Genomic DNA, 288,358 nt, shown 5'->3' on the forward strand with positions numbered 1-288,358 from the left:
TCAACACAAAAAGTTAGTTACTTCTAAGTTTTAAAGAAATAAATCTTACCTTATAGCGATTCCTTTAACATTGGTTAGAGACTAAAATAAATTAGTAACGAGATAGAGGTAGTAATTTGTTTCTATGTCTTCAAATTTCAATTCAAATGGTAAATATAAGCTTAGTTCCATTGTGGATTAAATGGCTTTATTGCTTAATCAGAAATGCATACATTTACAACACATATGCTTACGTTGAGTGTGAAATGATAATCTTAACATATTAATAATAGTAAGAGTTTTGCTCATTGAGAGTTTTTTTTTTTTTTTTCAAAAAATTTTGACACTATGTGGATTAAGCTCATTTGTGCAATGAACATAATACAAAATAATATAAAGTATAAACAAAAAAAAAAAAAAATTGCACGTGCAGTAGCACTCCAAACCTGATTAAAAGTTATGGATTGTTTTAATGTTTTTTTCTATAAAAAAAATAATAACAAATGGGATTGTGTCAAGTTATAGTTCATTGATCCCATTACGCTTACTTACGCTGTAATTAAATTTAATCACGCATTAAAGTAATTGTTTTTAGAATCGTTCTTTAAAAGTTATAAATCGAGTGACTGAATTTGATTCAAAATAGTTCAACACTATGCTTGAGAGTGCGATTAATTTCATCAAATTCAGCTTTTTCATTACTTGCGGTTGGAAAGTCGTTAACATTAAATCACAATAAGTTTGAAAAAAATTTTTTCAAGCGAGTACTGATTTTGTTTCAATCACTTGAGGAACATTGGACTCATAGCATCGACCGATGGAACATTTAACTTCATTGAAGTTCACCAATAGTTGGATGTAGTCCGTTTTTCCAGAGTGCTTCCCAGAGGCCTATATAAATCGTGAATGCAGTACGTAGCCCGTGTGGTGGTGCTTCGTGTTCATGCAGTTTTAATTGCTGAAATCCATGGCCACATAGATAGTCCATTTAGGGGAGCGTACACACCAGAGTCTACATATTGACCCTTTACATGAGGCACTGAACTCCCCGATTCTGCCCCACCCTCTAAACTCCCATACTAGGGCAATTCTGATGCGCTGATTGGACGACGTGATGTCACATGACCAGGACAGGCTTGATGCCGGTCACCGGACAAATAGGATGCTGAAGGAAAGAACAGCTGCAGTCAGTAGCAGATCCAAAGAGTATTTTAGCCTCGGCGAACTGTTCAGCAAGTTGTCACATTCACCTAAAACAATGACACAAAATACCTCATGAAGCCTTAAGACTTCCAAGTTTTCCTTTGGTCCTATGTATACCTTTTAAGTTTTAAATAATTACACACTGTTGAGTAAGGTTATTAATTAAAATATCGTATCTTGTTTTATGTATTTTCTCCATCAAAAATCTTATAACTATTGTCTAAAAATGTTAGTAATTAAAATTATTAATTGCATAACAAACAAAAACTTCTTAAATTAGAGTTCTGGTAAATACAAGTGGTCTACGAAAATTCGTTTAAATGAATACGCTAAAAAAGGAAAGAATAGTTTCAAATTATCATTCCTTGCAAAATGTATGTTTTCTTGTATTTTGTAGTTTTAATTAGTTGTTTCGAAAAATATACTCTTAAATATTTCGGCATAGAAAATAGTATAAACATACGAATGAAAAAAAAGAATTAGACAATCAAATTAAGGTGATTGAAAAGCACTGTTTAACATATATTTCAAACCCATGTACATTTTTTTTCTTATTTTTTTTCGTTCGCAAAACAAATTATTTTGTGAGAGATATAATTCTGTGTACTTAGACTAGTGTAATTTATATTATCTTCTTTTAAAACATCGCAGCACGAAATTTAGATTCAAACGCTTTAAATAATGTATCTATTGTTTTGAGCAAAAGTATTCAAAGTGCAATTGTATAAACATTTAAAAATATGTATGGTACAATACCTCAGTTGCATCACAACATCATTCACTGTGACATAGATGTGCTTTCTATTAAAAAATATTTCAGCAAGTCTAAATCTAAAAATGATGTGCAAAAGGTACTTACCTTTCAAAACTTTGTAAAACAAAAGCGAAACAATTTATGTGTATAAATACAGGCGGAATGAAATTATTAAAATTCAATGCACACGGAGTCCAATCTTATCATCTTCTTTTGTTCTGTTTGAAAAAAATATTTTATCTTACTCTGAAGTTCAGGAGAATTCATTAAATGCTTTACTTTAAATGTAAGCATTTTTGAAGTAATATGTCCTAAAAAATTGGATTGTTTTGATTTATGTATTGATAAAGCAAAAACATGATTTTTTTTTAATTAACTTCAATACAAAACGTTCCACCTGTTCATTCACTTATCAAAGTAAAATCTGTACAGAAAGTTGTTTTAATAGTTTGATCATAATAAGGAATTTGTAAAAATTATATCTGTAAATTAAAGCTGTAATTATAGCTGTAAATAAAAATATTTAATAGTCGTTTTCAAACACTCAACCTATTGATGTTGTTGAAATGTGTGAACAACTTGATATAATTGTAAGGAAACTCAGTCTTTAATTCATGCTGTAAACAATCAAAGCTTGCTCTAATTTAATTTTTGATATTTTTAAAGCAATTAGTTTTTTTTTGTAATAATGGAAGCATTAATTACAGTTATTTTAAATAGACAAAAATATAAATGTAAATCTAATATTGTTCTGTATTTTTTATGATGCTTTAAAAAAGAACTAATGTCGTACAAAAAAGAAAAAGCTTTGAAACAGGTATTTGTTAACAGTATACTTTTGGGAAAAAAATGTCAAAAAAAATATAGAGATAGCGTTAAAGGCATTTCAGTATTTTGATATCACTTAAAATGTCATCATATGATGTGCAATCAATACTATAGGGCGTAGAGAGAAAATAACACAACTATTGCCATGTACCAATTTTCTTGTCAAACGCTAAATCAATAAACATCTATGTAAAACACAATGCAAAATTGTTTTTCTATTACCGAATGAACATGCTCTTTTCTTTATTTCAAGAGAAAACGTTTATAATTTGACATTGAATTAGATTCTCTTCGGCTTTTCACCAAGGTTTCCTAGCATAACTGCAAAAATAGTGCATACATAAATACCTCTTGTAACTTTTAAATGCTTTTTGACCTCGAAAATTTAACCGCCAAACATACAGCTTCTGTTTTCAGGGCCCTAACGATAGCGAAGTAAAAACAAAAGTCAACCGTTCTTTTTCTTTGTGTGGGGGGGGGGATATTAGATTTACCATCCAGGTACATCTCTGCTTAATCACCATTCTAATTGAAACATGCGTCGGAGCATGGCACTAACTTTGTCAATCATCGTCATAGATTGCTAGTACTACAGCTCATTTTCTATGCCTGAATGCTCTTTCTTAATGCCTCAAATGTCTGTAGAAGTCGGTCTTTATAACCTTCAAAAATACACTCAATGCCAAAAGATAAGGGCGTCGAGATTAATGTTAATTTTTGAAAGCTAATCTGAACTGGAGACCAATGACGGCTTTATCATATCGCAAATTTCGAGTTTCCAAGGAACCCCTACAGCCCGCATAGGGCCCTATTTCTCCATCTCAATTATTTTGAGAGAAATATTCGAGTCTCCAAAAATTCATTGCGTCGGACCCTAAGCCTGTAAACCCACCACTGTTGAAGAATGTGCAATTTGTTTCAGAGAGTGAGCAATGTATTTACCGATCCGTGCTTAACTTTTGGAATAGAGTATATATTAGGAACTAAACAGCGTCTAGTGCAGCTCAAAGCTTCTCGATCTTTAAGAAAAAAAAAAACTTTAAAAGTTATAAATAACAATCACTCAAAATACTCTAACATTATTTGAGGGGAGAGAAGCAAAGGGATGCAAGTGGCAAAATTAAAACTTTGGAGATAACCAGTACAAATGGTAGGTGAATCTCTCCTCTGTCTTGGGGCAAGAGATTGTATCACTAAACCTGGTTGGTGCTGCTGTATAGCATGATTTAGAAAAAAAAATCAATGATAGCCTACCTAGGATCTGATCTTTAAACGCGTTTTACTCGAAACTTAAAATAGTCCACTTGTATCCCTTTGCTTCTCACTGCCTCATTTAGACTCCTGATTTTAACGATACAAATGGGATTTAAAACAATCATATATTGCTTTAAAAAAGGAATTTATTGCATAAACTATTTAACTATAAAAGGATTTCTTTAAGCATGTACGAAATGTAATGCTCATCTCTCATCATTTATTCTTGCGTATGAAAATGCAAAATTCCGATATACTTTACCAAAATTGATCGGCAAGTACCCTTGAAGAAAATTACTTAATAGAATTTTTAAGAGCATATACACTCACCTGAAGAATCTGGAAAATATTTGAGTTCTCATTCATTTCATTTCTAATTAATAAATACTAAACTCAAAGCTTTCGTCGAGTACGTCAAAGCGTCAGCAATGCTTTAACGTGATGGAGTACATGTTTTTCTAATTTTAGTTAAAGATTTCATTTAAGTATTTAATTCTGAAATGTAAAAAAAATTCTGATATGAGATCAAATGTTTCTAATAACGCAATTAGCAAATTTAATTAGGGTCTCCACTACTTCAAATGATACGGTAAATTGATATTTTTTTTACATTGTCAATACGTTTTCAGTAATTATTTATAATTAATTTGCAGAAATGTCATGGTTGCTCATTTTATTTTGAGCAGGAAAATTGAAATATATTAAATTTGGATATTGTAAACTTAGTTAGGATTTCATTGTATATATTTAAATATACTTGACCGTTCCTTGAGTTCGAAGAATTAATGTAGCACTTATGGACAGATTAATAAATTGCGATGCATTTTTGACTGTTTTTAAATAGTTGAATCTGAGTCATAAAAAAACTCATGAATTAATAACAATAATAAGTTGAAGGGGCTTCTGCTTTGCAATCAACCATCGTTTGATTTAAAAATTGTTTCTTTTGAAACGCAAGAAGTGTGGCTTAAAATTTGCAGTAGAATTAGCGTTTAGCGGACGTATTTAACTTATTTCAGCAAAAAAAAAAAAAAAGATATAATTGTTATAAATTAGAATTCTAGGAACGCATTTCTTTGATGTATCTTTAAAAATGGTTCAGCAGCGGTTTTACAATTTTTGTAATCGTCACTAAGTTTCTATGTTTTTCATACTGCTAAATTTAAACTGCTTGTTACATTAAACACACTTGAAATTCAATCGATCTACTAAAATGCAGGCGCATTAAAATTACGTAATGAAGACCATCCTTCCTTTGTTAATTATGCTTACCAGAAAGTATTTCCAAAAGGAAACAATCGTATAAAGCGTGTTTATGAGGAACAATTTAGCAAAAATTAAACCCTACCATCACTCACAATTTCAAAATGAATAAATTCTATTCCTCAATGCAATACCATGCTTTGCATTAAAATTTTTGAAATATGAGGGGACTAAATTTCTTCACTGCCAAGAAAAATACACTCCGCATTTTTTAAAGTATTTCAACAGAGTAGCGATAAATTACAATTTTCAGCCTTTCTTCCAAAATACGCTTTTTAGGCATCAACTGTTCATACGTATTCATAAAGCTGGACACAGATTCGCTCTTGCCAAGTGAGCTGTATCAAGATGCGCCATTTCTAAACTTGAAAGGGTGCGGATGTATCTTCATAAAAGTATGAAAGTATCGTTTACAGGAGGGGTAAGAAGGAGGTTACTTTTTCAGCGGCATTGATAAAGTAGGCTTGGAAGACAGATGCCACTTTTCTGCAGCGTAGAGTTTGAAGAAAATTCTAAAGGAAGAAATAATGGGAGGAGAAACGCGATTTTTCATCGTCTTCTTCGTACGCTCTTAGTATTAGAGTTCTTGTCTAAGGATGTTCCACGGCGAAATCGATGTTTTGTTTCTAAAGATTCTTTTGTGACTAGTATATATACGACATTTCAGTCTTGTAGGATTTCCTTTCTTCTCTTATCTTATAAAATTGTCTTTTATACCTTCAAAATGCGAATTATTTCAATAATATTGGTATGCATAGATACATCTAAGATATGTCATTCAAGTATGTATTAAAATCGCATATGTATTAAAGTAAAACAAGCAAGTAATACTTATCGATAAGTAATAAAAATTTTAAATTAGTGAGTTTAAAAAAAGTTAAGAAATAACTAAACGTGCTGCTTATTTATTTTTTTTTTACTCTCTGCTATAAAATGTTTAAAAATATAAATAAATATCAATTGATTTTTTAATTAAATCAGAAACATTTTGTTTTAAATTTATATACTATATAACTTAATGCAGACTTTTAAAACCAATAGGAGCATATATGCATTTCTAAATACCGACCGTACGGCCTTCAAAAAATATTCATAATGCATATATTCTAGAAACTGCATATTTAACGCTCATTTTGAATTAAATTTAATCATTTTATAGGAGAAATTTCCTGGGACAGTTGTCATTTTTTTCTTAAGCATATCTTATAACTGCAATGAGACCAAATTGCTAGCTTGGATCACTTGCTACTTGCATTGTTTGACGCTAATTCGAATTAGGATTCCATTGTTTCACATTGGTTTGACTTTTAAACTCTTTTTCCTAGTCTTTTTTTTTTGAGAATTTAATGATTTTTGATGCATGTTGTTAGGTAGGTTCGGAAGTGGAAAAGTAATTTAATATGTTAGAGTGGTAAGGGAAAAATCTGAATCAAATTTAGAATATAATATTGATACATTGCAAATGTGCATGAATGGTAGAAAAAATCCTGAGAAAAACAAGTAATTTAAAATTCAATGGTTTTCTGAATACTACATTTTAACAATAGCTGTTATCTAGGGTAGATAGACCTGTGAATGAACAGCTCATATCTTTGTTTTTCTTGTAATTTGAAATAAGGGTTTTTTTATAGATTGACATTGACCATTATTTATTGATACCATACTGATATGATATCAGTCTTATATTTATATCATTAGTTAATATGAATATTGATTATTATTGATTGATATTATACTGATATCGGTCTTATATACATTATTGATTGACATGAATATTAATTGATATTATTTTTTTAATGATTGACAGTAGAAATTTTCTCTAAGCATTTCCTAAAAAACTGAAAAGAGTTGCGTTTGTTCACTTACTAGGTGGGGGAGTTCATTTACTGGATTGGAGACTTTTTTATTCATTTCACCCTCCAAACACATGACGCAGAGCCGTAAAAAGACTTTAGCCTGGTTTAAAAGCTTCTACTGTCATGTGCTAAATTCTACTGTGTTTACCTTTTTTATATTTTTCAAAAAATGAAATTGCATTTAACTGTTTATTTATTGTTCTGTCTACCGTTCATACATTTCAAACATGTTTCGTCATCAATTTTATTTAGCCGTGGCACTTTAATTGTCTACTCTGGAAAAACCTTTTCATCTACACACCTCCAAAATGTTGACAGTTGTCGCAGTTTGTCTATTATATTGAGTAAATGAAATGAATGAGAAACTCACTTTTCATCAGTACTCTGGAAAATGACTTGTTATGAATACAATATGAAAAATATTTTATCTAGTTTTATAGCTAAAATATAGTAGAAATATTTAAATCTATCAACTAAACCTATCATTAAGATATTTATATACATCTAGAGGTACTAGTAGTACATTATATTTAAACTGCACTTTGAATGCCCTTTTGCAAACAAACTGGAAACTTACACCATACGAATTTATTGAATTTTGTGATTTTAAGATAATTCGGTCTACCTTTACCTCAATGTTTTGAAATTTTTTAGTCAATAAGTAAAATTATAACTCTCCAAGTTTTGTCACCATAAACAAAATTAATTAAAATTAGTTTCAATGCAACTAAATTTGTTTACCGTGGTTAAATGTAAGCACTTAATTATGCTTTTCAGTGACTCATTATTCAGCGATTGCTTAAAATGCAATGCACATTTGAAAAACATACGTAGGGTAGGTGTCCAGCTGTTGCCACTCTGTCATGGCTCATGTCATATTCAAATATTAAAACTGCAAAAAGGTTGAAGACATTGACTAAAAGATGCATTTTTAAAAACCTTCTCTCTGATTAATTTAGAATGTTTATTTATTTATTTACTTATTTATTCAGGATGCATTTACACGATTATCTGTGAAAAATTTGCTATTTAGTTAGTGCTTACAGTTAAGAGGCTCTTCTTAATCGACCACCACCAGCACAATATCTCTGTAAGTATTTAGTTATAATAAAGTTCCTTCGATCAAGGAAGAAACATTAATGCGAATTATTCTATCATCTCTTTGTTTTGAAACATATGCATATAGTATAAGTACGACCACAATTGGATCAATGAATTGCAAAGTTTCTAGTCGCTTCTATAGCTAAACTAGGACATAATTGAATTACATACAGATCCAATTATGGCCATGAGACATATTAAATATTTTTTAATAGTAAAAAATACGTGCATCCATAAAAACTCATTTTTATCCATTTAAATTTCATTGTCTTAAGCTTTACTGCTCATTTTGAACTGAAGGGTAAATTTAAAATTTCTTTTAAATATAATTTACTACAGATAATGGTTCTCAAAAAGACAGAATTCCTTATTGTTTTTTGAAACAAAGAGGATGATTTCACCAAAAGAAAAATACAGACTATCGCTGTTGCCCTATGCCCAAATGCCCCACTTTATCCAGTCTCTGAACAATGCAAATGGTAGCATACAGATTATACAACTACCTACAGTTGCATAATCAAGTAGTGTATATGAAGTACCTGAAATTATGTGAAGTACAAAAAACAACTGTTCACTGTTGACCTAAATGTTATTATTATTATTATTTTTTTTTTTTTGCTTTCATTATTAATTACCGCTTTAAACTCCATTATTATTACTGGTTCATATCAAAAAAGCTTTTGAAAGAACCGAAAACTTGATTGATCTCCATGATATGTATTATTGCATTTTTAATATCCAGACTCAAAATTCAAAACTTTATTCATAATAAAGCAAAAAAACTTCGGTCACAGTGGGAACGTAATATGGACACAACTGGTCAAAATTGCAGTGTGTTAGTTGAATAAGTTTATTTCCGTTCCATTTATTAAAGTACTTAAAAGGCTATATTTATATGAATGAGTCTTAAAATTTTAAGCAGTCTGGCTTTTTTTTTTGCTAATATACTTCTATAAGTGAAATAATGACATTTATCACTTCTGTCTCTAATTGAACTGGCCGCAATTGGTGCACATACCCTATGCATGTTTTTACGAATAAAAACCCTTACTGTAAACAATTTGTTTTGTGTCCTACTAAACATTCAGTTTAGAATTCATTAGATAATTTATTGGTTTTCAAAATGACATTAAATTGGAATGCTAATTTAAGATATTTTCATCGTTGCTGAGCTCAAGAATAGGAAATTATAAGTAAATTCAAATTTAGAACACTTAAGTGCTTAGTTAAAATAAGAGCAGTAAGGAATTAGATAAATATGTTCTAAATGAAATTAGCGAGGTATTCTACCTTTTATTAAAAATAATTTTGGCAGCACTTTTCCAACTGCGGATTGTATTAAAATCAACAAAGGTTAACTCGCATTAAAGGTAACTTACACTTTATGTATTTATTTACTTATTTATTTATTTTTTTGCAAAGGCGACATTTTTTACACATCTTTTTTAATAAAACTAACTATATCAGTAAATAAATGAATTTCTACATATCATGTGCACTTTTAAGTTAAATTCAACTTTTGTCTACTTACACTCAATAATGAATAAAAAAAATAAACTTATGTTTTATAAGAATTGTAAGATTCCTGAAGGGTATCTCTTCCTAAAATCAAAGATACTCTGGCGTTGAAAGTTATAAATAAAAACGCATTAAATATCCGGTATTAACGTCAGTTTTATGAAGTTATATCTTCTGGTACAAAGCTAGCGAGCAACAAATTTATGCTAACGCAGTAGAACAAACCAGTACACCGAATTTCAGGATAATGACGATTAAGTATGAAGCGGAAGTTCGAGTAAATTTGAAATGTAGAATTATTAATGTATGCATGATCAATGCATCATATATCATTGTTTACATGTCTACAAAGCAGTTCATTATCAAGAATTACTAAAGACAATTATGGATGCTCATTGAAGATAAGTTAGCCTAGTCTTTGTAAGGTTATTTCTTTAAATAAGTTTCCATTCGTTTTTTCTTCATAAGTTTCCTTGATTATGAGTTAATTTCTCAAATTTTCTCGTATTTAAAGAACACTTGATCATTAATGCATGCGTGTAAATTAAATAAAATGTTTTTCCATGTTCAATGCTCAAAAGATATCTCAGAAAAGTAATTACCAACTCAAAATGTCAAACGCAACAAATTTGCAAAAAAAGCAATTTTTTGATTGGCAAAACTTGGTAAATTAGAAGTAGAGTCAACTCTCGATAACTCAAAGTCCCAAGGGACCTGCTAAAATGTTGGAGTTATTGGTAGTTCGAGTTATTGGAAGTTTCCACAACAGCCTCAAGAGTTTCGAACAAGATGAAAACTTCGAGTTAATAAAATATTCAAGTTATAAACTTCGAGTTATAGAGATACGACTATAACTATAAAATTTGGAAATGACTTTAAACTACGTGCTGGAGAATTAAAAAGTGCGCTAAATAGTTGTTTCTACAGTTGCAACATAATGCCTACCGTTTTTGTAATACGATTTAATAGACACTTTATGAGTAACTGCAAACAATGCAATCCCATTTCTTCCTCTCTACATTGGAGTTACCTTGGAAACCGTCTTTTGGAGGCTAATTTGTGATGTTAGATAATTGTTACAGCTAAGTACGTGCAAGAAATGTGCCAAAAAGAAATAACTGGAAACCTTGTTTTGTTATTTCTTTCAATGTCTAAAGGAAATGGGAGTTAGTACTTTTAACACGAAGTGAAACCCTATAAACACGCTGTTGGGTACTGAATTTAGCTTTTAAATTCACCACTGTGAATAATATTTATGAATATTATTCGTTTACAGAGAACCTACAATAGGTGTTCTACCTACTTGGAATACAATTTTGCACGAAATTCGGAAGTTAAGTGTGTATTTATTTATGAAATAGCTTTGTGGATAAAAGTAAAAGAAAATATTACAACAATGAATAGCACAAGTTTACAGACAACTGCAAAAGTGGGTTTTGGGGTTACATAGAACCGTCCTTTAGATGCAAAAGAGGTGAACTTAAGGATAAAGAAACATCCTACAAAAACTTATTTTTTCCTTTCTTGTATTTATTTCTTAAGAAATCACATTCTCAAGTAAATTGACAGACCTAATTAAATATTTAACATATATTGAGAGACCAGAGAATAGACAATAAAACTATTTGCCACTAAATCAAAAAAAAGATTAATTATGTGTCTGTGCATTTGCTCAAAAAATAGGGTAGACCGGGATTTTTTTCAATGAATTTTAAAAAATTTATGTTTTAACTTAGGAAATTTTCGACATTGCGATTTGATGAAGCAGTTAATGGAGTCAAAATTGATATATTCAGATGTTGCTCAGTTTTATTTTGAACAATTAAAAAATTTATTTGCGTCCAAGTCAGTTGCGTAAACTTGCCCGGGACACAGGGCACGTTTACGCATACTTATTTTGACCCCTAATGTGGTTCTATTAGTGTTTTGAACGTAATGTCTTACCATAGTTAAAATAAAGCAAATTTATTGCTGACTGAATTATGTATAAAGTAAAAGCTAAACGGGAATGAAGGCAGCACGAAAATATTGTAAGCTATAAGGTACGAATTCGTCACTTAATTATAAATTAAATGGTGATTTTCAAACGTTTTGAGACAGTTCGGAGCAAAAAAGCATCAAGGAACGTTTAGAAGTAAGACGCAGTAAGAACGTGCGTAAAGGTGCTCAGACGTCAATGCATCAACTTGCCCCGTCATTTGAGTTTATTTTTAACGTGTAAAAAAAATTAATAACATTTCAGTTCATAAAAATATAATTGTCAAAAAAGGATAAAATTCTGCTGATTTTTATATATTTGTTCTTTCTTAACTAAGTATTATTTATTCACAACAAACTTCAAAAGTTCAACTCAAAATTTACTCGACACGGTAGAAAAAAGATTATTTTTTCTGCATGCTATACCAAAGCTCGACTGATGCTCAAAAACTTGTGAATATATTTGCTAGGGAGCAGCATCTATCTGTTATGACTTTTGGCTCTCCTGTTATTATTCGTTTTGAAACGAGCTGATGTGTGCATCACATGACTTCCTTTTACTCCAATTTAATGTCATTTTCTCATTATTGGCAGTTTTAATATGAATCAATAGTTTACTCTCTAAATATCACCAACAGTGGCCAAATTGAAATTAACAATGATTTCCCCCCAAAAAGGGGCAAAAGACCCCCTTTTGGGCATCAGAATGCAACCAAAAAGGTAGGTGCACAACTAGACCCCACTAGGAGTCTACGTACCAAATTTCAACTTTCTAGGACATTCTGTTCTTGAGTTATACGACATACATACGTACATACAGACGTCACGAGAAAACTCGTTGTAATTAACTCGGGGATCGTCAAAATGGTTATTTCGGGTGTCTGTACGTTCCTAGGCACATATCCACGTGTGGGTTGAAAAAAAAATTCAACATTCGTTTGGGGGTGAGCAAAATGGAAATTAAGGCCGATTTTTGGGTGAAAATTTTTTCGCGAATACAATACTTCCTTTTTTGTAAAAGGAAGTAAAAAGGGCACTGCTTAAACGTGCCCCAGTCTACCCTACAATTATCTTTTGATTATATGTCAAACTTTTAAATTACCTCGAAAAGCATCCTTCATTGAGATTAGTATGCATTTTTAGTTTAGCAGTGGTCTGGTCCTTTAAATAAACTTGATTCAATGCTAGTAAATACAATTATCAAGTTGTGGTAAATTTAAAGGATTGTTTGTTGATTGCTGATATGTAATTCGCATGAGGTTTAATACTTTTACTCTTATCCTTCGAATCTGCATTTTCTGTGCTTTGGTTTGTGCTTTTAGAGACGCGTCTGTTGGATTGGTAATTACTCTAATCATTAATAAGCGATTTAAAAAAAAATTCTCAGGTATCACAAATTCTACTTCAAATTAATTTATGAATTATACGAAAATTGACCGCATTGTTGAATACATACCTGCAGATGTTATGTTGAATGTGAGATTCCCCGTTACACCGGGAACAATAGATCTTCTGCAAGTGTCGGGAAGGCCAGAAAACTGAGTCATTTTTGGATTTGAAAAATATACCTAAAAAATTCGATCAAATAATGATTAAAGAAAAAATATCAGTTATGTCCATGATTAGTTCCAATAAACCTAAAAAAATAACTCAAGTTATATATAACTTCAATAATCATCAACATTTCCAAAATCAACTAGTTTCAGCAATATTTCGTTCGAGATGAACAGTGTCTTTCGGAAATTCCGCGTCTTAACAACGTGCACCAAGCTTTTTGTACCAAGACGCTTACTGTTTTGGCAAGTGTTTTTTTTTTTTTTTTTTTCTGACTCTACATTTAATATGACTTTGGAACCGGAGCAAAAACAGCTGATATTCAGCCCCTACGACTTTGAATCTGTGCATTGGTTTTTGCAATTCAACATCGCAAAAAGTGTTTTGCGGTAGTAAGCACCATGGAAAAATTGAGCTAATGTGCGTTCCAACCAAGCGATCTGTGATAGCGTTCACATTGTCTCGCAGCGATTTCAACGCAATTTCGCTCCTGTAACTTAAAATGTCGCTTGCGAACTCAAACGGGTTTTTTGCGTCAGTGGGAAATTTCCTAAGTCGCTTAATATTCCGATATCGCGCGTTAACTATGCGATTGCTCTGCGTCAGACCTGCCAATGATAAGCATTGCTAGCTATATTGAAACCGCGACGTGTAAACGGACCCTTTGCGACCGTTAGCTGATCCATTCGATGTTTAATCATCAGTAACTTTAAATTGAGTGCATATTTTTATCAATACTTGATAAAGTAGATAATACATTTTGTTCTAACATAGGTAACGGACTGTTTTTTATCCTTAAATTAGCAAATGATAACATAAAATTTCTGCCTTTGTATCAACTTAAAAAACGTGGTGTTTCAGTACTGTTATAGCTGAGTTTGTAATGTTTAATTTCCAAGTTATTGCTTCTTCTGTGAAAGTTATAAAACAAAAATGTGGATTTTAATTTTTTATCCCTAAATAACCCACCTGGTCTTTAATGGTATGTGAGGTGGCGCAATTAAGAGGGACTCGGAGTAGTGCATACGATTGGACCTAGGTGCAGTTACGTGAAATAGCTAATGGAGGAAAAAATACCTAAATTTACATTCTTTGGGGTGAAGCAATTACCATACATCTCGCCGAACCATGTATCTTTTTAGGCACTCTTCACTTCTGACAAAATCGTCATCAAATGTTAGTCTAGTGTCAGCACGAGCTGGCACCCCACAGTTGCCTAATATGTCAGTCTGCAATTACTTTTGTACGGAAATAATATGTCGAAGGTGTATCTCAGCAACCCTCATAGTCTTCTGGAACTACAGCATAACATTTCTGATCAGATTGCATTAATTCCAGAATCCTAGCTACGACTTGATTCCCGAAACTTGCTGACAAGGGTCCAAAAATGCCAAGACGTTAATGATGTTACTTCTCAATATCTGCGATAAGCATGGTAGCGAATTATTTAATATCCTTTGCTGTGTTTCTTTTTAAACTGAACTAGCCCCACCTGTGGCATTGCTTTGAATGTATTTATCAGAGGCAATGCTTCAATAGAGCAATTAATTTTGCAATCTCCATTATAGCGTAAAGAAAAGCTTCACCTTTTCGGTTGTCCACTAGGTGGCTTCACAGTAAGATAAAATCTAGAGATCCTATATACGGAGAGATTGGACAACGGCGCGCCGATCTCCGCCATGCTTAGTCCAAGTGTTGTCAGCTCGAAATGCTGCGCCGTGTGAATTTTTAGGTTTCCCACGAAATATAGGACATGAAATCTTTAAAGAACAGACTGATTTTTTTTCCTCATATTTTCATTAAACGGAGCGAGAGCCAAGTCTGTCATTCCGGCGCCAATTGTTTCGTATTGTCATAGCGCTTACAAAGGAATTTTTTTCTCAAAAACTTGTTCATAAAGATAGAAAATAAACAGATATTTGTGATCTGCACATTGCATTTCATAATATCATCACTAACTTCCATTTTTTTGATACAATGTACAGTGATATTTTGGGCAGAAGATGCATTACGGTCTACGGGGAGTGAGCATCTTTGGACATAAGATGGCCACCGTTCCGAAAATGTCCAATCTCTCCGCGTATTTAGGATCTCTAATCAAATCTTCTTGTCCCAGGAAGTACGTATTCTTGTAATTGGAAAACTTTGCGAAATGACACGCATATTACTGTGTCTACGTTAGGAAGAAAAACTGACCTAACGAGTGAATATTAGATGATTTTTGACAAAATTGAAACCTCTGAAAGTTTAAATTTATTTAACCCTCTTTTGACTCTAAGCATTCATGTGGGATTTGGAGAATTTCCTGAATTATGTAATGTAGTAAAAGCAATCGGTTTGCTGGAGAAAGATCATATATCAAGAATATAAAAATATTTCACAAGTGCTATAATCGAAATGATTATTTGATTTAGACGGAGCATTTTTCATTCAAACTCTTAATCGTAATGTGAGCGCATTTTTATTGTTATTTATATGCATTACTTATTTTTTTTAAATTTTACTCTACTTTTTTATTTAATATTTTTCTTTTTGAAATGTGTGTTGAATGATTGCAGGTTTTCCGTATAAAATAAAATCCTCTTACAACTAACAGGGTTGCCAACTGCTCCGAATTTTGCGGAATTGCTCCTCAAAAATGGCGAAACTCCGCTGCTCTTCATAGAAAATATATTGCTCCTCATTTTCCGCCCGAACGTTTTAAAGCTTATATTTTGCTATTTTATCATGACAGACATGTAAATATGAAAAATAAAGATGCTTATACTCAAAGATTTAAATGTTGTTTAAAGCTGTTTTATTAATTCAAAAAAAAGTGTTTCTTACTAGTGCTTAAAACGATTATTAAAGCTCAAAAACAATTTTAGATAAGAGGTTTTAGTTATTGTCATTGATTTTTGTACAAAACCCTGAACTGCTCCGCAAAATTTTAAATTGCTCCACAAAATCACTACAGATGCTCCTCAAATTGTTCCTCCAAGGTTGGCAACCCTGCGTAAATTAAGTTAGTTTAGCGAGATTTTGTTGGTATTCAACCTATACAATAGCAATTGCAACGAAACCGTATATTTATTTCATTAAAATTATCTGGTATACTGGTATTTGCTGTGATGACATTCTATCGTATAATAAAAATATCGTGAACGTTACGTTTTAGTTTTTATTTAAAAAGTTAATAGGTGTTTTAGTTTTAAGTGGGATAACTGAATGACTCGACATGCCATTTAAGATATTAGAAATAGCCCATGGGCATCCGAAAGGTAAGTCGACATACATTTTATTTTTTCTTTTTATTTATTTTTTTTTACGTTTTATATTATTTAAATGCAGATAAAATATTAATTTTCTTTTTGCTCAGCTCAAATAAAACTAATACGTATGATTTCCACCAAAACTGCAAATCAATAGATTTAAGAAATTTTGCCATAAAGTTTAAGAGATAACAAAGAAAGCAGAGAAGACTCCACTTATCGTCTTGATGTGCTTTTCATACTTTCTTCTCACTTGCAAATGAGTTTATTTAACGTCCTTCTTAAGCAAATGATCTGCTTATTTAAGCAACGAATTTGCATAGATTACTTAACAAGTTCGTTTACATAGATTAATAAAGGAATCTCCGAAAACGTGTGTATGAAATGCCTGCTAAAGAAAGTTAGGCAATTAGAAAGTTTTGTGTTTCATGCAAATTGAATAAAGAAGTGTTTTTCTTTACAAGAAATTTGCATTTGTTTAAGATTTAATAATACAAGACATTACTCGCATAGAAAATGCTGTTAATATCTTGAGCTATTCTTTTTCTAGCATAAAAGTATGTGTAAGTTAACAAAAAGTACTTAACATTGCATTAAAATTTTTGAACCCGCGTAAAGAAATCTGCTGGTACAGTAAAAAATTTTAATATGTTTTAAGTCAGACATTGTAAATCACTTATAAAACTGGTGAGCTTTACATTTGACTGATTTCCTACACACTGCACAGTATTTCTATAAGGAACTGCTGAATTAAATATTGCGAACTGTAATACTCCACAGACGCATTCAAAGCTCATGCCATGGCAGAAACCCGAAGCATAATCTGAAGTGATGCCTCTTATTGTACTTAGTATTCAAAAATATAAGAATAGTGCATTAAGACCGAACGATATGAAAATAGATAAATATGTTTCAAAATGGTAAGCAACAAGAAGCATTACGCTTGTGAAATGTAATCAGGGAGATTATTATCCAATTGATTTCTGCCTTACTATTGTTACAAAAAACAAGTGTTTCAAAGCTAGCGTTATTTTTGCACAAATGAAGAATACAATTCAAATTTTAAATAGATAAATTATCCAAACGGTTCATTTACGTGAAGATCTATCTGCTGATTTCAGAAAAACCATTGAAATATGGGATTATATGTGTACTGTTCAACAAAACCACAAACGGGGGGCATAAATGGGGGGGGGGGGGGTCCTGGACACTCCCTGAGTAATTTTGAAATATTCCCAAAACGGAGTTATGAATTTCTTTTTGAAGTAGGGATGCCATGATTCTTCTGACTTATTCCCTAGATCTGCGATTGGATTAGTTACTCGTATTTATTTTACGAAAAGAGAGGAAATACATTTTAACGACATGACATTTTTGTATTGAAGGCTAAAACAACTGCAGCGGACTTTTTTTTTTACTCATTAGCTGTTTCTTCACGCTCAAAAAAAAAAAAAAAAAAAAACTCCCTTGTAAAATCGAATTGCAATTTTCTTTGTAACTTTGTTTTTTTATTACGTTAGTGGTCTTCTGATCGCAAACAGGTTCCATAGCGTGCATGCTTCAGTTTGATTTTTTGAATTTCAATTTATTTCATTTTGCTTCCTTTATACTTTGTCCTGCACGTATTTTTTTCAAAAATATCTTTTATTATACGTGCTTTACTTCAAATTTCAAATGTGAAGAAAAAGAATGAATGCTGATACATTCTTTCGCTAAGTCTTTAACATATGACGGTTCATCTGTCAACAAAATTGCATTCGCTTTGATCGAGTTTTCTGTTTCCTTTTTCATTTTTAAAAATTTCAAGGTTAACGGTTAGCTGTCGAGAATAAAAAGTAGGACAAAAAATTTATGGCTTCGAGTGAAAAACTTTAACTTTTTCTCCTGTTAAGTAAAACTAAAAATGTGCATACATCAAATTGATTTATATCTGAGGGAAAGCGGTTGAAAACAAATGCATTTTTTTTTAAATCTTGTAAAAAATAAGTTTCGTTGGATTAAGTGATGACAGGAATGAAAATTGAAAAGAAAATCGTTGTGTATAGCAGAGATTTAGATCAAACGATATTGTCTTTACACTTATTTTAAGAATGTCGAGCTGTTTGAATTTATTTTCTTACCTTTTTGATTTAATAGATTTTGTTTAACAAACATCGTTCTAAAATTAATTAGCTTTTGTTTTCGTTTTGTCTTACATCGACTGAAATAACTTTACCAGCAAGGTTCTTAAGCAGCAAACTATTTACAAGAACGTAATCTTGCTGCATTTAAAAAGAGAGGGAATTGTTCGTATTAAGCAATGCATTTTTTCAAATATTTACATCAAATTGTATTAACGTGTAAAATGTAAAAAATGAAAACTTTGCTACATTTATTGTAAAAGTTCATGTTTTCCAAGCACAAAAATGTATTCAAAATAACAGTTATGGTTAACTTTGAACGCAAATATTTTTCAATTTCGAATCCTTTTTTTTTTCTTTTTTTCCCTTTTTACATGAAAGTATTTCCTACTAGAAGTAACCATAAAAAATGGCCTAACTAAGTTCCAATAAATTTACTCATTAATAAAAAGAATAAAATAATGCTTTGTTTATGGAAATAAAACAAAAAAAAAAAAAAAAAAAAAAAAGAAAAAAAAACTTTTAATATTTAAAAAATCGAGGCCAATGTAATATCAAAGTAGTATATTTGTGAATTGTGCAAACGATCAGCTATTTTAATAATCAGTGGGAATATAATATTATGCTCTCTTAATTAAAGTATGGCTTAGTTAATAGTTTCAAATGTATGTTGAAAATATTATTCAGCAAATTTTAAGATATACTGGCAATTTATAATTTTAGTAGAATGCCTATTATTGATGTATTTTCCCTCCATAATTTATTTTCACCTCAGAAATAATGACATTGATTAGGGTCTGTCACGGAGGTGAGGAATTTTCCATTAATGTAAGCCTAAAAGATACATTTTTCAGGGAAAAATTGTTTTTCTTCGTTGTTACAATCTGCACGTGTTTAGCACATGAAAACATATTCACTTCTTTTTTTTCCATTACCTTAAATCCCTGAAATTCAAGTTCATGGAGGTGAGAAGTCAGAATAACCATACTAAGTTTTTAAAGCAAAATCTATCTTCTTGTTTTCCGACAAAAATCTCACAACTCCAACTATAGCTGAAAATAAACGAGGGGGCTCCCTTGTATCATGGAAAATAAAATTTGATGTCATTATTGCCACGTGTTAATGAGGAATGGCATTTTGTGTTTAGGTAACGGAGGTAAGAATTTATTGTGTGACATGACTTATTGTCCTACTAAAACGAACTAAAACACAATATTAAAAAATTAAATTTACTTAAACAATTAGTATTTGAGACACTTGTAAAATTGAATAATCAAGAAAAAAAGTATATACTTTTAATTTAACAAGTTATTAAGAAACATAAAAAGTCACAGAAGGTGTGTGATATGCCACGGAGGTGAGAAAAGTTACACTTTTTTAAGAATGACCTTTATGGGAAGAATAATTTTAAAAATATGATTTCTCTGTGTACGCATTTATTTAACTTTTTGTTTACACAACACTAAGTTGATGCAAACTAATTTAAATGTTTGAGTTTGCACAAAATTTTAGTTTTTAAAGTAATAATGGTAAAAAATAAATTTAATAAGTCAATCAGATCATTTCAGCGAGCTCCGAACATGTACTTATGACGCAAAATCATGATACATCCTACCGTAAGGAAAGTTATCCAAATAACAATTTCCGTCTTACTGTAATTTAAATTTTTTAAAAATTATTTACTCACTTTGCTTAAAATGTGAAAAAGTAAGAATAAAGTAGTTTCTAAGAGTGATCTTACGTTTTATCTGTATGCATTATTTAATTTTGAGTGAACTCTCGATTTTAAGAGTATTGTCTATATTAGATACGTCAGCAACTGTGCTGTACTAAGCACATAAGTCGTACCTGCACTTTTTATTAAAATGTATTATTGTGACGAAGTGGTTTTTTATATAATTACCTGTATACAATGTTTTATGGTCTCTTGTGAAAAATAGTTTTTTTTTTTTTTTATTTTAATTCTGATAAAGTGGAATCTGAATGAAATGTAATTATTAAGGCGTATAACTTAAAAAAAAAGAAAATTTTTCTCATTTTGAGCTCACTTGAAGATGCGACTTTTAGGCTTAGCAAAGGCAGAAGTGTATCCCTACCTTTTATTCCTTCATGTGTGACTCATGCATTTATTAATTAAACGCATAGACTAATAATAAGAGTAGACCGAGCTTTCCCAGACTTGCTGATGAAAAAATTGGTTCATGGATACATCATGTGACTGGTGGAGGGCTTGGCGAAACCTTTGGCGGCATGGTTGCTAGATGGCAACATTATCTATAGTTTGGCACTCGACATGTATTTTAAAACGTAATGTATTTTCATTATAATTTTTTTCCAGGTGCAGAGATTGAACTGTTTTTCTTTTAGTTATGCATTATTTTGGCATTAGTTTTTGATCACAGTTTTCAGTAACTTTTATTTCATTTGGAACTGCTACGTCAGCGTTGGCGTGAACGTAATGGCGTAAACGTTTTGCGTTAACGCAAAAATGTACTAATTGGTATCTTAAATTGAAATTTTAGGTAAAAATCGTACCGTTTGCTGATTCTTTTTGTGCGCTTGCATCCTTAATTGCTTATAGAGTTATTGAAATTGACTAAAGAAAATGCACAATACTGTCTAAACGAAAAACTCACTATATTAACAAAATATTTACAACTTAGAATAACAAATTTACAAATCGTACTCCATAAAAGATCATTCTTCCGTGTTCCATCAATTCTATTTATTTTATTTCTCGCGGGCGTTGATCGTCTGCTACGATCAACGTCCGCTGTTGCTAGGATATCCACCAGTCACATGGTTTGGTTTATGAGCAGCAAAAGGGTTGCCATAGCTCGGTCTACTCTTATTATTAGTCTATGATTAAACGTCTTAAACAACTACACTACAGTATTTTGACATTTAAAAATGACTTTTAAACAGATTGGATTTAAATACATAGGTAATTTGCCCTATTCTTGCGTAATAACTTGCATTAAAAAAAATTTCCTTTCTAGTGACCGTAGCCGTCTTCATAACAGCTGAATTGTAAATTCATTTGTTGATGGTACAGTTGGATTCGTCGACGAGTGTTGATTTCAATTACTGTTGAAGATCCGAATGGATATGTTCATTGCGTCATGTAACGAACATTTTTAATATAACCAACGCCTTGTCCCGTTTGTCACCAAAGAGGTGCCTTGATCGAACCGTTTTTTGTAGACAAGTAGCCCGTAAAAGAAATGTTAAGTGTATTTTGGCGTAAAATTATTTTAAGACATGTCAAGAAAAAAAAGAGAGAGAAAGAAAGTTCTACAAGAAAAAAAAAATCTACAAAATGCAGAAGAATAATCTCCAGTACAGAATGATTCCCCAGCAGAATCCAGTAAAGAAATATCTTACTGGATTATTCTTTATTTTTGTCAAATGGCCGAAAAGAAAGAATTTTTTTTTTTTTTTTTGAACTTTTGCAGAAACTGTTCAATAACGTTTATTTTACGTAATTCTAAAATGTATTCTACAACAGCAACACTTCAAAAAAAAAAAAACCATGACAACAAATTATTATTTCTACTCATGTTGATAGTTTACTATAGCATATTTGAGGATTTTTTTTTTAATTTTGAAAAATTTGTTCAAATCAGTAGACGGTAATCTATCAAAGGAAGTGTTTAAAATAAATGAAACAAATCCACATAAAAGGTAAGCACCACTTTGAACGCAAATAGCAAATACTTACGAAACAATAACGGGCCGTTGAACCCTTTAGACCTGCTATGAGGTAGTTCCGGCCATTTTCTTCCCACATTCCTTGACACTGAAAAGCTGCAAATAAAGGACATCATTCAGATTTCCCGTTTTACATGAAATGTTACCGTTAAGTTGATAACTGCACAGTTGTCTTAGTTTACTAAGCAAATCCAGAAAAAATGCACAGTTTGTTATTTTTTAGTTGAATAAATAAGTTTGTGTCTTCTTACTCATGTGCTCTCTCGCTGTCTCGCATGTCGAAAGGAACTCCAGAGTTTTGTGACTTCGGCAACCAACGACTTTCACCGCTGAATCCTGACACTGTTCGGATCGAATATGGTTTCTGCTAGCAGCTATTCTTAGACCATCAGTTTCTACTAGCTGAGGGCATAAAGCTATCACAGAAGCTGAAGATGCTGTTCAAGAAAAGCAGTACTTTAAAAATTGTTTCGAAGACGCTAATTTTATAGACATGATTTGATTAAATTATGATTGAAACAGTAATTCATAAAAACTTTTTAAAATAGAATTATGGATTTAGTTATCCAGTTCTTGTATGAAAATATAAACTTCTGAAACCTTAGGCCTTAACTGGCATACATGTAAAAGCATTTCAGCAAGCACAAACCTTTTATCACCCTTGTCACCAGTGTAAGTTGATCACTTTTCTCAGGTGCAGATTCGGCCGCATATCATATACATTGGTCTCTATAATTTGACTACCTGTCTTAGTTTGATCAATAAAGTACTGCACCGCAAGTAGAACGCTTGCACAGGTTTCACTTAATTTTGATCTCATTTAATTAGTATTATTTCATGTCTTTTAACTTAACAATCTACAACATTCAAAAAAGTTGCAGTTACTGAAGTGGGGTTAATGAGCTGTGGGAAAACATTGTGAGAAGAGTGATTTTTCTCGCCCCTTAAAAGTTGGCGTGAAAGAACAAATAAACATATTTCGGATCAAATAATCAAAAACGTGTTTTATTCCTTTCACTTTAATTCTATAAAAATATATTGATAATAAAAATAAATTGAATTGTTTTTGTCTCCATATGATATGATACTTCTCAGAAATAAGTGTTGCAACTGGAAAAAAAGGTTTTTGCTTACACTACAGCCTCACCTCGACGAATGTACTACAATAATGTGACTGAACAACACGCAAATATGCATTTTCAATGGATAAAATTTCAGTGCGTATACTAGTAAGATGGATAAAAATAGCAATTTAAGTGAAACGGTTACAAGATACTTATTGAGATTTTTCTTAAGGCATTTCATTTCCAATAAAATAAGTGGTTTCCGAAACCTCAAAACGAATTTCTATAGCTTCTATTTCAAAATTCAGGTTTGATATGTTTACTCAGGTTAAAATGTGATGATCCGCGATAGACAGCAGCCATCAACCAAAGAAAACGGCAGAAACCAAGTATTAAATATTTTTAGACAATAAAGGTTTAAAGTTTCTAATTCGTTGATGCGTCTTAATGATAAAAAATGTAGGGGAGAAGGGGCAGATGTGAACATTTTTTTTTTCATTTCTTAATTTCTCAAAAAATATTATCAATTTTTCAGAACAAATCTGTCCAAATGATTGAACAGTATGTTCCTTGTGCCCTGGATTTTTTTCAGATTTTTTGTTTTTAAATTATTTTTTTACTTTATGGAATTTTCAAAAAATGTCTACAATTCCTTACATGTGCCCCTATAGGAGACACATGTGAACAAGCCTGGGGCACATATGAACACGATTGAAAAATGCAGGGCAAGAGTCATATTTCAACGAAAAAACTCTTAAATATGAAACAGATACGTATATACCAATAACATTGAAGGGTTGGTAACCCCTACTATGAAAATTTAAATTGTACTGTGAATTGGGTTACGTCAATAAGAAAATATATTTTTCGAACTGTATAACCCTACCCAATGTCAAATTTTACAGTTTCGTAGCATGTTCTAACTACTGGATCAACAAGAAAAAACTTATAAGACTAAACAATACTAAGACTATTTTATTGTGTAAAGTTTATTGTTATATAGTGCGTTTAAGCTTCATGCATAATATTATGACGAATTTTAAAATTATTCTAATTTTAAGTTTTTAGTTAAAGGAAAATATTTTATTTTTTTTCCTTGCAAATATTATATCACCCTAAATTATTGGCCAACCACTAAGTAACAAAATAATTTAAGAATTTAAAAAATAATAAAATGAATAAATTAATAATTAATAATAATATACTTACAGCTAACAACAAATAGTAGCGAAATAATAATTATAAATCTTTACACGCTTTTTAAAACTTATAATAGCCCTACACTAATATTTATATTATGGAGAGGTTATAGAACTGCTTTCATGTGCCCCTACATCTTGAGTTAACTTGTCCCCGTCATCTACCTCAGAATTAATTTTCAAAAATAAAGAATTTCTAATTTAACTAAAAAATTTAAACATTGTCATAAATTTACTTGAATGTTCCTATAATGGTTTGCAGTACTTAAGTTTAGCTTACTAGTTAAATTAAAATGTGTTTTTGCGTGAAGAAGACAGTGTAAAAGGTACATCAGCATCTAGAAAAACAAAGAAGTTGTCACCACAGGAACATAAACTGGCTCATCAATCTAAAAATTTGGTCAAGAAGTAGGACTGGTACTGCCATTACTTGAGACATTTTCAAGATTTTTTGCTTGACGTTATCCAAGTAAAACATACCATGTTCACATGTGCCCCATAATCACATATGCCCCCTTTTCCCCTACGTAAAATAAGCTTTTTCTCTAGTAGTTTAACTTTACGTAGTTTTGATCTTTTTGAGAGTATTTTTATAAAACCATCAATTACTCAAACTATTTTAGGATGACTGATACCACTTTCGCTCTAACTACGATACATATTTTAAAGTTTTGCAGCTATTTCATCAAACATATTAAAACAGTAGATTATACACAGGTAGATGCATATTGAGTATATCAAAACCATATGAAGTATATCAAAACCATATTGATATACTTCATGAAAAACTTTTTATAAGCTGAGTAAAAGGTATGAGAAATATATTTTTATATCATTACTTGGAAATATGAAACAGATTTAGAACGCTTTCTAAAAGCCAGCAAAATATGAAATTTGTTGTCTAGACACATAAAAGATGTTGCGTTTGAAATGCACTATATCTGGAAGAAAAAAACATGCTTCGGTTTTAGACAGCTGCGGCATAAACATAAAAATAAAATCATAAGCTTTTAGCTTATGTTTATAGCCGCGTGGTGCTTTTGTGGCGTTGTTTAGTGGTTTCTAGTGAACTCTAAAATATTTCTCAACTTCCGCGTCGCTACGGGAGATCAAAATTAATGAAGAGATTTAAATATTTCTCGCGGCATTTTCAGAAGAGCACATCAAGTAGAGAATATTAAATATTCCTCAGTGAATGGAGAATGTTTTATGATTTCCTGGAAAAAACATAAATAAGTTTAAAAAATAGTCACGCAAATGATTTTTGTTGCAGATCATTTTTTATTAATGTTAAAAAAATATTTAACCTTTTGAGTTTTTTAGTTATAAGATAAGTTTTAGAAATTAGAGGCGAGTAAGGTTTTTTTTTTTTTAAATCTTTGAACGGAAAATGATACTATGTTTAAAACAGAAATATCTTATAACCTAATAGATGAAGTACAATTATGTACATAATGGAAATATTTATTAAAAAAACAGTACATTTATGTACATAATGGACTAATTTATCCAATTTTCATTTACGTTTGCGATAATTAATAATGAAAAAGCGGATTAGTTTTGGTTAAGCGGATTAGTTTTAGATTATGTTTGTTCCTTAGAACTGATGATGTAATTTTAATAACGCAAAATTTTAAACTGGGATTTAGCAACAAATTTGGAACTTTTTTTTTTTTTTTTTGATAGTTTGGTTGGTTTAAAATTTCACAAACCTTTTCGGCATTTCAAACTCAATATAAATTGATTTTTTTTTTTGCTTATGAAACAATAAAATTTTTGTTAAAACACTTTAATGGCTATTTATATTTTGTCGAGACATTAATTTATAGCCCTTTTTCTCATTGAATTTATGCGGGTTGAAGCGATTTGAAAAAAACTAAAAATGTACATTCATAGACAAGTACGAGTATTTAATGAGTAAACATGATTGAACATGTGCATGTGTAATGTATTTAAAAGTGCGTAATACAAGCTGTTTCATATTTAAAATTAAAACAATAGTGCACATTATGTTTGTGATTTCTTAAGACAAAACAAACTACTCCTATAAGTTATATAAATAAAACAGATTCCTTCGGAAATAGTAAATATTCTTCAAATAGAGGCACTTTTAATGAAAATTGCGTCAACCACACAAGAGGTAGCTTTTTATACTTAAGAACGCTTCAAGACATCATAGTTTATTCATAGAGTAAAAGAACGAGGGTTTTTTTTTTTTTTTTTTTTTTTGACTGTGTATGGATGAAAGCGATTTTCACCACTACCATTTAGTGAGCGAAGCGGTCCAACTTTCAGCCTAGTGGGCGAACTTGGTTAATTTAAGTACTTTTTTTTTTATATTATCAGGTAGAACTTGTACAATTGTACAGTTAGAATCAATTCGTGTCAGCACTCTAATCCGCTAGATTTTGTAATATGCTTCTTTTTTCTCATTTTAAACAGGAAACACATTATTTCATAACATACTTTCATATACGTACTATAAATCATGATAAATATGTATTAGAAATCACATGCATATTGCTCTTCTTTTAATTAAAAAAAATATTCCTACCAATATGAAATATATGCATGCAAAACTCTCGGACCTCAAACTGCCTTTGGTAATTCAGGACCAATTCCCATTGTAAGTTTTAGACTATTTAATGCATTTTTTGCTACTTTTTTATTTCTCATTTCAAACAAAGATGATCTATACTACCAGTCAAAAGATTAAAAGGATTACAACTAATTTTTCTTAACATGCATTGGGCGATTTTTCTTTTGTTTACCGAGTGAATCTAAAAAATATTAAATACACTTTGCTAACTCATTTTTTTTTTTTTTTTGATACTATATTATCAAAAATGTAATAATTCTAGACTTAATTATTTAAGCAAACATTTGTATTGGAAAAAAAAAAACCAAGCAGGGTAACTTAGAGTAATGCAAGTTATTATATTTTAAATTAGTAAACATAGACATTCTGTTCATTTCTTTCTTTCTTTTTCTTTTTCTTTTTTTTTTTTTTTTTTTTTTTGCAAATCGTATTAAAATCTATATGCCGTAAACAACATTGTTTAAAATGTGAAATGGAATTAGGATGCCGAAGACAAGATTTAAAAATATTTTCTTGTAGAAATAAACCGTGCCAATTGGTATGATAAAAAAATATTTTTATCATCAAAATTTTATCTAATTGGTTTCCGATTCTTTATTGTTTTAATGTCTTAAATACGTCTTTTCAAAAACAAAAAAAGGGTAAATAACGAAAATAAACAAAAATTTGAGCTTACCAACTAATGTTATATAATCCATTCCACCTGAGTCATACCTCGGAGACGAACAAGCATCATGTGGTCTTCTGGCAAATTCTCCTACAGAAAGACAAAACACCTATATTTATACAAAAACTACTCAAAATCCATTAATTCAATAAGTTAGCCATGAATGCAGATAAAATTGACATCGACAACGCCCAACACAATTTTTAGTGAACCAATTATCTTAAATTAGCAATCACAATAACGTAAATATTGCATGTTACTTTAGTAGGGAGAAGCCGCAGAAAATGATAAAAGCTTTACTGAATAAAGATAAATATCAAAGATTTTTTTTTTTTTTTTGCATAAGAGTTTTACTATGATCTTATAACTTTAAAACGGTATGACTTCTAAAATCGCAACAAAAATTATTTGTGAGTTTTTTATTCCTTAGACTTACTTCATTGGCGCAAAATATACTCGTTTATCCTACAAAATTATTCTAAATTTAAATTTGGTAATAAAAGTAGTTTTGTCTTTAGTTAACTGTAGATTCTCATAGGTTAAAACTTAATCGTTAGAGAGCCGCAAGCTTACCGCAGCAGTTTTTTCACTCGGAAAAATACTATCCACACACCTAGTACATAAATTGGTCCGGAAAATTGCGATGTTAACAGTAAAAACATTTTATTTATTGGATTTTAAACCATTGTTTTTATTATCAGCTAAACAAATAATGCATATCGAATTCATTTGCGCAAACCATTAGTTTTATGAGATTTTTATGGCGTAAAAAATGTATTTAGTTCCTTCATTTTTTGGCCCGGACAATGCAACGTATTAGTAACCATGCAAACAATTGATTGCGAAATACCAAAGTAACTATGGAACTGCACACCGCGTTGTTGCAAACAGCATCGAGATTTGTATTTTGTCCATTATTTGTTTACTCATTGTATTTATGAAAATATGAGTAATGAAAATAGTAGTGTAAAAAATATGATATTATTCGCGAGTGGCCCCAAGCTTTTCATGAAAAAAGTTCCCTTAAACGAAATGTAAAATCAATGATTGAAGCAGAAATAAGGTAATACGGCATCTAATTAACGTTAAAAAGTATGTAAATGATGTTTATTAAGAAAAAAAGGTTCAAAAGTGTTAAATTAAATAATGGATCATTTTGCGGCCATATATAGTTTTATTACTGAAACCGAAAATCAATTTTGCATTTGATGTTGTGTTGTTTAGCTTATGCATTGTTTCGACTTTCTACATGTTTTAATTTTGATTAGTTGCGTAAACCAATATAGCCTAAAACTATAGCTAAATCAGAACCAATATAGACTAAAAAAAGCGTCGCCATTCCTCCAACTACCACGTTACAAGAAACATTTCCACAAAATGTAATTTTTATATAAACTTTTGAGACATGGAAAAATGTCTTTCGCAGTTTTTTATTTTTGTTACGATTTTTTTAAAACTTTAAATACATATTTATGGTTTAGCTAGAGTCCACTGGTAATTTGAAAGCATTTCGTTCTAAAATTTCCTTTTCATTCAAATTTTTCAATTGTGCTTCAACTTTTGCACCATATTGTAGTCGAAAACTTCCTAGGAAACAAGAAATCTGAAAATTGCAGATATATAGTGAGCGAGATATTGAAATGTTTTGAAGAAATAGGGTGAAAAATGTCCTTTAGAATGTACTTTCTTCAATGTTACTTGGATTTCTTCCCTAAATTCTTTGGCTTTAGTAGCGATGAACGTAATAGGCGAGTGTACCAGGACATTTTACTTATGGAAAGTTATACAAAGGAAAGTGAACAAGTTTTCTTGCAGATTATTACTGAACTTCATTATGGGATATTCCAGAGGCAAATTATGTCAAACAAGCCAAAGTCAGACAGACCTCTTAGGTAAGGTGAACACAACCTGATGTGATCATCTTAGTTGTATTTTTAAGCCACATCAGGAACTTTTAACATTTTTAACTATGCCTAGGTGTACTAACATAAAAGAGGAATCACACAATATAGAAATCAACAACTCAAAGCATTAACGATAGGTCTATGCAGGTGTTGATTATAGGAGTATTTTCAAAATCGTTTGAAATATTTTTTTTAAAAAAAAACTGTTTTCTTTTAACTTAATTCTCAGTTGTAGAACAGTGTAGGGGCCAATGTTGGTCCCATTTTCAGACAGATCAATGTTTTTTTTTTTAATTTCTGAATTTATTATACATAAAAAAAATACAACTTTCAGTCATAAATTGAAGCTTGTTCAGCCACAATTAATTATTATAAATTAAGGTAGTCCTAATTTTCCCTTAAGTAATAAATATAAAACAACCTGCATTCCAAAAGTTTGTTTAAAAATGAAACATCTGTTCAAGCATCAATTCATAAAATAATTTTTGTTAATACTATAAAATGTAAAATGGAGGCAAAACCTTCATAGGTACAGAATAAGAAAACTTTCAAACTTTCGTAAAACAGAAAGATAATTTTGTTCGTTCTTTAATGAAAATGCTCTGCCATTACGATAAAAATTCTACAAACAATGGAATTTCCTGATTTTTTTTAGCCTTTTGTTCCGTTCAATTTGTTACACCAAAAAGATGGCATCGTAGCGAAATTCCACCAAAGGTAATCAATAGAGCGACTGAACTAGTTTTAACTTTTTAACCTATCAAAGCGTGGAAATGAGAGTGGGGAATATCATCGGTCTTCCTATAATCTCCCGAAGTTTATCTATCACAATCTTCAAAACTGCCCTAGTAATTGCATTACATTATTTCTTCTTTCCGCCATACTGGGGAGCGTGTAAAATCGAATTCCTAATTAGCTTAATGTATTGTGTTCAGATGGCAAATGCAAAAGGACAAGCTATAATCGCAATGTGAAACGAAAGATAATCAATGCTTACATGCATTCGTGTGGCTCTGAAAGTTCATCATATTTGATTGCTTTTGCTAAGTTTTAATTTTTATGTTCTTTTCTAATGCTTGTGTTTTTTCTTTATTTTTATGCTGGAATCATGGCTGCATGAAATGCTTCCTTACTTGTTTATTTTAATCGAATTTGTTAAAAAAAAGCTAACATTATTATTTGATCTCATTATTTTCATTTTTTTTTTTTTTTTTTGACTGAGCTGTAAATATAATCAAAGATTTTTTTTTTAAATCTTTTTTTCCGTGGATTAAAAAATTAGCTTATTTATCTTTTTAAAGTGAAATGTTGTCATCAAATATGATTAAAAATTTTAACTAAAATAAACGAATAGTATCAATTTGTAAGGAAATGATTTTAATAACTGCTTCAAAGGATTAAAAACTACGACAAATGAAGTTTAATTTCTAGGCATTACTTCTGTGGAAAAGGCATCCGCTCTTATGTATGTTTGAAGCAATCCTTTTACAGTAACTGTACACAATTTTCTTTTATTCGATGTTGCTTTAAAACCTAGAATATTGTCAATCACATATTTTTGTGTTTATATAGCCTCATTAAAAACTTTTTAAGAATAGAAAATGATAATGGCCCCAAAAATGAGCACTGGCTATTAGCAAATTTCACGTGGCTGCTTTTGTGTACCCTCAAAATGGTAGTGTGATTATAAGTCTTCAGATGTTTGCTTTATAGGAACTAATCAACTTCAAGTTACTTAATTTCTTCGTCTATTAAATTACTTTTATCCCATGATCAAATTCATAATAACTTGTACTTAATGTAACATATATGACAATGTAACATGTATAGTACTATAACGTAGGCAGGACCGCACTAGGCAATCCTGTACATTAGGTATAGGGTGTCCGCAAAGGAATTTCAATGACTTTTTAAGATTAAAAAAGTAAAGATTTTTTTATAAGTATAACGTACATTAGACATGTTTTAAGAAAAAAGTATTATGGCATAAGTCACACTTTAGTATCTTCTCTTTCATCATGATATAAATTACACCAACTACAATTTGTGTTCTTATCCAATTAATTTGTTGAGCTGAGTACTTAATTGTACTAGAAGAAAATGAAATATTCGACACATACTCAAACACATACAATTATTTCACATAGGCCCTATTCTTTAAGAACACTTTCTGAAGTGGACTTCATTTTAAAGAAACTAAAGAAGTACTTCATTGCATTTGGATCTCTTGCTTGAATTACTAAAAAAATATACAAACTTATACTTTTTTTTCAAACTTTTAAACATTGCTTTTTAAATTTAGCTATAATGACAATGTTACCCAAATTTAGATATCGCTTTGATTACTTTGATTTTAATTCCTCATGCTTTTCAGATGTTTAATAAACTTATTTTTATTTAATATGATTTACAGTTTTTAATGATTACTTATATAGGTTAAAATAATAATTTTCATAGACGCAAAAAGTAACTTCAATTTCCATGCATATTCTTTTTCATCATAAATTTATGGTTTTTTGTAAAATTGATTGAACGTATTCATACGCAAGCAAAAAACAGACCCCCATGACATTAACTCATCTTTCATTCAAAGTCAATTCATTTTATTTTTTCAACGGTATTAGCAACATCGGAAATAAAGAGATGTTTTGCGAGTCAGTGACTCTTTTGGAAATATGGGAACTCAATTGAACAAATATTCAGACGATAAATCGGAATGACAGTGCTCAAGTATAGAGAAAACTTTCCAGTCAGCCCACTTTCTTCAAGGAAGAAAATGAAATATTCGATTGAACATGTGGGCCAATTCAAAAAGCGCAATTTCCCTGCTCAAACACATAAAAATATTTCATATAGGCCCTTTTCTTTACGAACACTTTCTGAAGTGGACCTTATTTTAAAGAAACTCCGTGAGAACTCGGATAGCAAAGCACCTGCATTTTTGTGGTAGAAAAGGCCTGCTTACGCGGAAATGTAAGATGGTAGATAAAAACTCACAGGGTCAGTTGGGTATGCATAAAAAATGAAACATGGGACTTTAGAAAGCATATTCTTATGCTTCTTTTCAGGAAAAAATATCCTTTTGCTTTCGATCTGTATCATATTTTGTATTTTATTGAAAGTCAAAACTGTGTGGAGTGTATTTGGTATGGACACTTCAGCAAGATTTTTTTTTATGCTGGCGATGTGAAAAATAAATTTTTAGCCGAGAAGAATGAAATTTTTGTGAGAAGCACACATATATTTACTTTGCAACTATAGACATAGAAATATCAAATGATCACATTTCATGTTAAATGGGAATTTTGCAAAAATAATTTATGTAGGCCTGTTTACGTCAACGACTTAAATTAATATAAGACTGAAAATTTTCGCATTCAAAAAATAAGTAAGAAATCAAATGAAATAGTATAAGTAAGTATGAACCTCAAATTCGCAATATCTGTGCTAATATATGTTAAATAAATGTCTTTATTACAAAAACAAAACTTATGATAAATACTACTACTAATACAAAAACTCTTATTTTAATCTTAAAGGTTATTAAATATGTTAATTTTAATCTTGTAATCCACTTATTTCTGGCATTTACTTGCATTTATTAATGAAATTTATAAATGAATTTATTAATCTGCATAAAAAAATCGGAGATCAAAAGTTCAAATACCAATAGAAACTACAAAATGTGCATTAGCGCACTCATTTTCAGATTTATTTTAAAAACATATTTAAAAATACTACATGCATCTGCATTCAAATTCAAAAGCAAGTTTAAAGATTGGTTTAGGCGAAGGGAAAAAAGTTTAAGAGAAATGTTAAGAAAGACAGTTTTCTTTTTCACAGAAAATACTTACTAAGGAAATTGAAGATATACTTTTATAAACGTGCTTTCATCTTTTTATATCACGGATTCCTTAGGTGGAATACGTAACCAAATAAATTTAATATTGAAATAAGTTTTTGGAATGCCTTGTACTAATATTTTACTGTAGTTTTGAATGACTATTAAGTAATTTCCAGTTAAAACGTAATACGAAGTAGATGCGCATTATTTCATACAGTAGTAAACGAGCTGATGTGTGAATCACATGACTTCCTTTTACTCCAATTTAATGTCATTTCCCCATTACTGGCAATTTTAATGTGATTCAATAGTTTACCCTCTCTTTCACCAACAGTGGCCAAATAGAAAAATTAAAAAAAAAAATCGCCAAGTTTTTTGGCGAAGAAGACAGGCGATATATCGCCAAATGTCCACCAAATTAGAACACCGCATGAGTTTACACCGAAATTAGCAATGATTCCCCCCCCCCCCCCAAAAGGGTCAAAAGATCCCTTTAGAAACACCCGAATGCTACCAAAAAGGGAGGTGCACAACTAGACTCCACTAGGAGTCTCCGTGCCAAATTTCAACTTTCTAGGACATACCGTTCTTGAGTTATGCGACATAAATACGCACATTCATACTAACGTACATACAGACGTCACGAGAAAACTCGTTTTAACTAAAATCTCAATATTCATTCAAGAGTGAGTAAAATGGAAATTAAGGTCGATTTTTGAGTAAAAATTTTGTCGCGAATACAATACTTCCTTTTTTGTAAAAGGAAGTAAAAAAAAACGAAGTCATATTTTGGTATAATTCTCTACATAGTCTAATATTTTCGAGGGCCCCAGAAACTAGAGGGCCCTAAGGAGGGTTTTATAGGCCAAATAGCTAATCAGATCCGGATGTTCGCTCTTAGAAGAAAAAAAAATCGTCGCCAAGTTGGCGAAAAAACTTGGCGACCAAAAGCTTGGCGATACGTCACCAAGTGTTTACCAAATTATAACACCACTTAAGTTTGCATTGATATTAACAATGATTTCCCCCCAAAAAGGTGCAAAAGACCCCCTTAGGAACATCCGAAAGCAACCAAAAGGAGAGGTGCACAACTAGACCCCACTACGAGTCTATGTACCAAATTTCAACTTTCTAGGACATACCATTTTTGAGTTATGCGAGATACATACGCACATACGCACATACATACAGACGTCACGAGAAATGTCGTTGTAATTACCTCGGTGATGGTCAAAATGGATATTTCGCGTGTCTATACATTCTTAGGCACTTTTCCGCATGTGGTCGAATCGAAAAAAAAACTCAACATTCATTTGGGGGTGAGCAAAATGGAAATTAAGGGCGATTTTTGAGTGAAAATTTTTTCGCGAATACAATACTTCCTTTTTTGTAAAAGGAAGTAAAAAATAGTATGTTTATAGTAACATCAAATAGTTTTATTGCTTTGTGCTACTTAAACTAATATGTTAGCTCAATGTATCCGCTAACATAAAAAAAATAGCATATAAGTATCTAAGTTAATAATATCAATATAGTTAAACAGTCCATAACATTTACTTTACGATTTTAGTTCGATTTTGTATGAAATTGAAAGTTTACTTTCTTATTTTATACTGCTTAATTTCTTGGTTTAATTAAAAATAAAAATGCAACATAATAATAATATCAGCAAAATATATTTTGTTTTTGAAATGTTCGCCTGCAATAGCCTTTAAAAGTACCATATTCAGTATTAACTATTGCACTTTTTAACTTTAACTTGGGATTAAAATTAAAGATTTTTTCCGAAGGCAAACAGCGGAGACAGCTTTAGACAAGCTGTGATGCAATGCTTTTCAAAGCATTACCAGTCAGTACTGACTTTGCAGTTACACTTAATTTCTGTAGAGTCTCCGCAAAAAGTCATACTTTTAAGCATAACACACAACAATACACAAGTTATTTATATAAATAAAAATATGTGAACTACATGCTCTCATAATATGAAATGAGTTTTTGTTCCTTAGAAATAGTCGAAACAGAAAATTATGACTCATTCTAATCATTTTTAATAAAGTTAGATATTAGCTCTTCTCTTCAGGCGTAGCCAAAGTTAGCAGTTAAAATGAATTGTAATCGTATGTGCCAAGCTTAAAAAATGCCTTAAAATATTGCTCGAAGTTTATGTATTAATTACTTTGTTACAATTTAATAACGTAAATGTTTGTGATTAGACGATTGTAGATAGCTTTGTAAAAGACAATAATTTGTAAAAACTGTTTTAACTATCAATAACGGGTATGTGCATTTGCTACCAAAAATATAAAAGTTAGGATTTATAATTCTATATGTAAATTTCATGTCTGAAGATTTATCAGAAAAAATCCCTTCAAAAACCACTAAGTCATCATTTATGAAATTATTTTTGGTTTTACGACAAATCAATATCAGTGAGTAAATATTTATTAGAGTAAGAAATCTTTGGAGGGATTTTGAAGAATTTCCACAATAAAAGACCAATGGATGTTTTATACATAACGTACAGGGTGCAGCAAAAAACCCAGACAAGCAATTTTCCGTGTAACTTTATTAAAAATAAATAAACTAGCGAAACAGAAAAAAGAGTAGTATTATGAGTAGACCAATAGCAATCAATAAGTTTAATTAGTTTCAAACTGGCCGTCTTTTGCAGTTATACAAATACGCAAACCACTTATTAAAATTCTTAGCCAAAGACTGCTAATCTTTTGCTAAACCAGACCTTTGATCAAACCTGCTCGCTTTAGAGCATTCAAACTTTTCTGTAGTTTAGGGTAGACCTTAGACTCTAAAATTGTTTAAACAGTGTAATCCATGGGATTGAGGTCTAGCGAGTTGTGCGTCCGCTTTACAGATGATATCATGTCAGGAAAATGCGCCATGCATTACTCTTGTATTTTTGGCCATATGAACTGGTGTGGACTCTAATTGAAACATTCAAGCTACATTGCCGAAGTGCTCTTAGGCCCACAGAAGTACAAAAAATTCTAAAATGACCCTCTGGTACATTTTTGATTCACTTTACCGCCCTCATTCTCACAAACCAGAAATATTTTGCCGCTTATGCTAATTCCGTCACAGACCAATCCTGAGTTCGGATTTCGGCGATGTTCAAACATTTGTTAAGGTGCTTGGAGTGTCTACAGACCAAATGCTATCATTCTGGGAGCTATGAGTTGGTTGGACGGTAAGGATCTACTTATTAGGTGAAAGGTATCTCTTCCAGGCGCGGACTTGCGCAGGTTTCAAACGTTTCTGGAATCTTTAGAGTCATTCGAATTTGTTTTCTTCAACAAAAGGCAATTTTTTGGGAATGTAGAGCTTCTGTGCGAACTCTCTTTTTGCCCATAGCCGCAACTGATCGATCACATTTTCCCCGCCTCATTAACGACTTCTCTCATGAAAACCTTATAATTTCATTGAACTCACTTTTGGATGGCCTGACGATTAACGAAAAGGTTCACTCTTCGTTTTTGTACACTTTCTGGACGTCGACCATCATTTCCAAGCTACCTGAAACGGCATATTGCATCAAATACTGTTTGCCGAGGCACAACATGCAAACGAAATGTAGTTTTTTCTGGTTAAACAGCTTTAAAATAGCCGGTATTTTGCTCGAAATCGTAAGAAAACCGAAAACCCATACATAAACTAGGAAATATGTTATAAATTATTTTCTAATTAAACTGAGACACAAAAATAAATAAAGACACTCATTAAAAATAAATAATTTCAGTTCCATTCGATGATGTTTTTTTTTGCCACAAACTGTTATTTATTTATTTTTTTTTTTTTTAAAGTTTGATACGTATTGCAAACTATTTTATGTGCTCATTGTAAAAAAGAGGATGGGGAAGGGGGGGGGGCACTGATGGATTCTTTTTTTTTTTAATTTAAAGAATTTAATAATTTGATAATTTGTTCATGCATTTTTTCACAGTATCAATCTTTAAAAACGCAGAAATGGTGACAAAACGTTTCTAAGGCCCGGATGCAATTTGCTTTTCATCTTTTTCAGATCTAAACAAGATTAAAATCCTCCGTCGCATTTCATAAAAATATTTCCTGAATTTATCCGAAAGACGTGAAGATGCTAAAGAACTGCAGCAGCTTTGATGTTAAGCGGATATCAAAGAATTCCTTTGCATTTTGCGAAGTTAATTACGAACACGTCCAAAGGTCAATAGATCGGAGAATTGCATTTTATCTGTTGCGTAACGCGTTTTCGATAGCTGGGAATTAATTCTTTAGATTCCAAGTTAGCCAAGCGATCAATTTTGCCAGCTTGAGGCACGTCATGGCCAATTTTTGGAATGGCGCACCTGGCCGGTGGCGTCGAACAACATTTTTTAGTCGTGCCGCATTAGAGATAGTCAAATTACGTGATAGCACGCAACTCATAAACACGCAAGAAATTCAATTTAGAGCGTTCGCATATCACCCCGTGTGCACGGTTTCTTTCGCCTCTGTTTTCTATTTTTATTTCTCTTTTCGTCACGGTAGGATGTTAAGTCATTAATAACGTGCCTAGAAAACCGATGATTCTTTGAAATGTTTTTTCTTCGGGGGAGGAGTCTAGTGCTCTCCACGTCAGTTTGGATTTCGGAGAATAAATAACGATCTTTCTTAGTGTGCTAATCAATCAGTCACCAGACGTGCCTTGACATAACGCATTACATGACACTTTAGTCGTTCTTCTGGACTTGCTTCCGAAAAATGGCACTAACGGCTGCGACGTGACGTTACCTTGCAGAACCTTTGCGTTTCGGAAGAGATTTGAGTAGTTCAACTCACAATCAGTTTATTCTTATTTAAATACAGGGTGTACAAGAATACATGTAAAAAAAAAACGTTTCTCCTAGATAACAGGACACCCCTCAATATTTTTAGATTTGTGGCTAGTAATGTACAGGAAGAATTTTAGCTTCCTATTTCAACTAAAAGAGGGTGCTCAACCCCCTCCCCAAAACTACATAAGTATGGGGAGGGGGGTTAAAAATACATTGAGCTGTAAAAACAATGCTACATATTATAATGTACACAAGTAATATACATACACATTGCAATAAAATAATTATTTACCAAAAAAAAAAAAAAAAAAAGCTGGGGAAATTATATGTTTTTGAATTTGTGGCATTTTCTATGATACGGCTAATGTTAAATTAAGGGGTCATTGAGCACCCTCTTAAAATTTGAGTAAGAAGCTAAAACTTTTACAGCATAATACTATTTGTAAGTATAAAAAAAATAGGGGGGTTCATGGACTCTAGCTAAAAAAAAGTTTTTTTGAACCACCCTAGTGTACAAAACGTCCCTATCTATTTTATAGAAGTGGTCAAATAAAACAAAACTTTAATGGGATATTGTTGAAGGAATATTTTAATGTGCAACTCATACATTTCCTTCCTCTAATTGCCACAAACACGTTCAAAACTAAACTAATTTGGCTCCACATGAACGCCACTGATATCTCTGCACATCTCTAAACGGTTTGTTGCTTCACGGAAACATTTTTCAGCATTCGGGGAGTAATCTGTGTCACTGCTTGGGAGATATGGTTTCTCAAATCTCGCAAATTTTCAATCTCCAGATTTAACATCAATGGATTTTTTCACTTGGGGCTTCATCAAAGCTCTAGTGTATCGCCAAAGAATTGAAAATTTGCGAGATTTGAGAAACCACATCTCACAAGCAGTGACACAGATTACTCCCCAAATGCTGGAAGATGTTTTCTGGGAAGTAGCAATCCGTTTTGAGATGTGCATAGATATCGATGGTGCTCATGTGGAACCAAATTAGTTTATTTTTGACCGTGTTTTTGGCAATTAGAGGAAGAAAATGATTGCGTTTTTGAGAATGCATTTTTTATGCGATAGAGGGCGTTCTAAGGTTGTTTGATAGCATAAAACATTTTTCTTCGGGTGTTGCGTGCTATGAAGATATTTCTAGATGATAAAATCAATGTTATTATTTAAAAAGTAAAACTTCTTAGAATGGGGGTTGCATTATTCTCCCTTTTTAATGCAGAACAAATCTTGAGCTGGGGATTTTAAAAACAACTCAGATTGGGTGGTTTTTTCAAACTTTGAATTGCTAAGTTGAGTGTTGTTAAGTTTCAAACTGTATTTTATTTACTCTCATTTCTTTTATTTTTTCTCCTGTCTTAATGTATTTCTACATTTCCGTCTCATTAATTTGTCATTTTAATCATTTTATTATCTACTTAAATGCAATATTCCTTGCTAATATATATAGACATATACAGAGAGAGAGACATAGGTAAACGTGCATTCTAAACTGCCATTATTTCACAAATCGGAAACAAATTGCCGGAAATAAAGTAAATTGTCTTTCTTTCGATAAGTTGGACAAAAGCATAAAACTTAGATTAAGCAACTAGGACAGGGAATGTGTAAGGCTTTGAGCAAGCATACACCCTTTCCGGATATTGGATATCTGAAGCAGGATTTCTCCAGCATTATCCATTATCACCTATTAGAATGAGTATTGAGTTGACTGAATGGACGAACATAATGTTCGAGGGTCTCATCCGCGATTCCTCAGCAAAGTATCCTTTATCCATTACGTGTAGGTCAGTACGTTCATTAATGTTGATGACCGATGAAACCATCAATTGCTAATCATAGTGCTAGCAAATTCCTTGATATTGAAGGGATTATATTGAGGGTTCGGGGGATTACAAGTGAATGCTTTCAGACTACTGCATGATTATTTTGAGTGAATGTTTTAAGAGATTTGAATTTTACCCGAGCATAAGTAGTTGACAGTAATCTGTAAAAGATAATCTGTAACGATGTAAATCTGAAACTGAAGCAGTTTTCAACTATTGAAGACGACCAATTCCGAAAAAAAAAGTACAGAAAAAAATATTATACAGATTAGAGCATCTAAATCAGTGGAATAAGATAGTTAGCATTTCGTCAATGTTAGCGTGACTGATACGGTTATCATCATAATAATAAGATAAAAAAATTATTATTTTTGTTGTACTGGGCAAAATATAGCTTTTAACATCTCAATATGAATTAAAATACTTAATCTAACACTTTAACGCATGGCCTACATTTATTTATTTTTTTACATTCACTCTATCTGATTTACTGAAAATAAACAACTGAAAATTAAGAAAAAAAAGTAAGAAAGAAAACTACATGAGAATAACCACTGGCTTGGAATTAAATGTGATTATTGTTTACAATAAAACATGTAAATCATTATTAACCTGCTGTCTCAGTCATAATAATAATGGTAGAAAGTGTGACCTTTTATCTTTCAATCAACCATTCTCTATTTCGTTTATAGAAACTATAGGTACAACCTACTGCAAGAACACTGTGTCATATTACTAAATTTACCTTTCGATCGGTCTACACACGAACATCTATTAAAATTCAAATGACACATTCAATTTGTGCTGGTTGAAAAAGAGAAACAAGTTTATATACTAATAGTATACATTAAACTAATTTATGATTATTAATGCAGTGACAACATGAAATTATAAATCTTTTAAAATAGCATGTTAAACTCATGGGGTCATTAATAATGTATACGTTTATTATGACAAAATATGCAGATTTAATAATAACCTTGTTACAGGATTGTAAAATTTTAACTGAAAGTCAAATGCAATATAACTTTGCGTGTATTGATATCTTAAGTAGGTTGGGGAGTTTTCGTGGTAATCCATCAAGCCAAAAATGTCATATCTTTGAAAGGAATTATTATAAATGATATGACAATAAATGTTGCACGAATTTCCAGGGAATAAGAAAGAAAATTGACTGATGAGGAAGTATTTGCAATAATTTTTGCCTGCACTTAGGAGACTATTCTGCCATATGATATTTATTAGAATATTAGTCTCTTTTTTCCGTTTTACGACCTATTTTTTAATGTTTAATGAGACAATGGTTATTTAAATGAGTTCTGAAAATAGACGGTGATACCTATAAAGTTAGTTTTTTGATCATAAAGAATATAATAAAGTGCGTGCATGTGTGTGTATACATCATTTTTGTGTGTGATTTGCTTTCAGATTTAGATATTAATGGTCCTAAACCACTTAAAAGATATTTAATGTAGAATAAATCATCATCCGGTTATGAACTTATCAATTTAATGATAAGACAGTTCTGTATTAATGCGTCCTTGAACAAATATCTTCGGGCATATACATATCAGTTGATGTGTTGCTTAAGAAGCAAATCATTTGTTCGAGTTGCTGGGAAAATAGTAAATCTTTCGATGGTAATATAAACTGAAGGGTAAGCGGTGAAGGCATAGAACATTTAATTAATGGTTGACCCCCCTTTTCAAGTGGATATGTGTTTCAGGTGACACGGCATTCATTTGAGTAAAATTGTTAATAAACATATTTTTGTTTTTGATCTATTTCCTAAAACATTTTAAAATGCCATTCACATATTTAAACTGTCTTATACACGTTACACCGCACAATGACTCGCCTAAAATGATATTGAGATTAAAAAAGAAAAAAAATGATGTCCAGAAATTTAAAAAAAAAATATTAAAATTAAAATATGAGATCATAAAAACTGTTTTCAAACCGGTGTGATCTAAAAAAATCTAATGATGCAATTGCAAGCAATATGATCTTGTTTACGTGTGAGCATATCTACTGCAGTTGCGTTTGTGATGGAAGAAGTCAAAATTTACAGAATAGGGTCTGGTGGGGGAAAGTGGTCAATGGGGTAAAGTGGTCATACATCAAATAAATGGCTGTAACTTGGAAATAAATGCTCGAATAAGTATAAAATTTTTATTTTAGACTAGGGAAGTTAGAAACTACATTTTGAATATAAAATTTTACAAATGCCAATATTTTATTTAGAAAAAAAAAATTTTGTGTGCATATGAAAAACTTGAAAATCTAAACAGCTCTTTTAACTTCTCAGGGAAATTTTGTTCAAGTGAATTTCGAACAAACTGACGGCACGGGAAGCTTCCTACATGTCTCAAGAACACTTACTCTTTAGCAGCCATCTGTATTTATTTTACATAATATTTTAGAGCAATTCAAGTAAGATGGGGTAAAGTGGTCATATAATTAGGCTTAACGTAAATCGTTGCTCTACTGTCACTCAATCTTAATGTACAAAGCAGATATTAATTAAATATTCATTTCACTAAACATGTATTTATTTTTTTTGAAATCAAGTTTAATTTACGAACACATGCGTGTGATGCTACTATATCTGTACGTAAACACGTATAATAGTATATAGATGCACATGTCCAAATAAATACGTTGCTTTACGTAAATACGTATATGAGCGCCGACCACGTGTCTATACTTGTATATAAGTATACTATGTATTTGTATACAAAAGTATATACGGGCATGGAGAAGCATAAATGAAACTACATGCATACATGAGTCTATATGTGGGTATTCATGTCGGCCCGAGTATATACTCGTATATGCGTGTGTACACGAGTATGAACTTGTAAACACATGCTTTTACCTGTATATAAACGATTATACACCGGTATTTAGAGTTACAAGTATACTAAAAAAAGGCATTTACATAATTGTACAAATAAATACCTACATGGGTGTCTACAAGAATATTTCTATATAGGTATATATTCGTCTATGCACGTATATACTCGCTTATCTTTACAATTATTTTCTTTGCGCTTCTGTCTGTCTGTGCGTCTCTAAATCTATTTTCTCCGCACTGGTTATGTCTTCCATGTCAATGCTAGTACCGTTGGATGCAGGACGTCCAGATTAAGCCATTCCACTGTTTCACCCCTCTAAACCTTATGGGGTCGGATATCCGGGTGAAGAAACTTGAAGAAATTAATAATTTTCAAACGCAGTCGGTTTCGAGTCACCGCAGGAGACGAACGGGGTTGGCGAGCGAAGCGAGCAGGAGCAGAGCTGCCTACTCTATAGCATTAATTTCTGAGCGCTTGTGTCTGTGGCTGTAACCCAATCTCCTCCGGACTGGCAACATCAACCAGGTCAATACTGGTTCTGTTGGATGTAGGAGATTCAGGGGAAACCATTTCGCCCTGTCTCACCCCCCTTATACTTAAGTAACCGGAGATAAGGGGCCGGTTATTAAATCATCAAAAACATTAAAGGCATCAATTGTCACCCGCCGCCGGTGGGGAACGGGGTTGTCGAGCAGAACGAGCAGGGGGTGGAGCCCCCTGAAATGCGTAACACGTAAATACTTGGACACATACCTATATACTCGAGTATACACGCGCATAAAAGCATCTGCTATATCCATAAATATATAATCGTGAATACATACACTAGTTGACACCTACATACAAGCATTTGATGACGCGCATATACTAGTGTATATACCTTATTTACGTATATACAACTATATGTACTTATATACATCCATAGTGGTGTATACAAGTACATATACGCATTCGACATATAAACGTATATTCATGCATACTCGTGTATACCCGTATATGTACGTATTCACACTTATATGTACGTGTATACTCGTATATATTCGTGTACATACGTATATTCTCGAGAGATATACATTCATGCACATGATGTTCGTCTGTACAGGTATATATACGTCAATACGCGTAAATACTCGTTTATACTCTACCAAACACATTTCTACATGACACATATATATTCGTGAAGACTCGTGTACGCACGTATATGCTCGAGTATACACGTATATACTCTACTAGACATGTACATAACTCGCATCCTACTGCATAAATGCATATACTCATGTGTATACTTGTATACTCATGTATGCACGTATATACTCGTGTATACATACATATACTCGTGTTTATAAGTGTAATCATTATAAATAACCAGAATATACAAATAATATGGTTATTCATACTGGTTTTGCATCTTTTTTTAAGTATGACCACTTTACCCCATGCTATGACCACTTTCCCCCACCACATGGGGTAAAGTGGTCATAAATACATAGGGAAATGCAAGTGGGAAAAGAAAGTGGTATAAAAGTACTTAAGTAAATATTTTTCTTTCTAAAATTCAATGTATTGTGTTCTTCATTAACGTAATGTAAAATAACAACAAAAAAAGTTTAAATGTTTAAGGAACTTCTTTTATTTGTTATCCACTTAAGTTAAAAAACCTTGATTTTATGACCACTTTACCCCACCAGACCCTATCGAAAGTAGAACAAGAGGGAAAAAATGAAGAGCAGCTGTCAAAATCCAAGCTCGTCACACGTCTGTGGGAATGCAAATGTTTTTGGCGTCGGGAATGATCACAAAAAAGTGCCACTTTAGTAAATTTTCGTTATCCCAGGCTGAAACACGTTTTGAATAACAATTTCAGAAAGTTTATCCGATTTTTAGAGTAGACAGGTTTAAAGCGGTTGTTTAAATTTGAGATATGTAATTATAATACCCGTGCGGCAACAACAATGCAGAAATCGCCGAAAGTTTGTCGAAGCAAATTTTAACAATTGTTTTTAGCCTTTTAAAAAAAATGTGTAAAATCATTCTTTTGCATTAAACTTGTAACCAGCTACACATCTGCCAATTTCCGGCTTCGAGTGCTGTTGTTTGCGACCACATGTTCCTAGGTCGTACAGGTTGTATATATGGGTCCTTTTTTGTTGAGGAATTTCGAATACACCCAAGTATAAAACCTCAGCAATTTAAGTAATGGTTCACATTGCAGTAAAACGTATAAAAAGTGCACTTAAACAAGGTTTTGAAGAGTTATTTTGGCTTTACCAGAACTTTGTTTAACTTAAAAAATTCAGTCTTTGCCTGTATAAATGCGACGTTTCATTCTTAAGGCATCATTAACGACTGAATTCATGTTTTGTTTCTAAACGAGCTGATGTGTGCATCACATGACTTCCTTTTACTCCAATTTAATGTCATTTCCCCATTACTGGCAATTTTAATGTGATTCAATAGTTTACACTCTAAATATCGCCAACAGTGGCCAAATTTTAACAGATTTTTAAAAAAAAAACCCTCCAAATTTGTCGCCAAGTTCGCAACAAAACTTGGCGACCAAAAGACTGGCGATATATCGCCAAGTGACCGCCAAATAATAACACAACTTGAGTTTACATCGAAATTAACAATGATTTCCTCCCAAAAAAGGGCAAAATATCCCTTTAGGAACACCCGAATGCAGCTAAAAGAGGAGGTGCCCAACTAGACCCCATTGAGAGTCTACGTACCAAATCTCAACCCTCTAGGACTCACCGTTCTTGAGTTATGCGACATACATACGCACATACATACGCACATATAGACGTCACGAGAAAATTCGTTGTAATTAACTCGGGAATCGTCATTATGGATATTTTGCGTGTCTATACGTTCTTAGGCACTTATCCACGCGTGATCGAGTCGAAAAAAAAACAATATTCATTCGGGGGTGAGTGAAATGGAAATCAAGGTCAATTTTTGAGTGAAAATGTTTTCGCGAATACAATACTTCCTTTTTTGTAAAAGGAAGTAAAAAGCCTCTACACTGTAACAAATTTCGGAAACGTTTCTGGATATATCGGAAACGTTTCCGAAATAGTAGGAATCCTTCATCCAATAGCGAACTCCTCATTATTCAGAAAGCATTTTGTTATTTCAAGAAATCTAGAAGCGGAAGTGATGACGCAACGCTTCGAAACGTATTTCATCCTTCCAACACGAGCGCCAATGAGTCGGGAAATATTTTTTTTTTATCTATGGTTGCTGCAGTCAGCAACTGTTTAGCATTGGAATGCTTGTTATTTCATGTCTAGAGAGTAGCAAAATGTGTCGAAAGTAATTTTACGCCTTTGCATTTTGGACTGCCCTTGATTTTTTAGACGATGTACGCAGCTATTAAGTTAGTTAATAACCATTTGCTTCTTTACAATTTCCAGTGCTACTATAATTAGATATAAATTGTGTGTTCAAGCGTGAATAGTTTCAACACGTTTATACTTAATGAAACGAAACCCTTTGGATTACTTATTCAGTTGTAATGGAGGTACTTAGATTTTCTTCCGCTCATTTTCACTTGTAAGTATTAATGAATATTTTAAAACATGTTGTTATATACATTTATATTTTTGTTGATTTGCATTTGATGAGGCTCCAATCGTAATTGTTTTGGGGTTTATCTAATTACTTTAAAGTTATCCTACATATATACCTATGTGCGCGGTGCACTATTTGTTGTAACCAACAGAAACTGATTAATTACGCAAAAGAAAAAAGATTTATATTTGAGAAGCAATCACAGAAAAGTTATTTCGAAATACTTGGATGTACATACATTTTGGTTCAAAAAGAAAAAAAATCAATTGTTTAATTCATTAAAAATATGGTAATGCAAATGTTTTCTAGTATTGTAATATGCTTCACAAAAAATGTGCCAGTATTATATATTTTTTTTATTATAATTTATTCATTCATTTAAAAAATATTTATACCATTAGAAAATGAACCAGTTATCTATTAGTAAGCAACATAGTTATGCTATTAATTCATGTGCTTATTCATTTTGTTAAATGTGGTTGACAATAAAAAAATCCTTGACATTAGTTTACCTCACCAATTTCTCTGTTGGCACTTTTCGGTACACTTTGTACGTCAGAGAAATTGACTTGAGGTGAACGAATTCCGGAACGCGAAGGGTAGGTAAGTTCTGTCAAATTTTATTCGAAAAAAAAGCTATCAAGTTTGATACAAGATATGTTTTTAAGTTCTGCATTAAAAATACAATATGTTGATAATTTTGTCTTGAAAATATTGAGAGAAAAACTGAAGTTTAAGATTATTTAACAAACAATCCCACTTTTGAGAAAGCACCCCCCTCCCCTCCCCTGACAATTTTGTGATTAGGAATGAAACTACTATATTATTTCAGAAATTATCAAAAATTTATAAATTTGCATATGTTATGCTGTTAATCATGCTATTTGTCATTAGAAATTCAGAAAAAAAAATCCACGAATGATTCTAAAATTGCTTGTTTCATTGGTCTTATATATGAAAGAATTGAAACTGATATGGTATGCAATACTATAGTAAAGAATCATATTTTAGAAAAAATCACGGAAAAAAGATTCCGAAATTCTCGGAAACGTTTTTGAAAATTGTTTGGAGAATTCCGAAATACTCGGAAACGTTTTCGAAACTTTCATGAACCACAGCTGCACAGAATACTCAGAAACATTTCTGGAAATTACGGAAAGAGGATTCCGAAAAACTCAGAAACGTTTCTGAAAGTTACAGAAAGAGTATTCCAAAATACTCAGAAACATTGAAAGAGGATTCCGGAATACTCAGACACGTTTCTAGACATTACAGAAAGATAATTCCGAAATACTCAGAAACGTTTTCGAAAATTTCATGAACCGCAGCTGCACGATATACTCAGAAACGTTTCCGGATTTTTTTTACAGTGTACTATATTACGTCATTCAACAAGAATGACACTTAATCAGGTAAAGAAAAATGTTAAATGATATGGGGCAAATATAAATTGAGGAAGCTGCGATGCAGATTTTGAGTCAAGACTTGAATGCTACGAAATTCAGAGTGCACTTAATCCTGTTTTCTTCCGGTTAATAGGGACCGCATAAAAAACACCCAAAGCTTCACAAGTAGTGATAAAAATAATTTTCGCAACAAAAATATTTTTATGCGACTAATAGAGATCGCATCAAATACGTCGCACGTAGAAAGTAACTCAAAATCTTACGATATAATTAGTAAGTTCTTCTTAATTAACGGCAGCTACTATGAATCTCTCCAAAGTTTATAACATAATTTTCAAATACACATGCACGCATGAAACAAAATTAGGTGCGTATGTTCTTACTTGACACACACAAAACTATTTGAAACCTATAAGCATTATCGTTCGTAGTCTGACTACAAGTGAACTTTTTAATCTAAACTGGTTCAAAATCTCTTTCGTCACTCCTCGTTTTATTGATAACTTCGTCAATTATGTCTTAAATTTATTGACATTTTCATATAGCGCAAAAAAAAGAAAAATAAAATAAACACAAAAGTCACACAAAATAATCGCACAAAAACTGGTTTTGAGTATAGATACATATTAAAATGAGTTTTACTTCCTTCATTATAAAGAGAATTATGATTTGAGTGAAAGTTTATCGAAATTAGCTTAACTTTTTAAAGTGAGTTTTTTACGCGGAATATAAATCTAGTATATATTACTTAACACTACATATGTGGCGACACAAAATGTTTAAAATAATTCTTTAATAGGTACTGATAATTCTTGTTTACAACAACAAATTACAGAACTAAAAAAAACAAGTAAACGAAATAACGAAATTTCTACTGTTATAAATCTTAGATACTCAAATAGCCACCCTTCTAGACATAGAGAAAGATGCAGATCAAGAGGACGACCAATAGAACCGGAAGAAAGGCCACGGAGCACTGATGGAGACTAAACAACACGTTCGGGAAGACGGGTTCGAGTCCGTTTCAAGGTTTGTGATTATTTTCGTACCGTTGGTACTGGGGGGGGGGATACTGTGGCGGCCCAAAGTGCCGTGCAAATGAGTAAACCCGTGGATCGCGAAATCAAGTAAAGCGAGTGGTCTCTCCATGGGAAGTCAAGGTGAAAGGGACAAAGTCGAGATCCTAACTTTTAACTTAAGCGATGGAGATGTGAGCGCCTTGTATCGGTTTTTTACCTTTTTATGTTCTTTACAAAGTTCTAACCTTTTTAGTGTTCTGAAAAATAAATGTTTGAATGTGTATGGTTGTACTGTAATGCAATGTAGGACTAGTATTGGCACTATCGCTACAGCCCGGCAAAAGAACGTACCCGACAGCGTACATTACTAAAACCGGCGTCGTGTGCTATGCCCACTAGCGTTTTATCGCTCCATTTCCGAACCTAGGTCTCGATCCAAAAGAAAAAAAAAAGCCTTCGGATGGGAAACGCCACCTGTCGGCAGTGGAACTTAATAACCATTTTAAGCAAAATATTTTATTCAATTGAATTGGAAACTAATAAGTATTTGAGAATAATGCATAAAATAAACATGCTTGCTCTTCATAATAAACTTTCCATTTAATGACACGGTTAGAACACATTTTTCTTTGCCATTTAGAAAACCATTTCTTTTCTGTTTTCCATTATATTCAAAACAAAAGCTGGAAAATGAAAAGAAGCCAATTCACAGACAAATCGAATTTTATTACGCACTTTCCTCTTTATCCAAGTGAACTTTCTGAGTTTGATGCATCGGAGAACCCATCGAAGGGAGAATTGAATATTGAAAAGAGCCACGTAAACACTTTGCTATTAATTGCACGGAGATCCAGGCATTTCGCAAAATGATTTAACGATATTTACTAAAAGGGCGTGCATTAGGCAAATTTTTGAATGAAGTAGGGAACTGGATGCAGTGACTTGGCACGAAAGTGTATTGATTTCTGCATCAGTGCGATGTAATTAGGGCCACTTTGCTAAGCTTGTATTTATTCAATGAAACTTACCTGTCTGTATTTCAATAATGTGTTTTTCTCTTTGATGAAACGTCAAGCACACGAAACCATTTGAGCTGAAAAATATAAAAAATCGGCATGATTAACTTCATGAACATGTTGAAAATATTTACTTTACTTGAAACCAAACAAAGTGCAATGATTTTTTATAATGGACTTCCGTTAATCTAATAGTGATACCAGTGTTTATTAGCAAGCTTTTTATTTAAGTGGAAAAAGACGTTTTTCAGTCATGCACTAAAACAAGTGCCGTTGCGATTTCTTTTAGTTAATCTTACAAAGTGAATTTATAAGTAAAAAAAGAAAAACAGATGATTTCAGATCATGCTTTTTTATATGACATTTTTGAAAATACTTCTTTAGGGTTATTCCATAGAAATGTCAACCTCAACCTCAGAAATTTTTTTCCACAAAGCCTTAATTGTGACCTATCATTTCATTAAGCATACTTTCTAGTACATAAATCCAATAACAGTTTGCAAAAATTTCATTCGGTGTTTTTCTTCTGGCTCAAAACGTGCGAGGTTGTAGAAAAGGCTTAGCATGTGCAAAAAACATGCGTCTACGTTTTCTTGTGTAATGTAAAATTTTTTGCAAATTTTTAAAAGAACTATGTTTATTCTAAATGAATAGATGTTGGCCCAATAAAATTGACTGTTCTTTTTGCATGCATTATAAGATAAGTCTTTTTATTAGTTTGGTTATTTCATTGAAAATATTTACGTTACGTTAGTCACGAAAATGTACTGTTTTCTGCTTAAAAACTAAACCAGATGATTGAACCAAACAGTACTTTTTATTTTCTTACATCTGTGCCATATCTACTTAAAAAGTGCAAAATATTCATTTTAGTATCAGTAGATGTAAAATAATTAGTGTGAATAACGTAACATTTGAGCTGTGACTAACGTAACGGTTTGCATGTGACTAACGTAACATTTTAAAAATGACTGCTAATATTTAAAATTTATTTAATTTAATGTAAATTTTCATGAACAATTTTGAATATGTAGGCGCTCTACATTGATTAAAAAAATAAAGGGTGAAAAATACCAGTAATATTACATTGTAGACCTTCTGTTTACTTAGAAAAATACTTTTTTAAAGGTCTTTATGAAGATGCTTCCAATTTAAAGAATTATTAAAAAAGAAAAAAAGTGAGTAAAGCAAAATTAGTACTCTGCTGAATGTGCATTCAACACAAGAATCCAAGCTTAAGAATTAAGATAATAGAAATACAGTCTTAACAAAGAAGAACGTCTCTATTTTTTAGAAAATACATCTCCACCTATTATTAAAATGAAGTAACGGCTGCTCGTTGGAAAACATTTGAAGATGTTACATGATACAGTGACAATAAGCGCTGCTGTCATATATTTCAAGAAATGCAAGAATGATCACTTAGAAATTCAAACATTTGCGGTGATATCTGGAATTAAAATGCATTCTGATAAAACGTTTGAATATTTGTTTTCAATATTACATTTTAATTCAAAAGGATGCACAACACTATTCGTTCGATGAATCAGTAAACCTTAAAAAATAATATGCCATTGAAAAGTACTACGGAGTTTCTTATAACGATAACTAGTATATCAGCAGAATACTGGAATTCATTGAAACAACATTCATTACATTCATTGCAAAAAGTTAACTTTTTAAAAGAGAGATATTTAAGATTTAATTAGACCCCAAGAATGATGTTATTCAGTTTGTAAAAGCAGTTTTTTTTATTATTTTTTTTTTCGCACATTCAAATTGAGTTAATTGAACTGAATCCTTCCATTCAATTTCTTACACTAATATAGAAAAAAAGTAAAGAAAAACCATAATACAACACAAAGAAGGTTCATAAAAAGTGTAAAAGTAATATAAGAGCACGAAATTAATTATAAAAAGTTTTTTATATGCATTCATTGCTTGTTACTCGATGGTTACGTTAGTCACGTTACGTTAGTCACACACAGTTTTTCGGAAAAGTACCATTTAGAGCCAAAAAAGATTCGTCTGTAACAAAGCTGTAGTACGATTTTAAAAATAGATTGTTTACCTCTTACAAATATATCCTCCAACTTTAAATGTCTGCGTAAGTTTCAGAAAAAATTCGTAACATAAGCATAGTTTCTCAGGGTTGCAAAAATGTTACGTTAGTCACGATGCCTTTTTTGGTGAAAAAACACCTGCTAGCGTTTATTTTGCTTCAAATTCTTGGTAGAAATAAAAAATAGTCACCTTGTAAATTTTAGATCTGCATATTAAACCAAAACACATTTATTTTTACTCCCGGTGTAAGTAAAAAGAGTTTGAAAATCAGCTGCGAATGTTACGTTAGTCACTATGGAATGACCCTTTATGACTGAAATATCCGCTACATATTCCGGCTCTTTGATGCTTTTTTCTTACTATACATCACTGCTTCGCTCTCTTTTTCTGTCATCAGTAATCCACGAATGACACTCTCAAAACTAGTTTCTAAAGAATATTTTTTTTTACCTATGACACTACTTTATGATTTTACACATACTTGTTTAATGCATCAGATAGTTTTCTTTTTCAACTAAATTCAAAAAAAAAAAAAAAATCAAGTGAAATCATTGCTTTACTTAAAGCGTCATTAAAAAAGTGAAAATAAGAAGCACATATGTGCAACAGTTTAAAGGTATCTTAAAATAAAAAACAATCTTGCTACAAACATCTTGTTATATTCTGCAATTGTGATTGGATAAAATGATATTTTAGTCATATAAGATATTTTAATTGTATACGTTTTCTTACTTGGTTTCACAATATAGGTTATTTTATTACAGTTGAATGATGTGCACATGAGTTTGACAGCTATTTTTAAATTTGTTTAAGGTAAACACACCAGTAGTGGCCAGTGCTTCAGTAGTGGCCACTTCAAGGTTACTTATGCACCTTAAAGAAAGAAATTAACAATAATAATGCGCTTAATAAATTGGTACTTAATGTTACTATCATATTGAATCAATTTTACTCATCGGTTGTTTGAATTTAAAGTAAATCAGGTAATTTCTTCGGATGGGAGAATGTCAGGTGGCCACTACTGAAAATTTTCAGATTTTGAAGTGGCCACTTCTGGATCAAATTTGAGGTTTGGGAAAAAATTGATAAAAATTGAACAAATCAAAATTCTGGCATTTTTAGAAAATGGGACCATTAAGGAAGAGTTGAGCTATAATACACTCATCGAGTTTCAAGAGAGGTAATTAATATTGTAGATCCACAGTTTAAAAATATACTTCACTTTGGCCACTAGTAGTGCGCTTTAAACCTTGAAGTGGCCACTACTGAGGCACTGGCCACTACTGGTGTGTTCACCTTAGGCTTAGTTGTTAAAAATAGTTATCTTTAAACATGCACAGCTTCGGATATGCAGGTTCTAGATAAATTGACAAACGCATTTTTCTTACATTTTTTGACACAACTTTGTATTTTCAACTAAGTATTATTACTTATGAATATTATTTATCATGAAATTATAAGACACTAGCCGCCTGCGGCGACCAGCCGGTCCGCTTTCTTACGCCATTCGCCTATCTATGCAAGCAGCCACCTACGGCGGCTGTTTGGCTAACTTGTCATTTAAATTTTTACTTCAAGTTTGCCGACTTCGGCGGCTGTTTAAATAAATTTGGCAGCAGTATTAATCAATATATCTCTATCTTTTGTTGTGCCATTCACATTTCAGCAAATATCTGCAAAGGTAGATACAAGGCGGCAAAGGTAGATAGCCGCCTTCGGCGGCTATCTACCTTTACGATCTCTCTCTAAATTTTCTTATCCATCTCTATTTATTTTAACCTCCCCGCCCATTTCCTGATAAAAACAAAGATCACTCAAAAAAAACACCTTTTTTTATTTAAGTAAAGCAAGAAAAAACAATTATCTTCAAAATTCCCCATAGTGTGCAAAAAGTAGCGTTTGACAAAGAAAAAAAATCTCTTTTAGTATTGAATTAAATGTGCATAACTATGAAATGTAACGTAATATAGATGCAGCAAAACGTTGCAGCTTGCAGGTGGGGGAATGGAAAAAGAAATAAATGCAATCCCTAAATAAAACAAAAAAAGGAAAGAAAAAAAGCAAGCTCTGCCGGAAAACACTCGGTCATTACGGAAAACACGCGGTCATCACGTCATAAAATGTAGAAATAAGCTTCATAGTAAAAACAAAAGATAAACATTGTTTGCGATTAAGATTCCATCGTAAATACCGAATCGAAATCCAAGTAGTGACGTCAAAGGCACAAAAGATTGAAGAACGCTTTTTTCGACCGATGCGTGGAAAGACATAATGTGTTAAAAAATTGTTTTAAAAAAAAACTATTGCGTATTTTTAAGAACTTTTTTCTTCTGAAGAGGACGAAATGGTTTTACTATCACCAACTTAAATTTTAGAAATGGGGCTTTGATACTTCTCGCAGGATGATATTTAAAAAAAAACCCAGGAAAAATGCAAATTAAAGGTTTTTTGAAAAATTCATAAAAAATACAAAAATTGCTCTATCTTCAAATTTTTTTCATTCATCATATTTAAAATTAAATCTCCTACCTTATAGTGCAAAAAATATTTGTGTGGTGCGATTGGTTCGGGGTCTGTGAGGTAAAAAGTGCAAAAAAACACATAAAACATTAAATAACTTTTTTTCTAATTAAAATATGAAAAATCGAAGCCCGAGGTGCACATCTTCAGCAAAAGCTGCACCTGTATACCAAATTTCATCTTTCTAGGCCTTACCGTTTTCTCGGGATGCGCGCCACACACACACACACAAACATCTTATTTTATTACTAGCCGCCTGCGGCGACCAGCTGGTCCGCCTTTTTACGTCATTCGCCTTTTTGCGCCAGGGTTGGCGCCTTCGGTGGCTGCTTGGACAATTTAGCGACGGTATTAATCAATGTTTTTCTCTATATTATCGATATTATCATTCGCCTTTTTACGCCAATGTTGCCGCCTTCGGCGGCTGCTTAAATAAACTTCGTGACGGTATCAATAAATCTATATCTATCTATATCATTAGTACTTTGAATAAAATATTTTCTAGATCTATCTCCAGTTCCGTCGTTTGGAATATTATTAAAGTAGGGGGAGGGGAGACACAAACGGCGTACTTTTCATGCAAATTTTGTCGAAAAATAACAAAAAGCACTTCTACTTTTATGTGAAAGTATTGTTTTTTCGAAGTCATGGTGTGTGTGTATGAGGGGGGGGGGGCACTGACACCTCGTTGAAGTTCCTTAAATGACGGGCATGTCTCTTTCTTTGCTGTCCATTTACTGTATCGACCTCTATATTTGTTTATCTATCTATACGATCTATGCATATCTATCTCTGACAGTAATTAACAATATTTTTTTATTTATATAAGTATTAATTTGAAAAAAAAACATTTTTTGTCCACTAAATCTCTATCTCTGTATCTATCCTTCGGCGGCTATCTACCTTTACGATCTATCTCTAAGTTTTCTTATCCATCTTTATTTATTTTAACTTCCCCGCTCATTTCCTAATAAAAACAAAGATCACTGAAAAAATCGCTTTTTTTTATTTAAATAGAGCAAAAAGAAAGTAATCTCCAAAATTTCCCGTAGTGTGCAAAAAGTAACGAAGTAAAGTAAGTGACGAAGAAAAAAAAAATCTCGCTGTTTTTATTGAATTAAATGCGCACATCTATGAAATGCAACGTAATATAGATACAGCAAAAGGTCCAGCTTAGGGGGGGGGATGGAAAAAGAAATAAATGCAATCCCTAAATTAAACAAAAAAAAAGGAAAGAAAAAAGCAAGCGCTGCCGGAAAACACGTGGTCATCACGTCATAAAATGTAGAAGTAAGCTATATAGTAAAAAAAAATTAACATTGTTTCCGATTAAGATTCCGTCGTAAATATCGAATCGAAATCCAAGTAGTGACGTCAGATCCATAAAAAATTGAAGAACGCTTTTTTCGACCGATGCGTACAAAGACATGATGTGTTCAGAATTTAAAAAAATGTAAAAAATAAACTATTGCGTATTTTTAAGAACTTTTTTCTTCTGAAGAGGGCAAAATCTTTTTTCTATTACCAACTTAAATTTTAGAAATGAGGCTGTGATACTTCTCGCAGGATGATATTAGAAAAATATAAAACCCAGGAAAAAATGCAATTTGAAGGTTTTTTCAAAAATTCATAAAAAATACAAAAATTGCTCTATCTTCAAAATTTTTTCATTCATCGTATTTAAAATTAAATTTCCAACACTATAGTACAAAAAATATTTGTGTGGTGCGATTGGTTCGGGGTCTGTGAGGTAAAAAGTACTAAAAAGTGCAAAAAAACACATAAAACATTAAATAACTTTTTTTCTAATTAAAATATCAAAAATCGAAGCCCGAGGTGCACATCTTCGGCAGAAACTGTACCTGTATACCAAATTTCATCTTTCTAGGCCTTACCGTTTTCCCGGGAAGCGCGCCACACACACATACACAAACATCTTATGTTATTATATGTATAGACTAGCCGCCTGCGGCGACCAGCTGGTCCGAGTTTTTACGCCATTCGCCTTTTTGTGCCAGGGTTTCCGCCTTCGGCGGCTGCTTAGACAATTTATCGACGGTATTAATCAATGTCTTTCTTTATAAATCAATGTTACCATCCGCCTTTTTACGCCAATTCTGCCGCCTTCGGCGGCTGCTTAAAAAAATTTCGTGGCGGTATCAATCAAACTATATCTATCTATATCATTAGTAGTTTGAATAAAATATTTTCTAAACCTATCTCCAGTTCCGTAGTTTGGAATAATTTTTAAAGGAGGGGAGGGGAGACACAAACGGCGTACTCTTCATGCAAATTTTGTCGAGAAATAACTAAAAGCACTCCCACTTTTATGTGAAAGTAATGTTTTTTCAAAGTCATGGTGTGTGTGGGGGGGGGACATTGACACACCTTGAAGTTCCTTAAATGATGGGTATGAATCTTTTTTGCAGTCCATCTACTATATCGACCTCTATATTTGTCTATGTATCTATCTATCTATCTATACGATCGTTGCATATCTACCTCTGCTACTAATTAACAATCTTTTTTCGAAAAAAATTTTTTTTTGTCCACTCAATCTCTATCTCTGTATCTACCTAACCTAACCACCAATCCGTAGCAGAAACACAGATCAAGCGAACAGCTCGCGTTGCGTTCTGCATTAAAAAAATTGTAAAAATAAAAACTATTGCGTATTTTTAAAAACTTTTTTCTTCTGAAGGGGGCAGAGTGTTTTTACTATTACCAACTAAAATTTTAGAATTGAGGAATCAATACTTTTCACAGGATGGGTTTCGAAAAAAACTAACCCAGAAAAAAATGCAAATTAAAGGTTTTTTTCAAAAATCTATAAAAAATACAAAAATTGCTCTATCTTCAAAATTTTTTTGTTCATCATATTTAAAATTAAATTTCCGACACTATAGTACAAAAAATATTTGTCTGACGCGGTTGGTTCGGGGTCTGTGTGGTTAAAAGTACTAAAAATCACATAAAACATTAAATAACTTTTTTTCTAATTAAAATATCAAAAATCGAGGCCCGAGGTGCACAACTTCAGCAAAAACTACACCTGTATACCAAATTTCATCTTTCTAGGTCTTACCGTTTTCCCGGGATGCGCGCCACACACACACACACAAACATCTTATTTTATTATATGTATAGAATAGATAGGTATAGATTATAGGTTCATCAGATGTATGTTTTTCCCCCAATATTTTAGTAAAATGACCTAAAGTATAAAATTATATCTGAACTATGCACTTCGCGAGTGCATAATGATTTTGAGGTATGAAAGAAGTACACCGCACAAGAAATAAAAATAAACTTAGATGATTATTGCTAAAAAAAACATTTTTCTTTAAAAAAAAATGTTTCCTTTTGAAGCAGTTCTCTGTTAAGATATTTAAAGCGTATATTACAAGTAATTAGCACTTTAGTTTCTATGGTACTTTTTAACATACTAGACGTCTTGCACCTACTAGTATTCAGGTAGATGTTTAAAAATTCAGCTTTAATTTTTATAACAATATTCTAAAATGGGATTTTTAAGGTCATATCCCTTTAGTATTAATTTACTTTAAATTCCACGGCGAATTTAAAGATGTATATTGACATCACTCGTATCTTATTTCACTCATGGAGCTTAAAAATTACGAAAATAAATAAGTATACTTAAATGCATCTAAAGTATTTTGAGAAATTACTTATAAAAGGCAGCATTTGCAACAATTGGGAAAAGCAGAAGTCTTAAAATTTAGACCGTAATATTTCAAGAGTCGATTTAAAAAAAGTAAAATTTTTTAATAAAATATACGTTGCCCAATGCAATTTTACTGCTAATAAGCTATATAAATAAAACAAAGTACATATATGTGCGTATGTTCCCTATACAAATCCACAGTTTGCGTCGGATCTCGACCAAAATTTGCCAGGGAGGTACTTGGGAACTAGAGAATAACGTAAGAAGGTTTTCAAACGCCAAAAAAAGAACCGAACTGTTCGAATTTTATTTTTAGGACCCGAAAATGGCATTAAATGGCTCTTTCTATCCGAAATAATTATCCGATTTTCTTAATTCAAATCCCATTCAGAAGTCCAGAAAAAATACCCCTGAAATTTATTTTCCTTCGAATTAAAAAAATACCAAGGCTGTAAAATCACCAGGTAAAAAGTTAAGTTCATTTTTAAGCCTAATGGAACACCAATATCATATCGGAAAATTGTCGTTCGCGCATGAGCTCAATTTAAATTAGCGTGAATAAAATCGTTTTTGATCTGTTGCCATTTTTTTCCTACTGTAAACAAATAAAATGCTTGCTTTTTGCTTTGAAGTAAAATTTTCCCTTTTGATTATTCTTTTAACCATTTACCTTTTTTTTTAATTTTTATTATTTTTTTTTATTTATTTATTTATTTTTTATTTTTTTTGGGGGGGGGGGGGGCGGGGACTGCCAGCAGGGGATGATAATCAAGGATTTTAGTTGTATTAATGGAGAGTTGCGTTTAATTTGTTCGGGACTTTCAGATTTGCCGTTAACGATATTTAAGAATCATTATTTTTCCGGGTATTTTTTCTTTTCTAAAGTATAAGTCGAATTGTTTAACACGCGTCACTTGACATAAATTCCATTTTCGAGGTGGACCGTGTTAAGCCGGACTGCGCAGCTAGTCTACATAAATAAAACAGAGAACATATAAATGTGTGTGTGTATGTTACCTATACAAATGCAGTTTTCGTCAAATCTGGATCAAATTTGGCAGGGAAGTACTTGAGCACCCGAGAAGGAACGCGGGGGGGTTTCGAACGCCGAAAAAGAACAGAACCGTTCGAATTTTAATTTTAGGGCCCGAAAATGGCATTAAATGGCTCTTTCTACCCGAAATAATTATCCGATTTCTTTGCTTCAGGTCCCATTCGAAACCCCGCGAAAAGAGCCCATAGAGTTCCTTCTCTTCCTTCAAGTTTCAAAAAAAAGTCTGTAAAATCACCGGGAAAAAAAATTAAAACGCACTGCTAAGCCTAATGGAACACAAATTTTAAATCGGAAAAGTATCGTCTGTGCGATCTCATTTTAAATTAGCGTTCAGAATGTTGGCACTTTTTTTTCTCGGTTGTGACTAAATAAAATTTTGTTTCTGTTTTGAGGTAAAAATTTCCCTTTTTGATTATTATTTGGCAATTTATCTTCTTTCTTTTTTTTAAAGATTTTAGTTGTATTCATGGAGGGTTGCGTTTAATTCATTCGGAAATTTTTGATTTGCCGTTTTCTTTGAGGTAAAATTTTCCCCTTTTGATTATTATTCGGCAATTTATCTTGTTTCCTTTTTTTTAAGGATTTTAGTAGTATTTATGGAGGGTTGCGTTTTGCTCATTCGGGAATTTTTGATATGCCGTTTTCTTTCTTTCAGAATGATTATTTGGGTGAGAAATTTCACAGTACTTTTTTTTTTCTAATTGAAGCCTGAATGTTGAACATGCGTCACTTGACAAAACTTTTATTTTCGAGGTAGACCGTGCAAAGGCGGACAATGCAGCTAGTAATAATAATAAAACATGCGGAGCAATACAATATCCGGATGTCAAAAAGTTTCTTATCTTAAAAAAAAAAAAAAAAAAAAAAAAAACCTTGTGAATATGTTTTTTAACAGCACTCTAAAAACATTTTTTCCTCTAAATAACCCCAAAAAACATTTTTTTAAAAATCCATTTTGCTATCTAAAAATTGCGGAAACCTTTCCTGTAAGAAAATAGTAACTCTTCAGATTCTTAAATGGATAAAAGAGTGAAAGACCATAGCTAGTATAGTACAAAAAGATTGAGAAAATTTAACTTTGCAGTTATATTTTCTCCTGCTATAAAGAAGTACGATATATTTTTTTAAATTCTATATTATTTAGAATACTATGAAAACTTTTAAGATAAGTATTTTTACTTTTTAAGTATTGTGAAAGTTAAAAGATTATTCGTAATCAGAAGGGAAAATTTATGTTTTGCTATTAGCAAAGTTTTTGGATTTAAAAGAATAATAATATTTTCATATAAGTGCTAGAACTTTACTTCTAAGATACCGATAAGCTTTAAAAAGAGTTACATCCGTTTTGCAAAATAAATGTTTCACCCAATAAAAGGATGGCTAAAACAAAGAAAATATAATATATCTAATTTTGCGATGACCACAATAACAAAATTTGGTTTTGCTATTGCAAACTTTTTTCCGCCTTAACGAACTATGAAATATATTTATTTCGACTAAACAATCCAAATCCTTTTTGTCTTGTTTTCTTTTACTCCAGTTTTCCAATGATGAAAAAGATGACAAAGAAGGTATTGTTCCGCGTCCAATTTACACCGCCTCAGTCTGTCCTGATAAGAACCACGTAACAGATCGATCTGTTGCTCCATAGTTATTTGAGAACGGGAGTTGTAATTGATACGTTCAACTATGAAGATCGATTTTTCGTTTTCACCTCTCTATTCCTTTCAACTTTCCAGACGCTTCCCTGAGCAATGACAGTCTCTTCGAATGGACATCAGGAACACAAACGTTGGCTATAGATTTTTTTTCTTCCACCTCTTTCAGGCTGCACATCATTTTCAGGCAGTTTACCTACTTCGATTTATTTTTATACTTTACTTCAAGCTATTTTATTGTTTTCTAGATAAATACGCTACGTACTTTGGCATGCGAGACATAGTGCATTGAAAATAATCATAACTCATTGTTATGTTTATTTCACAGACGAAAATACATTTTTGGCAACAGTAATACAATGATGTACGCATAAGTCTAGTAATGCCGGACGTTTATACTTTGTTCTACAATTATGTGGAATCTTTTTAATATAGATAGCCAAAGCAGCAGCTTAGTAATAACCGTCAAAATGAAATCAGATCAGTTTCTACATAAAAACCATGCATGTTTAAACAAGTATGGTTAGTTGTAGGGTCATTCCATATTTAATCAACAAATGGGTCGTGCCTCAGCATTTCTGATTTTGATGAAATTTGGTAGGTAATATGTACCAATATTCTGTACCCCCAAACTGCTATATTTTTTCTCGGAAAAATTTTGTTCCTGATGTATAGCTTTTTTTTTGTTGTTGCTCTAGTAATTTTATTTAATTTAGTAAGAAGATCAAACACGTCTTATTTCAAAGGTGAAAGAATGAACTTTTATTTGTGCATAAAAAGAAAAGATTTAAGTAAAGCCTAACTAGAAATTTTCGGCTGTCAAATCATGGTTGAAAAAGTAGTTTTCGTCATTTTGAGCCTAAAAAGGTCGATGAGGGATTTTTAGTAAGAAACTATTTTTTTTCCTGTTCTAGTTAGTTATACATACTAGAAGCACACACAAAAAAAGGTTGATACTAGTAGTTCTTCATGACGAAGAAATTGCTTAAACTTGAGAAAAAATGAAAAATTGGCTTTTTCACTCCCCAAAAACGGCATGTTTGTTAGGTGATAAAATTCGAAAATGCTAGGGTAAGAAGCCCTTTAAAACGAAACAAAAACTGTCTTGTTTATTTAAGGTGTAGAGGAGATGTAAACCTTTAAATAAAACATTTGTTTTACGTAAAAAATTATGTTTTGTAAATATAGTTAATAAAAATTGATTGCTATTGATTGCTATTTGTTGTTTAAAATTACATTTTGCAAATGTATTTCAATGGAACATGGTTATATGGTATTTTTAAAGGTATTTGTCCAGTCTACTTGGCATCTTTTAAGTAATGTGCAAAAGTTATTATTGTATTTTAATTTAAGGCTTATATCTCTTCTATGCCCTAAAAAACAAGACTTTTTGTTTTGCTTTAAAGGCGATGTAACGGCTTCTTACCCTAGTATTTTTAAGTTTTTTATCGTCTATTTCACAAGTCGCTTTTGGGGAGGGGAAAAAACAATTTTTTCAGTTTTTCTTAGTTAAAGGCAATTTTTTCGTAACAAAGGGCTGCCAGTATCGAATTATTTTTTTTCTTTTCTTCTAGTATGCGTAATCCGCTGCAACAGGAAAAAAATTAGTTTTCTAAAGTAAGTCCATTATCGATTTTTTTAAAGCTCGAAATGACGAAAACGGCACTTTTTAAACCACGATTTGACAACGGAAAATTTCTAATTAGGCCGTTTTCTTAACTAGTAGTAATAATAATAGTGTGCGTTTCTGATTTTTTTATTTGTACAAATTCCGTTCTTTATATTAAAGTTTTCATAGACATATACATTTATTTTTACATTCATCTTCTCTCCTTCAACACTGCACTGTTTTGCGATTCGAAAAATAAAGTATACCAAAAAAAAAATATCGCACGTTTTTGCGAATAAAATCATAAAGCTGTTTTTGTTTTACCAGCGACAATATCTGAGATCAAACGTGACAAAGCACTTGTTGGCGATTTCGGAAGTGAACTCCGAAAAATGTTTGATGCAGGGTAAAAGCTGATAGGCTACGTGAAACGAATTCCAAAATAAAATTCGAAGGACACGGAAACAACATGGACTAGTTGAAATGCTTTCGATGGGTTAAAACTTTCTCCGTGTCAAAACATAGGTTGACGTAGATTTGCAAAGTATAGTTATAGTTCCGAAAAAAGGAAGAATTCTCAATGGAATAAATACGTTTTTATCAAGTATAAACAAAAACTGTATTTTTTCTAAAAGTATTACTTGCTAAATTTTAATTCATGTATGACCCTAAAATTACCAAATTTTCGATGTACGAAGACTTTGTATGGGCTCTTTGGCGTCCCACAACACCAGCTTAAAGACATTAGGGCTAGTTGTTATTAAGACGAGCGTTTATTAGCATCCTTCTCTTAATGATGGATATTGCTTAAATATTAATGCGATCTCTAAGTAATTCGACTGAAAACTTGTTTCTTAGTAAAAAATCTATATCATGTTTGATTAAAGAGAAAAACCAACCTAAATAAAGTACAGAATCTCAAGAAAATACAGCATTTAGCAATTTCTAGATTACAATGGAGCCTCTTAATCCGTGCAAAAACTCACTACTCAACCAGAATGTCGTGAGAGAACTGAACGGCAACTACGTGAACACCGGTATTTATACCAAATGGGTCACCCAATTTGAGTTCACCAGAAGAGACGACAACCAACCAATCAGTAAACTACAAGTCAACCCCGGGGTGCACAGCAAGGGGGGGGAGTGCAACCAATCAAAAGCCAGGAAACAATATGAGTGAAAAAAACACAAAAAAAAAAATCTTCTTGTAATTTTTCATACATAATATGCTTTTAATGGTGCTTTTTATTGCTTTGATGCCATTTTATAAGGGTATTTCGTTCGTACTGTAAACTAGTGCGAGTAAAGTCAGCTTGTTCAGAATGTTCAGAATATACAATAGCAAAAGATTAAACATTAAGCTTTTGTAGATTTTATTCAGATCAATTAAAAGGCCTTTTCTAAAGCTTCGTTTCGTAGCATTGCTGAAAAGAGAAACAACCAAGTTAAAATTATATTTTCATCACACTAAATGAAATGACTTTAAAAATGTTTCAAATCATTTGCAGTAGATAAGTACTTTTCACGGAACTTTTTCGTGATTTCGCATTCGTATAGAGACAGATGGTTAAGTGAGCCTTCTCAATAACTGTACGCACGTTTTATGTTTTGAGTTATTCTATTGTTTCATAGATATGTCAGCTGTAATATTAGTGTTATAAAATGGATGATATATTGCACACATGTCCCTTTTTTCTATTAAATAATGTACCAAAACGCTGATGCTTAAAACTGCTCAACTTTTGGTCATATTTGCATCAAAAAAACTTTTGCAGTATAAATATTTAACATACAACTTAACTATTAGTTTAAACACCACAATTAGTATTTAACATCAGAAATATAAATTAATTTCGATACTACAGTATAAAACTTAAATGTCAATTTTTGCCGTGGTAATCTTCATACAAGAATTATTTTGAACACAATGACAGTATAGAGAGGAAAAAAACTAGTGTGTGTTAGTTAAGGATTTCCTTTGAACCTGGTAAAATATCATTTGCTTAAAAAAGAGTTTTAGTTAAATAACATTGTAGAGATGTAACACTAGGCATAATTTTTTGAAGACGACAGAAAATATAATTTAGAAAAAATGTAATATAATCATTGCTATAAAATATTTTGTTTAGCTTTGAAAGTGTACTTAGCTAGAATAAACTAGACCCGCATAGTAAGAGAACGGACAAGTATTATTTGTAAAACATTGTTCATAGGTTCAAAGTGCTGTAAAAACTTTAATAACTTAATTTTTTACTTTCCTCTGTGGTAGTTGCGTAAAAAAAGCTATTTTTAATAACTAAAACAGATAAGCTCGTCATCCAGACAATTACCAACTGAGTAAAACTAAAGAATTTCTTGTGTTGATTATCGATTTCTTCATTTTGCATACAGAAATACAACAGTGGGTTCAGGAGACAAATTTTGTAAACTTAATCGTATACATTAAAACTATTTTTTTGGGGCGGAACTGAAGAATTAAAGTTCAATATTTTGCCTTCATATTTAAGATATGATCTTTGAAAATAAAAACTTTGACAAATCATTCGAATCAATTGGACATTTAAGATCTAAATTTAAGGCAATTAATTAAAACATGAAAGTCGTGTCGTGGAGAAGTTGATGAGTACTATACTTTAACTGTACTGTAAATGAAACGTTTCGTTGCAATGTATAAAAAAAATAACAAAATACTAAGTTTTTTATGTCATTAAATGCTTATTGAATGTCTTAAATGCCTAGATGTTTAACATCTACTTTATTATGTTTCCAATAAAGCATTATTTTTGTTAAAGTGTGATGAAAAAGCCCAGAACACTTACCATCCTTGCCTACTATACGCAACGACTGTCGTTGAGTTTGGAGTTGATGAAACTTCATCTGTGCAAGTCACTTTAGTTTCTGGATGGTCGGAATGCGCGTGAACAATCCTATAGCTAGTATTGTGATGACTGAAAGTGTACGTCATACGGCCGTCTAAAGTGTGCCAATGACGAGTCGATGTTACCCACGAAGGGAACTGACATCCAGAAGTCGGATGTTTTGCTGTAAGAAAAAAGCAAGATATTTCAAAATAAGTGACACATTTAGATTATATTAGAAAAACATTAATTGAAGTCGTTCGAATACGAAGCTAGAACTCGCAATTTTGAAAATCATTGTTTAAATGTCTCAATTGTAAGAAATTGTTTCGAACTCTGCGTAAAGTCCTAGTTCTAATAATATTGAACAATTTGCAGTAGTTTTAATTAGTTCTTCGTATATATATTTCAGAATATTACATTCGTCTTACATCTATTAACTTTATCTGCATTAAAAATAATAATGATAATAATCTCACTGACTTATTCCATTTCATCGGTTTATTAGAATTTTCTTTTCAAGAAGTAGACATTTTTTACGCATCTATCATTTTACAACCTTTATTCCGTTGATCAATTGATCGGCACTAACGCAGCCTTTTAAGGCTGAATTTTTGTCAAAAGTATTCTTATGCAGTCAGCGAGCTTACTTTTACTTATTTTCCTCCACTTTTTAGCGGTGAGGAAGAATGCGTTGAAAAGTGGTTATTCTTGAAGCAATATGTTGTAAAAGTTTATGATTTAGAGGTGTTGGTTAAAACTTGTCACTACAAAGAGCAACGCACATTTTGACGACTCGTATTATTCGAAGCGCATAATCCCCTACTTATAAGTGAAAACAAGAGACTTCTGTTATTAATGCTTCAGTTCAGTTAAAAATAAAAATACCCAATAATCAATATAAAACAGTTTGATATACCCTATCGTACCAGTAACTCAGCCCGATCTAAAGGAACGTTTACAGCACCTTAGTTTAATTTTTACGGATTAAAAATGGTCCGTAGCTGAGAACATGTTTATCAGTTTTTATAACATTATTGTACAGGCCGAATTTTAGTTGTATTTAGAAGTTTTTTATAGTAATTTGTTTAGATCATTTAATATTTAAAACACATTAAATGTTTTATGCATATCATACCCAATAATCAATATAAAACTGTTTGCTATAGCCATCGTACTAGTAACTCAGCCCGATCTAAAGGAACGCCTACAAGGCCTTAAACTAATTTTTACAGATTAAAATTTCCACCGACTCATTCCGGTCAGTAGCCGAGAATATGTTTCTCAACTTATAGAACATCGTTGTACAGGCCGAGGGTTATATTTAGAAGTTTTTATCTTTATTTTGTCGATCATTTAATATTTAAAACGCATCAAATGTATTCTGCGCACAGCACCACCTACCGGTAGCTTTTTGAAGCAATTTTTATTTAATAAATGTCTCATTTGGAACAATACAACAGATTCTTGAGCCCTCAGAAATGGGCAACTTATTTCTTGATAATCCTGTATATCAAAAATGGCACTTTTTTGTGTAATAGTGCTGCATTTATTCTTAGGAGGACTGAATAATATTATTTATCTTGATGGTCATAAAAATCGTCGGAGAAATCTTTCTGAAAGATATTCATCTATGCTTACATGTTTCTTTCATGCTTGTTCAACGTCTCAACGAATATAAATATAACGATCAAGTTTCCTTGCTACACGTAATTACACGTAAAAAATGTTTGCTTTGGATATTCATGTTTAACGTAAGCTCGTTTTTAACGCTCCAAGAAGTTCAAAATTACTCAAGCAAAGCTAAAGAATTCTTAACGTTTTTTGGGCTACAAATAACCACTGAATTTTAACAGCAATACCCGAGGCCTTGTTAAACAAAAAAGATCTTAAAGTGCCGTATTATTGACACTTGTTAGTTCTTAATGATGAACTACTCGCACAACTGAAATTAAGAGCGAAGTTTAAAGAAGCCGCTTGATTAAGAGCATTTTTCTACTTGTTTTTTCTTCTGAAGCTTGTACTTCACAAGATTAATAAACGAAAGAAAGTATAAAAAATAAATATATATATATATATATACAGTGGCGTAGCGAGAAAAAATCCTAGGGGGGGGGTAATTTTTTCTGAAGTTTCAAGTAAAGCCATGCCCTCAAGTTTATACACTTATACTGTATATATATATATATATATATATATATATATATATATATACATAATGCACTTATGCTAAAAATTGTAAACAATAATTTAATGCATCACGGTTTGCATTTTAAAAATTTTTCCTATTTTTTAAAACCAACTTTTACAAAAAAAAAAATGCTAATATGTCAGTTATACAATTTTTTACTCATAAAATAGATATTTTGGAGCAGTATAAGGCACAACTAAATATTGCATGAGAGCAATTGTTTTCAAACGTTAACATAATGCGGCACAGTTTACATTGCTCCAAGTGAATTTGCTTCCTTTTTTACCCAAAAATTTACGAATTGCGCACTCGCAACAATATCAGTTGCTAGCGGAGTACTGTTATGTTTTTAGTTAAATATTCCGTTAAGGAACAAACTGTAACACATTGTTAAAACTAATAAAATATGATAAATACTATAAAATTTAAACTATATTCATAAAGAACAGTATTTAGCAAGAATTAGTTCAAGTGTGTAATGAATACCAAAAGAAAAATGGTAATATTAGACACGTCCCATCTAACAGTTTAAAATAGTTACGAGAAATTTAAAACCATTTTTAGGAGCTTTAAACAAATACAAAATTTTAAAGAAGATGGTATAGTTAAAAAGTTTTTCAATAGAATAAAAGATAAGGTTAACAATCCCATTTATAGAAATACATACTTTTTGTTAATTTCATTATTCTTGATCCGTCTCTCGGAGACACTAGGCCATCACAAGTGGGATCAGCAGACTGAGAAAGATCAAAGCTATCTTTATCTTTCTCATACACCTAAAGAAAAAAAAAGTCGCTTTTACAAGTCATATTTCATATCACTGGCATATTTATTTTTTTAAACGTCAGGTGCTCACAATATATTCCTATAAAACGAATTTAATCTGTATTGTTGGCGCATGGTTGGAAGAGTCTAAAACACGAAAATCGTAGGAAATGGGGAGGGTAGTAAACTCGACAAGCATTTCAAGAATTCCACAATGTGCATCTTAATGCGGACTTTGTCGTGAGTTTTCAATAAAAATGTATCCCCCCCCCCTTTTTTTACATACAACGATGATTCACGAAAAAAAAATTGATTCGAGCGCCAGCGTTAGATAATAATAGGGGCAATATAATACTAAAGAGCTGCATTTTTGGGAAAAATTAAATCAAATTTGTCAAGTCCTGAGTCATCGTAATAGGAAGCAATGACCTTGTTACTTAATATTTTTTTGTGGTTTTACTGCACGTATTCAGAGTAGTCCCTTTGTTTGTGTTGACTAAACTTTAACTAAGGTTAGATTTATGTTTCTTACTTTTTGTAAGCTGTAAATGAATTAAATATGTTTCATTAATCAGTTTTATAAACTGAAAGCAGTATTGTAAATTTAGAAGTGTAATACTGTTAAACTTAAGGGAAAATCCTTCTTTTTTAAAAATTTTGGAACAAATGCATACGTGTTTAACTACCGTAGTTAAGACTGATTTTCGGCGTCTTGTTAGCCAAAAGTGTCTATTATTGCAAATGATTCCACAAAATATATCATTTAAAAATATAACGAATTTTAACCCGAATCGAGTTTGCATGCAACCATCATCTTAACCATCATGCATAAACATTAAGTAGTGTAATAAAGTATTTTCTTACAGTTTTACATATTAAAATACTCCCTTCTGTTTTAATTTTATTAATATTACTTCTTAATTTATATGATTTTTTCCCGCGCGTATACATATTGATATTGATGACAATTTGAGAGTTAAATATTAGTAAATGGAACAATAGAAACTTTAATAAATAGATATTTTGATACTTGAACAAATGAATTATTTACGTTATTTAAAAGAAGTATAATTTAAAAAAAAATGTAAGTTTTAAACTAGGAGTGTTAAGAGAAATATTTCCTTTTTTTTAAAATTTAAACGCAATTTGAACTAAGCATTAAAACAATTCAACGACGACGTGCACAGCTGGTATCATTGTTTCTTTCCTTCAGTTTAGCTTACGTTAAAAACATTCGCAATTCTGAAAATAATTTTTTTCTTTAATTCCGACGAAGATTGTTTCGAGCCATCTTAAAGATAATTGAACTCTTAAAGCTTAAAACCATCACTACAAGCTGCGTAAAACTACTGCAATATCTTGAAGTTTTGCATTGATGCATCTTAAAGTTAGTAGTGGGACATAAGAACGTTTCGTATGCGCTTTTGCTCCGTAAAGGAAAAATGAGTTCGTTGCAAAATACGATTCATTATAATTTTCGAAACTTTTACGATTTGTTTCAAACGGAAAGCGTTACCAAGAAATATTCCACTTTTCATGACTCACGTTATTGTACTAAGACTTAAGAATATTTTTTTAATTTAATAAAACAAGGAAAGTATTTTTATTTATTACCAAAAAAATGAGAAATGAGTTAAACTGACAAAAACAATAAAATAATTGGTGGTATTTTGATTTTATGTTCCGATATAGAATTTCTTTTTGAATTAGTATTGCGTCGCGGAAGAGTCATTAGAAAGTTGTGGCAGGCGTATGTACGAGTAAAAATGGCAATCATTGGCTAAATGGCATCAATAAAAATGAACAATGAAACGTATTTACACACTTCTTAAAATAACATTAATAACGACTTAATCAAATTTAAAATCATATTCTCATATAGTTTTTTTTTTTTTCTAAAACAGTGTTAAGGAAAACATAACGCTGTAAAACTTGAAACCAATGTTTATTTTTGTACCTTTAAATCCATTGTTTTAATTTAATAGTTTGTGAAACTATAATGCCATTTTTGTTTTAAATGAAAATAAATAACACTAGTAACACTTGTCTCGGTAATTCAAAGGCAATAAGTTTTTAACGAGTTTATGGCTGTAAATAAAATTTTTTGCTTTTCATGACCAATATAAATTTTAATAAACCGAAAATATTATATATAAACTAATAACAACATGTTTATTTCAGAAGTTAAAACTACTATACTCTCATAATTTTAAATATATCTTTAAATTGGACTGACAAAGAAATGTTTATTCGATTTAATTATGCAGAAATGTTTATGTTTGTATTAGAACACAACTGTCGCCAGTAGTTATCACAATAATTGCACAAATATGACACAGAACAACTTATTTTTTTTATAAACTAAGTCATGGTAAAGATACATTTGCGCATTTTTTTTTTTTTTTTTTTTTTTTGCGGAAACGAATCCCTCACTGAAAATAAAATAAATCTGAAAAAAAAACCACTTAGTTATGCATATTTTACTATTGTAAGCGTAAAAATATTTAGGAAACTTTCTCAGAGGAAGAATCTAGTACGACGATGATCACAAATAAAACCACTTTGCCTAGGGAAAATATGTCAAATAAACAAAAATGTGCGGTGGCAAAAAAAAAAAGAAAAAAGAAAAAAACAGTGATAACCAGTTTGCTTCTCAATTCTCAGCAGTTTCTTTTTTTTTGCTTTGGTCTTTCCACCCCATTTGGCCAACTTGTTCACCGATGTTCACTTCCACGTCTTGTCACAAAACATTGTGCTCCGCATTGGACATTTTCGAGTAAGTAATTGAATGCTTAGGGATCGTAAGTAGAAGGAGAGAAGTTCTTGCAGAGCCCTGCGGTCGAGTTTTATGACTTCCTAAACGTAAGTGCCGACATTTCAGCCTCTTTTGCGCTGTCAACAACCACTTTCAAATAAGTTTAAATGGTTGCGTTTTAAAAAGTTTTGAAAATTAAATTTCTTTTTCTCGTTTTGTAATAATCTTTTTTTGACTTACAAATACCGATAATGCTATACGTAAAAGTGCAGCAGTCGATGCAAGTTGATTCATATCAAATACTTTTGCGACAGTCTAGATCAAGCATATGTGCCTTAAGTATTCAGAAAATATTTTATTTATGAGATTACTTAACATTACTCTTTTTCTCAAAAGGGAAACACTTATTAATTGAGACGTACATGCACAAGCAATGTCTTTCAGGTGTGATCTCAGTTACAAAACTTTTGATAAGTGTAAAAAATTGAGTTATATGCGTTGAGATTTTATTTGGTAGAGCTTAGCAAAATATCTGCAAGTCTTTTGTTGTTTTCCCCCCTAAAAATATTATCAGAAAAAATGTCAACAAAAACTGATATTTATCTTTAGCAGATCGTACGGCGAGGAAGTTTTATATAATTAGCTCGATGTACTCTCGGAAGAGAGCTCTGAAGGAATAATAACGATTTTGCTATAGCGATCAAATAAGTGATAACGCCCATACTTTTTTTTTTTTTTTCAAAATCTTTCCATACATGTAAAAAAGGTATGTATACATTTCAAGCTGTTAATGCATTGCTTTTCAAAATATGTTTTTTTTTTTGTTTGAAAAGCAGTCGATGTATGACATTTTTGTGTTCTTTCTTAAATTAGTAGTTTTGTGTAAATATTTGCGGAGATAAACTATTTCGTTTGAGCAAATTTTGAAGTAAATCGGCTTTTGTTTTTAATTTTTTTAAATATTCTATTCTAATTCTAACATAAATTCACATGGTTTCTCTCTTTTTTTTAAACTTTGCACCAGCTTGTTCAATCAAAAAAAGTGAGTTGATTTAGCAATTCATTATAATAATATTGTATAATGTTACCGTAAACTTTTCATTAACGATATGGTAAAAGCAAGTATTAATCTAGTAGTGAAGAAAAAACCGCTTTGGGAGGGGGGTTAGGGTAGGGGGAATAGTTTTTTTACTTGACTGAGAGGGATTCGATCCAAATGGATTTGTGGCGTACTACTAAGGAAAATGAAGTTTTTTTTTTTTTTGAAAATTTATTAATTGAGTTGATTTTGATTCGAAAAAACGCTTCAAAACATTATTATCATTTTTTAAGCAATACATTTTTTAACGTATAAAAATATAACCTTCGAGGCTTTGCCATGTATTTCAGTAGGACTTCCAGGTTTTATTTATTTATTTATTTTTTTTTTTTTTTTTAAACAAGTAAGAAACTTTACAAATGCAAACAACACATGAAACAACTACCGAAATTAGGAAACTACTTACGAAACATCTGTAGTAATTTTCATCTCCATGCGGTACAGAGTAGCTTTTTCTTGGTTTCATTTTGCCCACTAAGTAATGAGCGGAACCATCCTTCCATGTAGCCAAGCATGTTAATTCTTCTTCTACAAGAGAAATAGACATGAATCAACCCGATGTACAATTTTGGCCACGAAAAACTATCTTGTGGTGGGAAAAAGAAATTAACGAGCTCCATCCCATCTCTCATTCTTGCTAAAAATGAAAGAGGGAATGAATTGAGGAGAAAATTGCTTCATTCCGGGGGGACAGATTTGGTGCTTTGAAGGGTCTTATTCGACCTCCAAATCGATTGCCAAATGTTTTTGAGATAAGCCAAATAGGAGAGCGAAACCGTTAAGATTTTGTGCCATTTTGGTGACAAATGATCTTGAAAATCATTTTGAAATTAAGTTATGATAGATGAAAGGTACGCGAGAAGTTCAACACGGTAGTTTGATATCAACAAAAACAAAGGAAATCAAAACTTAAAATAAAAATAAGGTGCAATATGATTGCGAACTGTATTTTAAATTTTTCAAAAAAAAAAAAAAAAAAAACGTGACACATGCTTACAAATTATACATAAATACATTTGCATTTGCTTTATTTTTTAATAAAGTTTAGTCTTTCACTAAAATTAAATTTAATTTTTTCTTAAACATGGCAGTTTTTTAACAATGACTTAATTAAAAGGGATAAATATTTAAATTTATTGCTAGAAATAAGAAAAGTATATCCTTTCAATGTTGAATGACAGCTAAATCAGTTTAATACTAACTACAAAATTAGGAAATCAGTAAAATTTTTTGTAATAAAGTTCATTCATCCTTTTTTTTTTCCCCTTTCTTTCTTTTTTTTTTTTTTTGTTCTTGAGCATTGATTTTATAAGCAGTTATGAGTAATAACTGCCCTTAGTCATTCCATTATAAACATAAAAGTACTGTTAGGAATTTTGCAAAATATTTAGAACTAGAATAATTATTTAGTTGATGGTTAGTCTTATGCATAGGTGATTTGTTTTTATAACATGTAAGGACTAAATCTGTCCGTTCGAAGTGTGATTTAAAGAAACTTTGAAAGGTGTCATTTTTACAAGCCCCCCCCCCCCCCCAATCTTGCTAGAAATAAAGTAAATTTGTGACAGACACAAAAATTAAACTGAAAAATAAGCTTTTCATTTGTATTATTTTCATGTTCTCCAGTGTCATTTTTACTTTTTAGACTTTTTTTGTCATGAATATGAATTTTTCTTGAAGAAATAAAGCTATACAAGACAACTGTAACGTGATCAAGTCGCTTAGTTGGAAGTTTTTTTTTAAATTAAAATTAAAAGATATTAATAATTTCGAAGTTCTTTCCCCTGAATCACAACTGATTCAAAGAATAGTCTAATATTCTTTTTCCGATGGGAATACATTTCCACCATCATCATAAAACCAATACAAGATGAAAATGAATAGCGTTATTTTCTTAATTAAAAATAATAATTTCTCAATAATGAGCAAAATAGTTTCTGTAAATACCATCTTACGCTCTTTCTAATCTTAAACACTTGAGGCGATTCACCAGAATGACAGCTTGGTCTTTGAGGTCAAAAGCTAAATTTATATTTCTACTTCTAGTGCTAATTATACTTATTCTCGAGTATAGACTCGGATTCAATTTAGGCAAGAATATCTTTAAAGTTATGCATGACCCATATGTAATGTATTTACGCCAGATCTAGATTAATTAATTTTTTTATGCCAGTGATGATCAAAATGACCACATGTTAATCAAATATTCATACACCTATTATTTGAAATACATGTATTCGTAGGTTATATATTTTTTATGTAAAGAAAGTCATAGGTGCAAGTATGATTCATTACTAAAAATTGTTCTCTATAAACGTTTTTTTTTTTTTTTTTCAATATTTATATTATTAAATCGTTTTTGCAGAAAGAAAAAGCTAATACCGAAGCACAATTTTAAGTTTGATTAATCTAATGTAAAAGATGAACAATTCTTTTCGGTCATGAACTTGACATGCAATGTCAAATTAAACATTATAAACTGATCTGATTGGGATCTTTCGCAAATTCTGACTATGTTTTCAAAAAATATGCTGAAATATCTAGTCGATCAACGTCGTGAGTAATATTGTGGGCCAAAAAATTAATATTTTTGGTAAGCAACTTCGAATTTCAATAACAAGTTGTGCTTTTGCTCCCTAAACAAGGGGAACATATTGATAAAGATACATATTTATATCTTTATCAACATTTCTTGCAAACATTTTAAACAAGGTCAAATTTCCTTTTTTTCTCTATTTTGTTGAAATACTAATAATTTCAATTTGTGTTTTACTATTGTTCAAATGCTTTCTTTTAACACGTTTTCATACATCTTTAGAATTTTTTTTACAGATTGTATGCCGCGCATAAGCCCAAAAACTTCGCAAAAGAAACCAAAATATAACTTTTTTTTTCTCTCAATGGAAATATTTTTTATTTTTTAGTCCAGTTTTATTTTTCAGAAAAAAAATATATTATTGCGCTGTAGAATTCACAAAGTGTGGTATATATGGAGTGTTATTTCTTATAAATATTCGTCAACTTCTACGGAAACTAGTACTTACAATCATAGAAACAAATGATTAAAGTACCTTACAATGCATCTATAAAATTCAAAGAACGGCTAAAATTACTTCGCTTAATGAGAATGGTTGAGAACTATTGCATGCGTTGAAACTATTTCATTCAAATTAGAACTTGTAAATACATACCACTGCTCTCTGTTCCAATCACGTCAGCGCAAGCTTGAAATCTGAAGAGTAGTTGCGAATCGTCTGTGCAGGTGTCGATTGTGGATGGCGGGTGGCGGCATTCCCCTTGACCACGGCTATAGTTGAAGGTGAAGGGGCCTTTGAAAGGGCAAGCCACGGGAGTCGAATCCACTAGAACGAGAAATAGGCTTTAATTAGACAAGGTCACGATTCATTAAGCCGTTTGAAAGGTATTCGGGCATTAAAGATGTGACAATGATAAGACAGTAAGACAGGCTTTAGTTCAATTGCATAAGAGCAGTATCACAAACGCATGACTATACGTTTTAACGAATGCACAAGCTGTTGCTCACGTTACAATAAACATATACAGGGTGTTCGGTTTTAACTTGTAAGACCTTTATTTTTGCAACCGTTAGTCCTAGATGTATACTTCCAATTGCAAAAACGTTCAAAATCAGATGCAGAGTTAAGATATTAAAGGTTTGAAGCAATAATAAAAATGAGTCTAAAAATACGAAATTTAACTTTTAGTACGGGCCCTAGGTCCCCAACTAATATTTAGAGAAATAATCTCCATTCAAAACTATTACTAACACAAAAAACTTGAAATTTGTGCCACAAAAACTCAAGGAGATATTCTAGTTTAAAATTTTAAGGGACTATAAAAAGGATGAGATTGGAATTGCGCTTTTTCAGAAAAATGACAGGTCGTCAAAGTAAAAAAAAAAAAAAAAGTATTCATATTTTTCATTGATATTCAAACATGAAGGCAAATGAGATGCCGTGATACGCAAAAACACACTGCAAAACCTCGAATAATTAAAAAAAAATCACTCTATGACCACATGTTATTTCAAACACTTGTTAGCCACTATATTTTCCCCCAAAAGGTGCTATTGACGGCCAGCGAAAAGTGGTGTAAGTCATAAAATGCTGCGTTTCATATCTCGGTGAATATTAGACATACTAATTTCAAACTTGTTGGGTCGAAATTATTTTTCAATGGAGATTATGTCCATAAATATAAGTTAGGGGACCAGGGGCCCGTATAAAAAGTTAAATTTCATATTTTCTGACTCATTTTAATTTTTGCTTCAAACTTTCAATATTTTAACTCTGCATCTAAATTTGAACATTTTTGCAGTTGGAAGTATACATCTAAGACTAACGGTTGCGAAAATAAAGGTCTTGCAGGTTAAAACAGAAAACCCTGTATACATAATATTCTATAATAAATGGTCATATTTTTAGAATCAAGGTGTGGGTGATATTGTTTAAAATCATACTCTCAAACATTTTCATTCATCCGCTAAAAGCTTGAGTCGTAACATGCGCTGTCAGGGAAGAGGAGGAATGAGAGAGACACATTTAGTATGCACCGAAAGAAAATGAAGATTTTTTTTTTTTAAACAAATTCGAGATTAGGGGATATACTATATATCACACAGTTTTCGTTAAAGGATAAATTAAATTTTTTAAAGCAGTTTAAAAATAAAACGGTTTTCGCTTAACACTTTCGTACTGCGCACATGGCCTGACAGAGATGTTTTCCAGAACACTTGTGGTAGCTTACGTGATAACAGATTTTGAATAAGTAGTATATGTATATTTTCCAGTATAGATTAACGGAGTATCAAAAGTATGTTTTTTTAGTGAATTAAAGCAGGGTAGACCGAGGCACGTTTACGAGAGATTTTTTCAATGAGTTATCTATTTTTTATGTTTTAACTTAGGAAATTTTAGACATAACGATTTTATGAAGCAGTTAATGGAGTCAAAATTAGTATATTCAGTTGTTGCTCAGTTTGTGTTTTTAACCGTTAAAAAAAAAGGATTTTTGAATCCAAGTCGGTTGCGTAAACTTGCCCCGGACACGGGGCACGTTTACGCATATTTATTTTGACGTGGTTCTGTTAGTGTTTTGAATATAATGTCTTACCATCGTTAAAATAAAGCAATGTTATTACATACTGAATAGTGTATAAAATAAAAGCTGAACGGGCATGAAGACAGCACTACCTGATTGTAACATATAAGATACGAATTCGTAACTCAATTTAAAAAAATGGTGGTTTTCAAAACTGAATAGCCTGAAAATACTAAAAAAGTTTCAGACAGTTAAGAGCGAAAAAAGCGTCAGGGCAGGTTTGAAAGTAAGACACCGTAGGAACGTGCGTAAAGGTGCTCCAACGTCAACTCTTAAACTTGCCATGTCGTCAAGTTTGGATTTATTTTTAACGTTAAAAAACATTTAATAACATTTCAGTTCATACAAGAACAATTCTCAAAAAAGGATAAAATTCTGCTAATTTTTATATGTTTGTTCTTTCTTAACTAAGATTAGTTATTCACAGTATGCTTCAAAACGTTCAGCACAAAACTTACTCAACTTGGTAGAAAACAGATTATTGTTTATGCATGCTAGACTGAAGCTCGACTGCTGCTCAAAAACTTGTGAGAATATGTGCTAGAGAGCAGCATCAATTTATTATGACTGTCGGCTCTCCAATTATAATTTGTTTTGAAAAAAAAAGGGCACTGCGTAAACGTGCCCCGGTGTACCCTAAATCACAAATAATTTCAAAACATTTTTAGAACTAATGCTTTTTACGTTGCATAGCACTTGCTTAATCTATACTAGATATGCTTTTGTAACTAAATTATACTTAAACTAAGACTTTTTTTACTGCAGAGTAAATTACATAACACAAAAAAGGGTTAAGCTTTCCGAAATATCAATGAATAATGGAACTGCCACACTCACATTCTTTATTCAGAAAACATTTACAACTTTTTTATTTTTAATGTTAGAAGTTTTTTAGAGTACAGACTGCTTTTAGTAACCATATGATTCACTTATACGTATCTTATTTTAAACCATATCGTACAGATTTCGAATGCTGTTATACGGTAAAAGCACCGAACATTGGTTATATTTTCTTTATGTCACGTACAACTAGAATGATTTAAAAGAAAATAATATTAAACCTAAAATAAATTTAAGAATTCCACGATATTTTCTAAAACCGGGGAAAGTTTCTGTACACGATATGGCTGTTCTTAAAGGATATCACAAAATTATTAGAACCCAGCGAACTTGAATTTTATAAATCATGTATATTTGCATTTTAAACACATATAGTTTTTACGATTACCAGATCATTCTATGTCAACCTATTTGAGTTTTTTTTTTTTTTTTGACTCCGAAAACACTCTTTACTCTCCTGATGTCCTGAAAATAACTTAGAAACATCACAAACACTGTTTTTTCAATCTTTACTTCCACCTACCCGTTATCTAACGAAAAAAAAAGTTACTGCGCCCTACATTGCATATATTGCTTGATAATGTGCCCTACCTTATATATTATACCGCTTTTTTAACCCAAATCTCACCCTTAATCACATACATTAATACATGTTGTATTGAAAATGTACGTACTTGACGTTAATGAAGAAGAAGAAGAAAATCTTTTAAAGTTACTTCTTTCAGCGTATAAAAAATATGCAATTTGATTACTAGAGAATTTAAAAAAATTCGGCGATATAAGCTCTACCAACAGCCGCTCAGACCAATCTTATGGTCACACCTTCAGCATCAATTTTTAGAAAACAAGACCCGACATTTTCTGTAGGTAACGAATATATGCATAAAAAACTCATACAGGTATCGTATAATGGGAGGTACCATCAGATCGGATATATTTCCTTATTATATTTTTATATAGTGTTATTTTTTATGATATAATTTTCACAAGATCATAGAGTAGGAAAATGTTGCTTAAAGCTCTACATTGATAACAGTAGCCTTATTGTACAAACTATAATAGGACATCTGATATAAGTAATTAATAAAGCGCTGTAGAATGACGAGTACTGCAAGTTATTTTTTAAAATGTATGTTTGTGGATCAAGTTTGTAAGTTAAAAATAAATATACATCTATTTAACTGTTCTGAATATTTCCAAAATAAAAGTAGAAATAAAAAAAAGAAAAACTTTGTTCGTTTTTTAAGAGAAAAAAATATTTACAACTTTTGAATAAATTTTGTTTTTAATTGCTTATTAATAATCAAATTATTTTTAACTTAATAAATGAAGCAGAATTAAAAATACAAAAGTTTTGACCTTTTTTCCCCGTTTCGTACTTTTTGTTTTTTAATCATCTGTCTAGACATGGACTGAAGTTTAAAAAAAAAAGATTTTTTTTAAAGGAAAACTAAAGCTTAGTTTTTCTTCGGAAAGCATTTTCTCCAGCTACAGCCAAGAAATCTATGGCTAAGAATCTTTCCGAACTTATTATATATTTCTATAAGAAGCAGAACGAACAGGATTTGATATGATCTTTAAAACCCTTCAGAGCAGTTTTGATACTATTTTTATTTTAGGAGGACATTTTTTAATATCCTTCGAAATCGGTACTTTTTTTTGTGAACGATAATTAAAGTTGAAAGGTTAAGGCAAATACCGCATATGATTAAGTTGAACCAAAAAAGTCTTCAGATGCCTTAATTACTTTAACGCGTTTGAAGGGTTAAAAACATATTCTCCTTAAACTTAAAAATGCTCCGTCAAAGGTTAATTAAAAAATAAATTAATGGAAAACGAAAACAATGATTTAAAACGTAGGGTTATGTGGGGCCAAGTGAAATGGTGAAATATTTACTCCGCTTTTAGCGCTACCTATCTAGTAATTTTTTAACTATGTAGTACCATATGTTGTCTATTCCATGTAAAAAACAAAAATACCTCTAAAAATCAAAGAATATGATGAAAAAGCAATTTGTAAAAATTGATACTCAAATTGTAATATTTTGTTGTAAGTCAAAAATTATTTTGATATTATCAAATGATAAAGTTCTTGTTGTAAAAATTTTAAATATTACTTTGGACCTTATAACATTTGGTGCAGTATTTATTCAGTTAGTATTTAGCTTCGTTGCATTTTTAATATTTTTCGCAATGAGTCAAGTGCATACGGGGCAAAGCGGATGGGGCAAAGCGAAATTGTTCAGTTCATGTACTTATTCAATTATTTAATAAATCGCTCACGTATTCATTTATTAACTAATATATTTGAATTCCTTTATTTAATATTTATCTTATTAATTCATGGATTCACTTTTTTTCTTATTCATTCTATATTTCATTCACACATTTATTTTTTCTCATGCATTAATTAGTTAATTTATTTATTTATTCGATCATTGTTTCATTATCTTTTCAATTATTTAACAACCCTTTTATTTACTGAGAAAAAATATTTTTCACAATTGAATAGAACATATTTCATTCGAAAAATATTAAATTTTTCACTTTGCCCCTTAAAAAAAATTTCAATTCAAGTTTTATCATAAAATACTAGCTGTATTCCCCAGCGGTGCACGGTCTTCTTCGAAAATAAAAAATATGCGTCAAGCGACGCATGTTCAACAATTAGGCTTAAAAAAAGAAAATAAAGTAGTGTAAATTTTAGTGTGTGTTTTTGGCGAAAGCTGTGGATTTTTATAAAGAAATTGGGTTTGTATAAGGAAAATCCTCGTGGGAGGAAAGGTTGTCTCCATTGCGAACACAAACTACCCTATGTAAATTCTTGAGCAACAAAGGACCTCTCTGACAAATTTTGCAAAAATCCGACGTAAACTGTGGATCTGCATAAGGAAAATCCCCGAAGGGGTGTTTTCGCATCTCACCTCCCTTCCTCATAGGTAGGCAAAAAACTCCATGTGACGACTCCTGAGCATCAAAGAACCTCTGTGCCAAATTTGGCAAAGATCCGACGAAAACTGGATTTGTATAAAGAAACTCCCGTTGGAGGGAGGGTTACCCCATTGTGAACAAAAAGTACCCTACGTGACTTATTGAGCATCAAATTTGGCAAAAATCTGACGTAAACTGTGGATTTGTTTAAGGAACAGATAAACACACATATTTTATTCACTCATTTATCTTTTGTCATGTACTAACTTATTTATTTATTTATTGTTGCATTTTCTTTTCATTTACTCATTAATTCTTTTATTTACTTATTTATTTGATCAAAACTATCTTTAATAATCAAATAGAAAACATTTTATCATAGAAACATTTTATCTTTCACTTTGCCCCATTAAAAGAAGTGAAAAATTTCCCCCGTTTTTTAAAGATACACAATTACCGCCAAAAAAAAAATGCTCCATGCAATATAAAATATATTCTTCTTTCTTTATTTACTGTAAATTTTAGTTTTCCTGTGACAGATTTCCAACTCTTTCATTTTGAGAAAATAAATTGGATTAACCATTTCACTTTGCCCCACATTCCCCTACTCTTTACAAAATTCACTAATCCGGTTCCTTTGCTAATTTTAAAAGTAGTTTTTTTTTTTTACTTTTTCAAAAAATTACGCGACATTTAGTGCATATGCAAAGTTTTCACATTTTTGTTGCTATATAGCAAGTTTTAGTGATATTTCCTTTTTAACTCAAAATTAGCATGCACAAAGTTCGTTGTACATTTTTCAAGCGTAGTGAATTGATTTTTTAATATTTTCCAAAAATAAAAAATTTAAAAAAAAGTACATTTTTTTCATACTAAAAAAAACAGAGCACAATGTTATAAAGTATTCCTTTATAAATCACAAATATTTTTGCATGAGTAAGCCAAAAAAAAAAAAGTCGCTTAAACCCTCATATTTCTTTTTCGTCTCAAGCAATCGATGTCAGTATCGTCGGTCAAAATGTCATATTTCATATCTGCAGAAACCCGTATAAAATATAGTCAAATCCCACGGAAAGCGAGGGGAGCTAGCGTTTGATTGACAATATTTCAGCCCTGCAACAGTCGGGTCTTGAACAGTAGTAACTCTAGCACATGTCATAAAACTGCTCAAGTATCATTTCTCTCTTTAAGCTTCAGTAATGGGCGTTTCTCGTGCAAAGTTATCATTAATATCGACCAGGACAATATTTCGATTTTACCTCTAGTAATTTCCCCAGTGGCTCGCTATTTCTGCTTGGTATCGAAAGTTATGCATCTTTGTGCATGCGTACCATATTTTTTTCAAAACTTTTTGCCCCAAAAGGACTCAGCTTTCAAATAATTATGCTTCCAGGCATAGTTCCCACTACTTGTATTTCCAAATACATAAGTTCCTTCTTTTATTGTATATATTTTTACTTTTATGTTATTATCTCTTTTCGAAGCAGATGTGCATAAAGTGGTATCTCAACGGTAATGTTACCCAGTGGTAACATAACAAGTAAGGTTTTGAAATTGAAACGGGGATGATAATAAAATGAAATAGATATCTTTTAAGATACCCACCATTGTCATCTCATAAGATTCTTTCGAACAAAATTGCTTTTGTGCCCGCTCCCCCCCCCCCCTTCTGCGTGTAATATGTTTTAAACTTCAACATTGTTTTTAAAGATTTCGTTCAATTAGTTTGGACTTGAGTCAATGTAGATAAATAGCATTGCATTTTAAGAGATTATTTTATGTTTCAATCAATTTAAAATAACGCTTTAAAATGCGAAGTTCGATTTTTTTAAATAAATAGCGTAAAAAGATGTCTTTTTTTATCAACAGTAAATATATTCCTTTATTGGCTTCATTTATTTATTTTTTAAGAGACTTAAAAGGTTTATTTTATAGAGTTAATTGTTATCTTATTGCATTATAGCTGTTGAAATATAATTTTATTTGTGAGTAGGAAAAGAAGTGAGCTGTAAAGCGTGTAACTAATTTTGTAGTCTGCTTTATCCATTGCTGCATTAAAATTTGTTGGTATAGACTAGCATTTTAATCTAGATATTTTAAAATTTGACTTGATTATTTGTGCATTTGAATGAAAGTAAAAGTTTGGATTCTTAATATAAAGTATTTACTTGCTTATTAAAAAAAAATCTTACACAAAAAAATAATTTGTACATATTATGGGTGTGGGTAAGAACAAACCTACAGCATGTATAAATTATATTGTTTTTTTAACTGAAAGCATATTTTAGAAGGAAGAAACTTCATACTAAGACACGCGTGTTTACTTACAGTCAAGTATATAAATATTAGATGTCATAATTTTAAAATCTTTGGTTAAAGGGCAACTATGCAAGTACGAATGGCAAGCACCAGCAAGAATGAATTGAGCAAATTACGGAACCGTAAAACTAGCTTTTTTTTGAAAAAAATGGGCAGTTAAGTTTTTTACGTTGTTATTAATTGAGTGACATTCTCCAAAAGAAAAATTAGACATGGTTTCGAAATGTAGGACAAATGGCCACGGTGGTCTCCTCCTTCATATTGAAAGTTCCATTTTAATTTCACATAATAATAATATGAGAAAAATATAAAGCTAACACTTATTCAGCCAAATTCTTAAATTATTAATGCCTGCCTCCTCTTGCCTCCCCTTCTTACGAGCCACCTATACAGGTGCTCTGAATTGCTTAGAAGTTTAGGTAATGCAGTGCATCTAGGTTAAAAGTTATTTAGAGCCGCTTATAACGCATTTTTGCTCAAAAAAGCAATTTTTTGCATGCTTGTTTGCTTTTTTTTTTCAATGTATTTAGGTTGTTTGCTCGATATTTTTAGTCTGTTCTTTTTCAGTTTGCTATTACAAAAACAGGAGGAAGCATGTTTTTCTGACCAAAAAAAAAAAAAAGTCGAGAGTCCAACATTGTTGCGGGACATTTTCTGCCATTGCATATGCAATAAATGCCATTGTAGAGTTCGTGCTCAGTTTCATTCTGTACGCAACTTGTGTGTGAGAAGAATTGAACAGTCATTAGAAATTTTAAATTTTTCCGTTAATAGAGAATATCCTACCAAATAGCTTTTTTTTTACAAAAGCACTTTTTCTGTATATGCACACAAATGAATAAGAAACAATAGGAGTGTTTTCTTGTATTTGTGAATGAAAAAAACGTTCAAGACAAATAGTTTTAAGAAAACAGTTTTTCGATTCAACTATTTAAAATATATCAAGTGCTTATTTTACCCTTTTCTATTGAAACCTGCTAAACTGCTGCTAACATTAATGAAATCTCGGAATGGCCTATCTAGAGAGTAAACATTAAACATTTTAAATGGTTTGAAGTTAGTAAGCACTTTAGCAATGCTGTGAGCAACACTTATGGGCGCACGTTTTAAATACTAGTTTAGAAGCAAGAAATATAAGAAGTAGAATATAGATGTAAACATTATTTAGAACTGTTATAGACAACGCATTTCGTTCAATGTTTGCTGAAAATGATCTGAAGTTCATATTTCCTTTAGATTTCAAGTTTTGAGATTTTTTTTTTTTTTTTTTTACCATATTGAAGAGGAAAATGAATTCTTCTGATTTTTTTGAGCAATCACGATTGCTTATTGCTTTCATTTGACTGTTTTGATGTCCTATCATTTTATTTTCCCACCGCCACCCTCCGCACCATCATCGTCGACCGGCTCCTCACGATGCTGCTCCTCTAGCGAAAGCCGTCTCCAGGTTGCATCCATGTCCTACATACACGCACACACAAACACATACACACACATACACCTACATAATTACATACAGACACCTACACATGCACACACACACAAACACATACACACACACATACAAAGAACTACCCACACATTCATGCTTGCACGCAGACACAAACACATATGCCTACACACACATACACATATCCCCCCACACACACATTCATACACACAACTACCCACACACCTATGCCAGCACACAGACACAAACACACATGCCTACACACACATACACATACCCCTACACACAACACACATACCCCCACACACACAAACATACACGCCTACATACACACACTCGTGATTGCGAAAAACATAATTTGAATTCAAGATTTCAAAATTCAAATTTTCTTTTTTTATGCTTGCTCTTGTTTTGCTAACACGTTTTTTTTTCTTGCAACATAGTTTTCAGACCATTTCTACGTTTTTCTGAATATTTTTTAAACTTTTCTTCGATAAGATTTTAACTTGTTTTCAAACATTAATAGTCTTGTCTAGAATACCGTTACGTTAATTTGTGTCACATAAATATTTTCTTCACTTAGGAAGGAGTTTATTTCCGGCATACACTACATATTATGTACTTTTTGTTGCAGATTTTTTGCAAAGGGCAAAATGAGCATTTTAAAGCACGTAAAAATTTAATTGAATTGTTGTATTTTGTATTTTCTTTCCACAAAAAAATTAATTTACCTATTTTTCCTAGGATCTTTACAATGTCTTCATTAAACTGTTATCTTCTCATGCGAATTTAATCAGGAAAAAAATTTTAAACTAATACAAGAATGTACTACAGTGTGCAGGTAAAGGGCAGTAACTGATTTTTTTTTTCATTTTTATGTTTTTCCTTTTTTTTTATTTTGTGTCATCTATTGTACGTTAGCTTTACTGTGCAAGTTTGCTTATTTGGTTTCTTCTAAGAAAATATAAAAAATCCAATATTTTCCTGTTATTAGCATCGAATCCAAAACGCGTTTCTTTCAATATCTCGAAAACTCATTTCTGCATATACTGCCGTTTACCTACTCATGACAGTATAAAAGTCAGAACTTGAGTGAATGCTCAATCGCTGGAGTAAAAATATTGAGTATTTATTTTCCCTTTAGGAAAAAAAAAGACTTAAAATGCTAAAATCAAATTCACTAAATCGGATGTGTGTGCGAAGGAAACGAGAATGAATGGTCCATTCGTCAAATTTTTTATATGGATTTAGCATTGGAGAAAATGTGTCGGAACAATCGATCGGAATAAGATAAAAAGATAAAGTATACGCGCTTTAGGTTCAGAACTATTTATAAATATATTCCGACAGAAAACCAATAAACAGAAATCGAACCTAAGGCTCACTTAACCATATAGTTTATTGGAATCAAGTTTTGTTTAGCTCCGAGATTTCAGCGTCTGAATAACGCATTCTGTTTTACTAAGCACGCTATAAGCTTTTAGACTGTAAGTAATATTGATTTCGAATATAGCGTTTTCAGTTTGTAAATTCGTTCGGCTATTCCTCGTTGGCAAAGCTTTAAGAAATATCATGCAGAAAATAAATTTCTGTGAAACATATCTCATTAGTCACGTAACACATGCTAAGTTTGAAACGATTTGAAAAACATTGTCCATAAGTATGATAAAAATGTTTTTGAATGTAAAAAAATGTGTTTTTTTTTTTTTTTACCTTTAAACATTGTATGTAAATGGTAGTCGACAGCTAGACTCCCGCATGCGTCCTCTAAGGTGCGATGTTCATCACAGAAAGCTGCAAGAAAAAAATGAAATTACACACATTTTAAATGATGCATCGTATAATGTGTTAGCGTATTTGATGTCTTAGATTTATTTAATCAACTTTTGCGTAATGAGTTACTTATTTTAAGTTTTTTTAAATGTTATTTTAACCGTGTTTTTCGTCAACATATTTCTCCCAAGTCAACATCAGAAAAAATATGAAATAATTTCAATTAAGTGTGATGATAAGAAACAAAACGTTAGATATAATTCAATTAATTACTCAACAACCGATTAATTACAATCGCGTACCGACAACGTACGCCATCCTAAACCTGCTGTTTCATCGTTCTTCTGGAATAATCGGTCTAAAATAATCATAACCGAGCTAAAGGTAGATGTCATCCCATTAAAACTGAGATTACCTTCAAACTGGTAGCTAAAATAAATTTAGCACCCCAATGAGTGTCCGCAAACAATGGTGCAGCTCAACTCGTAAAATAGAGGCAAAAGCTATATGTTAATAAACTGTAAGTTACCGTCCTTAAGTCTAAGACCGAAAGACGAGCATACATCAACGATGTCTACAGACTGCAGTTTCTGCCTTGTTACGACTACTACAGACATATGAATCCCTAACAAGGAACAAACTGCAGTCACTTGGTGTTGAAACTATGTTGTCGATACATGTTTGTAGTTCCCCTCTAGCCTGGATTAAGGAAATCAATTAAAGATTATTAAATGAGTCTTGTGAATTGTCTTAACCTTAGTGTTTTCCTTGTATTCTGATTCTTTTGTCTCTATACCTATTTTTTACCAAAGACGTTGCAAGCTTTTATTACAGAGATTTTTTTTTATCATGTAGTCAAACTGTCTTTCCTCGAGTAAATAGAAATTCTAAGAAAAATAATTTTATATAACTCCTACATATTGTTGGGCCTAATTATTGTCAAAGAAAAACTGATTTCAGAGCTTTTGCTGATGCATAAGCTGGGCGTCGAACTGAACTTAACTTTACTGCGAAAAAAAAAATCTGACACTACTCTTGCCAGATGATCCCCTGAATTCAAATATATTCACCGTTTTTACTCCCATCACGTTCTATATTTTGTTAATGGTACCCTCGAATTTTTGCAGTTTTCTACAGTTTCAAAGCCATTTTTTTTATTTGGAGGGAAAGGAGGCGCTATGTTATCCATAATGTTCTCCTGATGGATAAGATAGCTCTAAAGCTCAAATGCATGAATTTTTGGAGCTAATTGGGAGACTCATGGGATTCCCCCCCCCCCCCCATAAAGTACTTTTAAATTTATCACAATCTATCTTTTTTTTTCCTAGAGGTTTTTTATACTTTTTGCTTTTTTTGGATTAAACCAGAGTAAAGGACTGACTTCTATGACCTCTATGTCAAAAAAATTGACGAATTGGAAAAAAAAATGAAATAAAAAAATCTTAGCCGCATCGCATGATACGTAGTCAGAGTCGCATCGCAGATCTTTAGTAAAAAATCTTCCAGTATGTCTTAACTTACATTCACAAATACAATTGAGATTTAAAAATGAACATAAGTATGGTAAGAATATGGCATTTATTAACCTATTTTTGTTTCTATGGATGCACCGCCCGCATTGTATTTCACTATATCAAGAAGTTATAAAGAAAGGGATACACAAAGACTAATTAATATTGTTCAAAAGTGATAAATCGTTTAGTTTAGCACCTCTGTCGTGATTCAGAAAAATGCTACTGGTTATTACAAGGCTTTTATCCCCTCCAAATAAAAAGAATCGCTATGAAACTGAAAAACTAAAACTAAAAAAAGAGGGTGCCATTGCTAAAAAGTGGGGGTGTGATGGGGACAAACTATAATCATTTTTGGATTCTTGGTATCATTTTACTTAAGAATCAGCAAGAATGGTGCAAGAAACATTTTGAAGGTTTTCTTCTGTCGCGCAGTAAAATATGTACTAAAACCATGACAGTTTCGTTTTTTTTTTACATAAGTAATGAATTTCCTTAGTTTTTATCAAGTAGTAAAAATTTATTTCAATGTAAGTTTGAACTCTCTGATGCTTTCTCCGGTTCTTTTGATATATCGTTCTCTTCTAAAAATTGAGAGAATCATTGACTTAATTGAAATAATAATGAGATTATTGTACTTCCGGATCACATTTTATTCAGATCACATCACAGGCATTTATTGCGCAACTACTTCAACTGCTTCGAAACCGAAATTTTTTTTTACAATAAAGTAAAAATTTAAATATCAGATTTTTTGGGGAACTAAACTACGATTTTTCCATTTCGTATTTCTGTATGTCCTTGAATTAATATTTTAAGAAAACCCTCTCGAACTACAACATCCAAAATCATACTGGAAATGCAGTATCATTAATTTTCAAACAGTCCCCCCCCCCTGAGAAAAAATTTTTTTTTAAAGATTATTTCTTTTCATTGTTTCCAAATTCAATTTATGAATCCATACTGAATTATGTACAAAATTTGTCCAAAAACCTGATGTACATAACTCATTTGTGAATATCTGCAATTCTGAAATTGATATTAAAAAAACAAAGTAAAATGTTTCTATATAAAGATCCGAAGTCGTCAAACCCTGGAATAATAGAATAATAAAAGAACAAAGCAAAGCCTTTGATAGTTTCATGAAAAGAATATCATTACAACCCTGTTCACGTTGCATTAAGGACATGCTTCGAATAATCTGAACCTTTAATGCATGCGTGATGCATAGTTTCAACATCGTATTTTGAAAATTTAACAGCCAGGTTTAGGTGCTAGGCTTTATCAAATTTCTTACAGAGATCACTAGTAGCAGAGTAACCTTCATGAATATGTATTTCCCGACATATCACTGACTATTATATTATAGCTTAGCTTAGTACCTAGCTTCTAGAACATGAAAATGAGTTTTGTAATATATTTATGATGCGAAAAATGTTTTCTACACTTGAAAAGAATATTTGTGGATCAACGTTTTTGTCATGAATTTAGTTTTGGTTCCAATTTCAGTGTAACAAGATCAATATTCGATAAAGAAATTTTTCAAAGGTAATAAATTATCCTACATGTTAAACAACGAGAAAAATAATAATATTATATTTATGTTTGTTTGTATGTTTCTCAATAGATATTGCAGGTTCAGTGCATAATAACAAATTCTTAAATTATTTTACTATACTTAATTCTATTTTTAAACTCATGATAATAACTATAAAGTTATTTATTATTATTTTCTAATTTCAATTGCGACTTAGACTATGTTCTTACATTAATAAGACTTTAGTTGTCAAGGTAAATATAATTTTGTTAAGAACGAGTAAGTTTTTAAATATAGAACTTAACTTTAACAGCGTTTTTGTAATTCGAGACAGATTAATATGCTAACTGATCAAAAAATCTTTGTGCTACAATATGGTAAAAGTGGAAAAACCAGCGTAATTAAAGCACAAATTATGTAGAAAATACGGCATATAGCCATTTGAAGGCTACAATGCAGTCCCTTCATCAGTGCAAAAAGCTTACGAACCGAAACATAGAGGGCCGAGGAATCGTTTTGCCCTTTTTGATATGTACACCAGCGCCCACGTGGTTGATGTTAGCTCTCTCGCGACATTCTTGCTGTGTTGTTGAGCTTTTTTCCCTGATGAAGAGGCTCCATTGTAACCTTGAAATGGCTATATGCTGTATTTTCTTCAGAATTTGTGCTTTATTAACTTTGTTTTTTTATCACTTTAATTAGATTAATAGATTATTGTGACTTATTACCGTAAAACATATTTATTACCGTATACATTTATTTTTCAAATAAAATAGGGCTTATTTTATAAAACACTTTTCAAGCAATTTTCATTAATGCTTAAATTTCAGTACAATTCTAAACAGAGGTTTATATACAACATAAATTATACATACTTTCTCGATATTGAAGAACATTTGCATGTTTATAGTGAATTATGATGCAGCGAAAGCATTTTTCTTTACTGAAAAAAAAAGAGAAAGGCAATTAGTATACACTAAATCTATTCATAAACACATAGAAATGAAATAAAAAACATTCAAAGTGTAGCACTGAGTTCTTAGCAAGTCATGCAGCAGAATTTAATCCGGGATTCTAAAAATAGGGGGAAAGTTCCTTTGAAAATTGTTAAATCATATGGTAGACTTAATTGAAATTTATAAACATCAAATGTGCTTCATTTGATGTTATTCTTTTTTAATTAAAATAAATACACCCTTCAATTAAAAACAGTTTAAATCAACAGAATAAATGTTTTTACATTTCATTGGCATGGATATTCTCAGCAGCTACGTCTTGTACGGTGTCATATTTTGAAATTATTAGAATCATATTTAAGACCAAAAAAGTTTCATTTGTTCTTTATGATGAATTTTATAAATTATTGATCCAATGAATTTACTTTTAAACACAAAATTATGATGCCTAACAAGAGTTAAAATCAATCTTCTATACTTTATTTAAAAAAAAAAAAATGAGGTTTCACACCTGCACAAGCGCCTGCTGCATTTTGATAAATTCAAAAGCTAACAATTATATGAGTGCATACACTCTGGTCATTAGAATGTATGGTAATTTTCGAAAAAGAAATCCAGTAAAAATATTTGCTGTTTTGAATATAAGTTTGGTTTTGTATTATTGTGCTTCAATAACTGTATGGCTTATAATATTTTACGTTCAAATTTGTCGTTGGCATCGAATTTTCTGTCAATGCCAATGACAAACGGCTCGTGAAATTCTTATGATTTTTAAGAGTAAAAATTAAAATACTAGTCTAACAACATGAGACATATAACAGGGCACTTTATGAGCAAATCAGTTTTTTCGAAAAATGTACAAACAATAGATGTTAAGAATTTATTTTTGAAAACATATATATATATATATATATATATATATATATATATATATATATATATATATATATATATATATATATTTCAAATAAAAAAGGAATTTTTTTCACAGTGATCCATGTTGCAAAACCTACTAACAAAGACTGCTTATTACAACGTCATATACAAATTAAAAATAAATTTATTAACGTAGGATGTACCCCGCGCGAATCATTCGCCCTTGACAGCGATAATATAAAAATCCTTATTCAAGGGCATTTTTTCGAAAAATAATAAGGACGTGAATGGCTTGTTTATTTTTCAACGACGGCAGTGAAACAAAAATGAAACGATGCCTTACTCTTGTTTTTTAAAAGTATTAAGCGAGAGTCCCCTCCCCCCGTCCAAAACACACACACGCACACACACACACACACACACACTTAAGAAATATTTAGTTGGAATATTTTTAAATGGTGAGTCTAGTTTTCGTCATTACATGACACGATTACGATGCAGGAAACTTCTGTACATATGTTTTTGCCTTCCAACCAAAAATATAATGCGGAGAAAACAAGCTACAATATAAACGCTTGCGCTTCAAAATTATTACATTGCAAAAACCTCGTCTCACGTATTGCGTAAACGGCAATTGGTGTGAAAATAATGCTAAAACAAAGCTTTAATTTCTGAAACGCACGAGAGTTAGCTTTGAAAATTAAATGCGCATTCATAATATATTTTTTCTTACTTTGTTCGACGTTCAGAACCGATTAATTAATGATTCAGATAATTCAAAATAATTCAATCAATTAAGAACTTTTTAAAGAAAGTTAAAGTGCGTACACAGTCTTCATGAAACTTACAAAAACAAATATATTAAAAACAAACATTAAAACACATTCAGTATAAGTTCAATGAAGGATAGATAGCTAGCTGATGTTAGAAAACCGACGTCCATAAATGGGAAAGTTGGAGCGTTTAGCTAGGATCCGAACTTACGCTTTTACCACACTAACGAAAAAATTATCTGCGCTTTTATGATAGAGGTATTAATTATTCCTTTGAATTACAAATATTGGAAATTAGTTTATAACTTCTACCACTAAAAGTAATAAGTAATGCTAGAAACGGATACTCATTCACTTATGCTATCTTGCTGCAGTTTAGTCCAAATGCTTATAAGTTCATACTTCTGTTCGCAATCAATCTTAAGCAATGGTGTGCACAAAAAGGTACAATTTTTATTTATTATTAAAATATTAATTGTGTTCATTTATTAGAACAATTACTAAGTTTACTGTCGTTGCATAAGCAAAGCTTTTGAACAGCTTATCCTTCCTCTTAGCAGTTAAAAACATGTATGTTTGCTGAAAAAGTGTCATAATTGCACGGATCTATCAATTGTAAGAATAAAGCACATATATCACACTTAGAAATGCATACATCATTTTGCAAAACGAGAAGAAAAACTTAAGTGCAAGTTTTCTTTTTATCATTTTATCAGGCTTTTACTTCATTCTGAAATTGAAAACTCTGGGGTCGCTCTTCAACAAACACGCTATAATAATAAAAGACTTCGCATATTTTATGTGTAATTGATATGATGCGATCCATAACCTCCCTTTTCCCCAAGATATTTGCAAACTCAAAAAGCTTGAGCCTTTACGTTAAGAATTGCTAACGTTTCTTGCAGAAAGCTTTTAAAAAGGAGCGTTAAAACCAAATGGTGGAACGTGATATTCAAAAGTGAAGTGAAGAGAAGAAGGGGGTGGGGGACGAGAAGCTCATCTCCGGGTATCGCAGCGTGAAATGAAAAATTTCATCTTCCCCCTTCAGCTTCAGCGTCTTTAACGCGGAACGGTCTGGCTAAAGGATTACGATAGATAATTCTTGCTTATGTATTGCCGGGAAACCGTCAACTGTTAAAAAACATAACCATACTAATCGCGCCAAGTCCTCCTAAGCGCCATTTAAACAAATAGAATGTAAGCTATACGTCTTGATGAGGGTAAAAAGCGCAGTTTTTCAAAGAAATTCTTCTTTCGTAACTGATAGAAACTCATAGAGGAACCAAGAGAGACAATAACTAGAAGATTTAAAACAGAGATAAAGAGGGAAAATTATGTAGGACCACGATAAAATGAAACGTTATATTTGACAATGATATATTATTTCCATTTTGCGCTTAATCGTTATCACAGAAACTGCGATTAAGCTAACAAAATATGAAAAGGAAAAATCGCGTTTAATAATAAAATATTAATGTAATACGTAAAGAGTTTAAGCACCATTTTTAGAAAAATACAGCAGTGCTCATTGTTTTAGTCATCAAAAACAGGTTGTCTAATAACTGGTGAAATGTCTAATAATCATTCTCAAGATTCAATTGCTCTATTGAATATTTTAGAATATGCAAGAACTGATGATAGTGATTAATAACCGTTCTAAGTGAAATTAAAGCCTTTTGTTTGAACTTCCCGTGCTTAAGTTGTGCCTTATATAGTTTAATACAGTGCCTTATATTAAACTATAATAACTAAGCTTTAATATAGTGCCTTAATACAGTGCCTTATATAGTTAGTCCCGTGCTAAGTTGTGACTTATATAGACTTGACCGTTAAATACAGATTTTTGTTTTATGAATGAATACATTTGTTAGAGTTTTGATTATCTGGGGGCGAATCGATGAAGTTATAAAAATGCTGAATCAATAAATGAAAACCTTCCCCATCGTAGCCTTTTCAGCGTCAGTAATTGTGCTCGTAAAGCAGTTTTAGTTTTTAGGAAGAACCATTAGTAGCATGGTACTAATTTCAGTGAGTAAGGTGGACGTGGAAAGATATTCAAACTTTTTTCAGAAAACACGGAATCATACGATTTGAGCGTTTTTGAGCCGGTCACTGATTCGAAATTAATTGTAGACATCAGTCCAATTCTTCTGCATTAAAATCAGTTTGGATCGAAGTCATCAGTTTGAAATTTGTGATGTGCAACAGGCAGGATAAATACAACCTCACACTAACGACTCAGGTAAATAACTAGAAAGTCCAATTGTGTTTGAAATCCAGTGTCTTTTTCAACTAATCCCATTACCGGACAATTAGTCACTACATTTTGATTACACATTGTATTATTCATAATTATTTAAGGGACTAAAAAATGAGCCGTCATGGTATGAAGGGGGCGAAATTGCCTTTTTATCAGACAGAGTGGTCTTCAAATATTGGACGTGTGCCAATAAATATCTGCACCGCAAAACCAGACTAACGTAAATCACATTTTCAAGAGAGCAGAAAAACGTTTGTTTACTGTATACAAATGTTTCAACATCCGCTCTTTTAGAGCTGATCCATAAATATAATAGCTTGTCTTTTCTTTCTTTATTTTTTTTAACGAAATTACCTTGTTAGGACTTAATTTGGAATAGGAATCAATTCATACAGTATGATCATCGATTATATGAAAGGTTAACATCCGTTTTACAGGCAGAAATTCTTTGTTTTTCTTTTTTTTAATATTGTAAATATTTTGCACTTAAGTATTAAAACTTTAATGAATTATCTAAAGAACAAGAAGCTTATTTCACATGATAATGTTTCAAAAGATTAAAGGATAAAATTTATAAGGTCGTGTCAACAGAATACCTTAAATTTTTCACTAGAAAAATTTATTTCAGAATATTCGTAAGCTGAAGTGCACTTTTATATAAGGCTTCGAAAAGGAATTTTGCTTGTCTATTAGAAGGATTTCTTTTAGCATTTTTCGGGATCTTAAAGATTTATTTTTGGGAAAAAAGTCAAGAATAAAAATTCAAGATAAAAATATAATCGTTGGACGCCTATCTTAATTTATTCTAGAGTTTTGCCTCTATTTATTTTAAATTTGTCGTGTATTATTACAAATTTAATAGAATTTATGCAAAGTTTCAAAATAAGTATTAAGGTTTGTTGGACATCTCCTCTTTATTTTTTAGAAACTAAACCCTGGTAGATGTACGAAACTATATTTACAAAACAGTAAAAAAGACAGTCTAAACAAAACTTTAGTCCAAAATAGGTCGTTGTCTCATGCATTAACGAGAAAAAAATGCATAAATAAATAATAAATAAATAACGAATTTAAAGGCAAATTTAAAGTATTTGGCTTCATTGGTAGATTCTTGCTGTACAGTGCTTATTGTCCCTTATTTAAATACCTGATTGAATGAATCAAAATCATAAAAGCTGGGATCCAAAGACATCCATTTTACTTAGATTTACTATAACAGACAATATTTTGAATTTATTTGACTTAACTCCGCAAAACCTTATTTAAATTATATACAGAAAGATAAATTATAAATACAAATGGTAGTTCAATTTTTCCCGTCATAAAACACGTCTTAGGTCTGAAATTAATTGGTCAAACCGTGAAAAGTTATGAATACTTATATACGATACTTTCCCTCATAAAAATAATTTCAACCTTTTAACTTTAGATCCTTCTCTTGCTTTTTTTTTTTTGAATATAAAAGTGTACTTAGGAAATCTGGGGCAAAGTGAACTAGCGGGCTAAAGTGAAATGGTGAAATATCTACTTTTTTAGCACCACCTATCTAGTAACATTTCAACTATATATATAGCAACATATATCATCGATTCAAATCAAGAAATAAATGCCTCTAAAGATCAAATCGTATGATAATACATGGAATTTTTAAAACTTGATACTCATATTGTAACATTTTGATGTAAGTAAAAAGTTATTTTTGCTATAATAAAACCATAAAGTCCCTGTTGTTAACATTTTTAAGTATTGATTTAGATCTACTAAATTTCGGCGAAGAAAATTAGTATAGATTAATTTAATAAAAATTAAATATATATTTAGTTAATAAAATATTAAGTAATTTATTTAATATTTAGCTTATTTTTATTTTAAATGTTTCGCACATTAGTCAACTGAGTGCGAACTCAATTCGTTTACGTATTCAATCATAAGAAATTACTTACGCAATTATTTATTAATAAATTCATTTACATTCCTTCATTTAATAATTTACTTGTTTATTCATTCATTTACATATTTTCTTATTCATGCTCAATTTTATTTACTCTTTTATTTTCAATCATGCATTAATTAATTAATTTATTTATTTAATTATTCGTATATTGGTGCATTATAAATTACTTTATTCTTTCGTTTACTCATTTATTTCATAAAAATCTTTTTAATATTTAAGTAGAAAGATTTAGTAGAAAGAAAATATTTTTTACTTTGCCTCTTGAAAAAAAAAGGAAAATGTTTCGTTTTTTTTCTTTTCTGAAGACACACATTTAACGCTAAAAATAAAAATTAATATTTCAGTGCAAAATATTGCTTCAAAATACATTGTTCCCAGCTGTTCAATTTAAAAAAAAATTCTTAACACTTTTATTTTGCACAAATTTTCCCTGCTAGTGTGTCTTTATGCATCGTTATGGGTATAAGGAGCTTTTAAATAATTTTGAAAAGGTGTGAAAATGAACTATTAAGAAGTAAAACGGCTAAATTATATACTTAAGCTGTTTTGTTTTCATTTATTTTTTCACTATTAACAAATCTCAATCTTAACATTAATTACCATGCGAAATACATTTCATGAAGCGAAGAAAATGTTTTTCAATTATGTAAGTCACCTCATAGAATAAAGAGTTAATTTCAGATTCAACACAGATATCTTACTGCATTACATTTATGTCAGAATGAGGTTTCTATTAAAAAAAAAAAAAAATATGACTGAAATTTTGTGTAAGAAACGATGTTTTTAAATGATTATGTACTACCACAATAATTTACTTTATTTTTTTTAAATCGAACAGTTTCAATCATAAAAAATCAATGCCATAGACTGTAGACCAGATAACTCCACGCATTGCCATTTTTTTTTACTTTTTAACTTGATCATCATTTCAAGCTGCATCCGAAGAAAAAACGAGTAACTTCGATTGCTGCCCACAAATAGAGAAATTCATTGCATTAAACTCCCTAACTACGCAACGTGCTAAAAACCTAGCATGTTTTATTGCCTCCTGAAAAGCTAGCAATCATGGCATATTTTCCAAAGTCATCGAATTGCTTTGGTTGAATTATTTGATAGGATTTTTTAAAACCATTTATCACAATAACAATTTATTGAGCCATGATAATTTGTCCTACTACAAACTTTAAAAAAATATAATAGATGCTACACAAAGCATTTAAACTTTTAACAGTTATGAAAACAATTTGATAAAATCATTATCTCATATTTCGCTAACAAAGTAGTTTATATGTCAGTTTAAAATGTAAACGTTTGCTTTAAACTTCTAGTCTTGTTTGTAAGAAAGGAAACATTTTCATAGAAAACGCAATCGTCATAGGAAACTATTTCATTAATTGAAACGGAAACAATTGTTTCAAATGCTGTGTCGAACAATTTTAAAGTACTCATACGGCAAGCAACTTAATGAATCTCTGACAGTATCTTGACATTGACACGAACCCTTTTATTAATGAGAAATCAGTGACACACAAAGGGCGACACTGGTTAACGAGATATTGCTAGCTGAGGAATTGTGCTGCTTTACCTGAACTCGATGCCAGTTCACAACGTGGATCGATGGTGAGGTTTACTCGCTGAATCATTCCACCTCAGTGTTTATCACATCTGCTGCCAGATCTCCTTTTTGTAGTTCAAGCAAGCAATTAAATGCTCATTACCAGAAAGGACGTTTGCGTGTTGTATCAATGACAACTGAAAATCCAGAGAAATGGTAAGTACAATCAATCGCTTCCTCTCGGTGTAATGAACTAGCTGACTTAGCTGATGCAGTTGTATTGTTTCTTTCTTTTTTTCTATTTCTATCTGTAAATCGCCTTAAGGCTACTTTCTTTATAACGAAGGGATAAGGTCTTTTTTTCCGTTTAAACTTGAGTTACTTCTTCCCATCGGTTTTTTCACGTTACCTACTAATAAGTAGTTTGCTCAGTAATAATTGAGGGAGTGGAATTCGATGAAATGGAAAGAATCTTTATCATATTCGTCCGCTGAGCTTCTACGACTTAGTTAAGCTCTGTGTGAAATACTTTATTTAACCATGAAAGAAAAGAAAACAATATTGTTTCTAGTTCACACAACTGATTAAAAACATATTTGTAAGATATGTTTTCATAAATATTTGGCATTTATTACATTTTACCAGAACTACAATTTTGCGTACTACAACTCTGATTGTTATCTCTCCATATCTAAAACCATTTTGTTATTTGTCGATGTTTTAAAAATAATTTACAAAAATACATTTTCACGAGTTTCTCAACCTCATATGAAGCACTTGCTAATGTGCTTTAGTAATTTTTTGCATAGTGGTGCAGGATATGATCCTAATCCTTCGAAAATATTTTTGCTCTTTTTTGGTTCTTCAAACGTTTTAAAAGCAAAGTATTAATTTAATTGCTGAAAAATGTATGTTCAGTTAGCATACATACGCATAACTAATTTTTTTTAAAAAAAAATAAGTGCTTTAAACGTACATTAAGAAATCTTGCAAAGCAACCTTTTTCCTAAAAATTTTTAGGAATAAAATGCAATACGTTATGAACTAATTAAACAAATTTATGTGATTGGTTATACTGAATTGAGTTTTTCAGTCCCGACTTTTCTAAAGTTTAACTTGGCTCAATCATTCACAGAGAAAATTTTTTGAATACTTTTCTAAAGCAAATGCATGAAAGAAGCGAGAACACATTATTTTAAGTTTACACTTTAACAATGAAAACTTTATTTGAATTCTCAATAGTATGAATAAATATTAAAAACAAATCCTTGTAGTTATTACCAATTTTCAAAATAGTAACAGGCTAAAAATTGTTAATGTCAAAAACTAATTCATTAAGCAAAACCAGTACAAAAAACTTTTATAGAAAAAATCATTTTTATTACGTCTGACAATTGCAATATACCAAGCACGAAAAGTTTTTCTTCAGGTTTTAGTTATTGTTTCTACTAATAGAAAATAACATGCTAATGCACTTTTTAACTTTATTGTTCTAAAATCCAGTTTTGTCACTTTAATTTGAGCCACTATTTATCGAAAAATTTTATAGCTTTTTTGCATGCCATAACTGACTTTTTCCGTCCTCAAATTTGTGCATTTAAAAACTCGTAAATATTAAACTTTCTGTAATAAAAATAGTTTAAGTAATTTAATTTGCATTTTTATTCCTGAAATTGAAACACGTTTATGACTTCTGATGGAAAAGTAGTAATGAAGAGGAAACGGTTCTAAATGCTTTAACTTCCCTTTTGCCATTTTTTTTCGCTCAACATTCTGCGGCGGAATTCAGCCATTTTAATTATGATTTTCAAAAGAAAAGGTCTTTTACTGTTATCTAATTTGGCTGAAAAAGGCTGCGTCATTAACTGAACAAAATTAGCGCATCGGAGTTGGGTCTAACTGTGAAGCTAGTTGCAGAAATAAGCGAGGCAATGAATGGTTTTTATTTATAGCGAAAGTTATTTTTAAGTATGGATGTTTCCCACTAAATTTCAATGAATTACAGAAACATTATTTTTAAACCATTTAAAAAATGGCTTCGTTAATCATTTATGCATTTTCTAGAAAACAAAATATAAATTTACTAATTAGTACATACATATCCTTTGCAACAAACTATGGCGGCGCAATATTACTTGAATTTTCTGATGTTTAATAATATTGCTTATAGTGTCGTGAAGCAAATATTTAAGTTAAAGATTTCGAATGCATTTATGTTATTTTAACTTATGTTACTAACTTAAGCTGCTCTTAATTGATATTTTTTACATTAAACTGTTCAATATTAATTAGTAAAGTTCGAAGTGACATTTACTTCCTTGATAAAAATGCATTAATGAACCAAATTAAGGCTTGACATGCTGTGAAGCGTTCGAATGCTAAAAACTCCCATAGAATAACAACTTTGCTGATTGATAGGAGAAGAGGCGGACATGATACCTTCAACACGTACCCTCCTACCCTAAACATTTGCTACATACGCTATATTTGCACTTTCAGAAACTTCAAGTAGAAACGCACTTGACTATATGAGGAATTGTGCTGCTTGAATACACATAAAATTAAAACCTATTGGTCATTCCGCACAAAAAGCGTAAAATATGCTTTTGATCAACATTGTTACAACCTTTATCTCGCAAGCAGTGAATTCAACACACTTGATAGTAACAGTGACGATGATGCGTCAAAGTGAAATTTGCTGTAAAAAATGTAATGAATTTACTTTTTAAAATGAAATGGGTGTTTTTATGACTTAAAAACACCTCTTTTATTGTCTGTTATCGAGCAAAAGGTATATTGATAAAAACAGTAAAAAAAATGTATAAATAGCTAAAATTGTATCTTTTATTCAAAATTTTCAACTCCGTAAGTAAAACAGTGTTAAATACTTTCATGTAGTTTTAACATGCAACCTGTTTAATATCGATAGTTTACGGTATTTTTACGGATTTGCAAGACTAATAAAATAAGCAGTTTGAAAACTGAAACTTCTAAAAGCGACCACCTCGATTAATGGGTAATTTTCTAAGGTAACACAATGTTAATTATCAACTCAATGTTAATTATCCTCTAGGAGATACCATCAAAACCCCTCCCAACGACCACCAAATTACAAAACTAAGGCAAAGGAATTTTCGGTAAGCGAAAGCCAAAACAGAGATAACGAAAGAAAAGCAATAAAAATAATTTAGTCTGATCACACGTCTGTCTTTTGCTAACGAAATTAAAAGTAAACTAGAATAAGAATGCAAAATCTATTTTTCCAGCCGTTTCAACCAGAGCATCAAAAATGCTACAAAACGAAGGACGTTGTTTTTTGCACCATTCAGAAGGTAAGGCGACACTTCCCTTCCATTGAGAAGAGATAAAAGGGAGGAAGTGAAGATGTTCTTTCAGGAAACCAAGACCCCAAGTCATGTGATAGATTTTAAAGCCAAGCATTAGAAGAAATCACTTTTATTTCACTTGCTTCACGCAAAACGTGCCAACCATTCGTCGTTGCTGAGTCACGTGACTTGGGGTCTTTGGGTCAGCTTTTGCTAAACCAATGATGGGACTTGCTCCCTCCATTTTAATTCCTGCTCTAAGTTCCCTTCCGGCATGTTGGGTTGATACTACTGCTACTTTTCCTAAAGGTTGTTTCTCGAAATTTTGTTGTTGCTTACGGATGGAACATGGCATTCCAAGGCCATTTTAGTGGACAGAATCAATGTATAGCTCATTTGAACAGGTGACAAATAGATAGGTCCGTAGTGCACTCAGGTCGCACTGATGACGAGGACGCTAATAATCAATTTTTGCTGCTAAAAATGAAATCGAAGCAAAATTTGTTTCAGATAAAACAAAGAATCTGAAGTAGACGAATCTCTTCTCCCATTATAAAGCGAATCAGTTCCATAATGGAAAGAAGTATATTTTATAAAATAATCATTTAAGTTTCTCTTTTTAAATCTATTCTTATCATAATGTTCTTAAGATACACTAAGAGGATCGTAAAGGATTTCTGTTGGTGCTATTGCTTTCTTTTGTATGCTCTAAAAACATCTCTAGGATCTACCACTTCCCTTAATGATCATTGTTTTCAGGAACGGAGAGTGATCAATCCAAATAAATTTTACTTTTTGGGGTGAATTTCGGAGCTTTAAAAGAAAAAAAAACACTGATATTTTTACACTCATTTAGCTATTAATGTATATAAAAATCTTCATGCTTAAAGCAAAAGACAATGAAAAAGTATTGTAAAAACGTGAACGCACACAAAGAAAATTCAATACCTTCAGCGAATTTTTTTTCAATGCTGTATTATAATTTGGCCACAAACACAAAATGAAAATACTTGCTTGATTGAACAAAATATATTGAAAACAATATAGAAACTTACAAAAAGAGTTTCTTTGACATTCACCATTCATAAAATGGATCATATCGCAAAGCACAAAAAATAAAGCATTGTTTCCATATTGTCTATGCTTACTTCCATGAACTGTGTTTAGGATTGATATTAAGCATGTAAATCACTTGATGGGACCATTTAGTACCGAAATCACTAAGGCTTTGCATCGAGTTAGAAGTGGATTAATCAATCTTAGTCGCAGTCTATTTTGTTCAAATTGCCAACACGCAGGTTCCTGGCATAGGAAATGCAATGCATCAATTCCGGATAGGGAAATTTGTACGGTGTAGGGAATTTAACACATTAGCGTTTAATCCCTATGGCTACCCATGTTTTACTAAGCTAATACTCAGGTGCAATGACATACGATTTTATTTCCAGTGTTTCAAAAGCCTCAGGACACGCACATAACTCTTTAACTGCCTTGTTGGAATTACAAATGTGGTATGAATCTGTATTAAAAGTCTTGTCTTTAATATCATACAAGTTACAAGTAATTGCATAACATGTAGAATTAGAAAAAGTAATTTTTGCTCTTCGATCAATAAGAAGAAATAAGAATTTAAGTACAAGAAAAGCAAGAAGTTTTTTTTTTCCAAAGATGCTTCAAAACTTAATATTTAGTTTTTCCGTCAAAGAATGGTTACATTTACTTACACAGCTATCTATACAACTAGTCGGTTTGTATGGAAATCTGATATTTAGATGTTTCCAATAACGTTTCTGTTTTCTTGCCTAAGATTTGCGTAGATGCGTAAAATGACAGGACACTTTTACGTGATAGTAACATTATCGTTTTCATAATATTACGTAAACATCCGGAACCATAAATTTCCATCTTTTTGTAAAATCTAAAGAGTTCATCTATTATTCTGTTTAGCAACATTTCACGGAGATTGTAAATTTACACATTCAAGCGAGCTCATTTATATATGTATATATACGCATTTGTATGTAGGATATAAGAGCAACCGTATTTTTTTTTATATTTCTCGCTAAATCTCGCTTCTATGTATGTGTAAGTCCGCCTACTAAGTAAAAAAGAACTCCGAATGTGCAGTACGAACCGATTCAAGATTCATGAAATTTTCAGCAGGTGGTTTTATCTTCTCTTACTTTGCCCGAAAGCTGATTGCGATATAACAATGCTGGATCTTCTTTTTTGTGTTGTTAAATTCTACGCCGAGTGAAGAAAATAAGAAAACTTAAATTATACAATTTTAGCCACTTGTTTAAAGTTTGGAACAGCGCAATATGGGGGCCTTACACTTATCGTAAAACGGAAGCTTTTCTTCAAATTTCGAAGTAAACGCTTGAAGATGAGAAATAAATCATGCATTTGCGAAATTTATTTCCACCGATCCAATTTTATTTTTCGTTCTTTTGCTTCAAGAAAAACAATAGCATATCTTTTGCACTTTAGAGGTTTTTCAGAATTAATTATAACTCGGGAACAGGAAAAATCTTTAAGAAAAGAAAAAGAATTATTTATTATTATCAAAAGTATTAAATTTAGAGCAACTATATTTTGTTGGAACTTTCATTCATGATTTGTAGTGTTATTAGATTGTAGCTTTTTTGAGCATTTTATTTAATAAAGATTTTCGAAGAAATTTAATTAATACGATGTAAGTCTATGGATTAAACAATTTTGCTTTTATTCACACCAACGAAGAATTGCTTTGAGTTCTGATTATAATTAATGCATCAGAACACATTTAAAATTGAAATAGTTTATGATAACAGCACATATTTTGCTTTTTCATTTTATACATTTCAAGTAAGATGGAGGAGCAGTAGTTGCACTAAAATTTAAAATGTATTGAAATTTAATTATCAAGTAGAGTTAAAGCATGTAACCACAGCTGTTCTCCGTTGACCATTTGCACCTGTGAAAAACTAAAGATTCCGTCAAAATATATTTGAAATTCATGAAAATGTTGACTTACTTATAGTCCACATCAGACGTTTCAGATTTGTCAATTCGCAATGCAATATTGTTTCAGTGTGATTTACCGTACGATGTTGAAAATGTGTGTAATATAGTTTTCATTTTTATTCACATTTAGTTACTTGTTTTAGTTAATGAGTTAGTTCTATTCATGCCGCCTAGGTCAACAACTGAAGATGTAAGTAGATTTAAATTACCTATCTTCTTGATACGAAGATAGTATTTTTAATGCTGGTTAATAGTATTTAATGAAGACATAGTCCGCATTTAGAAACTTCGGTTTTGCAAGTATCTCAAGATAAAGTAGAAATGGAGTAAGCATCAAAACAAGAGCAAGTAAGGGTTTTTGCATCAAATATTTTATTTATACTATATTTTTTTCTTGGCGAAAATTAACGTATTAAATTTACCAATGAGGTGTTTCCAGAATATTTTATTTTTAAGATGTAGTATTTCACATAGTTGTTGCTGTTCTAATTAAGTCAATCTCTTATACATAAAGCATTTTTTATCGCAGAAATATAAGTTATTAATAGTTAATAAAAATGTTTTGATGGTGCACAGCACTAAGCGCAGTTTTTTATTTATTCACATTTTTCTTCAAGGTAAGGTATTTTTAGGAAACACAATCAATTTATTATTGTGTAAAAACCCTATCGATTTCATTCATGAAAAATGCTCCCTCAGAATATAACTGCATAACTGTGTGTAGCAAGCCGTGATCCCATAAAAACGTATTTCACGTAAGCTTCTATTCCTTCTCGGTTTCCTTACGGTGAGCTGCAACAAAAAGAATTTGTCAACGTCATTTTTTAAAAGAATAAGACTGAGTTCTCCGCGAAAGCAACAAACAAGTTAAAAAAAAAAAAAAAAAAACAGGAGCAAGAGCAACAAACAAACATGTCGTAAAAAACGGGGGTGGGTACATGTAACGACATTGTCATATTTTTTATTGTCTCTAATGGCCATAAAGATACGATTCCGAAACCCTAGTAATTCTTAAACTCTTTTGAGTTTTATTGCAGGACATTGGGGCAAGTTCTTCCGCTATCTTAATGGTTACATCACGTAAACATGGAACTTGGAAAAAACGTCTGTATGAAGCAAAGCATTTGGAATACATGTCGAAAAATTGGATGTTTTCCAACAGCAATGGGAAACAATTTCATCGATTGCATATTCTTAACCGAAGAAGACGTGGCATAAAAATTTCGGATTCTTTGCTCGTCTTGCGGTTGGTTTACTCGTATTGGAGAGGTCTTATCAACGTTTTGCTTCGTGCTTGGAGAAAAAAAAATATCTCGAGAAACCGTTTCTTTTTTTTCTCGAAACGATTCAATTACATTTCTCATCATGAAAGAGTCATAAACTGACACATTTTTGACAAGACATGAGGCTCTTTTGGCAAGGAAAAAGGGAAACAAAAGTAACATGTGGATGAAGTTCTAAGCACTCGTTTTCAGCATTTAAATGGGAATACTTGTTGAAAATATACGTTTGGATGATATTTTTATTGAAATTTAATTGCGTCCCTACAACAATTCAATAAAATCAATTTTATTTTTTTTATATTTCATAATATTTGATGTACTATTTCTTAAGCATTTTATACTTAAAAAAATGCATGATATTGGTTTTATGTTTCGTCCAGTCACATTTGTTAATATATGGTAAAAGAAATTGCATCTAATTTGCCTTGTTTATTTATTCGTTGTAACATGTCACTCCAGGAAAGAAAAGAAAATGTATATATGCATACAAAAAAAAAAAAAAACCGTCAAAAAAGTTCAAGTTTTAAATATAGTTTAAAAAAAAAACCTTTATTTCTTAATGATCCCTGAATGCAAGCAATTCTGAAAGAATTCGTTCTTTTTCTTCAGTCAATGCTGAGAACTACAGTTCAGGTACACTCACTCTACGTTCAAGGCGAAGTAAAAAACTTAACTGTCTCTGAGGTTACACCTGTGACGATGGCAATAATGTTGCGCTGCCAACTAAACTTGATGCGTTGACTCTTTTAAATATTTATTCTTCCTATTACTCATTATATCTTAATTTTATAGCAATACAAAAATAACTTCCATCAAATTTATAAAGAACAGCAATATACACTACAGTGCTTTTCTACGAACATAACAAACAATCTATCATTGTATATAAACACTCTCGTCATTTTGTCAACACAATCCGTATAATAAGCTTCTTTTCTTTTACAGTATACTACATATAAAAGCAAAATACAATCCAAAAAACAATATATCATTTTACGCTACCAAGATACTTAATTACTGTAGGCATGGATACAATATAATATTTCTGTAATCTGTAAACAGGGATGATTTGGTGAAGTGTCATTGATTTAATGATATACTCTTAAGTCAAAGGTTTTAAGCAAGATTTAAAGTTTTAAGATGAAGAACACCTTTCTTTCAGTTTGACTTTGTAGGGACGTGTTGGCATTAGGCGTTTTTAAAGCTCTAAACATAACTGAAGAAAGGAATCTTTATACCTTACAATCGATACGAAAAATCTTTTGCAATTAACTCTAATTTCTTGTAGATGAAAAAAAATAAGAAAACCAACAAATATAAAAGTTTGAAAACTGGACATATTTACAAGTTAAAGAATTTATCCAAGTTATCCAAGAAAGTGAAGGACATGAGGTGGAACCCCAATTTCTCTCTCCTACAGAGATTATTGGGATGATAACTTTGCCTGAACCGTTAATTTATGCTCGTCGGGTGCTGCTATCCGTTCAAGCGCATAAAAGCTCGTCCTATGCAGTTAACTGCACCATATGGTAATTGTATTACCAGCTAATTCAAAATTAAACACCTTTCTGCTTTCTACCAACGGTTCCTAAAAGTTACGTTTCGCGTACGGCGGAGGGGTTTTACCAATTTCCCAACAGTACTGTCTAGAGCACCGCAATTGTGCTGAAAATCCCCTAGATAGTTTTATGATTTCTCTATAAACAATCAATCTTTCACAAAACATTGTATTATACGCTTTAATAATCATGTAGATATTCAGCGTGTTAATATTTGCTATTTTTAAGCAAGTATTCCAAATTGTTTCTAGATATTATTGACATTCTTAGTAGATCGATTTCCTTAAACACTATTTAAAGGTGCACCTTAAGCAATATTTAAAGGTAAAATTCAGCTTATCCTTTCTATTGCTTGGAAATTTATCACATGTATTTATGGTAGTAAAATATCAAAGTGATACGAACTATGGCAGAGTGGTATGTGCAATCTTTCAAATTGAAAGCAGTGTAAATATTTTTATTTTTAAAACTTAAAAAAAAATATTTTATTAAAAATCAGATTTCTCCATAGCATTGAACTTTAAATCAAACACATTTCATTGAGTAATATCACGGCTGACTTTGAAGCCTTATAAAATTTATAGCATGAATAAATTTTATTTCAATAAAGTTAAATTAAAAGTAAAAAAAAATTAAAATGTTAAATAAAAAACTTATTTGCGTTTTTTTCCTTGATTAAATTCCTAGTCTTCTCAATAATTTATTACAAAAGATGACACTTCAATATTTTTAGCAGATAAAAAGGTATATTTGCTTAAAATGCTAAAGTTAAGTATTTTGTATTTGCATTTTCGAAGCAGTGGAGAAAACAAAATAATTTGAAAATTAATAGAAAAATAATCGTGAAAAACTTGATTTGGTATGAAAATCAGTATTGGGCATTTAATTATTCCTATTATGGTCAACGAAAATTGCATTGAAAAGATCACATGAATTAATGCCCTTATTTTCAGTTCCGAATAAAATAGGTTGCCAGCACGACAATATTTTTCTTGTTAAAAAACTAGAAAATGTTTGATTAAGACTATATTTAGACAATTTTTTTGAAACACAACAAATAAAGTTAGATCTTGTTTTTGTGTTAAACGTTTTGATTAATTGATAATTAGTGTGATAATAATTGTTATTTTTAACACCTGGTTTCGATAAAAAAAAAACGAGCTGATGTGTGCATCACAAGACTTCTTTTTACTCCAGTTTTAATGTCTAAATATCACCACCAGTAGCCAAATTGAAACCAAATTTTAAAAAAAACCGCCAAATTTGTCGCCAATTTTGCCACAAAACTTGACGACCAAAATACTGGCAATATATCGCCAAGTGTCCGCCAAATTATAACACCAATTGAGTATACATCGAAATTAACAATGATTTCCCCCAAAAAGGGGCAAAAGACTTCTTTAGAAACACACGAATGCAACCAAAAAGAGAGATGCACAACTAGATCCCACTAGAATGGCTTCCTTAAGAGGTTTTCCATCTCCAGCTCAGTCACTTTCCTATGCCGGGCTGATGAGAGCTAATAAGCACGAAACTGCAGTCCTCGGCTGGAAATGACTGAGCTGGCGGTGTATTTCACGTATTTCTGCCTTAGCCCTGGCTATAGGGCGGTAACTTACTGAATATACCTGCCTTGCCTTAAAAATTCGAGTTGAACCGAACCATTGCTTCGGTCACTCGTCTGGTCAGTGCTAATTCTGTATTAGCTACCAGTTTGTTTGGCACTCTTGGCTTCCTTAAGAGGTTTTCCATCTCCAGCTCAGTCACTTTCCTATGCCGGGCTGATGAGTGCTAATAAGCACGAAACTGCAGTCCTCGGCTGGAAATGACTGAGCTGGCGGTGTATTTCACGTACGATATATATATTTCTTTAAAATAAGTTCATCTTTTTAAATTTTTATTCAAAAATAAAATAGAGAAAAAATTGGGACTATAATTTTTTTAACTTATACTACACCTCAAATGTCATTTCGAAAACTAAAGAGAGAAATAACAAGTAAAACATTGTAGTATAATTGTCTTTTCGCTTTATGTTTGTAACACTTATTGAGTTTCCTGAACTCAGATACACTGGCTTTTAGTTTTAAGGTATAAAAAAAGCAAAATCTTTTACTGTAGTAAACAAAGTTGAAATACCGTATACACATTGCCAGCAATGTCAATAGCAAAATCTTTGGGGAACCAAGAACGAAAGCCTAACCTACTTGACTGTAACTGTCGCTTTCACATAATGCAATCGTGACGTGTGACCCTAGACACTAGCTACTGCTCCTTAACGACCTACCGTAAACTTTCTAGAGCTCCAGAAAACTTTGCTAAAAAGAAAAAAAAAGGTGGGGGAAGTAGAAACTGGTGATAAGACTAGAAAATGAAACTAAGGAAAGCGAACCTTAAGATATGATCCCAGTGCCCATCAATGCTTCGAAACAGCCTCCCATCCAGGATCATCTATAAAGGGAGCATTTTCAAGCCTCCTTTCACTTGCTACAGGTACCAAGATCACGGAAAGCAAGAATTATTTGCCACAGTGGCAACGTTTCCCCACGCGCGCGTTGTACGACTTCAGCTACGATCTCGATTTTTTATGGTTTTTTTAAGCGTTTTATCGGTTTGGTTTTTGTACTCCGGGCTTATGCCGGCCGTAAAAATCATTTATGGCTCACAAGAAGATGAATAATTCATGCATTTTTTCGACGATATAAGTGAAGTTTTATATGGTCCACTCGAGGAGAAGATCGTAAAATATAAACTAAATTTTGCAAAGGCGTGAAATTTTTTATATTATTGGCATTAATATGCATCTTATTTTCGTCATATTCAGCAAACCAGATAATAAGTGCTATGTTAAAGTAACCTCGGTGGTATTGATAAGTAGTTATTAAAATGATCATAAATCTCGTAAAAAAGAGGAAAGTTATAAACGTACCGCCTTTCTTTACATTTGTTTAATATGATTTTCATACTACTCTGCGCATTTTTGCTTGTGAAATGTTTTTGTTACCCATGAACTGAACAATTCGCTAGCATTAAGCTATCATATTGTATTACTTGTTGTGTAAATTGTTATTTTTTTATATTATTTTTAATGAAAGGTATTGCGGTATTTGATTTTGTGGCACATTTATTCTTCAAGTTCAACTTTTTATTTCTGAAGTAAGAAATTTGAAATTAAACGTATGTTCTTAGCGACATTTAGCTACTTTTATGTTGAAGAGGACACAATGAAATAGATAGGTGGACCATGTGTCTTTAGCTAATTATTTAGCTTCAATTCATTTTTCAGAGAGAGCTTCTATTATTTCTGTTGTAATTTTGTACTGCAAAATTTATAATGGTTTGTTAGTTTTTTTTTCATAATTTTTAGTTTATAATGACTAATTATCATAAAAATTTACGCAGATACATTAAATATATATCTAAGTACCTGTTTTACATACATATTTCACAAAAAGAATTATATGGTAAAACTATTTTTTCGCATTTGAAAAAAAAAGGAAAAAAAAACGAGTGAAGTGTTTATTGTAAATTTGTGCCGATGTTGTTTTCCGATTATTGTTAAGTACTTCTGAAACAAAAAAATGACAGTTACAAATTAAACTGTTGTATGTTTAATAATCATTTCGTCAAGAGTTGTGGATATGTCATTGCGTAAGAATTTGAGCTCACTTTAACATTGCTGAAAGTAGATATACTCGCTACCACTGGCATTTTGGACTTTAGATATTTATTGTGTATTTTGCTCTAATGAAACAATCATTGTATTATCTTTTACGATGAAGTATGAAAATTAGCAAATAACTCTTGTCTTGGATTTTTCTGCCTCAGTATCACAATTTATTTTAACTGCACAAGTACAAAACATTTAAAATAAGCTTTCATTTGTCTTTTATTTAATATTTTATGACAGTTTTACATTGATGGCATTGTTAGTAATTTCCAGAAAATTTACTAAGATTGTACGATATATACATATGAGACTTGACTGTGATGGCAAACATCTACGACAACATAGATGTTTGCCATCTATGTTGTCGTAGCTCGCAGTTGATTTATCTTGCGAAGATGTGTTGCGCTCTGTATGATTGCTGTAAAAAAGCTTCGATAGATTTTAAAAAGCGAAAGATAAAATACCTTTTTTATACTTTTAGAAAAATAGTTTTTCTTTTGTTTGTTTCTAGTAGCTAAAATCAATTGTATTATATGGTTGCTTGCCTACATCTAACTGGTTTTAGTTGTCTGCGTGGAGACATTTACTTATCTTAGCTGTTGCATGTTGCTGAATTCATGCATCATGAACTTTGTTTTCAATAAGTAAGAAGTAACAGCACTTGCTTACTCAAGAGTCTCGTTTTTCTGAATGAAATAACTCTAATTTGTATTAATCATATTTTTCTCATGTTGTATTTTTTCCCGATGATATTTTTTTCTAACTTTGCTGTTCTTCGGTAAAATTAATCCCCCATATTCTTGAAGGACTAATAATTAATAAATGGATAGTTTAAGATGCTTAAATAATTAAATACGTCCTTACTTTATTCAAGTTCGCTTACTAGTAAATTGATCAACTCTTAGGTAATACTAAATATTAGTTTAATGCATCATTGAAGATAATATACTGTATACCTGTTCTGAGTACAGGTTGTTACCAAGCACCGTTGTAGCAACAATTGAAAACCGCAATTTGGATAGGAATTAGCTGCATAGTTATGGTTAAGTGCTTATCGTAATCATTACAGAGAAAATGATAGTTACTTTTTTAGTTTTAAACAATGCGCAATCAAATGCGTAAAAATTTTGTATGAGATAATATGTTTTTCGAATTTATTAAAGAAACATATTATACTGCAATAAGCCTTGTTAATAAAAAATGATATCATTAATAAAATTACACCTTTTGACAGTCATTAAATACTAAATTAATTCACGAAATTCAAGAAAAATTGTTAATTTTGGTCACGTAGAAGTAGCTTACATAAATTTAGTAACACATTCATTTACTCAAGAGTAAAATAAAAAGAAAAGCTAAAAAGCACTTAACAAGTCTTATTTCGACTCCATTAGAAACATTATAGAAACAAAAATATTTTCACTCCATTAAGAGACTTATAATAGAAAAGAAAATAAGTGTTAAAAATAATCAATGACATGAAGCATTTAGGGGAAGGTTGCCGGCAATGAACCGGTTCCATGACTAGACTTCGAAGATATTTTCCCCACCAGAGTTTTCTCAGGCGCGAAATCCGTTTCAGTGTCTTCTTTTGTCTCAAAACAGTTCAATGCAGAATCATCAAGGAGCTTGAATCAATACATCATATTGTCAAACGTCCAAATATGATTTATGACGTTCACTTACTAATTATTGACTTTTACATTTTGTTTCTACATGCCTTGAATATTACTGAACAACTAAATGTGAGAATTGACTTGAAAGAGTACATTTTCAAGTACAATTCCACATATTTAAAGTTTCATAATGAATCGTCACAGCAGTTACAACTATGAGTACATTCCAAATGACGCAGTTGCTATCTTTGAACAACTTGGTGCTTCTATGAATGAACTAGCTAACAAAGTGGTCCATTAATGGAATCTTACAAATATTACTAAAGTTTAAGCTCAATTATCTTTAATAATTGATCAATCTTTTTAAATAAGTGTGATAATGATGAAAACATATTTTTAAAATGAGTTTTGGAAACTTCCCTCAGTTATCATATTTTCAACTTAAAAACTTGTGTAGTCAATTCAGTATTTGTTAAGGTAAATTTAAATACTGTTCCAAGTGCGTTTGTTCTTCGAGAAAAATAACAAAATTTGTGAAATAAAGCCAGTGGATAGCTGAGAGTATGCAACGTGATAAAGCAAAATCCTTGTCGTCAAGTAAAATCTTTGTGTATCAAAATTTTTGAACTTCGATGAAACACAAACTCCCATATGTGCAAAAGAGGCCCCATGAAATTTTAGCAAAGAAGAGCAAGTCACATGTTACAAAATATCAAGTAATGAGCGAGTTGTGGTGAAAAGAACTGTGTTGTGTGAGTCCTGAAAGGTTTTTATGTTTCTCCTGTGAAATAAAATTATTTTGAAAAACCATTTTTTTCTTTTTGAACAACGTTGTAGTGTTAGTTAATCTCCGGTAATAACTATTTATATTTTACGACCTGATTTTTTTTATTTGAGAATGCTGTCTATCGATGGAAACTCAATGGTCCATCCATAGCATTTGGTTCCGATGAATGGACCACGTGCTAAAACATTTCTTTTTAATTTTTATTCTTTATTGAATACAGTTAACATAAAAGCGGATATTTTTAGTTAAGAAGAAATATACTGAGTAATTATTCCTATCGTCAATATAAAGTTTGAGTCTGAACTACTTCCTAAAAAAGGTCAAAAGAGGTATGTGGTTCATTGACGGCAACCTTCCCCTATGTATATTTCTGGCTTCTAATGAGCCTATATCGCTAACTCTGTGGGATGAGAACTAAATATGCGTCGGGTATGAGAACATATACAGAAAACATTCAAAATTTATAGTATTTCAAAAGCTAAAACAATTTACAATGTTACAAAATATTTTCTGGTCGATGTGGGGAAAGAGCACAAATGCATAAGTGACTCGCAGAACTTGTTCATACTGAACGTTAAAGTGGAATTTCTAATGTATTTAAAAGAGAGAAAGAGAGAGAAATTAATTTGATTTCAGATAAGTCATTCGGACCTGGCGTCCAGTACACCGGACGTTGAACTGCTGCTAATCATTTAATAACTAAATTACTTGATTTTTTGTAGTTTTCTCTTTACATTCTGCCTATCATAATCTGTGAAATAATTTTTCGTTTTGGGATTGACAACACTGACATAAAACTATTGGGAGATAGAGAGTGGCTCATTTTTCCAACCATGGACTCTTTTCCGAAATGCGAGGTCTTTTCCTGATTTTTTAAATATATATATAATCTTTGATTAGTTGTTTCGAATGCTCATATTATGTTTCATCATTGTTTGAAGAACATTTTATAAGGAAGGTTGTTTGGTATTTTATCGTTTTTTATAAAAAATATTAATTTCAAAAATATAAGTCCGGAATATTGGACCCGTGTCATAATTCTTTTAATTCTTCTCCTTGAAGTTTTGTTTATAACATACCCTTTACCATAGTACACTGTGTACCAAATATAAACATTTTTGGTCGAGTATTTCATAATTCCAACCGAAGGGGTTAAACAAGGTTTAGTTTAAAAAAACTTTTAGATAAGCAAAGTTCTACTGTGTTGGGTTAAAGTGAACTTCCTTCGTTTGGGCTATAGAAATCACGATTAGCATTTTCGAGTTTTTAAGCAGACAATTAGGCAGAAGAATATTTACCGTGGCGTTTCAGTTCTCAAATATAATTATTAACAAAAGTTTTTTTAACCTATATCTAAATCACGTTCTAGAACAAATATGTTAGTTTAAAATACAATATAACAATACAGACGAGTCTCGAATTACGCGAGGGATGCGGTCCAAGACCTCTCGTGTAAGTCGAAATTTCGCGTTGTGGAAACGGGTATGTATACGAATTTTTTGTAAACATAACTAGTTATTTTAGGCATTTGTAAACTCACAGACTGTTTTATACCATTTCTCAACTGTACATTATTATTTCTTGTACAAAGAAGTAAATTTGTTCTGCATTTTAAAAAATCCGTATTATTCAACATAAAATATAACAGTACAGTACGTACAGTATGTAATAATAATAAAATAAAACTCTTTAATATGGACCGGGATCTGAAGGGGGTTGAGCATGCATGGAAAGGCTGACGCAATATTATTTCTAATTATTGTTACAGGCACGATGGTGATTATGAAACCACATGTCGTCGCCCCCCTGGGTGGTCGACAACCCCGGGGGAGGGGGGAAAACAGTCAGGGGAGTCGTTTGCTAAAACACTCATAACTCGCGAACTATTTGAGATAAAACACTGAAAAAAGTGGCAATCGACGCAACAAAACAAGGGCTTCATAAAAGCTAAATATGATTATTGACCTATCTTTGTTGGTTTCTGAGTAAAATTCCATTTTTCGCAAACAAGCAAAATTTTTGAATAAAATGCGCAAAACAAACTTTTTTTGACCAAAATAAATTCTAAATCAAAATTGTTTGATTATTTTTTCAAATGAAGTCCAAAATATCATTATTCAGTTTGTTAAAATCATTTAAGTACTGTTAACGAGTTGAAAAACAAAATGACAGTAGCAAGCTCAAACACGATTTGCATTATAGTTCAGGATCGGAAGGGATATTTTGAGCATGCATGGAAGACCTGACGCAAAATTATTTCTGATTAATGTCACAGGCACTATAGTGATTATGAAACCACATGTCTTCGCCCCCCTGGATGGTCGACAACCCCGGGGGTTGGGGGAAGGCAGTGGGGGGAGCCGTTTGCTAAAACACTCATAACTCGCAAACTATTTCATATTCACTATAGTGCCTGTGACATTAATCAGAAATAATTTTGCGTCAAGTCTTCCATGCATGCTCAAAATACCCCTTCAGATCCTGAACTATAATGCAAATCGTGTTCGAGCTTGCTCTGTCATTTTTTTTTCAACGCGTTAACAGTACTTAAATGATTTTAACAAACTGAATAATGATATTTTGGACATTATTTGAAAAAAAAATCAAACAATTTTGATTTGAAATTTATTTTGGTTAAAAAAAGTTTGTTTTGCGCATTTTATTCAAAAATTTTGCTTGTTTGCGAAAAATGGAATTTTACTCAGAAACCAACAAAGATAGGTCCATAATTATATTTAGCTTTTATGAAGCACTTGTTTTGTTGCTTCGATTGCCACTTTTTTCAGTGTTTTATCTCAAATAGTTCGCGAGTTATGAGTGTTTTAGAAAACGGTTCCCCCACTGCTTTCCCCCCTCCCCCGGGGTTGTCGACCACCCAGGGGGGCGACGACATGTGGTTTCATAATCACTATCGTGCCTGTAACAATAATCAGAAATAATATTGCGTCAGCCTTTCCATGCATGCTCAACCCCCTTCAGATCCTGGACTAAATAGTGCTGTACAGTAGATACAGTAGTTATTTTTATGACTTAAAATATGAGGATGATGATGATTTATTTTCAAACTCGAAAAATGTTATCGCTGTTGGCGAGGAATTCGCGTTAGCGCTTAAATTTGTTACTCGTGAAAAACTCGCGTTGCAGCCATTTCGCGTAAGTCAAATATCGCTTTGTAACTGGAGTTGACGGAATTAGATTTATTTAAAAAGAAACAATTGTGAAATAGAAGCGTTAAGAAGTAAAATTATAATATTTTTCGAAATTTTGTCTCTTTGTAACATATTGCACAAAAAACAGAACGTGCTCTATCAAACCTTTCTTTTGGATATAATTATTTATTCTCAAGCGGAACGGATTTTTAGGTTAACCCTAAAAAGCTTTCACGCAAATTGAAACAGCTCAAATTATTCTTTTTATTGCAGCGATCCATCTATCTTTAGCTAACGGATTGTATTTCTGATCACGTTTGGAAAACAACACCATGTTACTTACGAGTCGAAAACTAAACGATTTCCAAATTTATATATATATATATATATATATATATATATATATATATATATATATATATATATATTTCTGTTCGCACATTGAACCTTGTAGAGATTCTTCGCAATAAAATTTATCATTCTAAATGAAAACGAAACTTTCATTTATTCCATACGAAAAATGTTTTAAATACGAAACGCAAACTCATAAATAGGAAATTTTTAATTGATGAAAACATTTCGTCGAAAGCTCGGAAGAAGAAATACAAATGTCGGTTTCTGCATTTAATTTCGTCAATGTCCCCTTTTTTTTTATCAAAACATAAAGTCTATGACCTACAATTTTTGCCAGCAATTTTCGTAAATGAGATACAGACGTTAAAAAAAAGACATAACAATTCAAAATGAACAAAAGTAAAGTAATTAAAATATTTTTTGAGAAAAAAAAAACATTAAAATTGAACTAAGTTCAAACACAAACTTAGTATTAGATATTTAAGAAACAGAACGTTGTACACTGTCGCCACGTTAAATTTCGTAACCAAAACAAAAGGTATTTCTCTTATAAACAATAAATGTTTTCTGATTCGATTTTTTTTCTGAGAAAATATAGTGAATGTATTTATTTATTTGCAAGCACGAAATCATTTCAAATCTTATTTATTTTATTATTTTTTGTGCAAATTTCATTAACGAAAAATTTATGATGAAGTTGTTAATTATTTATCAATGATTTAATTATTTTGATTTTTTGCAAATCTTAATTGGACGTTTTCTTCCCTTTATTATAACCGCACACTGTTAAGATAATTTATTTTATCTTGACTATTTTATGTATTCTGGTATAACTTTATTATTTATTTATTTATTTATTTTGTTATTAGTGTCCTTTTCATGTACAAGCTAATGCAAAAGTCAGTAGAGTTTTCAAAATTTCACATTTATTTAACTTTTTATAATAAAACGATGTGGTTTGCACATAATTGCTCAGGAACATGGTGAATTTTCGTTAAAATAAAAAAAAAAAACAAATGTTTGATAGGAAATACATTTTTGACCAAAAGGTGGAAAAGGAGTTGAAACATGAAACTTTTTAACCATGCCTTATTTGCAGAAGCGACAAGCACTTTTATACAGGATGGAGCCTCTCAGCATATAGCTACCCCTTGTAAGACACTTAAAATGGTCATTTGGAGAAAGCATGTCTTTGTTGATGTTTTCTGCAACAAAGGCTGCCCATGGTCTCCTAATCTTACTCCTTGTGACTTGTGGTTGTGGGATTATTTTAATTATAGTGTACTATAGAGATCAGCCTATTTCTCTGAATTAGTTAAAAATGTAATGTGCCATCATGTGTGAGGTATACTTTTTGATATGATTTTTAACACAGTGCAGGTGTTTTCTATTGGCTGACGACTGCAATTGAGAAGAATGGGAAACATAACGACTAGCTGTTACATTGAGCCTATTTGTGCAGTTTGATAACATTAATTAAATTAGTTAGACTCCATGATAACTTTTGATCGAAAATGCAAATAATACAAAATAATTTTTACACATTCTAAACAAAAATCCGAAATATTACTGGGCGTTTCTGTGCTCCATCATTATTTCATTAAAATAGTTAAGTAGTTAATAGTTTATAATAAATATAAGGTTTAGAAGTCTACTGCTTTTGGAGCACCCTGTATATAGTGTGAATAAATTATAGAAATAGTCTAAAATCTTAAAAAAAAATAATGTTTCCAAACGCGGAGAAAACAGATTCACTTTTGGGGGGTTTTGCATCATGCAAATTATAACCAGCCTTGAAAAACCATCATCACATGCTGAAAACCTAAATGAAAAATCTCATTCTGAGTCTTAGTCAGGTGATAGCAAAGCACATAAGAAAAACATCAGTACTCTATTGAGAAAAGGAATACAAATAAAAACATGAAAAAAAAAATGCGAAAAAAGAAAACTAATAATAAAAAATAGATGAATTGATTTTTAATGAAATGATGATCCCACAATGAATTAGCAGAAATTTATGACTATTTGAACATTATCAAGTTTATTATACAACAATCATTGAGTTTCTTTTTTGTTTTCACTTAATAAAAAAAATTTCAAGTATTTATTGTTTAATTCTGTTCTTATGACAGGCGTGACACAGCTCCAGTACAAGTGTGGCATCTTACTATGAAAACATGGGTGACGCGTCGCTACGTGAAGGTTTTGGAAACAAATCTTTAAAAACCTCATTTTTTAAATTTTATTTATTAATGTCGAAGCATATCTGTTTTATAATTATAAACAGCACATCACGATGGATTCTATTTTTTTCTACACCATGACACTTTTTACACGACTGCAAAACAGTGCGATTTTAACTCCCATAGTCATTCATTTATTTTTAACTTGAGTCTTATAGTGTAAAGAAAGTCTGCATATAAAGCCTTTTAACCCATTAAGCGCCGCTATATGAACCACATTGAAATTACTTAAGTTTTCATGTGTTTTGATATTCAATACACATCTCTAATCATATGTAGCTGAAATTTCGCAAAAATATTTATTAGGTTAGGAGATATGGTATGGTCCCAAAATGGGAGACTTGGCGTTTAATGGGGACAACATACATATCCCTGCCACTATGTTGATACTTGAATAATTTCTGGCTAAATCCAATTAGAAAGCCCTAAAATCGTTTTTATGTAATTAATATGGCTAGGTATTGGTACTTTAACAACATATTTTACATATTCAAGCTTTCAAATGTAAAACTTTTAAGTTTTCATGACACCCAAAGCTATACATTTTGGGCCCCCTTGCAACAAAAGCCGTGGATTCCAGCAGTAGAGGCTAGCAGTGTATATTTGCAACATTAATAAGTATTAGTATGCTAGTTATTTTCAATTTCTTGAGCCGTTGGGGCCCCCCTTAAGAACGTCTCCCCCCCCCCCCTCCTATGCCCTTACATCACTCCGCGTCTGGTTTTCATTCGTGTTGAATTCCTTTTTCTTATACATTTTTGTACAAAATGGAACTTTTCCCACACATTTTACTACCTTTTAGCAAAAAGCCTTAGGATTTTCATACATAAAAAGAGAAGAGGTAGCTTTTTTCTATTAATCATGTAGGGGGATCGAGCAATGGTAAATGACAAGGACATGGAGCACTATATAAAATGTATCTTATATAATGGAACTAAGATATTTTTGGGCTCCCTGATGGTGTAATTGTGTTATTATAGGCAAGGGTTTTTTTGCAGTTAACATTTCGGTTGCTTCACAACATGTTTGATGACAAGATTTATTCATTATCATAATGTTTTTAGAGATAAATGTCTAGCATGCTTCGCATTGAGGAATTATCAAAGGTCATAGTTTCTCCGATTTCATCCAACAAATTACGATAAATGGTAAAAATATAAAGTGAGACAGTTATCGCATTATATCTGATCTAAACGATTTCGATTAATGTTTTTTTTTCTCAACTATCTGAAAAGAATTTGGCGATTCACAAACAAGTGATCCTGCACTCATCTTCTTGTTTTAAGCTAAAATATATTATTTTAATAGTGTTTGAAGCTCGTAGCAAAGTCAAAAATTCTTACTACATTTTTGATTTCAAAAAAAAAAAAAAAAAGTGAAGAAATTTCTCTATTGAAATTCAACCTCCCTAATTGAAGGGGGAGGGGAGCATGGAGCTGACAGAGCTATAAAATTATTTTATGGTGGGGGGAGGAATAGTTTTAAAGGGAATTTGAACTTCTTTTACGGAAATCTCTTTCGTGATCTGTAGAAATTCAGAGAGATGCGTCATCCTTTTTTGGGAGTATTGGCACCCCTGTTTCTCCAGAACTTTCTTCTATACGAATGAAATGTTACTTGTTTTGATAAAAGCACCTGCTCTTGACCTTGAACAATAAAAGAGTGTTTACAATGAGAATTGTTGAACATTGTTGGAAAAAACTACGTCTCAACACTCAATTTCATGTTTCTAGACGTTATTGTTTTTCCTGAAACGTGCCACTTACAAACACTTAAATAGGCAACTTATTTTATTATGTGTATAAAATATATTATTCAAGATTTTCTGTTTTTTTAAAACTTTTTTTTAATCAACGAGATGTTTTCCTGATGCTGCATTTTATTATGATAAAATTATTTTATAGAACATTTTAGATAATATTTTTTTTGAGAGGAAAAAAAAAGTAAATTTCTTAAAACAAAATCTTTAGGAAATGTTCGATTAAAAATAACCCTAGATGTTTACACTCATACGCAACAACACCGCAAAAACAGTTGAATTAATTACAAGCAAAACAAAAAAGGGGCCAGAAAAAAAGCTTCGTTGCATCCTTCCTTTTAAATGCAGCCCTTGAGCGAGATATTGCGTGAAAAATGTCTTGCCTCATGAACTTCTCTTTTAAAATTAAGAAAAAAACCATCCAGAGCTAGGACCTTTCAATTCGTCTAAAACCAGTTGAAGAGTGTTCATTTTTCAACTGGATTTTCAACTGCCTCAGTAATACACGATTATCATCAAAGAGCTTTATAAGGTCTCTCATAGCTTTTGATTCTTTGCAGAGCAAAAGTTTTCAACCGAAATTCTTTTTATGACAGATTTAAAAAATGAAAATGAAAATCCGTTTGAAAGTATTCTTTTATTATCCAAGAATACAATTTAATGGAGATTCTGGTATCTGCAGAGTGAAAAATGATGACTCTGCTTTTACTGTTCAGCACTTTTTCAAATAAAAATAATAGAGTTTTAATGAACTTCTTTCTTTTGAGAACTTCATGACTATTCAAATATGGATTTTCTTATTTCTTAGAAAATTGATCCAAAAACTTAAGATTTGAGACAAGGGATGCCTTGTTGGTAAATGTCAACGGTATTTAAGAAATAAATATATAAAATGTTATAATGACGGAAAACATGACGCGTTATTTAAACACACTATGAAACTGCTGGGTGAAAAATGCATAATTTTCAACTTTTTACCTACTCTTATATCAACAAAACATAATGCATTTTGAAAACAGCAATGCTTTGGAAATTGTTGCAATTAATATACAGGGTGTTTGAAAAAGAATGACCCGATTTCAAAAAATCATATATATTCAGATTTTAATCCGTTTCATAAAATAAAGGTATGGTTAGAATGAAGAAAATCTCGAACTTCACAGAGTTGTCGACATGTAGCGCTAACTCTCTTCTTTCACCCGCCATTTCAGTGTTTGTGAAAACGGCCACTGCACGACACAAATCGTATCGTGTTCTACGCTTCGCAAAGTTGAGTCCGTAACAACTGTTCAGCGTGATTTTCAACGAGAACACCCTGGTGTCGAACCTCTTGCCTCCATAGAGCATTAGAAAAAGGTATAAACAATTCGAAGACCCGGGTTGTTTGTGGAAGCAGTTGATGCAGACATGCTTGCAAAAGTTTGGGGGCGAATTTGACTACTGTGTAGATATATATGCCGTGCATCCAGAGGTGGACAGATTGAGCAGCTTTAATTTTGTATGTAAAAAAAAATATTATTTTCCATGTAATATGAAATTTATCTGCTAAGTGCCTATTTTCAATACTTTTCATAATATACGCATTTCAAATCGGGTCATTCTTTTTGAAACACCTGTATAGTAAAGCTCAAAACTACGGCAAAGACTTTGAAACATTATTTAAAGTAATGGTAAAATTCCTGTATATATAACACGTGTTTCGTGATCTTTCTCATATAATTTAGAGAAAGTGATCGTGTTATATATTTCATAAATATCGTGTGTTATAAGTGGAGTAACTTTACTGTATTGTATTAATAAATATACAAAATTTTACAATGACGTAAAACACTACGCGTTAGTTAAAGTTATGTAAGATTAATGGGTAAAAACGTATAAATCTCGATCTACAATTTACAGTAAATATAATAAATTTACAAAACGAAGACGTTTTAAAAATTGCTGCAGTTATTAGTAGAAAACGGAGTAGTATTAAAATATGTATGTAATTAATATATTGCATTCCGAAAAAAACAATAAACTCGACGCGTTATTAAAAAGTTGGTGTTGCAATGGCTATATAAATAAGGCGTAGCTATCCATCTAAATTCTGACATTTAAAGCAAATGCTTGTGTATGAATGTGTGTGTGTGTGTCTTCCATATGCTTTTGTTGCTACACAAATAATTTATTTTTCTCTGCTTTGCTTTTCATCCAACAAAAGCTAAAATGCTAGAAATTGTTACAGGAATTTCTAGCATTCATAGGATAAAACTAACATTCCTTTAATGTATTATTAATAAATATATTACATTTTTTAATCACGACAAAAACGGCAAATTATTCAAACTAATGGGAAAATTACTTGGTGAAAAGCGCTTAATTCGCGAGCTTTAAACTACAATTTGCAACAAAAAAACATACATTGCACTTGCAAAACAACAACGTTTCCAGAATTGCTGCATTCCATGATGGAAAACTTAATTCTTAGTTAATTAATGTATGGCATCCCGAAATGACGACAAACGCGACGCATTATTTAAATAGTCACACTAAAATGCCTGTATAAATAACGCGTAATTCTCGATCTTTATCCTAGTATTTAAAATGAAAGATCGTGTTATGCATTTCAAAAATAGCGTTGTTTCAGTGCTCTCTTCTCGCATATGCTTTTGTTCCTACACAAAGAATTTATTTTTCTCTGCCTTGCTCCTCAAAGCAGCGAAGCTTCTGAATTATAATAAAAGCATTTACATTTTCCCCGCAAACTTTAATAAAAACATTTTTGAAGAATAACCTTGGGCGTAATAATGAAAGTGCGCTTAAAAAGATTTCATCATGAAATTCCTTCCTCTAAAACAATATTTATTGCAAGAAAGAAAGAACTAGGTTTTCGATTAAACTTTCGAGATTTCGTTTCTCTTTAGTTTGCATTCCCTGTTAAAGAAGCACTTTTGTCCTTTTGAGCAAGAAAATAATAGCGCACTTCGATATTTATATAATATAACAAATGTTGAGAAGACAAAATACATCAGAGGAATGTTTTAAAGAAATCTAAAAAAAGAGCAATTACGTCGTCTCGTAAAAAGGTTTTCGTTTTTTATGTTTGTAAAAAGAAATAAATCTATAGTGTAAAGAAAGTCTCCATATAAAGCGTTAAAATCACAGTAAGAGATGTTTTTATATTGTGTACTTAAGATTCAGGAAAAGTAATAGCTTAAAATTTCTTAGCTACTATTGAAATGCGTTAAAAAAGTTTTTCATAGATGAAACAAATGCGGATTAAACTTTGCCCACATAGGACAAATTCAAAAACCCTGCCTAGTTAACACGCATTATGGTTAACGAGGAAAACCTATTTAATCTCTCATGCTCGTTTAGAACAGCCAGGCATCTCAGAAGCGGCAGTTTGATTAGTTGCTTTCGTGACTTTCTTTTTTCTTTTTTTAATGTAGAGACTTTATGTTCAAATTTCTACAATCAGAATATTTAAAAGCATGTTCATGCAATGAATTGGTTTCTATCATTCGGTTTTAAAGAGAGCATTGGGTAAAACCAATTGTATCGGACTCACTTTAGTATTTTTGCTGATAGTGAAATCTGAAATCAAACGTAGCTATTTTACATTAATCTTAATATTTAACCCCTTCGTGTTCTTAGAATTTCAGTTGCAAATACATATTTTAACTCAACCCTTAAATTTTTGTAGAAGTAAAGAGTAATTATTGATCCGTAATTCGATATTAGCTGCTAAAATAAAAAAAAGAAAAGGTCAGAAAGCAAAACTGAATGGCTTTGTCATTTTTTTTTGTAATACAAACTAGGTGCTTTTAGTGCCATTCTAAGGGAGGAATTGAAGGTTTTTTTTACATTCCAAAAGCATAAAATTTAAAACATCAACGCTTAGCAGACAGACTTTTTTTTTCCTAACTTAAAAATAGTTGTACAAGCAATTTTTTCCACAATTAGCACCCAGTCCTATACTGGTTTTACCTTAACTTAATCACATATTAAAAAAGCCTCTCTATATATTTTTTTGTTTCTGAAATTTCGAGATATGTTTTCAATAATTTCAATATGTCCTTACTCTTTCACTAAGCGTTATCTTTAAAGCGTTTGATAACGTTGATTAATTTTAACTAAGTTAATTCGTCACCCTTTTGCTGACACATCCAATTTTTAATCATTATATCTTTATTCTACCTTCTAGAGGAATCACTTTTCATAATTAACTTTTTTTTATAAGGGATGTTGTCAATAGTGGAAGTTTTGAACTGACACAATTTGTATATAAAGAACACATTACTGCATTGACAGCAAATGCATTCAGTTCATTGAAAACCCGTAATATTTTTTAAGTCTAATTATTAACGACAACGTGATTAAAAAGAGATTACTCTGATATATTTAATCGTAATTTTATTTTAAACATAATAAATTTAATATTTTTTATCCATCTTTGTCTGTGCTTATACTATATATTAATTGTTTCATAAAGCTCACAAATTTAATTTAATGATAACTAACCTTTTTCAATTATTAAAAAAAACTAAATCAACAACAGTCATAGTATTTTGTTTTATCTATTCCAATCTATTAAGATTCTGCTTCAATATTGTAGTTTCCTAATTCATCTTTTTTTATTCCATTTTTGCCCTTACGAGAAAATTATCGCCATTACTGAAGCCCATATTTCGAAACAAAAATGTTTTGATAAACTTAACAAAATAAGATTGAGAGTAGAATTCCGTTTAAAATATTGTAAAGTTTAGTTTTTTTCACCTAACGTTTAATTTATTTTGAAGCCTTCTGATGCATATTTCTTGCATTAATAACACACATTACGAAAAATTCCTAATTAACAGACTTTTTTTCTGAGTCAGGCTAATGAGATGCAAATTATGCCTTAATGAAAAAAAAATCGGCGCTTTTGTTTTTAGAAAACTTTCTTTTCCACCACGTTTCCTCGAAATTACGGAAAAGAAAAAATGGTGATGGAAATTTTTCCCCAGTCAAAAAACACTTTTACTTAACTGGATCATGTTTTTTAAGAATTAGAAGGGGAAAAAAACGTTTTGGATCAAAACAGAAACTGTTGAAAACTCGATGAAGCGTATTGTATGTTTTTAATCTTTAAAGTTTATTGTACAAATGAAATTTGAAGAAATATTTTGCGGCAAAAAAAATTTGGTAAAAAGAAGGAAAGTCTATAGACGATATAGAGTTTAGGCATTTTCAAGCAGAGACTTTGCGGTGAAATGTAACATGGTGAAAAGTCAGTGATTTTAAGTTTTGCGTTTTAACCGTGGTAGCGAAAGTCAAATTCTTCAATTTATATCTATTGATTATAAACAAATTGCACCAATGTTAGCTCATGAAACTTAGAAATTAAAAAAAAAAAATGAATGAAGTATTTAAATTGTTCTAAAAAAATTTAAATAGTCTCGTATTTTTAAACTCTAATATAATTGAGACTAACCCATTATTAACCTTTTTTTTTTTAAACTAGCATGTTATTAACGCATGCTCAGCTTTAATTATCAATGAGTCCGTACAAAAGAAACCTTCTATGTTGCGAAAGCTAAAGCAATTTTAATCATTGCTGCTATGTTGTATTAACTGTTCCTTGTTTTAGAATTTAGGAACATGGCTGCTTACTGTTTTTTTTTTTTTTTTTTTTTTTTTTTTTGCTGAGACCTAGTGCCAATTTGCGCATGCGTCAGGTCTGCTCTGTATTTTTCACAATAAGGAGGGAAACCCGGAAGTAAAAGGTGTAAAATAACGAGTTCAGCTGTTCTTCCAAAGTAGCGTCGAAAAAGACAGAGAAAGCAAGCACGAGCGGAAACGGAAATGGCCCATCCTTAACCTATCGCCCCTTTTTTAAATGGAATCTGTCCTGAGAGGTAGTTTTTGCTATCAAAAACGGACAGTACTTAAGAGAAGCAACATGCGTGTCTTATTGTATAGAAATTGTAGTTTAAATCAAGAAGCCTTAGTTTTAAATATCTGACCGAATAAAAAGAGGTTGAAAATTGATTGTAAGATGATTTTTCTTTTTGTTATGCAATAGATATCGTCTTTTTTTTTTTTGGAAATATATTGTGCAAACACGTAAAAAAAGATCTGTAACTGTTATCAAAAAAAAAAAAAAACATTAAGCATAAAAATATAATAATAATAAAAATAATAATAATTTAATAGATTGGAAAAATATGAAGTAAAGGATATTTTAAATGTTCCTTAACAAAGTTGAAATAAATCCTCAGAGACAGCAACAATAATTAAACACGAAATATTATACTATTGTTCTTAATTTCATTCTGAAAAATATGTTATGATGAATGCCCAAAACCATTTTTTGTCGCAAAAAACATGCTGCATGTAATACCACGAATACTGTTGAAAAGCCTTAATATTATACTTCAATTTACAATTAAAAATCAGCTATGCTTTGGTTCTGAAGTTAGTAGTGTCGTCGTTGCATTGCACTGAAGTTGTGATTTTTCTTCAGGGCACTTCATGAGCTTGATCTGTGTTTGGTCTGAAAATGATCAAATCATGAAAAATCCTGTTGCTTAAATTTTTTGTTGAATAAATCAAACGGTATTTAGAAAATACTTTAATAAAAATAAAAATAAAATATTGATGCGATCTAAATAATAATTCCAAAAATATTGTGTAACGCTTTTTAAGCATAAACAAGTTAATTAGTGACTAACATTCTAAAATATACTTTTTTGAAAAATCAAGATGAAATGTGCAGTAACAATGAATTAACCACGAAAAATAATGAATGGTATGTTGCTCAAATGTGTCAGCACATATTTCCCTACCCGAACATAGAAATGTGTTGTACAAATTATCACAATATCAAAACCAAACCAACTATGAACATTATCTGCTATGACGTTATAGCTTGACACATAATTTCCATATAACTCTTATCATCAGTACCTTGGAGGAAGTCCCATTACATTAGTTGAACTTGCCTCTGGTTGTATTATGTAGTTAGATTGCATCAAAACGTTTATTTTAAATGCCGGATAAATTATGTAGAAACACACATTTCGTTTGGACAATGAGTTTTGGGAGACTTTCTACATCAATTTAATAGTTGAGTAAGTTTGAGTCGATTTGGTAATTGATTAAACGAGTCAGATTTTATTAGTTTTGGTCTTAAGTTTGGTATATGTTTCTGAAATTGCAACGCTTTTTTAGATCTTAATATATTTTTTGTACTATTTATGTTACGCTTAAAGCCCTACTCAATTTCTAGCCCGTAGCATTTGCTGATGACGATAGCTCTTTTGTGAAAGAGGAAAATGGAGGCACTGATATAAATGTATGTTTGTGTGTACCATTTTCATTTTCTAGTTTTACAGCATTTTCTAATAAACTCGTTGCTGTGTGTTGGCAAGATATTTATGCATCACCTATTTCATTTTTTGATACATCGAAGTATATCTGGTGTCCTTAGTTTTTTTTTTTATCAATTGCATCTTAAAAGGTTGATTTTGACATTTTGGTTAAAAGGTACATTCGCTAGAGGCTAGTTGTGACATGTCATTACCTGCCCGCAGTATTTTTTGCAGACTACTACAACTTAGTAATCTCAAAAGATTAACTCTCTGTGAGTAGAAATGCTTAATTTATATACTATAGCAGCTGCTGGGTCCATTAAAGATCTTATTCACGATAATGTACATTTGCTTTTGAGAATATTCTGCTTTTTCAGAAGTTGCTACAAGATCAAGAAGATTTTACATAAAAATCGCAAATCAATAACTTCTAACTGACACACCAGAGAGAAATACATTACCATTGGGACAAAAACAGGAAAATGTAATTAGAAAAATTTCAACTAAGGAAGGAAAGATCACCAAGTAAAGAAAGAAAGTGAGCAAGAAAGGTAACAAAACAAGAAGGTAAAAACAAAGGATGTAAACCAGATAAGAAACCAGGATACGGCTTTAAAGAGTGGTCTAAAAGGAATATCCTCAATGTGATGTATCTTATGTAAGCCTGAAGTGTGAAAGTAACGAGTCAGATTATGCAGATGATGGTTTTTAGTTTTGTTTGATTTTCTTTTTCAGTTAAAAGTTAGACATATTTATTGTTTCATTCATTAAAAAAGATCATGCCTTTTGTTAAAGAAATAACCTTACTTAAGTTATCTTCATGTTAAGAAGTTGCTTATTTATGTTTTTATGAGAAATAATGCTAAAAAAATATTTAGTGTTTATTTCATTTAATTTTGTTACGAAATTTTTATTTCAATGACGCATGATACTGCTTCACAAACTGTAGACACTGGCTTAATACAAAATATTTAAATACTGTGCTTTTTCAATCTAAATTGAGCAAAGAAATCACCGGTTCTAAAAAAATTGTCTTAGATTAAGTTCGTTTTTTATTGTTACAATTTTCTCCCGGTAGTGTAACAACTAACCCCGGAGAGAGATTAAGAGTTTCACAACTACGTTCCAACAATTCATTCGTTCATGTCTTTTCTCATAGGCTGATACCTATCACAGGCTGTTAATATTATTTTTAAATAAATTACCTAAATAATTAATTCAGTATATTTACTTAAATGAAACACCTATAAAAAATATATCAAATTGTTTAAAAAGTGCCGCAACCAGCCCAAGTCTCCTCTACTTATACATTTTGCAAAGAATAAATTTTGAATGTACTAAAATAATCATGCAAGGAAGGTAAGTAGTATTTTTTTACTTCAAAGTAGTATTAACTACATTTCAAAGATATTGTAAATATAAAAGTAGACAATTTATGACTAATAAGCTTCTGGTTGGTTTCATTAATTCATATTTTAAGATGCTTCTAGAACATATTTTTAACTCCAAACTGAATTATCTTGGCTGTTATACTCTATAAAGTTCAACTTTAAAAATATTGATGATGTTAAAAATTAAAGCTGTTTTCACTGTAAAAACAGTTTTTTTAAACTGATAACACTATATATTTTACTGAGCTTAGATTTTAAATGTTCTTAAATAAAAAAGAAGAGTTGGTATGCTGTACTTCAACGAAATATATCTTAGGGACTTAAGCAGCTTAGGGACTTAATTATGACACAATATTCTTAACATTTCTTTATTTTTCTGCTTTGAACCTGGTTAAATAAATTGTGCTTCAAATTAACATATTTAGATACTTAAAGAAACTTGCAAAGGAAAATAATATGCTTAATCCTTTTTTGTTATACTGCACAAATTATAGCTTTTGAACCGCTGAAAATCGAGAATTATTAACGATTGATTGTGCTCAAGAAACCAAATTTAATGAAGGAGGATTTCGCAACAACACTCATCAATTAAATATCTCTGCTTTAATTAAGCGTCCAATATACATATACTTAGAATAGAATTGCAGTAATTTATTTGGAAGAATCTTGTAAGAAGATGAGGGGTCTGATTCTGACGTAATCTTCCGGTAGAAGTCTTTCTCATTCCACTCTGAGTGAGCGCAGATATTTTCATCAGAAGTCTCACATTCGCATTAGTATCGATTTTAAGGTAAACCTAGCATAATAATTTCGTTTTCTGTTGTCATCTGAAGTGAACGAGGCATTCTTTCTGGAGAAGTTAAGGCCTCTAGAACTTTCCCAACGTGGGCCTTCTTTTTAGTTCTTTGAATGCGTATTCACGCAGCATTAAACAGAAAAGACATTTTTGAGGCAGCTCTCTGAAGCGTTATTGATAAGAAAGAATTACATATTGATGTTGGTGACCTCCAGGGCATTAGTCGCATATTTGATGCAGAAATGAACGCTCCGAGGCGCATTTTATTCTTTTCACAGAACGAAATGCAGCGTTCGACTACAAAACCCAAACTAATTTTGCCCAAAATGGAAAGCGTCGATAAAAGTATGCATATTCCCTAGCTCAAGGAGTGAAACTCTGCAAATACTTTTCATAGGTAAAGAAAAACGTTTCCTATCTTCTGCGACAGACTGATTTTCAATCACTAATCAGCAGTGGGCAATTTTGGAGTTATTAGTTAAGTGCTAGTCATTTCATGGAAATAATCTAGTGATTATTAGGCTAATGGTTTTGCTTTATTTATTAATGTATGTATCATTTAGGCTGGAGTTTTATGTAAGAATAATAACAAACGTTAGGGATCTTAGTACCTGCTTTGTTTTTTGTTTTTACAACAAAAGGAAAATCTTGTTAAAATAAATGAATACTGACACTATGGAGAAAAATGCTCAGTATTCCTTCAGTATTCATTTCAAAGCGCTCAAACTATGTTCTTCTAACTATTTCCCCCTACATTGTTGTTCCTCTATATTACCCCACTATGTTTGGGTTAGGATTTTTTAAAAATGAGGGTAATATTTTATTTTTGAGGACAAGGAAACAACAACGAATACATAAAATTGATATGTGTTAAAAGATCTATCTTCAAGCCCGTTGACATTTTCCCTAGAGTTTGAACAAGTAATGCAGCGAGGAATATACCAGTATTTTCTCATCGAAAATTATTAATACTACCAAATTTTTAACATTTTATTGTTGATATTTTAATATTGTATCTTTTTTCAATGGAAGCAAAATTGCAAAATGTCATGGATATAATGAATATGAAGTGACATAATGAGTTGAAGTCATTTTTCAATATGGTGCATTATATGCTGATCTACATAAAGCAAAAATCATAGTTGTAGCTTAGAACTTATATTTAAAAAAAATCATTCTCAATAACAAAAAAAAATGAATAAAAACTGATAATTATGACGCATGTATATTAGTGCACGCACATTGTACATATGAAAACAAGCCAGACATATTTATAAATCATTAAAGAAAATATAAAGAAAAAATTCTAATTCAGCACATGAGGGCAAACAGCTTAATGCTCCAAAATTTTGCATTAATGCTTTGCCTGCGACTTTTTAAAATTATTTTTGACTAATTTAAAATTAAAATGTTGCGAGATTTCATGGCATAAAAAGTTTTCGTTTCTTGCCTATTTTCTTGAGCTACGCTTTTGTTCTTAGTTATTTGGCTGCACTTAGGTGTCGCTAATCATTTCTAATTTTAAGCGTTTCAAGTGTAATCTTAAGTATACATCAAAAAAAGTATTTCATGGAGTCAAATGAAATTTATCACTCGTACCCAAAGCATCGGCCATGTCCAGAAATATTTCCGAACATAATAAATGCAAGAGGATTGGATGGACCGAACTTCTTTTAAATCATTCTAACATCTCCTGCTTAGATATTTTTTAATATCAGTAGCGTGTCTCAGGATTTTACTGATTTAAACATTAAATAGGTCTAATTTTGTGTTTCTCTAAAGAATATAAGTTTTAATTTCGTAAATTTTTACTTTAACAATGTGGTGCATCTATTCGAAGTAAAATCCCCTAAAATCCAATCTAGCGAAGACGTTAAAATCTTTTATTTAAACTAAATTCGTAATTCAAAAGTACTAACACAGAAATAAATGGTTCTGGGAACTTAAATAATAATTCCCTACCAAAAACGCTATTTTATTTTTGTTCTTTAACGTAGTAAATACTCAACTTTATTTATATCTATTGACAATCAGCAAGTAGCTTCTCCCCAAATATTGATTAGGAGGGCTAATGTCTAACATTTTTTCTATCTTTTGTATCATAAAATCCACAAAACTTAAATAAAGTAAATTTTTTGAGTGGATACAAAAAGAGTTGCAATTGAATTCATCGCTAAAGGATTTAACACTGTGAGCTATTTTTCAATTCAGGAAAATTTTATTCGTTAACTATACACGTAAAAATTTTGTTATAAATATATACTTGCTATTTTTTAATAAGAATAGTTTTTAGTAGTTTAAAAATGTATAAATGAAAACTGTATGCGGTGTATTCTTCACAAAAAAAAGAAACCTTGGAACGCTACGCTTAAAATAGCTCCAATCTAACAGAAAAATTGAGAAGTTCTCTATTGTACAAATTTCTTCAAGGTGTACTTTGTTGTATTTTGTTAAGTGCTTGAAATGCGTTCGGTAAAAATCGTTCTAGTGACCTTGGTCTCACACAAACTACTGACCGTTAAAAAAATATTTCATTCTAAACAGAATAAACGAAAACATTTTTTAAGTATTTTAGTTTTTGTCTACTTTTTAGATTTTCCCTCCAAAAATATCTAAACTATCAATATATTTTTAACCATTTAAAATGCATAGCTCCTTTGCTATTAGTTTCAAGAAATGACGTTTATCTAACTACATTGTTTAACATTTCAATTATATACTTTATTTATTGGTTATTTTTATCATTTCATCTCATTAAATGCAATGATTAGATGCAGTTTACATCCCCATTTAAATGCTTTTATCCAATTTGTAAAAATGAGGTTTTCCCGGGTTAAGTGGACATTGTGCGACATCTCCCTCGTTCTATTAATGATGTTTAAGTAATGTAATTAAATGATTAAATGTGATAAATCAACTTACTTAACGGTATTATTTTCGCTTAAACTTCCTTATTCTAATGAATTTTCAGCACTTGTAGCAAGTTATCTAGTAAGGCGTAATGCTCAATAATGCACTTATCTATTTCTGCGTTTGTGTACTTTTAAACAAAAGCATTTTTTTTTTCAGGTTTGCCTTATTAGCCAATTCTTTCGATATAGCCCATACTTTTTGAAATATAATACGAGCCCATTTCATTACAATATTTCAATATTTTTGATTCAACGCTGATCTTACCAGTTGTGATCTCTTCCACCTTTAAAAACGTGTTTGAAGGTAAACATTGCGTTCTCCTATTAAACCACTGATAGGGCCATGCTTAGAAATGAATACTATGTTTTTAATTACTTGAACAGCAGACAAAAAAAGGCATATGTTTGCAACGAATAGCATGAGTAAATTTCAAACATTTCAACGTAGACATTTTAACCCGTAAGAAATCTTTAGTTTAAAAAAGCAACAAATGATATGACTTTCAATTTTTTCTAACGTAATTGAAAAGGTATATCCGTGTTTCAACTGCTACAAATCTATGCAAATGCAAAAATTTAGTTTCCTTATCTCCACTCTGAATTTCACAAGCTTTATATTCGAGCTGAAATGAAAATGTTATTTTTGGTTTTTATGATGTAACCACTTTCATATTTGACCCCATTTCCAATGATTAACGCATGAAAGATATAGATTTGTAGCGCAAAGAAAGTAATCGGATTTTTAGGTGCAATAAATACAGCGTTTGGTCCCTCGAGATTGTTAAAAATTGTAGTTCGTAAAAGACTGGGGGTTGAGGAGACTCTGAAGCTATTATTTTTAAGCTTAGCCGTTAGGCTCGACATTTGTTACCTTTGGGAACTCAACGTTGTGAAAATAGAGATAATTACAAGTTGCAATGAAATTGTTGCTAAGATACCATGTTCCAGAGCGTAACTAGTTTGATTCTGTTAAGCTAAAAGTGCCATTAATGGTAGAAAATTGCTTATCTACGAGACGTCGATTTGTTAAAAAATACTTTTTAATAAACACACATTACATTTTAAAGTTAAACATCTATATTTAGATTTTTTTATTAAGAAAAGTATTTGTAAGGATTAAACTATATTAAAATAAATGCAACGAGTAACTCGTTTGGCACAGTGTGATATTAAGGTCAAAATATCTCACAAACACGCAAGTATTTAGTAAATGATCAAAATTGAAATTTACCAAGATAAAATGTGACAAAATCTGAACATAAATGCAATAATTGGATATATTTTTTAAATGTTATAAATTGTAAACGATACAAGTGCACATTTTAAAACTCATCAGCAATAGGCTTTGTTATTCGTAAGTAACAAAAATGTTTTTTTTTTTTTTTTTTACATTACAGGGCTGAAATTTCAGTTTCAACACTATACAGTCCCCTTTCAAAACTAGAACCAAGAGTTCTGAATTTTAGTCTCAAAACAAATGTTTATATTATCATTCTTTGATTATTCGTGTAGAAAATACGAAACATTTAAAACCAGTAAAACTTATATTTAAGAACAGATACTACTACAAAGTGTAGTTCAGCTCCATACAGCTTTGACTCGACTTTTGAGGCCCCTGTCATATAAGTTGCGATTTTGCTGTTGATTACAAAAATGGAAAAGCTGATTTTAGAGCAACGTTAAGGCCACATACGCACGAGATGGTTAGTTGAATCAATATTTTAAAAACGTTGCATGTCAACTAGTTGATTGGCGTTTTCCGTTGTGTTCATACGAGGTGACTTAGTTGAATCAAGTTTTCTCGAATGAAAATTACAAGTTATCTCTCACAGCACTGGACTAAGCCAAAACTATTCAAGCTGCTGCTCCACAAAACTGTTAAAACTGAACCGAGTTGATTCAATTAAATTGTTGTGTGTAGAATAAACGTTTAGCAATGTCCATTTATTTGATTCACCTTATTGGCATGAAAATGGGAAAGGCACTTGTGCCTGGCGTATCTGACGAGTTTACTGTCGTGTGAAGGCTACCGGGTGATTCCTTCACATTTCTACATGGTCGCACATCCTAATAACCACTCGTTCGAAAGTTGATTCATATAACTTCCTTGTGTGAAGGAGGTCTAAAATATGATGTTTTGTATTAAACTTGAGGAATCCGCTAGTGAAACCTTCAAAAAGTTGATCGAGTCGTATGAGGATCACTCATTTGATAACACAAATCATTTTTGGAAGGTCAAAAACACGTTGAAGAGGAATCGCGTTCTACTATTTCAAGATATTACTTACGTTCAGTAATTTCACTATCTAACTTATCAGGTGTCAAACTGGGAGTTCGTTCGTAGGAAAAATACACACAAATTGCTCTGAAGCTCTTTCTTTCTTTTTTTTTTTCAGCACCGGCAATGGCACCATTGTTTTCTGTTTTTGTTTCCCTGTTCTTACGGGAGTGTCATTTCGCCAGACTGCTGTTAGTTCAAACATAGTAACTTTGTTCTTATTAAAGAAAAGTTACTGGCGATTAAGAGTAAGTTCTGACTTACTCCCATTGGTTTTGAACGCAACTTAAACAGAGCACTGCACTAAGTTTTCTAACTGCATATTTCAAATTTAAAAAATTATAATTAGTAAGTATCTTTTTATAACAGACCAAGCATGTAAAAAGGCATCATACTTGACAAATTGTGTAATAATTTCAGATAAATACGGTGAAATCAGTAGTTGAACGTTTTGACAAAATGTATTAAAAACGTTGAAAAAGCAGGAAAATCGACAAAACTTTTGAGCATTTAAGACAACGGAAAGAATCATGCCACACCTTCAAATTTTTTATGGGAATTTAGTACCTCTTATGACACCTTTTCCGCGTTACCTTACATCGAAAATAGAAAATGTTTTTATTTACTAATTTTACTAAAAATGTTTTAAAAAAAACAGCATTTGGTCGAAACTTCAACTCAATTCATGCAAATCAAAAAATTATCAAAAAAAAAAAAAAAAATCATTTGTTTGTTTTCGCTCCACCAATGACCACACTACCTATCATCAAAAAAACAAAATGTTCCTTTTTATTTGGTCCTCTTTTTGTCCATCACGATATTTTTGACATCAAAGGGCATTGTTGTTCCCTAATTCAAACGAATGTGACCGATTTATTAAATGCCCTACTGGTTGAAGACTTTGAGATCACAAGAATGGCAACAGTTGCTCCTCTGATGTATAATAACTGCTAAAAAGAGCAAGTTTTGAAGGGAGAAAATCGCTGTTTAAAAACTTCGGTAGAGGAAAAAAATGAACCTCAAAAGTTTTCTATCACAAATCGCTCATGCAGATCAGTATTAAGACATTTTTTATGCATGCTTTTTCAAAATTCTAATTTAACTTTCGCTGTTCAAAGAGTTCTGTATAATAAGGAACATATTGAGCTAAGCTTCGGTTCTCACTAAGAAACTAATTGCGCGGATCCTTTATACGAGGTGAACATTTTTGAAATGCGTAAAAGAGCATTTGATTAAGCTACTAAATAGTTTCATTTTTTTAAAATGGCATAATATTTTACCGAACAAAAATCACGAGGAATCTCTAAAAAAGAGAAATGGTTGTTTTCTAATGCCATAAATCCCTTTAATTATATTGACTGGAAAATGTTTATTTAAAGACGATTCGAAAACAGTTTAATCAAGTAAGAAAAAACATTTCAACTAGAACTTAGAAATAATGGAAAATGACAAAACCGTTCAAAAAAAAAAAAAAAAACTCGAAGCTACGGTTGTTGGCCATGTCTGAGGGAACTACTGAGTTAGTTAAAAGTAATTTCAGTCTCGGAATAAGAAAGCCTACAAGTAAAAAAAAAAAAAAAGCTATAAGACAGACTTCATTTTTAAAATCAGAATAAGAAAGTAAACTTTACAAAGATGAAAATCTGATTATATGCGAATTAAAATTGTGAGAGGAAAAATTCCTCGATAAAAGTTAGAATTAAAGCCAAAGAAAGGCAAAATTAAATAAATTATCACTGGAAGAAGCTCTGTTGAAATGTCTTAGACCGGTTTTCTGTTGGACGTAATGAAATTACAAAATCTTTTTTTTTCTTTAAAAAAATCAGAAGCATCAATACAGGCAAAAAAATTGGCGACAGTTCGTTCTGCAGTTTAGTTTAAAAATGATTTTTTTCCTATAAAGATGCAATGTTTTCAGATATGTTTTCAGATGCAATGTTTTCAGCAGTACGTTGAATATATATTTATGTACATATTATACATGCTTATTAATTTTATACAATCAATAACATATCTGATTTGACTAATATAAACTTCTCTTTAAGAATGAAATAAGGCTCAAATATAAAACGTCTTTGTATATAACGCTTCCAAAGCTGTAAAAGTAAAACTAATAATGAAATTTATAGAGCCATTTTATTACATTAGTAACCATAAATTGCATTTTTTGAAATTAAAATAAAAGAAAGTAATATATTTTCCTTACAAATTGTTAAACATTTATTTCCATATAGCATTCCTTTTCTACTATCAAGCTAACTCTGAAGTTCATTATTGTACCAACAAACAAATAAATACACTTTAGAAAGTGATTTTATTTGATTCCGAAAAAAAGATCTCGGTTAGTTTATTAGTCGAGTCCTTTTGTTGATAGAATTAAATAAAATCTACTTTCTTTAATTCATAAAGAGAAGCAATCACATGAAGATCTATTCATTGAGAGTGGAATTTGAATAAGGAGCGTATACCAAAGTATCATTCAAACTTCATTCAAAGCCTAGTAACTTTTAAAAGCAACGAAATCTTATGGCCAATTCTTTTTTCCTTCTAAATTGCTGTTCAAAAGATTACTTCCACTTATGGTAGGAACTAATTTGTTTGAAAATTAATTGGCTCTCTTCTGTATTTTGTAAAGCATGTTTTTTATTAGTACCGCAAACTTTGTTGAAAGTTTCAGTATTAAAAATGGGACTCAGATCTGTACCATTAATTATTATGTTGATTTATCTGATTAGACCATTATTTTAAGCATTCTCTCACTCCTCTTTGTTCCCGGTTTCAAATTTATTTCTTAGATATAAACATTGAATTGGCTTACCCCTTGTATGTTTCGCGAGATTTACAAATACGTAAAAAACAAATTAAACCTCACATTTAAAGCTATACATTTGAATTCGTGTTGAACACAAATTTAGCATCAACTATACAAATTGCAGTTGATTACACATTTTACGCCCAGTATAGCTCCTAACATGGGTGTCACAAAATGGGTTTTAATTTGTGGTGCCTCCCTCCTCCCCTCCAACACCTCACTCAAAAAATTTCTTTTAGTGCTGTATGTTAACTTGAACTTAACACCAGTTTCAGAAATTACTCATTTTTACGTATGACATGTAACTTAAGTTTAATTAGCTAATGTACATTAAAAGACAAATATACGTTATGAAAGCTTTTTGTGATGATCTGACTGTTAAAAATGAAATATATAACGTTTGAAAGATTGAATGCAGTTTTAAGTATGTTGGGGAGCATTTTTAGAATGGATGCATTTATATTTTCTTGAATTCCATCTTGATGTCACCTCTTAACAATTTGGCAACCAGGGCGAACCATTACCATACCCTCTCCTGTAAAGACACGACTGTTTACACCATATAAACATTTTAATCAATGCTAACTCAATATATTACTTCCGTAATTTTAGAAAAGTTTATAAGTAGCGGTGCAAAAATGAAATCGCAATCAAAAAAGCAATTAGTTTTACTTGAGCAAAAAATATGTAGTTTACAAAACGTTAGACATTAAAAGCAATATATTTAAAAAATTTACTTTTTCAGGGCGTCAAGAATTTGTGTGGAAATCGACCAATTATGTTACCTAAATTGACACGCATTTTCATTTTAATATTCATTTAAATGGCATTTATTTATAGAAAAAAAAATAGAAGTTATCAATACAATTAATTTGTATCTAAAATTGTAATAGTAAAATATCTTATGTGCATTGCTTATATTTATTTTTGAAAGTTAGTATTCGGTTAAGATTTGAAACTACAACCTATCACAAATAATTTAGCTGTGTATTGAAACATGTTTGGTAACACATAATGCTTGCTGCAATTCACCACATTTTATTTATTAATACAATGTTATGATCATTAGTAAAATGTATATCCCTTTTGTTTTCATCTACACATTTGGTCGGTGAAAGTGTAACAGAACATTGTAACAGAAATTATGTATTTCCCTGCTTGAAGTACCACCATTTTCGTTACTGACAATACTATTGCTCAACCCCATCCTCTTGTTTGTTTCTCTTACACTGAAAAAAAGAAAACCAATAGATACAAAATACGTTAAGTAATATTTTGTTTGTTCCTATTTTTTTCACCTTATTTCTGAAGAACAAACATATGTTTTTTTTTTCGGATTTTTTTTATTAAAACCCTTTTTATTCGATTGTCATATTTTCCCAGATGAGTTCAAATATTTTTTTTGGCACCGGAACATATGATTCTTCCGACTGGTTCTTCAGTTCCCTACTCTCTTTATTTCTAATATCGTTGATTATTACGTTTTTAAAGTATCAACAATGGGTGTCTGTGTGGGTGTTTTACATGAGTGATTCTCAAAATAGGGGATAATTTTTGTCCCGAAACATATAAAGTATTTTGGTTTAATTTCTAGAATTGTTTAAAATTTTGATACGATTAATTTTTTAATAGTCATATTGAACGATATCACGTTGTTAAGGTGCGTGCTAAATAGTAGTCCTTTATTCCATTCTTAAAAACTGCTCTTGCTCAGAGGATCAAATTTTGATCAATGCGCTTATAGGTAATATTTTCTCCGCCATGTGATGACATTCTTCTAGATCAGGCTCAAAATGTGCCATATTCCCCCCTTGGAGGCAACAGAACAAATAAAGGGGGCCACATTAAAAAAAAATGAAAATTCTGAATTCGCGAGTTTTGCGATGGGGGTTACGGTTGAAATATTTCAACTTGGTGAACGCTTGACCCAAATCTATTGCATGTGTATACACTGGTGTGCAAAAATTAAGGACGAGACGGTTTTTTCAATGTAACTTTGTACAAAAGCTTTCCAAATCAACACATTTAATACCGTAAGATCCCCAATACGTAAAGACATGTGTAATGTAAGCAATACTTACTAAAAGAGAAATCAGAGGGAAAAAAAGAAGCTTTATTGAAAAAGTAGCATGGAGCGCAATGCGACTAAAGGCCGAAACATCCCTGTGATGGGTGTCCAGCAAGAAACATCCGGTCTTTAGTAGGAGATATGATCTCCCCCGACTGCTAGGCAGGTTTCACAGCGTCTGCCCATGCTGAGAATGAGGGTGTCAATGAGTTGTTGAGGCATTGCTGCCCATTCGTCTAACAGACCACCATCGTGCAGTCTTCTGGTCACGGTAAAACGCGATATCGGTCGTCCAGTCGCCTGTGTCGTGTGTCTAGCGATTTCTCCCGCTGTCTCTCGCCTATTTCTTCTGGCCTGTAAAACAATATACCGGTCATCTGCGGGTGTGGTTCCTCGTGGACGACCACTACTGAACCCCCGGATAGCTGTTCCTGTAGTTTGAAATTGTCTCCAAAGTCGCTCACAGCATCGTGAAACGATGCTGTGAGCAATTCCGAACTCTGCAGCCACACTTGTCCCACTGCGGCCTTCCTCCAACTTCCCAATGATTCGACCTCGGGTAAAAGCATTAAGATGTCGTCTAACAGATTGATTATTCGCCATTTCTCGCAGAGGCAGCAACTCGGTGTGATTTTAACTGCTATACGGACCATTGTAAAGTTTTAGAGGCGAGGTGGGTCAACAGTCCAACAATATTTCGGTTGAGATGGTCTATAGTTGGGACAATCCTAACCTGACTGTGAAGGCTACGCAGATCCTAATCACAACATTACGACCCTGCCAAGTTTGGTCCGTTCCAACTATAGTGTAGCGGTTATCAACATGGGGCGAAGTAGAATCGTCGGATACTTCATGACGAAGGCGGAACAAAATTCCTTTTCCTGGAAAACAAGCAATATTCTAATCGCCTTTCCTTCTTCCAACATTTTAAGTTCAAGGACCATTGTAAAGTTTTAGAGGTGAGGTGGGTCAACAGTCCAACAATATTTCGGTTGAGATGAACTATAGATGGGACAATCCTAACCTGACTGTGAAGGCTACGCAGATCCTAATCACAGCATTAAGACCCTGCCAGGTTTGGTCCGTTCCAACTATAGTGTAGCGGTTGTCAACATGGGGTGTAGTAGAATTTGAAAGCAGGCGTGAATGTTTAAAAACGCAAAACAATAAAGGAAAGCATTATGCTCACATTTGTGATAACCTGAAATTATTTTTGACACTATCATCTGTTTTAGAGATTTTTAGAACAGTTTTATTACACACTAAGGGGCTCCACCCCATGTTCGCTTCGATCACCAACTTCCCGTTTGACACTAGCGGTGGTTCGATGACGCCTGCGGCGGGTGAAATTTGATATTTTAATAATTCTCGGTGTGTCAGGACATCCTCAGGACTAGATTTCCAGCCAGTTTGGGGAGCTGACACAGGAAAAAACCGCCTTCCCATGAATGTTCTGTATCCAACACTACTAGTATTGACCTGGTAGACATTTCCAGTCCGGAGGAGACAGGGTTGCAGCACACACAGACAAACGCGCATAGGTTTAATATTATACTAGCCTCATGAATCTAGATTTTCAGTATGAGCATACATTAAGTAGAAATATAGAGCAAGGTATTGAAAGTCACCTCAGGTGTTACAATCTAATACTTAAAAACTTTCCCAGGACAAACAGTGGCAGCCCTCCCACTAATATTATGAAAGTGACTATAAATGCCAATCTCACCGGATCCTAGATTACCTCAAATTAATTTGTTTAGTTTTTTTATTCTTTAATTGCTGCTGTTAAAGTAATATTCACAAAATTAAATTATGTACTGTAATATTAAACACAAACTTATCCTCATTTTCGTTTAATAAACAGCGTTAGTTTCTAATTCCGATTATGGTAGTGTACGGGATGGGGGAGGGTGCGTGAATTCACATCAGTGTTCAGTGGTGGGTGCATAGCCTGAAAGATTGGGAACCACTGGTCTAATCAGTGGTGCCCCTGCTGCTCGCCGTTCACCCACGAAATTTTCTTACTTAAGCGATTAATCGTGCGGTTTTTGAGTTTTTTGGGCTTAGTTTTCTCTAAAAAATGCAAAAAAGAAAATATATTATCAACTAAAGGCCGGTCATTTGGTTTTTAAGCTTTCCGCCAACGGACCAAATCCATTCACGGGACGAATGTGACCCGCAAGCAGTAGGTTAGATACCACTATTGTTTGCTATGCTAGTGTGTGTTGTTTCAATCTTTAAAAACAACGAAAATAATTTGGCATATGTCACTTCCTCCCAGATAAAAATTTCAAAGCTGGTTGATAATGTACTTCGATAACTAATAAATAAAGTCAGCTGTCAGTTATTCGAGGGAAAACTCGTCAGCTGGTGCATTCTAGTAGGCGATATATGATCCCGCTTAACTCTTGTGTCATAACTGAATCGATTATTTCAGAAAGGGCATAAGACTTACGGAAACCCTTTGGACTTACGCCCTTTCTGAAATAATCGGTTCAACTTTCAATGTACCAGCTGACCATTTTTCTACTGGGGTACAGCCAGCTGACTTGTGTATTTATTCATAGTTACATATAAGCTGTCATCAGGCAAATTCTTAGCTGAGAGGAATTCATCGTTTTTTTTTTACATGTTCGACCTACCTGCTGACTTATAACCCACCGCGTTACGTCAGCTGACTTTTATTTTCCTTCGAGACATTGTCTTAACTATAATTTCACAAAGTTTCATCCGGGAGGAAATGACTGACTTTTTTTTTTACATGATTAGGAGGCTCCCGCCACCCATCCCATCCACGGACACGCAGCTGAATTTCAGGAGGCATTTTGATACCATTCCCTGATGCCTCTCACCAATTATCGTTCGAAAGGAAATGATTGACCAAATTTGTACCTGGCTTCCAGACTATTATAAGACTTAACATTGGGGAAGGAAAATTAATATGATAAAAATGAGTGCTTTAGTTCGTTGTTCTTGTTCCTGATAAAAAGAGTTTACAATATGTCAAATATATTTGCTTATTTGCGGGCTTACTCCGAATAATTTATTTTTAATTTTATATAACATTATTTTTAAATTTGTACGCATTTTCTGTTACTTTTTTAGCCAACTTTGCTTAAAAGCTTCTTGAAAAAGGATGCAATGAAAAAAAATAATAATAAAGCTTATTATTATATAAAAAAATCACTAAAAAACAAGAACTAGTTCAGAATTAACAAGTAATAAAAATATCTAGTTAAATAAGCGCTTAAAAACAAAAGGACTGAAAGTAGTAGGCTTATGTGGGAGTAGGAAGTTTTTGTCTGTATGTCCTTCCCTTCAGATAATGGCGCTTCACTCCCGTTCTACTTTTTTTTTTAACTATTTCTCATTGAGTTTTGAGCTATTTATAGAGACAACATGAACTCTGCAAGAAAATGTAAACGGCAAATTATTCAGCAAACCTTTTAACTTAAGATTTTCTTAGCAACTTTTCTTTAGATAAAAATAGCTCTTACGGGAGAAACTAAAAGCCTTTTTATATATAAACTAAAAATTAGATTAATAAAATGTTTGAGCCAACAAATAGAAAAAATAGTTGAGAGATTGTGAATACTTTCAATTTATTTCTTCTATGTGTAAAAAATTAAAATAATAATATTTAAGCATTTAACATTGATATAGGTCCTTTGTTGATAAATTAAAGAATTGTGAAAATTTAAAGGGCATTATTTTCTTCGCAAAAAAAAAAAAAAAAAAAAAAAAAAAAAACGAGTTCTATATTATTTTATGTTTGATGCTGTAAACTTTTGCAAAGATGTAATTATTTAATTTAGTTTTATTTTTTCTGTATTTGATATAACTTTGTTAAAAGTTAAAAAATAGTACCTCAGTAATCTAAAAATTGAAATTATTTCTTGCCATTGTACATAATTTTAAATAGTTTGATAGTTTTTCTAGTTTTAAAGCTGTCGTTAACTTGATCTTTTAAATACAGGTCTAAAATATTTTCATACGTTTGTATGTTTACATATTGACAATATGTAATGATTTTAAAGTGTTTGCTATTTACATATGGGCGATATTGAAATTGTTGAAATCCTGCAGTTGTATTTATAGTTTTAGGAGAATGAATTTGACTTCATTTTCATGGCAACGAATGCTTTTTATTTTGCTTAAAAGAGAGAAACTTTGCTGGAGATAGTAATCACAGATTAATTAACCATTAAAAATGTCTTTAAAAAATTAGAACGAGCAAGTGTTACAAAATCAATGATAATGTATGGTAAAGTAAGCTGATATATTTCTGACTAAATTTCTTGTTCAAATAATTTTTAAATGTTTCAACAGTCAGATTTTTTTATTGCATTATTGAATGTTTTACAAACCACTAATGTAGTATACTTAATTTCTTGTACTGTTGTGTTCATTTTCTCATTCAGTCATTAGAATGATTATTCCTTAATATAATCTATTTTATTCTCCAGGCTTATTTCTTAATGCCAGTCAGAAAATACCTGATAGGTATATATATATATATATATATATATATATATATATATATATATATATATATATATATATATATATATATTAAAATAAATCCACTTTATAGGCCACGAAAATTTTGGTTCACAAAAGAAGGACACAAGTCAAAAAAAAAGTAGAGAAACCTTGCTCTACAAAGTGTACTTTCTTTGGTCCCGTCCTAAAACAGTATACGTAATATCATCGCCTGCGACAATATGTGGTAACCCTAAGGCGCTTCATGGTGAAAGGTTTGGAGTTGGAGATTAAAAGTACTCACTCTTGTTTTTCGTTACATCATAACAGTTCAAATATATTTATCAAATTATTAGTTCTTATGTTTGGTTTTGTATGAAAATAGTCAGCAGCAATTGATGTATTTCACCAACTTTTGAAAATGAATGTTTAAAATAGGAAACAGATCATATTTGAAAAGACCAAGTACTGTAGTCATTTTTCTAAAACATTGAATAGTAATTAAAATAACTACAAAATGAAACCAATAAATGATTCTTGGGTTTTTATATTGAATATGAGTTTTTAGTGTTATTGTTTTGTAAATATGAATTACAAATTAAAAAAAAATGAATTCCGTGAAGCTTTTAAGATCATAACTACCCCATTTTTGCATTTTACTTGACTTGCGTCAACTGACCGTTAGAACATGCGGTATGTTCATTTATTTATAAACTAATACCTACAATTTTTTTGACAACACCAAAATGTTTCGGAACTTATTTTGCATTTTGTACTTCGAAACTATTTTTTGATGATAATGTTTCTAAAATACATTAGTTACATTTTTTTTTCTGAACGATTTCAAAAATGTTATTTTTAATAAAATAGATTCCTAGTATCTTCCCAAACTGACTAATGCCTCACCATAGGGAGCCATTCAATGGAAAACGGTCATTTTGCCCCCACGTGACGCCTCAAATATTTCATGAAACATAATACAGTGGCCTCTGCTTACATGAATCGAATTTGTTCTAAGCAGTTTTGATTTCATAAAGCGGCTAATTTAATGAAGCTGGATTTTGTTCTGTTTTTGACGATTTGATTCATTAAAGCGGTTGATTCAATAAACCACTGATTCAGTTACCCGCATTCACTGTACTTTAAAATGTTAATGAGCACATTTTTCTGCTTAACAAATTACAAACTTATATGTGTTTTCTTAAGTAAACATTTCGTCATTATCCTTTAATAATATTACCTTCTAGTGAAATGTATGAACAGCCACGTGCGGGACAAAGGGCTGACTTTTTCATTTAATTGCCCTAGGACGATGTATTTGAGATCGCACAAGTATACAAACATTTGTCAGTTAACTGTTATTCTTTCAAAGATATACAAAGATTACAAATAGAAAGAACATACTTGTCTTCTATGAGAAACATATTTTGACTGGAATCTACGCAAGTCCCTTTTATGGAGAATGTGCTTCCTTCAATCCGAATGGCAGACTGCCAGCCTTTCTGGAACCAAAGTCCGGTTAATTTGCTGGGAAAATGGCATACCGGCGCTGCAAACAAAAGACACATCAGCTATAACGGTCTCCATAATTGGCACATAAAATTTATCAACATAAGTAGACAAAAGATTGTATTTTATCATTTTCTCCTAAATGAACGTTTACACGCAATAAAGTTTTAGTTCATTTCTATATTGGACCTCTGGACCACCGTTTAAAACAGATATTAATTTGGATAAAAGATTTTAGTAATTTTCCCTCAATATGTTTGAACAGACAGTAATTGTAACTAGAACATCATCATGTTTGCTTTTATGGATAAGTCTTTAACTGATTCGAATTTTGTTAATGTTTGAAATTCGTTGTTTAATCAAAAACCAAATAACGTATCCAATCAACGTGGAGAAAATATTGCAAATACATTTTTTAAGTTAATTTTTTGCTGATAATACTGACAGTTATTTAAAAAATGATTACGTAAGTTTATTTGATTTGAAAATAAAACAATTGACAGAGCTAAATTAATAAACTTTGCAGCAATAATACACGAATTAAAATGTAAGTACAGACGGAACACATCTAGTAAATAGAATGTCAATATATCAGCATTATATATTTTTCTTGCTTAAAGTAAATATACAAAAAATATTTGCATATTAAAGTATACTACAGTCGTTTATCATTAATTTAAAAAAAATGCTGATGTTATTGCAAAGTAATGATAGTGCAAAGAAAGTTTCAGCACATGTTAGTGCGCAATAAATGACTTCATAAAAATATGTTTACGAGTGTAGTAAACTGTTTTCGAACTAGTTTTTTTTTTTTTTTTTTTTTTTTTTTTTACATCCAAGTACCCAACAATACAAGTATTAAATAATAAAGAAGATAAATATGCAACAGATACGCCAGAAGGTTTAAATTTACAAGAAAAATCTCCCATACTTACAAAAGTAAAATTGCAGTTTTAAACCTCTGTCCACCCATTATTGTCAGGTCACGTTTCTCTAACTACCGAGAAAATGACTTTACGGTCAGGCATATTGCTTCGCACTTTTAAATGTTCAGCTCATACACATGCAATATCACGTCCCAAAGTAAGCGTAATATTACTTTTACATGAAGTTGAAGAAATTGATGTTACGTCGACAAACCTTAGATATTTGAAGCGAGTTGTACGATTGTTTAAGAAATTACTTTGATGAAAAATAATTCCACATTTTGCGGAACTAGTTTAGTGTAAATCAGACAACTACATGAAAGTATGGTTTTTTTTATAGGATTCAAGAAATTTTTTTAGTTTTTTATAGCACTGAGAAGAAAAATATTTGAATGAGATTAATTAGTATCAATTATGGTAATAAAAGATGCATCTATTTATTACCATTATTTTTCACCAGTTTTATTGGACAGATATTATACTTTTACCTTAGCTCAATAAGCATTCTATAGTAACATAATAAGTTGGACAATGTTTTTTTCTTACTTCTACCTGTTTTTGTAAAGAAAAGCTAGACTTATGAATCATAATATTTGTAGACAACATTTTTTATTATTGGTCATTCATTTTTTATTATAAAAGAATACAAAAAAGGCTTACTTAGCCCCAATTTCGTATATCACACTAAGCTATAAAGAAAATACACAAGCAAATAAAAGTAAAATGCAAAAGGTTTGTTATTATGAAATTTCGTGGTTCATATTTCCATTGGGTTAGTTTGAGTAAACAAAAAATTTAATAGAAAATTAAAGCGTCTCGAAACCCTCAGATTTAAATTTTTAATATTATTTGAAGTGCAGACAGAAAGCTAAATGGAAATCCTATAAACTGACTTTCTATCTTTTTAATTTGACTTCAAATAAGAATAAGTAAATTTTAAATTACACTTCCGGGAAAATACATAATCAATTGCTTTGCCTAGAAAGACCACATAATATTCCCACAATTTCAAAAGAAACAAACAATTTAATTCATTTTCAAAAAATCAAGCTTCGATAATAAAGTGATGACACGAAATTTCATTTTGATAGGAGGGTTTTGATGGGATTATTAAAATATGCTTATTAGACTTGAAACTTTCAATAATAAAATCCTATCAAAAATGAAACGGTCATAGAACGACACCACGAAATAAATACTTTTGCAATATCATCGGTAGCAACAGTGGGGATGTTCTTAAATTACCGACATAAATTACGTTTACCTTAAGTCTTTACTTGAGTTTTTCGCCACTTTTACCGGTCTCCAGCGAGCAATTTCCGCTTCTTTGCCGAATGATGACTGCTACGAGTTTAGACGTAAATTAATTCTCAAATTTCTTCTCGTATGATATCACAAGTTCTTTGTCTAGCAGATACTCCGCGATAAATTTCTGAAGCTAAATTAAAGTGGGGATAGTCAGAACAAAAAGCTTTCGTGCCACTTTGGCTTCGTGGAAAATTATAAAGACAAGGAGGAATGGCAGTAAAACTAAATGCTTAAGAAAAGAAAGTAACTTGGGTACATGGTTTTTTTCCCCCTTCTGTTATGTGCTTTTTTCTTCTTCTTCCCTAGATATGTTTGTTTTTTTTCTAAATGAAAAGTTTTTGTTTGTTTTAAAAGTACTAGTATATTTTATTTATTATATTACAGGCCGAAAATAATTAATTTTACAAAAGTAAATGGACTAGTATTCTCATTTTTTATAACATGTTAGTTTTTTACTGATTACAATAAAATAAATCAATGTGCTTCAAAAAATGTCGTACACGTAGAAATGAATTATTTCATATTCAGAAAAACGGTTTGCATGTTTATTGTTCTTACATACATTTAAAAAACTGTTTTAAGCTATTTTATTCAAGTATGAATAACATTATGCCGCTAAAAGTAGGATTTTTCTGTACACCATTTGAAAATGTTTTATGTCGTGCAGTTGAGTTGCGAAAAATATGTGAGTAAAAGTGCTAATGTGTTTCATGAATACAGAGACAGCCTTTCTCATATGCTGAAGAACTTGCAGTACTTCAGAGTGCGAGAAATAGCTTTTTTCTCTCCCTTTCTATTAATTTAAAGCGATGAAATGCAGCTTGCAGTGATGTCTGTGCTCTATTAAGGTGGCAACGAGTGAGAATGTACCACGCTCTCAGTTATTGTTCAACAACAAACTTGTTTCATTGAAGAATACAGTCTAACCAGCTTGTTGAAGAATGGGAAAAAATAATATCCTGAATAATTTAATACACTTTCAATGTGCCAAAGCATTGCAAGTATTCATTTTGATCCTAGACAATGGAATATCTTGCTGATTAGAATACATTTTCGTGGCCTTGTGAGGCAAGGAGAAGCAAAGAGATGTAAGTGCCAAACTTAAAAATTCGAGATAACCTGTATAAATGGTAGACGAACCTCTCATCTGTATTGGGGCAAGGGATAGTACGTATAACTCGGATGGTTTCTGCTATGTAGCATGATTTAGAAAAAACTTTCAATGAAAGCCTACGTAGGATCTGAACTTCAAATGCGTTTTTCCCGAAACTTAGAAAATTTCACTCACACCCATTTGTTTCTAACTTCTACAGTTGACTTCCATTAAGCGGCATGGACTGTATAGTAGCTATAATAACTATTTTATAAAGGATTGATTATGTATTACTGCTGTACTAAATAGGTGTGACCATGCTTGTGAGCTGGATTACCCAGTTGCCAATTTAAATTCCCCTTTTAGGCACTTAAAAAGATTAGGAGTTAAATATATTTCAAGTCAATAGCATTGAAAAAAAAAACTTTTCAAAGAGACAATCATATGCATGTCTGCTGCAAAATTCTGCTCGATTTTTGTTTTTTAATTTATAGAAGCCAGAAATGTACGATTATACACTGCACTTTATTTGCCTAAATTGGTATACCATATTTTTCTCTCCACATTTAGCCATCTGTGAATACGTTTACTATATTTCTTTTCCAAACGAGCTGATGTGTGCATCATATGACTTCCTTTTACTCCTATTTAATGTCATTTTTTCATTATTGGCAGTTTTAATATGATTCAATAGTTTACTCTCTAAATATACCCAATAGTGGCCAAATTGAAACCAGATTAAAAAAAAAAAAATAAAAAATAAAATCGCAAAAATTGTTCACCAGGTTGGCGACAAAACTTGGCGATCAAAAGACTGGCGATATATCGCCAAGTGTCCGTCAAATTATAACACCACTTGAGTTTACATCGAAACTAATAATGATTTCCCCCAAAAAAACTGCAAAAGACGCCCTTTGGAGCATCCAAATGCAACTAAAAAGAAAGGTGCACAACTAGACACCACTAGGAATCTACGTACCAAATTTCAACTTTCTAGGACATTCCGTTCTTGAGTTATGCGACACACATACACACATTCGCACATACGCACATACATACGTACATACAGACGTCATGAGAAAACTCGTAATTAACTCGGGGATTGTCAAAATGGATATTTCGGGTGTCTGTATGTTCCTAGGCACTTATCCACGTGTGGTCGGGTTGAAAAAAAAACTCAACATTCATTTGGGGGTGAGCAAAATGGAAATTAAGGCCGATTTTTGGGTGAAAATTTTTTCGCGAATGCAATACTTCCTTTTTTGTAAAAGGAAGTAAAAACGAAAAAGAAAAATTACCTTTCCTGTGTATCCCTCAACGGAAGAACATACACACTATCCCGCATTCAAGAACAACTAACTGCATAAGATTCCGAAAAAAAGAACGAGATTTCTTCATTCCGACCTTGTTTTTCACCAGGGAAAACAAAGCCTTGTTTTTCTTTTTTTTCTTTTTGTGGAAGAGCAGAGAGTGAAGAACTGGATCTTCCTCATGCAATCAAAAATAACGACACTTCAGAGTACGTGTCCTAAGACGGCTAAACAGTTTTTATACTCACCAGTATGAGCCGTCCTTATCTTCGACCAGATCACGTAATGAAAGATCCAACGTCAATAAATGCAACAGATAAATGAAACGAAAGAGCGTTAAACGCAAGCAAATGCAGATTTAATCACGCTTGCTGATATTGATTTTACAATCCAAACCCCGCAGAAGTCAATATGAGCTTAAAAATATCTTATTTGAGGGTATTCTCCCTGAATGCGGTAATTTAAACCAAACAAAGAAGTTATCTTCTAAGGTCTAAATAAACACAAACAAAAGTATAGCGATCAGCTGGAGCTAGATAAGCTTTTCAACGCAATGTTCCCCATTTCTGCATACTTTGATGTTTGATTAAAACTGAAAGTTAAATATTGAAAAGAATCAAGTTTCAGTTTATTTTAGATCGATCTAGGTAAATTTAATCGTGGGGAATTTTTATTTACCGTAAGGTAGTTTAAATCTCCTAATTTAGAAAAGTCATGATTTCTGAAGCTTGGACAACGCCAGTGACGGAATTTATTGTAATACAATCAAAGCTTCTAAGAAAGCTTTATATGTTTGTAATAAAATTCATTACGTGATAGTTAATGCTTTACAATTTATGCTTAGAAACTATAATATTAATGATCTCAGTACCTTCAACACTACAGTAAATGAAATTAGTTTCTTAATGGAAAAATAAACTTTATACTTAGTGTCACTACGTAGACGTTTAATTTTGCAGCAATATTAAATCGCTTCAATGTTCATTATTTATCTTGTTTTAAGAGCTGATAAATACAATCAGCTTCTCAAAAAAAATAGTACAATTTTTAAAGTGATTACTGAGTTATAAACTACACAACTACGCGATAGCTTTCACTAATGTTTTATTATATCCTAATAATATCCGGAAATGTTTGAAGTTAATTCGGATCAGTCTGGTTTCTGAACTCGCTTTCCTCGCTCATGTGACACTAAAATAATTTAGTCTAGATTTATCACGATCACTGAAAGAGGTACTCTGAGTAAAATATTACTCTAAAATGGCATATCAGTACCATCCTCTGAAGCATTTCCTGTACATATACTTATAAGGGAACTTGATTATGCATGGATTACTACATAGAAGTGGATTAAAAAGAAGTAAACAAATTTTTCGCTCCAAGTATGAGCGTTCTTAATGATGTATATACAGCGTATCCCCGTTTAATCTGCAAGACGTTTAATTTCGCAACCGTTAGTCCAAGATGCATTCTTCCAATTGCAAAAATGGTCAAAATAAGGTACAGTGTTAATATACTAAATGTTTGAAGTGAAACAGAAAATTATTGAAAAATTATGATCTATGTTTTTATGCGGACCCTCGGTTCCCAAACTTATATTTAGGGAAATGATCTCTATTGAAAAATTATTTCATCACAAAAATTGAAACATTTACGACCAACACGCAAGGATAATTTGAATGCGAAATTTTAAGGAACCGTGCAGCAAAGGAGATTGGAACTGATCGCCCTAATCAGAAGAATGGCAGGTCGTAGTAACTAAAACAAACAATATTTTTTGTTGCTATTGAAAAATGAACGCAAATGTTATGGAATTATACGTAAAAGCTCATTACAATAGCTCGTAGAGTTTCTACTCTCTCACTCTATGCAAACATAAATTTTAAACCCTTTTTATCAAATATGCCTCCTCCCCCCTTAAAAGTGTTAGTTACTGCAAGTGTAAAGTGGTGTATGTCACGAAACGCTGCGTTTTATGTCTCGGTTAATATTTATCGTACTAGTGTCAAACTTTTTGTTCTGTTTTTTCCCAATTACACTGGCCTCAAAAAGTTAAGGTACAACTGGTTTTCTGCGTCTAATTTGCAAATGAATGAATGTAGAAACAAAAATTTTGGAGGATATGAGCATTAAATGTTTTTTTTTATTGAATGCGTCATTGAAATTTGAATAAGTGTATTGCAAAAACGATTTATAACAAAAAAAAGGCAATCTTTGCGGAAAAGTCCATTTTTGAAGAAAACGAACATCACAGTGTTATGTTGTAAAATGTCATAGAAACAATACAAAAATGGGCTCTAATAAAGAATGTGTCCCACCTAACTTGAATTTATTGGCGGCATCGATTTTCCATGCTGTTTATTAAGTTTTCGAACACCGAAATAGGAAGAGAAGACCAGACACAGAGTAAGGCTTCTTGCAGCTCATGTAACGACCTTGGAGGAGGATTTAAAGCAGCAACCTGTCTGCCAAGCTAGTCCCAAAGATGTTCTATCGGATTCAGGTCAGGAGATCGAGCTGGCCATTCCATTCGTTCCAAATCGTGGTCCTCAAGATACTCCTCAACAATCCGAGCTCGGTGAGGACGTGTATTACCATCCATCAGAATGAAGTCAACACCAACAGCAACAGCATATGAGCGGACATATGGATCAAGGATCTCATCCCGATATCTCAGACCAGTCAGAGTTCCTCCATGTAACACATGCAGGATAGTTTGACCACCGAGCGAGATCCCTGCTCACAAACCATGATTCCACCATCTCTATAACTGTGCCTTTCAACAGTGTTGGATTAATGATATCTCGTGCGCTGTTCCCTCTGGATCAGTAGACACCCTGAAACACTCTCCAAAGTAAATCTGGACTCGCCTGCGAACAGCACAGAAACCCATTGCTGCTAGGTCCAGGAAACATGTTCTCTTGCCCAGCATAAGCGGATCCTTCGCTGTGGTCCATTAAGCGGAACACACACAACCGGTCGTCTTGCATAGAGACCTGCATTGTGAAGACGATTTCGCACCGTAGTAGCAGAGATTCTTCTTCCTGGTGCTACAAAGTGGTCTGCAACGAGCTGTGGCACAGTAGTGGGCCTTCTCTTTCGGGCCGAATGAACTAGAAAACGGTCTTATGCAGGTGTTGTAGCTTGTGGTCGGTCTGGATCAGGTCTTCTGGACACAGAATCTTCGGATTGGTATCGATCCTAAAGTCACTGAACAGCACTACAACACACATTGAGACGGTTAGCAGCATCAGCCTTCGACAATCCCATTTCCATCCATCTAACTGCCCTCCACCTTAATGAATTGCTTAAAAGATGTCTGAAGCATTTTCTAAACTCTATGGACTATTTTCACCGAAACTGCCAGCAACAATTGAAAAACAACGCAACTTACACACAAAAGTACGAAAGCTTGATATTTGCATTTTATTCCTCACTCGTAAAGATTTGCTCTTTTCTATAAAATAAAAGTGGTAGCTATCGTTTTTTTATAAATGGTTTTAAAGTTCGTTATTATAATTCATGCAAACCTTGCATTTAATTGTTACTGCCACTTTTTTCATGGTGAGCTTCGAAAAACGTGTTGTACCTTATTTTTTTAGGCCAGTGTATTTCTCTAATACAAGTTAGGAAACCTAGGGTTCATAAAAAAGGTAATTTTCGTATTTTTTAAATATCTTAGCATTGCACCGTTTTTTTTTATCATTTTTTGCAATCGTAAGTATATACATATAAAGAAAAATAGAATAAATATATATGTAACAGTTCAATAAACTCGTTTACATTAGTAATAAGTGAAGTTTTTCCTATCTTCTTTTTATTATTTACATCAAATATATTAACTAATAATAAGATTGCATTTAATAGATCTAATCTATTCGTTTACTTAGAGATGTTTATAAGCGCTTATAATATGCCGGAAATCAGACGAAGAGTCCTCGTTTAAGTGAGAAAGATTAAGAATCAAACAGGTGTTCCTAAAACATGTATATATATTTTGACATTATTAGCGTAGATATTTTTAAAGTTATACGTTATGAAGTAAAAGATTTATGCATTTAGACGCATGTACTGGCGAAGATTTATGCTGCTACTTAATATGTAAACAGCTACTATTATTTGGTATATGGTTTTTTTTGAATGAAGGAAATCCCTGATAGTTAGTTTTAAACTAGTTGCATCTACTTTTTAAAAAAGTGTTTAGTTAAACATGTTAACTTATTAATCATACTCTTGTTAATTTTTGAATAAAGATCATTAATCATTTACCATGATATCGTGTGGATAACTTTTTTATTTTTATTTTTAAAGATTTTCTATTACAACATTATAATGGTGATAAGTCAGTAAGTTTAGTTGATTACATTCGTAGCAGGATTAAATATTTTTAAAACACAAATACTCTAATCATATAGCACCTGCAGTAATATAAAGAAATAATTTATAAAGGTCTTTCCGAAATCTACGCAAGATTTAAATTCAATAGAAATATTTTTTTTTATTTATACCGGAATTTTTCTTTCATTGAAACTATTTTCATTGAAAGCACCAGGGTAGGGTTAAGTACGAAATAGCTCATCCGGTAAATGTTTTCCTTGATGCTGCTGGAACATGTTGAAATTTAAGGATAGTCTTTGTCGATGCTTTTTTTTTTATCTTTTTGCATAAATGTAGATGAATTTCGTTATGGCAGTGAAAATTCCCCTTTCAAAGCGCATGTAGGTTTTTGCTTGTTAATATTGGCTTTTAACCTCAAACAACCAAATAGAAAGGAATCCGATAGTGCTAAATAACATGAGCTTAGGCGCCGATTCAGGTCACGAAAGCAAGAGCATACACAATCATTACATGACTGCCGCTGTAATTGGACTGTTAAACGACTAAGACATTTTGTTCTTTAGTAGTACTGTGTTACATTTTTGCTTACCCTAGATTGTCAGCTGTCAGGCTGTTTCTTTATTTGTTGTCAACAATAAAACGATTAATTTTCCATTGGATTCAAAAATTTTGTAAACTTTCGGATACTAAAAAGTATGTAAAATAATTGTTGCACAAAGAGGTTTTTAATAGAAATAGTTATTTACACTGGTACCGAGGAGTAGCAATGTAAATCGATCAACTAGCTGTTTTACTACGCATTATTGTTTTATAAATTTTACTGTAACATAGGTGTATTTTAGTTGGATGGCATAATTATGGAGAAAAATGCTTCACTAATTCATCACGCCCCCTTTTAAATTTCAAAATAATCTGTGCCAGTCAAACACTATAGCGCAATTGTTATTCTTCTCTTTTATGATTATTAAAAATATTAGAAACAGAGTCCTAATTCTTGAATTTTTTACTCTTAATAGTAGACTACGACGAAAACATCTCACAAAATATCGCAAAGGGACCTAATCGGGAGAGCTTGCTGAGCATTACAGATTTCCCCTTCTTGAAAAAAAAGCGCTCCAGAAAGTTTCTCCTCGAAACAGAATTTGATGTCCTTGGAATGTGAGCCGTTCTCCATCCTGTTGAAACCAACAGTATCCTATGTCAAATTAGTGAGATTGTGGGGCACCATTGCCCCAGAGTGACAGTAGTGCCCAACAAATAGTGGCAATAGTGGGTGTTACATACCTAGTATGATTTTCAAATCTGTGTAAAACAAAATTTTAGAAATGGACTGTTATTTAAGAAACAAAATCTAATTCATAAAGTGGGCTGTATTGCGGTTTTAAATAAGGAATTAATAGCTGGGCCATTTCACCGTCACGTGCGGGACAAAAATACGATTAAATCTCATTAACATTTCGTCATATCTCTTAATATTTTAATGAAACAGGGGTAAGCAATTTTTTCAATCTTGACATTTGATACAAAGATACTCCTGACACAATTATATTTTTATTAAACAATTTTGTTATTTAATATAAAATTTATTTACATGCGTCACGTGCGGGACATCCAAAGTCAACATCTGGTAACTTGCTTATGAATAAGCTAATATTTTTGCTCTATTAATACAGCAATGACGAAACAAATCTCTGATTTTGAAAACAACGGTTTCAACATAAAGGAAACATATCTCATTAGTTTAGAAATAATTATTTAAACCATTGAAAAAAAATATGTATATGCCCATTCCATTGAAAATAGTCATTTTATCCCACACGTGACGGTTCCTATATTTCATAAAAAAGAAAATGATTTTTGAAGAAAGTTTTTGCTTAAGAAGTCACACATGCGTTTGTGATTTCTTTAAGTAACAAAATTTTGTTCATTATTCTTTTAAATTATTATTTTTTATGAAATGTATGAAGCGTCACGTTCGGGACAAAATTACCGTTTTCCGTGGAATGGCCCAGCTGCGTTTACATGTATCTTTTCTACCCCGGGAAAAACTTGCTTTTAACCACATTCCGATTATTTCTTGGATAAATGTGGATATCTTTTCCTTCGCGTATCGACTGGAGTAAATGCATCATTTTTACCCAGAATGCACATTGCGAAACGAGTTTGTTTACTAGCTGGGTATATCCGCTAAGAATGTAGGGTAAAATCGCTATCTCGAACACAGGGTAAAAGCTATTTTGCATTTGAACGGTGTATTTTAAAACCGTTTTTTCTCGTAGTTAGAGATGGCAAATTCGAGGTACAAAAGTCTCATGTAAACGCGGCTTATGTTGCCGCACCATAAAGGGAAAAAGAATGATTTTATTGAATAAAAAGAAAATTACGTCATGAATATCATACTTTCGGGTAAAATAATTAATAACTGATACTGTTATTTATACTTAAGAAAGGCATACAACCAACACCTTTTTTCTATGGTGAATGGAGATATTTTGTTTTTGGTTTAAATATGACAGTTTTTGTCTCTATGTGTCGTCGACAGTTTGATTTTAGCAGACATTTGCATTGTAACTATTTGACAACACATTGAGACTTAATGTTTTTGAAAAGAATTTCGTTATTACTTCCTTTTACAAAAAAGGAAGTATTGTATCCGCAAATAAAATTTTCACCCAAAAATCGGCCTTAATTTCCATTTTGCTCACCCCCAAATGAATGTTGAATTTTTTTTTTCAACCCTACCACACGTGGATATGTGCCTAAGGACGTACAGACACACGAAATATCCCTTTTGACGATCCCCGAGTTAATTACAACGAATTTTCTCGTGACGTCTGTATGTACGTATGTATGTGCATATGTGTGTATGTATGTCGCATAACTCAAAAACGGAATGTCCTTGAAAGTTGAAATTTGGTAAGTAGACTCCTAGTGGGATCTAATTGTGCACCTTCCTTTTTGGTTACATTCGTATGCTCCAAAGGGGGTCTTTTGCCCCTTTCTGGGGGGAAATCATTGTTAATTTCGATGTAAACTCAAGTGGTGTTATAATTTGGCGGACACTTGGCGATATATCGCCTGTCTTTTGGTCGCCAAGTTTTGTCGCCAACTTGGCGACAAATTTGGCGATTTGTTTTTAATTTTTTTTTTTTTTTTTTTTTTTTTAAATCTGGTTTCAATTTGGCCACTGTTGGAGATATTTAGAGAGTAAACTATTGAATCATATTAAAACTGCCAATAATGAGAAAATGACATTAAATTGGAGTAAAAAGAAGTCATGTGATGCACACATCAGCTCGTTTTTTTAGACTTTAAAGAGTGTTTTTTTACAACTACAATGGCATTTTGAAAGGATATTTCTTTAGATTTTTTTCCCCATGAACGAAAGGAATATTTTTTATTGTCTTAAATTGTTATAAACGCAACTCATGTACTTTGGTTCTGTAACTGAACGAATACGTTGTCTCAACTAAGGATTCTACTAAACAAGACTTTCCAGTGATTATCCAGCGAGTTAACTCTTAAGATAGCAGAAATACTTTCAAAATATTTTTTTTGAAAGACATAGTGCCATTTGATATTAGACTTTTTTTTTTGATTTTATAAAGAAAGTTGGCACTTTAAAGGTGCAGAAAGACAGATGCGTGGCCTTTTTTTTTTACATCGCACACTTACTTATGGAATGTAATGAAGCTTTCTAACTTTTTATAATATGACACTATTTGACTGCATATTTAATTATTTTTGTCATTAGCCTAATATAAGTGTAAATATTGAAACTTATACCTTAAAAGACAGGAAGGGCCATAGTGACCCCTAAAGTATTATTACAGTAAAAACCCATCCTTTAACACCACCTACTGATCGTGGATAGAGAGTATCACATTATATTAATATGAAGGGTTTTATTTCGTCGCAAGAAAATGTACAATGAACATGAGGACTTTTAAACTATATGATATATTCACTCAAAGAATCGATACAGGCTACGCTGGCCTCTTTAGTCTTTCATGGCATACGGAAGGACTCACCGGGAGGAAATTTTAAGATAATTTACTTAAAAAAATCTATGGGGTCCCTTTAGTGCCTCCCCCCCCCCAACTAGACAATTTCCCATGTTACTTTCTAGTGTTAACATGTTAACGGTATTTTAATATTGTTAATTTTACCGACTGTATTTATTTTTGAATGGAAGGCCTGAAGAAAACTTACATTTCACTTAGAAGTTCCATGTTTGACAGGTACTAGCACTCAAATGTATATATTTTTATTATAGCGCATTTAAATTATTCCGAACTTTTTCCGCTCAGATACTTGTCTCAGTTGCACTTCATTTATGCATAATAAGTGTCACACTTTACCGAAAACTTTTCGTTTGAACACAATGCCAGCAATATTATTGAAACAAAATAAAAAGAATTCATGATACACATTTGTGTTTAATATTGTATGGTTTGCGTTTAAATTTTTAACGCTGCAGAGCAAAAACTATCTGAGAACTAGTCCGAACTTCTATTCCTGAATATTAATGCACGCTGGTAAGCCTCATTAAATATATATTACTGAAGCACATATATTATTTGATAGTCACTAGACCCATTGCCCGTCAGTTCTGTTGAATATTCCTAAATTGTCTTTCTTACTCCCGTGTTTTTTAACATTTTGCTCAGTGTTTAGAATTTTTCATTTTATGTTTTTCAGTTTGGTGTTTTACCTTGCGTCATACATCCATTAACCTTACTCTACCGTACGATGCAAAGCTTCTAACAAACTTAGGACTTAGTTTTTGCTAAGCTGGAAAAAGCTGGAGCTTAACTTTCCAAGCTTTCAAGCCTTTTGTGCCTGCAAACTGACATTTCAGCATTAGAAATAGCATGTGTAATTCACAAAATCTTTGTTGTATTGAACGTGCGCTCAGAAAATATCACTGTTCCAGTCAGAGCTGTAGTACTTCAGGTTAGTTTGCTTAAACAGCTAAGCTTTCGTAATATCAATGCTCAAAATGTTTCCATGATTTGACAATATCATTTTACTATCTTGTAACAACTACGTAACGTGGAAAGAAAACTTTTCGTTCATATTTATGCCTTATAACATTACTGTACTTGATAATACTACCATTTCAAAGTTAACAATTTAAAACTTTGTTTCAAATCTCACTAAGATGCATTAAAGCTGATTAAATATTCAGGCAAATGTCTCGCGCTCGGTGTTTATATTCAGTGAGTTTGTTTTTATACGCTTGAAAGATAATCCCTTTTATAACTTTTGTAGTATATTATTTTTGACAAATGCTAACTACAACTAATACGAAAAAGAGGGCTGAAATATACTTAGTGTGTCTCACGAAAGTATCTAATCACGTAAAAGGTTTTGCTTTAAATTTTCAGCTGTGTTAAAACTAACTCAAATGTATCATTTGTTATTTCATGTGTACTGATTTCATATTTAGTAATTAGTGAAGAAATAAACATGACATTTTTAATTTGTCCTTCACGGATTATTTCGATGAAGCAATTAATTGACACAATTTTGTGGAGAATTTGGTTAACTGTTTGTAGAAACATGATATACTTAACAAATAAAGTAATTTAATAGTCAAATAATTTTCACGACGTATGACAATTATTTCCGAGAAATGTTACATTGTATTAGCACTTGAAAATTACTGCCTTTACGCAAATGTAAAAATCCGACTACTTGAAAAGCGTTAGCTTTTAAAAAGTATCAATAAGTATGACTTTTCACTTTTAAATTTAAAAACAGTATTGGTAATTGTAATTTAAATTTTATCAAACTGCATGTAAATTACAATAAAGAAAAATTCTTCTATATGCCCACTTCATTTTAGTAGTGAAAGGATAGTTTTATCGAAAAATAAGTTTTATTTACGATAATATTTACAGTCATAAATCTAAAATAAGGTGAGAGTTTCAACTATGGCCTACGTAAGGTTGAAGGCCAAATATTTTGCTGATTTATGGTTAAATTGGTTCCAATATTTGCACGTTGAAATAAGAACAAAATCACTTCAGGTGAAATTGTCATTTTATATTATGTTTGGCAGCAGTTTAATGAAAAATGGCAAATTGGCCTAAGGGACCGGTTAGGAGCACCTGTACCTAATACTCTCTGAAAAAAAACGCTAAAAAAGACAATTAAAAAAAGAAAAAAATATTTATCACCGATATAAAAATAAATTTCTTTGCATTAGCTAAGCTCAAACACATAATCAAATAACCCATATTTGCTTCATTCGACAGAGAAGTCATTTTTAGTTTTTCCCTTCTGCTCGCAGCTACTGCGCATATGTGCAGCCAGTGCAGCACTGAGTTATATCCTCCACCCCTCAATAATGTACCGCATTTGATAAACTGAAAAACATATGCAAAATTTCCATTTTCTTTTAATGGAAGAAAAATTCAAGCGTCACATTCGGGACACTGATACGTCGTTTCCTTTCCTGTTTTGTTTGGTCAATACTGCTCACAGATCTGCCGTGTGCAGGTAAAGGGCAGTAACTGCAAATTTTTCATTTTTCATTTTTTTTTTTTTTTTTTTTTTTTTTTTGCATTTTTGTCATCTATTGTACGTTATCTTTATAGTACAAGCTCGCTTATTTGGTTTCTGCGATAAAAAGGACGCAAAAAAGACGTCTAATTCCAACATTTCCCTATTATTAGTATTGAATCCAAAACGCGTTTCTTCAAATATCTCGAAAACTCATTTCTGCAGATACTGCCGTTTACCTGCACATGACAGAGATGTGCTGCATATGCAGCACTGGATCACATCCTTTACCTGACCCCTCAGTGTTTTAAACCTGGATAAGGACACAGAGTCCCTAATAATGATAATCGTGGCCTTTTTCTAGAGTTATCAAATCACAGGACAATTGCGGCACACAGCGACCTATTTCTTTTTGAATTAGCCAACTACATAGGTAAGTCTTTCTAGAACAATTCACAACTTTTTTAATACAAATAAACTACAGGGAAACATGAAGAAGCAGAATTTACTGCAAAATACGATCAGGCAATTTTGACACGTCTCTTTTGTTATAACGGTTGCTACTTTTTTGAATGTAGATAACAAACGGATTGTTGATAACGTTTTCTCATCAGTCAAAAACACGACCTAACGAATTTTTTTTCTATTCTAAATAGAAAATGTCAGTTGCTCTTACTGGTCTACATGGCCTTATTTGGTGCACCCACCTTACATCGCGATCAAAACGAGGCTCGAGAACCTACTTTATTTCATCCTAACTCAAATATTTTATGTAAATTATTACGTATACACGAGTTGGCATTGGCCAAAATCAAACTCGCGGGCCTAGACCAGACTAACTGACATATCGGTTAACTTTTAACGCCCTTCTTGTTTCAATTTGAAAGAGACGAAATTCGCATATGAAACGATGCGGCTATTTTAAATTAACACGTAGTAAAAATTAAGTTAAAACGTGCATTGTAGAAAATGTTTTATATTGAAAGAGCATTTAAATAAGATTCATTGCTAAACTTTCACCTTGCATAGGTTCTAATTTATACTGAATACTAGCCGCCTACGGCGACCAGCTAGTTCTTCTTTTTCGGCATTCGCCTTTCTTTACAAGCAGCCACCTGCGGCGGCAGTTTGGCTAACTTTTCATTTATTTTTTTACGCCACGTTTGCCGCCTTCGGCGAGTGTTTAAATAAATTTAGCGGTATTAATTAATCTATATCTATCTTTTTAAATATTAATTTAATAAAACTATTTTCTTATCTATCTCCAGTTGCGTTTTGTGAAACTCACCTTTTTACGCCAAGATTGCTGCCTTTGGGGGCAATCTACCATGATCGATTTTAAATCTCTATTTGTTTGACCTCCCCGCCCATTCCATAAGAAAAATAAAAATCACTCAAAAAACCGCTTTTTTTTTTAAATTAAATAGCGCAAAAAGTTCTATCCTTTATTCCCCGCAGTGCGCAAAAAGTAGCGTTTGATGAAGAAAAGAAAAGAAAAAAAAAAAAAAACTCACTGTTTTTATTGAAATAAGTGCGCACAACTATGTAACGTGACGTTGTATTATACGCTGTAAAAACGATTCAGAAACGTGCCTGGAAAATAATGGGCAGCTGATGTGCCCACAAAAAACAGGAATGTTTTCCTCTAAAAAACAGTTACCTTCCTGAAATTATAATGGAATCTTTCTGAAGAATTCAGTAATCTCCCCGGTTAAAGTCAGTAGAAAAAAACTTACTTAGATTATAATAGCTTGGCGCCTTCCTAATTTGCCAATAAAGCTCCAGAAGCATTATTGCAAATAGGACCAGGGCTAAGACAGAATTACAAGCATCTCTCTTGCTTGCAATGCTTTCAATGCTGCGGAACCAAGAGACTTATTCGCTCCAATTGAGAGCTTAATTAGTCTGGACGGGCCATAATCACACTGAAACCGATACACTAAATCTATGTACGCTCAGTTAACTTTTTAATTGGGAGCTAGAAATATTTTTCAAAAGAGTGAGAAGTCTGCATTCGTGCAACTTGAAGCAATTCAGGAAATTTTTTTGACAATGATACTTGATTTTTACAGGAAGTGGATGAAAACCATTGAAATCCCAAAACGCTACGCGGACATACTCAGTAACGTTTCGGATTTTTTTTTACAGTGTAGATACAGTAGAACGTCCAGCGGGGGGGGGGGGGGGCGGGAGGAGAGAAAAAAATTAATTAAAATAAATAGAGGAAAAAAAAGCAAGCGCTGCCGGAAGATCACGTGATCATAACGTCATAAAATATAGAAGTAAGCAATAGTAAAAAAAAAAGAAGATAAAAATTGTAGCGATAAAGATTCGATCCCTCAGTATCGAATTGAAATCCAGGGTGTGACGTTTTTTTTTCAATGGATTCAATGACGTGGGAAGATTTGATTATGTTGTACTGCATTAAAAAAACTGTAGAAAAAAACTATTGCGTATTTTTGAAAAAAACATTCTTCTGAAGAGGGACAAATGTTTTGATTATTACATAGTTAAATTTTAGAAAACAGGCTTTTATACTTTTCGCGGGATGGGTTAGGCAAAAAACGAAACCCAGATAAAAGCGCAAAATAAAGGTTGTTTCAAAAATTCATCAAATATACAAAAATTTGTCTATCTGAAAAAATGTTTTTTTCCCATCATGTTAAGAATTAAATTTCCTTTATTTTAGAACAAAAAATATTTTTTTGCCGCAATTAGTTCGGATTCTTTGGGATAAAAAGAACTAAAAACTGCTTAAAATCACATAAAACATTAAATAACTTTCTTTTTAAATTAAAATATCAAAAACCCAACCCCGAGGTGCACATCGTCGGCAAAAGTTGCACCTGTATACCAAATTTCATCCTTCTGGACTTGACCGTTTTCCCCGGATGCGCGCCACACACACACACGCACGCGCATAAACATCTTGTTTTATTATATGTATAGATACCGCTCAAGTTGTGTTATTCTTAGCATGAATTACTTTTTACAGAAAGACATTTGAACAGTGTAAGCATGTAAAAATTAAAGAAAATAATTTATAAATAATGTGTTAAAAATCAGTATACTCATCAATCGATATCAAATTTAAAGATAGAGTACCAGTTGATTTTAATCACAAAGCTTTTCAGACAAAATTGTATTCAACTTTTCAAAACATAATTTATTTATTCAAAAAAGCAACAAAGATACAGATTTTAAATTCAGTGCATGCAAAGAGAGAAGGCACTTTTTGCAAAACGATTGTGTTGTTCTAATCCTCCTTCCAGATACAAAAATAAAATAAGAGCTAAGGGAGACGATAGAAAAAGAGAAGAAGTAAATAGTTTTCTTAGAGTGCTGAAATATTCATCGTCTTCAACTGCTTCAAGACATCCCGTGGTTTGAGAAGATTGCGGGAGGTCTTTTTTTCCCTCCGCTTTTATCTTACGTTGGTCTTAATAGAAGGACAGCCTAGGGTTTGTCTGCATTAAATGACTGGAATCCACTGCAGGATAGCTTTAAATCAAGTTAATGTCGCTTTCGAACGAAAATCCTATTTCAAAAAAAGAAAAGTAGGAAATAAATCATTACTTTTTTAATACTTTTACGTTCTCCATCCTCCTTTCCTCTCCGACATTATTCCAAATCAGTACTTCAAACGGAGATGAAAAAGTGTGGCATATTGAACTAGCCCTCAAGACAAAAAGAGCGTGCATCACTTGATTCGTGGCCCGTTTCGCAGAACGATACCAGAGGCACCGTTTGCTCATTGAATCCGTCATCTGCTTCAGACAGTTGTTTAAACTATAGTCAACCCAATCAAAAGACTCGATATTCCCGGCGAAGCAGTTGCAGTTCTTCATTTGGCTTTTCAGTAGGTTCTTCGAGATATAAGATGCGATTTAGATGCAACAAAAACGAAAATTGTCACGTACTCGATTATTTTCAGGCTATTCAATAGCTCTTTTAAAATCATTAAAATTGTTTTTCATCTGAAATAAACTATACATATATAAGAATACAGGAAATAAATATATGTATACACACTTCAGAAAACGGAAAAAAGGGGGTGGGGAGAAACAATAAGGTTGGATGACTCTTGTATTAAAGTAATTTGCCGATTAAGGAGAAGTTTTCAAAGAAAATCCTCTTGTATGGAATAATTTTGAAAGTAAAATCTGCAGTGCTTTCATACAAGATTTCAGCTTTATTTTACTTTTGAATCGCTTTTTTCAGTAATACGTTGAACATTTGTCTCTTATTGAAAGCATAAACTGTTAAAGCATCTTAAATTCATTTTTCGAATTTTGTCAAGGTTACTTTTAGTTCAAAGGCATTTTTACATCGGAAAAAAAGTATTTTCGAATGCTTTAATGTTTGTGAATAAAATTTCAGATTCTGTCAAAGGGATGTAACTTTTTTCTTTTTTTTTTCTTTTTCTTTTTTTTTTTTTTTTGCTGGGTACTATTACGACGACGATCCTATCTTCGCTATTGTTAACACTTGTGTGACGTTTCCTTTCGATTTACGAAACAAAAAAGCTGTACATGCCTTCATACTGGAAATATTTTGAGTTGAGAGTTTTCTGTTTTTATAATTTTTAAATTTTTATTTTTAAAGAATCGATGAGAGATAGCTGTTTGTAACTTCTAAAAAGTTGTAAATTCGTGAAATATAAAAGCATTTCGTTACCTTTCTATTATTTTTTAACTTTCTAAAAAAACATATTTACTTTTATTTTTTAATGTAGCAGCATTAAAGAAAAAGGTTTTTTTTTATTGTCCATTGTTTTTACTCTTGCAAGCCTTCATTACTTTTTCTGTCAAACGAAAATTCAAAAGTTTTATTCAGATAATTATTTGGCTATAAGAAGCACCTGTAGAAATTCAGAATTTGGATTGAGTTTTTGGAGAATATTGTTCTTTTTAGCTCAGTATTGTTCATTTCCAGCAACTGTCGTTTTTCTACCCCACTGAAAGGCGCTCGTTCGCATGCAGAGCACAGTAAAAATTTCAAAAGAAAAAGCAACGTAAGAAAAGAAATGAAACCTTCGACTAGCATCTTTATCTGGTCATTCCCTGTTTCAGAGAAAAATGGTTCACGCTTATTGATTTTTCTTCTAAACCAGCCACAGCATTTTAAGAAAAAGCGTTGGAAAAAGGGTGCAAAAAAGGAGTCCTAAAGAAAATTTTATTTCCGAAATTCTTTGTCTTGACAACTCCAAGCTTTGCTGCTCATCAGAGAAAAAAACCGCATCTAATTGATTACCTAAAGCTGAAAACTTTTGTTTGAACGCTAAACTAGTTTAGGAGAATTCACTGTGCACTTTGCACTTTCACATGGATTTTCTTTTTTCTCTTCTTATAAATGTGTTTAAATGCGATATGTAATGCACTTGTTTCAGCTATGGACGCCACATTCGGTTCTATCACTTGTCGCTGCTTAGTTTAAAACTTTTTTTTTCATTCAAATATAGAATTTAACTAAATTACAAACATTAGCAGATAATTATGTATTCATGAAATGCTTAAGCCTGGTTTCTTGATCAATGCTGTTTGGCGTTAGCATCCATTTATGTGGGTAATGACGCCGTACCGAAAGGGTTAATATCGCCATGTAAACAAAGCAGTAAAATAAAATGGAATAGCGTCAGGTAAATTATCCATCTCCTTAAATATTATCTTTGCAGCCCTAAAAATGATTAATTGATATAACTCACCAATTATTCATTTATCAGGGTATATTAATAATCATTTGGAAATTCATACTTTTAGTATGAAAAATCAGTAGCATTTAGGACAAAATACTTTATCCTTTTTGGTAAAACCAATACAAATTTCATGACCATATATTTTGCACAATATAAATCTTCTCTTATCTAGTGTTTTATCTTCGCAGCGAACAGAATAGTACCCTGATTCGTTGAATCTCCTAATAGCCTTTTGCTCGCTTTGAGGGTGCACATGTTTCATTTAATTGTTTGTTTGTCTCCTTTTTTAGACACTGGAGGTTTTGAGCTCTTCCTAGACAAAGATTTTTACCGATCTTTGAATAAACGCTTTCCCTAAGTATTGAAACATTCTTGTCTAAAGCGGATACAAGAATATGTATCGCTCTTGCATATAGTTTGCGTGATATGGGGCAAGGGGTACTTTTACTTATGATGAACATCAGCATTTGAAATGCAGATACGAATCTTGTTATATTCATTTAAGTTTATAAACGAACATTGGAAGAGGCAGAATCCTAATTGCCAAAAAGAGTAGTTGAGACAGTAGATATGCAAGTTTTAAAATATATAATTTAAACAAAAGAAATCATTGACGTTTAAATTTGTAAATTTTTGCAAAAGGTAAAATTTTGGTGAACCTTAGATCCTATTTAAACAACACGTTGGAATTTAATTTAAATCTTAGTTTGAAACTGTTGGGATGAATGTATTACCACTGTTGGTGGCATTTTATTCATAAAATCTTGAAATTGGTTTTAAAATTAAATAAATATATGCCTTGTTAGTTTAGCTTTCGCACACAATATAAATAAAACCAAAGGAAATAACGCATTTAATTAAAAAAAGAAAAAATCGCTTGGGATGCAGTTCCACAACTGAAAAAAAAACAACCGAGGTCAATACGCCTGTGAATGTAGATTTTACTCCGGTATAGTTATTTCGCAGTATATTTTAAACTACAATCTTTCTCACGAACATATCCACAAAACTCCCCATACTATTTTTAAAGTAGATGAAATAAAGTGGGTGCGTCAAATAAGACCATAGAGAACAATAAGGAAAACCCCCCCCCCAACCACCTTTCACAATGTAGAATTGCACAAATTTGCTGACTCTTGATTTTATTATCATGGGAAAGCCTGACTGATTACAAAACATAATCAACAAACGGTTCCTTATCAACAAGCAAAAGTGTAGCAACAGTTATTATATTTTTTAATCAGTCTTGTCAATATTGCTTGATCTTAATTTACAGAATATTTTATTTCTTCATGAATAACTAGTTTACAAATATTAAAAAGTTATTTATTGTTCTACAAACCTGTTATGTAATTAGCGGATTCAAAAAGAAAAATGTCACTGTGTACTGCTATTTTTCCTGTGAATTGATAGCCCTAGAAAAGTAGAGTGTAGCCCAATAATGCCATTACTGGACCTATAAGGATACCTGTGCACGAATTGTGCGTTAGAGTTAAAAAAAATATATTAATTTGAATTTTTGGCATCTTGAATTCAAATAATGTTTTTCGCAATCACGAGCGTGTGTGTGTATGAATGCGCATGTGTTTGTGTAGGCGCATGTTGTGTGGGTGGGTGTGCGTGTGTATGTATGCATGTGTGTGCATGTTATGTATGCAGTGCTGTGTGTGTAGGCGTTCGTGTGTGTGTGTATTTAGGCATGTGTGTTTGTGTCTGTGTGCAGGCATGAGTGTGTGTGTGTAGAAGTGTTTGTTTGTGTGTGTGTAGGAGTGTGTGTTTGTGTGTGTGTGTGTAGGAGTGCGTGTTTGTGTGTGTGTAGGAGTGTGTGTTTGTGTCTGTGCGCAGGCATGAGTGAGCGTATGTGTGTGTAGGCATGTGTGTGTATGTGTGTGTGTGTGTAGGATATGAACGCAACCTGGAGACGGTTTTCGCAAGAGGAGCAGCATCGTGAGGCCGGTCGACGCGACGGTGGTGCTGGCAGAGGGCGCTGGTATGAAAAAAAATGATAGGAATTCAAAACAGTCAAATGAGAACAATAAACAATCGTGATTGCTAAAAAAAAAAAAAAACATATCAGGGCCCAAAATGTGACGATTGATTTTCTCCTTCCCATTGAAGTAAATATAAAACTTTTGATAGGGTGTTTTTGTGTTTATCAAATGAGGTTAAAAACCCTTTATATTGATATATAAAGAATTTTTAAAGCTTTTCTAGCTTAATAGTCTTTTTTGGCGTTATCCACATCTGACCTTATTAGGGACCCCTGTTTCTTGTTCAGTCAATAGGTTATTTTTTGTTAATTGCTGCCAATCATAACATAAACTTTATGTTAATGACGAAACAAAAATATTATTCTTGTTCCAGATTTTTAACTCGAGAAAGTAATACTTGATCAAGAACATGAATTATAAGAATAATATAGAAAAGAGCTATAATCAACTGTACTCAACGAAAAAAATGCACTTCTTACTCATCTTTACTAATAATAAAGCTGAAAGTCTCTCTGTCTGGATATCTGGATCTCTGTCTGTGACGCGCACAGCGCCTAGACCCTTCGGCCGATTTTGACGAAATTTGGCAAAGTTAGTTTGCAGCATGGGGGTGCGCACCTCGAAGCGATTTTTCGAAAATTCGATTTTGTTCTTTTTCTATTCGAATTTTAAGAAAATTTTACCAAACAAATTATTACAATGTCGAAGAGTAAATTACGAAATTATCATAACGTGGAACCGTAACATTGGCAAGAAATTGAACATAGCGAATTGGCGAGAAATTCGTCATCCAGTATTTGTAAATATACAGGCGAACCAAATGACCTTTTAATTTTTCAACTACGGGCAAAGCCGTTCGGGTACCACTAGTATACAATAAAAAAGAAATTGTATGTATCATCATCCACAGGCATTTTCCCGTTAAACTTCACGTATTGATTTTTCACTCTACACTATCACGGCCCCTTCAAAAAGGGAAAAGAAATGAGATATTAAATCTATACAATTTCAGGTAAACTCTATTCCCCAGGTGGCCATTTTATGCACCATGACCCGTCATTTATTCTCTAAACTCGATCTCTTCACTACGAATCATTGCAGGAATTACTCGAATCTCCGTAATAACAGAGAGGACAGGCGGAAGCGTTTCATCCATGGCTGTATTTTTCAGAAAAGGGACTTTTGTCTCTGAGTATCTTCTACCTCCGTTGCTTGGATACAAATCTATCGGGTCCCAGATTGAGCAAAGAAAGTACGAGACACTATTACAGAAGCGTTAAATCATCTAGAGACGTCTAAGTACAAAAGTGAACTACGGATATAAATGGCGATAACAAATAAAAATGATGAAATGCTCAAAGAAGTTAACTGTTTTAGGAAATGGTAGTTGTATAAAATTTAGTATAGAAGACTTCAAATCGAATATCTAATTTAAAGTATGATTTTAAAAAATATATCTAAAAGAATGACTGTGATGTTAGGATAAGTAAGGAGCAGGTAAGAAGTCACTTCAGAAAGCAATATTTTTGGTTAAACAGCATTTTACACGTATTAACTTCCACTTTTCCCCCCCCCCCCCCCCCAAAAAAAAAGAAGTGGGAGGGGGAATAAAACACCATCCGTTATCTTGCAGCGTAAAAGAATTCTGGACTAGAAAATGTATATATATATTTTTTGAGCAATCACGATTGCTTTCATTTGACTGTTTTTGGTGTGCTATCATTTTATTTTCCCACCGCTACCCTCCGCACCATCACCGTCGACCGGCTCCTCACGATGCTGCTCCTATAGCGAAAGCCGTCTCCAGGTTGCGTCCATGTCCTACACACACGCGCATACATACACAACTACACACGCACACATACACACACACATACACACACACACATACACATTCACACAGGCATACATACAGACACCTACACATACACACACGCATACATACAGACACCTACACATACACACGCAAACACATACATACAGACATACACACAACTACCCACATATTCATGCATACACACAGACACAAACACATATACCTACACAAACCCCGCCCCCACGCACACAAGCACTCATACACACAACTATCCACACACTCATGCCTGCACACAGACACAAACACACATGCCTACACACATACCCCTTACACACAAACACACATACCCCCCACACACAAGCACACACACCCCCCCACACACAAGCACACACGCCTACATACACACACACACACACACTAGTGATTGCGAAAAACATAATTTGAATTCAAGATGTCAAAATTCATTTTTTTTGAGATGGATTACAATAGTATAAAATATGCAAATTCGCTTGTGTGATTATGATTTGTGCAATATCAAATGAGGAAGTTAGAAGCAAAGGGATGTAAGTGGACATTTCCAAGTTTTGAGTAAAACACGTTCAAAGATAAGATCCCAGGCAGGCTTTCATTGAAAATTTTTTCTAAATCATGCTGTATAACAGCCCTTACCAGGGCTACTAGTACCATCTCTTGCCCCAAGACAGAGGAAAGGTTCACCTACCCTTTGTAGGGGTTATCTCAAAATTTTTAGTTTTGCCACTTACATTTCTTTGCTTCTCACTGCCTCAAATGGAATGTCGGAGATCATCAAAAGCAATCTATATCTAATCGTTTTTGTAAAACTTCAGGCTTTGTCTTATCAGTAACTACAATTTTCTCACGCTATTAATGGCATATTTATCCTCAGAATGAGAAATGAATGAGTGCATGTAGAAGAAAAATGAAATTATTTAAAATATCCGAAAAAATAAAGAAAGATAGAAAAAAAAAGAGAATGAATGGTGCAAAGCCATTGACTGATTTTATAAAACGTAATTATTTTACTCCCCTTTTTCCCAATGTCTTATAAAAAAAGTGATTCATTAATAAATGAATAAATATCTTAGTACAAGAAATAAAATGGATAAAACAGATGGATATATAATAATATAATGGATATTATAATACAGAATTCGAAGCATATGAGGATGCATGCATAGAGCCAAGAGGTGTTATAGGTTAAGGATTGAATTTTTGTTTTATGGAAGAATGATTTTAGTCATTCTAAGTTAATAGACAATTTCGAGGATAAATGATGAGCAAAAATAAATAAATAAATGATATAAAATAACAATAACCAAACGCTTTGAGAAATTTTTGATCAAGAATGTGCTTCTATTTTAAAACTCAGCGTAAATACATTTTCTGTTTCTAATTCCAGTATGATCAAAAAATTTTTTACATAAATTAAAGCTATATAAGAATAAAAACAAGAAAAAATACTACAGTAGGCTGGTCAATTTCATAAAGGGTGTCCCAAAATTAACGCAAGATTTGAATTTGCCACCATTTTTTCCATAAATTGTTGGCAGCCATGAAAAAAGAACAATTTGACAGTTGAGAGTTTAGGGTTAGTAAAAATGGGGTGTTATTGTTCCATACATCTAGAGAGAGTGAAACATTTTATTTACTGCATAAGGCATTTCCTGGTCGCGTGCTCTCTCATTTTGTTCATCAGAATTGGCACCCTAGATCGTGTGATTTAACATTTTTAAATTTCTTCTTATTGGGTTATTTGAATTCAAAGGTCTATGTCAACAAGCCCACAACCACCCGTGCATTACCGTGTTGCGATACCGAGCGCCAATAACAGTAACTGCTTGACCAGCCTCAACTTTCATTATTTTTGAAACAATTGTTCAATAATGAAAGCGCGTTATTGTATCGTATAACGCTCCAATTTTGATTACCCTAAACTCTCAGCTGTCAAATTGTTCTTTTTTCAGGGTTGCCAACCATTTATTGCAAAAATGGCGGCAAATTCAAATCGTGCATTAATTTTGGGACACCCTTTAGTACACATAGCGCAGGTACTATGAAATTGTCCAGGCTTTTAGATGCAAGTTGCAATTTCATAAATGTTTCAATTTAAGCTGGGTTTCTCGCAATTCCATTAGCCTTGTTTTACAGTAAAGAAATAAATAAATACTTTGTGCCGAGAAGTAACGATAAATTAAAGTTTTGCAGCAGAAATATACAGATTACTACAGACACGTGTTTCGGGGTTTCCAGGAAACCCTTTTTCAACTCAAAATAGTAAGCTTTTGGACGTGGAAACATCCGGTAAAAGCAACGAAAATGAAATGCAGGCAGGTGAAATAGTGAAATAGCAATTATTGAAACAATAAAGGCAAAATGGAACTCAGAGTCAAAACTTAGTGCATGATTCAATTCGAGAAAAAACCATTAAGCAATAAAACAACGTACGTTCTCCAAAAAATCCCATAATATATATTATACTGTCAAAATGAAAACGCTAATCAATAAATTAACAGTGAATTTAATGTCAGAAAATCTTCGAAGAGAATCAAATGTTGAATTTAGCGAAAAGCAAAAGAAACATAATACACCAAAACAGGAAAAATGCTGGAAAAACAACAAAAAATGCAAAACATGTGCGAAGTAAAAGAAGTAATGGGAACGTAAAGACCAATAAAAAGTAATTAAGAACGACACCAATAATACAAAAACCATAGAAGTTTAAAGATAAGGGTGCAAAAGACACTACCAATTACATGAAGGGATGCCAAACTGCTGAAATATACGAAATGACTTTACGATCGAAATTTATTTTAAACCTAGCTGTGTGCACGTTTAGTAAGAAAGTAATTTAGGAAAGTTAACTATATCCATTTCAAATGCAACATTTATTAATTATTGGGAAATCATGCAAATAAAACCGCAGATGGAAATTATTAATCAAAAACGTAGCTAATTTGACAAAATTATGCTTAGAATTTAATTTAATACACTATGCTTTTGCAGTTTCGATATAAGGCTTACGAATAGTTCTTTCCCTTTTTTTAGTCGCGTCATAAAAGTTTCGCGTATTTTTTACGAAACCAAAATATCAAAGTTAAGTAAATTGAAAATCTTCTCAGCAATTGATTAGAGATCTCCTTCACATATCAGCTGGAACTTTATGTTCTTTGGAATATTGGAGCACGTAAAACTTTGAGAATCAGTGATAAAAGAATCTTAGCGAATCGCTCGAGTAGAGAAAACACTGACAGAACATTCGAGTGCGATTATTTTTCTGCTGCTTTGGAGAACTGAGAAGGGAAAAGAAGAAATTCGGTTTTGCAAAGTCCGATGGTAAGTCCCTAAGGGTGCGAAAACTGGCGGCCATTTTTCTTGGCTAACACACTCACCGATTCTTCCAAGCAAGAATAAAATCTCTACTTCTTTTTCCCAAGAAAACCGGAAAAACAAAAAGAAGAAAGGAACTTGCTTGCATCCTGGGTGGAAATTTTAGAACTTTCCAAACGCAATTTTACCATGCTGCGCTTGTTTTTGACAATTACTTCTATGTGCGATCGTACACAGGAATATTTTTTTAACTAAACGGAATGAAAAGAATAATAAAAAAAAATTAAAAAATTTAAAAAAAGCGAAGTTTTTAGACGAAATAGGATAAATGGTGCATTTATGTAGAAGAGTAGAAGTTAAAACTACTAAGAATATTACTAACATTCCCACAAACAAGTACGTAAGACATATTTTTCTACAGTGTGGTTAGGAGTTTCGAGAAACAAAAGTTCGTGATTTTTGAATACATTTTTATTCCAATGTCTTACGCTTTGATAAATCTTTTGAAATCGGCAGATTTGTAATTTCTTAGTTTTTAGAAAAAGTAAAAACATAACATAAATAAAACATTTTTTCTATCAGGGTCGGCAGAATATAGCATTTTTAATCAGCTCTTTTTCTTCACTTCTCACATCTATCAACACATGGTAGGGTCGAGTCAAGGTGTTTTTTTTTCGATTCTACGTGCATAATATTTGGGGGCACGGCAGTGCCCCCGCCAAGTCGAGCGCGAAGCAAACACTGCCGTACCATCCTTTACTGGAACCATTTCGCCGCATTTTCAGGCCCCTATTTGAGAACCTTCTGATGAGACTAGAACGCAGAAATTTTCGTCATCCAGTAAGCTATAATCACATACTTAAAATCCGAAATTTCAAGTCTGTAGGTCATTTAGTTCCGAAGTTAAGCGAAAGCAAAGTTTCGCATTTATGACACTCACTCATGATCATCAAAATAGAACTAGTACTTTCCATAAACTCAGAGAGGTGAAATTTGGTACAGAGTTAGGGTTTGATGGCATCATAAAGGGAAAACTATAAAAACTAGGCTAATTGAAGATCTGGAGTGACCCTGATTAGAAAACACAAGAGCCCAACCAAACTATTAGAGATCGACATACAACCTTTACAAAAAATATTCAACTTGGCGGGCCGCTTCATTTGATGTCAAAAATCGAAAGCTGAAGTATCTAATGAAGAACCCTCAGGTGTTTTAGAGATATGGTAATGCCCCCTTTTACTATTGGTACATAAAAAAATCGACTGTCATTGCAAAAGTCCAGCGTAGACAAAGTCATGACAAGTCTAAGGTTCCTTACTGCGATTTCTTTATTATTATAGTTAATAATGTGTGACTTGGCCGTTAAAGGGTACACAAGGGTACAAAACCAGGTGCTCCATGACACCATTGCACCAATCTTTCGCCAGAACCACTACCCATTGACGATGGAAAATTGTCACTTGGAAAACGTGTAAACAAAAGTGACCTGTACCCACTAAGGTATAAAGAATGTCTAACGGCCAAGTCACACAACATTAACTATAATAATAAAGAAATCGCAGTAAGGAACTTTAGACTTGTCATGACTTTGTTTAGATTTCACTACTTTTTAGAGATAAACAAGCAGCTCCATCGAGACTTGGCTAGTTTTTTACAGAATGTTTTTGGTGGGATTATTATTTACGAATATAATAGAGTAAAACCACTATTTTTAAGGATATTGAAATAAAAAAAAATATCCTAATATTTTGATATTAGTGAACTAAATGTCATTCATCCTGATTTAGCTGTATAAGTCGTGAAATCTCATATTGGTTTGGAATAGAAGAATCTTCTTCAAATGTAGTTTGATACACAGCATGGAGACGTGAGAAAACATTTCATATGTATTATTGTCGGTGCTTTTAATGTGTTAGAATAATCGTAAATAAATACTGAGTAATAAAATCATATTATTAATCGTTTTCTTACTTAAAAAAATTTAAAAATGTTATTTTGATGGTTGGAAAACGTTGCAAATCTACAGTTAGGGAAATTTTGGATAAAGGGAAACATGGAGTAAATGGAAACAAACGCTACTACCGCACTTGTGGCAACTTTTGAAACTAAACTGTTTGCAACTAAAGACTCGGTAATTGTAAGAAGGCATTCTGATAGTTCCGCGAATTTCCTAACAATTATGTAGGCTTTGTCATTGTTTTAGAAAAGGGGTTTTTCGCGTCGAAAAAAAATCACTTTTTTTTGCGATTTTTTTTTTGAGAAAATGGTTTGAATAAATTTAATAACACCTTTTGTGCATTATTATGTATGGTTTTAAGAATATTCTATAAATTTTTGATCAAAACATATCCACACACAAGCCGGTGACAGAGCTTTTTCCAGATCACCTTTGGAGAAAGATGATTTGTCGTGTTCATTGTATCTCAGCTGACATTTATTTGAAATCAAATTCCGTATGAATTTAGTCAAAGTATTAATTAATTCTCCCCCCTTATTAGCCCCCCTTAAGTTCTCAGATCTTCGGCCATTTGAAGTAGTGCTATTTTTTACGAAATATCCGCTATTTTATAAGTAAAGAACCCATTAAAAAATATAAAAATATAAAAAACCCTAAAACTCAACGGGGAGGGGTGTATTTTGAAGGCAGAATGTGTGTACTAAATTTAAAATGAATCAGTCAGTTGGTTTTTAAATAGTAGTGAGCACAGACTTCGAAAAAGTGGTTTTTAAAAACGCGTTTGAAGTTTTAGAAGCGAAAAAACATCAATTCCAGCTCCATAGTGTACAGTCCTTGTATATCAAGTTGGATCTCCTCAGCCTCTTCCTTTTTCGTTATTTATTTATATTATATTTAACTAACCCCAAGCAAGCAGCAATGACATTCTGAGCGTCCGCAACTGATGCATTTTTCGGCAGCTGTCGGAGCTACAGTTTGAAGGAGCGGAGACTGAATATTTGTTGAGAATTTTGCTGGAAACGACTTGAAACTTCGGGAATATATTTTTGAAATTTTTGCCTATAAAACGAAAAAAAGTCACTTTTTTGAAACTGCAAAACATTATCCCTCCCCGTAAAGATGACACTAAAATAGTTGCTTTTTTCAAACAACATTTCCCTCATCCCCCCCTCACATTAGCCTGCAAATGCAAACTAACCGGTTTCTACTACATTAACTTGTCATGTGGCTAGTTACTAAAAATATTTATTTATAAATTTCACCTTTCCAGCTGTTTTCGATGTTCAATTTAGGTGTTTCCATTACCCCATCAAAGCTGTAATCTGGAGTTAACAGCAAAAACTAAGTGTGTCACGCTACATTTTTTTTCTTTAAAGCTTCTATTTTACATCAAGTTACACCAAGTTGGCGACAAACTTGGCGACCAAAAAACTGGCGATATATCGCCAAGTGTCCGCCAAATCACAACACTACTTGAGTTTACATCGAAATTAACAATGATTTCGCGCTAAAAAGTGGGGAAAGACCCCTTTAGAAATACCCGAATGCAAATAAAAGGGAAGGTGCACAACTAGACCCCACTAGGAGTCTGCTTACAGAATTTCAACTTTTTCAACTTTCTAGAACATACCGTTCTTGAGTTATGCGATTATACATACGCACATACGTACGTACAGACGTCACGAGAAAACTCGTAATTAACTCGGTAATCGTCAAAATGGATATTTCGGGGATCTATACGTTCTTAGGCACGTATCCACGTGTGGTCGAGTCGAAAAAAAACTCAACATTCATTCGGGGGTTAGTAAAATGGAAATTAAGGTCAATTTTTTAGTGAAAATTTTTTTTGCGAATACAATACTTCTTTTTTTGTAAAAAGGAAGCAAAAAGATAAAAATCTAAAGTTTTAACATTGAAAGGTTGTGTTCCTTTACCTCAACTCACCCTGTATTATTTCAAGAAGTAAAATGCAGAATACACATACACAGGCATTTGATGCATATTTGTATTAAGCACTTATTTCATCACTTAGCACAATTGTTTTTACTTCCTTTTACAAAAAAGGAAGTATAGTATTAGCGAAAAAATTTTCAGCCAAAAATCGACCTTCATTTCCATTTTGCTCACCCCAGAATGAATGTTGAGTTTTTCTTTTGACTCGACCACACGTTGATAAGTGCCTAAGAACATATGAACACGCGAAATGTTCATTTTCACGATTCAACGAGTTTTCTCGTGACGTCTGTATGTACGTATGTATGTATGTATGTGCGTATGTATGTCGCATAACTCAAGAACGGTATGTCCTAGAAAGTTGAAATTTGGTACGTAGACTGCTACTGGGGTCTAGTTGTGCACCTCCCATGTTTGCATCAAGTGTTTTTAAGGGGATATTTTGCTTCTTTTTCGGGGGAAATCATTGTTAATTTCGATGTAAACTCAAGCGGTGTTACAATTTGGCGGACATTTAGCGATATATCGCCAGTCTTTTGCCCGCCAAGTTTTGTCGCCAAATTGGCGATAAATTTGGCGTTTTTTTTTTTTTAATCTGGTTTCAATTTGGCCATTGTTGGTGATATTTAGAGAATAAACTATTGAATCACATTAAAATTAGCAATAATGGGAAAATGACATTAAATTGGAGTAAAAGGAAGTCATGTGAGGCACACATCAGCTCGTTTCAACTATTAAAACAAAATGGATTATGACATCATGTAATATTGTCCGCCGGTACTCTAATTCTATTTTCTAAACATTCGGGTAAATCGCTGCATTCGAGAGAAATACAAGACCCCTTGAATTTCTTATAGTTATGAATAGATGCATACCGCCTCTCTTGTACTTCTTATAATTATAACAATAGAACGATGCCGTGAACCAAAGTTCTATAATGACTTTTAGTTCTACAAGGTTCGCGTGTGATTTCATTACCGAAACTTTTAAACACCCTGTGCTAAAATAGCGACCTAAAAATCATATTACCTCAAAACCACCTGGAACCCTTTATTTTGAGTACAGAAATTCATTTTCCCATCGTAGTAAATGTAGTTTAAAACAGTTGAGTGAATTAAGTGCACTTCACTGGTTATGAATTACGTTCAGATTTTCAAAACTAATAAAAACTGTTATTTCATATTATAACCCAAGGCGAAAAAGGTTTGAAGTTGAAGGAAATATTACCTAAAAATGAAAACAAAAATGAAATAGTATGATAAGTTTCTGTATTCATTATATTTACCCTAGCAAACTTGTGCATCCTATACTTTTCAAACTTTTTGCATAATATTTAGTAGGATGTTGTTGATAACGATAGCACTAAAAACATCTTTAAAAAAAAACATGAAAATGGCAACTTCAGAACTCTTAGCTTTTTTTAAAATCATATTTTACTACGATATGCCCTTACTTATATGCTCATAAAACTGCAGAGCTTTCAAATATAAACTCAGCAACATTCTCTACCCTTGTTACTCTTTTTCATTTGGTGTGGGACATGGTATATGTTTTCGTTCAGAAATACTGTTTTAGGAACTTGGCAGGGTTTTTAATGGAAGGGATAAGTTTCTGTGATGCGCATACAAATGCGTTACGGGAGACTTGCAGACCAAATTTTACATTCCCTCCACATTTGTTTTCAAAACCGTATTTACGGAAGTTGAGACACGTGAACTCCAGAAATTGCAAGGCAAAATTTTATATGCATTTTGTATTCGCAGGATAACAGTTAAGTATCTTAATGAAGTTTCATAATTGTAAACTGTAGTTTCTTACATTGATGATAGAAGCAGAAAACTTTTGATTTTAAGAGTTTAATGTGAATTTATGAAATTCATGAGATTATGAACGAATAACCTTGACATTTTAAGCAATAAGTATTCTGCAAATCGAGTACTCTGGCACCCAAAAACCAAACACACTAATTTTCAGAATGGTTTTCTTTCTTTATTTCTTTTCCACTTTTTTTTTTTTTTTTTGAGAATTTAAGAAATTTAAATGACCTCATTTGCTTTCGACAAAAAAAAAAAAAAAATCCATACATTTTAAAGAAAACTAGAAATTTGATGCAGGTTAGATATAATGTTTTCTAACTGAAATCTATTTTTTTCTTTTTTGACTCTTTAAAAACCTTGTTTCAAATTTCTTTCAATTTTCGCAAGCAGCTCTAGCAAAGCATTTTTTTTTTGTTCAATTTAAAACTTAGTGAAAATGGTAATGCATTATATTACTAAGCAAAAATCCTCTTAAATGTGATGTAACCGAAATACATGTTTTTAAATGATGAATGAAAGTGGAAAAAAAACTCCTTTTTGCTCCGCTGGGCTATACAATTTGTTCTTTGTTTTTTGCTTACAACTTTAGAGGCCTATTTCAATAACTGGTATCTAACAAAGATTAAGAAATAAAAAGTTTTGAAATTGAAGAAAAATCGTTTGCGCTAGAAATATTACGCAAGAATTGTGGTTTTCTTTTTTTAACTGATAATCAAAAATGACTTTTTTACGTTACAAAAAATAATTATATTCAATTTTAGAAATATGCAATAATTATTTTCTAAATAAACACATTTATAATGCTTTCCCAATTTAACTGTAGTCAATAGGTAGGCCTGCAATTGTAGGTCTGGTAAATTTAAAACTGCATGCGTCCAAAAAAAAAAATCTACTATTACAAAATCTTATCGACAGATTTTTGTAGCAGGGTGTACATGAAAGTTTCAACTTTTTTGTATAAAAAGAAAAAAAGTGTGCTTGCGGCGGTAGGGGGGATATATAAACGGAAATACATTATTGTTTTAATAAATACTTTACTGCCTCTTTTTTTCTGGAAATATGATGTTATCCTCCAATGCATTTAATACCTATCAAAAATATATAAAGGTTCGTGAAACTCTTTTTAAGTTCGAAAGAAATTTAATTCCCAAAAAGTGAATGAAAATCGTTTTATTTAAGAGAATAAGTCTGATACATAAAGAAATTTAAGAAAGTCCTTGCTTTATGAAGCGAAAAATGTTCGCTACGGTGCCACGGTAACGATCTATAGCTCTAATGTTATAGCTCATTGATCATAAAAATTTTCCCTCACGCTAGCAACTGCAGAACATTAAAGCTCTTATTAGACCGAAGTGGTGGGAATCTGACGCATTAAAAATTCTTGTAGGTGATTCTAGAGCAATTAACGAGGACCACTTGTATATTTAGAAAAAATAAAACTGTATTAAAATGTAGACATTGCACCTACACCAGTGAAACAACATTGAAGTTGGGTGGTTTGCTCTGTTAGCTAATGAGGGTGTTTGATCATCCTTAGAACACCCTAGGGAGGATGGCTGTGAATAGTAAGGAATACATTTAGGCAGTGTTTATTCATGAAATGTTAAACCATGTTTTCGCCTTTAGAGAAAGAACGGTTGTTGGATTTTTATTCTAGTTAAGTTGTGATTTTTGGACGGGAAATCTTGTTGCGCTACTATCGAAGCAAATAATTTTGATGAATTCTTGGATAAAATGATCTTTATTACGATTTATTTTACAGCGTACCCGGGAAAGATCTTTACTATTATAAAAATTCATAACAAAAAATACTTATAGGTATGATGAAACATGATTTTAGCTGAATCCTAAAAGTTTTTTCTGGTACTAGAACCTTGAAGTAGGTGGCGCTGGTTGATAGGTCTTTGAGCTGAGAATGGAAAATGGTGACTGTACAGGAGAAAGTGTAGTGTGTATTGTAGCTATACGTCATCAATATCCGTGCATAAAAATGTGTGCCGTATCTATCATAAAGATCAACCAAGTGTCACACTTGGTGAATCTTTATGGTCGAAAACTACTTTGCAAGGTTATCTGTGAATTGTTTTGGTCAATAACGATACACACTGTGTTTTCCCTTATGCAGTTGAAGTCTCCTTTTCTTTTATCAACTGGTTATTAACTAGTATTATCTACACCTGGCAATGAACGCCAGAAAAAACTTTCAGAGTTTTTCATTCTTTTGCAGAAATCTGCGTTCTCCCCCCTAACCTGTTAGTATGTTTGTTATTACTGTTTAGAAGGAAAATGGATATTTTTCGGACATGTTATGCAGTGTTTTTATATTTATTTTAACACTTTTTTTTCCTTGATAAATTTTAATTTTAAACACATGGTGATGATTCACTGGTGATTCTTTAAAAATGCATTACATATGTTTATCTTTTTACATGGATCTAGAATAGTCTGCGGGATATTTCTGGGAGTTTGTTTCAGAAGGATATGTTTTAAACTAGTTTTCCGCAACCGGAAACAAATGAAGTTTTATAATTTATTAATAGTTAGCTTATGTGCCTATACTCATTTGGTTAAATTACTTACGGATTACTTAGATCACTAAATTTGCTTAACAAACCGTGGATAGGAGAACTCATAAATTTCTGTACAATATCGAAATCCTGACGAAGTCCCACAACTTATCAGAAATATCCCATCGGGTGCTTGAATCAAAATGTATTAGGTACTTCGTTTCTCCTTTACAATTGTGTTTTACTAAAAGAAATCTCCACAGATCCATCTGTAATTCTTTTCTGGTCACTCCTCATACTGATTAACAACACCATGACAGCGTAACGTTATGTTTGTGTTATGCTTCAGATGCAAGTGTTGACAATGTAGGTGGGGCTCCCTTAAGCCATGTATTAACAGGAAACTGCTCGATCGCATACATCGAGGGTGTCAGAGGATTTCCTCTTCCACTTTCTGTGGCCTGATCAACGTCCTGATCTGTCACAGATCGAGCATATATGGGATTACTTTCAACTGTAAATTGTATGGCGTTCAAGTTTGATCGAATTAATGACGCCGTTACTGTAAATGAAGAAAACGATAACGCGCAAGACACATCACACGATATTTTTAAACCTCAATCCTTGTCAGTATCACCTATTCATGGCGTAGCGGAACTGGGTACATTCGGCTCCTAAATTCATTTAAATTTTTTCGCGTACTAAAAAATATTTTTTCTCGTAGTTTGAAACCATTTTCTTAAATAAATGTTTTCCTCACGTATGTAAAATTTCGTTTCATTCTGACAACTTCTTGGTGCGTCATTTTTTTTCTCATAACAGTGTATAAGAATTGTCCACACACACACGCAACCCAGGTTTCATTTAAAAACAAATTATTACTTCCTTGTGCTTCATTATGTTTTAACAATAAGGTAAGATTTAGAATAAGTGCTGCTGCTAAATTTGATATTTCTTGTATTAAATTTTATGCTTTTTGGGAACATGGCAGCATCGGTTTCATACTTTGTTCATTTCCCGAAATAATTGAAATTTACCTGCAGTGAAAGTTAAAGAAATAATATATAATTTCATGCAAAACCTTTTGGTGTTTTTATACCCAGGGTTTGCACATAATTAATACCTATCAGATTGTTAAACTCAGAGAAAATTTCAATTATAGCATTCATTCATTGCAATGCTTAATAGCTTCTTTCTCTTTCATAAGACATTTATATTGAAAGCAATAAAATACATTTAGAAGCACAATTTCGAGTTTTCCTCTAAGCTTTTAAGTCTCTCATTTGCGAACGCCTAATTTACCCCCAAAAAGTACAGGCTATATCTTTTCTTTTTATTTTGGAAAATCTAGATAATACACACTCATGGTTGATAAACGACTGGCGTCTAAAAGAAGCCATCCAAAAATCTGTTCAGCGACCGATAAAAGGAAGGATTACTGGATACAGGCTTCCGGTTTAAGTGGTACCTTAAGCTGTAAAGAATAGGATGTCATCTAATAAAATATCTTTCGTAGTATTGGATCTATGGCCGTTGAAGAAATCCATAGTCGTAAAATGGAAACGCATGAAATGTTGAAAGTGGAAGAAAGGTAACGAAACCTGCCACTTTTACGTGGAAAATATCAGCCTCTCTTGGTGATAATTTTGCTGTTAAGGCCACTTATGGCCGAATCTTTGAAGATGTCTCTCTCCTGCTTAAAAGAACGGGAAACAGCTGTCACTATTTACGACAACTGCATGTCTCGATATATAAAACCAATAACAGTAATTGCAACCATAAATTATGGGATTTATTCTCGGAAAAGAGAAGAAATATTCCGACCTAGTTTAGAAGATTTAATACCCATATTGATGCCAGTAAAATTTTTATGGTTTATTTTATAATGGTTCGAAGTTTAGCTGAAAATTCAAAAGCCATCTCTTGCTTCAAAAGTTCATAATAAAGAAGTATGAACATAAAATCTGTTATTTGTTCCACACGTTTTGGGTTCAAAACTGAACATCACAACAATTACAGTTCAAAGCATCTTTATATAAAAAAAAGACAATGCTTATAAAATAACACAATTCATGCATATTAATTAATTTATAATTAGCAGCTCCAAAAATGCCATACAAATAAACATTGATCGAAGTAAATAGTTTATGTAAACACTTTTGCGTTGAATATGTTAGAAATAATTAGAATATTATTTTGGTTTCTGTTGTCTACTTGTTTTCTACTGAGCTTATTGTTAATAAGCAGCCATAAAATGTTGTTCTTCAGCTTTTTATGGAGAGGGGAGGCGGGGAATGGGGGAGATTGAACTATCAGCACATTGATTTTGTCTTTTGAAAACAAATAATTGATAGCTCCAAAAATGAAGATAATTGCAAAAAGAATCATGCATAACATGTCCTACAATTACAACTAACATGAAAAAAAAAACATTTAAAAAGAGTATTGATACAATAAAATACAAATACAGTTGAAGAGAAGCATATTTATCATTAGCGTTACATTTATACCTTATGAACCATGTGATTAAACTTTAATATGATAAATTGCTCTACAGGCTAATCTATTTCACAAAAAAAGCTTTAGTATCTAGATTTTATCTTCGGAATAAATTATCAAAACATTTAAGCAAATACGGGTAGCATATTTTTGATCCAATGGATTCTTGAAATTTAAGCAAGATCTCATTATTCTTTCGTGGCTATGAACTTAGTTCATTTTAACAAGATATTTTTGATAAATCAAAAAATATATGCAGTTTTAATATTTATGCTATATTTAAGTGCAAGCACAAAATACAATAAACTAAATTATACTAGCATGTGACCTATAATGAATTCATTTTAATTCTTTAACACAATTTGGACTTACTTCTATTGATGATAAATAAAAAATCATTTCAAAGATTTTTGTACCAAACTGCAATAGCTATTAGCATTGTAACAATTTTAAATTGCACATAGCAGTAAAAATGAAGCCCGTTTTTAACACGTGCATTTAAACACGCGTCTGAAATTCCTATTCCTGTTTGTGTAATTTTAATGTAACTATTATTATTTTTAAACTCTACTACAAGGATAAAGTTTTGATTTTAACAGCAACGTCTTTTTTTTTTTTTTTGTTATTTTTGGCTTACAAGATTTTAAGAGTATGCAAAATATGTCTGAAGTACTTTTCCAATGGTAAGTTAGAATACTCAATCTGCATAACATAACTAAAATAAAGGCAATTCCATCCTGAAATTAAATTCGAAAATTCTGCGATTCCTAAATTTTTCTATTACCATGTACAAATAGTGACTATAAAATTTAAGGTTATTAGTGCTCATTTATCTTCTTAAACTTTAAAAGAAAATTCACACGACAAATGAATTGCAATGTACATTATGCAAACAGAACAAGATCATTCATATATGAGCGAGAAATGATTTGAAGTTCATTACATATTAGTCAAGCGTGGGGAAAAACACTTTACAAGACAGAATGGTACGAAAATTGTTTTGTGCTTTTAAATATTGCGAAGATCACATTGCATTATATATGGCTAGAAACAATTAGTTCATTATTCGTGTAGCCCTGATCTGGCCTCTAGTGACTGCCTGTTCCTCCACTTTCAAGTAAACATTCAAGAGTTTAACACTACAAAAGCAAATGGACTGTAATCTTATTAGCAACGCGTAATGTGACATATCTATATGATACAGAAGTTGATGGCTAGAAACGAAAAATCTTAGAGCAGGAATTTGTAAATGGAGGGAGCAAGTCCAATCATTGGCTTAGTGAAAGAAGAGCCGAAGACGCCAAGTCATAAGACTCAACAACGACGAATGGCTGACGTGTTTTGCGTGAAACTAGCGAAAGAAACCTGATTTTCCAATGCTTTGCTTTAAAATCTGTTACGTGTCCCCCCCCCCCCATTTTATCTCTTCTCAATGCAAATAATTCGCAATTCGAGTAGCCCTGCTCTGGCCCCTTGTGACTGCAAGTTTCTCTATTTTCAACAAAGCATCTAAGAGATCTAAACTACAAAATCAAAATGATTCTACTCGAATTATCGGCTCATAATTTGTCATAACTGTATGAGACAGCAGTTCAAAGTAGTTATACTATCTGAAAAATTGTTTGTAGTAAATATTGCCATGAACACTTGATAAATTTTTATAGGAAAAAGCTTACTTTAAACTTCTTAAAAATGCCACATGCTTTTTATATAAAAGCATCACTACTCATTAAACACACAGTTTATCCACATATATAGCGGCAGAATAAAAATATATGACTGAATAAATGAAAGAAAATCAATGATTAACTAACAAAAGTTTTATTCCTCTGTATATAGTAACCCTTTTTGCTATACTGATCAAAGTTTCGAAAACAAACAGCTGTTTATGTCTTTAAAAAAAAAAAAAAGAAATCCCAAAAATTGAATATATTATTAAAAGTATAATTTTTAGTTTTTTAAGCTTTATATTTAGAACGCCACACTTCTGGCACTTATAATGGTCGAAAGCAAACGTTTTTCTCAAAGTATGCTAAGGAAAATAGTTCATTATTATTCATGAAATTCAAAGAAAAGAATAGTTTAAGGTTGATCAACATGTTTCTGACATCGCTCGTCTCTGCTACCTTGACACGATCGATAAAAGTTTATCCCATTCTAAACCTGATATTTTCCTCCAACAAAACTTTCACAAAGATTTTATTATTTTTTTTTTCATCTTGGTTCGTCGTCCACTATTCAATATACTTTTTACTAACAGTAGTTGAATAAAAATTAATGAAATTTTGATCAGAAATAAGAATTTGATGACACGAAAACGGAGCTTATGAGGTCAATATTTTTACTTCACGTAAATAGATACAAGTTTTCAGACTTTATTGATTCAGAAAGAAAAGATATTTACCGGCCGAGCATTATTTGAGAAATGAGCGTTTCAAGTCGCTTGATAAAAATTTCCTCCAAAAAGTTTTTTTTACAGCTTAGAAAATACGATTGATTTTTCGATAAAGAATCCTACCTTTTGCGGATTTAAGATAAACGCAAATTCAAGTTTTAGGACATTTTATTGTTTCATGTCACTTAATAATAATTTCTAATGTATGTATTCCTTACAAATTTATGTCAGTATTAGTACTATAAAAGTAATATAGTGCAACTGTGGAACTAGTTGTAAATTTGTGGGGAAAAACAGAAAATATTATTAACCCAGCAATGGCGATTTTGAAAGAAAAATCGAAAAAATCCATGTTTATTTGGGCTGGAATAATGCCATATGGAAGATAACTATCATCTAACTAAAACGTCATTAAGACGTATATATCGTCGCCTCAGAGGAACAGTAGGACATGTAATCCCAGGCATAAGAGTAAGATATCCTAATGTTGCTTTGAGGCGACGATGTGTATGTTTTATTTGTCAATTAAGCATATAAAACTTTAACTTAAAATGTATGGAATCCAGTCAATGTCCGTTTCCAACAATTAGAAATGTTTAAAATGAGCAAACGAAATTGATTCCCTTTTTAGTCAGAATTTTTTTTCAGCTTGCTTGAGTTTTAAAGGTAGATTTATTATTATTATTTTAATTTAATTTTCGTAATTGATATTTTATTGTCATTTACTTTTCACTCGCGTATTTTTGTGTTCGCTTTTTAAAGATTTATTTATTTATATTTTTCCCCTTGCATCTGTTGTTTCGTCCTCATTTTTATTTGCTAGACAATTCAAGAGAATAAAATACTTCAAAGGTTACTGACCTACCCTTTACTCTTTTTTGAATCTCCTAACTTTTAACTGATATTTATTACTTCTTTATAAAAAGTTGTTTTTTCCCCTCTTTGACAATTTTAAAGGAGCAATAGTACTTTGTACATTGTTTGCTCACCAGAAAATTTAAATTCTCTTTATGGATACTTAAGATTTAAAACAGATCGTTGCAACACATAGTATCTACATTTTTTCATATTTTGTATGCGATAAACATGAGTCATTTTATGCACAGATAACGTGCTTACAGTTTTTAAACAGCGGCATTTGACATTCTTCTGGTCTGTATTTCGCTACAAGTTATTTCCATTATTTCATTATTAACATATCCATCTTTTACTTTTACTACAATTTTATAAGAGTATCATGATGAACGAAACATTACGCTAACTTTAAAGTCATCAAAAATTTAGTTGTAATTAAAAATACTTCTTCTAGCATACATTTTTAGCTCTTCAAATACCACAGTGTTACCTTTACAAAAACGCCTTGTTTTATCGGACGCATTTTTTTTTTTTTTGCAATTATTTCCTGCGGTAACAATGCATAATAATAGTTTTGTTAATCATAGAAACCGAAAATATTAATCACAAATACGTATTTGTATATTTAGAATATCTGTAAATACCTTTAGCTCTTATGTAAAATCATAAAATTGCCTTTAATTTGTAACGCGTAGTTAATGAGTATTTTCTTGAAATTATCAGCTTATTAGGCGTAATGATATAAAAAAAGACATAATACATTAATTATATGGAAATTAGTCAAACAAAGAAGCGAAACTGTTGTTGAACGCTTCTGTATATTTATGTACAATTTTCCTTACATGTCTTCTAATCATTAGGAAAAATAAAAATGAGTGAGAAATATTTTTATGTAGCGCCATGGGAAAAAAGTGAGAGCGAAAAACTTTGCTGAAATATTGCGTGGCCTGGCTCTCACGCAATAGTTTCTGATTAAAACTGTAAGATATATGAGTTTAATATTCAGCGAAGATGTAATAAAGGGAGAACGAGTAGGTCGATGCAAAAAGTAAAACTTCTGTAGTGTGCGAATATTTTAATTGGGTCAATAAATCATCGCGTTTAATTTATATAATGAAGAATTTACGACAAAAAATACTTAAAGTTCGAAAATAACACCGTTGAGTTATAATTTGTTCTCGTCACAATAAAAGAAATTGTTATAAATGAAATTGTGATATTAAATTGTATATGATTTCTCTTAAAAACTATCGTCTCTTCATTTAATTTTAAGTTTACAAAATAAAAACTTGACTACAAACTGGAGATCTGTGAACTCAATAAATATCTTTTGCATTTGAGGCATAAAACTATGATCTAAACTACTGAAAGAAAAAGTGCGGATATTTCATAGGTAGTCTAAAAATTTAAACAACCTTTTGACTTCATTTAAAATGGAAATTAAAATTAAAACGTGGCAAAAATTTTGAAAATATTTACACTAAAAATAACTTTATCATAAATTTAACATTCATTAAACGCAGTCCTTGCAGCTGTTTTTGTATAAAAGCAAATTCTTATAGAAGCTAAGGTAAAATTTTAACCTTTAAATTTTTTACTCATTAAACTATTAAATGGAGACATTGTTAACATGCATGGCAAGTTTGGTTAAAATTGGTTTAACACATTTTGTGTAAATGAATGGGACATATGTGTTGTATCTGGTTTATTGGAGATGCTAAATTATAACAATAGTGCAAAATATGATTAATTTATTATTCAATTCCTAAATGTTTGGATTATTAACAGCATTAGGATATCTTATAGCTGTTTCTGAGATGAGATCTCTTATGGTGTCTCTGAGGCGACAATTATGATTGCGATGCTTTTAATCAATATATTTCATTTGCAATGTTTTCAAAAAAATATTAAAGGGCATTTTTAAGTGATATAACTTAATTGTCTTACAAAATTTAAGAAACTTTAAAAGAAAGTATAGCTTAAATTTATGAGGATTTTAAAACAGAACGAGTTATTCAAGTACTGAAGATTAAATGACTGCTCAATTTCAGAAACTCAGCTAAAAGTTTCTACAATTTAAGAAACTTGATCAATTAACAGAAATACCCGATTTTCGATTCGTTAGAGAGACTTTTTTTCGAACATAAACTGAATCCAATCAACATTTTCAGATCCATATTATTTTTAAATGTTCTTGATTTACTCCTGCAAAATACTAATTAGTATTAAAATTAACTCAAAAATAAGGGTATTAAAAAAACAATTTCAATTAAATTAAAATATAGATTGTATAAACTGACCTCGTCCTGCTTGATATTATTTTTAGCATATTACATTATTTACATGATTACATATTTTAACATTTATATTAACTCCAGTTTTTGAAGAATTTTGGATAACGTTACAACTACGGTCAAAAAAATAAACATTTTAAAACTATTAATTCGTTCAAAGTTCGTCTATGAACTGAACTCATCTATTTTCATCATGCACACAATGTGTTTAACAGAATTATGACTAATACTTCCGTGGGCAGGTAAAGGGCAGTAACTGAAAAATTTTCACTTTTGTCAATTGTTGTACGTTAGTTCTATTGTTTAAGCTTGCTTATTTGGTTTCCGCTGAAAAAAAAGCTCTAAAAACCCTATTGTTAGTATTGAATCCAACACACATTTCTCCAAATATCTTGAAAACTCATTTCTACAGATGCTGCCGTTTACCTTCCCACGGCAAAACAACCACGTGTTGGTAAAACATTACTTTAATCTCCATAAAAGCCACCAAGATGGGGGGGGGGGGAGGAATCGTCAAGTGTCATGGGCTGCAATGCTAGCAATCCCTTTTCCCTGATTGTCAGCGGAGAATGAAAATTCTATTAAAAAGGGAGTGCTTTTAAGATGACTCATCTTCAGTAGAACTGTGAAACGTGTCAGAGCCAAGTCCGATGAGAGAGCAAAAAGCTATCCTCAGTCAATTATTTTATCTCTTTTAGCCTTACGAGAAGAAAGAGAGAGAGCAGTGTTTGATCAAGTGACAGTGGGAGCCCTTTCCACAGAATTCCCTTTTATTCAACTAGCTGGTTCTAAGTGAGATTCTTGTTTCTGACATAGAGTTGAAATCCCTTCGGGCTAGAACCGAGAGGTCCATTCACTTGACACGAACACCTGTGGGACTGCAGGGAATTCGTAACCCCCTGGAGATGGCTTCTTCTCCCCCCACCTGAGATAATATTCTATTTATCCATGTTATCTGGAGTCATTTCTACTTGGTATTGTTGGGCAGACTTTGAATCATGGGATATTAATTTCACCCAAAATGATATCCAATTTGATGTGGGCAAAACTTTCGCATTGCTTGAACTTCACTCAGTTACGAATCAAGTTATTTTCCTTAAATATTAATATTTAAGTATAAACAGTATGATCTCCAGTTTGATACAAATTTTAAATAATCGATTGAAAAATCAGCATAGTCAAATTAAATGACCACACATGTAAATTTAATGTTTCTGGTTTTTCTCAATGTCTTGGCGTAAGTCTACATAAAGTATTAATCTATGTTATACTACCTGGAAAATTACGGTATACCGAAAAAATTATTCATTAAAAAATAATAACGTGACCCTTACTTATATTTAAACTCATTTTTCATTCTACTTCTCCCTATTACTAAAATATTCAAATATCATAAAACGAAGCTGTTTTTATTTTCAAATCTTAATACTTAATGAACTCATAGGATGTTTTCAAATATCTAGCATAAAGTATATGTGGGGACACATTATTTTATACTAAATTATCTTTAAATAAAAATATTATTCATTAAAATTTAAAATTAAAGTAAACAGTTGGTGGATGGAATTGTTATGGAACGATCTTGTAAAACGAAAACCTCGACTAAGAGTATCTTTGAAAATTTAGTTGCTTAAAAATACTGCATATTGATTACGATTAATTTTTCGTCGTTTTCTTTATGAAAAACTAAATAATAGGCGTAAAACATTGAAACTGATTTGTTTTCCTTATTTTAATTTAAATTACAGATAATTTGAACTTCTAAAAAATGCGTTATTAAGTAAATGTCAATGCAGGCATGATACATAAAAAATGTTACACGAACTGATGAGTTATGTTATAAGTTCATAGCTCTTAAAAACTCATGCATAAGAATGGGCACAAACGAGAATTGTATGACCAATTTTTAAAACAATATTTCATTTGTAGTACACAGAGTTGACACAAACTGGACAGTTTCAAAATTTTTATTTAAACTAAATCTCAACTAAATAGTTATTTTTTACGTTTAACACTTACGTCTAAATAAATACATTTAAAAAAAAAAAGCATATCATCTACTTTATTGTTTCTAAGGAAATATATTGCCACGTTGAAAATAAAAGAAAAAATAAAGCAGCTTCTTACAGGGAGAAAAAAAATCTGACCGTTATTCTTACTTTTCCTTGAGATGCTGTAAATGGCTCTTTCTTAGCACTACGTGTCCTGGAATAAACATGGATAGCTCAGAAAATCCTTGAGAAACACTTCTCCAAACCAACACTCTCGTTTATCGCATGTGTAACCTTTCGCTTAGGGCACTACTCACTATTGACCAATGGCCAACGGTCAAAAGTAGAAGAAGACTGAGACTAAAGCATTGCATAGGCTGGCATCTGGCGTCCTATTGGAATTTTGCAGATCGGCAAATAAGGGAAAGCAAATGTTTACTCAGTGGGGTAGAGTCATCGCTGATAGCACTTTCCTCCTAATATTGAGCTCAATAAACTACCACTTCAGTTGTTGTATCAGCAGGTAAACTTATGTCACCTTAAGACTGAAGAATCGCTGTTAATTTAACGCAGCCCATCTTCAGAATAAATCAAGGGCAATAATTTCTGCTCTGACGTATCTGGCGCAAAATAAAAAAATATATATTTAGATCCATTTATTTGATAAAAGAAAAAGTTCAAAGCCTTGACATTTTTTTCCTTCATATTTTCATTCTCTTTTTAAGGGTTTGAAACTTAATGACCTGATCTTAAATGACGCATTAACGAACGAAATATATGACACCAAAAGGATAATATTCATCACACTGTTTAATGTAAATATAACGATATGCATACTAGTTCATGAAAAGAATTTAAAACGGGTAACATTCAAGCAAACAATTATGTTTATGTGATAAGTAAATTTCATATGTCCTGAATTTTGCGTCTATTTAATTACCTTTGTAAGAACTATTACACAGGAAAATGAGTAAACACTGTTTTACCTATAAAAAACCACATTAGAATGAACTTAATTCAACCGATTAGATTCAATGAAGGGCAAAATTTCTTCACTGAATCACGTTGAGCAAAGAAAAAACTGTCGTCAGTTTTATTTAATAAACAAGTGATTTCAAAATTTCGACCTAATATAACGTTTACTTTATTTAGCAAGCAAAATAGTTCAGGGAAATATACACCATAATTTCTTTCATTAATCCTATATAATCTGAATTTTGTTTTATTGTCAGATTTTTTTCTGAACATATATATGCATTATTTGAAAGGCTTAGCCAATTTTTGATAAATTATGCCTTTTAGTTTAGAAATTGAGTTACGTAGAATTTTTAGTATTTTTTTTTACTTATTTCTTTTATTTCCTTTTCAACAAAATAAAATGCAGCAATTAAAAAATATGCATCTAAATGTCGAAAGAAAAATAAAAAGGGTTACATATGGGGGCTTCAATAGATTTTGCGGGACTCTCTAATTTGCCTAAATTGCTTTTGCCTGCGGTGAAATCGTCGAACTTTCATAATCTTACTTTAGTAGGATTTTGTTATGGCAGTTTTCAATTTGACATATTCGGCACACTTCATTTTTTCCCTCAAAATTCGTATTCGTTTGCACTTTTTTTGACTATAAAGGCACTTGGTTGTAACTGATGATGTGCCTTGATTAGGCTTTCATAAGCTAAATGCAATCTAGATAATATATACTATTGCATTTTCACTGGTACACAAAAAATTATGACCGACGAAAGTTGGGTCAATACTGGAATACAACTCTTCTTAAACATTCCAGTAAGACCTCTGTTTTTCAGGAACGTGATTAAATTTCTTTGGCCAGCATTTTTGCATAAACATTTTGAAGTTTGCTATAACTTTCTTCCCCTTTATTTCATTTTTCATTTCGGTCATTCGTTTGTGTTCGTGAAAATGCGGTTTAATCTTTATGGTTTAAAACATTCGTGTCTGTACATACATCAGTTTGATTTCGAGAAAAATAATCTGCAACAAGTTATTATCCAAAACGCATAGCAGTTTAATTAAGTTCTAGTAAAATTCTAAAAAGTATTTCTTAAAATCTTCGAGAGCATTTTTTTATTGCTTTTTAAACAAATCAAAAAATAAGATAATAAACAAGTTTGTAATCTGTTGCCAGACCGAAATTCCTAGTGCACATAAATAACTGAATTATTTTTCAAACGTAACACATAAAGTTATTTCTTCATTTGTCTATATGTTTGTGCAGTATCATTTAGTGCACAGGAAACATAGCAAATTTGTTCGAACATTAAGACTGCGATGGTCAAGCAGGAAACTAAGTACGTATTTATCGTACACTTAAGTACACTGTTAAAAATTCGGAAAAATTTTCAGATAAATATTACTGCAAAATGGCTTGTTTACAGTACAGAAAAATTGTAAAGGAAATGCAAGTGATTGCAGCCCCATTTTGTACAACATGTGACTTATGACGTGCTGCCATATATATATATTTATATATATATATATACCATACCCGTCTCCATACCCGTACCCGCTCATTTGCAGCGTCCCAGTTCGTACAGGGAATAGCGAAGCAGTCTCTAATCTAATCCCTCCAGCGCAGGTTCAAACCCAGCTGCCTGCATCATGTACTTGTTATTCAGAGCAACTAATTGCAGCGTTCTCGTTTTTACTTCCTTTTACAAAAAATGAAGTATTGTATTCGCGAAAAAATTTTTACTCCAAAATCGACCTTAATTTCCATTTTGCTCAACCCCGAATGAATGTTGAGTTCTTTTTTTCGACTCGACCACACTTGGATAAGTGCCTAAGAACGTATAGAAATGCGAAATATCCATTTTGACGATTCCCGAGTTAATTACAACGAGTTTTCTCTTGACGTCTGTATTTACGTATGTACACTGGTGTGCAAAAATTAAGGACGAAGTCGAAAAATTAGCATATCAGCTGAACGAAGAGGCAGAGCGGACAGAAAGACCAATCAGGAGATTAAGTAAGGTGATGTACGGTAGCACATGCGCAGATATGCAGGCAGACGTAATGGGGGAGTGTCTGAGTAGTATAAAGCATGTTGTCGGTGTAAGATCAGTATTTCTGGCAAAGAGATTGCACGCCGTGTAGCAGTGAAAATCACGCCGGGTTGCTGCCTCAGCTAGAAATGGCGAATAATCAATCTGTTAGACGACATCTGGATGCTTTTACGCGAGGTCGAATCATTGAGAAGTTGGAGGAAGGACGCAGTGTGACTGCAGAGTTCGGAATTGCTCAGAGCATCGTTTCACGACTTTGGAGACAATTTCAAACTACAGGAACAGCTATCCGGGGGTTCAGTAGTGGTCGTCCACGAGGAACCACACCCGCAGATGACCGGTATATTGTCTTACAGGCCAGAAGAAACAGGCGGCAGATAGCGGGAGAAATCGCTAGACACCGACCGATATCGCGTTTTACCGTGGTTAGAAGATTGCACGGTGGTGGTCAGTTTGCACGACGCCCTATACGGTGCTTACCTCTAACGCCTGCCCATCGGAGAAGGCGTTTTCTGTGGTGCCGGAAACACCGGAATTGGAGAGACAATGAATGGGGACGAGTACTCTTTACAGATGAGAGCAGATTCAGTCTGAGTAGCGATTCTCATCGCATATTCATCTGGAGAGAGCGGGGAAGCCGCAATCATCCCTCGAACATCATTGAAAGGGACAGGTATGGAGGTCGCGGTGTTCTCGTTTGGGGAGGCATCATGCTTGGTAGTCGTACAGACCTCCACATCTTCGACGCAGGTTCAGTCAACGGGACCCGTTATTGCAACGAGATTCTTCTTCCATATGTGCGTCTTTTTAGAGGCGCTATGGGTCCGCAGTTCCGTTTCATGGACGACAATGCACCATGTCATCGCACAGTAGCTGCCGAACAGCTCTTAGAGAGTGAGGATATTGAACGTATGGATTGGCCGGCACGATCTCCGGACCTCAATCCCATCGAGCATGTATGGGATTTTCTAGGCAGACGCTTGGCAGCTCGTACCTTACCACCAGTAACGATTCGGGAGCTTCGATTGGCGTTGCAAGACAAATGGGCAGCAATGCCTCAACAACTCATTGACACCCTCATTCTCAGCATGGGCAGACGCTGTGAAACCTGCCTAGCAGTCGGGGGAGATCATATCCCCTACTAAAGACCGGATGTTTCTTGCTGGACACCCATCACAGGGATGTTTCCGCCTTCAGTTACATTGCGCTCCATGCTACTTTTTCAATAAAGCTTCTTTTTATCCCTCTGATTTCTCTTTTAGTAAGTGTTGCTTCATTACACATGTCCTTACGTATTGGGGATCTTACGGTATTAAATGTGTTGATTTGGAAAGCTTTTGCACAAAGTTATATTGAAAAAACCGTCTCGTCCTTAATTTTTGCACACCAGTGTATATATGTATGTGCAGATGTGCGTACATGCGTATGTATGTCGCATAATTCAAGAACAGTATGCCCCAGAAAGTTGAAATTTAATACGTAGACTCCGAGTGGGGTCTAGTTGTGCACCTCCACTTTTGGTTGCATTCGAGTGTTTTTAAAGGGGTTTTTTTGCCCCTTTTAGGGGGGAAATCATTGTTAATTTCGATGTAAACTCAAGTGGTGTTTCAATTTGGCGGACACTTGGCAGTATATAACCAGTCTTTTGGTCCCCAAATTTTATCGCCGACTTGGTGACAAATTTGGTGGTTTTTTTATGGTTTCAATTTGGCCACTGCTGGTAATATTTGGAGAATAAACTATTGAATCACATTAAAATTGCCACTAATGAGGAAATGACATTAAATTGGAGTAAAAGGAAGTCATGTGATGTACACATCAGCTCGTTTCTACTGTAAAATGAGTACTGAGTTCATGGTAAAAAAGTTCTGGCGACATACATGCCAATACTTTTTACTGTAAAATTTCAGGAAAGTTTTTAATAATGTGGATTAAACAAGTTAAGAACGAGCTGATGTGTGCATCAGATGACGTCAAATAAAATATATGAAAAAAAAAAAACGCCAAATTTTTCACCAAGTTGGCGACAAAACTTGGTTACCAAAAGGCTGGCGATATATCGCCAAGTGTCCGCCAAATTATAACACCACTTGAGTTTACATCGAAATTTACAATTTTTTCCCTCCAAAAAGGGGCAAAAGACCCCTTTAGGAACACCCGAATGCAACCAAAAAAAAGAGGTGCACAATTAGACCCTACTAGGAGTCTATGAACTAAATTGCAACTTTCTAGCACATACCGTTCTTGAGTTATGCGAGATACATACGCACATACGTATATACAGACATCATGAGAAAACTCGTTGTAATTAACTCGGGGATCGTCAAAAAGGATATTTCGCTTGTCTATACGTTCTTAGGCACTTATCCAAGTGTGGTCGAGTCGAAAAAAAAACTCAATGTTCATTCGGGGTGAGTAAAATGGAAATTAAGGTCGATTTTTGAGTGAAAATTTTTTTTATCGCCAATACAATACTTCCTTTTTTGTAAAAGGAAGTAAAAAGACCTAAAAAATATTTCAGTATGTTGTTTCGGTTTGCGGCTGTTATTATTATTATTTTATTTTTTTTTTACATTTTTATATTTCATTTCATCTTTCCTTTTACGTTTAATTTTCTTTTGTCTTGTATACACAACAGATTAAGTTAGATTCTAATTCAAACCTCAACTAGCCTGGAGGTTTACCGGATGATGACATCAACTCGACATGACATCTGACCAGAAATGTCAACCTGCCCATGGGAAATAAAGACTTTCTCCTTTTATTGAGTACTAAAGTTTAAGAAGCGGAAATTTATAATCCGAGTAAACAAAAGATAGATTTTTATACCAATATAAAAACATCGAAATCTGTCTCTCTATATAAATATATGTACAATATTACATAGAGTGATAGACAGTCCTTATATATTATATTTAGATGGTGCTTTTCGTGGGTATGCCATAGCTTCGGAAATATTTAACCAAACTGCATTAAAATGGCATAATATCAAAGATATTTCCCCCATTTCTTTATTTAAAAAAAACTGAACAATTTGCATTTTAGCTGTTTTTCTAAAATCTGCATTTGAAACCGGATTCAATCTAGCTGGTTTGTCATTTTGCTGTTCAGTTTCCGGTGATTCCGAGTTAAGCGGTAGCTCTATTCAAGGAAAGCAATATTTTAAAAATACTGAATACAGGCTACCTTTTGTTTTTGCTACCTACCACTAACATGTTTATGTAAAAAAATAATAATAATATCGACCAGAAAATGAAACTCAGGACTATGGAATCAGAACCGTTTAGTGTAAACGCTTAAATAAAAAAATTGTCTCATAAATTTATTTTTTCTAAAAGGTCCGGGAAAGGTTTGTTTACACAGCATGTCTCCTAATATGATGTAACGCAAAATAATCTTAGAAAGCAACCGTTTGCATTTTATAAATATGGCATCGAGAAGCAAAAGGATCTAAGTGCCAAAATGAAAAATTTGGAGAAAATCAGTAAAAATGGTAGGAGGACCGTTTCTCTGTTTCGGGTCATGATGTAGAACTAATATAGAAATAATAATAAAATTTCAATGAAAGTCTACCTAGAATCTAAATTTCAAACACGTTTTACTCGAAAATATCACTTACATCCATGTGCTTCCCACTGCATCCAATCATTTATTTGCACTGTTAAAAAATATATATATATTTTTCTTTTCATTTCAATCGCAGTTTTTATGATCTGTTTCGAGACATTTTCGACCTCGAACTCACCGTTCACTCCCTGATTATTTAGAAAGAAACACAACGCAATGTACGCAAATATTTTTTTTCCCTTCACTTCTCCGTTCCTTTTCTGAAGAAAAAAAACTTGATCTGCCCCATATGCGTAATTTGAACGGTAATTTGCCCTACTTTATATTGCCTGCTTTAAAAACCTGACTTTCATTTTTAACTACATACACTAGTTACGCTGGAAATATAATAAATACCCAAACGATACATACTTTACGTTGATATGTGAAATGACCTATACATTTTTAGTTCTGGCGGATAAGAATGGTGCTGCATTATTACCGTAGCATTGTCTAAAAAAATCAAAATGAGGCCCCTAGTTTCAAAATCGGATACTTGTAGGAGCGGACAAACGCTCAACTTGTAAAAAGTCCGGTTTTGAAACTGAGGCAGACCTTCCCGCCCCATTTCAAGGGGGAAAGAAGCGGTTTTTGAACCTAATATTGAGCAGGCAAATAGGCCTTATGATTCTCTACAAGATTAACAAAAAAAAAAGAAAATCGATTTTTTTGCAAGTATCCGGTTTTGAAACTAGGGGCCTCAAATGTAAAACAACCAGATCTATAATATCCAGAACTGCAGCTCAGATCAATGGATTTGTCTCAGCAAAAAGCATTAATCCTTAGTCAACTACTTTCGAAAATCTACCACGAGTCGAATGCATGAATAAAAACTAAAAAACACCGAGAAGTCTCCTCGTTTTTTAGTGGACTCGAGCTACAAAGCGATTTGACTTTCGCGAAATGGCTATAACGCGAGGGTTTTTTTTTTTTTTTACTCGTAGCGAATTTTGCAAGAGCTAACGCGAAGTTCTCACCCGCAACTCGAAACTTTTGAAACGAAACCGCGGTTCGTAAGTTTTGTCTTTGTTATTAACTAATAAGTATTGGATTTGTGAATAGGATCATGCCTTTAGCATCACTGACAGCGTAGGTTCCAACACCATGATAGTCTAAACATTGCTTTTTTAGTGTATATAAATAACCACTCCTCATTTTTAATTTTTTTTTTTATTTTAAATATGAAAGTTGATGAAATATAACGGCCAGCAAAAGCGCTGGTTCATCTAAAGTCCGCGAAGATAGAGAAAACAGAGTTTCTGTCAGTTACATAAATGTTAAAGAGATACTTGATATACTTGAACAACTGAAAAGTGCGTCAGTGGTAGCTCGACAATTAGGTATGAATGAATATTCCATGAGTACAATCATAAGTTAAGAAAAAAATTCGTAAAAGCTCAGAACTTAGTTTCAATATTGCAGATCGCAGAGTAGTGGCTAAGCAAAATGCAAGTATTATGAAAATAGAAGTTGCTCTTTCATTGTGGAACAAAGAGACTAGGAAAAGGTGTGTTACCATAGATGGAAACGTTATAAAAGAAAGAGCAAAGCAACGGTTTTTAGAAATTGATTTGAATAACCATCTGGTTGCTCAGCATTAAGCATCATCTTGACTTTTTAAGTTATAAATATAAATACTGTATCTAATATGCAGTACTATTATTATAACATACTGTACGAACTGTACTGTTTTAATGCCTCTCCTTCTCGATGATCTTTTATTTTGTGTATCGTAATATCAGTATTTTATATAAAACAGAACAGTTTCATTTAAATACGGAAATCATTCAGTTAGTTATGTAGGAAACGGTAATATATAGTTAAGAAATTATTTGAAAGAGTTTGAGTGGTATTTACTAATTTCTAAAAATAACTGGGTGTGTGTTTTTAAAAATTCGTATAAATACATACCAGTTTCCGCAACGGGAAATTTTGACTTACTCGAGGGGTCTTGGAACGCATCCCTCGCGTACGTTCAGACTCAATGTATTAGGATGTATTGGCTGACTTTACCCAATGTTTGTACATTTATTCACTATAACTATTATTCACCGTATTGGGTTCTTTTCTGTGATGCATCATAATCAAGTAAACAATAATCCTCATGCTGATAGCATTTCTTACGTAATTTACAAAAACTGATATTAATACAAAATGTACCAGCCATTTTAAAACATTTTCGTCATCAATTTTTTGACGTCTACTGATTGTTGCAGACATTTTTTTTTTTTTGCCTAAATTAATGATTCTCCAAAATAATGTTGACTTTGCATGCATGTTCATTAAGAAAGTACTTTGCAAATTAAATTTTTGATTGATTTGTGTTTATCGGAGGGAAAAAAAAGAAACTGGAAACAATCAACTCCTTTTTTTTTTTTTTTGAAAAATTTATATGCATATAAAATTAATATTTATTTCTCAGAGTACTGAATGAAAAAACAACATAGTCATTTCAAACATAAGACTTTCCCATTAATATGACAGTCTGTACGGTTTGATTTGCTATCTATAGCTTTCTGAAAATGAGTTTTCGTGGAAGTTTTAAATTATTTATGTGTGTAATTTGCAACGAAGCGTTTAGAAATCTTGACATAAAAATTGTTTTTTAAAACAAGTCTAGGGTATTTTTATCTGGTGTCAACTATCAAACTGAAAATTCCATTTCGAAATGTAGCACGCATACAGAAAAGTCAACTTTACTTAACATTACAAAATATTTGAACTGATATACGAGAGATGTTACTACGTGAAAAAATGCTCAAAACCGAGAAATCGCAAATTATTGCAGCTGAAAAATTAAGTTAAACTGTGGAAAATATCATCATATTCAATTGAAATAGTTGACAAATTTCCTTAATCTGTTAAATTTTTACAGGAACACACAAAATCTTATAAAAAAGTGACTCTTCTTTGATGAAATCAAAAATTTACGTAGTTTGAACGTTTTATCTTTTTACACGCACTTTAGTTTAAGTTAACTGTACTTATTCCTCAAATGTTTAATCCAACGCCTGTCGTTTATTTGTTCTCAGTTGTTCCTAACGTTCATGAGGCGGAATACAACAAATGAAAGCATTAACATATAATTTTTCAAGTACTTTTGTGCATGTTTATCTAGAGTGCTCAAACCAACAGCTGTAATTACAATGTAAAATCAAATCGAAAAAATTGTACAGGGGACATTTTTTGAATAGCAAGTCTACATTGTTATTTCCCATACCTGTTGTTACGGTGTAAAACCACTTCAACAAAACACAAAACAATTTTTTTCATTTTCGCACTTTTATGTTTGTAAATACACCAAAAGAAAATACATGAAAGAAGAACGTTCTGTATACATTTTGATCCATTTTACTCCCAGCTTTTATCTCTTTTATTTAATAATACAATTCTATCCATCACTGTAAGATTTTATTTTTTCTTGACTTCTTTCGTTTTGTGTACCCACCGGATTGAGGTCACCTAATTCAAACCTCAGCCAGCCTGGAGCTTCACCGGATGATGGCGTCAATTCAACATGACATAAGGCCAGAAATGTCAACTGCCCAAAGGAAATAAAGACCTTCTTGCTTCGGTTAAGTAGTGAAGGTTAAAAATGGGGATTTTGGAGCGGAAATTTATACACCGGCAAAGAAATAAATGAATCATTTTGGATTAATACATTTTCAAAGATATTGAATTCTCGAAGTAAAAAGGAGGAGATAAATGTGTTTGAGAACTTTTCCTTTACGATCTTGTTTAATCGTAAAAACAAAACATTAAATTATAAATCATGAACTTTCAAATTCAAATTCAAATGTAAAACTGGCTATACATATTTTGATTTTTATTTTTGCGTAAACTGAGCATTGCTTACATCCCTTTTTGTTTTTAATTTTTCAAGAATAATTCTTTCAGTTTGATTGTCATTGTGTACCTTTTTATGTAGTTATTGTAAGGTTTTAATGATTACTCCCTAAATGATTTAAGAAATTTTGCATAAACTCTTGTTTACATACTGATAAAAAAATTCGATATTGAATTCGTATATATATATTTTTTAACGATTAAACTTCTTGTGGATTCCTTGAGATATTTTATCCAAGTAGTGAAAAAATATACTGCAGCTAGAAAGTTAAATTTTGCATATAAATGACATGATAAAAGTTTTTGAAAAGAAAACAAAACTACTTTCAATGTATCTTATTTCATCTACTCTACAAGACTTGCTAAAAGAAATCAACATGAAACTTTAAAAGTACATCAAATTAAAAAAAAAATTCTTTTAATGCTCTGTTTGCATGCTTATAGAAATATTAACTTCTAAAGTATTTTTCACACCTCATTTTTCAAAGAAAATTAATTTCTTTAACGAATTCAATGGAAACAATTATTGATTTCAAAAAAACAAATAAATAAGTTGAAAATCAAAAGGAAATAATCCCATCATAAAGCTGATTTTGTGCTCCTTTAAAAAAATTTTTTTTGCTAAATTAATTATAAATTAATCTTTACATTTGAGAATATTAGAAAACAAATACGTCACATCTTAAGTTGTCAGAACTTAGCACTATATTTTTAAAAAAAATCTGCGGATTATGTGGTGCAAAGGCTAAAATGGCTCGTGTTCTTTTTTATTTTTTAAAAATGTCTATGTTCTGTTTTAATTCATAATTAGCAGGTTAACAAGCGCAGTCAGATATATCTCACGAGAAAAGCAGAATAAATTTCCGGTTCAGTAGTAAATTTGTGATCTAGATGGTTTTGGGTAATAGGGTTTAGATCGTGTTTTCTGCTTTTTTGAAATATTGACAAAACCAAATATATCACATCTCAACATGTAATGAGTTCAACCGCCCCGTTTTAACCAATCCCTCCCCCCCCCCCCCCGTTAAAGGTTATTGATATTATTTACCCATTTGTAGCCTTATAATTGTCAACATGTATGTATGTTTAAACCATGTACTAGCGTCAATTAATTACCGATTCTTTCTTCTTAATTCCTCTTGATTTTGACATTTGAAAGGATAAAATTCTTTTCGCGTACTTTATTACAGTTTACTGTTGCAGAGTCTCTCATTTTTATGAGCATAACGTCTAAGTTTGCCTTCCTTAATAATCCAGCTCAATGGTAGTGGATCAAGAGCAGACAACTCTTTTGAAACAAAATAGCGAATGCGTCGGATTTCTAGTTATGGGGCCTTAGAAATAGCTTTCGATGTTCATGTACTAGTAAAAGGTGATGCATTGTTCTATAAATTTTGAACGATAGTGACTTTCAAAACACATTTTTTTTCCTTCCACCTAAATTCAAAAACGTTTGATTGCTTTCATAGCACACACAAATACAACTTTAATAAATGAAACAATAACGGAAAAAAACTAATAAAAACAATACTACCTAGTTGAACAAAAAATAAGTTAAAAAAAAAAGGAAACAGATAGGAATCTTGTCAGACCTTTCTTTCTTTGGGAAATGTTTCAGGTGTTACGAAATCATTTCCAATATCAAATGAAAATAAATTTAAAACGGAAGATATAAATTTATTTACAATTCTAAAGTAAAATAAAGCGTATCCAAACCTTGTTTCCACACCCGCACATACAGATTTTATGTGTATATATATATATATATATATATATATATATATATATATATATATATATATATATATATATATATATATATATATATATATATATATATATATATAAGTGTGTGTGTCTAAACTGTAAAATAATCCATAACAATGCAATTATTGTACCTAGCAATATAATTTCAATCACCTTTTTCCTTCAAAAGTATTGATGCATCTAAAGAATACAAAAATTATTCAATAAACGTTGTGAGGTTTTCGGAAACATATATTAAGAAAGGAAAAAAAGGCAATAACGCTCTCTAGCATTTTCCGGAACCAATACAACAGGAAGACACTATTTGGGGAACATATATTTCTTTTCTACATTTATTTTAAAGCAATAAAGACAAATTGTTTTTTTTTCTTCCTCGTGTTGTCTTTTGCTCGGAAACGACTTAAATTTAGGTATTTCCAGCACCGTCGGCCAATTGTATAAAATAAGCGGGGAGTTTCATAACATCGACCGAAAAGAGAATTCTTAAAATACGAAATTTTGTGCCTCTGTGGGTTTTGTTATAAATAACATTAAATCTGACGTTCGCCGTTTTGGAATTTTTAGGAGACGCGTAAGATGAAAACTTTTATTGTAACGCGTAAAAATGAAAACTAAATACTCTGACTGGGAGTATTGATTCTTATACAATGTTTGTGAAAACATTTATCTAAATTGTACCAGAGAGGTTGGACAATGTCCAAATGTTTTGAACGCATTTCGTGTTTTTGTAGTGAACGAATCTAAATTTCAGTCTTTCATAGTTAAGTAAAAAATCATGCAGATGAAACATCATAAAAACTGTTCTCGCATTGTACAATTTTAGCAATTCAATAATTTCATATTGATATTTTAATTTCTTCAGCTACAGATGTAATACATGATTAAGATTATGTATCTACTGCTATTCAACTTATTCAAATTGCTATATTTATTGTATTTTCCAAAACGTGTATCATTTCTTCATTTCTTTTATGAGTATTGTGTACTATATTTGTTTACTTTTAAGTTCAACCTCCCCTCGAATAAAATTTAAAATTATAGTTTTACGGCTTTGTTCTAAAGAAACTTTTTGGGGTTCCAGGGTACCCCCTTTTTAATGCAATGAAATTTTCACTTTAGTATGAAGTCATCCGAGAAAAGCTTTTCGCCGAGACTTCATCCAAAAGCTCACACTTCGTTTTATTGAAAAAGGGATTCCTTGAAAACCCCAAACACGAGCTTGAAGTAATTTGCAATTTTGTACGATAAAACTTTGCTTTATCTCATTTTACTTTTCAAGCAGAAAGGTATAGAATTCTGAATAAAACGTTTTTACATTTCTTTCATACTAACAGTAGAATCTGAAAAACAGTAGAACAGTTAATCTTTCAAGGTTTCAAAGTTCTTTGGCGATTACTTTGATAACCAAAAATCTCTAGTTGACTTGAATTGGTAAGTAATTACTTGAGGTGTAAAGGCTGTATTTGCGTTTTATTACGCAGAATGTACCCATTCAGAATATTTGGGGAGTGTTTAATTCTGAATTGCCGTCCCTTCTGACCACCATCGTGTTGATAAATGTATATTTAATAAAGTAAAGATCATCCCAAATCATCTGCCGGTACATCCAAACTGATGATTTACTTCATGTTTTTAGTTGTATTGCGTGATCGTTTCTCTGTGCCAGAATTACATTACGTACAGTATTTTTTTTTTAATACTAAAAATTAGTAAGTCCTATTTTTTTATAGAAAAAAATGCTGGTTGTGAATTGAATACTGGAACTTTTCGTTTGAGTTAGGTAAGATGCAGAGTTCTGTTTTCTTAAGACGAATTTCATAAGCACAGAATCAAGACTAAAATGTGATTCGACCTAGTTGGACAAGAAAGACTTGGAAAAATAAGGAAAATCATTAAAAATACAACTGAAAATAGGCGATGGAAAATTGTATGAAATATAATAAATATTATAGTATAAATATCCATTCTAAATTTACTTAAAAGGAGAAACCAAGTTAGACGGGTAAAAATACCTATTTTTTATAATAAAATGTTAGTAGAACTATTCAAGAATATGTTGACAAAATTTCAGTGCAAAATTCCGTATAGTTAAGATGCTATGAGCACATAAAAAAAACTGAAGATTGGAAAATTTTCCAGTGGTTTTTTTAATCGTGTTTTTCTCGAAATGACTTTTTTTGAACTGGCGTGTATCTAGTGAAAAATGTTATAGGTCAATCGTTCTGAAATTTTGTGTGAATATTTTTTATTCAACTACATTCGATATGAACCTAATTCTTCGATGATATTATTAGTAAAAAGGATTTTTTAATGCGAAAAAAAGTGAGTATTTTTTTTTACCAGAATTAGGTTCATATTCTCAGGATATATGTTGTTAACGAAAGAAAAATAATGTAATGATTACAGATAAAAATTGTGACTTCAGGAATGCATACCAGCAATAAGCTCTGATAGCAACCATCCATGGAAATCATCTTTTAACTCTTCTATTTCTGACAGAAATAACGCGAAAAAATTACAAAGTGTACTTCAAAATATGAATAAAATATACCTTCAAGTTTGAACAAATTATGATTATTCTTTCCCTGTTGAAAAAATTCCCAAAAAACATTAAAATTTCTGCCTCCTAAACTGGTTTTCCCCCTTAATTTGATTTAAACATATGTTTGCTGCATTTAAACCGTTTTAGAACAATCAAAGCATTCCTAAAATTGCTTGTCCGACCGTCCAAAATCGTTATTTTAATAAGTGAAAGCTGGTTCTTCAGGTTCTGATAGATAACATGTAAAACAACAAATCAAATGCACGCCTAAGAACATATAAAAATATCCTTCTTTACTATCTCTACAAAAAAAATTAATATTTAATCTTTAAATGTATTATGAAAAAATAAAACAAAGAGGTTTATTACTTTTTTTTAAAGGGGAAAATTCGAGGAGCGCATGCTTTAAAATGCAGGTTTGAAAATAGAACGCATTTAGCAAAAAGGAATAACGTAGCTGCTGCTTAACAACAAACACGCCTTATTAGCGAGACATAATTCCAACGAACACACAAAGAGAACCGAAAGCTATATTCTTATATGATTACCAGCGAGAAAGATTTAAAGTTAAGAGAATTGTCTGACAGAAAAGTAAGCTATTTTTCTTTCGTTTAAAAATCCCCTCTCATATTTTTGAGACGCGATGTCAAAAGCATGCCTTGGAATTCATTTCTCTTTTTTAACCGTTTGCTCTTAAATTGGCGCCTTGTTAACGTGCAATCCATTTGTTATGCTGGGGTGTTGAAGCTATTGGAATTTTTAGTTTTGAAAGGTCAAAGGAAAATTTATCACTTCCGACTTAGCTGACGTGTGTTAGTCGAGTCTGGTCACAGTCGATTTTAAAGCAAGAGGTGCGTAATTGGATTTCTGAAGCGACGAAATTTCGATTTCTGAAACCCAACTAGCCACAAGTTTCAAACGAAATTACTTATCCCAAACGAGTTAGGTTAGCTGCTGTAAACTTAAGAACATAAATTCTCTTTTGGAAAATAAATTGCACATTTTGTTGAGGAAAAATACGTGGTGAGTAGACGAAATTTATCTTTTGTATTTGAGACAGAAGCGACAAAATTTTGGATTTCTGAATCGACAAAATTTTGATTTTGAAGCGCCACTAGCCACAAGTTTCAAACGAAATTACTTATCCCAAACGAATTAGGTTAGCTGCTATAAACTTAAGAACAGAAATTCACATTTGGAAAATGAATTGCACATTTTGTTGAGAAAAAATACGTGGTGAGAATACAGAATGTATCTTTTGCATTTAAAATGATTCAATAATTCTTGTTTTGCGTCTTCAGAGATTATATTTTTTTTCAGCTGTAATTCGTTGCAATCTGCAAAACAAAACTGCTTCAATGATTTATCTAAATGCTGTTTTTCGTCTAATCTTCATTTACTTGAAGCTTCTGAAATGTGTTTTGTTGTTTTCATTTATAAACATAAAATTCCGAATTTAATTTTCGAATTACTTCTGATTAGATACATTATCTTTAGTTTATTGATTTCGTATGCTGTTTAAATAAATAAACACAGTAGAACATATATAAGCTACATTACTCGAAAAAGAAACAATAATGTAAAAAGGCTTGCTAATAATTACTACTGAATAGTTTTAAGTTCACCCCTGAATAAAATAGGATTTAACCAGTTTATTGCATGCTATCTTTAAATTCGTTTAAATTATTTCATTTTATTTCATACTAGCGGTACCCGCCCGGCTTTGTCCTTGGTGGAAAATTAAAAGATCATTTGGTCGCCTGTATATTTACAAATAATGGATGATAAATTTTTCACCAATATTCTATGAAAACTTTCTCCTCCATGTTATGGTAATTTACTCGTCCATGTAATGATAATTTATTCGTCCATGCTATGGTAATTCACTCGGTGCAGAGGAATTAAATCCACCAATGGTGGTAAAAAGAATATCATAGAAAAAGAACAAAATTGAATTTTCTAAAAATTGCTTCAAGATGCTCACCCCTATGCTACGAATTAATTTTGTACCGAATTTCATGAAAATCGGCCGCACGGTTTGGCACTTTGCGCGTAACAAACATCCAGACATCTACACATCCGTTCACCCAGAGATTCAGAGACACAGATTTTCAGCTTTATTATTGGTAAAGATTTATTTCAAGTATTTAATTTACAGTCATGTTTTTCAAGTTTCAATAAAAAATAATTACAGTGGGCATGCATCAAATACATAATACTACTTAAAGAATGATTTTGCTCGGTCTACTTACGTTTCTTCATGTAGTTTCCGCTAGTGTATTTTATTTATGCAGAACATTTTACAGAGTATTATACTGAACAATGTTTCTCATGCACTCAAACTACTAACACAGTCAAGCCCGTTTCATGAAAAAAAAAAACCTAGCCTACTTCTTGAATAATTTGCCACCAAAAATTATTTACAAAGCGGGATATTCTATTATTCGGGAAACTTCCAATAAGCGGGTTCATTTGTACCATTTTAACACTCTTTGTATTAATGATTTTTATTTTTTCTTATTTTAGTCTTGTGACTTGTGTTTGTCTTGTGAGTTTTCAATTTTTTTTAGATTTGTTTTTATGGTTTTTTTTTCTCTTTATGATTTATTCGCCAATTAACATTACTATTTTTCATCATTAAAGATGACTAGTAAATTAGTTAAACTTGTAAGCACGATCGTTGCTCACATAATTATTCGTAATGAATAAGTATAAAAGTATATTTATTATATCATTCTTGATCAAAGAACACGGAAATTTACTGAAGGAGGAAGATTTTATTCGAAAATGGTTCTGATTATGTCATATCTCCATTTGAATTTTATGCATTTAAAAAACTATTTTTGAAAACAAAGACGATAAAATATAACGCTCGTAAAACTACGTTTTACACTTGTTGGAACCCAAACTGAAAATAAAAAACGAAACCGCAAAATTAATCTGCAGGGTAAAGAAAAAAAGGTATGTCTAGTAATAAGTCAAATGCATAAACATCAGTCAAAGTATAGAAAAACTTAAAATCTGTTAAATTAATGGAATCACAAGTCAATTAAATTGAAGTATTACTTCTATCTTAAGAGAAGAAAATAAACGCTGAGACTAAAATATTTGGATATCAGTGTGACGCATGTTGATTTATGAAAAGTGGACCATGCTTTTAGGCTTTATTAGAAGTTCATAAAGCGGAACAAAATTCAGTAATGGGACAAGGGGATGATTTGTAAGCCACGATAAACCAACATTCCGAGCTTGAGTACTCTTTAAAAGGGTGGAAAATGCGATGTTGAACCACGTCTTTCGGAAAAAGGATATTATTTCAGACTTTTAAGATGGACGTTTATAAATCAGGGATGATTTCATTAGAAGTTCTGAGCCAAAATCGAACACGTTTAACTGCCATTTAGATGCAAAATGTGAAGAGGATCAACTCTGTGCTGAAAGGGTGGAAATGTGGAAGTTTTTTATTAAGCTTTGGGGATAGCATTAGGCAGTAACACAAAATGATGAGGTTCACTAATTAGGCTTGCAAAGGAATCTCTCAACAGGGGTTCATTTAACACAGTTTGCTGCGAACTTTAAATGCTTGAAAGAGGTTTGGGGGGAAATTATGATTTTTTTTGCTTCTTTTTTTAAAACTCCGTTAATGTTATTTATTATTTTTTTAAATCCTTTTTAAATTGATACTTTTTAGAACTTCAAAAAATACACGTGATAAATATACTCAACGACTCCTGGAGAAAATCAGAACTATTTTTAAAGAAAAAAGATATTTTAAATTTACTTGAACTAAAAAAATTCATTACAAAAATCTTTTTTCTTAGTAAGAGCAGCATATATGCTAAACTTTATGAAGATATACATGGTGTTCCGGTTTAACCTGCGAAACCTCTATTTTCGCAAACGTTAGTCCTAAATACTTCCTATTACAAAAATGTTGAAATCATATGCAGAGTTAAGATGTTGAAAGTTTAAAACAAAAATAAAAATGAGTCCAAAAACACAAAATATGACTTTTTATACGTGCCCTAGGTCTCCTACATTAGAACGACCAATATTCACCAAGATATGAAAAGCAACGTTTGTGACTTACACCACTTTACACTCGCCATCGAAAGCACCTTTTGGGGGAAAATATAGCGATTAACAGGGGTTTAAAATTATATGTGTGCATAGAGTGTGTTTTTTTAAATTATTCGAGGTTTTGTATTGTGTTTTTGAGTATCATGGCATAACATTTGTATTTATTTTTCAATAGCAATGGAAAACATAAATGCTTTGTCTTTTTACTTCGACATCCTGTCATTCTTCTGAAAGGGCGATAAGTTCCCATCTCATCTTCAGTATGGTCCCTTAAAACTTTGAACTCGAATATCTCTATGTTTTGGTAGCACAATTGCACAATTGTCAAGTTTTTTGTGTTAGTACTATTTTTCAATAGAGATTATTTTTCTAAGTTAGAGGAACTAGGGGCCGGATAAAAAGTTAAATTTTGTATTTTTCGACTCATTTTTATTTTTCTTCCCACTTTCAATATATTAACATTTTATCTGATTTTGAGCATTTTTGCAGTTGGAAGTATGCAGCTAAGATTAACGGTTGCGAAAATAGAGGTATTTCAGGTTAAAACGGAACACCCTGCATATTACAATTTATAGAAGTTCTTTGTTTGAAGGCTTTGCTTGATGGCGAGGAAATCTTGGAACTGTTTTGGTGGCCTTGATAGGAAAGTATGAAAAATTAATTTTGGAAATAACACGTAGTTTTAAGTAGGATATTTCACTACTTGTAACAGAACAGCGAACACTCAGAAAATCTTATTGTTTTTTTTTTTTTTTTTTTTTTTTTTTTTTTTTTTTACGGACAAACTTGTAATCCCAACTGTCATACTGGTAATAAATGTTGCCGGGAACATGTATGCTAATTGTTAAAATTATTGTGTTGTAGTAAAATTAGAAACCATTTTCATGAAGAAAATGCTAGTTACAGTAATAAATTCCTACGTTACACAATATTTAGAGCATGTTTACCTGTCCCAAACATTATGTTAGTTGTTTTCATAATGATGCAAAAAATAAAATTACGCTTTTTTTTTTTGTACGAATCAGATTTTATTTCACTCATTTATCTCTTTTATTTTTGTTAAACAAATGTTATCTGCCTTTTTCACATGAAAGGGGCTTAATTATGCCCACAGAGCATGACGTCACGTTATTTACGCAAATTTGATCAATTGTTGGGAGAATAAAAAAAATATGCAGATGCATTAGGAACAATTACTTCAGAACATTAAAGCTTTAACTTTGCTGGTTGCTAACTAATATTGACCTGATAAGCGCCAGTCAAGCAATATTTTTCTATCCCAATTCTAGTACACGAAACATTCTTTATTGTAAAAGAAATATTTATTGCATGCAAAAGTCATAATATTTCATGAGCAATCTAACAGAAATTAGTTTTGTCGTGGTTTTAATGTTTCATGAGCTACAGAAACAGATGCTGGAATGAATACGTTTGTACTATGTACTGATCTTTATAACTACCCAACGGCCAATTCAGGAATCAAAATAAAGAATTAATGCAACAAAATCACGCAAACAATAGATTTGAACAAAGATACGAGGAAATAATTTTAAATCGTTAAAGCAACTTACCATGTGAAGCAAGGAAAAATTATCTACCAGACAGTCTATGAAAAAGAAGCTTGAATGCATTTGTACTTTAATTTGATAAATTACTTCGTTCAGAGTCTTTAATAATCGTAAAATTTCTAATTCAGTGGAATCAAAATGTTAGTAATATGCTTTCAAGTAATTTTCAACAACATTGTTTACTACTTTTATTTAAAAGGAGAAATATTATGTTACAAAGGACTAAACTCACCTCAATGAAATTGACATGAAGTTGAAGTAGATTCCCCCTTAAATCATTTCCTTTTGAAAAATGATGGTAATGAAAATTTCATGTGTTAGGTCATCACATTAATGCTTGGGAATTCTAAAATAATTATTATATTGCATTTTCGGAACATAGGGGAAGCGGTGAAGTTATTGGCTACTTAAGCGACCGCATGACTGTGTGTTTGAATTTCTAAGAAATATATATAAACCAGTTACCAATAAAAGATAATTATGTTTTATGACAGTGTAATAATGTATTTATGTACTCATATTGTTTTTAGTATTTTTGTATATGTATTCTCAATAAAATCAATACAAATGTCAAACGCAATTATTGGTCACCGTATTGCAGTTATTGGTGATGTGATCGTACTGTTATTGGCCATCTTTAAAATTAAACGGTAAAATAAACGTGACCAAAATGACTGGAACAATGTTCTATTTTTCCTTTAGCAGTCTTCTAGCATAATAAGCTGAGTCCACATAATATTTTAATTTTCTTCTGGGTATCTTAGCGACAAATAAGTCAGGAGAGATGAACTTGTGACCAAAAAAAATTTTTTTTGGAGGAAAACGAAATCACGTGTGATTGATCTTCAGTTCTAATTAAAAATAAGAAAAAGGAAACAACTTTTGTATCATTCCTTGTGCTCATTAGTTAAAAAACTCTAACAGGGAGAGGGGGATTTTGACTCCAAGAGAATTCTTTTTGCTTACTGCTTCTCTATATTTTTACAAAATGCTTAATCCTTTGTTGGCTTTTCCTAAATCATCTTGTTGTGTCAGAAACTTTTAAAGAAAAGTGTATTTTATTCAAAACCCAAACTAAATGGTTGTACCTGATATGTGGGCAGGTTTGATTTTGGGCTTTTTGAGCAAAAAAGAAATGCGAACACATTTACTAATGCTTAAATCGCGCAGAAACTCAAAAATTGCCTCTTAAAACACATAATTTCAAGAACTTGAAGCATTTATATGTCTCTGTACTGAAATGCAACTGAAACAACGCATGTTATTTTGAGGGATTTTAAACTTTTCAAAACTACTTCATTATGTATCCTTAAAATCTCTGCATCATTTAAATGCACTGCATTTATTAAAAATATCTTTATTTAAAATGTAATTTTTGAAAATAGTATGCAAAGTTGTATTTCTAGAGATAAATGTTTAAATATGAAAAAGAGAAAGTGAATACCCCCCCCTGCCCCCATTTTTGCTACAGATGGCGCAAGGCTTTTTTTTTCAATTAATGAAAATTATCCATTTTGAATCGTTGAAAAATGAATATTACATACAAAATTATTCAATAATTCTTTAAGTATTTTATGATGATCAAACAAGTCAAAAGTAAGTGCTTTCAAGTAACAGTCCTGAAAGTTAAAATTAAATAGCACTTAAACTATATTAGATTAAAACGTTTATCCGTACCTTGATTAGAAATAAAGCAGAATAACAAAAATAACCAACTGTTACGTAACTGCTTTATCAGAAAAGAATAAGAATATCGAAAATGACATAGCGGAACGAATCTTTGCTTAGCTTACCTGCCACAGCAGCGCGAAAATCTATACGTTACACCAGCCTTTCTTGACTATCGATATTTGGATTTCTTTTTGAAATTCAATAACAGTTCAGATGAGTTAAAGCTGCTTGGTTTTATAATCAAATTACAAGAAACCTTTTCACGGATGGCAAGACTAAAAGAGACAATTCTGACTAATCAAATTGCGAGTCTGGATTAATAAATTTAATTATTAGTTCCAGGGCAACTGGCTCGATTTTAGAAGAGCGCCAGTTATTGAATTATTCCGTTTCAACTCTTTTATTCTCAGCTTCCTTCTCTCTCTCTCTCTGGAGATTGGCAAATGAAAGACAGTTTAATGTGTTTCTATGTTCCAAATGGCCAAACACTATTGGCGAATGTAAAAATAATGTTTGCTTCTAGTTTGGCTCGGAAACAAATGTGATGGAAGAACAGTGAGAGATGGGCTCAACTTAGAGACGCCGTTAATGATTTGATTTAAGGCACAAAAGTACGAAACCTTATACTGAATACCGTTTGGCAGTGGGGAAGCGGGGGGTGGGGGGCGGAGGAAAGGAAGAAAATTGAATTTAAAATTAATTTCACGAAAAATACAACTTAATACTTTAATTAAATAATTCATAAGGATTTTAAACAAATTTTTAATTTATTACATAAACCCAAAAATCGATTTTTAAATAAAATTTTAAAATAAGTTGTTGATTCAACCATATTACATTGTTAAAATATAGAAGTTGCAAGTGAAAAAATATGTAATAACAGATTTAAACTTGCGAAAAAAAATTTTTTTTGCCTAGTTTCTGTTAATTTTTAGTTATAACTTTAAAAATCTACTGTTACAAACCTGACTATTTCCCTATTCGCAAGCAATATTTAGTAAGGATACACCTACAAAAAATAGTCTGCTATGCCCCGAACGAGAGACGGAAAAATAAGTAGAGGCGAAATTTCAGAGCAGTATCCATGTTGCACGAAAGTGCTACATGGATATTGCTCTGCTATATAATGCTATGCATCTTAGGATAATTCTTTTTTCAAATATACAACTTGTCATCTTATTTGAATGATTATCTCTCTACATGAATTGCCCTAGGTATATGTTGCAAGAGAAGTTGTCATGATGCATAGTTTTGTCTAGAATTAAAAATTACCCAGACATTTTCCATAATATTAACTGTCAATTCTTTTCGAGCGATCTGAAATTTGAAGTATACCACACGGCTTCACCTGTTACGTGATTCATCACAACTGGCATGTCGAAGTGAAATATTATATCATTTTAAAATCATAAAGGATATTTTGTGTAAATTATAAGAAATAATACTACTAATTAACGTTTATAAAAATGGAATTTAATATTAAACACGTCAAATAAGATAAAATAGTAAACAGTTTCCGCATCGCTAAATTTATAACTAATGAGCAGTAAGAACAGTCGAGAAAGATACCTAGTAACTACATTTTTTTAAATTGTTAATAATATACATTAAAGTAATATATTGATGAAACTTTTTCCTTCGCAAAACAAAGGAAAAGGTTTTTCGTTTCTACCTCTCCCCCCCCCCCAAAAAAAATAAAACCTGAAATAAACCAATATCAATATTAAAAAAATATCTACATTAAAATCTAATTATACTGAAAAAGTGAAAAAAACCTAACCTTATTAACTGAAAACGAAGATAATAAACTATAGTAAATTCACTTAATGTTCTTAAATAATGTTTAAATTATAACAAATAAAATAATAAAAATACTTTAAGAAAACAAGATTTAATACAAACGGTACAAAAAGAAAAAAATCTATATAATCGTATTTAAAGAGCAAATATAGGGAACAAAATGTACATTCATATTTGTGAAAACTGCAACTACATTAAGGACTCATTGGAAAAGGATAAAATTTATCGTACATATTACTCATGGTGCTACAAATAAACGATCAAAATTACAGATTACAGAAATAAAAATACCTGGCATGAATTAATATCGAATGTAGCTACCCCGCGCAGCTATGCGAGCCTGTACATGTTTGGAATCGAATCATGGATGTTCTGAATGTCACGATTGGGAATAGCAACCCATATGGCTTCAATCTGAAGCCTAAGTACTTCCGTACCAACTGCCGGACGAGACACACAGGCGAGTCTGAATACCAACTGCCGGACGAGACACACAGGCGAGTCTCCGACCAACGCAATCCGAGACATGCTTGACGGGCGTCATATCCGGAGAACGGGCAGACCAAGAAAGAAGCGTAACTTGTCGTCCACCGAAGAACACTTGTACGTTACATGCGACATGTGGACGTGCATTGTCCGGCTGAAACACTGCACCAGGAATGCTCTGAAGACAAGTTGTGCCTCCGGCGTCACAGCGTCCCTGAAGCAGCGCTCGCTATTGAGGTTACCCGTAATTCGAACTACATGGGATTGTCCCTGATATTCAATAGCGTTCCAGACCATGGCGCCTGGCGTAATGCTAGTATGACGTCGGATTACACACTAAGGGAGGTGACATTCCCATGTGTAACGTCTGACCCGCACACGTGTCCATCGTTATAGTGCAGATTAATTCTGAATTCATCTGAGAAGACGACCTGTTTCTAGTTCGCACGCAGTTGGGAGTGTTAGTGGGCCCATTGAAGCCGGAAGTGACAATGATTAAGGGTAAAGGGAATCCTGCATAGGGGAATCCTTGCATGCAGGGGCCCTGGCCCAGCAGACGTCGACGAACCGGGGGTGCAGCAAGTGTGACACATGTAGTCACACTCCAACGTTGTGGAAGCGTACGAGAGGACGCTATACGATCCATCACAGCTAAAGCATTGGTTTCCTAGGAGGGAATCGCCGACCTTCGGCGTCGCTTCTCGCCGAGAGGAAAACTTGATTCTTCTGCGCATGCGAGCCCGAGCAAAATCGACGTTGTGAGTGGCACGCTGGAATCACTTGACTTTGATTCCAGCGTCACTCCGAGTAGCGACGTCAAAGCTCGGTAATTTCGCTTCTAGGAAACCAGGGCTTAAGGCGGGTGAGGTGTCGATAATATCGTGGCGTCGTTCGGTTGCGTGGGCTGGCGCGAGTCTTTCGGCTAATTTCATCGTCCTCTGTCCATCTTTTACAAATACGCACCACAGTTGAGGCATTACGCTACGTGTGGGCACTAATTCCTCTATACGTAAGTTCACCCTCACGCATGCAGATCATGCGGCTACATTTGAACTCCATTACCCGTTCGTATGACGCTCTGCGTTTTTGACGAGGCATACTGAGTACTAGAGAAACATCTACTATCGGCAGATAATCATACAGTGCTACATCATAGAGGGTGGTCCAAAAGCGTGATAGAACGAAAGTCATCACTGAAAATTAAAGCAGTATGCAAAAACATGTTTTTTTTTTTTAAATTAAATATATGAATGACATTTCAATACAGATGCTCGAAACGTCTACCGTACCCGATTATACTGTTATAAAGCCGGTCATAAACTGCTTACGCAAGCGAAGTTGGTGCCATCGGGGTATGGAAAATCCTCACCTCAGTGTCGTCTCACAATTGTTATCCACAAAAGGTCACGCTGTGATGTGCCATATCATCGAAGAAGAAAGTTAATTCGATATTCATTTTATAATATCGTCAATTAAATGAAGCATAATGTACCTGTTGCATCGCCATGACTCTAAAAAGGGCCGTTTCAACATTGCACGTTGGTATTGGTACACGATGCGATTTGTAACCAGCAAACTGCTGAAGTCCTCCGTGGCTAAAAACGACGTTTGGTGAGCGTTTGATTGCATTAACTGCAGATAAATTCACGGGGAACGGGATAGTGGCCTCCCATACGCTCTGCAACTAAAGACCTGTGAATTATCTTTAAGATGTTACATCAACGACAAAATATTTAGGATATCCCTTGATTCACTGGATGACTTGAAATGGGCCATCATAAGTGAGATCAATACACTTGTTGGTCCCGACACACTCCGCCAAGTTATGCAGAGTTTCAGACGCAGGTATACAGTACTATATAGTCAAGGTCGGTTGATATTTAAAGCATCTCCCCCCCCCCCCCCCCATATATTAAAAGTCATTTTATATTTTTATTCAATAAAATATTTTTCATATTCTTGCAGTTTTTTTTTCCCCCTCCACAACTTTCGTCTACTTTCTGTCATGTTTTTGATTCAACTTGTTGTTGAAAATAACCCTCTTGGATAATTATTTATTGATTCTTTTGAAGTCAATGATTTTTTTGCATAGTGTCAATTTTAAGGTAGTCAACGATTTTTTTTCAACATGAAGAGACAGATCAGTACGACTTGTAAGTGTACCCGTTTTTTTCAATGCGAATCGATTAAGTTGAGGAATCCAACTTAGGAGCTTCAAAATTCCTAATTTATATCACTAAGTGGATTAATTTCTGAATTCTTAACAACAATAAAGACTTTTTTAATGATGGTCACAATGCATTTTTCAGAGGAAGGTTTAGACATTCAAACAAAACGAAAAAAATTACATTTAATAAACAAAACTGGTGCAATGACATTAATGAAAAAGAGCAATTTTGAAAATTTCAAAGAAGTTTACTTCAGAGATTACATTTTCACTCGCTCTTCTTATCATTTGTATGAAAGGTACCCCATTGAATAATGGATCACGCACCATCATGTGTTTGATAATAGTAAAAATAAAATCTGAAAAACAGTTATAGTATGTTTTGATAACAAGTCGTCTGAACTTGGCCGAGCTCATTTCTGTATACACGAATTTAATAGGCTCTCGTACAAAGACAATGATAATTTAAATACCTTATAAACTGTCTGTACTCATTCCAATATCAGCAATTATCGTTTAAATAAAACCTTAAGAAAGGGGGACTTCGGATATTTCTGAATTATAAAGGAGTGTCATAAATGTAAGTGCAGTACGCACTAAAGTATAATACCTCAAAAGCGATACATTGAGCATGTTTTATTTCTTAAAGAATTGAAGCTTTTGAGAAAACCTGTATAAGTCAATAGTTTCATTCAATGTAAGAGAATATATGTTCAAAACATTTACGAAGGGAAAGATAATTTATCATTTCTCAGTTTAAAAGATTAGATTTATAAATAAAATCAGAATAAAACATTTTTATACTGTTCTGAAATTGACGTTTTCTATACTCAGAGCGGCATACGAGCATCAAACGAAATCTTTTCATCCCTAAGCTCATAATAGTAGCATTACATCATTATAATTTCTACTGTAACTTAAAGTAAACTTAGAATTAGAGTTTTACTACCTTTATGAAAAAAAAAAAAAGAAACGTAAACTACTCTGGGGCTTTAAATTTCAATAAATTCAAAGGAACGTGATGGATTAAAAACTAAAACTTGATTGCACATATCGCGTAAATACTTTTACTTCTTTCACTTCAATGGTATTAGAAGCTCAAAAGACCACGTGAAACGAAAGTGATTGATGATGCATTATAAAATTTTTAAACATCCTTCCATCGCCTTTTATTTAAAGCAAAGACTCGAAAGCCTCTGACTCCTACGTCTGTTTCATTTTTGTCTGTTGAAAAAATATTGTATTGAACGATTTCTACCGCTTGACACTCCCACCTTTGAAACTGAAAATTGTAAAAAAAGGAGACTTTTTTATGTAGACATCTGCCTCAAGTAACGCAACTCAAACACTAAAATTTAAGAGCGGGATAGGCGTAAGAAAGTATGAAAAGCAAACATCGGAAATTCACAGAAAAAAAAAAGAGTAAAGACGCTCTTTTTACCTTTTCCCCCACTCATTTTGAATGAAGTTACGAATGTCGTAAAAACAGATGTTGACAGTGATGAATGTGTAGAGTCTTCTCTCTTTCTCTGATACCAGGAATAAATAAAAAATGAATCGATATGCTTTCTTTTTGAGTGAATATGGGTGCAAAAAAATCCAATTTCAAACATTACTTTTGAACAGATGAATAGATCTGGCGCAGAAAATATACGAATAAAACATTTAAAGTGCAGACATTAACACGATTTTAAGTACTTAATCCATTTTCGGATACGGAGAAACATGTAATTTCTTCTCATTAAGATATTTGAATGCTCTCAAGCGCTGCATTTTAATACACAGTAAATCCACAGTAGTTTACATTTTTTCTGCGTGTATGTTTAAATTTAGATTTACATTTAAAACCAGAGGATATTTTTCTCTTTCCCATCAGGAACAAGTCAAAAAGAAAAAAAACTACTTGTGAGCAAAAAATAGGAGCTGTGTTGTTTGAAAATTTAAACTACAAAAATATTTCTTTATGACGCAGATTATGTATTTTTCAATGATGCAATACTAGTTGTATTTTTTTAATAAATAGCAAATAAAAAATATATCCATTAAAATCCTTGTATATGAAAATAAATATTCAAAACAAACAAAGAACAAAATAAATCAAAAATAATATCCAAAAAATTGAATTACCTCTGACAAAAAAAAAAAAAAAATGCATCCAAGAATAAGTTTTGAAAACAGTTTACCCTTTAATTTTGAAGCTTTGTTTTTAACCATTTCGGAATTCGATGCTATATAGTATAATTGTTTCTAAAGATAGTTTTTCATAAACTTTAGATTATATTTTCAAATTTTGTATTTATACTAAATTGTATACTAAATGAAAAAAAAAATGCTACTCATTAAAAGCTATTCCATAATGCATGAAATATGCATTAAAATATAATTATTTAAAACACTAGAAAGACGGAAGCGGCCATTTTGACCGCAAACGATTTTCAAATGTTCATATTTGCTGCGTTTAATTTTCAAACGCTTTTTCCTTCATTGACTTTTCCTAACTATTTATTAAGGTCTTAAAACAGTTTTTTTTTTCTTCAGGATTATTATTATAGTCGCTATAAATGTTTATACCTAGAAAGTCTGACTACGGTCATTTTGACCGCTGAACCTTTCTTTATGCATCCGTTTTCTTCTTTTTTCTCTTATCAGTTGTGTGTACTATGGACTATTGTTAGTTGTCAGGGTGAGTAATGCTCTTTTGAGCTTGAGTAGTACCTGCTGGTCAGGTTTAATTCTTTGAACTGCTAGGAAAATGCGAAACACCGGCTGGTTGCATGGTTTCAGTTTTCTGCTATCTGCACATGGGACAAAGTTGGGAAAGGTAAATTTGAAAAGCATGTGACTGGACACGTGAAATTACTTTGGGTCTAAAAAGAAGTAAATATAAACAGGTAAATTCCAAAAATGTTTGCTGGAATTCTTTTGTGCACCAAAACATGTGCTTTGCTTGAAGCATTGACGTTTATTTTCTTCGATGATAATGAAGTGCTCAGTCACATAATTATCTTCATGATGTCGAGAAGAACCGTTGACAAGCAAAACTTTTAGGAACATTAATTCCTGAAACTGTTGCAGATTTATCTAAAACAGATTATGGTTCGAATGAACAGTCTGACTTATCTGAAGAGAAATATATTCCTAGCGATGATAATAGTTTGCTTTCATGAGATTATTGCGAATATTTTTCGGAGCCTAGATTTGCAGAAAAGGATTGTTCTTCTGAGTTAGAATCAGAAGAAGCCTCGATAAAAAAAACTGATGCTCAAAACATAAAAAAGAGTAAAAGAAAAAGGGAAAAGGGTCCGACGTGGGAAAAAAGGAGAAAATTTCAAAAACAGAACTCTTATTTCTCCAATTTCCTCCAAGTCACCTCCACTGATCAATTTTGCTGCATATAAATAAGTATCTACCTCAGGAAAAAGATTAAAATAGTGTGAAATAAAACTATGCGGAAATAAATCTACGAACATTTGTTCTGATTGCCAAAAAAAAAAAAAACTGTTAATGGCTAATATACAGGTGACGTGATAACATAAGTATTTCGAAATACTGTAAAAGATAGTAATGTACGCTATCTTGCGATATTTAGATATTTTTTAAACCAAAACAAGCATGGTTGGTTATAGTACTTGTTAGTTATTACATGCTAAGAAAATTTCCTCTTTTTTGTACAAATATGCTCTTTCTCAACGCCAATTGTGTAAAGCATGTGTATTTCACTTGATCGAACATACAATAAAAAAAAACCATCTAAGACTTATTTGCAGACTATATTACGATTAAAATGTTAAATTAAACTCTGACATGCTGAAACTAATCTTTTCTATGGTCAAAAATCCTGAAAGGAGGAAATTTCCAAGCTTTTAGGCATGGCGGTCAAAGTGACCGCTGCTAGTCTTTCTAGGTATACGGGAAACGCCGTCTTTCTAGTGTTAAGCTGAAAAAAATGTGTACCCAATTGTAATTGCAAATTACAAACATATTTGAAAACTTTTAAATTTTTAAGTAAAGTAGGGCAGAAGATTAATTCTATTTTGTAGTTATTATAATTATGTTTTATTAATTAAATTGATTTTAACTATCAGGCAACATTTTTCACAATGTATTTCTAGCAAGCTATAAACTGTCTGACTCATTATTATGAAAAAATGATCAGGTTTGTCAAGATTTTGTCAAAACTAAAAAAAGGAAACTTTGAACGCTTAAAAAATCTATTACAGTAATTAAAAAAAAAAAAAAAAACACACACACACTCTAATAATATGTTAATTTTTCACCTAAAATACATAAGCACATTTTCTATGCGCGTGGGTGTAAGAGTGTACTTACAATTTAACTAAGTTTTATAATTTATCAAATTTCAGATTTTTTACAAGTTTTACCTTTTCATTAATCGCTGCAAGATTTGTTAAGCTCTGTAAATTTTCTTTAAGAGTATGATTTTTGTTTTCACATCAACGTAGTAAATAGCTGATCCCCTTTTTAAATGATTTTTCTTTTATTTTAAATTTCTTATACTGGTAAGCTACAACAATTTTACTTGTTTTGTTTTAGCGTATGGCGTTGAACTTGCCAATTGTTTAAGTGTTGCTGAAAAAAACGTAATTTTAGTCTCTCCGAAACATAAATAATGATAGTGTAACAATAAATCTGTGCCCGAAAATTGAACCCGCTAAGCCCTATATTTTATAGACACTGTGAAGTAAAAATGTCCGTTTAAATAGGATATGTGATTGACATTTAAAATAGTACTCCCTTCTTTGGTCAAACAAGTGCTTTTGGTCAAACAAGCGCTCCTCAATCTCGTCTGTCTTGTGAATTGTAATAGAATGCGGCTCTGCCTTAAATACCAATTTCTTCGCCCGAAAGTTTAAAAGCCCTCCCCCCCCCCTCCTGCGTCAAACATCTATCTTCACCACCTTCAAGCGTTCGGATGTACACCGCAGGCCGCAAGAAAAAGTAGCAATCTTCCGTTAGAATAAACATCAACAAGTAAGAAAAAACAGCTATCTTAACTTTGGATGCAGTTCGTATTGATTAAAAAAAACCATGAGAAAATTTAGAAAACATATTATTGACTTGAATTGTAAAGCAGTCAAAACACTAATTTAGCTACAGTTTACGACAATTTGCCGAAATTTACTCAAAACACTGACGTTCAATTAGTCCCTAACTTCGAGTTTCTTTTTTATATTTTTTTGATATTTAAGCACAATATTGCCTTTATATAGCACTATGTTCACTAGTAACGTAATTTTAAAATGCATTATGAAAAAAAAAAAAAAAAGAAAGAATGAAAGAAAGGGGAAGAAGAAATATTTACCATTAAAATACCTTCAATGCATAAATAGGTTTGAGCTGAATGTATTAGCATAAACTGATACCGATGTTATTTAAATCGAATCAGAAGACGTCTGTACTCCCTGAAGTACCGTCATACATTTCCATGAAACTTAATATGCAACTCGGAAAATTACGCATTTAGATCTTGACGGCGGAAGGTCTGATGAACGACCTTACATCCTATCCGAAGCTGTGCTAAATAACTGCAATCAGTCGGAATTTAAATCATTCACGAGCTGATAAGGCTAGGAAAAAAGCTCTCCTGGGGATAATTACAGGGAAAGATAGGATTGCAAGAAAATCCATCGTCGATTCTATTTTGACAAAGAACTCCTGGGGCCACACCCACATCGGGAGTAATGCCAGTCATCAAGCGAAAGAAAGATCACCCGAAATCTGGATTTTCAGCTCCGACTGCACAAGAAAAGGAGCATTGATTGTCCACGCAATCAATACGCGTTTGAAAGGGAACATTTGTTCAAGCCTGGCTCGGTTCTTTTAATTTTCATAATAGCCGGACCTAATGTTTCCGTCCGAGTCAGTTTTCTTTACAGAGATAATGAATGACGGGTACGCATGTGCGCAGGGGAAGAGATTAGGAATTAACCAGGTAATGATATCCTTGCAGGGAACATTTTGAAGTTGGAAATCATAGTGCAGGATTTGGATATGAGAGTTAGTGCCTTTATTGCTACGGAGCTCAATTACTTAATGTTTCAGCAATCGTTAGATACAAGTGGCAGGATTTATGTTACAGTGCTATATTTTAGATTCTTAAAATGGAAATAATGGAAATTGTGATGTATATATACTATTAAAACGATTTACAGCATTTTTTTTATGTATTTTAACGAAGATATAATGAAGAAAAATAATATGGAAATTAGAAAATCAAATGAAAATACTCTAAGGAAGCAAAACAGAAACTTTAAAGAACGAAGTATTTACGGCAATGAAGCTTGAAAAAAAAGTTTGAATTTTAAAGCATTTTTTTTTTAGTTGGTTTAAATAACACATTTACAAAAAAAAGCAGAATTTGGTGAAAAAAATATTAACGCCAATGTTTTTTTTTTTTTTCTGATTTGAGTATATTAATAACTGTAACTTTAAATATACAATAAATTCAAGATATCTAATCAATGGCAAAATGTACTGCACTCTCCATTCAAAGGGGCGCAACTCAAAATTAATAAGTTCCCAGGAGTCTGAAAATTGATTAAAAAAGTCGATCCATTTTAGAAAACTAGAAAATGTTTGGTCTGATTATAAAAACTTGAAGTATAGTTTTAAAATATAGTTTTCATTTTATTTTCCAGTTATCCGAGGTTTATTTACCTTTTAGTTAATGTAATCTTATAAGCACGATATAAGTTTTAAATTTGCGTACACTCTTATACAAATATTAACGAAAACTACTTATTTCAGTTTCAGTTATGATTGGAGTTTTATCGAATAATTTAAAAAGGTATGTAAGTAAAGATTATCATTAGCGAATGAATCTTTCAGCAAAACATAATTAATTGAATTTACCCGTTTCCGTTTTCTAAGAAATGGCTCTCTTGTATAAGAATTTACCATATTTTACCATTTTTCGACAAACGCCATTGATCATTAATCTTAAAAGCTTGATATTTTAGATTGATTAGCATTAATGTACGTGTGACGTGTTGATAGGGCTGTTAAATTTTACCGTTCAAAACATTTTACTGAACTAATTTTAGTGTGAGAGAAGAGAGAAATGGTAAATTTCACTTGAAATTATTAAAGTTACTTGAACATTTTCTGGAGTATAATAATGCAGTTATACATTAAGGATTTTAAACCTTAGGCATACAACTCATTTTGACTACTAGTAAGGTTTTCACCCTCACTCTTGTGTCGATATTTTTGAGCCCATTGAATAATTTTATAAAAAAGTCTTTAAAATGCTGCTTACTAAGTTAGTATTTTTTGCAGTAAATTTGCTTTTCTGTAGAATGTCTAGTGTGTCAATCTATTGAGACAAACAGCTTGAAAATTTCCGAATTCATTTGCTTCCATCTGAATACTAGCGCGTTTATACGAAGCGTTCAACAGAATAATAATATATTATACATTGACAGGATATGCAGCATGTTTGCATTTTTCTATTAAGCCTTGTGCTCTGTAGATTGTCTAAGCTGTGAATCTATAGAACGAACGGGTTGATCCTCGACAGAATTATGTGGTATTGTATAGAATTCTGTATTACGCATTCTATAGAATGCTTGCTTTTCCTGTACTGACAATTACTTTTTTTTTTCGGGTTAAAATTTAAACAAATCAGGAATTGCACACAAGATATATCTCCGATACTTATCAAAACTAGTAAGCTACATATATTTGTATACCCTTTAATGTGATGAAAATCGTTCCGTTAAATTCAACAATAAAAAAAGTTTGCTTACAATTTCCTTTGTTCCAATTCCAAAAAGAAAAAAAAAAGTTTCTTTTTCGATAATCGAAATGTAAGCTTTTTATTCTATGTAACATTGCTATCCTAATATTTGCTTGGAATTGTTCCATTATTTCTTTTCCTACCTTGTAAATAAGTAGAACAATGTCGACGAAGCTGCGCAAACGAACGTTCAGTTATCCCTTTAGATCTGTCCTTTCGCTTGGGTAACCTAGAGCAAAATCGGAAAAGTAATGATAAAAACAAAACGAAGCCTAACTTTTTCTCAGCAAAACTCTCCAGTATGATTGGCAGGGAGAGTTGGGTGCGTTACCCCCATTGTGATTATCGGTGAATCGCATCACCGGTGGTATCTGATTGCTGGGACGTACCAATCACATCCTGCGTGATGATCAAAACTTCTTTCTTCCTTCCTTTCTTCTTTCTGCCGGTCTCTTCATCATCCTTCCCTTTTCGTTCGTTTCTGCGTGGTTTTGTCTTTAGTTCAATCTTATTTCGGAGTATCTGCTTAAAATTTATTTAAATATATGAGGGATATTTTCTTTCCTGATATTCGCGTACAAATTTCCAGTTTGGTGGTATATTGAAGACGATGTGTATGGGTTTATGAAATTATAACTCACTCACATTGAAAAGAACAAACGCATAGTAACTACAGTGAAGTCCTGTTACAACGAACTTCAAGGGACCATAAATTGTGTTCGTTGTAACGAGAATTTCGTTATAACGGAATTCAAACAATGTATTGGATATTAAATCAGGACCGAAAATTTATTTCGTTGAAAGGGAAATTTCTTTGTATCGGTATTCGTTGTAACGGAATTATAGTGTATTATTCAAAAATCTTTTTTCTACGTCATTATAAATAGATACAAAAGTAAAAAGAAAGAAAGCTAGCATCTTAAAGCATGACAACGACAGCTGACTAATTAACGCGGAATGAACAAGCATGTGTTTTATATTTTGAGAATAAAATAAAAAGCTGATTTACTTAATGTGAATGAAATAATCCAAGTGATTGAACGATCTTTTTTCTGCCCATACAAAAATAATAATAATAATAATGAAAACAGAATTAGCAGTTGGTAGATAATCTGACGAAATAAATAAATCCACAAAAAATGCAATTATGGTAGTAATGAAAAATTACGAATGCATAAAAATATTTGCATAAAAAAATTCTATGAAAATAAAAACACTGGTTTATTTATTTACTGTAAGTAGTATAAGAAAATCATAGGGTCAATCTCGCTATTTGGGCCTTTCCAAAACACGTTCGCTAAGCCTATATGGATTCTATGCGTGTGCTTGTGCCTTAGCTAAAAAAAAGGTTTTGTTTCACTTCCTTTTTTATTAATTTATTTCATTTTATTTTCAAAAAGAAAGTAACTATTGTTTTTCTAATTCCTGCAATATAAACGGATTTTCCATGCAAATTATTTTTTAATTGCAATTTTGCTTTTTTTTTTAGCAAAAAAGGACAAGAAGCTACGATTATATATTTCTGATATCCTAAAAATTAACTTCAATGTAATCAAACTTGAACCGGTACATTCCGTACAGAAAAAGGAGGATTTTTTTTGCCCAAACCCACATCATTATTTTGAATAAAGCTTACTACACATTAAATTTCTACCTGTTTTTCCGTATGAAGCAGTGATTACTTGATTACTCTTTATTTTGTGCTGTAAAAGTTTTTCAAGCTATTCTTAGTGACTTGGAAATGTATACTCTCTCAAAAGAACAAAAAAATATATACACTAGTAACAAATATTTCTTTTCATTCTTAGTTTACAAAATTGACTAGTTTACTCTCAATCTTTTCCTTTCTTAATTGTTTTGATTTATTAGATTATTCAGTCTTTTTATGCTTAAAACGCTTCAGTGGAAATGTTTCAATATCATCTGTTTTGTTTCAAACGTTTTCATTGTTTAAAAGTATCATTTGTTAAAACTTTTCACTTGTGTAAAACAGTACAGAAAAAATAAAGTTGCACCACTGTACCAATTCTTAAAATTTTAGTGTAACGTACTATATGTATCGGTTTTCCAAAAGGCTATTTTTATCGTATTTTAGTAAATATTATAAAAATATCCAGTAGGACTCCAATTTTTATTTGAAGTTGTATAGCTCAACTACCTGCTTCTTTTGCTTCTGTTTAGAAACCCCTTTTAGGCCTAAAGACATATTTTTCTTGATAATCTCATTAACAGATATTGAACGTACGAATAGCGTAAATTTAATTATCTGCCGCATTTTCTATGTTTAGACTCAAAACTGTAAGCTAAAAATACAGAAAAACCCGGTAGAAAATTCGGTAAACACAACGGACGTACTAAAACCTTTTTGAGCGAAATTATACCCCGGATATCGAGTTCTTTCCCCAACCACGTGATTACTTTCCAGGGAAAAACTAAATGATAAACACACACAGACACATAACAACGTACGTGGACTTTCGTGACTGGACTTCCATGAGCTAGTTGCCTATAGCATACGGAAAAGTCTGCTTGATGAGGATTGATTGAAAAGCTCATATGGACTGAGGGCTTACGTCACTGAAAGCGGAGAATGATTTCCATTTATTGCTTCTCGAAGGGAAAAGCAACGATTTTTTCGATGTTAGCCAAAGATGAATGATTCATGGTAAAGCTCGAAGCAGGAATGGAAATTAGTAATAATGCAAGAGGATCTGTTTATTGCTGCATAGCAAATCCATCATGCGGTTGCTTTTATGCTGGTTAGTGATAAGGAAAAACACATCATCAACTACGTTGAAAATAGGTACTGAGATTGATTGACAGCCTTACTCTAAATGTTGGCACTGATAAAATATCGTAAATCTGTGTATCGTAATGTAGTTGTTTTTTTAAACGGTAAGTTTTTATCGATGCTTGAATGACATAAGTAAGGATCGTAAGTGCTTTGCAACAGTAAGATATATAAGTGAAAGATATTAATTGTACATTTATATATGACGTGATATTTTCATTCAGTGATATCATCATTCTTTTTAATTGTGGTTAGTATATTTCTTAAAAATAATAGGAGTATTATTATTTTCAAGACTTCTAGGACTTAATTAGTTATAATCCTGCGTGTTTAGTTATGGTCAAATTAGAAACTAGTAATGCTATCTGAATGATAAACAGGCCACAAATTTGTTACACAAAGATGAATTTACACAGCATTTCAATTTTCAAGAAACGTTTAAAGTGGTTGTTCAAATGTACTGTTAGGAAGTTTAATACATGTTTCGCAACAACAACGCAGCAATTGATGAAAGCTCGTAAGAAAGGCTTATCATTGCGTTATCATTTCGAGGCATAAAATACAGCTTCAAGATGCAAATTTAAACAACAGCTTAAAATTTTCCTTAAAAGCCGAAATGCTGCGTAAAACTATTTGTATAATAACTTATAATTATTTGTGACCTATTTCGCACTTTATGGCATTGCGTCACATACCCCGCTTCAGCATTGCACTTGCGACCATTGGTTGCAGATGAATTACTCTTATTTAGATCCCCACTACCTGCCTCGACATTTTGAACGAAACATTTTGGGTGACTATGTACACTTTAGTTGAATTGAAGCTCCATTGCTCTTGTTCCCACTTGTGACTAGAGTTACAGTTTAATGTTTTGTCTTCGCAACTCGAGTCTGTTAATCAAATTAAAAATAAGTATGATTTGATTACTCTATATATTTCGACTGTGAAGAGTAAGCAATGTTATTCTGCCTAACCCTTCTTACATTTTTCATCAATGAAGTTATCCAAATTACGTATATCGTCGCCTCAGAGCAACGGTAAGACATATAATCCCAGGAATAACAGTAAGATATCCTACTGTTGTTTTGAGGCGATGATATATTGTTTTCATGTTTGACTTTCTTTATGCTTACTTTATTGAATCTTATAAAATAATTAGTAAGCAGTTCGTAAATGATTAACAGTTCCATTGCGTGCGAAGCTCTTCTTTTACTTATATTCTGGGAACTTGACTGTTCGACCATGAAGAACATAGTCACATTTTTTGTATCAAAAATCATACTTTTCAGCAAAAGATGTTGACAAATTTGGAGATGGAGGTAAAACTATCAAATGGTTTGTTTATATCCTGAGACAATTGTGTGTAATGTTTTAGCTCTGAAAAAGTTTTTATCTAGACAAGCATGTAAGAAAGAGATTTTTAATCTTCTTAAGGGGATTCATCCAAAGCCATCTTGGAATGAAGTATAGGATTCCACAAAACTTAAAAATGAATAACACTAAAAATAAATGAATAAAACTGGTAATATATTAGAGAGAGGAGTGTATTGGTTCAGTAATATGTTCGAGCTAATCTTTAAGAAAAAAAATAACTTAACACACAAAAATTAAGATGATTTTTTACTTGGAACTTGGAATAATGTTAACCAAAATAATTAATGAAAACTAAGAAATTTCTACTAAAATGCAAGGCAGTTCGCAACTCAAATACACCAATATTGCATCATTTTTGCAAATACTCGGCTAGGAACTTGAACATTTCAATTTTTTCATCGAAATCAAAATTTCAACCAAGAAACAAGCATTTAATTTGGAGCAAATTGTTTCGATACATTTTTCAAATAAATAAAAGCATTGAAAATGTTACAGAACTCGAAACGCAACGACTTACAGGACTAAGAACTATCAATCTAATGTCCGTAACTCTATTCCTTGTGTATCTTAACATACATAAAATGTGCCTTAGAAAATCATTTATATATGGCATCTACTTTTCAGACACAAGTGTTCTTTGATCAATAGTCGTGACCGAACCATTCAGTCTTACAGTGACTAAATGTTTCTTGTTGAACAGACATAGCAATAATGTAATTTAGTGCAATGTTTCAGAAGAGGTTATTAAAGCACTGACAGAAGTTCTGCATGATGACGTGCTTTTGCCATCTCGAGGGGTATCCCACTAAAAGGATTCCCCTGGTCAGGGATCGTCAAATGATCAAATAGCTCATGATTGATACGATGAGAGAGTCATATCTTATTTTTATTAATTTGGGGAAAAGCTCTTGGGGATGGACCAAGAATTAATCTTTTGCTCGGAAGAAATTTTCATTTTAACAGGTCCCTTTTATTGATGAAATACCGTTGCAGAAAACAATGCTCGGGCAATTGATCTTATTCGAGAGGTAAATGGGGTATCTACGTTTCGGATAATGAGCTAAACTATTGGTAAAAAATGCGAATCATTAGCAGTAGCCAAAAAAATTCGTTACTGCAGCAGTTTAGGGAGGAAAATAATAATGGCAGGAATTATAATAGAAAGGAAAGAAATGATGCGAGATTTAGCGGCAAGCTCGTTTGTAAAAAGGAAGGCATGTCATTTGTTTAACTTGTGTAATATGAACGGTATTTCCGTGAAGAATGTAAATGGCTCGCTGTAAATTTCCAACCAGTTTTGAGAGAAAGGAAAATGACGTTAATTATTATGTATTGTGAAATTCGAAAATTGATGAAGTCATTAAACAAGTCATATTTATCCATATTGTCCTTCAATGTCCAAGATCGTAGCAGTGTTAAGAAGATGAATAAAGTATCAATGTACTAACAAACATAGAAACGAAACAGCATTCATATTTTTATAGTTTAGGTTTTTGCTCATAAAACATGAATTGTTAATAAACATTTTAGAATGCGTTTTGTCATGTTTAAAATGTATAACATTTATATAAACTTCAGCTTGAATTTTTGTACCACAATTATGTGAATAAAGTAAATTCGGACCAAAACTTTTTGATTTTCTATCCCCTTAGTTTCGATGCTCAATAATTTGAAATTTGCAACTTTTTTTTCTAACACACAATAATGGAGCAGAAATTTGTGCAGTTGGAACTAGTGCATATTTGATTAGTTTTTCACTCTACATGTTTAAAACGTGATGGAAAACTAATATATTTTCGTAAACTTGTGATAAGCATTATATATAACATTATAACAAATAACTTTCTAATGTTTTTTACATTTTTGACTTAAAAAAAGTAACTGTCAATTGTCCGTGAGGACTTTTTTTTAATTTAAAAACGCAGAACAGTGCATTATACCATACAGAAAAAAGTAAAAGCTGTCAGGGATCACGCGACACGTTGACCCGGTCTTGATGTGTTGAATATTATAATTATCTTTATTTAACTTATGACCAGCAAACAGTATTCATAATCCTACAAATAATGTAACAAAAGCGCACGGTACATTCATAATGAAACAATTTTGTTGGAGAAAATTATTGCTATATTTTCAAGGCTGGGAAATTTAATAAGTATGAAACTTTACTTTAAATGATTTCAATGAAAATTGGATTAATAAACTGAATTTTCTCCAAAAGTAAGTTCTCTTAGTTCATAATTATTTGTAGTTTGTTTTTTTTTCGTAACTTTCTTCAAACCAAAATCCCTGGGTTATTGGTCCACTTTTAGAAAACCCACAAAATACGGAAACGGCTAGACGAATTAGAAAATCAGCCATTACTATACCATTTGCTATTACTAGAATGACTAGAATTGTAATTCTAGTAATAGCAAACAGTGAAGTTGACAAAGAATCAAGTTGTGATAATTCTTAGGAAAATGTGAATGTTTCTGCCATAAATCGCGCAAAAGTAGAAGTTGGTCAATTTAATATTTTAAGTTGCTGCAGTAATTCTTAAAATATTTTCTTTCATGCAAAACACAAATTTACATGAGTTAATTAACAAAAAAATGTATTGAGTACTCATTATCATTAAGATTGTTATAGAAGTTGCTTTCATGATGCGGACAAACGTACCCTAGGCCCGGGCCTCGTTCTGTTTACAAAATAGTGTAAAAAAAGTTAATGAAGTGAAAAGCAAAATTAAAAGCGAACCAACAAGCCATGACTGCACCAACACTTCCCCCGTCAGACTTTTATACCAAGCAGTCATTCATATTTCCATTTGTTAAAAACACATAACCCGTTCTAAGTTTTGGGTTTTTATATATATAACCATATAATTCAAAAAGATATAATTATTTATACTTTTGTTATTTGAAACTTTTTCAGGCAGCTTTTTAACATTTTATGTTGCAAGAACTGTGACCCACTTTAATATCCTTCCGGTTTCTTAAAAACCATATTTGTATGTAACACTTAAATCTTCTATGTTTTCTTGCTTTACATAAATACAACTCGCATGTAAAGTATTGTTTAAATTGATCAGGCAAACAACAATTAAATTCCAATTACGCATGCTCAAAAAGTACCAGTACTCGGTTGGCTTACGGTTTGCGAATTGTTTTTGTTGTTTATTATATTTGCAAAATTTTCAACTATGTCTTCGTGCAGTTAACTATCGTGTTTTATAAGGCGATTAAACCACACAGGAAGAATGAGAAATTGCACTTATGGGCAGACTGAGAATTAAAACCGTTAACTTCTTTAATTACAATTGTGTTCCAGCAGTAAAAATACTACTCAACCATGGATACGTCATTAGACCAATCGGGAGATCATGGCATGAATTAATTCTTATACGTTCTATTGTTAAAACTTATCGCAACACGACAGTGAAAACTAAAGCACAAAGACTATATTATATATCTAGACCAGATATAACTAAAGATAATTCTATGAATAACATATTTTTTTCGTGAATGATATTTAAATGTTAAAGAAATTAGTTGAAAAGCATTAAGTACGCTTAATCAAACTTCCATAATTGAATAAATGCTAGAGTGTGTTATTTTTCGTGTCACGTTATTAATATTATTTTAGAACATAAACCTTCTCGATTCCTTCAGCTGTTGCTACAATATTTACTAATCGTTTGAAGCTTTCTTCAAGCAAATATTATCCTCATCTGCGAGCATACAATTTTTAACACCGTTTGCTGTCAAAACAAACGCAAAAGTGCAAGCTCATTGATCAAAGCTCTTGGTAAGCATTTCTTTGTTTGCACTAAGGTTTGATTCCCTAATTTGTTTATATTTGGGTTTATTTTTCTAATTTTTAAAGCTCATGTAACCTGTTAAACCGTCTACCAACCCCATTGAATTGTAGGCGCAGCCATCTTGTTTACTGTTCAAATATTTGTGAAGCGAAACACGTTGCTTAAAAACCTCACCAATACATGTATTGTTGTCTCTTAAACAATCCGCTTCTACTTTAGAAAAAAGAGCCTGATAACGTTGTCTTCCTCGCAGTATTTGATCGTGCGGATAAACCAACTTACTCCACAAACAAAATAGTTCACACATTCAAAATCTGTAAATTAGGTTTAAATCAATTGGCTTTCTTTCCCTTTAACAAAACGATTCAGCTATATCGCCGAATCTTTTTTTTTTTTTTTTCTAATTCGGCTCCATTCTCCCTTTAAATCGCATTCCAATTTAACTTATCTGTTGCTTTAAATGCAGTTTCGCAGCTTCCGTTTTATCGATTTGTGTTCGAGAAAGAACTGGCCATTCTTATGTTTACTCAGTCGAAATACTTGCATTGATGCACACTCTCATTTATCACTTGAAAGGGAAGCTAATTTTTCTTACTTCTTTTTAAATTTATGCGAAGTAAATGTAGCATGATTTATGGAAGCGCACGAGGGAAATATTTAGGAGAAATATTTTAGAGTCACAAACGGCGATAAATATATCCAGACAGCTTGATAATTCAAGCTCGAATATTCCTAGGCTTTTGAAAGGAAAAGCATTTTGAATCGCAAGATGCAATTTGATACACATAAGTTTCTTCTCAAGAGTATGCATAAAATATGCAAGGTTGGCTGCGTGGTTAAAACGATTTCTCTTCAGAAGCTAGTTGAAAAGATGTGTTTTATGGCAAAATTTATTCAAAAGCGGACTAAAAGAACAACTTGCTGTCTCATTAGACATTTAAACTCATTTTTAAAAGCTATATGGAGTATTTAATTTGGTCATTAATTCTTGTTGAACCTCAAAAAAAGTATGCTTTTTTAAAAAATGCTTATTTTTATACTAAAAAACTAGTTACAAGTAGCATGTTTTGTTTTATAATTTAGCTGACGGTCTAACTATAATACTTCCTTCTACTGTAGATTATATTCGCTCGTTGAAGATGGAAAAATGTTGAAAAGATTTCCTTGTAGAAGAACAGAGACGAAGATTCATAAAAACTGTTACTTGAAATATTTCGCAAGTAAGGTTATTAGGAAACAAAAAAGAAACAAAACAATGAAATAAAATTTAATTTACATTGAAATAACCTTTAAAATTCTAGTATTTTAATTCCCAAAAAGATTAATAAAATATTCATCCGTCAGACATGGGTGTTATTTGGTTTTTCTGTTTGGAATGATATTAAGTAGTTTTTGTTTATTGTTTAGTTATATTCAACGTAATGCGAAACATATTTGTGAAACATCGTGAGATTTTTTTTTTCAGAGAGTTTATAAATGCGTAATATTTTAAGATACAGGATGTACGTATACGATTAAAAGCGGGGGCTCATTGAGCTGTTAACGTTTTAAAGCTCAAGGAGTGAATTATTGCTTCAGGTAGAGAGTAAAGTTTTTGCTTATGTTTTCGTTGTGATTCATAATGTGCGCATGTAATGGAAAGCGAAAATTGTAAATACAAATACAATTCAAATAAACACACAATATAGTCACTTAGAGATATATGGCCGGAAAAATACGAAAAAATCGCATGACTTGCAAATCGAATTATGTAATACCGAAGTGTTCGTGAAGCTTATTTAGCGAAGAAACTTAATGCACAGAAATTATTAGAATCGCTATGTGTAAATCACTTTTTTTTCGTTGAATTACCTGGAAGAAACTGTATTGATGCTAATTGCAAATATTGCTTCAAATGTGTTAGTCCCGGACATCAACTGAAATATAATGGTTTTGGCTATAAAGGGTCAAAAGCTACAAGTTGCCGTATCTTTGATTTATCAGTTTCATAACACGGTATAGGGAATAATATGTACATTCGGTTACCCACTCCAAAAATAGGCACAATTGAAGTACAAGACCATAGTGGCGTACATAGCACCCTTGCTACCCCGGCGGCGCGGGGGAGGGTTGTAAGAGGCATTCGGGCGCATGCTCCGAAAAAATAACACTTCTGTTAAAGTTTAAAAAACATTTCTTATGGGGAGCGCTCTTATAAGGGCTGTGGGGAGGAGGTGCACCAAAGTCTACGCATGCATAAAATAAAAAATAAAAAAGCATTTTATGACAACTTAAATGCATATGATAATTTATACTTAAAACATTAAAGGAGGAATGTTAAGTATCAGGTAGAGAGAAAAGTCATTGACAAAGGATCGTTAAAATCTCGTCACTGAAAAATGTCAGCACTATTAAATGTCACCCCCCCCTTTCCCTCCAAAAAAATAGAAAAAAAAAAGATCTGAGTCTTCCCAGAACGTTCTCCTTAACAATATACAAAACTAAGTATATTTTGCACTTTGATAGCAATAAATAATCTTATAGCGCTAAGTTAAACTCACATACCTGTATCAAATAACTGAAAATAAATCAAGATACTATTATGTTACATTTAATTTTTAAGAATACAAGTGCTTAAAAGTTAGCATTATTTTATGTTTTCTAATGAAGTGTAAGTAAAAAAATAGCTATAAAGATGGTAATTATTAAGATATAGTTGATCTATTATACCGCTTAACCACAAGAACCCTTCGCATTTCCCCTTCAACACTTCAAGCTCTATTATGCTTTTCTGTGAAATCTATGGCATCTGTTTGAAGAAATGTTCCATTTTTAAAGAAAACGAAAGAAAGTAAAAAATAGATATTTCACAAAACTCCGCTATTTGTCACGATTTCAAATTCAACGGTGGACTCGATATCTCCAAGTAAAATAAGATCACATATTACTTCAATTTCCCCTGTTACTCAGCAATAGCACCTATGTCTTCCGTTCCTTTAATTGATGCTGTAAAATAATTAATTACATTGAGTAAAACGACAACAACGTGCATAAAGTACAAATAAAGTAATAAAATAGAGTTAAAAACTCTTTTTTAACTCTATTTTATTACTTTATTTGTACTTTATGCACGTTGTTGTCGTTTTACTCATTCCATAATACAAAGTTTTCGACTGCTTTTTACAATTAATTACATTATCTATGCTAACCAGAACGAGCTACATATCTTAAATCGCATTGTATAACTTAACAGAAAAATTCCCTCAGCATTAATTTGGAATATACATGGTACTATTTTGAAACAGTGACATTTTGGAATGCTACGACATTGTGAGCTACGACAATTTTGATTTAAAATTTCGTCACGTGTTGCGTTAGTGACGACATTTTGACCCTGAAAAGTAATAACTATTCATCACACATTTTTTTTCTCTCTTAAAGAGTCATTTTCATTTTTTACTAAGTTAGAAAACAAAATGTATTCAGGCAAACATGTAAAATATGTCAATGGCTAAAAGGTTTGAATTTTAGAGAAAATTATAATATGAAGTAGATTAGATTACTTACCTCGGTTCTTTTTTTTTTCAAATATTTCTTCGCATAGTTTAGATGTTTAAATAAGCACTTAGACGACAGAAAAATTAAAATCTTGCATGTTGTAAATGTTTGAGCTCTGAGAGAAAATAAAACGGAAATTTAACATAACGTTACATTCAGAACTCATTATGAATTCATTTTCAGCATTTGGAGAAAATTTTGCGAGTCCCCCGTAATTCCGCTCCTATGAGAGTCTGAGACTTGCGGCAAATTGTTTAATTAAATGCCTGCCTCTGGCTTTTTGTCTCATTTAATTCATGTGAAGTTGTAACATTTAAAACAAAATAGCTTCATATTTCTATAATTATTTTCGTTAAGGTTATGGTGGTTTTAAGTCCTTTCTTTAGACAAAGATTGAAACCAGTACATACTTTACGCATTCCTTTGAAGTTTTTCATACTCCACAGTTATTAAAAACCAAGAAAAAAATAATAAATAAAAAAATAAGAAAAAATAACATTTTGGATATCTCTGAGCCACGTCAGAAATGCTTGTGAAAGAAATTCTTTAAAATAACAGTAATGAGACTTAAACGTAGCAAGAAACAATTTTGAAAATGTTTAAACACTCACCCCTTGTTTTATTTTGTTACCTCACGAATTTATATGAAACACATAACTGCACACCACATTACAACGTAGAAAGACCAATTGCAACCGCCTCAGAATTACTGACCGAGTAGTAACTTTAGAACTAATTTAAGAAAACTAATTTTTTCCTCAAGTGTCAGTGAGTGAGGAAAATAACCTTCTAGTTTTTTTTTCTTGTTTTTTTTTGGAAGTCAAGTGTATTGAAAAAAATCTTAAGTGCCTCAAAGTTAACCAGAATGGCGTAAAGCTCTCCTGAATGACTGTGTAGTTAAAACACTATTTTTTTAGTGTATATTTCTCTACTTACGCTGAAAAAATATGCATGCTTTATATTGCTCATAATTCAGTTGACTTATCAGTTCTTGCCAAAATATCAAGCATGTGCGAAATAGACTGAAGTTATGAATATATTGACTGTCATTTAAAGAATGTGTGATAATTTCCTTGTTTCATTGACAACTTTACTCTTATGCTACCTATTTTACACTTAATGTAATGAAAAGTAACACGACGCATATAATATTTATTTTATATTAACTGTCAGAAAGTGAAATGAAATGAAATTAATCGGTTGACCTCTACAAATTAGTTTGACGAATTACGTTATGAGAATACGCCGTGGGCCTGAAGTAATTCTGAGAAAAGAATTCAATTTAAGATCAAAATATAGCACTTGGTCGTTATGCTTCTGAAATTTCACTATAAGCATTGTACGGCTAAAAATTTAAGATGGTCCTTCGCAGCAAAACATACAAACATACAAAACTTGGAATATAACGATAGGTTTTTATGATTTTTATAGGTTCATGCATGTAGTAGTTTACATTTAACTGAGCAGTATTGAGTCATTTTGCATCAATAGCAATATACAGCTTCGAATTGGCTTGAAGCAACACTTACACAACACGAAAAATATGGTGCCCTAATCTTTGTGAGATGCTTTAATCATACATCAATAGATTAGTCTAATGCTATATTGCGATGGTTTTTAAAAAAAAATATCAGCCTTTTCTTTGCAAGAAAACCAGATAAGTATGAATCAAGCGCGCTTGCATGCTCTAAACTTGAACCTTTGTTATCATTTGTGATTTTTTTCGGTCTGTCAAAAACGTCCGTTGCTGGCAAGCAGAGCTTGACTGAGTTAGTGTTCAAGGCTCTAGTAAGATTTTTTCTTAATTTCAAAAAGAATGACTGAACGACTAGAGCAGCTCTACTGCGTCGAATTCTCCAAGAAACTGGACGAATCCCAAGTGGAAACTCTTCGAAAGACACAGACGGCTTTTGGTGACAAGTTCTCAGCACAACTCTCGCACTTTAATTTTGGTGAACACCCAGTTCTGGTGAAAAAACAGATTGCTGTAGTTTCGTAGGTTTCTAACTCTCCTGGCAGGACCCTAGCTACTTTTGGCTGATTCCGAAATAAAAGAGGCGATTGAAAGGTAGTGCTGTAGAGTCGTTTCGTCATTTTACTTGAAAATAAAAAATCAGAATAGAGTACTACACTTTACGTCAGACAAACTGTTTGCGATTGACGATATTGATAGACGGGAAAAAAATCACGCTCGTTCAAAGTGAGGTCATGCAAGTGCGTTTGATTTTTATCCATCAGGTTTTCACAAAAAAAAAAAGTTGGATACTTTTCAAAGAGCCCTCTCATAACGATAAATGTATGAGAATAAAAAACTGTGAGAATAAATCTTAGTTTTCTAACGCTCAGTATTGGGTTAATATTTTATTGCGTTGCTTTGATCTCTAAAAACAGAAAAAAAATCAATGTCATAAAACTTTGCCGAATTAAAAGGCAAACTATTTTGAGATGTATTTGTGTTTTTTGCTTCACACTGTTTTGATTTTTTTCCCAAAAGTACCTTAGTTAATATTATGGCATAATTTAACGACACGAAACAGAATTATAAGGTAACTTTTTGTAAATTTATACATGCATATTCATTCTTCTAAATTTTTATTCCAAAATACTTAATTTACAAAGTTTTAGTGCAATTTTTCAAAATTTGAAAATTGATTCACACCACACAGTCGCATTTAATTACATTTATTGCATACACCAAAATCTATGATTCAGTTGCATTTTACAATTTATTTATTCATCAAACCAAAAACATATTCTGCACACATTTCTTTAAAAACGCTTTTCCGAAGAGTTAATTTATTTAATAATATAACTTTTAAAATATACTAATAAAATATACGCTTATGCAAAATATATCAACTGCATTAAACCACGCATAATTAAATTTAGTCCTAATCCAAACAACATCTTGAATATCTGAAGAAGATTTAAATGCATATTATACATATTTTATTTCCCCTCTGCTACTAGTAGTTTATTTGATTAACATTTTCTTAACGTATTGTAACACAAGATCCTTCTGGCATTTCTTTATAAATTCAAACATTTTCTCAAACAAAAAACAAAGCTTCGATGTTTACTAAGTATTTTAGGGACACAAAAAACAAAGGAAAAAATCAAACTTTTCAACAATTTTAAAAGAAAAACTAATTTATTCTTAACACATGCCTCTAACAGGAACACTTTATTAATATTTTATCTTAGTTATCAGTTTTTAGATATAATTTCGAATTCACGTCGAGTCCCGAAAATACGATTTTATTGAAATAATACTAAAGAAATGTCCTTGTGTGCTGCCACATTTTAATAAATGAATTAATATAAATACAACAGACGATTTTCAATTTTTTTATGAACCTCAAAGAACACTTTTTATTTTATAACGACAACATTAAAAACTACTTTTTTGATACAATAAAGGAAATTACTGCAAATTTTTAATTCACCAGTGAATTAAATGAAGGTTTTTTTTCTTTTTTTGTAATTGAGAGTTAATTTTAAATGTAGATGAAATGATTAAGAATGTTCATTTTTTTTCAATATTAAACTGATAAAAACTATTTTAGCCTTGATCGAGTCAAGTGTACTAGCCTAAAATAGAAATAAATAATGGTTTATGAGTATAAGTAAAGCGGAAGAAACAGCTATAGGAAAGTAAACCGCAGTACCTGCATTTTTTTTTTTTTTTTGCATTTTTGTCATCCATTGTACTTTAGCTTTACAGTACAAGCTTGCTTGTTTGACTTCCACTGAGAAAACGTCAAATTCCTTTAAACAACGGCACTTTCCTATTGCTAGTATGGAATTCAAGACAAGTTTGTTTAAATATCTCAAAACTTCATTTCTGCGTACACTGCGATTTACCATAAACATCAGATTTGTATTTTTGTACCAACCTTTTGAATTGTGATTCTCTGTATAAAATTAAATTGATACTACCTCCTAACTATCACTTAAGATATTTTTCAAAAACTAAGCATATATTTCTTGTTTTTTATGTGTTAATTTAAGTCTCCTTCCTCGTGTCATTGCTATATCATTTGTTCATTTTTCCAAGTGTTGTTTTCTTTATATTTACGCGAGTGGACTTCGGCAAGTCACTGCGTTTTTTCTTCTTGAATTATTTTTAGTGCTCTCATGTGGGTGGAATTTATTAATATATATTTAAAACTCCAACCTCATCATTAGTATGGTTTCACCTTGGGGCATCTGGCTTGGGTTGTTTAAATACAGGGTGGTTCAGAAGTAACGCCACGTGCACACGAAGCCCTAGTCCATCTGCTAAACCAATTGAATCAATTTTTTACGTATGGTTATTTGAAAGTATGTGCTTCATATATATTTTAAATAACGTTTTGTTTACAGTAACGAAATAACGTTTTGTTTACAGTAACGAACAGTAAAATGTTAACAGTAAATGAATTTCGAAACTTTTCTTTTCTGCCTTAAATTGAGGTGGGTCTACTTACTGATGATAACGGAGTTTTTATATATATATATTTTTTTGGTTTCTCAGCATGATCTACATTTTTACGGCTTAAAACAATATGTACATTGCGAGATTAGAGCATTTTGCTCAAAAATTAATTCATAGATGTTTCTAGTGAAAGTAGATAACATTAACAGAAATGATGATTATATAAGGTGGTAAAAAAATGAAATGAGATAGTATCTTAGTGCTGTCCTAATATTTAGCAATCTTAGGTCTCTTATTTGGAAAAACAACTGATGTAAATTAAACTTCAACTCCCTTTTTTTAGAAATCGTACCATATTAACAAAAATATGTGTAACATTTTAATGTTCTTCTAAAATAACTGTGTATGATAATAAAAAAAATTAAAAAAATAAAGTTTCAATAAACCTAGTTTTGAATTTTTTAGAAATACTAGATGTATAGTAAAAAATAACCCCATGAAGAAAAATAGGTCAATTACAGTAGACGTAACAAAAAAGCAAAAGGATGGATAAAGCAAGCTATTCTGGTCTTTTATTACTTTCTTTAAAGAAATTGAAAAATCAATTTATTTTTTCGCTTACGCTTCACAAAATAAAATATATATATAAGCTTCAAGTTCTCCTTAGAAGAGTTGCGAAACGGAATTAAAATATTTAATCTTTTCCAGTAACAAATTGATTCTGGTCCTTAATGAATGAAAGTTCAATTGATTGCTTTATTTGAAATGTGTCATAATAAGCAGGCCGAAACTCCGCAAAATTATTTTAGAACTCCATGACAGATTGAACCTGTCATACTGCTAATAAACTGAGCCGCTTTACTAATAAATTCCAACTTGATTAATAAACTCGGTGAAATGCTGTAATTTCAATCATTCAGCGTTGTCTACCTTAACTTGCTGCAATAGACGAAATGGGATTGTATTACAATTTTATAATTAAATTTTATTAATGATATCTAATATATAATGATGGTTTCATCGAGTAATTGACTATATCCAATTACTAATACCTTGATAAAGTGACGGATATGTGTACTGAAATTTTTTTAAGGAATTGGTTGGGTTAAGAAAAAATAGGATGAGTTTGTTACCTTACCTATACATATCCAAAAAGGTTTTAAGAATTATTGAGATCAAAATTTTCTTACCTAAAAGAAAAAAATATATGCATAAGTACATGCATTTTTAGTAGTTGAATTTAAAAAGCATGACAGATTAATGTAAATAATAAAGTAGAATCATGGATGCAAAAGCAGTTCTTAAATTATGTGATTACATAACTTATAAATTGATAACATTTCATAAAAGTAACATATTTTGTTATGATAACAATCACGATGATGACATTCATGAGGATCGACATATTTTATGATGAGCACACTTTATCTACGTATAATATATATATTTTTTAATTGTAAGTAACAGTTAAGTTTACTCTCTAAGAATGAAGTTACAGTGCTGGCCAAATTATTAGACTAAGACTGTTTCAAAAGCAAATTCGTTATTTATTACATAACTATAGACACATTAACGAACAGTGAAATAATTATCTAATATTTAGTATGCATTCCCTTGTTCTTGATAAACATTTTAAGCCTTTTTGGCATACTTTTCACAAGGTTTACACCATTTCTTAACTTTTTTAAAAAGGAGGTAAAAAATTGTTTATACTCAATATTATATAAACTCACATACACATACTCACTAATTACCTAAAACTAACTTTAAATATAACAAAACACACTAATAAAAAGAACTATTGAACTGTTTAAGCTGATTGAGGTTATGTTCCTGATAGGTACATAAAGAACATAAACAAAGCAGACAGTGCTACCACCTGCAAACATTAAATTATGCCAAAATAACGTAAAAATCAATGTACAGTATGTACTGTACTTTAACAGTAAAATAAATAGTATTTTAGCACAAATAGTGTACAAAAAACAAAACTCTTTAGTCTAATAATTTGGCCAGCACTGTATTTCAACTTCCATTGTTAAAAGTGCTCACGGAAAAAAAACAAACACATTGTTTTGTTTTTCCATGCAATACCAACGCAATGAACAGTTTAAACATGAATCTATAAAACGTTTCAATTGTATTTCGTGCCTAGGCATAGTCATGGAACATATATTTGATTGATTCATTGAACAACAGTGCTGTGTTAAATGTGCGGAAGCACTTATGCTACTTGTCAGATAAAAGAATTGTTGTTCGAACATGTAAACTGGCGTGTCGTTTTCAATTATCTAGACAATAGCTAATTTTGACTCACAGGTCAGTAACCATTTCTATATCTTCTAAGTCTCTATGACAACGACCTAGTATCTGGTGCTTAAATGCTTGGCTGAAAAATGGGCGCCAAAAATCAGTTAATGCGTTCTGTCATAGCATGTCAATATCCGCGAACATACAAAAAAAAAAAAAAAAAAAAAATTGCCATGGTAACGTCATGCTTACAAAAACAACAGATGCACCCATTACAGTGAAAACATTCCGTTAAACTATCTTCTGAAAGTCATACACATACCTAAATCAATTACAAAAAAGAAACCTAAACACTCATCAGTAGAGGATAAGTCTTTTTATTTATTTATTTTTAAGAAAAGTGAAAGAAAGGTTTTTTTTTTACTTATAAGGGCTTTGAAAACCACAGCAGCAACAATATTCCATCTCTGCGAGTACAATATTAAAATTGTCAATAGTGAGAAATAAAACCTAAAATTTTTGTAACCTCAAATAAGGTAAAATATTAACGGCTATCGGCTTAGTGTAACCAACACACAATATTCTACCGCTATGTGTTCCTTTATCTTGAGTGTGTTTACATAATCAAACATTTTTGAATTGTTTCTTAATACATTAAGTTTAATTTTTCTGTGGAAAGGTAAACGGCAGTATCTGCAAAAATGATTTTTCAAGACATTTGAAGAAAAGTGTTTTACACTCAATACTAACAACTGGGAAATATTTTAATTAGACGTTTCTTTTCGCGGTTTTTTTTTTCATCGGAAACCTGCCTACGAAAGCATTAGTTGACTATTGATGAACATAATATCAACTAGGCGTAAACCTTTGAATTGGAAATGGAAGTATTTAAAAAAATGGGAGAACATTAACACCACTGTGTCCAGTGCATTTTAACGGCATTTTCTTTGGATTAAAACTGTATTTTTGAATTCCTTCTGTCGAGAGCAAATAATTTGCATAATTCGACTAGTTATTTAAATAAGGTTTCCAGCAATCTTCAAAATTCAATTACATCATATAAAAGAAAAGTCCTTGTTATTCCTGAAAGCCATACAGTGAAGCCGGAACCTTGACGAATTTGGAGTCTTGGTAAATCGGTTTTCTTTACTAGAGGGTGTTCAGTTCATCCCCTGGTTGGTATACCCATTAAACTTAAAGGAGATATTAATCCCTATCTGCGGAAGTTCCTTACTCCTACAGACATGCCTTCGTTTGGCGAGTAATTTCTCAAAAACTCAAAATTGTTCACAGCTGGTTTTATAAACGGAATTTTTATAAGTTTAAAAACACTAATACATAAATTAGAGCAACATTAATGCTTTGAGAAAAAAAACACAACAAAATAGTTCATGAGTACGTACAGCTCCTTAATCAGTTGATTTACTATTAAAATAAAGAACTCCAAACTTTTGGCATCTAAAGCTTTAATCCAATTAGTAAAGATCCCGTAAACATTGGTTTACTTTATAATCAACAATGTTTTTTAAAAGCAAAAAAAAAAAAAACTTTCGGTTTTATTCTACTAACATATTTGTGTGCCAGAAGTTAGAAAGAGCCTTGGGAAATTTTCCACTTCCGAAGTTCCTTGCACGCCAAGCAAGTCTGATGCCTTAGAAGCCGAATACTTCCTGTAAATTTCTTTTCGCTCAACTAAAAACTTTTTCTTTCTTGAAGCCTATAAATTGTATGGATTAAAACATTCTTTTTCTTTCCCTAATTATTGATTAGAGAAGTTTCATGCAGAAAAAAAAATCCATTTGTGTCGCGAGGTTCTGCTTTTGATTACATGATTAAACTCTCTTTGCAATCTGTTTTAGTGTTGTTATTTTCCTCCCTAGTTTGCCTGCACTTTTATAAGAGCAAAAAAAAAAAAAAAAAAAGTTGTAAGTTTTTCAATTAAATTAGAACATATTTCAGAACAATATTTAAGCCCGCGTAAACTGCTTAAGCTTAATAGAAAGTAGCACATAAAAATAAATTACAAGTATTTAGCAGCTTGTATGGAAGAGATCTTTTTTTTTTTCTTGTTTGGTTAAACTAGTTTTTGATAAGGTATATTTTATACCATTCCACCTTCGATAGTAAATTTCAACTACTATTGACGATATAAAATGTTTGTCATTTATGTAAACTTGCTAACTCACCCCAAAAGTTCTCGATTTGTAAATTCTGAAGACTTAACAAATTTTCAACGTTGTTGACTTTTAACCAGTTGTTTTTACTTCCTTTTACAAAAAAGGAAGTATTGTATTTACGAAAAATTGTTCACTCAAAAATCGACCTTAATTTCCATTTTGCTCACCAACGAATGAATGTTGAGTTTTTTTTTTTTTCGACTCGACCACACGTGGATAAGTACCTAAGAACGTATAAGCACGCGAAATATCCATTATGACGATTCCCGAGTTAATTACAACGGGTTTTCTCGTGACGTCTGTATGTATGTGCGTATGTATGTCGCAAACCTCACAAGAACGGTATGTCCTAGAATGTTGAAATTTGGTACGTAGACTCCTAGTGGGATCTAGTTGTGCACCTTTCCTTTTGGTTGCATTCGGGTGTTTCTAAAGGGGTCTTTTGTCCCTTTTGGAGATAAATCATTGTTAATTTCAATGTAAACTCAAATGGTGTTATAATTTGGCGGACACTTGGCGATATATCTCCAGTCTTTTGGTAGTCAAGTTTTGTCGCTAAGTTGGCGAAAAATTTGGCGATTTTTTTTTAAAATCTGGTTCAAATCTAGTCACTGTTGGTGATATTTAGAGAGTAAACTATTGAATCACATTAAACTTGCCAATAATGGGAAAATGACATTAAATTGGAGATAAAGGAAGTCATGTGATGCACTTATCAGCTCGTTTTGTACTGTTATTCAGAAGCACAGATGCGTCACCTTGCTGGTGTTTCGAACTTTCTCCTTAAGTAAATTCAGCATTTAGTGAAACCCGAACTAAACACATTTGATCCCTCACCTTTGTAAGCAAAGCACTTCCAGGTCATGACTCAGCTTCCACTTTACTGGCGCTTGGAGAATACTTCTATTTTTTCCTTTCTCAAACCATGGCAATGTTACCCTTTGTTTGATATTCAATGGAACCTCCAAACATTTTCTCTGTCAAGTTACTATATTACTTGGGATTTAATATCCTTATTTATGTAACATACAAATTGAGAACGGAGGACTTTAGGAGTTCTAGAAAGTAGGATATGTGATTTTGTTCTCCGAGTGCAAAAACAGTTCTTCGCTACGTAACTCAAAATATTTCATGAGCGAGATTGTAAACGAGAATGCACATACTTCAAATATTTCAAACGAGAGTTTGACGACGAAAATTAATGTCAAAGCCATTAACCGCGTGTCATTGGAAAAAACCACCTCGTAGTCACATATCAAACTTCCATTAATTATTTTCGCACGAAAAAATATATTTTTACTTCCTTTTACAAAAAAGGAAGTATTGTATTCGTGAAAATAATTTCACTCAAAAATCGACCTTAATTTCCATTTTGCTCACGCCCGAATGAATGATGTTGTTTTTTTCGACCCGAACACACGTGCATACATACCTAAGAACGTATAGACACCCGAAATATCCATTTTGACGATTCCCGAGTTAATTACTGCGAGTTTTCTCGTGACGTCTGTATGTACGTATGTATGTGTGTATGTATGTCACATAACTCAAGAACGGTATGTCCTAGAAAGTTGAAATTTGGTACGTAGTCTCATAGTGGAGTCTAGTTGTGCACCTTCCCTTTTGGTTGCATTCGGGTGTTTCTAAAGGGGTCTTTTGCGCCTTTTTGGTGGTAAATCATTGTTGATTTCGATGCAAACTCAAGTGGTGATATAATTTGGCGGACATTTGGCGATATATATCGCCAATCTTTTGATCGCCAAGTTTTGTCGTCAACTTGGCGCCATCGATAAACTCATTTGAAAACACCGATAGGAGAAACATGCAAACAAAAGCAGTTCAAAAGATACGTGATAAGAAGTTAAAGGCAAAAAAAAAAAAATCTTCCGCAATGACCGTGAATATTTTTCTGTACAGCTGTTTTGTACCATTAATTATATCAGATTCTTACGTCGCTATATTTTGTACGCAATTTATTTGGCTAAAATTGTAACTAAAGAAACACACACACACAACTTTGCATTTAAATGAATTTTGAAAGATTTTTTTGAAAAGGATTTTAGTTCCATTCCCTCAGTTTGCTAGACATGTCTGTGAAGTAGTAAAACCATTAATTTTTGGAAGAGTTTGTACGAACTAAACATGAATATGTCTGTGTTTTTACTCATGAAAACAGGAAAATGTAGCATTCAAAAACAGGTAAGTAAAGTTTATAAGAAAATAAAAAGAATAAGTAGATACTGAATATTAGTGAAAACTACGGTAACAAAATAATTCAAAAACGAATGAAGAAAGAAATAATTTAATTTTAAAACAGCATTTTTATAGACTTAACAAGAATGCTTTAATTTATAAACATTTAAATATTCAATATCCAATATGGAAAAAATCGTTCAATTTAAGCTGTTGTATCTTTTATCCAAATTATTAAATAAATTCTTACTAAAACAGAAAAGTGCATAGAAAAAAAAGATTAAGAATTGCAAATGCTTACATAAACTTCCTTCTTTGTGCACTTTTATTATTAATTTTTTAAAATTATTTTATTTATTTAAATTAATTTTATTAAGCCTGGTGTTTTCCCAATATATTTTAAGATCGAAGTGTTCTGCTTTTAATCATTTCCCTTTATTAGTAGAAATATTAAGAGTTATTGCAAATATCTGAATCTTTACAAATGCTTGGAGCAAAAGCTTTATTCATCTTTAGCAGTTTTTTCCACTACAAGAAATGATCTTGCGTTCCACTAGTAGAAACTGATGTTTACTCTGTTTCAACTGTTTAGAAATATTCCGTACAACTTTGATTTTAAAAGTACTTTTTCAAATCCAATACGCGTAAGGAAAATCTGCTTTTTAAAAATTAGGCTTACTAGTAGATTAGATAAAAATAAGTTGAAATCTCCATAGAAGATTAAATCTAGAATCTTTATATCCCATACTTGGTTTTCTTTTACGTTCGTGCTGGCGAAGAATAGAGATTTAAAAAGGAGAAAACTGCTCTCTGCATTTTGACACGATCATCCATTTACAAGCCAAAATCTCAGCAATGCACCCTTTAATGTTAAGAGGTTATTACATCGAAATCCTCTACGTACGAGAAAGGAGGGAACGAAAATATAGGCACGAAAAGAAATTTTAGAGAATAGGTGCAAAGTGCTCTCGATGTTAGACGGAGGAACGTCGAACAAAACCACGGTAAGTTCGCTTGCATATTTCTTCTTTTTTTCTTTTTTCTTCTGATTTATTTGAATTTTTCTTTTCATCTTCCTTCTCCGTTGCCACTTAAGACTGAAGTGTCTGATATTTTCTTTTTTTTTTTTCACCATTTCGTTCAAAATCTTTCGTTCAGCTTTCTCCTATTTGAACAGTCAAAAACTCTTTTTAAGAAGTCGAGAATATATCATTTCGTCAGACAGGAGTAAAAAGAATACATAAAAAATATATATAACATCCTTGGGTTTCCGAAAGAGAGTCTGAGAGGAATTTTTCTCTAACTTACCTGTGAAAGCGAAAATAGAAAATGAAATCACGGTTCAAAGAAAAAGACGCTCGAAAATTCCAACTTTCCCCCCGTTTGAATTGCTGGAATGCACAAGAAATTGAATGGTTAAAATAGAAGGGTGACATTCCTTAAGAGAGAGGTATGAAGAAATCGGGTCTTTGGCGTCAAAAGTCTATATTAGGCGTTCCGAAAATGTTGTTCAAGCATCCGTTGATAACGCCTGAAGAAATGTTTGGCAGAGAAACGCATCTTCCATCTAAATCCCAATACAAATATTCAAACCAGAGACTTTACACTAACTCTTTTTTTATTTTCTCTTTTTTCTAACCTCAAAGTCCGCCATGTTTTAGCTTCAGGGTATGCTTTCAAAATATTAAGTTAACCTAGGAGGAACTTTTAAAGTTTCTTTTTTTCTTTCTGAATTCGTGATGATGCTTTTGGGAATATATTTTTCTCGAAACTTCTTAACAAGGACAAACATATTTTAGATACACCTGCACGCATGCGATGCGTTTCTTTTTTCTTCATCAATTCCTCTTTCATCTTGTTTTGAAAACTCGTTAAAAACACAGATTTGTTTCGTTCTGATAAATAATAAATTGTAACAATATATATGGAAAGAAAACTACCTATATTTTTGATGATGGAATAACAAAAAAAAAAGTCATAATTTATTTTTGAGGAGTTCGGTTAAAAAAGAGGCAGTATGTCATGCATAATTATTAATTGATTTGATGGTTTTTCCTTACTATCTTATATAATTATAAAAACGAAAACCTTGATTTTTATGCAGTTGTCGCATTCTTTATTTTTAATATTTTGATGTATCTACTTTTTTGTTTTTGGATTCAAAAGAACTTGTTTATAACTGCAGTTTTTCAGCGATAGTTCTCTTCCAATCAGTTTCTGCACTAAATTCAACGTTTTCTACTTATTTCGAATCTCCAGACAAGCAGAGAAAACAGATTTATTTTAAAATTTGAAATTAAGCATCATGATATGTATTTTTATTGTATGCATCTTCGGTTGCTGTTGATTAGTCATGTCTGAAGCCGAACTACTAGCACCCAATATGAACCATGCAATGGACGATAAATTTCTGATTCAACTTGAAACAGTCGCCTGTCTAGTTTTCAGCAAAGGTTTCTCATACAGTAAACTTATCAAAGTTAATTACATGCATTAACAAAAGCAATGGATTAAATTTATCTCTAACCAAAACCATACAAACGAAACGTTCACGAGAATATGCCAAGCAAACTAAATTAAGTTAAAAATCCTCTTCAAAAGCTTTTACAAAAGCCAAATCCTTAAGGACTTGTAATCATTCACACACACAATGCACTTCATTTGAACTCTTGGCCTAATGCGAATTTCTTCAGGCAATCGAAGGTTCTAATCTTCCTTTTTTATGCTCTTGATATGGTGGTTAAATTATTAATTTAAACGCAAAGCAAAGCCAACAAGTTCAAATAACTTAACACATCTATTTTTGCTAAAATACAAAAGTTGTGTTTCACTTTCAACTTGGTGATATAAATGCAACTCAACAGATTATCCTCAGACAGGTTATTCTCTTCCGTTTAAGTTTAGCAAGAAATATGGTGAAGAAAGGTTGCTTCAACATCCCGTGAGAAAAACAAAAAGAAAAGCTTCGCCTTTCCTCCGAAAATCTAGACTAGTGATTTATAATAAACTTCATAATAAATGACCCTAACTTTGAAATATTTCTTCCCTTTCCAGACCATCGCATTTATTAATCACCACTAACCCATTGTCCAAGAGAAGTTCAAAGCTCGAGTTTGTCATTGCGTCTCATAATAGGCTCCTTCCAGTATTTCGTTTTCTATTTTTTATTTTTCATGTTTAAGCTCCGATTTGGTACCAAAGTATGTCCATCATTTTTAGATTAAAGAATTGTTTAGGTGATTTCAGCACTTTTTGAATGCTTTGAATTTCTTTTTTCATGTAATCAAAGTCTTAAAAATACTTCAGTGTATCATCGTATAATTTGACATAAATTGTTATTTAAGTAAAATGTTCTCGAGTTTTACAGATTTATCAAAAAGGTGTCCTACTGGGGAAATTTTTGCTGCAGCACTCGATTGATTTTTCTGTATCTGTGATAGTGCTTATGATAACAGTCTTATTAGAGCAAATCCATGCATCGTGCTTGTTTTACATATAACCAAACCTGATAAAACAGAAAAACTTAGCACACAGTCCGTTCAATTTCAAATGAGGAACCCATTCTGTAATTTTACTTCCAGTAATTAGAATTCAAGTGTCCGAAAGAAATAAAATGGTACACAAATGCAACAAAAGTGTCATTAAAATATCAATATTGCTTTACATCAATAAAACTGAATACTGTATAAACAGTGTGTTATTATGATTCACAGTATCCATGAGAGAAAATTGAGCACTCTACACTTAAAGAAAAAGCTGGAAAGCAATAGTCATTGAAATCTACTTGAACATTTCAACTGATGCTGTAAAAAGCAAAGTGATATAAGTCGACATTTTTAAAGTTTTGAGTAAAACCCGTATTAAGTTCAGATCCAAGGTAGGATTCGGCTGAATTGTTTTTCTTAATCAGGCTGTATAGCAGTACCTACCAGAGCTACTCGTACTTTTTCTTGTCCCAAAACAGAAGATAGGTTCTTCTACCATTTTCACTAGTTATCTCTAAATTTTTAATTTCGGCACTTACATCCCCTTGCTTCATACTGCATCAATTGCTCATCTGAGAACATTAAACTACCTTTTGACATCTTGGTAGACGATGCATTAAGTTTAGAAATAGAATGAAAGAAATAATCAACGCGATAGCAAAAAAAAAAAAAAATGCTAGAATTAGATAAAAAACAGAACCACTTTGAAACTACGGAATGTACACTCTTCCTTGCTAACTCGGACTAAAACTTTCATCAACAATGAATCCAAATGTCGTATGTCGAATTAAACGAAACAAACAATAACTAGGATTTAATTATTTTCATTTGGTGCTTAAGAAACTTTTAAGATTCGTTTCTAACTTTACTGTAAATTTTTAATAATATTATGTGCATTACTCGTCTCTGAACTGTGTACAGCATAATTAAGCAGCTGAATAGTGTTTGAAGTAACATGCAGGTTCATCAGAATTAATATACCCTAGTTTCCCCATCAAAGACCTGCTTTCAGCTGACCGAATTGAGAGAGATAATTAAACTCCTATATTCCCTACTATGAATCAGAATACATTCAGTATTTCTCGTTTATTAAGCACAGAACCCGTGCCAATAGTACATTGCTTGGTCAAATCAGAAACTAAACGTACTCTTAGGAAGTTCGTAAGAGTTTCTTGATTAATTCCGTAAATGTAAAGATGTATAATGTTTCTGATAAATTTATTGTGCTTAGAAATTGGAACTTGTTTTTTGCTTAAGACTGCTATTACTATTTCAAGAGAGGTAACTCAAATCGGACAGGTTTCTATAAGTAGTTCTTAGATTATTTATTAATTATTAAACTTCATAATAACAATACAATTCATTCCATAGGGTCAATTTTAATTGTAGATTTCTTAGAAATATGTATGGTAAGTAGGGCTACTTGGCTGGTGGCTTGAGGTTTAATGATCCAAGAGACTTGTACATTACTTTGTCGAATCAGAAACTAAACGTAGTCTTAGGAAGTTCTTAAAAGTTTCTCGATAATATCCGAAAATGTCAAAATGGGCAATGTTTTCGGTAAATTCAGTGTACTTCGAAATTGGAATATTTTTTTCATACAATTGCTATTACTATTCGTACAGGGTTAACTCTAATAGAATATTTTTCTTAAATGGCACTTAGATTTTTCATTAACCATTACACTTGACAGTAACAATACAATTCAATTCATTGCATGGGGTCAGTTCGATTTATGCTTTATCGATTTTTACTTCCTTTTACAAAAGGATACTTCCTTTTACAACAAAGTAATGTATTCGCGAAAAATTTTTCACTCAAAAATCGGCCTTAATTTCCATTTTGCTCGCCCCCGAATGAATACTGATTTTTTTTTCAACCTGACCACACGTGGATACATGCTTAAGAACGTATAGACACCTGAAGAATCCATTTTGACGATCTCCAAGTTAATTACAACGAGTTTTCTCATGACATGCGTATGTGCGTATGAATCTCGCATAACTCAAGAACTGTATGTCCTAGAAAGTTGAAATTTGGTACATAGACTTCAAGTGGAGTCTAGTTGTGCACCTTCGCTTTTAGTTGCATTCGGATGTTCCAAAGGGGTTTTTTTACACCTTTTTGAGGTAAAATCAGTGTTAATTTCGATGTAAACTCAAGCGGTGCTATAATTTGGCAAACACTTGGCAATACATCGCCAAGCTTTTGGTCGCCAAGTTGGCGACAAGTTGGCGTTTTTTTAATTTCATTTATCTGGTTTCAATTTGGCCATATTTAGAGAGTTAACCATTGAATCACATTAAAACTACCAATACTGGGAAAATTTATCTGTATAGAACGTTTTCTTTGCTTCTGTTCGCAACAGACTTAGAATGAATGTATTTTAAGTGCTTTTTTTTTTTTGCTCACTCCGACGCACTACTATATTTAAATTGGAGTAAAAGGAAGTCATGTAATGCACACATCAGTTCGTTTGAAAATATGTTTGCTTAGTAGACTGGTGGCTACTTGGCTGATTGTTTAGACTTAATGGCTCAAGAGACTTACTTGGCTGACAACACTAAATGGCACTTGACAAATTCTTTAGAGGAATTTTACATTGGTTTGTTCTTTCGTCCGAAAACTTACTGTACCGGAATATCCTACTACTTAATCTGTATTTTTACTGGCATATGAAAAAATTAACTTCCTAAGGTAAACACGAAACTTGAAAAGTACGGCCTTGTTTGATATACCGTGTATGTACAGTAAAGATTATTATTTTCTACAACTGAAAGCTTTAGACAATAGGAATAATCCATCTTGTCTTTTTCTTCTATTTTCGTTTTCAATAACCTTACAATAGCCTTTTTTATGGAGGGGGACAACTATGGATAATATTCATGAATATGCAACCGAATCAGATAATTTGTTCATTATTAATGTGAAAGATTGGTAAATTAAGAGAAAAAGTCTATTACATGAACATTCAAAGCAGTTTTTATGCGGTAGTCGAAAATTATATCACTCGCATGACGTACAAATTCTCTTATTAATACCTCATTTTTCTAATAATTACCTAAAAAAAATAACTTGTTTAGTTAAAGTTTAGTAAGAGCTAAACTGCTATTTTTCTGCTTTCAAAACAATAGTATGGGTTTGTGAGTGCAATGAAATATGGTCAAAGCAAATTAAGTATCGAAGAAAGGGTTTTCTAGAAGTAAAGAGGTCTCTTTAAACGCTTTCCTTAAACAAAGGTTAAAAAGGACTGATATTGACTGCATCTATTAATTACACGGTTTCCTCATATTCTAACGTAATTTTATAAAGACTGTGTTTTTACGTGTCATTAAAGTGATTAATTTTTGAAGAAAAAAAATTGATGAGACAGCAAAAAAAAGCAGGTTGCAGATATTGTCTTGTCTAATGATGCGTAATAAATAAATATTTTTAATAGATATTTCCACCAATTAAAGAAAAAAAAAAGAAATTGATCGATATAAAGTAAAAGGCTTAGATTAAAAATTTTTAACACGTAAAGTTCTCCGATTATGTCGTGGGGAACATGACGTCACGTAAAAAAAGAGCTAACTGCTTCCTTCAAAGACGTTACTTAGCAAACTAAAAGTTCAGAAAAAAGGAGCGTTTAAAAAAGCGAGATATTTTTTTTACTCAAAGATTTATGCATTTCTTAGAAGAAAAGATAAGAATGTTCAATCGCACAAGTTTTGAGTGAACTGCATACTCGAGTCTCGGGGTTACAAGTAACCTCTTTTTCAATGCTAAACAGGTGAGCTTACGGGCAGAAAGATATCCAACAAAAGCAATAAAGAAGATCAGCAAACAACTTAAAGCGTTGCGGGGGATGACATAAAAATCTTAAAAAGTTTAAAAGCCTTGTTGCTTTTGTCGAATGCCATTTTATGCATATTCTCACCTTTTTTGCGATGGGGTTACTTGTAACCCTGAAACAAGTGTATCCTCTTTTTTCTGAAAGTGTGTGCTAACATTCTGAATTGTTTTTCACGTTTCTGCAAAAAGGTATTTCTTTATTTCATATACATAAATTGTCTTTTTTGCAATACAATTTTATACTTATCTGCATTTCAGCAGAACACATTGAATGTTTTACAAAAATTATACATAAAAGATACTTAAACACAAATATCGAAGTAAGCTGTTTATTATACTCTGATAGACTACACGACTCTTTCATAATCGATATGATTCCTATTAACGTAAAAGTTACTAACAATGCAACTTTTACGTTAATGTAAACAAGAGTAAAAGTAACGTAAATTACTTATACTCTTGTTTACTTCAAATCATTCGAAATATTTGATTCTTCGATCTCTTTTTTGTTCTTTACCCATAATGTATATTTCGCTAATGTTCTTTCAGTTTCCAATTTAATTGCTGGAAACCTTTTTATATTTAATTTAAAAAAAAAAAAACACCATGTCATCAATGATTAGATTTCTATTTATGCTTACCGTAAGTTACTCAATAATATTACTTCTCTTGAGTTATTTGAAATTATGTTAAATCAGAAACAATATTTGCGTGTTTGAGTCTTAAACAATAAAAATATTCCCATCAGTTTTATAGAGTATTATTACGTTACATATTTAACTTGTGGACTCCTTGTGCTCTTACGCATATTTTAATCCGTAAAGATCGTAAAGAATTTTTGAAAATAATGAAATGCTGTGTACTATCTTTGAACATAATATCAACGCAATATATTAAGGGATATTTTGAGAGTTTTAAAGTCGATTAATCGGTCATACCCGCAGGCGAATAAGCCTATAGCTGGTTTTAGGAGCGTTCGGTTAAAGTAGTTTTCACATATATATATATATATACATATATGTTTCTTAGGTTATAGAAAGGTGCAATAAAGGAATCACTGACTTTAACGGGAATTTGACGGGGGTATTGTTTTATGCATATGAAAATATTTTTGGGTAAAACATAATTTGCTTTTGGTGATTTCAACAGTTTTTTTCATGAGGAATATATTTAATAAACATCTGTGAAAAGAATATATTATGTAATTCTTAGATACCACATAAATGACTCTAAAGTAGCCAATCATTGTTTAAGGGGGTAAGAGATTTGAGCAAATGTTATATTACTTGTTTTTTGCTACTTCAAATGTACAAGTACTAGGGCTGTCATTAAAGTATCAGAACTTATTTTTGTGAGGGAAAACCTGCATGATGTGAATCAAGCGCTCTTGCACAAGTCTACTTCAGATCTTTATGCGCTTGCGGGGTTTCTTTTGCCTACGTGTTTCTGTTAGTTATTCAGAAGATGCAGAATAATTTCGGTGACGATTTTCCAGCATATTTATAGCATTTGATTTAAAAGTTTTTACAGAGAAATCAGACTCCTGTGTTTCAACAGGCATTTACTCTTCTGATATGATCCCATGCAACTTCTACCTGTTCACTAAGGTTAAGAAGCGATTAAAAGGTACGACAAGAGAGGACATTATAGCTATAACGACGGCCGGAGCTGAAGTCCATTTCTAAACAGGTCTTCTTGGAACTTTTCCTCCTATTGCAACACCTTTGACAGAAGTTTGGAGAGTCGCAAGTGGATTACTTTGAGGGGGGTTAAGTTGACAAAGTTTCAGATTTACCAGGGTTTTTTTTTTTTTTTGTTAAAAGGTCGGATGTTTTTTTAACATGCTCTGTATTTATTTTTCACACTCGCTAAAACGTATCACAGTGAAAAGAAAACTCGATAAACTTTTGAAATATATTAGTGAAATTTGCATGCATAATAAAAGTAATATTAGGTGACGGATGCTTCCTGTGCTTTGGCTGTTTTTAAGAAATTAAACGCATTAGTTTAAAAACCAGTGCAGTAACGACGCCTTTCGATGTTGGTGAACCATTACGCAAAATGATGGTGCTTTGGGGGCGTTGTATCGATCTCATTCAAGTCAAACTTTGAATTTCTGGTCATATTAAAACTGTAAATAAAATGAATTCGACAAACATTACTGAAGATGGTACGATTATGAAGCAGCAAAGTGGCAGTTAACAAAGCAACTTCAGTGTTTTTTCAAAAATTGTATATTGAACAATTATAGCGCAATATGAGTTTATACTTGAAGAAACGCATATAATTTAATAACCAAACATCGCTGCGTAAACAAATTACAAAAATTACTAGATAGAAAAATCATACGAAATATTCTAGCATAAAACTCTAACAAAAAGTTATCCTTCATTTTTCTCCATAACTTTTTTATGTCACATTATAGAACGATTAATTGCATAATAGATTTGTTCTAACTATTTTCACAAAGAAATTATTGACTTGTAATGTTAGAGCACGCAAATTTTAAAATATTGAATCCTAAAAGAAATCGTATTGTAATACAACATTTTCAGTACTATTTCTCCGACAGTTCAAATCGTTTAACATTAGATAAATGGAAATAATGGGAGTGGAAAACATATCAAAGAATTCGATTTCGAAAGAATTTACTGTACTCAGAAAATTCATCTTCCAATGGAGGTTAGGTTTTCTGTAGGCATATTCAGAAATTGTATGCTATTGATAACATTTCAATATTAAGCTGTGAGAAGTCAAATCATAAACAGTATAAAGTTTACAACTTAAGTGAATTATATTTGAAAATATCGTGAATCAAAGTTAAAATGTTATTAATATTCTAAGTTTCGTAAAATTGTTAATAAAAGTTAAAGTAATAAAAACAATTACATCAGATATATTTTCATGAAATACTGTAATATGAAATGTGAATATTGTTTTAGCCAAGAATTGTTAATCTTTTTTCAAATAAAATTGACAGTCCTAGTTTAGCTAAAAAAATATCGTACTGCTGCCAGTCCTTACTCGTCATTAAATTGATACCGTGAAAATAGTGAAATTACAGTATTAATCGACTTTTTACTAAGGGTTACGCACTTCTTTGCATTTGTGCCATTCTACGGAAAAAATAACACTTAACTTAGTAACAAAATTACTTTTTTAAATGATACTAGCAAGAGTTTGGTAAGGTAAGTTAAAGAAATATGTATCCAAGAATGATGTTCTAGTATTTTGCTTTTACTTTTTTTTGAGTGGCAACAGGTTTACGAAGAATGCTGCCATTAGCTGAAATCCGTGCAGTTAAAACATGTTCATTTCAAAGTAAGCTTTCTTAGTTTTAGTATTGATTCAGATATTTCTGCTGTTAGAATTTTTCACAATATAAGTATCCTTTGCATTTGATGGGTTTTGAAGGTTTTACCGCAAAACAAGTTATTTTACAACAATTTCAAATTATTCCTAATTCCTGGCCCATATGTGACAGAATGAAAGTTATGAAGTTGATGCTAAACTGAAAGTTAAAACTTGAAATGATGATGATTGGGTATGGGAATTTAATATGTATAAACATTTCTGAAATTTTTTTAAAAATAATTTTGATCTAGTTAACAGTTGTAAGATAATCATTGCTGTCCCACAGATGCAGTCGTGTTCAATACATTTTAAGCAGAAGTATATCTGAATGAAAATACATGAGGGCTGCTAATGTTTTTATCTGTATTCTTGTGTTTTGTTTGTAGATTTATTTTTCCAGCTTTTATTTTTCTCCTACGGCATAAGGTCGCGTTATGCGTCATAAGCGCACAATTTCATATGCGTCATATGACGCGTTATGCGTCATAAGCTTCGTAGCAGCCTAATACAGTTTAGTACTGGTAAATTTGTCTGGAATAAAATTTCATTAAACTAGAAAGCGCAGAGCACGTCGTCAAATGTAAAAAGGCTCTTTACTTCGCCTGAGGAGCGCAAAGGGCCGTTAATATTACTTATAACACACCAATATGGTGTTGGTGTCTTTACAAAAAGTTTGCAAAGACAAAAGATATTAAATCAAACATATCTTTCATGAAAACATTTTATTAAATATTATTATTACATAGGAATAAATTATGGTCATTATTATTTTTTCAGCATTATTTTTTTAATATCATAATTTTTATAAATATTTTCTTCATTTTTAAATTTGCACTTAATTTTTCTTTTAGACTAAAATAAATGTCATTATCAAGTTCTAGTAAACGAGAGGAAACCCAGATTTTCAAAAAGATAATCGTAAAAGAATATCTGGAATTAAAGAAAAGGGAGCAAAAACAGATAACACAGTAAGTTCTGATGCATTTATTTCAATATATGAGTGAGATTGAAAAAGAATTATGCGGAAATACCACAGAAAGAAATTATATGGAGCAACTGACCTTGCCCTGAGATCATTGTAGAACCGCTTCGAGTGCCTACAAAAAAAGTATAAAAAACTTTTACCTGGAGGTATTTTGGTAAATCTTATGGTATTTTCCATTTTAGTAAGTGACGATGTAAAAGATAACGCAAATAGACTTGTTCAGCAAATGACAATGAATATAAACGGAAAGCACTCAGTTCAATATACTATTTTTTTTTTTTTTGCCTAGCAACTAATACCAAGCACAGAAATATTCAACGTTGAAGAATAAGAGATTGAAGAACGGTTACACAGGGAAAATAACTAGTAAAAGTTAAAGGAGCATCAAAAGAGCGCCCATACCCTACAGTGCAAAAGAGACATAACGTGTAGAACCCACTGGATTTCCAGAGAAACTTACAGAATTGAATTGGAGAAGTCAACAGAAATAACTCCCAAAGAAGAACGAGAATGTAGAAATTGGGTTGATGTTAAGTATGAAGGCAAAAATCTGTATATTTTTTCCGAAAATTGCGAGGTGTTCCACACGTGACTATTTATTATACGGTTGTTTGAGGCAGTTAGAAGCAAAGGGATGTAAGTGGCAAAATTAAAAAATTGGAGATAACCTGTACAAATATTACTGGATCCTCTCCTCTGCCTTGGGGCAAGAGATAGAATTAGTAGCCCTGGTTAGTGCTGCTGTACAGTATAATTTAAAAAAATAATAATGAAAGCTTACATAGGACGTTATCTTTAAGCGCATTTTACTATAACTTGAAAATGTCCACTTACATCCCTTTGCTTCTCACTGCCTCATTTGATATTTTTTACAAGCCAAAACTAAGAAAATAATAGTAAGAAACCAAATTTTTTGTTTTAAAACTTGTATCTTCCCGAGTACAAGAGATTCGGAGGATTTTTTTCCCCTAAAATTCAGAAGTCTAAACCTGATGTCCACACTTATGCCTTACACATGGCAGCAATACGTCATTAAAAAACAATTTTAAAAAGATAAACGAAATGCTTTTTTGCTTAACAAATGAATACTTTCACTGTTAGAACAACTTTTCATTTTGTAGCCTTAATAATTCGTATACATACATAAACGCTAGGAAAAAATTAATTTGATTGTGACGTGACGCTGGAATCACCTATTTGGAGACATGATGGAAAGGAAAGTATACGATTACTATGTTTTAAAAATCCAATGTTTTTCAAGGTCATTTTGAAACAATGATGATGCCAATAAAATTCAATGAAAATGCGCGAAATTTTCAGAATATTTTCGATATGTTACCCAGTTATTTTTTTATCAACATTTTAGTTTTAAACATTACCAGAAGTGGGGTAATAGAGCTTGTTTCCCTTACCAACATGTTTTTCAGCACCCCAGCTGATCCTATATGGTTTCGTTTCAAAGCAGTTGAATTACAAAATTTGGATATTGTACTTTATGTTTCACTGACAATGTGTCCAACAAGCAAATTCAATCTAATTGGTGGTCAAAAATAAAAGGACCATCTAATGTAAGATATAAATTTATGTGCAGTTATTTAATATTGGGTAATTATTGTTATAAGCCAAAATGTATATACCGATGAATTGTAACAATACTACTGCATTACATAGTTGATAATAATGTTATGTAATCTAATTGAAACCTTTTGAAGAGCTATTTACTAGGCAATATATCGAACTTCCTCTTCTTACAGCAGATAATATTTACCTAATTTGTCCTACACAACTTTATTCGATAACTCTGATTAAAACAAAACTACGGTCGAAGTGGCATTGTTTCTGAGCAAACATAAATGAACCATCTCTGTCAAAATTTCCACAAGTTTTTGAATTTCTATTCAGATTTTGCTTCATTAATTTCCAAGGAACACTGCAACTAATTTATACTAAAAGTAAATTTGTGGATAATGGTATGTGTATGTTTTTTCTATCTATTTATCAATGCATATTTCTCAAAACACATATTCATGTGTATAACTTTTAAACTAGTGCGTGATTTGCCGTTCAAACGATTAATATTTTTCTTTATTATAGTAAATCTCCATTTGACTGCGAATTGCAAATATTTTGTGATTTTCTGCACTTCCTTCTCAATAGATAGCATCCACATCTTGGTTGATGGACTTGAATTCGTTTTGCAGAACATGGTTAAAGACTGCTGAAAAAGTAGGACATATACAATTGAACCAGTGTAAAGAAAAAAAGGCTATCCTTAAGGAGTGTAAGTCATATCTTTACTTTAAAAGCTAAGGAATGATTACACAGAGGAGGAAAGAAAGCATCAAGTAAGTAATATCGATAACTTTGTTTTTGTGAAATGTAGAACTAATCTTCGTTTCAAGGGTGAACTTGATGAATGGTTGTGCGCAGGTTCACTACATAGAAGCAAATCCGTATAATAAAAAAGATTTACTACAGTGAATGGATCGAATATTTACCTGAAGAACGAAATTCAAGAAAAATCAAACAATGGTAAGAAAAAGAATACCGTTTAGGAAAAATGAATAGTTTGTTTTTCCATCGTGGTGTTGAATCTTTTCTTGATATATACTATTACACAAGAGTAAAGAAATGCTACCCAATATCAGTAAGACAGCGTCAAATTGAAATAAGAAACTAATAATTATAATTATAATTATATTAATAATAACTTTCAGGATAATGCTGCACTTCTCAATAATAATTTTCCATGTTTTGTATTGAAATGTTGAGGTAAAACGTCAAAGAAGCATTGCAATGAATTAACGTAAAAGTAGCTGCACACTATTGTATCGGTATTAATTAGTGTTGTGAGGTTTGAATTCGATTGTAATGTCTCCGAGAAATTGAAGAAATACCCAATCGAAAAATAAATTGTATGCTTGAAAAATGAGAAAAGCCAAACTGAGGCAGTGAAACGCAAAGGAATGTAAGATGGCTTTTTTTTTTTTTTTTTTGTTGTTGTTGTTTCGAGTACATAGCGTCCGAATTTAAAACCTTAGAAAAACATCATTATTATTTGTAATTTTTTTTTTAAAAATTTTTCTATATTGCAGCATCTTACCAGGACTAGCAGTTACATAGTTACATCTCTTACCTCAAAGCGGAGGAGTCGTTCTCCTATCATTTGTACTGGTTGTCTTCATTTTTTTTAATTTTGACACTTCTTACATACATACGCTCATTTGCTTCTAGGTGCATCAATCGCTCTAACATTAAACTAACTCGAACATGAGAATTTGCAATACAAGTTAGTTATTGGTGAGTAAAACAAATTTTAAGCAAAAATAAATATCCAATTGATGAAAAATATATCATCAAATACTACGAATATATTGAAAAACATTTTTATGATTGAAAGGATAAAACATACTTTTTTCTATTTTAATGAAAAAGCTTTAGCTTAATGATCTAGCTTTAATTCACTTCATATCGTTTCGTTCCAAATTATAGCCAGATACATTATACTTATAAGACTTATTGTTAATTAGTCTGCGTAATAATGCATCATAACCAAATTGTGTTGTTAACAGTCATGTATGCAATGCTCAATTCATAAGCTTCTACTTTAATTACGTGCTTAAAACAAAAGACGTTTATTACTTCTAATACTAGAAATTCATGAATTACTGTATTAAAGGGGATTTATCTTTGAAAGAAATCCAGTTTGAGAAATGTAAAACTTTAATATACACATTCCTATGCTTCTCAGACACGACGTCGTGCTTTTGAAAAGACTAATTCCAAGCAACATTCGCAACCTTAAAACTAATACATTCACCTTTTCAACTAATTAAATAGGCAAGGCTTTCATAATCTTGTCGTCGATAAAGAGCTTTCCAGCGTTGCATACTAATTTTAAGCATTCGATGAACTATTACGACTAAAGATTTGTTTATTACTTCGCTTTTTCTTGAAGTAATGAACTTCTAATTAGTTTCCCGCTAGTGACAAAGGTGGAAGTTATGCAAATGAGCAAAAATTCTTGCGGGAAAACGCACGAGGGTGCTGAATTCGTCGAATTCCTTACTTGCGGTTTGCACCTCTGCGACTGGGGCTCATGGGACAATGCTTGTAATTATGAGTTCTCGGCTTGATGGCGAGCATATAGAGTGGATGAGTTATGAAGGAACGTGTCTGCCTTCAGGCGATAAATAGGAATTCCTGGGGTTAATTAAAAAATCTCGTCGTAATTGCGCTGGACGTGGTCCAGAGTGCAACTAAAACATTCATTAATCTCCTCTGGAGCCCCGATATTATTAAATTTCAATTGAATATTTCTGACGGTTAACTTGGAGTCGATATTGGGCCGTAATATTTCAAATTAATTTATGAAACCAAAAATGGCGATGTGCACTAAATTTAAACTTATTTTTGAAAGCGTAGTACGACGGAAACTTAATTTATCAGCACTACTTGACTAATGATTACCTTTCATTGGTTGCAGTAGGTTGCCAACTTTAAAGTCCAAAAGAAAAAAAAATCATGAACATTACTATCAGTTTAAAAACAAAAACCTGAAATGTTCTTGCAAAGTGTTGAAGGCTCTTTCACTAAATGTAAAAAATAGAACTAAAGATAAAAAAAACATAATGATTAAAGCACACAAAACTTCTTATTATTATTGTTGTTTTTATTTAATGCATGTAGGATGGCTTTGTCGTTAAATTGAAATATATATATATATATATATATATATATATATATATATATATATATATATATATATATATTGTTTAAAAATTAAGGGTACCCGGAAAATGTTCAAAAACTAGAATAAACAGTAGTGGAATGTAGGGCAAAGTGAAATAGTTGAGACGACTCACTGTCTTCAAAAATAACAAGTTGAAATCTATTATGAAAATTTCAGCACATAAAGAAAGAACAATATATTTTATAAATTAAATTGCAGTCAAACATTTTTTAAGTTTTTAAGTAAAAAACTTGCACCTTTAAAAAAAGAGGGGGAGATAAGTTTCACTTGGTTTTCATGTAACACAGTTAAAAATTCAATATTTTTCGAATGACACATCTTCCATTCGATTACAGAAAATATTTTTGATCAAATAATGGAGTAAATAATAGGATGAATGAGTAAATGAGAAGATAGTGGCACAATACACGAGTAAAAAATGAATAAATTAATGTATGAAAAACTAATTGAGTAAATTAAGTAATGAACAAATGAAGACATAAGAGTTTTTAGTTAAAAGGAATGCACATGAAGTAATTAATAAAAAAGTACGTAGGTGATTCAATAAACAATTGGATATGTAAAACAAAACTTCATTCACACATATCATAGATATACATATGGGTCATTCTCCAGAAAACGTAACTTTTGAACGCAAATATTTTTCAATTTCAAAACCTTTTGTTTTCTTTTTTTTTCGTTCTTACATGAAAGTGTTACCTGCTAGAAGTGACCATAAAAATGGCCCAAGTTCCAATTATTTTACTCGTAAATAAAAAAAAATGCCTTGCCATAGAAACTAAAAAAAGAAAAAACTTAACATTTAAAAATTGAGGCAAATTTAATATCAAAGTAGTAATTTTGTTAATTGTGCAAACAATTAGCAAATTTTAATGATTAGTGGGAACATAATATTAAGCTTTCCTAATTAAATCACGGCTTAGTTAGTAGTTTCAAATGTATGTTAAAAAATAATATTTAGTAAATTTGAGGATATACTGGCAATTTATAAGTTTGGTAGAATGCTTATTTTTGATGTATTTCTGCTCCATCATTTATATTCACCTCAGAAATAATGACATTGATAAGGTCTGTCTTGGAGGTGAGGAAGTTTTCATTAATATAGGCCTAATCGATACATTTTTCAGGAAAAAATATTTTTTATTCTTTGCAACAATCTGCACATGTTAAGCATATGAAAACATGTTCATTTCTTTTTTTTACATTAATTTACATCCCTGAAATTCAAGTTCACGGAGGTGAGAATGACCACACTATGTTTTTAAAGCAAAATCTATCTTCTTGTTTTTCGACAAAATCTCACAACTTCAACTGTGGCTGAAAATAAACAAGGGGTGATGATACAAGGCTCCCTTGTATCATGGAAAATAAAATTTGATGTCATTACTGTCACGTGTTAACGAGGAATGGCATTTTGTGTTTAGGTAACGAATTTGAGAATTTGTGTGACATGACTTCTTGTCCTAATAAAACGAGCTAAAACACAGTAATAAAAAATTAGATTAACTTAAACTATCAGTATTTGAGAAACTTGTGAAAGGAATAATAAAAAAATAAGTATATACTTTTAATTAAACAAGTTATTAAGCAACCTAAACAGCCACACAAGGTGTGTGACATGCCACGGAGGTGAGAATTCACATGTTTTGACTCAAAAATATACTAAAATAAAAATTATTATTCAAAAATTGGTGGCAGGTTTAAATAGATATGTTTTTGATGAAATTAAAAATCATTGTAAAATGAATTGTTCCTTAACGTTTTTACTGTAAAAGGCGTGTGACTGAAAAGTTACTTTTTGAAGAATGACCTATATATATTGAATACTGATTAGAAAATCAAGTACCACATGCAACCGTACGAAAGCAGTAATAAAGCAAACAACATCCATGAAATATTAATGACGAAGCTCAACAGTAATTCCACAAAAAGAAACAGGAATGCTTTCTATGGAATTAAGACGATAATGCAGTGGTCTGCACATTTTCCCAGAATGCCGAAACTGCTTTAATGGATTTTATATAATCTTTAGTAGTGTTTTAAAAGCCCAATTTATCGATTATACAATTAGCGAGGGAAAACTATGAAACGCACTTCGGTTTACGATTGGGAGGTTTCGTTTTATTTCAATTTATTCCTCTTTTTTTTCCTTTCACGAACAGTATCATTTAAAACTAAGGGAGGATCAGAAGTGGGAATAAATAAATTTAAAAAAAATGAGTTTCGCAGGGATTTCTTCCTACCCTCCCCGTTATTTTAGCGAAGCGCATAGCTACCTGGCAGTACAATTTCGGAATGAATATTTTATTTTTATCTTGAAAACCATTTATCACTGTCAAAGCTCAAAACGCGAGGGGGAAAACCCTAACGTAATTTTTTGAGGGTAAATTCAGAGGAACTTAGCGAGTAGTGAGCGTTTTTTTCCCATCGATTTTACCATTACTTAAAGGACGAGGTGGGGGGGGAAAGGACGAAAAATACGAACAACTATCAGAAAAATTTAAAGTCTCGTGATTTTGGGTAGAAAATATTGTGTTTCTCACTTTTTTTATATTATCTTTTTTTTTTCGCGACAGTAACGTAGATTTATTTAAAGAAACTTATATCACTACCGTATATTCGAACCTCGTTACGAATTGAGTCAAATCATTTCACACACTGTGTCTTACGGATTTAACGTCATGTTTTCTTCTATTTGGTTAAGATTGAAAGAAAACTTTTTCCTTCATTTTATTTTCCCGTGAAAATAGAAATGTTCGATATGATCTTCTTTTCTGATGCATGAAATTTTTATCTCAAAAACTTTTGCTGAAAAGTAATAAGTACTCTAGAAAACATAATGTAAAATATTATGTTATTTTTCATGTATCTTTTTTTTTTTTTTTTTTTTGCCTAAAAACAAAAATTATCATTCAGTCTGAGCAGCATCTTATTCTGTAAAATTGTTACATTTTTACTGGCAAATTAAACGGTATGAACTAGTGTGCGAAAGTCTCTAGAGTAGAACAAAACGTAATTGTTCTTCTTTACGTGACAAAAGTAGTAAAATCACTCAAAACACTCCACTTACGTTTTGGTCCTCTTTTTGTACTCGCTAGCATTCAACCAAAAAATTTACTTTTAAAGCAGTGCTTAGTAGTCAAAAATTAAAAAAAAATAATTCATTTAAACTGAGTTATTGGCCTGATAAAAACCTATCCTGTCATTTAGGGTAATTTTGAGCCTCGTCAGAGATTAGGAGCAGAATATAACAACAATAATTATTAGTAATAATTATTAGAATTATTTAATCAAAGTAGTGATAATTTAATACAGGAAAATCAATGTTCTTAATGTTTAAAAATTCCCGCTTTGAAATTCCCACCATCACAAGATTTCTATGATTTATGATACTACAAAGAATATTACAGTACACTAAAAATTGTTTTGTGCGGTATTTTTGGGTGATTTTTATTTGTGCAATTTGTTTTTGTGTAGCATATGAAAATGTCAATCGAATTGGAACACAATTAACGAAGGTATTTATAAAACGAGTGGGAGGTAGTATCCTTAGTTGATGAAAGTGATTTTGAACCAGTTTACTATACATCATTGTCAGACTACGAAGGGTTACTTATACTTTTTGAAAAGTTTTGTAAGTGCAAAATAAGTTTACATGTAAAAAAGAGTAAAAAAATCTTCGCATGTGTATTTTCTGAATCAAATTATTAAAGGTTTGGTGAAATTTCAAGTAGCTGTCGTAAGTTTTTTTTTTTTTTTGAAGTAAGTCCTGGGTATTTTGCAAGGTTTTGAGTTATTTTTTACATGGAACTTTTTTATGTGGTTATTATACAGTGCAGAAAAAAATTCTGAGAAAAGTTTTTATTGACTAGCGTGAAGTGTTTTTTTTTTTTTTTAGTTTTTATGCGGTCCCTATGTACTGCACAGAAACAGATTTAAGTGTACAGGAGGAACACTTTCAGCAACTTCAGAAATACCTTTCAAACAATTATTTCAGAATTGAGGCTGTAAGTGCGCTTTTTAAAATTTTGATCAAAACGAGTGAACAATTCAGATCCTAGGTAGGCATGAATTGATTTTTTTTTCTAAATTATGCTGTATAGCAGCACCTGCCGATGCTACTAGTACCATCTCTTGCCCCATAGCGGAAGATAGGTTCTTCAACTATTTTTACTGATTGTCTCCTATGTTTTAGTTTTGCCACCTACACCTCTTTGCTTCTAATTGCCACAAGTATTGAATGATGCAGTTTGCTGTGTACAATGCTACCAATATTATGTTTTGTATATTTTGGAGTACAAAACTTATTTGATAACATTTTCGGATGAGGGCAGCATTTTATTTATTTTTATTATTTGTTCTCTCTCTCTATCTCTCTCTTAAAGTCAAATGGGGAAAAAAAGCAAAGTTAATCAGTGGGGTTCAAAGTTAGTCAGCGTGGTTCAAAGTTGGTCAGCGTGGTTCAAACTTATCGAAATGTCTATGGTATCTTTGTTTCCAAGGATTTACGTCTAACTCTTTTTAATTAGAATTTTAAAAAATATATTGTTTGATTTCTGTTGATTTTCTCTCGTTACTGTACTTCTAATGTATCAAAATTTTGCAAATCCTATACTTTATATTTTTGACAAAAATAAAAGCATTTTTCCTATTTCCCATACTTCTTATATTATTATATGGAAACAGCTAATATCTATATGCTCTCTATTTAAGAAGTCACGTTTATTGATTAAAATAATGAGAATAATGTTGCTAAAGGGGATTTTGTGCAAAAACCTGGATACCGGCATTTTTAGGTTATTTATGTAAATTACTTATTTCTGTTTGAGTACTATCGTCAGTAGCAATTTCTACAAAACAATTACGCATGTTTAAGAATAATTCATGAAATCGCAAGCTAAGGTTTGCTTTTATAAAATTAAATTCAATGGTATGATAATAAAAAAAAAACCTACATTAAGTTACGTGCCGTTTACGACTGGTGTTTTAGATAAATCTTTTTTTCCTAACACAAGAAAAAATCATAAATTTGTCCTCAGAACCAGAAGGAAGTAACTCCGAAAGTTGAATTTTTCCGTTTATTAGTGCAGTGTATGTAGAAGCCTATTCCGCACAGAGCCATGTGTTTGAACGTATTTTTTTTTTCCAGGATTGTAAGATCGCGCGTCTCATGCTTCGCATACGCCAGAAAAAAAGGTTTTGCTTTCTCCTGTAAAATTATCGTAATGTGACATACGTTATTCTGACTCTGAGGCACAGATATTTTAATCATAAAAAATAGCGTAATTTTCAAAGAACTACAAAAACATAAAAAAATATATAAATTCGCAATTTTAAGTTTTGAATTTTTAAATCTTCTGTGGGATGACCTTAAAAAATTTTGGACGCGTCTTATTACGGCAGAAAGTCTTTAAATAGCGACTCTTTAAATATTTTCTCAATATTTACTTGATACGATGATCACTCAAAACGATAGGCACCGAAACTTTTTAACGAAGTAAACATTTTTAAAATAAAGAAAACTCGAAAAGTTTATAAGCGAGGTGAAGTGTTGATTAATATACCAATAAAAGATCAAATATTACTAGCAGCTTAGAATTGATTAATTATACATTAATTCCACTATAGAATTTAAGGACTCCTAATGTTTAGCGTTTTAATCCTAAATACCTATCCACTTTCTACAAAGCTTGTTATTTAAGAAACAATCAAGCTTGCCTTTGGCAAATGAGGCCGTCATTTGTTAGGATATGAGCAAGAGTTTTTGAAAACATTTTCTTAGAGCGAGAAAGATAAATGTAAAACATTCATGTAATGCCATCGTTTACAAGATGTCCGTTCTCAAATTCTAACGGCATTTCATTAAATGCATGTTACGTAACCATTTTCCACATACCACTCAGCTTTGTAGGAACAAAGTCGTTGAAGCGTAAATTTACGGCTTCCCTGACGCCGTAAATTACTTCAATACAACTGCTTAACGTTATGTTTACAAAGCAACGATCGTAAATGCAAATGTCATCATGATTTCATTACCTTTAATTTCGAGTAGTCTAACTCCTCATTTATTGTAAAGGGAACTTAATTGTGAACGACCACTATTCATTATTTCACGAAGGTGTTTGAAGGCAGAAAATACGTCCTTTGTTGTCATGGAAACGAAGAAGGACGTGACCCTGGGGCACTTTCATTACTATAACGAAGTGCTAACGAGGAGCGCAAACTTCACATAAAACTTCCCTGGCCAATCACACGACCCTTCGAACTGATGCCAGTGATTGTACATGCTCACGGCAGGCAAAACACACTGGTCAAAGTTATGTCTTTGCCTTATTTTATGAAGCCATGCATGGAGGGTTTGTTTTCTTTGTGTATGTTCGATAACTGGCCATTTGGTGACAAAACGGATCAGTGAATAATGTTGGCCAGATGAGCGTATGAAGGAAGTTATGGTACTAGGTTTATCTTGTAGTAAATGGCTGTTTGAAAAAATAAAACAGTGTTACGCAGAATGTTATTTATAACAAATTTCTGTTTTATCAAGCCTGAAACATATCTTTCCATTTAAATGAAAGATTTTTTTTCTTTCTGTTTTTTTTTTCCCGTAAGAGACAATTTTTCACAATTCCTTTTCCCGAAAAAGACTACATTGCACACCTAATACAACATCGCCACAAGTCAAAAAATGGCGATTTTATGTTATGTACATGTTCTGGTGTATTTTCATTAGCTCTTTTAAAATGCAAGACACAAACGAAAAAAAAAAAAAAAACTTATATTCTAGATGTTTCAGTGTTTTACTATGCGAATTTAAGTTAAGTCACATAACATTTGAATTGATTTTTCTCGAAAAGAACTTTCTGCAGCTGTGGCAGTGTTGTACTAGGTGAGCGACATGGCTTCTAAATTTCCGAAAAAGCTGAAAATTGAAACAAAAAAAAAACGATAAGATGGTTAAACTATACTGCCATGTGCAGGTAAAGGGCAGTAACTGCAAATTTTTCATTTTTCTTTTTTTTTTTTTGTATTTTTGTCATCTATTGTACGTTAGCTTTATCGTACAAGCTTGCTTATTTGGCTTCCGCTGAAAAAAAGGCGAGAAAAAAACGTCTAATTCCAAGATTTCCCTATGGTTAATATTGATTCCGACACACATTTCTTCAAACTCATTTCTGCAGATACTGCCATTTACCTGCACACGACAGTATAGTTGAAGAGCAGAATGAGGTTCTATATGATATGCTATGCAGATTAATATTCCTACCGGGGCATATACTTGTATATACATTGTTGCAAGTAAACACCAAGCAATTCGTTCACGGCACTCGAATACAGCAGTTTTACTCTTGTTTTTGTCTCGTAAATCAGGAACAGTCATAAACCAGCCAAAGACAAAAACACTCATACAGAAACTGAGTATATCTTGATATTGGGAGCTAAAAATATTTTGGCGCACAAGCGATAGCTCTGCAAAAATAGTACTGCCCCCCTCAAAAAAAGTGATAACATTTGAAGTTTTGTATTCATTGTTGATATGAACGATTGAGTTTTTTCCGGTTATGCCACTAGGGGGGGGGGGAAAGGAGAGAGATAAGTAACCATGCGCCGTCACACGTTAATATTATTATGATTATGAAAAAAAATAGAATACATGAAACTGAACATGCCTTTTTTTTCCAGGCCAAAACAAAACAAAAATAAAAAATAGATACCCTATTTTTGATTTTAAAAAACCAATGTGCCTCATTCAAGCCTAAAATAATTCTATCCTGCAATCAATTTATAAATTTTTCAAGTATGCTTTTTCAGTGCATTAAATTTCTTATCGAGACTCAACGAGCTTTAAATCATAGTAAATTGCTATTTTATTGCTTAAGAATAAAAAATTACCGCAAAGCAATCGTCTGTGGGAAACGTGATTTAAGCTTTAGCACCATCGGAAGAAAAAAAAAATCTTCCTCGATTTTAATTAAAATGATAATTTAATCAGCACTACATTGAATTAACATTCTTAATTGAAAATTTCCCACGAGGCAAGTAAATAAGTTTTCTTTAAAAGACAGAAAAAAAGGAACAAATATCGAAAGTACTGTTGAGTGGTAAACCTCCAACCCCAAGACATGCGCGTGCTGAGGGATGTGTTCTATTCTGGTAAAAATTACTTTTCGAAGCCTCTTACGTTATTAGTCGTAGTGTGTGAGTTCATTTTCCCGATCGGCCCAACGGTGTTCTCATCTGACACATTCATCCCAAAGATTGCAATGGAAGTAATGGAAATACTCTACACTCGCTTTCGTTGCAAGATTGCAGGATCAAAGTTTTTGCGGCAACCTTTCATTTCTTTACGACCCAGAGTAGGATTTTTTCCTCCGGTTTCTTCTCTTTCCGTGTTTGTGCCGTTAACCATTTTTTCCGAGCTAGTTTTATATGGATGGATGACAGAAAGTGGCAAAAAACGACTATCTAGGTTATTCTTCTCTCTCTTTTATCGTTTGGCCCAATGGTTTGGGGTTTGACTGGGTAGGTTTTAATACGTGTCAGACAATCATGTGTGATTTTCTTTTCTTGGTCCCTTTGTTCCTGGTGCATTTATATTAATTCTCGTATGAAATGAATTGATTTTTTCTGAAAATAAAAGCTAAGCGTATGTATACAGGGTGTTCCGTTTTAACCTGCAAGATCTTTATATTCGCAACCGTTAGTCTTAGATGTATACATCCAATTTTAAAAAATTTTAAAAATCAGATGCAGAGTTAAGTTATTGAAAGTTTGATATGAAAATAAAAATAAGTAAAATAATACAAAATTTAACTTTTTATACGGGCCCCATGTCCCCTAACTTATGTTTAGGGAAATAATCTCCATTGAAAAGAAATTCCAACACAAAAAGTTTGAAATTCGTTCGACCAATATTTACCGAGATATGAAACGCAGCGTTTTTTGACTTACACCACTTTTCACTCGCCGTCAATAACGCCTTTTGGAGGAAAACATAGCAGTTAACATGTGTTTAAAATTATACTAGTGCATAGAGTGTGGTTTTTCAAATTGTTCGAGGTTTTGTCGTGTGTTTTTGATTATCACGGCATAACATTTGCGTTTATTTTTTAATAGTAATGAAAAATATAAATGTCTTGTTTTTGTTACTTTGACGACCTGTCATTCTTCTGAAAGGGCGGTAAGTTCCAATCTCGTCTTTTGTATGGTCCCTCAAAACTTTAAACTGGAATATCTCCCTGAGTTTTTTTCGCATGAATATCAAGATTTTTGTGTTAGTAATATCTTTCAATGGAGATCATTTCCCTAAAAATAAGTCAGGGGCCCTGGGGCCCGTATAAAAAGTTAAATTTTGTATTTTTTGACTCATTTTTATTTTTGCTTCAAACTTTCAATATCATAACTCTGCATCTGATTTTGAACATTTTTGCAATTGGAAGTATACACCTAGGACTAACGGTTGCGAAACTAAAGGTCGTGAAGGTTAAAGCGGAACACCCTATATATATATATATATATATATATATATATATATATATATATATATTTATATATATATGAGAGAGAGAGCGCTCTCTATCTATAAATCTATTGCGCCGAAAAAATCGAAATTTTGTAAACCATTTAGACTTAGTGCGGAAAATTTGTGACTCTAACTTTTTGAATGGTGTCATCGTTATATTTCAGAGCACAATTAAAACATACCTACGAAGGTGGTGCTGTGAACATATTTTACTATTTCTCTTTACTCCCTGTTCCCTTTGTTTTGCCCTTGGTTGCTTTTTATCGCATCTTGAAATTTTCTGCACCGTAATCGTCTGTGTGCCCGTGTTGAATGTCAAATAGCATTTTCTGTTTCAAACCACAATATATCGAGATATGATAGTTAACTGGAATACGGACGACTTGCGTAATTGAAAAATATCACGAAATCTATATTGATGCCTTGAGCGGCAAATGTTGCTTTAACCACGCATTTTTTTTTGTTATTATTCTTAAAAATTAACTACTAGCATTTTGTTTTATTTTCCATAGCGACTGCCTTTTCTTGTATTTTAATAATGTTTACTTTCACGCATCTTATAAAAATGAAATATTTTTCTAGCATGGTAATAAATGTGAAGACGAAAAGCGGCATCGATTGAAGAAAAGCAAGTACCATTGCGTTTGACCAGAAGCCACAACAAGATTGAAGTTCGACTAAGATTTTTAATTCCATACTAAAGTTTGTTCAGTTGTGGTTTCATCAGTGATTGACGTGTATTTTCAACATTATTAATATCTAAAACCTTTTCTGTCAATATTACTTCTCGGCGACAAATGAAAATGAGTGACGAGCGAAAAAGGCTGAATGATTTTTATAAGTGAAACGTGCTATAATTGAAAACCAGAGAACACACAGGAGGAACAAAAAGATTTTAAAATGTGATGTGATACATATTTTTTTTTGAATGGGCAGTTTTCAAAAGCAGAATCTTTGGAGTTTTTGGAATGTAATCCAGTAACAATTTACAAGTGAAATTCTATCGAGCATTGAGGTTTGGCAAGAAACTCAAGTTAGTAAACGTAATATCACAGAGGAAATCATTTAAATCGTTGATTTATAGGTGAAACTAATTCTCAATTTGCCGTATTAAGCTCCAATTTTATCGAATGATAAAATAAGAGCATGCACGAATATCGTACATTCATAACACCCAATCAGAAGGAACGTAAGGCATCATTATAAAACAATTTCAAAAATTTTTAAAAAGAAAAAAAAATCATTATTGCAATATTGCTCCAAATAAGAAATTTTTTGAAGGTCACTACGACCTCCTATTAGGGCATCTCTGAAGGTAAAAATGCCATCATTTCTTCATAAATTTCGGGAATATTTTTTTTTTTTTTTTTTTTTTTAATCACGGAAATTTTGCTTTTTTTCTTAGAGTGTGGTGGGCGGAAGATTTCAAATTAGGCTAGGGGTAGTCTGGAGATAATTTCGGCTCTGGTAGAACTCGTAAATTGTATTTGAAAAAGTCAATTCCACTCTTTATAAATTTTCCACATCAATATTACCGTAATGTTAGTTGAGGTAAAAGGAATCGTGGGGTACATGGAAACAAATTCTATTACTACACTCTATTACACCACCATTTTTGGAACTAAACTCTCGTGAGTGAAGACTAGGCAACATATAGAATACATTCTAATAGTTTCGAGTGTTTTTAAACAATTATATAGGCTTGTCACGCGGAGGGTAACCAAAAGCATGCAGTTGTGAATTTCACCTTACCAACTCTTTTTGCTGTGTAATTTAGGATTTAGATTGATCCCATAAATCCTGCACTCTGGGCTAAATGGAAACAGCTAAATTTTTTATTCCTTCAGTTTTTTTTTTTTTTTGTGAAGATGTAAATTACACGTTCGTGTGTGTTTTACATCAATTCAGCACATTAATTTTTTGAATGATTTCGCTTTCACATTATGTCATTACATTTATGTCACATACATTCGGATGATTCAGCTGGTCCCATACGACCTACACAGGTGACTATTACTCGGGTAGAACTTTTTGAGCTTCTAAACTAGTAGCATACCTTGGGATTATCTACCTATATCAACATATTATATCAAAAAAATACCCCATAGTCTTTGGTTCATAATGAAACATGATTTTATTCGTTAATAAAGAGTCATGAATTCAAAATGTTCGTGCACAGTTATTCTCAGAGAGCGTAATCTTGGACGATGCATAAAGTTTAATTTATCAATACATACAGAAAGAAGGGAAGGATTTAACGTTGAATACACCAACATAGAATACTTCTAGAACGTAGAATAATTGTTATTTTTACCTAGAAAAATTCTTATTTTTAACGATGTCTTTAACAATTTTTGCACAAATGTATTATGCTTCTTAAAATAATAATATTGCATTGTTATGTTTTTTTTACTACCAAAACAATTTCAACATTTCAATGTATGACACCAGAGACACCACCCAAAACTTCATTCACATCTTAATTAGCGTCTGTTACGTATTCTTTTAAATTAAAATTTTATGCGTCGTACACAGCTTCATCACAATTCAGATAGGGGGGCTGTTAAGCTCGCTACTTAAAATCTGTGAATCTGACAGTTTACCTGTAATGAGTTTCAACTCGCGCGTGAAGAAGTCATTCTTGCGTACAATTTGAAGCTGTCAGCTGTCGTTGGGAGGGCTAAGAGAAAGAGTTTCGGACGAGAATTACCCCATAATGGTATGCATTAAAACCACCCTCGTTACTAAAACCGTGTAACGATGAATGTAACGTACATAGCTTTAATTGCTTTAACAGTAACTTTTAAAGGCAATATTTCTGTCAAAATAAATACGCTGAGCATAGTTTATTTGTAATTCTTTCCGAAAGATTAAGCATTATCAGTAATGTTAATGTATTATTGTGCATAACTGAAAAGTAAAGCTATGGTTTTGTTGACGGAAATTTTCTTACTGTTGGTACGAATATGAATGAAGAGTATTAGAACATAAAATGTGTCTTAATAAAGATGTTTCTCGAGACTAAATTAAATAATGGTTTTGAAAGTGTAAGGTTTATTTTCAATGTCTCGTATTAGTTATGGACGATTTCTTCTGTTTTTGCGAACTTTGATCCACGCAAAAGTTAATTTACAAAATAAGCAATTATTAATTGCTCTTAAAGTTGTAAACTTTCACAAATTTCAGTCTATTCGTTCATATTTTTTTCTTCATACGGATACAATAAGTCGAAATGCTTTTTAAATTATACTATAATATTTAAAGCAATCACGAAAAAACCAAACTATCTATATAGCGAAAAACGGTCCTAATTGTAATGATAAATTAAACGTAGTGTGAAAAGTTGTAATATAAAAAAAGGAAACTTTTAGTTTTCATACGGAATTTAAATGAAACTATTTGAAATGAATTCATTAAAATATCTTTTCAAAAACAAAAGCTTAAGTTAGATATGATTGAAAAAATATTCATAAATACCGCAACAAGCGCTTACAATTGAAAATTTTTAATTTTTATGAGCGAACGATAAAGAAGTATTGCATCATATATACATACATATATATATATATATATACACACACACACACACACACACACACACACAAACTGTTGTAGTTATCGTCCTACGCAATGCAGCTCGAATATGTAAATAAACACTATATTTACGTTAAACTTGAGAGAGGGCTTCAGTTTGTATCTGTTTATCTGTTCAACAAATAATTTTAATCTGTTTTAGTTTTGTATTGCCCTGGAGAGTTCAAAATTTTGCTATTCAACTGAAAATAAAGAAAAATGCAAGATTGTATTTGTTCAATGATGCTTAAATATCATACTTAGTCTGCAAAAAATGAGCTGTATCAAAGAAATGAGGTGGTTTCTGTTTAAGAAAGCTCGAATCAAAATCCTTGTCGAAGAACATGCACGTGAAAAGAAAAGATTGGAGATAAAAGGGAGGGGGGGGAGAAGAATAGAAAGGAATCTTATGTCGTAGCTCAATGAAACTTTCTCTTCCACATAAAAATCGAAATACATAGAAGTAAAAAGGAATAAAAGTGCCCAAAAAAGAATTGAAAGTTACTATTATTTAAGAGCAGAAAAATAGAACTTCTCAAAATAGATAGAGTAAGGGATCATGGACAAAAATCCACAGAAAATATAAACAGATAAAAAAATAGAAATTATTTGGTTCCAAAGTTCGGAAAGAATTATGAGAAAATAGTGCGGATAAAAAATGCACCTAAAGATAAGGTAAAATACGTTTTGTTCCAATGGAGTAGCTAATGGAAAATAAACACGTTGCAAGAGTTCATTTAATGGTAGAACATATAACCTTAGGAAATGTGATTATTGGTTGTTTGGCTCAAAGTGCTCTCTTTGTTGTGAGTAACACTGAATAATTTACTTATTGTATTCATGAATATATAACGTCGTATAGGCAATCATGTTACAACTATTGACAACGTATTTGTGTTTGTATCTAAAAATGGTTTTGTTTCACGTAAAAAGTTAAATTTATTTATTCAGATTAATATTTGATGCATATCATTCATCTGGTTGTGATTTTTTGCATTTTCCATCACAAAAATAACTGGAAAATGTCGTTTTTTTACTCTCAACTCAATACATATACAGTGGCTCCCAAAATGGTTCGTACACTTTAAATTTTTTCAGTAAAACCAAAATTACACGAAACGGAATTCGAATATGAAGTCCAATATTTTCCTAACATCATTCCTATGTCATTTTAAATAAAACACTGTAGTTTTTTTCAAAATATTCACAAATCTTCTTTTTGAAATGGGTCAAAGAACGAAGAGACAGAGAAATAATACGCGACAAAAGTCATCGTACACTCAAATATTTTCGAATAAATTCATGATTAAAATTATCATATGTCGTTTTTTTTCTTTTTAAAATATTTTCGCATTGTGTTGACCCTTAAAAGTCATTAGGCTTTAATTTTTTGTTTATTTATTCCTTAGTTTTGTGCTTACTACTTTAAAATGGCTGGTATTCTTAAAAAAACACAAACACCATTCAAAATTTGAATTTTTAGCGGTCAATTGGTTTGAAATGTCTCTAAATTGTATACATTTAATGTTTGAAAGCACGCAACCAATCCAAAAAAAAAGACAAGACTGGGATCAATGTCCTCAATGTCAAAATGTGGTTCCATAACAAGTATGCGAAAGGATATACTTTATTTTTGAATTATTTTAATATGCGCAAACGTGCCCCACTCGATGCGTAAATTTGCTCAGTGTCCGGGGCGCATTTATGCAACCGACATGGACTTAAAAATATTTTTTTAACGGTTAAAAGCGCAAACTGAACAACAACTGAATATGCAAATTTGGACTACATTAATTGCTTCATAAAACCACAATGTCAAAATTTTCCTAGATAAAAAGATAAAAATTTGAAAATCCATAGAAAAAAAATCCTCGTATTTTAAAATTCCTGATTAACTAAGTATTTTTTAATGGTAGCAAGTTTAAGGTTTTTCATTATAATTTCGACTGTTTGAACCTAGCATCTGGCTGAAAAATATTAGGCTGCATCCGCGTCTTTTCTCTTAAATTTCACTTTTACTCGACAAAGCTATGTACAAAACCATTCTATACAAATAAAAAATTTTCTATTGCTGCTTTAAAACATTTGAACCTTAAATATTTTTTAAGGATTGAAAATACCAAAACGATTTTTCTATTATCAAAAACCCATGGGTTGGAAACAGCGAGTATCGTCAACTGTCGAGCATGTTCAAGCTGCAACATCTTGTTCATTACTAAAAAGCGTAATTTATTCTAGCCCTGTGGTAAGTTTTTTAAAAAAATATCTTTATAGAGGATACTAAAAATATCCTCTAAAAGCTTTTGTATTTTTTCATAAAATTTAAGAAAATTCTTCATAAGTCACTTTTTTCTGAGTATTCTGGGTCAAAACAGTAATGGTACATCAAAACTAGTAATAAGATATGTACATTAGTATCTCATTCATGAATATCTTTACAAAATCAAGGCACAAAAACTCATTTACAATAAAACTATCTTTGATTATTTTAGTTATGCAGCACTAACGTGTGCATTTTGCATTTTTTTCAATAAAAAAAGTGAAAAAAAAAGGTAAAAAATAATACTAAATACATATCTTTTTTTTTCATCCAGGTTCCCCTGTACCTACTAGTATATTTGGTTTAACCAGTTGGATAGGACCCTGGAGACAACTCTGATTTTTTGATCCAAACCAGAAGCCGAGGAATCCCTGGTTAAGCACCCCCCAGAGATATCGTTTGATTTGGAAGATTTTGGAATCACGAGCATATTTAACGTCCTCCCAGTCACCATTAATGGTGACATGGATCTCCGACCGGCTAGGATCGAACCTGGGACTCTCCGGTCACAAGTCCGATCGACACATTACCGATCAGGACACCACGGTCCACTAAATACATATCGAGTGGTCAGAATACTAAGTCTATTTTAGCTTAAAATATCAAATCTTATTAGAAAATCGTATGCTTAAATCATTTTATCAAACTGAGTGAGAAAATAAATTCTTCAAAAACGAATAAATATGAACTTGGATTCTAAATATCATATGGCTTTAATCCTAGTTTCAGCAGAGCTGTACAGTTTTAGCAAAATAATAATATTTTATCTTTACTAATAATAAAGCTGAAAATCTCTCTGTCCGGAGGATGTCTGGATCTCTGTGACGCGCATAGCGCCTAGACCGTTCGGCCGATTTTCATGAAATTTGGCACAAAGTTAGTTTGTAGCATGGGGGTGTGCACCTTTAAGCGATTTTTCAAAAATTCGATATGGTTTTTTTCCTATTCAATTTTAAGAACAGATTTATCATAAGATGGACGAGTAAATTAGGAAATTATCATAACGTGGAACCGCAAAATGGGCACAAGCCAATTGGCGAGATACGAAATTATCATAACGTGGAACCGTAACATGGGTTCAAACCAATTGGCGATAAAATTCACCATACATTATTTGTAAATATACAGGCGAACCAAAAGACCTTTTAATTTTTCTATTATGGGCAAAGCCGTGCGGGAACCACTAGTTAAGTAATATTTTTACTAAGAAACTCCACGTTGCAGTTTTATTCATAATATACGTGACAGAGAAATATTTTTAAAGAAGAATAAATGAATCTAACTACTACATAACGAGTGGTCATAATCCTAGTTAAGTAAGAGCTACGCTACTTTAGCATAAAAATCATAATTTGTTTATTAATAATAATGTGCGTAGCTTTGTAATATCCTTTCGGTGATTTAAATTGTGATGTCAAAACGCTTTCTTAATATGTTTATGACATATGAATTAAACTTATTTATCCCCTAGCTGCTTAAAATAACAAAATACTGATAATATATTTTTCTTAGTTCTACTTTCATTCATTTTTCCGCTATTGATTTTACATTTAATTATATGCAGAAGAATGTCTTGGTTCAAACACTTTAAGAAATTTTTGAGTTTGCCGCAGGAAAAGCCTCGACATAAAGTGAGCCGTAGTTTTCCCGTCATTTAGTTATTAGGATCTTATTATATATGCAAATCATTTCCCGGTACTTGCTTCATAAACATCTGCATTCATTTCCATAATTTAAAAACCATCGTTTGCTTGATGTATAAGGAAACTGAAAGCTAATAAATCCTTGCATTAATTTTATCCATGCAACGTTTATAATTAAATGATAATTTAAATCAACCCTACACTTACTGATGGACACACGTAACCGATATCACTTTTAAATAAAATGATTAAAATATTTATAAAAGAAAGCTGTTTAGATGCAATTATAATGCCTTTCATTTACGTTCAATTTCAATGCCTGAGGAAAAGAAAAGTGTTTCATCTATTGCGAATTAAGCTGAAAATTAGTAAATTTTAGACTAAAATTATAATAAATTAAAAGATATATTTTCAAATTTTCATTCACACATTTTAATCCATTTATGGAAATGTTAAGTTTTAACGTTAATTTCTTTTTTTTTTCTGGTTTTAGCATAATTTTAAAAACATATAAAAAAGTTACTTCATTTGGGAACAGAAAGCAATTTGTTAAAGTAATCGTGACTTGTGACATTAAAAAGAAGCTTTTAAGAGGCAAACGTGAAGGATAAAACTGCTTTTTATGCCTTTCTAAATTTAGATTTAATGCAATATCAGCTTTAAAACAGATCAACATATTAATGAAAAACTCAGAAATTTGTTTTTAACTGAGGAAAAATATACTTATGCGGGGTACATGACTAGTTATGCGCTCCGAATCAATAATGGGCAGGTTTGTCTTCTATTATCCGTAGCAAGTTTGTAATTGATGTTTAAAGAAAATTTCAGTAGATTGTCAAAAATGGCATCTTTCAAGAACAACCCCATACATAACTTTATATCTACAGTATATTTTTTTTTCTCTTCACATTAGATACAAAAAGTGACTTTTCTTTGCATTTGAGTTTTTGAAGGGTTTCGTTCTTAAGGAAGCATAGGCATTTGTTTTCAGATTGAAATTTTACGGGTATGTACTGATTCTTTTTCTTATTCATGCTTTTTTTCTATCACATAGGTGTACGTTTGTCGTTAGTTTAAATGTTTAAGGTTCTTTTCAACTAATGTGACACTAACTAGTAGGGGGCACGGCAGTGCCCTATACAAATCAAAAAAAAAAAAAAAAAAACGCCCAGTCGAGTCAAAACAAAAGCACAACCGCACCATCCCTTTTTCGATGCAGTTTCTGGGACTTTTGACCCCCCCCCCCGTAACTCTAACTTTGGTATGGATAAACTTAAAAGGACTGAATTTCTAGTGACTAAAAAAAAATGCAATAACGAGCTATATCAGAGATATTCGTTCCATTTATACTAATAGTTTACGAACTATTGCCAGTCAAAGTTCTTGAATTTTATCACTTACAGATAGTCTTATTGAAAGACTCATCAAAAATCTAAGACACTTCTAGCAGTCACACAAGCTTAAATTTTTTAATACAGTTAGTAGTATTTACCATGTAAGAGAAGAAAAAAATAGAAATATTGGTTTACGTGAGATCTCACAGCTTTTTTACGGTTGAAGCGAGACTTGCATTTTTGTCAATTTATATTTTTAGTGGGATATAATTTGCTAGGGGGCACAATCATGCCACACGAGTTTTTGTGTGACAAATTCTTGAATTTCTGACTATGTTTTCCAAAATGGGAAGGTGAAGCGTCTCGAGCTCACCAATCTGCTTAAAAGAAAATGCCACTGTGATTCTATCATCCAGGACGCAGGTGTGGAATAGCGACTTCCCATAAAGTACTCAAGAAGGGCATCTTCCATGTTTAGAGAAAGTCTGAAATCTGCCTGCAATCCTCAATATTTGTGATTTAATACCTCTTTTTTTTCTTGGGGGCTGCATATTGGCTCCTCGCCTCTTGCAGACCTGGCCCCCAGAGCTTTGTAGCCATTATTTCGTGTGGAACTATTATCGGTGGATACTCATTACCATTTGAGAATTTTTACATCATCTGTGCACTGGGTTAACCGCATGGATTTCTTTTTAGTCAAGTAAGAGTTGACACGATGCCATTAAGCTATGGAGAATTTAAAACAAAACAGGGCTGTTAAGATAATTATTGTATTGGAAAATTAAACTAATACTGTCTTTCAAGTAATCAATATTTTAACTGCATTTAACTAAAAGAGATTTGCAATATTATTTAATTTTTTTAGAACTTTCAACTACGAAAGGGCCAAAATAATTACTTTTCTATGAGTTTTCAATTGACTAGTTAACGATTAAAATAATTAATTTCTAAACACTTTCAACTAGATTAGTGATTCTAAGAATAATTAATGCCTAAAACTCTCATTTGCAATAGTGTTCTTAAAACAGTTAACTGAATTATAATTTATCAATTGTTAAAGTATCTTTGAAAACTAATTTTATTAGCACTTTCAACTAAATTATTGCCTTATACTTTAAGTAACATTTAAGAAACAATTCAGTGTTTGTTGAAATGGATTTTGAACGAAGAATGATCTAAACACGAACAATGCCTGAAGATTATCTAACCATACTTTATTTTTAGTTGCCAAGTTTGCTAAATGACAGACGCTAAAATGCTTCATTATAGAAATTCAAGGAAAAAATACTCCATAAGACGAAACTTTGAAACAACGGTGTGTCGCAACTTTTGCTTAAATGACCTGCTGTTGACCAAGCCTTTAACAAAGTACTTTTAAATCTGATTTCGTATGTACACCCGCATTGCTTTGAGGCAAGATATTTTGAAGCAACATAGCCAAACCACGCAAAATGCTTGTTTCGTTTAATTTATACAGCAGCCAAAGTTCATTCTAAGTAAGGATGCATATGAGTTACAAGACAGCTTGCTAACATTTCCTTCTTTTTAACAGTTTAAATGTAAAATGCTTGTTCATTTTGAAAAACCTGTCAAAACACATCATTTCATACCTAAGAACTTTTTAAACTTATATTTTAATCTTATTGATCATTTTAGTTGTTATTGAAGAAAATTATGATTTTCATACGTTTCATGGTTAATGAAGTTACTGCTGAAAATATAATTGACGATAAACATTTTGGCATAATTTTAAAGCACATACTCTTTTGCTTAAAACTATTCACTAATGTATGTATATGCAAATGGCTTCTAAACGGGAACTACTTGTTAAAGGTTTCAGTTCTAATGAGTTAATTTTTGCTCAATTTTACTTATTCAATTTCTAGTTACAAACTGGCGTATCCGTTGTAAGCGTTTTGTCTACTTTCGCTGTAAAATGTTTTGACATATTTTAAGAAAAATATCATTTAGAAAAGAGCTGATACTAGAATTTATTGTGTTGATATCAGCTGATTCTTTTGCTTCAAATATGTGAGATAATTTAACGCACGCATTTATTAAAGAATGTGTCTATTGGTTGCCTTTTTTTTATGAATGTTTGTCAAAAAGTGATCGTATGTTTAAAACTGTCTGCATTTATTGTTCATTTCACTCTAAAATAAAAAATAGTTTACGGTTAATTTTCCAAAACATGAATGTATATATTTTATACCTTAGCTGGTGAGAAAGGATGTCTTACAACCACAGAAGAGTAGGGCGTTTTCCCTGTTGTTGCTATGGTTTTGTCGTGTGCCAGGTAGGCTGGCTATTTGGAGTGCATTTGCTTCACTTTGCCAACTGTTCCATAATTTGACGTGAAATCCAACTTCAACAGTACACACATGTCATATGGATCCGTTTACGGGATAGGCAACCATTCACACCACAACACATTCACACAAAGTAAAGACAAAGACAGGAGACAGAAAGTACATCCATGCCCGAGCCTGGATTCGAACCACCTGGGATCTCCCCATGCAGACTTCTCTAACCCCTACACAGGACGGCCGCCGAAGTTTGCATTCAAATGCTTTAAAATGTTTACATTTATGACTTTAAATGTAAGGTAGGTGCGGGGCCTGTCGGGTAACAAGGCCTTAACAGCAAAAATACAATTTAAAATGTTTGTACCCACTCAAGGACGCACTCGTAGATAGCCAACACTCATAGATGGCACTTCATTGTAGTTGCGACCAGTGCGACGCGATTTGTTTGCGCGGAGCGGTTGTGCAACACGAATAATAAAAAATCATCTGACTGAATGTTAAATAATTTAAGTAATATTACACTTTTAGATATAGTTTTGCGCTCCAGTTTTCTGTTGCCAACGCTATCGATCTTTGTTATCTGAATTATATATATAAACAAATTATTGTACTTTTGTGTACTTTTTTGTGCAGGATATCAGCGACTAATAAGGCCTACAAATTTGATCGTTGCCCTTTTATTATACTCATTTATTTTTTTCAACTATGTTTGTCAGTTTTACATCTTATTTTAAATCTTTCTCAATATATTATGGAAATTTATAAGTAGTTACGAATATTTACTAAATGGTTCAGTGTTATAGTAGTACTCCAAGTAGACCTTCTGAAAAGTTTTACCATAAGGTTTACGGTTCTAGTTCGGACGATGATAAAGACAATGTGCGGATCGCTCACTCAAAACGTACTGCATTTTAGGAGCTTATGCCAACATCAGAGAAAGTTATGAAAAAAACACTAATTGTTAGAAGAAAAGCCATTAATTTTCAGAGAACCCCAGTTATCAAAGACTTGTTTGACAGAAAAAAGAAAGAGAAGAAAATAAAAAAGACGTAAACCTTCAATGAAGGAAGTGATATTAAAGAAAACTATGCTATTTAGTAGTCACACACTTGTAAGAGGATACGATGAATCACATAAGACCATATCTAAGATTCGGCAAGCAGTATCTTAAGAAATGC

General features: G+C 31.8%; 1 protein-coding gene across 1 annotated transcript; it reads right to left on the bottom strand.

Annotated features, from left to right (window-relative positions):
* Positions 1-783: 783 nt before the first annotated feature.
* Positions 784-146,674, bottom strand: LOC129219063 (uncharacterized). Its single transcript, XM_054853382.1, has 13 exons — positions 146,511-146,674; positions 90,783-90,850; positions 86,800-86,880; positions 75,617-75,787; positions 72,832-72,953; positions 68,474-68,582; positions 65,577-65,799; positions 50,180-50,244; positions 27,908-27,988; positions 22,621-22,806; positions 22,380-22,465; positions 13,190-13,301; positions 784-1,229 (listed from the first exon to the last, which is right to left on the bottom strand). The coding sequence occupies exons 1-13, from the start codon at positions 146,672-146,674 to the stop codon at positions 1,126-1,128; spliced, it is 1,572 nt and encodes a 523-aa protein (XP_054709357.1). The 3' UTR covers positions 784-1,125.
* Between the last annotated feature and the right edge of the window lie 141,684 nt (positions 146,675-288,358).

This window comes from Uloborus diversus, chromosome 3 (genome assembly GCF_026930045.1).
Source record: "Uloborus diversus isolate 005 chromosome 3, Udiv.v.3.1, whole genome shotgun sequence".
Lineage (NCBI taxonomy): Eukaryota > Metazoa > Arthropoda > Arachnida > Araneae > Uloboridae > Uloborus > Uloborus diversus.

Coding starts and splice junctions, on each gene's coding strand:
- LOC129219063 (XM_054853382.1), bottom strand. CDS start 146,674: ATGTGTCTTTTGTTTGCAGCGCCGGTATGCCATTTTCCCAGCAAATTA. Junction 75,788..86,799: donor TTTACATACAATGTTTAAAG/GTAAAAAAAAAA, acceptor TTCTCGTTCTAG/TGGATTCGACTCCCGTGGCT. Junction 65,800..68,473: donor AATAATGAAATTAACAAAAA/GTATGTATTTCT, acceptor TTTTTCTTACAG/CAAAACATCCGACTTCTGGA.